Here is a 288,358-nt window from a genome sequence, read left to right as displayed (position 1 = left end):
CTAAAAGTCATCCAACTCAGGGTCCTGTATCATTTTGCTTTACCATCCTTTTACCTCTACAAATGTTTACTGGACTCACAAGAAGGAACAGCCTGAATGGCCCAGTAGTTAGTCTTGCTGCCAAGCCTAAAGACCAGAGTTCAACCACAGGAACCTTCTTAGTAGGGGAGAACTGCTTCCTACAAGTATCCTTTGACGTTCGCCAATATGTTATATGTGGCTCATGCATGCATGCATTTATAGTTCACAGTATAATGAACATGTGTATCTTTTAAAATGAGAAAATCAAATTATTGAAGAAAATGTGTTGATTAAAAATGGTATGCTTGGTGCTTTGGGGTTTACAATTCTGATTATAATAACTACATCCTGTTATTTTTATCCTCAGCAGAAAAACAATTATTATATAATTCAGTGCTTCGTATGCACTAGGGGCCATTTAAAACTATATCCACAAACTATTCCACATTCCTTTCAAATGATGCTACATAATTATTTGCACTTCAGCATGGGCTGGAACAAATAGAAATAGGAATAATTTGGTTAAAAGAAGAGAACATTTTTCACTGTCCCCTCTTCTTCCTCTTTCACTATGGGAGGACCTGAACTACCCTATGAGGAGACACACCTGGCAAGGAACTAAAGCTTCAGTCCAACCAAATGTGGGAACTGAGAGGCCTAGCCAGGTCACTGAGTTCAGACATGAAATTCTTGGCCACAGGCAACTCGTCTGATGGTTACAACCTTGACAGTAGCCAGATAAAGACCCTGACCAAGAACCAACTGGCCAAGCCTGGCTTCTCAGAAACTATAGTAGGTATGTGCTGTCCCAGCCTCTAAACCTGGGGTTGTTTTGTCATGGTATAGTAGATCAGAAGAACACACATGTGTGGTTATTGGCTGGAAGCAGCTTTACATCCTGTGGTGATAAGAAATAAGTCTTCGCTCTGAGCACTGGAGAGAAAGGATTTGGATATAAGGGTTCCTCCTTTCACAGAATTATCCCAGGATTCATGTGTCAGGGTGGTGACTTCACACGCCATAATGGCACTGGTGGCAGGTCCATCTACGGAGAGAAGTTTGAGGATGAGAACTTCATCCTGAAGCACACGGGTCCCGGCATCTTGTCCATGGCAAATGCTGGACCAAACACAAATGGTTCCCAGTTTTTTATCTACACCGCCAAGACCGAGTGGCTGGATGGCAAGCATGTGGTCTTTGGGAAGGTGAAGGAAGGCATGAACATTGTGGAGGCCATGGAGCGTTTCGGGTCCAGGAACGGCAAGACCAGCAAGAAGATCACTATTTCCGACTGTGGGCAACTCTAATTCTTCTGACTGGCGGGCCTATTACTTACCCACCAGACCATTCCCTCTGTAGCTCAGGAGAGCATCCCGCCTCCACCCCATCTGCTCGTAATGCCCCGTAATCTCTGCTCTCACTGAAATTCTTTGGGTTCCATATTTCCCCTCAAGTCTAGCTGGATTGCAGAGTTAAGTTTATGATTATGAATAAAACCAAAGTAAAAACTAAAAAAAAAGAAATAAGTCTTAAGTTTTTTTAGTCTTTACCTCCTTCACCTCCACCACAAAAGGCTCAAACATACCAGAAAACCAACGCTTAAACACCAGGAATAAAACACAGGAAGAGAATCGGTAGTCGGTGTGAACCCTGAGTATTTGAGTGAAATATGATAGAGTTCAGAAGTAAACCTTAAAGTACTGTTGGTTTTCTATCCTCTGACTCTGGAAAGGACAGATAAGGCATATACATATATGTGCACAGTTAATAAAAAAAAGACACGAATTTGAAAGAGATCAAGGAAAAGTATATAGGAGAGGGAGGGAAGGGGAGAAATGTAATTTTAATCTCAAAATAATAAGGAATAAAATAACACAGAGAATTATATCACAAACACCACCCTATACTAGAGTATGAGCATTGGCGTACTTTGCTTAAGACACATAGTTCATATCTGTATTTGATTGTGTATTGGCTGTGTTGTAAGTTTTCTATTTGCTTCAATCCATATTTTTGCCCTTTCAATTATTCTCTTTTCACTCCTCCCTCTTCTCTTTGTGAAATAACTAAATAGACCCTTATTAATTATTTTAACTGTTTCATTAGTAATTTCTACAAGCATGGTTTCCTTTGAAGTCTGCAATTAACAATATCTCTTCCTCCTCCTCCTCCTTCTTCTTCCAGATCTTGAACCAATGAGTCCCAAATTTAACATCCTGATGAAATCCTTACGGACCTTGTTAAGTTTAACATCTGGATCCAGTAGTTCAGGATAGGCTGGAGAGGTGACCTTTTAATCCCCTCCCCAGTGAGCTGCCCTCTCCTGCAGCAAGGACATGAGCCCCAGGGCTCCTGCCATCTCCCTTCCAATACAAAGTTCCAGTTCATTGCTGTGTTTTAATAACTTCACATTCAAGCCATAACACTGTCTCAAATGAAGTATTTAATAAACTACCTTATTTTACTTTTAATTTTGATATGTATTATAAAACCTTTTTCTACATATCAGATATACTGTCTCATGTAAGTTTCTTAATATGTGTTTTGTGATATTTAGCCTAGGAATGTATGGATAAATTTCTATTCAGGCTATATACTAACAACAAATTCAACACATGAGTCCATTCAAGTCTATCATAGTGGTTCAGTGAACTAAAGAAGTACGGGTGATGGACTATTTATAGGAACACGACCAACTCAAAGACACCTGCATCATCAAAAGGCTTGCCCAATCCTGAGTGTGAACTCATGAAAGCAGCATTTCTGGAGTGCTATATACAACTTGAAGGCAACTCAACCATCACGAAGTCTCCTCCGGCTAGCAAATATTTATTGTTTTCATGACCAAGGCCTTGTGAGTCTTTCAGGTTTCAGGAGTATCTTGTACTTTGGAAATTTTGAAAACTTCTGAGGGCTTATTAGCCTCCTTTAGCCCTATCTAGGAAGGAATACTCCAATTATGACCAAGTAGCTTTGTCACACATAGGTATTTTCACACACATGCAAATTATTTCATTGCACAATTTGTCCAAATGGAAGAAAACATCAAGGTGAGCCATCAAAAATTAATAAAACTCTTCTAACTCTCGCTGACTCTAGAATAAGGAGTCTCAAATTCTGTGCCATGGAAATTTGGTTTTGGCATTAGAATTTCATTCTTTTAATTATTTGAGAATCCCATGGATGCACATATTGTATTCTGATCATATTTACCCACACTGCTCCCCCTAATTCCTTCCATATCCTCCCAGCCTCTCCATACTTCATGTCTTCTTTTTGTCATCATTTTTAAATAATCGAATGAGGCCAATTTATGCTATTTGTATATTTATGGGGTTGGGACCATCAAGTGGAGCATGGACATCTTACCAGTGGCTACCCCTTAAAGAAAATTGACTCTCCTTCCCTGAGAAGCTGTCACTTACCAATAGTTCCTTGGCTGGGTGTTGGCTCTATTGAGAAATTAATTTCTCCATGCTAGAATGTGTACTGGCTTGATGTGGTGCAGATTTTCTATAGACAACAACAGCTTTTGTGAGTTCATGAATGTAGTACTGCTTATCACGTCTAGAAGACACTGACTGATTCGTCAGGTTTTCTCCCATTGCTGCCTCTTTTTTTCCATTTATTTTTCTTTTTTCCCCTTTATTTATCTTTTTACACATGTTACTCTCAGTTCCCTCTCCCTTCCCTACTCCCCCGGCCCCCAATCCTCCCAGCCCCCACCCCATTCTATCCCCCCTCTGCTCCCCAGGGAGGGTAAGGGCTTCCATAAGGGATTTTCAGAGTCCATTATATCTTCCTGGGCAGGGCCTAGGTCCTCCCCTATGTGTCCAGGCTGAGAGAGCATCTCTACAAGTGGAATGGTCTCCCAGAGTCTATTTGTGTGCCAAGAATAAATACTGCTCTACTCTCCAAGGTCCCATAGATTGCCGAGGTCTCTTCTTTGACACCCAGAATCGTGGGGGTGGGGTGCGGGGTGGGGGTGTATCTGGATCAGTCCCATGCTGGCCTCTCAGGCATCAGTCTGGGGTCCATGGGTTCCCCTTGTTTAGGTCAGTTGCCTCTGTGGGTTTCGCCAGCCTGATCTCGATACCTTTGCTCATCACTCATCTTTGCAACTGGGCTCCAGGGGTTTAATTCAGTTTTTAGCTGTGGGTGTCTGCCTCTGCTTCTGTCACACACTGGATGAGGGTTCTATGAAGGCATATAAGGTAGTCATCAATCTCATTATCATGGGAGGACATTTAAGGTAGCCTTAATGCAAGTTAGTGTCATTCTTGTAGATCTGTGAAGATCTCACTAGTGCTCTCCTCCAACTTAAAGTGGCTCCCTCTATTATGGTTATCTCTCATCCTTCTCTCCTCTATTCTTACCCTGGCTCAACCTTCCTGCACCCCCATGCCCTCCCTTCCCCTCCTCTTTTCCCCCTCTCTTTCTCCCATCTCCTTCTGTCCTCTCTTCCACCCTCCCACTCCCAATCCAATTAGGAGATATTGTCCCATATCCCATCTCTGGGTTATCATGCATATCTCTCTTAGGGTCCTCCCTGCTTCCCAGACTCTCTGGTGGCGGGAATGTAGGCTGGCAATGCCCTGCTCCATGTCTAAAATCCATATATGAGTGAGTACTCTTACAATCTTTCTGTTGTCTCCTCCTCAATGGTCTCAAGCCTTAGGAAAAGGAGGTGTAACATTTATGGTCATGAATACTCCACAAAAATTTGTTTTCTCGATTTGGGCAGTTGTGAGCTTCCAGATTAACTACTATCTAATGCACAAAGAAACTTCCCAATAAGGTCTGAGAATTACATTCGTCTATTGATATAGAAATATGAATTGAAAGAGTGTTCTTACAATATGTGTATTTAGCAAAATGGTGGTAAATTTACCCCCTGGGGCTTATACGTTCACAAGTCATGGGTTCTTAATCAGATTCACAGTACCAGTGATGAGCTTTCTCCAGTGGAATGGGTCTTAGGGCGGAAAGCAGTTAGTTACCTCCATGACACTCATACACTGGTGCTGCAATGGACATATTTTACCATGTGATCATCATCGTTGTAACTCAAAAGGTTCGCAGATGGATGAGACTGTTGATGATTTTTTTTCTTCTCCAACAGCCTTCATATAATCTTCCACTCATAAAAGCTAGCCAGATCCAACTTTATTTCTCCATGTGCCATGACCAATTCTTCTTCAGCAATAGGGTCTTACGATCAAGTACTGGGAGGCAATCTCCAACAAAATACCCTATACTGTTTGGGGATACTCCTGGCTAACAATTCAAGAGAAAGTATCTTCCACCTGACACTAGGCTGTTTTTTTGTTGTTGCTGTTGGTTGTTTTCTTTTTCTTACTTCTTTGTTTTGTTTTTGTTAGCTTCTGGCAACAGTATTATCCTATGTTTGGTAACTTCAATTAAACATTTTTATCTGAGTATATAAAATATTAGGGTTCCAATAGCCTTAGTTGTAGTCTTCTTCCCACTTCCTCTTCTTCTTGACCCAACCCTTCTTCTCACTTAAACCTCCTGTCTTCATTATTTTCCCTTTCCCCTTCATACCTCTAAAAGAAAGTGGGGGTGAGACTTGAATTTTTATTCCATCAGCTCTTTCCATTCATTGTTACTATTTTGTTTAGCAGGAAGTCTTTTTGTAATCCAAAGTAAAACCCAGTTTCTTTATCAGTAATGTTTTCAAGCATTATATTCTGGGTCAACAAATGTAAGCTTTTAACTTAAGGAATTCAATCTTTTTTATTAAGGCTTCATTAGCTTTCTGGGGAAAGCGTTGTAATGAAGAGGGAGAACAGAAAGGCTTGAAAATCTCCAGGACTCCTCAGAAAGGCTTCCTTTACATAGAATCATTCATCAATTTCCACAGGAACAGAAAGTAACAGGAATGCGACCCGAATGAGTAGCTGAAAACTGAGAAGTAACTTCAAACCTTGTCTTAGCTGTTTATCAAATACTAGGCATGGCATGGCCTTCCTATTAGAAAGATGTAGCTGCTATAGATGTTTGCCAAAGCCAAAGCTTGTCTTTCAGTACAGCAGTGATGATATAGTATTTGTCACATGTTAAAACACTTAACCTTGATAGGTAGAAGATTTGTGACATGAGTTTTTAAATTGAGCCTAAGAAAGACCTAGTGTATTCACAAATGCACAAAACTTCCTTTAGAACTGTAGGCAAACCACTCCATAGGGGAGACTACTCCGTCTGAAAGTACATTCTTCTTAAACATAAGTTTTTAGGCAATAAAATGGCTTTCAAATAATCAGATTCTAGAAGAGATAATTTTTAAAGGCACTTCCAACTGTGTGATGTTTGTCATTGGTGTTAGTAAATTGTGTTTGCCCCCATTTTCTTAATTTTCACATCTATGTTGTTTACTTACACTTTATATAACCCATTCTATTTATAGCTAAAAGTTAATCTTTCATCTTATAATTATCAAAGTGACAGAAATGAAAATAGGCAGGCTAGAGTTTAATTTTTATTCACAAGTAAACATTCAGAGTCAGCCTACCTCTCTAAGTAAAAATCCTATGTATTTTTCAAATTGTTTTCTCTAAAAAATGCATGAATGTTATCTAAAATGTTTGCTTTTTAATGGTTACATTGACAGTCAATGACTCTGGAGTTATTAAAATAAACATGTGATTTCACTTAAAAATTTTTCTTAATACCACTGGAAGAGACAGTGGGAGAGAAACTGAAAAAGATCATTGCCAAAATATCTTAAATATAGAGTAGGTTTTCAGGCAAAAATTATACTTTTGATATTTTATAAAATGCGACAAAGACCAAAAGAGTAGTGAAAATCCTAAATGTTACCAACTGAAACATTTGTTATCAAACTACATTTTAGCACAAAATGGATTTTGAGCTTACTGTCTTTAGCATATTTTAGGCATTTTTCCATAAATATATGGGTCTGTTTTTTCAGTGTGACCATTTAAATATGTGACATTAAAATCCCACTTAATTATATACATGGGAGTAAATCAAGAACTTCTAATGATGGGTATTTTCTACTATTATTGATACATTTTTCTAAGTGTTTTATATTTGCACTAGTCTTTAAGTCAACTCACGTAAAGTATATGGGGTGTATATGTATGCACGCATACATAGATGTGCATTAATTCAGGCATATGTGGACATGAGTGTACATTGTTCAAAATTTTCTTATAATACTTGTAAAAAAAGAGGGAATTTCATGACTTTTTAAGTGGTTAATTCAGTAAATTCTTCTTCAACTACCCAAAATATTTTCCTTTTCCCAAAAGTCAAAGTTTTATCACTTTTTTGTCCTCATTAAAAGTAAGTGAAAAAAAATCAAGTTAAATCTATTTCTAAACATCAAATTCATTTTCTATTAAAGTTGTTTTTCTTCTACTTAAATGAATCCCAGGAGGCTGAGAAAAATCTAATGAAAGAAGAAAGATTTTTATGTGGTACAGGCAATATCTTCCAGCAGATTTTTCTCTATGTTTGGGTTGACTTAGACTCCATGTGCCATACAGAAAGCCACTGTAGCCCATTGCTATGACCCAGGTCAATGGAATGCTCCATTTTTTTTCAATTTCCAAGGCACGGCACAGTGTTCTTTGAGTCAACAAACAGAAAACACAGCTTTTTAAAGATTAACTAATCATATCCTGACTGGAAAAATTCTCATAAACATTTTTTGCATTACTATTTTTATAAAGAATCTTTACCTTTGCAGATTTGCCTAAAGTAGAGGTGGTTTCTCCCTTGGGCCCGAGAAAGCTTTTCTTCTACTCTCACACAACCAGGTATCCAGATTATTATCTATAATTTAATCTTTTTTCTAAAAATTATTTATCAACATACAGACCATTTCCCAGAAGGGCCAAGTACAGAGGGCAGGCACTTCTACAACACACTAAGACCCATAGTAGTCCAGTTTTTCAGGTGTTAACTGCCCACAATCAGTGGGTTAGAACTCTCCAAGTTCTTAGCCTTAAGATTGGTGATTTTCTCAGCTCTATCAAGAGGGTTTAAATGACCAAACCAGAATCATATTTGTGATTCATATCCAGAGACTATGCTAACTAAGACACTATGTTGGTCTGTTTTAATGCCGCCTTGCCTGGAATTAAATTCATCTGAGTAAAAACCTAACCTGAATAAGTGGCTTGATTGCCTTGGTTGAAGTGGGGAGAGCCATCCTGACTCATGGGCAGCATCTTCTAGTGGCAGCAAGATGAAAAAGGTATGGTAGATGGGAGGTTATCTTGTCTTTTGCTTGCTTGACCTTCCCTCTTGCCATCAAGTTGATTTGGTTTACCCTGTTTCTGCTGCTGCGAACTGAATCCTTTGGTGCTAGCAAAAGCAATGCTACCAAGCTATCATTGTGGATGTACTAACCAGTGGTTCTCCAGGAACCTTGGCTTCTGGTGTCTGATCGAGACTACGGGAGCTCTCGGCCTTACGAACTGAGAAACTACCAGTTGTCATTTCCCTCCTCCCACTGAGAGACTGCCATTATGTGACTACTCCAACTTTTGAAGCAACTGGCCTCCAGGCCAAGTGATGACCAGGTTCTTAGGTTCTCTGTGATTTAGCTGTTATTAACGATTTTAATGCTAACCGAGTAAATTCAGTTCATAGTCATTAAGATGATGCTGACTAATAAAGATACCACACATCTATAAAGCAACTTTCATATGACGTTTGGCTGCTTTCACAAGCACCCTGGAAGGTGCTTCACTTACGAATACACCTGTGGCTTATTAATTCCTCTGTAATCTGGAAGCAGTGAGGCGAACACAGAAGCTGGGCTGTTTGATATTCTGCCCCTCGCTCAGAGCTTCATTGAAGCTTTCCTTCCAGAAGGCATGACTAAAGCCTTTTGGCTTGCATGTGCAGGGTCTTGCTATGTAGCTTGCAAATGTTCACCAAAGAAAAAGGCTTTGGAAGTTTTGATAATTAATTACAAGATTATGTCAACTACTCTAATACTGCAAATTTTTAAATTCTCATTAGAGACTTTTGATGTTGGGCTTACTGTGTCCATCAGTGAATGCAGAAGATCCATTTGGCTTAGCTTGCCACTGCACCCCCAACCTGCACCCAATTACCTGGATGCAGTATGAGGAGAGGTCCCAGGGCTCCAAACAGTTCTTTCATCTGAGAGTGAAGATGAAAAACAACCGGCAACTCTCCCTGTATTGTGTACTAGCTCTTTGTTTTATCTTCTAACGGTTTGATGTTCGATAATGAATAAATTAGAATAAAATATGAATGCACCCTCTGTAAGACCCAGCAGGAAACATTAGCCACTGAGCCAGATCTCAATCAGCAAATGAAAGAGGTTCCTCCTGGCCCTAAGACTGAGCCTGGGAAGTCTGCTTCTTTAGAAGGGAATGGAAGATGAAAGAGGAAGCCTGAGCACATGGGCATGCTGCCTGTGTCTGTGCAAGGGATGCAGTAACTGGAAGAGGAAAGATACCACTTTTCTGAAGCACAGCAGCTCATATAACCCATGTCAAGGAATGCCTTTATCATCTAAGTTATTCTAAAAACTCTCACTGATCCATTGCTTCCTTATTCGTGATTGAAATGGCATACAAGCTTTGTGTTGCCATTTGGAGGCTGAACATATCTGAAAGCTTATAAATCCTATAACATATCTACAATGATGCATGAACTTACACTCACAGAGTAAACGTAAGCCATTCAGAAACACGCCGTTTGTATGGCAAGTGACCTTGTGTTCCGTTACCTGCCCTTTGTCATGGTCTTGGGGTCAGTACTTATTTTCCTATGCTGCCACATTTGCATCCCGTTGTGTCTTCCCATTTCCTCTATGGACATTACTTTCTTGAAAAGTTGCACATATCCCTACTCTGAAGATGGTGCCATTTAAAGCCAGGATCTGAGCCTAATAGCTCTGTGTACTTGATAGCACAGTCCCTTGCCATTACCAGTGCCCCACATCTGACTTCCCAAGAACTGGCACATACAACTCCTGACACCTCACCTGATGACAGCTGGCTTTTCCCTGCAGCCCCCTCTCCACCCGGACCGTGCCTGAAAGTAAGAGAGAAAGCTGTGTGGAAGGCATATGTTCTAAGCACTTTAGAGTTCCCCAGAGGGCGAATGCTGAGCAAAGATGATTTCCTGGTACTTTTCTCACTTTTACTGTGTCCTTCTCACCATGCGATTCCAGACTGTAGGAGCAGTTTTGAGAAAAGGGTGTATTACAGGTGAGTGAGTGTGTGTGTGTGTGTGTGTGTGTGTGTGTTAGACTTTTTTTTTTATAATCTCACTAGGTGACATGCCACTGACTTGAATAAAAGTAAAACTAAAAAAGACTAGAGAAATACATCTATGTATATTCATCACCTATTTCTACTTCTGGAGTCTTTTTTTTTTTTTTTTTTGGTTTATGAGACAGGGTTTCTCTGTATTGTTTTGGAGGCTGTCGGTCCAGCCTGGCCTCGAACTCACAGAGATCCACCTGCCTCTGCCTCCTGAGTGCTGGGATTAAAGGCGTGTGCCACCACCACCCGGCTACTTCTGGAGTCTTTTAAATGTTTTGCTCTATTAACTTCAATAGTACAAAAGTCAACCTTGGGTGAAAACAGTCTAAATTTTCATCTAGCAGCTTGAGAGGATTTTGAGTGGAAAAGTTGCTTCTCCAAGCAACATCCTGTGAATCTTGTGTGTAGCATCCAGGACTGCCTGTATAGAACAGGAAGTGACCCCTGGTCAGTCCAGCAACCTAAGACTATCACACAGTCTTCTTTCAATCCTTGAGCACACCACCACAGCTTGTCCTTTTCCATTTTATCTGATGAGTCACCTCTGTCAATGCATGGTCAATTATTTTAAGTGAAATCTGTAAAGCATATAGAAAATATGTGTAGTAGGCTCATTACTGCCTTTCAAGCACATTATAATTACCATTTGACTTGCGACTTATAATAAAATGAACTTTTAAAATAAGAAATGGGACGATAAGACAGCTATCTTCTGAAACATTGGATCCAAATGACATTAAGGAAATAAGATTTTTCCTATTCCTTTGTGAGAATTTTTAGACGATTTAAAATCCAATAGTTAGGATTTCTTAGAGGTACAAACTATAAGCAATGTGACATTAAAATATAATAAACAGAAAAATTTATTTCACTCTAAGTTCAATACATTTAAATTATATTTTCTCTTGACCAAATTTCACACTATTGTTATCTTCATGACTATCAAAGTTAAGATACTTATCTGTCATTTAGTAACACAAATTTTTGACCTTATGGTTTCCCAGAGTAAGTACGTATAAATGGTGAAGTCCTCTATTACCACCATGTAATTAATTGAATTCCAACAGTGAAGGGTGCCTGTGGCTGGGTGACAGGCAAACTGTAACAAAGCAATAAGCTAGGAAACTTGTCATAGTAACAAACAATAAGTTGTAGTTCTTTATAGTTTCACTAGGTGGCAAGTGACTGACTTCAGCTAAAGTAAACCTACAAGTGATCCAAGACATGAGGATTAATGGGATAAAGAGCAGTTTCTCCAGTCATCTGCATTTATTCATTACCCTGTCTGTCTGGGCTGCTCACAGCTCAGATAGCTAATATTTGTACTAGGTATCATAAGATATAGTTTATGAACAAGGGCTGTGAGTACCAAATGCACAGTTAGGACTCAGTTAAAATATAGCCAGCCCTAAAACACATGTATACAAGTAACACTGTATGGAATGAGCAGATGGTATTTATATTTTGTGGAATACACACACACACACACACACACGTCTATATATAGAGAGACAGAGAGATATATAGATATAACAACAGATTTTTTTAAAGAGAGCATGAATATAAAAATTAAGCAAGTGGACTTCAAATAAAAGGCTTTGTTTACTGCAAGCTAAGGGACGATGCATTAAATGTCGTATTAAAAGACAAAAATTAACAACAATAAAATCTAAATTTAAGAAGCCTAGATGTCATGAGACATGGAGAGCTGGATAAGAGTGTTTGGTCTGAGTGTAGCTGTGAAAGAGAAACACATTTGAAGAGATACTGTATACAATCATGATAACACTGGTGAGAAGTATGCAACATTTTCCCATAATATCAACCATGGAAAATATAGGAGAAAAATTAAAGCAACAGGAGTGTTAAAAAGTTATGTTATGGATTTTATTTTAACACGTGACAAGTTGAAGTAACTTCTCTATAGCTGTGATAGAAATCGATACAGTCTAGGAGTCTGAAGAGCAGCAGGTAGCAGCAGAGAAGTCTCAGGTAGGACAGAATGGACAGTTGAAGAACAGCTTTCATTGAGGATGAGAAAAACACACTTGCAGCACACACACAGCAAACAAGACTCAGAAGCCAGAAATCCAGTTTCTTTTTGATGGCTGTGGGTTTCAAAGTCTTGGAAGAGATGCCCTTCCCTATGTTAGGGGTGGCCAGTTTGAAGACAGGATGGCTTACTGGTGCACAATTCTTGTGGGCCATGTCCTGATCCACCCTTGAACTTGTTGAGAGTGAATTAGCAGGGACTGCTGATGGACGACAAAAGCTGTCAGGAGATTGAGGAAGAAGGAGGCCATATTGGAAATTCTGCTGCTTTGCTGCCTAGCCATGGTCTCTCTCCTTATCTGTCTGACAGGAGTTGATGTAACTCCTGTCTGTCTCTTAAAATCAAGAACATAGCATTATAAAACCAATGAGAGGAAAAGATCCATGACCCAACACCCCACACAAGACAAAAATGCTCTCAGAAAATACTAGTATCTGGACGTTGGTGGCTCACACCTTTATTCTCAGCACTCAGGAGACAGAGGCAGGTGGATCTCTGTGAGTTCAAATTCAACCTGTTCTACAGAGCAAGTTCCAGAACAGGCTTCAAAGCTATAGAGAATCCTGTCTCACAAAACAACAACAAAAAAGAAAAGAAATTCTAGTAAAATACATTTTAGACAAATTATGAAATAATTATTACCAGGAAAACCTGCTATTAGGAAGGAAAACACATTTTCAGAAGAAAAGATTTGAGTTATCTGAAGATTTCAGTTATCAAAAGAAAACAAAGACAGTGAAAATAAGAGCAAGTCTAAAGTTGAATGGTAGAAATGACATTATAGTGGTGGTTAATATTTTACACATTATCTATATACATTTGGTATGTCATATGTGGAAGAAAATTTTAATTTACAATAACAAAGGGGAAATTTGTGTAATCCTAAATGTCTGCTACCCGAGGTCTAGCTCTCATAGTATCAAAAGATCCTCCAATGCAAGCTGCCAAGGGAGAACAATAATCAATAGACACTCTTGCTATAAGGCCTATTAATTGCTATAATGACAGACAGCCCTGGTAAGAAATCACCAATAGTGCAATAGGGCACTATTATCTTGATGGTAACCAAGAGATGTTTAATTGGACTTAAGGCCCACTCAATGGGAGGAGATTCATGCCTGGTACTGTAAGCTTAACCAGCTACCTGGCTAAAGAGGGTATTTAATGAGTATTTTAAATGGCCTAGCATAATCTTTGGTCATGTTTCTGGATTTCGAAATGTCCTAAATCATGAAAAATGTTTTACAAGTAACCATAATTTACTTAATATGCAACCCTTCTTAAATCACACTGTTGCATAAGAAACAAATGTAGGCTGACTTATTATGTAGAATATATTTCCAGTCAATGTTCCAATTGGACCCTCAACCTAGAAGTGCTGCCCTTTCTAAACCTATACCCTAAAAGACAGCTGTGTAATCCCCACAATTTCATCAGACTGATTAGTTATGGCTCAGAGTTAACTTTCATCTCTGAGTTCATACTGACCTGACCTGCAGGACTTAGGTAACCAACTGTGATACTGCCATTCCAAGGCTCTCCAACCCTTCTTCCTCTAGCATGCAACTCCTTGCCAAGACACTGGTAACGCACACTAGTTCTTGCTTTCTGCAGACTTTGAGAACACATCATTCTTTATCTATCCTCCAATTCTACTCCATGTATCAGGAAGACTCATGCTCCTTTGTTGTTGTTGTCCTTCTCGAACTTCTTCCCTGAGGAAAAAAAAAACCAACTCATTCTAATGCCCCAAACCAACTCACTGATGCCCCAAAAAGGAAGAAAATAAATTCATCAACTATATGTGCATTTTAAGCCAAGTGCTGTACTTCTTGTTTAAGACTCACTGAGGAAGAGAACAAACATCCATTTTGTGAGACTATCCAGAAAGAAACTGTATTTGAGAAAGGAGGAGTGGAGAATGTCCTAGCAGCAATATGGTTGGGTATTTGTGTAGTTCCTGACCTTGGCCTTACCGCCACACACTTCTCACTTCATATCCATATACAGGAGATTTATAAATGTTATTCAAAACAAACAAACAAAAGCCCAAACATCAGCAACAAAAACACTCCTCTTAAGTTTGAGGCAGTGGGCATCTAGTAAATTCTAATCCCCAAATCACTAACCCATTCTTTGTCTCACAGAACCTATGTATATATAGCTATGGAAATGACAAGGGGAAAAGAAAATAACTTGGTAGTTGAGCTTACCAACATAGAGTAAGATGCAATAAACACTGGAATAAAAGCACAGGGTTTTAAGAGAATTAAAAGACAGTAATGCTATCCCAGTCTAGAGAACTCTGTAAAAACTTGTGGGAGTAAAGGTTGCCAAAGGGCAATGGAAGATGAACTGAGATATCCAACAAACCAGTTTCTGTTCTGGACAGCAGCCACAGATGTGTTGGATGATGAAAGCAAGGCAGCATGGTTGGATAACAGCAGGGGTTTGAGTGTTGAAACACACTGGAAGCTTAGCTGTCAAGGGACATGATCAAAGATGAGCTCCCATAGCAAATGACATGAGTGCAATGGCTTTTTATTCCATCCACATATCTACAGTGGGCCTGCATGAGTGGAATTTTCTGCCTTCTGAATGATTTAAAGTGGAAGGAATCACTAAATGTGACAATGAGAATGTTTGACAACAGTAAAATGTACAGTGTGCTGTAAAAAAGATACTTCATTAGATACTCAGGACCATTTTGTTTCTTCAATGGATATTATTTTGTAGTATAAAAAAGCAATGCATAATGATTTGGACTTTTTCTGGAAGTTTAATTCAGATAATTCCAGACTGAACTTTCTAGGTATACAATTTCTAAATTTGCTAAAAGCTGCAAAATCTTACTTCTTAACAGCAAAAAAAAATAAGTTGGAATATATAATATTTTATACTGCCCTATAAGAAAAACTCAAACTCCCCATAATTACTAGAAAACATCTTAAATTCTTTCAAGGACCAAAATCTATGATCATTTAATTTTCCTTAAAGATAAATCTGTCCTCTTACAGGACTGTGAGGAGATATCCTGGAGTTTGTCCTTGGGAAACCACTGAAATCACCGCTTTCACAGATGTTGGCCTGCTGTCACATCTGAAAGAAATCCTTCATTTATGACCAGGTGCCTCACATCTCAGTGTGATCTTAGGCAGGAACATAGGGCACACCAGGAGTGCCTCACCTGCACTGAATACAGATGAGGTGACAACATCAAAGGTGTCACTGTTTCCTTGAAGCAGGTCACCTGAAGGACAAGGAACACCAGGGTTTTATCCTAAGTAATTCCTCCTTCAAGATTTTGGGACACAAAATCCAGCAATTTCTCACTCATGCCCTCTATTTCTGGGTGCCATTGCCAACAGAAAGACTTCGAGGACATCTAAGAAATACTGGCATCATATTTCACAATGCGATTTGTCTACAGGATCCTCTTGACATTTTGAAATTTCAAGACGAGTCACTTTGTCTTTGAAGTTTTGTTTTTATGAAGTTACATCTATCAGTCATCATTGCAAAGACTTTGAGAAAGATGGAGTGTTTTCCCAAGGACTCTCCTCTTAGTTCTTCTTGCTCCCCTGTCCCATTCCTCCTCATCAACATGAATCCCAGACTTTACAGTAAGTATCTGAGCTAGCAGATAAAGTGATTGTCCACAACCATATGCTTTTTGTTACTCTCCTAAAGCATGAAAATGTATCAAAACAATTATAACTACGTTTCACTAATTTAACAAGAACCTAATCCAAAGTCAATGACATAATACTATCTACTGCATGGTCACAAAAAACAGCAGTTAGAACAAAATAATCTATTTATAAGGGCTATATATAATTCCAGGCAAACATCCTCCTGAAACTAGATCAGTAGAAGGTTACAAGCAGTGAAGTGTTGTCTTTTGTGAGTTCTCTGAAGTCCTTCCCCACACTCTTGCTGTTGAAACACATATCCCATATAGCTTCTGTATGCAGTAAGCTTATTCATAAAAACTTAGCTAAAGTGAAGCCTGCTCTCAACTTCATCCTACTTCCAGATTTGTAAAAATCCAAATCATTTACTTGTGATAATCCCATTTGTCAAATGTTTTTAAATGGTATTAGTAGTTACAAGGGTTAGCATTTTTCTTTTAAACAGATATTCCTGTAGGCTAGGTCAAAATACACAGCCAAAAATAATCCAAACATTCTTACAGAGCTAAGTCTGTGGATTAGGTACAATATTATTTGCTATGCTAATGAAAATGGACTCAAGGCTGAATTCATGCTGCCATCTAACCAGCATCTCATCTTGTTGATGCTACAAGATATTTGCATATAGTCTCCTTACAATCAAACTAATATCAAAAAGAGATTTTCACTAGGGTTCCCATCACAAAAACCAGACTCATATGTACACTTTTTCCTTAGCTTTCTCCCCTTGGGGTAAATGTTTAGATTAAAATCACATATCAATATGGATTTATTATGTACCAGACATTGAGCAACACACTTTCACACATGCTATGTCAATTTATTTTTAAATTTTTAAAGAAAGAACATAAAATCTTTCATAGTTTCCACTCACAGCTAAACTCCTGGAATCCAGTTGCAGAGATGGAGAAGTGATGAGCAAAGGGGTTAATACCAGGCTGGAGAAACCCACAGAAACAGCTGATCTAAACAAAGGGGAGCTCACGGACCCCAGACAGATTGCTGGGAAACCAGCATAGGACGGACCCAGATCCCCTGAATGTGGGTGTCAGTTAAGAGGCCTGGGCAATCTATAGAGCCTCTGGTAGTGTGAATCAGTATTTAGCACTAGTGTATGATTGGACTTTGGGAGCCCATTCCACACAGAGGGAAACTCTCTGAGCCTAGACACACGAGGTGGGGGGGGGCAAGGCTCCAAATGATGTGACAGACTTTGAAGATCCCCCATAGAAGGCTTCACCTTCCCTGGGGAGCATAAAGGGGATAGGATGGGGGGCCAGTGGGGAGCAGGGAAGAAGGGGAGGGAGAGGGAACTGGGAACTAGGATTGACATGTAAAACAAGATTGTTTTTAATTAAAATTAAAAAAGAGAGGAAAAATCTTTCATAGTTTCTTAAAAAAGGAATTTTCTGTGATGTTTGCAGCCACTAATGCTGACACAGGGATGTGAATCAATGTGTTACAGAAACTTTGGTTTCAGAAAGATTTTTATCCCCATTGTCTGTATAGGTACAGTTGCCATGCTTCTGTATGTTTTTACATCAGTCATGTGTTCTCTGTATATAGCATTATAAAGATATAATGGGCATTTGCTTTAGTTACCCACAGCCCGGAGCCCTGGAGTCTGTTTAGTACTGCTGCACACTATTCTGGATACTCCTGTGGTTTCTTCAGGATAGTGGATAAGGTACATTGTTAACAGTGCTCTTCCACTTTTGCTGGACCTCACATGCCTTAATGTCACACAGCTATGGTCTGTGCAGACCACCTCAACCTACACAGTGGAGTAAACATCTGCTCTCTACCCCAGTGATTTTAAGACAAGCCAAGAATGCCCACAAGTGTCTACAGTTCAAAAGGCTGTCACTCTGACATGTTTCCATGGTAATGCTGGTTAGGTATGTCAAAGCACAACTTGACTGCAGCCCTGCTCCTAGGTGTCTCTAGGACTTATTCACCGTTTGCCACCTGTCACTCCCTATTCATCTGTGGAACAACTAACCAACAGTGCACAGCTTAGAAAAACAAAGGTATCATTGGAGGGGATCTTGACCCCCTTCCCCTCACTGCAGAATTCCATTATCCAGCTCTCCTTGTAGTCAAACTTCGCGGGAGCATATTCCTATGTCCCATGTATTCCTGCAACGCTCATCCACTCTTCAATTCACACCAAATTGAATTCTGCCTTCAACATGCCTTGTCAGAACAGAAACCACTATTGTCAGCAGTCTCCACTTCCCCAGCCGGGTCAGAGGATTTACTACATCATCCCCAGTCATGTGCAGTCCCATATGACACACTGCTCTCATAAAACTCTGACTTTGACAAACGTCACCAGCCCTGCTGGCAGTGCTTTTGTCCATGTCTAGCTTCTGGTTGGTCAGCACTTTAAAACCTATGGGTCAGAAATACTAGATCCTCAACTTACTTCTCTGTGTTTTGTCTTAATATTTTGTCTGTATCGTAAATATCATCTATAAAAATCAACATAATTTTCCCATCCCAAAGAGAAATCTTACTTGTTAAGCAGGAGGCAAAAAGTCAGAAAAGTAGTGTTTAGGGAGTTTCACTCAGTGTCAGTGAAACACAATCAGTAGGGAAACATTCTACTTTATCTTAATGGTTAGAGACACAGCATCAATGATCCTACTATTGGAAATGTAGTGAGCACATGAATGAGGTCAGTGTGGGAAAAAGCAGCACCCCAACATGTTTCTTAATAGACACATGACAACTGGTACCACCTTCAGAAAAAGGACAGGAGGCTATCAGCTGAAGTAATCTAGGACTGGATCGGGTACCTCTCACTTCCTAAGATGGCTCTTTCAATAATTCAAAGGAACGCTGGTGTAGTTCTGCTATATAGTACCACATTTTAAACAGGACCAACTCTTTGTCCTATCATTTCTACTTAATAAAATTGTCCTTCAAATACAATCAAAAGCACACATATGATATCAATGACTTTAATTAAACACCGTGGGCATGGATGCACTACTAAATATTGAGAAGTGTGTGAGTGTGTGTTCCAATTAAGTGAATAAAAGCTGTATGTGTAAAAATAAAACCAGGAAATAGAAACCACATGCAGTAAAATATCAATAGCAGTGATGTCTGCATAGTGAACTTTCTGTAACAATTGTTTGTGTGTTGTTCTGTACTATTTTAGTGTAGAATATATAATATAGAATTATTTTAAATCAGTATTTATGAACTACATTAGGAACTGTAAAATTTAAAGATATGCATAAAAGAATTCTCTAAATCTTCCAAGAGTGTTTTCTTCACAGAGAAAAGAGGCAACAGCTGTCCTTGCCATCCAAGCACTGCTGCTAAGAGCCACTTCACTCATAATCACCCTCTAGCTTCCCTATGAATTAAACCCTAGATATTGGTGCATGCTCTCAATGTATGTAAAGGCTTACCATATAAATTACTAGGAAGTTAAGGCTATCTTTGTTTTTATTTCTTCTCCACATGCAAACATGTAAATAGCAATGTTTTTTCTTATAAATGAACAATTAACAGGTTAGTGGTATAGCATATCAATGTCACCAGCATATTAATATTACGACATCAATATCACTGTAAATATTAAAGGAGCATGATACCACAGTAAAATTGCTCTTGTTGTTGTAAATAATAGCATGTTATTAACCTGGTATTTCATTTGCCTTGGCTCTTAGTAAAAGATTACTTGCATGAAAGCTTTGATAGTTGTGATGATGATGAGCAACAATAATAAAATATCTGGGCGTGAACTCTGCGTCATACTAAGTACTAGGTTGCTTAAATGAAAAAAGATCAGTTACAAATTCTGCCAGGACCGATATCTTAAAAACAAACAAAATCCTATTACCAGGAATCAAACACAGGTAAGCATAATTCCTCTAAAGTCCATCAACACTACCAGTCTCCGTGTTTTGTATAATTAATATATGTAAATAAAACCTTGAAATAAAAGATTTAGAGGCTATGCAACAGAAGGCTTCCCCATCTCATAACTCTGCCTTCTTCAATCAGCCTGTTGTCACTCTTTGTTATTTTGTTTGTTCAGTAGAAGCATTTAGGAAGTTGACTGCCGTCCATCACACTGGGCAGGACAGAATTGAAGTTGTCTAACAAATGAAATTCAAGATAAGTTGAGAAAGTAGCTTTCTAGTTTTACATTTACACAAGTCTGAACTTTGGAGCAAGTTAGGTATGTCAATTGGAAGCATTTACTTGGAGATTATTTCATCTCATCTTTAATTAAATGATTAGATGTATTGCCACTTAGCACACTTATGGGAAAAAGTGAGATGGTTTAGAGTAAAAATGGGGTATTCATTGGATGGAAAAAGATACATTTGGAGATTAAGTGCTAATCCTTTAAAATGTTGACATTTTGACATTCTGGAGACCTGTAGAAGAATTTTACTTTTTAAGCTACAGAATGAGTCAGTTGCTCTGAGGTATTGTGTGGCTTTGTTAGAATCTTACAACTCTTTGTCTGATACAATTTCAGCTAGATGTACACTGCTAAAATAATAGTATTCTTCCGCTAACAATTTAAAATTATAAAAATACATTCCAAAGTAGTTATGTTACCACTTCAAATGCTCACACCCAGCTGCATTAGCTTCATCTTGAGGATGGTGTCACATGATTTTTCTCTAAACCTCATGTATCTAAACAAAAAATGGTGACTTATTTATGCAAAGTATAAACAATGATTGTTTATATAATTATTTAGCTGTTACAGGAAAAAAATTAAAAATTGTAAGCACAGAATTTCCACAGTTAACAATATGATATCAATGCACTATAATTAATACCTTTGCAATTCTTCTATTACAGAGAAAACACTACAATTATGGGTCACAGCTTCTATATTCGTCTTCAGTTTTTTAAGTTTGTGCATTATACAATATGTACACAAAGGGATCTTCTATATTATAGACTTCACTTCTTTTAATGTGGGAAATTTGATTGGGGGAAGGAAAGGATAAAAGGGGAGAGAGAATAGAAGTGTAGAGTAGTCTCATGGGAAGAAAGAGGGAGAGAGGGAGAAGGATAAAGAAAGAGAGAGAGAAAGGTACTGCCAACCAGAGAGAGAGGGAGAGAGAACCAAGAGAGAGAGGGGGGAGGAGACAGACAGTCAGACAGATGGACACACAGAGAGAGAGAGAGAGAGAGAGAGAGAGAGAGAGAGAGAGAGTCCTAGATAATTTCCTCTCTCTGTAAGTAACCACAAATAAACTCAGTGGGTCAAAAAGTAAATAACTAAGTAAGTAAGTCAGTAAGTAAGTGAATAAATAAATAAATAAATAAATAAATAAATAAATAAATAAATAAAATAGGAGGGGCTTCTTGGGAACAAGAAGGGTTTCAGCAATGCAGGTGAGGGTATGAAAACTCAATATATATGTACACACATAAAATTCTTTGACAGTTTCTCTCTCTCTCTCTCTCTCTCTCTCTCTCGTGTGTGTGTGTGTGTGTGTGTGTGTGTGTGTGTGTGTGTGAAACTCTCAAAGAATTTTTAAAACTTAAAAATTTCTTTCCAAAAGTGAGCCCAACTGGTCAGAAAAAAAGACAAAATGTGACTATATAAAGAAAATAATAAGCAAAAAAAAACCATTTTTTGTGTGTACTTGTGTTCATGGCCCACTAGATGAGTCATGTCCTCCAACAAGGACATGTGACCTGCCTCAGGGATGTAACATGGCCAATATATATTTCTTGAAAGGTTGTCTTGGAAAGTTTTTCCTGTTTATAGTATTTCTCAGCATAGTAAGCTACAACTCTAGTACACTCAAAAGCAGACAAAGAACACATTGTTAATATTACCAAGACCAATTTCCTCACTTGGTGTTATTTGACACCTCAAAGTTAAGAGCGATCTGTCTGGGTGCTGAAAGAAGGAAAAGAAAGAAGCTGTTAGGAGGCTCATACTGAGACTGGTGGGCGGGAAAGGGACAGGTTCTTACAGATGTTTATCTGCTGTGTGCCTACTGCTCCAACATCTCTTTCCCAAACCCTAAGCCAGATCCTGGAGCTGGAGACAATGGTATGTTTCCTCAGCCTCTGAGACCAGCATTCGGATGGCACTGTAGAGAATCATATCAATCTCAGAGCTGACTGAAATAAAATAAGAGGCAAAACAGAAGATACCGGAGTAACAGTCAACAGGATGCAAAACACCAATGTCTCCATTCTCTGATCCTGATGGGAAACATCCAGTCCTCGTTCTTTGAATCTAGGTTGATCTTATGATTGATTTTGATCAATAACATGGCAGACAGATGCTATCAGACTGCCAGTTTGCTATCAAAACCCCTCTACCACTGAATTCTGACTGTTCCAGAAACACAGAAGACTCTAAGGGGAAGGGCAGAACCAGGGAACCCCAACCATCTCAGCCTTGTCCAATGACACCATAGACATTTGAATGAGGCTGTCTTCACCTTACCCAGAAGGTCTCACATCCAGCTCAACACTTTCACAGCAAAAGTCTGACCACCCTCAGAACCAAGGGAGGAGATGATGGAAGCTAAAGGACTGCTGATTTTGCGGAATAGTTTCTATATGGCAGTTGGTAACTAACACTGATTCCTACTCCAGGGGACACAGCACGTAATCTAATTTCATTCTCAATCCTTCAGTAAGTTTGCTTCTATTAAAAACTCTTCTGCTACACTCAATACTTTCTGAGCATGCTTTCCAAACCTAATTCCAAGATGCCATTCTTCTGGTTCCCAATGATGTTCTTTCCTTTACATTTCCAGTGTTAAATTCTTTTTTTTATTTATTTAAAAGTCTCTTTTTCATTTTACACACCAACCACAGTTCTTCTCCCTCCCCTACTCCCACTCCCTCACCAAAGCTCCCATCCACTTCTCAATAAGGGTAAGTCCCCCCCTCCAGGGGAATCAACAAAGTCTGGCATATCAAGTTGAGGCAAGACCAAGCCGCTCCCCCCTGTATCAAGTTTGAGCAAGGTATCCTTCCATAGGGAATGGGTTCCAAAAAGTTTGTTCATGCACTAGGGTCACTGCCCAGTGACCCCACAGGCTGCCCAAGCCACAAAACTATCAGTCACATTCAGAGGGTCCAGTTCGGTCCTATGCAGGTTACCTCATGAAGAAGCGAGCGCGGCTTGAGCATTTGCTTTCACTCATATGGCGCAGTTATCTTCGTTGCAACCATTTGCACTTCATGCTTCCTTAACCACATGTTCATAACTCCGAAATTTGAAGTTCAGGCCATTCCCAGCATGCCATTTACACATTCAACTATGCTTTAGAAAAAAACAAAATGTTGAAATGTTTCAAACTTGACATTAAACTAAGTCTTGACTTTTCACTAGCAAATTGCATTTGTTTCTACATTGATTTCAGTCACCCTGTTTACTTTCCCTGTAGCTCATGCATCTGAGGATGACCCTTCTGGTACCTCTCCTTTGTGGTTTCTTAGCCCTTTATCTTTTTGTAATTCTTACAAACTTCACCCCCACACACTCAGCAAGCCACAGGAATGTCCCTTTCTTTTTTTCATACTTCATGCAAAGATTTCAATATTTACTTTCCGTATTAGTTTGATTTTCTGTTGCTGTGATAAACACATCACCAAAGGCAACTTAGGCAAGGGCGGGCTTATCTCACAGCTCCTGGGTCACAGTCTATCACTGAAGGAGGCTGAGGGAAGAACTGAAGCAGAGGCCACCTGGGGAACGCTGCTTCCTGGCTTGCTCCTCATGGCATTCTCAACCTTTTAGGCACAACTCAGGGACAGCTTCCTCAGGGTGGCACAGCCCATAGTAAGTTGGGCTGCCCCTCCCAGATCAATCATCGATCAAGATGATGCCCCCCCAGACAAGCCCACAGAGCAATCTGACAGAGGCAATTCCTCAACTGAAGTTCCTCTCCCAAGGTGACACTCATTTGTCAACTAAAGTTAACCAGCACATTACCTGGATGTAAAGGTCAAATGCTCAGAAATCGTCAGGTTATTGTGAATCTTGAGGATTACCCTTGCCTCTAACATAGCTTATTTAGGTATAAGACTATATCACATGATATTTAACTGGGTTTCTATTTTACACCAGTATGCCTGCACAATACTTGGAATGGGATCCATCAACTGTCTCTATCAAATAGCTGTGTCGCTCAACCCAGTGTGCCTAGCTAGGACATGCTGGGGCTGGAGGACCCTAGACCTCTGCAGTCTCTAAGCTTTTGGCCTTTGCCTTTATGTGGAAGACACACTACTTTTTATGTTATGAATCAAACCTCCCTGAAACTGTTCTTCACTCAGACAGATGATTGGCTTCCTCCTGGAAGCCTCAATCTTACTGGTTCATCCTCCTTCTCTCATGAGAAATGTTGGCACTGTCGCTTCCCTTGAATGCTTAGAGTTTGTTGAAAAACGTGACTCATGATAGCTATTTGAGTTTTTGAATGTAGGGATAAACATATGAAAAAAAATGATTGTTAGGGGTGGTGGAGGACTGGAAATTGAGGACCAGAATGCAGGGCTCTTCACCATCCTGGGAAAACTGGCTTTCATTGACATCATCTAACAGGGAAAATAGCCAGCAGAGCCCCTTTCATCATGGTTAAGGATATCATTGAAGAACAGCAGAGGCCTCTGTCAGCACTCTCCTTAGTTAAGGACCAGTGAATTTCTGTAACATCAAAAGTACTTCAAAGACTCTCTTGCACAGTCTCTGGCAGGATATCTAGTTCCAAACTCTGCTAGGAATTTGAAACAACAGGAGAAACCAGCAACTATAAAATGCCAGCAAACTTGAGTGGCAAGATCTCACATAACAAGAAGAATTATAGTCAGCATGTCCTCACACCTTTAGTCCCTATTGATCACCAGATAATGTCACAACATTTGGTGAAAAAAGCAGAGGAAAACAAATGCAAAACATTTGACAACTTCCAAACATTTGATTTTCAATTCACGTCAATAAAGAAATAAATTATTTCTGGGGATGGTGGCATACGCCTTTAGTTCCAGCACTCGGGAGACAGAGGCAGTTGGATCTCTATGAGTTTTAGGCCAAACTGGTTTACAAAACAAGTTCCAGAACAGCCATGGCTACACAGAAAAACTCTGTCTCACAAAAAGAAAGGAAGGAAGGAAGGAAGGAAGGAAGGAAGGAAGGAAGAAAGAAAGAAAGAAAGAAAGAAAGATTCTCTCCAGTTTCTTCTCTCAAAGAATCAATTGGCATATCATTGGTCTTGTCCTATGTACTATGGAACTTATTACATGCCTCACGGATATCGTCTATGGCAAAACACAAAAGACAGTGAGGCTGATAATAGAGGTCTAAAACAAGCCAGCTCAAATCCTCACAGTGTTAGTACCGTCAAACATATTCTGCTAAATCTGACATAGGCTATTAAAGGATAAGAGCAGTCAACAAGGCAGAGGCCATAATGTCCATAGTGTTCCCACTAAGTAGACCAAATATGACTTCTTGAAGATTAAGATAAGATCTGCATCTGCCCACAGTGAAAACATGTAATCACAGACAACCAGTTTAGCTGGGCCAGTTTTCTTCCTGTGGAATGAATTGCTGAGGGTATCAGAGCTCAGCGATAAATTGTATATATTCATTGAATACCTTCTTGTTCAATGCTGATTATTATTTATTTTGTAACACCAATGATTTCAATGACTACTGGCCAATGGAGAAAATTACCAATGGGTTCAGTGTTTTATGTTGGATCTTACATTTACAGAAACTTTAGAATGGTTATCCATATTTAAAGGTAAATCCAGAGATTCACAGAGGTTGGAATAGTAGAACCAAATAGAAATGTAAGTGTCCATGATCCTAAGATTTACATTATTAACCCTATAGCATTAAAGACATGTTTCATGTATTGAACGTTAACTTCTACAAGTTCATATTAATAATGTCAGTCACAATTCAGCAACATAAACTTCAGGAACAGAGGATCACTGTGAGGTTGCAAGTTACCTCGGGGTGCACTACAATATTGGCTGTTAGTGTTTGTGTGTGCAAACACAGTTCCTCACTTCTACTCATTCTTCTTATGATATGATATTGTTTTGTTTATTCAGCAAGCAAATACTGATTTTGGACCAGATACTCATTGAATAAAATGAACAAAGTCCTTCTACAGGACAAATCCATATTTTAATTGAAAAAGACAGAAAACACATGCATATGTAAATACATAAATAACTACATGTGTTACAGACTATGGGAAACAACAATGCTTATGATGCTCAAAAGAGGAGTCAAGATGATTGCTGACAATGAAATGACTTCATGCTGGCATTTTTTCCCTTAGTAGTTACTAGCTTGAAGAGCAAATTTTAAGCTTTCTGGAAAAGAAAGAATTCTTTGCAAATTAGGCACTGATGCTTCAGGTCAGGCAATATGATAAAACTGAAGATTTGAACACGAGCTAACTTTTGCAGACTACCTTGTTATTATATGTCAGCAACTCTTGGTTAATTCAAACTCTTTATGGGTTTGTCTCTCCTAATGGGGCATTTTGGCAAAGTTAGCGGAGTTGCATGATTTGAACTGCTGGAAAGGAAAATAAATTTTACTTTTCACTAATTTTATTTTCCAAAGGCTATCCCAAAGACATGAGCTTTGTGACACAGGAAATGCGGGGTTTAAGAAAATTTTCTATAAGTTGTCTTTAAAAAGAGATTCTTTTACCTTATTGTATTTGTTTGTGTGTGTGCTTGAGTGTATGTGTGTGCCTATGGAGGCCAGAAGAATTCATCAGAACCCCCGTAGCTGGAATTACAAATAGTTGTGAGCCACCTGACATTGGTACTGGGTATGAACTTGGGTCCTCTACAAAAGCAGCGATTACTGTTAAACACTGAGCCGTCTATCCAGCGCCAAGTCCATTTTTATACAGTAATTGCTAGTGGAGATGATATTAAAAACTGAATTGTCCAGTTGTGATGTTATATTTCCTAAATATACTGTGAGTGAAAAATGCAAAGCATGCAAACAAACAAACAAATAAACAAAAAAACCTCAGTAGTTGGGCTTCTGCTGGCTTTGTTTCATGTTTTCAATTCCTGGGTAAAGTTGACTTATTTAGAAATATGGTCACTAAATGATTTACTTTAATTGTGGACTTGCGAGATGAGACCAGAAAGTGAAGAAGTAAGAAAAAGAAGGGGAATGACAGAAGAAAATAACGGTGTTCCTGTCAGAAGTATTGGGAAGGTTGAAAGACTGTTAGGTCTTGATATAAACCTATCTTTCTATGGAGAACCAGATAAACAATAAATACTACCAGAACTGGAATGCCATGTTTCACAGCCTGAAAGTCATTTATGTAGCTAGGCTTAAAAATACTGAAATCATTTAGAAATACAAACTGAAATGCTTTTAAATGGCATCTTTCCTATGTGGAAATAAAGGGAATGGGAGCAAAATACAGACTTTTGACCACAATTACAGTTCTGACAGATTTGGTAAACTTGTGGTAGAATATTACTGTAATGTGTGTGACTTTTGTGTATGCTGTATTTGTTTAACTCTGTGAAGTTGTGAGTCTTTACCTTTCTAAAACACTTAATGGTCCTCCTAAAGAGCTGAATGGCCAATAGCGAGGCAGGAGCAAAGATAGGCGGGGCTGGCAGGCAGAGAGGATAAATAGAAGGGAAAAGGAGGAAGAGGAGGAGAACGAAAGAACAAAAAGGGGAGGATGTGAGAGGTCAGCCATGCAGCCATGCAGCCATGCAGCCTCGCAGCCACGCAGCCACCCAGCCGCCTATCCACTCAGCCAGCCACAGAGTAAGAAGGAAAGTAAGATAATGCATAAGTAATAAAAAGAAAAGCCCAAAGGGAAAAGGTAGACAGGTTAATTTAATGAAGGAAAACTGACTAGCAACAAGCCAAGCTAAGGTCAGGCACTCATTAAGTTGTAGTAAGACTCCGTCCATGTGTGATTAATCTGGGAGTTGGGTGGTGGGCCCCCCAAAAGAAACAAAGAGTAAAACACAACTACAAAACATTTTGGTAATGTTTGGTTCTCAGCTGAAGCAAATGCAAGCATCCGTTCAAAACTTGGCTTCTTAGACTGTCTGCAAATCCTGCATCTCAAACATTTTCTCGTGCTCCAGGAAGAAACAATCCCACAGATCAACAGGTGTTGTGGGTGGTGTTTTAAAATCAGTGGAAACCCAGAGTTGTAGAATAAGGGAAAGTAAATTAAGCTAGGATGGGTCAGCAGGTGAGGTGTGTGTTTGACTTGTTTTTCTTTTGTTTCCTCCTGTTTGAGAAATTGAACAAATTCTACCAACTCCTTTTCAAAAAGCGAAACTTTAACTAAACCAATCACTTCCCACCTACTATTCTCATGAAGCCTCCATTAAAAACATTTCCTATATGGAAGTAACAGTAGCACTTTGGTGGATGTGAGAATCAGAGCGTATTTGTCAGTGGAAAACACACACAATAACCAACAGGCTGAAGTCATCAAAACTTAATAGCGGAGTCCGGGCTTAGAATGCTATTAGCATAATTTCTTGCAACTTCCCTATAATTAAAGAAATAATTTGCTACAATATATTTCTCTCCCTCTTTGGTGTCGTATGCCTGTCTTAGAAGTGGAGTGCTATGTAAAGGGAGGGAATGCCGGCAGACTGAATGGCCTTATCACTTGCTGATCAGGGTGTGAGTGGCTGTGGCTGTGGCTGTGGTTGCAACCACAGGATAACATCTGCATGCTGTCTCTTGACTTTTTTTTTTAAAGAATGTTACAATAATAAATAAAATGCAGTTTAAAGACACCCCCAATGGGGGGAAAAGATCTGATGCTTTCTTATGAGTTATTCTTTGAAAAGAAGCTTTGAAAAAAAAAAACCTGTCAAATAATAACTGAAACTATTCAGTGTGAAAAGAAATCTCAAATCACTGTACTGTTTAAATCATAACTGCAGAAAAATCCAAGGATTTAAATATAATGCCTTCATTGTAATTAATTTTAAAACAAAAATATGGAACTTAAATACATTTATTTATTTATTTTTATTTTTTTATTTGAGGTATGGTCTCACTATGTAGCTCTCACTAGCCTAAAGCTTACTATGAAGACCAAAGTGACCACAAACCCACAAAAATCAGCATGTGTCTGCCTCTTCAGTGCTGGCATTAAAGGCACATCCCACCATGCCTGGAGTATATGGAAATTTAAAACAAAAAATAGCTTAGCAATATTAACCAAAAATTAGAAATCCTGGATATATTTATACATAATTTCAAGTAATACCCATAGCAATCTTATCAAATGGAAAAAGCCAGGTAATGCTTAGTTTATTAAAAATGCCCCAGAAAATGAAAAGAACACTTTCACCACACTGTATATGGCAAGCATGACTGTGACCTGTAAACCACAGAAGACCACAAGGTCACAGGAAAATGGGCAGCTCTACTTAAAAACACAGACTGAGAAAGGGAGTATGAAACACTAACAAAGAAACATTAACGTCTGCAGCATCATGGCTGTGTCTGCCTAGATTAAAATTCAATCTGCAAAGACCCATAAAGCAATGATAACCAGTAAGAAAATGCAAACAGACACAATTTGCCACTCTTTGTTTTTGAAAAATGCTACCTTGTCATGACAAATAAATGTTATCAATAAGGGAATAAAAAGTTATTCATCTTAAGTTAAATATGAATTGTCAAAGAAATTTTGGGAATGATTTGACAGTGCCTAATACCAAATTAAGATGCTTTTAAACTCTGTCCACAAGTTCTACTTTTCAGAAGCTGCATAAGGCTTTGTCTTACATAATTGCACAAAGAATTAATATGTCAAGAATGCCTATACAGCAAAACTAACTGCTATTATTATGAGACAAACAATTATGACCTATTTATAATATAAACAACATTGAGTAAAAATTAAGAGTCTAACAATTATATGATCAAAATTCATATGTACATATTTTTGCTATGGACTATCACAAATTTACTAGAGTTTTTGGTTTGCTGGGTTTTTTGTTTTCACTCTTTTTATTCTTTGCTTTTTGGGGGCTTATAGCCCAGTTCCCCAAAAAGCACATGGTGGCATATTCTTACTCATAAATGCCTGGTTTTAGCTTGCCTTATTTTTAGCCAGCTTTTCTTAACTTAAATTATCTCATGTACTGTTTATTTTTGGGCTTTTACCTTTGTCTATTCTATATACCTTTCTTTGTTTCTTACTCAGTGGATTTCTGTGTAACTGGGTGACTGGCCCCTGGAGTTCTCCTCCTTCTCTTGCTCCTAGATCTCTCTCTTTCCAAAGATTTCTCCTCCTATTTATTCTCTTGGTCTGCCAACCTAGCCTACCCTTTCTCCTGCCTTGGTATAGAGTGTTCATCTCTTTATTAGACCAATTGGATGTTTTAGACAGGCAAAGTAACACAGCTTCACAGAGTTAAACAAATGCATCATTAAAAAACTGTTCCATAACATAAACAAATGTAAAAAATAATATTCTACAACAACTTTGTATTGCTTTTTTATGGCTAAAATACCTAAAGTAATACCAATATATTGCTACACAAAAGACCAAACCAGACTGTGATCTTTAAGAATATAGAAACTCAGGAGTTAAGTATTATATATGACTTGGCCTTTGACCTGGTGACCATTTCCAAATCATGAGAAAAAGAAGGAGGGATCCTATAGAATACCATTCTCAGTGAGATGATCAGGCAAAATGCTGATTTTTGGTGACCACAGCTATTGTTCAAGTTGAATTGACACTCTTAACAGTGGGAAGTAGGACTCTTAAATGATTTGGCCGTAAGTATTCACTCTCATTTGATGATGGTTGCTGTTCACAATAGGCAAATCAGATTTTATACTGTCTTCCTTGGTTTTACAGAGCAGTCAATGTTATCACCTGGGGAGTAGAAACCAGACATTTATCAGACAGAAAGCCTGGCGCTTTGTTTGGACTTCCAGTTCTCTAGAAATGTAAGGAAAAATCTGCTTTATAAATAGATGAGCATATCTTGGGCAGTCTATGATAGTAGCATAAAAGAGATTGAGACAGGTGGGAAAACTATGAAAATATACATTATCAACACTTCTAGGAAGTTCAATAGTGGCTGTCCTCTGCAGACAGGAGCCTGCACGAAGAGCATTTTAGTAACTTGAATCCCTGACAGCTTTGGAAACAATAGCGTAAAACAAAGGCCAGTTAGTGAAGCCCAACCGTAAGAGGCAGGGTTACCATAGTGATCTCCAAGGTGGAAGTGGTACCCACTGGTGGGTCAGTGCAGAACTATAAAGGTAGATAATAGAACACAGATTCCCTACTGAAAAATAGACAATCAATAAAGGAGACGCGGGTATATCCCAGTAAAAGAAAATCAGAGATGGAAAACTTAGTTCACTTTCAGTAAAACTCACAATTCCTCTTTTAGTTTCCAGACATGATCCAGTTTGCACATTCCATAGTCATTAAGAGATGATTTAGTCTCTGAGAGGGAGGGCCTTGTTTAGACTACAGCAACTATGCACAATAATGAGTCCTCAGCCCTTTTCCAAGGGCACTTTTGTCTATTTACTCATATAGCTGTGTAGTAGAGGGAGGATGGAGAGGGTTCTCAGACATTTGGAAAACATTGTTGAAATAATCTGAATTGACACTGATATCATCAAGAAGACTTAAGGTCATTTTACTCCTTGTTTGAAAAGCAGGAAAAGGGTTGCCCAGGTGTGAACTACAGTAGGCTCACCAAATGCAAAGGTATGCCTGGCCATTATGTCTTCTCCTCCAATGCATAATCATCATTAGTATGCTTAACCGCTTATTTAATGCTCGAATGGATGTGCTTTGTGCAAGCAAGTGGCATTGTACTAGAGAATCCAAATGGGAGGATCATATTAGCATGCCACACTGTAATGAAAGTATCATTAAGTTTATGACATAAGTTAGTTCTGCCTTTAAGAAACCATAAGATACAGATAGAATGATCTCCATCATATCCCCATTTAATCTGCCGATCTTGTTCTGGGAAAATGGTGAATAGGCCCTGGAATGTGAATACAGGCATTCTCTTGAAGTAGCAATCACTGTCATAGCAGTAGCAGTATCGCTACTAAATCAGATTAATATTGCTTGGTAAACACAGTTTGTGGCTATTGGTTTGTACCCTTATTTAAATTAGAAAGGATGGGAACATCTCACATTTACCTGAAATAATATACATCTAGGATATATAAACCTACAACTGTATTAGTTCCCACCTCTCTGGCACAGTATATCACAACAAAATCTTGATTGTCAGATATGCTACTGGGCATCAATTTGAGGTACCACATTGATGGCATTATGCTTTCTGGAGAGACAGAACTGAGAGGCTGCACAGAGACTAGGGGTAGTGTTTATTATGGGAGGTGGCTCAATTCTTTATGAAGAAGCGCAGTGATTGGCCATTTGAAAGCTGGAGAACCAGCAATACTAATGATCTGACTCAATCTAAGTCTAAAAAAGGCTTCTGAGCCAAGGGAGTTGTGATCTGATTTTTCGTACTGGACTGGTCAGCCTAGGTGTAGGCATTCAGGCACTAGTTTCAGCTCTGGACACTAGAGGTAAAAAAAATTCTTGAGTCACTCTGAGTCAGAAGGACGAGACAGGATGAAACCTCTATTCCTCCTGTTCCTCCTCGTTTTGCTCCACCTGGTCTCCCATATGGTTGGACAGTGCTCCTTTGCTTTACAGGTGGGTCTTTCAAAAGGAGTTCACCTACTTATCCAACAGTCATTTCTGCGAATAATTAATGGGCATCCCAGAGGCATTCCAGTTATTCTAACCTAAAGCAAAATTATACAGATTATGAGCAGAAGAAAGGTGCAGTCAATGCCTACTGAGGAATGGAGAGTAAATGATGCTTTCCCAACTGTTTTCTTAAATCAGTCAGAATGATGTCCAAACTGTGGAATGTGGCACCATCGCCATGGCATCTTCAACTGAAGAAACAATGTAGTAATGTTGCTTTTCATAGTCCCTTGGTTCATAATCTACCTTCCACATGCAGGCTGGACACGCCTGTCAGGTGTTATAAAGGCAGCCCTTTCTAATCACTAAAGTAGCAAAATGAAGAAATGAAGTAGATCAACGGGCAGTTATTTTGCAGCCCCACCTGTGTGCATGAATGCTCATAACCAGGAATCATGTTAACCAAACCATCATTTAGCAAAATAACTTAATGAACTTCAGCAAATCTCAGGAGTTGAGTTGGGATGTAAAAGATGAGAAAAGGCTTCCTGCTGGAAATGCAGGAGAATGCCACTTACCCTAGAAACTTCTCCGTATCACACACGTGCTCAGCCTTTCCAGCTGCAGTGCTTTTCTGGTTCAGCTTAAGCTGACTTCCCAAGGAGTGCTATTAACTCAGCAGCTCAGTGACACCACAATGCTCTTTGTAGCCTGAAACAGCTCCCAGCAATTTACCAAATTGTTTGCTCATTGAATTTTATTTTTAGAAGTAAAAATGATCAGTTTAAGTGTTTCCCCATCAACATAATACATACAAGACAAGATCCAGAAAAAAGCCTGAAATGACAATCCAGTTAGTGTTCTGCTTCATGGTGCTATTAAAAAGTCATGCAAATTTTACACATGGATTTTTGCTGTTAATAACACTCCTCATTATTTGCTGAGTGCTGACAGTGAGTGGGAACAGTCCCTGTGCTCAGGGTTTTTATAGTACCTAGACAGTCAAGGAAAGCCGAATTAACTACACCAGTTAGTGTGAGACTTTGGGGCTTGTTTCCAGCTATAAATTTTTCCTCTTTTTCTTTTCATTTCCTCCTCTTTATTCTTGTAGGATGCCATGTACAATGGAAGAACATTACTGCGACTTTTTTTTCAGAGCTACCATAGCTAGTATACAATTAAAAATTTTGCTGCAAATATAGGAAGGCTTTTTAATACAGTTTAGGAATGTCACCCAAGTCCCTAGTGGCTTTTGACAGAGATAATTTGAAATTAAAATGATAAATATTTGCACTATAGTATGAAGTATTTTGTTGCTAATTTACCGAGTACCTTTTTTTCCATGAGAGGGCCAATTTAACTGTATAACAAAAAGAAGTAAAGAAAGAAAATATACCTGTTAATTGCATACCATTTATTTGCAAGAGATTGATATCTTTGATATAGCAAGGTCACTGCACTGCATTTAAGAGTTTTTAAAATGATACTATTATGAAGCAAATTTCTTGGTATCTTAAAATTGCTTTAAAAAGTAATTCCCAGTACACTTACATTTATGTTTCGATTTTAAATGAATCTTGTATTTAAACACATAAATAAATCACAGAATTACACACTGAACATTTGGAAATCATGAGTTTAATGTGATATAAATGACTCCTTAGGTCAACAGAAATACATTATTGTTGCCTTAGAAGGGAACACCATCTCATAAACATTCTAAACAAAATCAAGACTTAGGGAATCTAAGCACGCTTGGGAGATAAAAAACCAGTTTATCATCTAGCTTCGATTTTTATAAGTTTATTTATCCTGAGATAGTATTTGCAAGGCTTTCCAAAAACAGAAACAGAGGTTTCTGTTTCTAATTTAAATAGTCATAGGATATGTGACCTTAGTGTAATAAGAGGTGTTCCGGCCAGGGCAGTTTCTTCTATGGATCAAGTGTATTTTTGTTAAATTGTAAAACTTTAAAATAAATGTCTCTCCAAGCAAAAAAAATATTTAAAAAGAAACCCTCAAGGGCATCATCAGTCATAACTTTAAAACACATACCCAAACAATTAACAGTCAAATCATAGTAGAAAAACTAAGAGATTTTCCTGAACAATTTATGATATTATTTAAAAATCTCTTCGAAAGGAATTGTTCTAGAATGACTGATTTTCTTTTTGCACCTTCATTCAATAAACACTAAAGAGTCAATTATGTAAATCTAAAAGTAAGCAAAACACAGCAGCATTGAGCTATTTTAATAGAGTAAATGACAGAAGAGAAAAAAATTCTTGGTTCTTCTATTATATCTAGTAAACAATGACATTCCTTTGATGTAGTCCAAGACTTGGCTGACTATTATATCATTCCTTTTCTGCACACTCATAAAAACACACACATAGAGGTGCAGGGGGAGATGAGAGGCACACTGTATTATGACTTCTTTAAATATTTATAACACAGGAGATACCTCTCTGCACAGCAGCAGAAAAGTATCTGTGTGCTTTGAAAGTCACAGAGAGTGTGTCCGGCAGGAAGGAGGGCCACAGCGTATCCTCTCATTCATCTAAACGTTCATCCCCCTTAACACTACCGGAACAGTGGAGCAATGAACTACACAACGTCTCTTCATGCCTAAGCTCTACCGGTATCAGGTGACTCCTCCAGATGTAACTGCAGAGTCACGAGAGAGGTCACTTTTCAACTCTGTTAAACATGTATGTTCTTAAGGCTATGTGCAAAGAAGATGCAGCACAGACTTTCAAAAGTAGACTGTAGGTATTCATATGTCTTACAACACGGTTCCCACTGACTTCTGTCTCTCTTTTAACTGTGGTGAGTGGAAATCTGAAAACAGGATCTGTTTGTAATAATGCTTATTGTCCTCCCAGTGGTATAACTTTTCATACTCACATATGATTTTTTTTATTTATACTTCCTGTCCCCTAGATTACTTTAACATCCTTTTAGGGTTTCTTTTAGACACTGGTCTACTTAATACAAAGATCTTTTTGAATTAGTAGTACTGACATTTTGTCCTACATGGATTTTTTTTCTTACTTTCAAAATATTTCTTATTCTAGGAGCACTTTTGTCTTCTTTTTTAATAATAATAATAAAAATCTTTTGTTCATACAATGTATTTTGGTCATGTTTACCCCTCCCCCAAGTTGTCCCAACTTCCCTCTATTTTTTTTAAAAAGGTCAAAAAAAAAGCCCCACAAAAATGAAAATCAAACAGGCAAAAGACCATTAGCAAAAACTGCCAAAACAAAGCAAAATGAAACAAAATGATGGGGGATGCCCTTCTGTATGCTGTGAATATATGTTTCTCTTATTGGTTTATGAATAAATCTGTTTCAGCCAATAGACAGACAGATGTAGCCAGACAGGAAGTATAGGCAGGGCTACCAGACTAGGAGGATTCCAGGGAGAAGAATGCAGAGAGTGAGTCAGGAGAGAGGTCATGTAGCTGCTGAGGACTAAGGAGACCTGGGCATCACTGGTAAGCCAAGACAACATGGGGATACACAGATTAATAGTTACAGGTTAATAATTAAGAGAAAGCTAGCCAGTAAGAAGCCTAAGCCACTGACCAAACAGTTTATAACTAATATAAATCTCTATGCATTTACTTGGGACTAAAGGGCTATGGGACCTGACAGGACAGAAACTTCTGTCCACAAAAATACCATTCAGTCTCTCTCTCTCTCTCTCTCTCTCTGTCTCTCTCTCTCTCTCTGTCTCTCTCTGTCTCTCTCTCTCTCTCTCTCTCTCTCTCTCTCTCTCTCTCTGTGTGTGTGTATTGGTCAATTTCTTCTGGGTATGGGGTCTCTGCCCTGGTGGGTATTTTTATGACAACTGTCTTTTCTATCGTGTATCTAAAAGTTTTCCCAACTAAACATTATCTAAATAGTCCCTCACAATATAATGATATATTTGGTACTGACATATCAGGGAGGCTGCAATGGTAAAGACTTCATGAACTTTCTTGAGAGAAGCAGATGTTTGGAGGTTTATGAATCTCATCCATCTATGCCACAATTCATTTGTTCAGACCTATCTTGATCAAGGGCAAGTTTATAGAGAGTGAGGCTGCCTGACACACTCAGAAGGGGATAGTTTGTATTCCAGAGGAATGAGCACTTTGGGGGGAGCAGAAATGTCTTCCATTCTGGATCCACTTCAAGAAGTTTGTATACATAATTCATACACAGGTTTCTTTCCTTCTCACCAGCCCTTTAATCGGCTTCCTTCCCAACTTCTCACAAGTGTGACAAAGCATTAATCATTGTTATTAACCAGGGTAGAAACTTACTTCATGCCTTTCCTTTTTCATGCTTGCCATTTAGCCAATTGCTTTCAGAGCAGTGTGTCATTGCAAGAGCCCACCTGTGGTTGTTTGATGAGGCCAGGAAACTGCATGGAGACCTATGAGCTGGGAAGAAGCCTATTCTTCAATTTGTCTTGGAAATTTTCTAATGAAACAGTAGATAAAGTTTCAGGCAAAAACTTCAGTGAGAGAAGAGTGGGCATGCTCGTGTTTTGAGAGAGAACAGATAGCAAAAAAAGAGCCCTCACAACTTCCTGAGATTCCATCATGCATATGCTCTTTTTATTTCATGAGAGTTTCTGGACATATTTATCTAGATTTCTATCTCCTTTCTCTTCCTTTCCCCCACTCCTAACAATCTTCTTTTCTTCTACAGCTTGCTTACCTGCTTGAAACATCAGCCAACACTTAGAAGCAACTACTCTAATGCCAGTCCCCAAGGAATGTTGGTGAGCAATACAGACCAGTTGTTCTGTAGTGACCAGCCTCCCCGTTTTAGCAGCCATGACAGGCTACAATGTGCTTGCAATACTTTGCTGCTCGCTCCAGTCCTGGTTAGATGCCCTCCTCATGGCAAGGAGCCAATCACAAGTTAGCTAACCGGGCTGTGCTTTACGTCTCTGGGTGTGCTTTATGGACAGTGCACAACAGTGACTTGCAGAGCATAGCAACCACCTTGGGAGGGTCTATGGGCCATAACAACCAGTTGACCAATCAACACAGGGTGGGTAGTCCAAACTTGAAAGCCCATCAATCCTGAGACTGTTTCATACCCCTAGACACACTCCCCTTATGCTGCTGCCTTTTAAGATCCCTGCCTCGAGGTTGCTCGGGGTCTTTCTCTAGCCATCCGCCATGGTGGAGGGATAAAGGGCCTGAGCTAATAGGTTTAGCTCATTAAACAACTACAACAAAAGACTGTTCTGCATCGAAATGGACCTCTTGGTGATTTTGGGGTTCAAAATTTGGGCACAACGGTTCCTTCATGATGATGATGCTGTGTTAGCACAGTGATCCTCAACCTTCCTACTGCTGTGATCTTTTAATACAGTTAATACAGTTCCTCATGCCGTGGGTGATCCCAACCATAAAATTATTTTTGTAGCTACTTCAAAACTGTATTTTGTTACTGTTATGAATTGTAACATAAATAGTTTTGGAGGCAGGGTTTTTCCAAAGGGCCACAGTCCACAGGTCGTGAACCACTGTGCGAGGAGGCCTGCTGCTCCATGCTTTTGGCATTCAGTTTAGCAGAATAGTTAGAAGATAAGAACGTGTCAATGTTATGAAATCTTAGGGTTAACATTTCCATTGGTACCTTCAGGGCTGAGGTGCCCCAGGCAACCTGGTGCCTCTCTTAATTTCCATGGGTGGAGAGATAGTTATATGACCTCCTGTAAGACCATTTGAAAAGCCGCCATTGCTTTGAGAAGTTCTCAGAAAATGTCAGCTCCTGGATCACCTGGTAAATACTTAAGAAAAATTCACTTCAGAAAAGCATGTTTTCGTCCAAAACCTAAAAATTCACAAAAATATTTTGCTTTTACTGGTGGGTAAATATTTGAAAGTGAGATTAGCCACGTTTTATTGCTGTGAAGAGACACCATGACCACAGCAACTCTTATAAAGGAAAACATTTAACTGGGGCTGGCTTACATTTTCAAAGGTTTAGTCCTTTATCATCATAGTGGGAAGCATGGTGACAGGTAGGCAGACACTGGGCTGGACAATAGCTGAGAGTTCTACAACTGGATCCACAGGAAGCAGGAAGTAACTGCCACACTGGGTGTGGCTTGAGCATCTAAGACCTTAAAGCCCACCCCCTAATGACGTATTTCCTCCAACAAAGCCACATGTATTCTAACAAGGCTACATCTCCTAACAGTACCACTCCCTGTCAGCCTTTGAGGCCATTTTCATTCAAACTAGCACATGCCATAAGTCACCAGACCCTTCTAACTTCACTGAAGCTCTAGGTTCTGAATCTTCTATTCCTTGTTAACATACATCTTGCCACGGTCTCTATAGTCTATCAGCACAATTATCAACTGAATTAGGAATCATTATTTCACCTGGTATCTGTAATGTGTCTGTGAACTGAACCATGAAAAGCCTTGGACAGTAGTTGCCAGTAGGGAGCAGGGTATCACTTCAACAACATCACATGTGAGCACTTGAGCATCAGTATGATGCTACTTTCTGCAATTGGTTTCTCTGGGCCTGGAATAATAGAGCTGATTCTTGGTCTTCAAGTGGACATGAAACAATTCCCTCCAGCAATCCAGTAGCTTAATCTTTGAATTTCACTATGGGAGGTTCAAGATTATTTAAATTTTTCAATTTATTTTTTAACTTAAAAGTTTTAAATTGTTTTTAAGATGATCACATATAATCACTGTATTGTTATCACCCCCCCATTTTCCCACCTCCAACTCCTCTCATACCACCCACTCCCTCCCAAATTCATGACCTCTTCTTTAAATATTGTTACAGATACTTATAAACACAGCCATTAGTGCCACCTCTATGTGTTTATGGCTGAGCATTTGGCATTGGATAATCTATTAGGGGACTTATTCCTGTAGAAGATGGATTCACCCACTCTCAACAGCCTTTTATTGCCTGTAACTCTTCACCTCAGGGTGGGGCCTTGTAAGATTTTCTTCATCCACAATGGTATGCCAACTAATAGTGTCATTGCATGCTTCTTGTTTAGACAACCATACTGTTGAGATTGCAAGGGTTCAGTTCCCCATCAGAAATAGAAGATACTATCTCACTGGCGAAGTCCTGGTCCTCTGGCTCTTACAATCCTTCCACCCCCTTTTTCCTGAAATGTTCCCTGAGCCTTAGGTGTACTTGTGTTGAAGGTGTATCAGCTAGGACTGGGAACTCTGCAATTGGTTGTTCTTTGCATGTATTTTAACCAGTTTTGCTTCTCTGCAATGTTTTCTGTCTACCACAAAAATGAGTTTCCTTGATGAAGGGTGAATGCCATACTTATCTGTGAATATAAGGATGAAATAATAGGAAAGTGGCAGTTTCTCCTTTATATTCTCTGACCTCACCAGTCATGGGTAAAGCTGGAATTAAAGGCATGCACCACCAATGCCTGGCTGAGTTGGCTAGTTTTATAGTACCAGGCATCATGAATTATTGAGAGGGATACACACACCCTCTCAATGTGTGTGTAATTTGTTAGCTACATTATCCAAGGTATAAATGGCCCAATTTCACCCTTGGTGATATCTTCCCATGCTGGTCCTTGTTGTGATTCATAGACATCACGGCTGGATAGGACTATTTGTTGCTTTTTCCCCTTGCATTTGTTGGCAGCTTGCTTATCACCTTCTGATATTGTGATAGTTAGACCTCAGAGATGAACATTCCAGGTTAGTTACTGCCCAGTTCCTCCAAGCCCTGTGTTTTAAATGTGTGGTATCTTCAACAATGGGGTCTTACCTTCAGGGTCTGTGAGGTAATGATGGGCAAAGGCAGGCTAGAGCCTACATAATTTTATTTCAAGTCTCATTGACTCCCTTCACCAACAACTCCTGTCTCTCTGACACCCCCCCCTCTCTCACACACACATACACTGTATTTTTAAAGTAAATATAAAATATGTTTCCTTACGGTTTTTTCAAACACTAAATGTTATATTATTATCTTTTCTACCTTTCTCACCCTCTGTATTGGTCTAGGTCTCTGGTCTCCTTTCTCAGTAAAATTCCCCCACCCAAATTTTTAATCTATTCATTATTTGATAATTTCATATATGTAATATATTCTGGTCATGCTCACCCTCACTGCCCTCAACTTAAAGCCTTCCCACCTCAGTGAGCCCTCATCCCAATTTTCTCTCCTGATATCATGCAATTTATTTATTTTTGTGACCTACTGAGTTTAACAAGGGTGTTTGGGGCATGAGTCAAAAACTAGCTGCTGGAGCATGAACAAGTGTTTATATCACTAGAGACAACGACTCTCTGTCTCCCAGCAACCATTAACTGCTAAAGCTCTTCAGAAAAGAGCCAGGCCTCCTAAGGCACTTTCCCAACTGTGACTGAACTTTGATAGGCCAAGTCTTGTGAAGTTCTGTGCGGACAACTGTAGTTGCTGTTAATTTGAAGTGTAATGGCCATGTCATACTCAGAAGATAGCTTCCCATGTCTGGATGTTAGATACTTTCTGTGGTCTACTTCAAGAAGCCTCTTGGTTTCTAACCATCCTTCGTTTGAATTGGGACATAATGTTCATCCCCTTCAGCTTAGACTATGCACAGCAAGGGTTTTGGATGTTTTGAGGTTCCTTTGACCTCAGACAAATTTAAGTTGGTTCTTGCCTGTGTCTGCAGAAATATATTCTGACTTTACTTAGCAGAAAAAAGTGATTGTAATGATGCCATTGTACATCCTAAAAAATCAATGAAAAGCCTGGAATAGCAAGCTCTGAACACAGGCAGAGACCATAAGAAACTGCTGCTTGGAGTAGCTGGTGTGGATGCCAGTACAACTCAGAGAAACTATGCAAATGACACATGTCTTTGCCACTCATGCCCCTCGACTGCTTCAGGTAGAAATTCCACAGTGCAATTAATGATTTGAGTTTTTTGCTCTGCATTTGCCATGTGTGGACATTTTATTTGCTATGCTCAGGACACATGGAAACTGAAAACCTGGACTGTTTTGATACTATAGGAAATCAGAGCAGCCTCTACCCTATCTCAGAATAATTTTAAATTAGAAACATGAATGCTTCGCATGTCAATCCCTGCTCCCTCTCCTACCCCTCCTTCCTTGTCCCTCCACCAGCCCCCTCCAGCCCCCCACCCAATTCCCACATCATTCCCCAGGGAGGGTGAGGCCATTCTTGGGGGGATCTCCAAAATCTGTCTTTTCATACAGGGAAGGACCTAGGCCCTTACCCATGTGTCCAGGCTGAGAGAGCATCCCTCTGTTTGGAATGGGCTCCCAATGGTCATTCATATACCATGGTAAACATTGATCTACTACCCAAGGCCCCAATGATTTTTGTGGCCTCTTCACTGACAATACATTCATGGAGTCTGGATCAGTCCCCTGTTGGCCTCTCAGCCATCAGTCTGGGAATCAAGAGCTCCCCCTTATCTGGTCAGCTGTCTTTGTGGGTTTCACCATCAAGGTCTTGACCCCTTTGCTCACCACTTCTCCATATCTGTCACTAGGTTCCAGGAGTTCAGTTCAGTGTTTAGCTGTGGGTATCTGTCTCTGCTTCTATCAGTCACTAGATGAAGTTCTAGGATGGCGTATAAGGCAATCATCAACCTTATCATCAAGGAGGGGCTATTAATGTAGTCTCTCCACTATTGCTTAGTTTTCAAGTTGGTGTTATCCTTGTAGATCTTTGGAGATCTCACTAGTGTCAGCTCCCTCCTCAAGCCTATAATGACTCGATCTATTATGGTATCTCTCATCCTGCTCTCCTTTCTCACCTAGACTCAACCTTCCTTCTCCCCCATGCCTTCTCCTCCCCTCCTCTTCTCCCTCTCTCTTTTTCCTGGTTCCCTTTCCCCCCTCCCCCGATGTTCCCAATCTGCTCAGGAGATCTTGCCTCATTCCATTTCTCTGGGGGTATCATCCATCTCTCTTGGTAACTTCCCTGTTTCCCAGACTCACTGGCACTGGGATTGTAGGCTGACACTCCCCTGATCCATATCTAAAATCCATATATGAGTGAGTACATACCATGTTTGTCTTTTTGTGTCTCAGAATAATTTTTAATACTAATAATAGTCATAGAACTGTAAATATAAAGACACATGTGTCAAGTCAGCATCATTTTTCCATCTATGACAGGTTTGTGTAGCATGGGTATAGATGATATCATCTGTGGTTTCATTTGATCACTTACATAGTAAATGCTTTTGAGCATTTAGCAATCCAGGATATGCAAGACCTGTCACTGTAAACAGTGTTAACATTAAACATTCTTCTATAGGATGCAAGAACTGAAAACGTTATGTCAAAACAAATGTGTAGGTGTTCAGGTCATTATCACTATAGTGACAGCCAGTAGTACTTGGTGGAATTTGCTGAAGGAGTGCAATGGAAAAGTCTGGGCAGAGAACTCTTGGATGTCAGTTGAAATGTTTAATTTTGGAACTGGAATATGGAAATGTTTGGGTCAATAATAAATAAATGTTTAGTAGCAAAGGCATTCCTATGTGTAACACATAAGTGACAAGTGGAAAGGCCCAATGTGCTGTTCATGAAAGTGGACTATTCTGAATGTTGGACAGTCACATTTTTAAAGTTTACATTTGGTCTCTGTTACGACTGAGGAAAAAATACATACATACGTATATATATACATGGAACTGAACCTTGTATCAAGCTTTATATCTAATCCAGACAACTGATATTTCATATCCTAATGGCCTATGCCACACTAAGAGATTAAACCGAAGTCTCACATGACACTCTTTCCCCCAAAAGAATGAAAATACATCTTTTTCTGGTTAAAATGGTGAAATCACATCATGAAACTTCATTTATCAATATTTCCAAAATCCATTCAGTTGCTCCTGAAAGAGCTGTGTTTCACTCTCTCAAAAACTTAAGTGGAACTAAAGAATCCACTTATATGGGCCATTTTCTTTCCTTCTTCCTTCCTAGGCATGCTATTTTCTTTTACAAATAGTTTCTGAGTAATAGGAATTTGAAAGGTAATCTCCCATCCTAATACACAAACCCTTGGCCCACTGAGTAAAGCTATTTAGAATTACCCTTAAAAGAAAGGAGGGAGGAGGTTTTTGAGTATATTTGCATATTTAAATCTTACAGTTCTAGCATATTATATGGTGATGTTTGTCAATATGTTTTAGCTCTACAATTGCACAAAAGACACAAAAACTAGCAGTGATTTTTCCTAGGGAGTGGAATTGTGAGACAGTGGAAGCAGTTTGGGCAAATTAAACATAGCGCATGATAATTTAAACACTAGAACTATGGAAGACACAGGTGCTCTGATGGCATTGGTCAGTAGGTATTTATGACACGTTGTGAAGCAAAGAGACAAGCACGAGAGGAATGCTGGGGTTATTTAAGTTTGCAGAGGTGTGAGGTAACATGTTGCAGGCAAAGGGAATAGCGTATGTAGCCCTGAAGCAGGGAAGATCATGGTATAAATTAAAAATTAAAGACGTCCCAAGGGAGGAATATAATGTGATTTGTCTGAAGAAATGAAAGCCCTTGGACCACACAGGTCTTTAGGTTTTGTTAAGGAGTTTAAAGTTGGTCCTAAGAGCACAAGAGAGCCATTGAAGGGTTTTAATTGCAGGGTTTTATTTTCACCTTCAATGATAGCTCTGGCTACAGAATAAAAATTGGACTGTACAGAGGCAACGTGACAGCAGGAGACAGGCTATTGAGGAGGTGCAGTTTTTACACTAAAAGCATAGCAATGAGAGCTTGAAGCCAGGAATTGAGGAGAACAAGTCCATGGCTTGAAGAGCAATTGGGCAGGAGTGGCACAAAATGTAATTGAGACAAGAGTGGCCTCTGGACATCTGGGTGGATGATGATAATCATACTGAATGTGGAATCTTGAGAAATGGTTTCAACTTTTGAAAAATGCATTCTCTAGTTGTTGGAATTTAAATATTTGGACTAACACATATTTAGCATATTTTATTTCTTTTTTAATTAAAAAAGTTAAAATATAGTCACATAATTTCTCCTTCTCTTCTTTCCCCCTCCAACTCCTCCTACTCTCCCCCACTCCATCTGAAATCCATAGCCTCACTTTCTTCATTATTGTTATGCATGTGTATGAGTGCATAAATATACAAATACAATCTGCGGAGTGAGTCTGCTTAGTGTTGCTTGTGTATGACTGCCCACATGGAAATGGATAATCAATTATGGGGCTCATCTGTGGACAAGATTGATTCTCCCTCTTTCAATAATCTAATGTTGTCTGTAGTTCTTTGTCTAGAAATGGAGCCCCAAGAGGTTTCTCCTTTCCCTGTTTGCCTGTCTATTGGCATTGCTCAGGTCTTGTTTAGGCAGTCGTTTTGTTAAGTTTCTATGGCTGTAGCTTCCATGTCATTTCTAGGAGATACAATCTCACAACAGACTTCCTACTCATCTGACTCTTACGATCTTTCTCTCCCTCTTCCATGATGCTCCCTGGGTATTAGGTGCAGCAGTTGAGTTGTAGATGTATCCACTGGGACTGGGTGCCACATGATCCAGTGTTCTCTGCATGTTGACCAGTTATGGTTTTCTGTAATTGTCCCTGTCTGCTGGGAGAGAAGCTTCTCTGGTGAATGCTGAGAGCTACACTTATTTGTGGGTATAAGAATATGTTATAGAATGCAGTTAAGACTTATGCAGGTCTTACTGAAATTGACAATTAATAAATGGGACCTCCTGAAACTGAGGAGCTTCTGCAGGGCAAAGGACACAGTCAACAAGACAAAAAAAGCAGCCCACAGAATGGGAAAAGATATTCACAGACCCCACATCTGACAGAGGGCTGATCTCCAAAATTTACAAAGAGCTCAAGAAGCAAGTCTCCAGAACACCAAAGGATCCAATTTAAAAATGGGGTATAGAACTAAATAGAGAATTCTCAATAGAGGAGTCCAAAATTGCCAAGAGACACTTGAGAAAGTGCTCAACATCCTTAACCATTAGGGAAATACAAATCAAAACAACTCTGAGATACTATCTCACTCCTGTCAGAATGGCTAAAATCAAAAACACTAATGACAGTTTATGCTAGAGAGAATGTGGAGAAAGGGGTACACTCCTCCACTGCTGGTGGGAATGCCAACTTGTGCAGCCACTTAGGAGATCTGTATGGAGATTCCTCAGGAAAATGGTAATTAGATCCAGCAATTCCACTCTTAGGCATATACCCAAAAGATGTATCCTCATACAATAAGAACATCTGCTCATCTATGTCCATAGATATTTGTAATAGCCAGAACCTGGAAAGAACCTAGATGCCCCTCAACTGAAGAGTAGATAGAGAAAATATGGTAAATTTACACAATGGAGTACTACTCAGCAGGAAAAAAAGGAATCTTGAAATTTGCAGGCTAATGGATGGCACTAGAAGAAACCATCCTGAGTGAGGTAACCCAGTCACAAAAAGACAAGTATGGTATGTACTCAATCATATATGGATTTTAGACATGGAGAAGGGCATTGCCAGCCCATATTCCCACTGCCAGAGAATCTGGGGTGCAGGGAAGACCCTAAGAGAGATTTGCATGGTAACTCAGAGAAGGGTTATGGGATGAGATCTCCTCATTGGATTCGGGGGGGGGAAGGGGAGGGCAGAAGGAGATGGGAGAAAGAGAGGGAGAAAAGAGAAGGGGGAGAGGAGGACATGGGAGAGCAGGAAGGTTGAGCCAGGGTAAGAATATAAGAGAAAAGGATGGGAGATGTCATAAAAGAGGGAGCCGTTATAAGTTGGAGGAGAGATTTGGCACTAGTGAGATCTTCACAGATCTACAAGAATGACCCAGCTGGTATCAAGGCTGCCTTAAATGCCCTCCCATGACAATGAGAATGATGACTGCCTTATATGCCATCCTAGAACTGTCATCCAGTGGCTGACGGAGGCAGAGGCAGACACTCACAGCTGTGGACCGAATTGAACTCCTGGAATCCAGTTGCAAAGAGGAGTGCTGACCAAAGGAATCAAGATCGGGCTGGCAAACCCACAGAGGCAGCTGACCTAAACGAGGGGAAACACATGGACCCCAGACTGATGACTGAGAGGCCAGCATGGGACTGATTCAGACACCCTCCTACTGAACCTGAGTGACAGAGAGGAGGCCTTGGCAATCTGTGGGACCTTGGAGAGTAGAGCAGTATTTATTCCTGGCAGACAGAGGGACTCTTGGAACCCGTACCACGTGGAGGGATGCTCTCTCAGCCTGAACACATGGGGACACATGTGACAGACTCTGAAAATCCCTATGGAAGCCCTTTCCCTCCCTGGGGAGCAGAGGGGAATGGAGTGGGTTAGGGGGTTGCGAGGATTGGGGGTGGGGGAGGAGAGGAGGGAGAGGGTACTAAGAGTGACATGTGTAAAAAGTTAAATAAAAAATATGAAAAAAGGTGGGAGTTAAAAAAAAAGAATTATGCAGGTCTTGAGAAGTGGCAGTAGTAGGTTCTCCTCTAAGATCCATAGTCTCACTAGGCCCAGGTATAATACATACATTTGCCAAAACATTATTGCTGCTACTCTTGGTTGCCTCCTTAAGATTGAAAGTAAGTCCCTATTGTTGAAGACATCACTTTCTTCAGACACAGGACTTGGAAGATTGGAGCGCTATACAACCTGAAAGCCTCATATCTGAGGCTTAGCTTTCGTAGTACCAGAAGATGCTAAGCAAGGTGCCAGTGGAGGGAAGAAATCTTTCCCAACTGTGATGCCTATGAACCACAAAAAAGTGATCAGCATGAAAAGATACCTCTGAAGGTGCAATAGTGACACTTGTATCTTGGTCACAAACAACAGCTTTCTAACTGTAGTTAAGGTGAGAAATAATGTCTGGTACTCAAAACTTAGCCAACACTTTTTAAAACAGATTTAATTAGATATATTTTATGTGTAGTAAATTCCCTTTAGTGATAAGCATATGGTTTTAGTATTGAATGGATTTAATCATTTAACCACTGCCATAACAAAGACACAAAGCACTTGTGTTACCCAATCCCTTATCCCCCTTTGCCATCTATGCCCATTCGTTCCCTCACCAACCCATATTTGAGGAGGGTTTCTTTTTGTCTTTTGTAAATTTTCCATATAACCCAAAGCTTCCTTCACTTAGAATCCTGCTCTTGAGAACAACCTGTTGTTGAATGAACAGTAGCTTACACTCTTTCATGCTGAATAATTTTACACTAACAGGATGAAGGAAGTCTACTTACCTACTTTACCAATTGATGCACAATGTCACTTCTGGTTTTATCTACACGAATAAAAGGGATATGACTACTCAAGGACACATCAGTTTTTAGACATGTACAAGTATTAACTTTTCTCAGGTATGTATCTAGTGACTTAGTTGTTGAAGTGTACAGTTATACACACTTAAGAAATATTTTTTTAAATCTATTAAACAGTGTTTCCAAAGTGATTCTATCTTATTACTTTCACATGACATGTGTGGGAGTGTAAGGTTTTTTTTCATATCCTAGCAGACATTTGGTATTGCAGAAATTTAAAAAATTTACTAGTTCTGATGACTATAGAAAAACTAATGCTTTCCTGATTTTAATTCATGTGGAACATGTAATTATTCACACTAGTGATGGCAAATATCCATATGTATGTATACACAGAAATCATGATACTACTTTGTCCCTGAGTGAATGAGGAATCTACACTGATAAAACTTCAGACTTTCTAAAACAAATGTAAGAGAAAATGATTTAAATTGGAAATTGGAAAACACAAAGAAAAACCATAAGGACAGATTAATAAACCAGAAGTTACCAAAATTCTTGTATTTAAAAATATGGCTTGGACTCCAGATTGATGGTTGTGTGGAAAGCATGGGACTGACCCAGACCCCTGAATGTGGGTGTCAGTGAGGAGGCCTAGGTAATCTATGGGACCTTGGGTAGTATTTATCTCTGGCGTACAAATAGACTTTGAGTATTCATCCACAATATGGGAGGCTCTCACAGACAGGACTCTTGGGGGAGGGCCTAGGCCCTGCCCTGGATGAAATGACAGTTACTGGATATCCACCATGGAGGGCCTCACCCTCCTTGGGGATTGGAGTGGAGATTGGGTGGGGGACTGGAGGACCTGGTGGGGAGGGAGGGGGAGAAAGGGAGGGAGAGGGAGCTGGGATTGACATGTGAAACAAGATTGTTTCTACCCTAAATAAAAAAATAATTTAAAAATTTTGTGGATTTTATGTCTACAGTTTTAAATTGTGTCATCTTACTCTCATTCCACCTTAGGCTTATGGTTTCTTCCTTCTGACACATTTAAAGCATATCTATTATACCGCTTTAATGCTTTGGTTGGCTCGTGTTACTTCCATTGTGTCTGCATCTGTTTTTTACTAATCGACTTTTTGTTATTAGGCCATAGTTTTCAATTTTTTGCTTACATAGAACCTTTTAGTGGATGCTAGAGAATGAAAATTTTGCATTGTTGCTATTTAAAAAAAACTCATTACTCCTTGAAATATGACAAACTTGTTCTAATAGGCAGTTAAGCTACTTGGAAACAGATGGATCACATTGAGACTTTAAAGCATTGCTAAGATGGTCACATGTCAGCCTTAATGGCAAGGCTAACTTCATCTAGCTGCTAAGCCGATGCTTCTCTATGAACACTTTCTAATACCCTCATCTCTAGTTGAGGCTCACATGCTGTCTCAGAGAGCTGTAAGCTCCAAGGTTTACTGTTTTTTTATCTTTTATTTTTGGCTCTCCTACCCCAGCAAATGGGTAGTCACTTCAGAGTGCAGAAAGCTTCTAGAGTTCCCAGGTCTGATAGTTTAAGACCTTTCCCCCAGATTCTATGATATTCTGCCCATGAAGAATGCAACTCAATTCTTTTTTTTTTCCATGCATACTGGTTATATTTCATCTCTGGTGCTAAACAATGGACATGAGACCACAGCTAAGCCTTTACGCTTTTCTGATGAGCATGCCTTCAAACAGTTAAAACAGTCTCGCAGAAAAATAACTGCTCACACCCAACATCAACTGCTGAAATACAAACAGGTACAAAGTGCTCTGGGAGCCCCGAGGACCAGGATGTGACTAAGCCTCCTTCCCACTGCAACTCAGTCATCTTATGTAATGTGTTGGACTTAATAATGTCTGACAGACTGTGGGAAAAATGACGGTCACTTCTATTATTAGATTAAATGCTAGCCTCCTATCTTGGGTATCTCTTGTTTTCTCTTAAATAACAACACCTCTGTGGAGAACAAAGGCCTTCTGGTCTAGTCTTCTTCAATGACCATGGACAGTGTCTCTGACCTATACCTTATTAGAAAATCTGAACCAGAAGTATCCAAATAGGTCCTTTCCTTAAAAAAACAATGTGAAGTACAAGCTTATGCTTTTTAAAATATATGAGGTTCTAGCTTAATTTATTAGGTAGCAACAGACAATGAGTATATTTTAATAGTTCTAATACATTACAAATGAGCACTGCCACAAAAGAAACTTAAATTCTGAGAGTGCCTTTGTAATTAATTGGGCAGTAGGCATTGTAAAGAGTGTCAGTGGGAGTCTAAAGTGCCACAAATACCCCTTAAGTTTTATTTTTAGAATGTTCACATTTAGCAATTTGCTAATATAATACTGATATCTTTTATGTGCTTTGTCAGGATTTTTGTTCATTTTTGTATGTGTTGCAAGCATTCTTTGTATGTGTTATTTACTGTGTTTGTGTATGTACTTGTGCACACACCTTAAAAAACCCAGAAGATACCAGATTATCTTCATTTATTTCTGTCTACCTTATTGCTTTGAGACAATAATAAACTCACCATTTTGGCTATTTTGCGGGGCCAACTAATTTCAAGCATTTACAATGCTTGGGTTACAGCCATATATAACTATGTCTGGTTTTTATACATGGGTGTTGACTGAAATACAAATTGATGTCCTCATGTTTGCACACAAAATGTTTATATCCATTGGGGTATATCCCCAGCCCCTTCATCTAGATCTGATCAATGATACATTTTTTTGTAGTCATAGTTTAATACCAAACTGAGAAATTGACATGACATAGCAGTATTAAATAAACTACAGACCCTATCTGGTTTTCATCAGTGAGTATGCGTGTGTGCGTGCATCCATGTGTCTGTCTGTCCATCTGTGTGTGTGTGTATTTCTGTGACATTTTTCTACTTTTTGATTTATTTTTTATTTTGTGTTGAGAATGTCATATATGTACATTATAAAATGTAACCATGTATTACAAACATGTGGTTCTTTTCTGTCTCTGCTTTACTCCTTTTGAACAGGAATACTACAGTTGCTGACTCCACCGTTAGATTGGTGTATGGGAGTTGAATAAGTTGCTCCTTAAGTTTCTCCAGTGTACACAGAGGAGGGCCTGAATTCAATGATTCAAGAAGGGCTGTTACATGCACCTGGGAATTAAGTTAGATGGTGAGTTTCTAGACTAGTCAGAATTGATGAACGCTAGGTACAGTAATATCTTGGCCTTACTAAATGAAATGATGTGCAATCAGGGTGATAACCAGTATCAAGTCTGTGCCTCTCTACACATGAGTACATGTTTACATGTATACATGCATACATACACACTGCATATATATAAATACCCCAAAATAGGAACAACATGTTGAGGGTCTTGGGAAGGGATGAGTATAGCCTCCCTATGGAGAGAAAATACATACTTTAACACAGGAGAAAAATGAATTATGTAAAATACACATTAAAAAGTTCTTCACTACATTTCCATTTGAATGTGAGCTGAACATAGTGATTTCTTTGGTACTCACAGACTAACCTCTCCTGAAGCTTTAAAATGTTATGGCTCCTTCTCTGGGTAGCCTCTCTCTCACAGCAAAATTACACGTGCCCAGCAATCCTATGGGGAAATTTAGGTAGCAAGCTGGACCATGGAAGTTCTACTTCCAGTTAAGGATATTGAAACTATACCCCTCACCAAGAGTTTGACTACAACCCTCTCAGAGACCTCCAGCCAGAAAGAGCCATCTCTGCCACTCCTAGATTCCTTAGAAACTGTAAATGTCTAATGGTTTTAAACTGTCAAAATTGCTATTTGACAGTATAATTGGTGCACTCCCTGAAACCCCCTCTTCTCTGGTATTCTGCTTTGTAAATTCTAGCTGCATTATTTTGTGTTCTAGGCTGCAGGATTTGTTTGGTTCCTTTGCCTTCTCAATGTTTGCTTCTGGCTGATGGGCTAAGGAAATTATAGCGCTTACTTCTCTTGCTCCTTTCTCTCTTGAGTCACAACCCTAGCCTGCATATGATTTAGTGAACCAAAACTATTGCTTCACATGTCCTTCCTGTTTGCTTATTATTTTAAAACTTTCTGTTGTGTAAAAGTATGTGTGTGCTTGCACATACAGATGCACACATCTGCATATCTGTGCACACATCTGTCAAAGGACAACTTCAGAAGCTGATTCTGTTCTACCGTGTGGGTCCAAAGGGTTGAGCTCAAGTCCTTGGGCTTGGTGGCAGGTGTCTTTCCCTGCTGAATCACCTCTCTGACCCCATCTTGTCTGTGTGCTAATTACTCAAAGTCCGAGTTAATATATGGTCCATATTTTTCTACCATGACCAGAAACATTTTCAGCTGTGATCTCAGTTTGGATACAAAGAGCTAATACCCTCATGGAATAGAGCAAAGGAGTTCTTTGTATTTCCACAAATTCTAAGTATTTTTTTTCTGGAGAGGAGTATTTAAGGTTAGCTTTACTCTGTGAGAAGCCCCGTGCTAGCGATGTAGAGAATAAGAGAGTCTGGTGATGGGGAAGCCAGCTCTGCGCGTAGACCATCCAGGTTGTAAAACACAACATGTGAACCTTGTGTTCAAACACAGTTGTCTCTTCCTGCTCTCAGGCTGAACCATCCCTGTGTCCTTGCTCTGAGAACACAAAAGCAGTACTGAGCCTAGTTACTGTCTGGTGAAATACGGAGCAACCCGTCATAACCAACATACTTCCCAGCTGCTGTTTTCTTTCTTCAGTGGTTGCTGATGTACTCTTAGATCAGATCAGTTCTTTCTTCGATACACAGACACAAATCAAATCCACTTTCACCGATACCCATAAAACTCTCTTCTAGTTAGTGAACAGGCATTTCCTGCACACTATTTCTCTCTGAGGTTTGTTTTGTTTCTCAGCCAAACACATCAAGTGGACAGTGGCAGATGCACAGCAAGAACTAGTATTAATTCTTGATCAAGGAGTTGAAATTGGAATAAATAACATCTTGGACATTTCGTGAGCATTAGAAGCATTATTCAATGCAGCTCATTAAATTAATCAGGATGCTGTGAGAAGACAGACAAATGAAATCATGGCTACCTTTCAAAACTTGGTAGTCTGGTAGAAGAAATAATTGTGGAAGTCATTTCAACGCAAACTAATTATAAAAGCATTTGACCCTGTACAAAATAAGTGATAGTAGTATTCAAATGGAAGGAAGCAAAGCTGGCTGGAATGCAAGTAATTACTCCTGCAATTATCAATTTTCCTCTTTCATGAGGAACTAGTAGGGAGTCACTAAATTAGGGATGGGAACTTGACAGTGGCAACCTTGACTTTTTCAGCACATTTAACTTAAAAATACAGCTCATTGGGTTTTAAGAAATGCCAAATATATTCCAATAAGTATACATAATTTACTATGCATTTCTCTTAGAATTTTACCTTAGCAAAATAAGAGAGAAATATCTTATTCTCTTATTCTATAATATGTTATTGTAAACACATGTGAGAAATATCTTGTGACCGGTATGCTGGTGGAACCAGCCTCCATCTCCATACTGTTTAATTCCGTGTAACGGAGTTTTGTGATAAGAAGCGACAAGTTTCCAGGTGAGTCTCTGAGAACCCACAGCCTAGTTACTCCAGTTAAGGAGATTTTACAGGGTAACACTTAGGAAATGGTGGCAAGCTCACTTACAGTGTTTTCATGTCTGTTTTTAAAACTGTGGCCTACCCAAAGCATTGAGGACCAAGCTTATGCGAACAACTGAAATCAATTGCCTTTAAAATAAGATCTTCTCCATTAAAGGCATATTTTCCTCCTTTGAGACTAGGAACCAAAGGTAAAACAACAAAGGATATGGGAAGCCACTCCCAGCTGTGACCCCCCTCCCCAAGTGTATTGGCATTAACCCTTGGAGCCTGGCCTCCTGTAGAGGATTGGAATAGAGGTTGGATTAGGAGGAGGAGGAGGAGGAGGGGAGAAACACTGATAAATGGGGAGCCAAGAAAAGGCTGTTGTTACTGTCCTGGCAACCTGTTTGCTATGCTCCTTGAAAGGTTTTATTACCTTCAGGGTTGGAATATTCTGAGACACAGAGCAGACAAATCAAAAAACTCTGCCAGTCAGGTTGAAGCTCCATCCTCAAGTCTTCACTGAGTTTTGCTTTGTGTGTGGGACTTAGAGTGGCCAAACTGGACAGAGGAGGAGCCTGAGAGAGAGGAAGGAAGGGATGGAAAGGGGAAGGCCCCTACCTGCATTCACCTAAGCCACAGCCCCACCCCCATCCCCGCAGGACAGAAGGTGGGAGGATGCAAATTAGGTCTTTCGGGATGGCCAATCAGGTGTCAGGTGAGAGACTTTGGGTCCCAACACCACCCTTGCCCAGTCTGTGAGCACGTGTGCTGTGTTCTGGGACCTTTGTCCTGCAACGTCACGATTGGCGGGCACCCCTGGGTCCCTGATTCTGGTCTGACCCGCCTGATTCTCCCCTGCCTCCACACCCCTTCGAGGAGCGCGCGCTCCCCCGCCCCCTTCCCCAGCCAGCCTTCTGCTCGCCGCGGAGTCCCGGGGAGTGTGCAGAGAGCTCTGCTTGGCAAGCTGTCCAAAGCCGGGCGCGGGCCTCGCTGTGCGCCGGTGCCGGAGGCGAGCATCGGTTGGGACTGCACTACGCCGGCCGGCCGGAGACCGCCTGGCCCTCCCAGCGTCTCCAGCTCTCGGGCGAGACTGCGGCACAGTCCTGGGCCGCCGGGCCTGGAAACTCCGGCACGGTCCGCAGCGCAGAAAGTGGACTCACTCATCACTTAATTCGCCTGGGAGCTGGAGCGCAGAGAGCCTGGGCGCTGCCGGCCGCCGCTCCTCCTCACCCCAGTCCCGCCCGGGCTCCGGGAATCACACAGCTTGCCCCCCCCCCGCACCCCCTACCCCTGGTAGACAAAGGGCCCGGGCACAGTCGCCGCCTGGCCTCCGGCGCTCCGGGGAGGCGGCTGCGTGCGCAGTGGATCGCGCGGGAGGCGCGCACCGTGGAGATGGGCCGCGAGACGCGCCTGACTCGCATCTGCTGCTGCTGTTGCCTCCTCTACCAGCTGGGCTTCCTGTCTCAGGGGACCATCTCAGGTACGTTCTAGAGTGACTTTCGAGTTGCCTCTCCTACTTGGCCAGTGCGGACTGAGGACACACGGGAGGGCAGAACTGGTGCACTCCGTGCGTGTTGAGCAGAGCTCTGTGGGTAGCAGGGAAACAGCTTTCGGGGCAGTTGAGCAGGTCGGGGTCCCAAGTGCAAGCGAAGTCCACTTTTCTTGGCCTCATTTTAGCATCTGTAAAATAATCAGCTCTCCCATCCCCACCTCAAGTAATGGTTCAAAGCTGTGTTTACTGTATCTGGAGGAAAACCAGGTAGTATGACCTGTTACTTTTGAGATTATGCTGGAGTTCGCACAGGTTTCAGCGAGGCTATGCTAAAATATCATCGCCACACTTTTATTTTGAAAGTGCCGAAGTCTGTAGGACTTAGGGTCCTGCAGGAGTTTCAGGAGCTAGACGGGTGGTCTCCCTCGTATTCCTGCAATCGCATGGTATCTGTACGAACCGTGTGCCTGAATGCATGCGTGAACTTTAAGCCCCGCGCCTGTCTGTCTGCCTCATCCGCAGGGCTGCAGTTCACACCCGACTCCGAGGACTGGGAAGTCGTGTTTCCTGCACTCTGGCGCCGGGAGTCGCTGGACGCGGCGGGCGGCAGCGGGGGTAGCGCAGACCCGGGCTGGGGGCGCGGCGCTGGGGGCGGCGGCCGGGCGCAGGCTGCAGGCAGCTCGCGCGAAGTGCGCTCGGTGGCCCGGGCGCCGCAGGAAGAAGCCGCGGGAGGCCAGTCAGACTCCTGGTTCGAGTCTACCCCGCAGCCAGGTGGTGAGGACGAGGAAGAACTCGAATCACGGGAGCTGCCTCGGGGATCCAGCGGAGATACGGCCCTGCCCTCGGGATCCCCCTCCTCATGGCAGCCTCCATCGCCCCCGCAACCTCCCCCGGCCCAGCAAGAGGAACCCAGCACCGAGGAGGTGCTGCTGAGGATCCCGGCCCTCTCCCGGGACCTGTACCTGCTGCTCCGGAGAGATGGCCGCTTCCTGGCGCAGCGCTTCGCGGTGGAGCAGTGGCCAAATCCGGGTCCCGAGCCCACCAGGGCAGAGGCTGATCCTCGCCCTCCCACGCCACCAGACGCCGCCTGCTTTTACACTGGGACCGTGCTGCGCCATCCAGGCTCTCTGGCCTCTTTCAGCACCTGTGGAGGTGGCCTGGTAAGCGCCCTCCCATCCCCAGATCTCCATTGCATCCCTTGTTTAATACATCAGGCTGATTTGCATGCACCACCTCCTCCATTCTTTGAGGTATTTCTCTGAACTTTCTTTGACACCTTACCACCCAGGTGTCAGTACTGAGCATTTCTAAAGGAACACCTCCAGGGCACTCAGTCCGGTGAACCAGACTGTTTAAGGCACACAAGGAGCTTTCAGGTGAACTGTGAATTTCTTTGGGATTCTTTTCCTATTTCTTCAATGTGGTTCAACTTCTTTCTGTCTCTTGAGTTCCTGAAGCATGCCCACCACGTAGTGTCTTTGAGCAGTTTGTAATCTGCTCCACGCTGAATCCCTTCTATACTTGCCCCCGCCCTCAGCTCATCATCTGTGATTTTCCAGTGTTTATATGCTTGTTTGGTTTAAGTGTCCCACTACGAAGTGGTCAAAACACTTCTCTGGGGATTATATTGTGACAGGTAGATAAACCCATTGCAAAAGTCTAAAGCTGCTGTTTGCCACAGGGCAACCCTGGAATCCCACCAGCAAAGGGCTAGGATTTAACTTTTTTTTCCATGTTTTTTTGACAATAGTCCCCTTTTCTTTTTAGACTCCTTGTTGGAAGGTATCAAGGTGGGGTGCTTTCCCAAGACCCTGTTGAGAAAGTCAAAGCCACTTTCTCTATCCATGTCCATTACTTGACTTTTCTCCCTGTGTTGACTTCCTTAAGTTGGCCTTTACCTTGTGTCGATATAAAAATATGGACGACAGAATTGACTATTTTAATGAATCTTATTTCTCCAGGTCAGTGGCTGTAACTGTATTTATCTTATTTTCCTACCATAACCCCTAAAGGCCTTTATTATTAGTATAAGGCAGACCTCATGGAAAATCCTCCTGTGAGTTTTTAGGCTCTTCAGAGGGAGGCATTGATGGGTATAAGAACTAGTATAAAAGCAACTTGATGCCTTGGAGGAAAATCCAACAGCAACAGATGACAGTCAAAACCACCCAAAGGCATGGAATGTTAAAAAAAAAAAAAAGGTAGTCAAAAACCCAAACAAAACAAGACTGGAAACCTGTGCCTCCAAAGTTCTGGTGGTTGAGTGGTTGAATGATGTGAATTTCTGGACAAGGCTATATTTTACTAGATGGTGAATATTCGAATGTAGGCATTTTAGGCATGACTGAGAAGGTGGCTTGGAAAAATGACATGAAAAGCTTTGGAAATGTTTTCTGTGGAACTGATACTCGAACACCTCAGCAAGGTAAACATTTTGTGGGGGTTTCATTGTCTGCTGGCTTTCGGCTGGGGATTAAATAATTACATATAGAAAGCTCCTGGTGTGGTAAGAGCAGTGGGGGACAAAGCATTTCACTGTATCAAGTCCTGGGCTGTGGGTCAGATTTTCCAAATGAACTGTGCCTTCTCACCATACTTCAGGGAATAAAGTTAGAATTATGACTAGGTTTTTCATGAACTGAATAAGAGTTTGACATCCCTCCCTGTTTATCACATTGGATTTTTGCTCACTTTTCCCACTAACCATACAAGTGTATACTCTGAACTGGGAAGTCTTTGTTATTGAAGAGGACTGACGTTGCCAGCAATACAGTATAGCAGTCAGAATTTGAGTAAAAATGTAGGCAACTAGCCAGGAGGGTAAGTTTGTTACTCCAACTGCCATGCCAGGTCCCTCCCTTCTGAGCTTCTGGATTAGGAAAGAGAGGATAATTTGTGATCTTGACCCCAGCTTTGGCTTCTTTCCCAGTGACAAGTTCCTTTCATGTGAGGAATGAGATAATTGTCATCAGCTTTAAGGATATTCAATGGATCTTGTGTTGAGGGCTAACCTGCCTTCAGAGGTAAGTTGCTGTATATAAATGGATATGACAAGGAGCCATGAAGCAATGGCATGCCATTGTGAGCAGTCACATGTCACACCAGAGTTTAGAAGTCTTTGCCCAAGGTAAAAACCCCAGGTAGGGAATTTGGGGTGAGCTTCCTAATGTCCGGAAGTTTAACTGGGTCCCTACGAATAAGGAGAAAGTCTCCAGTCACATGACAGAGCGTTGCAGGTAGACAGAAGAGACTGGGGGAGGCATTGGCAATGTCTGTAGAAGAAATGAACGAAACAAGCTCTGTCTAGGCCAGAAGAAGCAGAAGACCTTAACATGTGCATTTGGATTAGACCCCCAAAGCATCATCTGCAAGAGTGTGGACCTTGACTGGCTAACTTGCTGAGTCTAGACTACATTACTGCCCATTCTGTGACCCTTGCGGGAGACGGACACCATGCTGCAGAAGGTGGATTATCTCCAAGTGTGCCAGCCTTTGGTTGGTAACAGCATTATTCTTCTCCAGCAGCAGAGGTTTTCTTACTGTTAGTTTCTTAGACCAGGGCAAATCACCATGTGTCTAGTTATTCTTTTTCTTCTCCATAATGAGTTTTAACTGCTAGCCACTACTTAACCACAGAGCTGAATTAGCTTCTTGATTATTACATATTTAAAAAGATTCAGATGTTGAATAAAAGGAAAAAGGTTGTCAGTTTTTGTAAAGAACTAAATACTTAACAGTTTTGTAGAGAGAGAAGGACTTAACAGATTAGGCAATATGGGCATCAGCTGCTCTGAGATGATTAAGTCTGTAGTATTTGGTGATAGAGCATGGATTATTCAGAGTTCACAGAAGTGGCTTTGAATCTTGAATTGCACACGAGGCTCATCTCCCATTAAAATCTGAGGCCAAAATAAATTATCTTTGAAATAAGGTTTCAAATTTTACCATGTAGAGCCCCCAAAGAGTGATATGATGAAAACCCCTCCTATACCTGTTCCCTCCTTATTATTTACTGTTCTTTTCCAAGTATAAAACATGCTATATGAATATAGTACATGGTCTGGATATCACTGATATACAAACATATGCATATGCAACTTTAAGATTTTTGTAATATCTTCACCATGTGTGTGCGATTTCCTTTGAGTAGTTCTGTTTAATGACTCTCAAGGCTTTCCCACTGTCTCCCTCAGTTTGGCTTGACGGTCCTATGTATGATTCCACTATTTTCCTATCATGAAGTGTGGTATACATAGAAGGGTGGAGATACCATATTGGCTGGGTAACACTTTGCATGTCAAGAGGCATGCGTGTGTATTGGCAATGTGTTATGTGGCAGTGAGGTTTCGCGCATAGGTTGACTAAAGTGTGCAAGCTCACCTTTCTCTGTAGAGTTACTAGTGTTACTATTAAAATTTCTTTCTTCTGGTTCTTGCTATCTTATAGGATTTCTCTTTATATATTTTACCTATTCTTCTGTTTGATTTTGGGCTTTTTTATTTCTAATTATGAGTTCCTAGAATATTAATGTTTTTAAAAGATAAATTTAATTACAATGAATATATTATGAGAAAAATTCAAAAATATATAAAATATATCATCTGTAATTTTCCATACAGAGAGAGGCACTGAACATTAATGGTTTTATGAGAATGTCAAACTTATTGGGAAACTAGGAAAGGTGTATGTACCTTCCTTCCTTCCTTCCTTTCTCTTCATCTCTTTCTCTCTTTCTTTTCTTTCTTTCTTGAGACAGAGTTTCTCTCTGTGTAGACCTGGATGTCCTGGAACTTACTATGTAGATCAGGCTGGTCTCGAATTCACAGAGATCTGCTTGCCTCTACCTCCCATATGCTGGGAATAAATAAAAGTTTGTCTGTCTGTCTTTGTATCTATCTATCTATCTATCTATCTATCTATCTATCTATCTATCTATCTGTCTGTCTGTCTATCATCTATCTTTCTGTCATCTATCTATAAAGATGTACTTTATTAAATATCCTTTTGGTTCATAAGACTGCACTAAATTCCAGAGATTTAGAGGATCAGATGGACATGTCTGGGAACTCTTGATCTCACACATTGTACTTTCTATGTAATTACTCCACATTTTGTGTTCTTACTCAATTCATTTAATTGGTAGCAATTAACTTAAGAAGCACCTCTATAATCTAGCTATCCACCTAGCTACATTTGCATGTGTACAATGTTTATAAGTAAGCATGTTGTGCAGTACTCTGTTAATCTCCATCAGTGGTTCTTTATTTCTTACAGTGCAGATGGTTTGGAGAACAGAAAGTACAATACCAGTTCCTTGCTCTATGTTGATCTGTATCTTAAACTTGAGACAGTCCTCTTGCAAGAAGAATTTTGTATTCACTTACCAATATTTACTTCTTTTTGACTTTTACTAACTGAATCATAAATAGCGTATTAAAGATTAGATTTATTTATTTATTTGTATGTATGACTGTGTAGCACACATATGTGTGGTGCCCTAGGAGTTCAGAACAGGTCATCTGACCTCCTGGAATTGTCGCTGTGGACAGTTGTGAAGCACTGTGCACGTGCTGGGGATCAAACTCAGGACCTCTGCAAGAATAGCATATGCTTCTAAATGCTGAACCACATCTCCAGCCTCACAAGCGTATTTTAAAAATCTACACAGCAAGTCAAAAAATATTTGTAAGGCAATACAAAACAGCATATTTAGATCAGAGCCCATTAGCAAGGGGATGTTTTAGTTTAATAGCAATTACAACACTTTAATGATTTTAATTGACTAAATCGTAGACAAAGGTCTGTTCCTGTTGGGAAGTGGTTTAAATAAGGGAAATGATCCATATGTATTTATAATATTTACAAATGATGGGGTAAATAGCAAACCCTTTAGGATTGGTTTGAGGAGGAGATTCCTAAAAAGAGCCTTCCGGGTTCCCCAGACAAACGGAGACTGTGATTCAATGCGGAGTGCTTTCAGAGTGCAGCTCCAGTGAGCACATTACTGTGTCCTCCCATCTTTATTCCCATGCCAAGCCGCAGACTGAGGGAAGTGAGAAAATGGGAGCTCGGCCATTCAGAGCTACCCAGATACTTTTATAGGGTGATTATGTGGTAGTGTTGGAAAGACCCTGGGGATTGGATGGTTAGTACCCACTTGTCCAGTGAGAGGCACTTGATTTCATCTCATAAGTAGTGTGCACATATCTGCACTGAACTAACTCTTTTTACTTTAACTCATAGGTTGTGTAAAGACAGCGCTGAACTTAGGCCAGTATTCTCACTGTGGGGCAGGGAGGAAGGGAGGGAGGGAAGGAGGGAGGGAGGGAGGGAGGGAAGGAGGGATGCAGAGAGAGAGAGAAAGAGAATCATTAAAGGCATATTACGAGGGCCAACATGAGGTCATATTGCTCCAGATTTGTTTTTAGCTCTGTTGCTTCAATCTGGCATAACTAAAGGAGTGACCACTTACATAGCAAGCCTACATCATCATGCCTTTAACTAGATTTCCTAGTGCCTGATATGTATGTTAACATGTACTGTGTAGACATCAGCATTTGAATCTTGGAGATAGGGAAAGTAAGGAGTTGGTGAGATAACGATATTGAGCATTTTCTATTAAAACTTGGAGTTCCAGATCTAACCTCAAGCATAAAGACTGTGTTTGAAAACTAAAAAAGCAATTTATTTTTCTTCCCTATTTTTATTAGTTCTTTAAGAATTTTATACAGTATGTTTTTATCCTATTTACATCCTCCCCCAAGTCCTCCAAGATCCACCCCCAGTTCATTACCTACTCAGTTCTCTTTTGTCTTTCTCTTTTGCTAACCCACAGAGTCCAAATTGTGCTCCTTATATATTCATGTATGTGTGATCATCCACTGGAACTTGGTCAACCAACCAGGAGCCACATTTTAAAAACAGGACTCTCAGTCTCACAGAAGGTATCAATTGCAAATAGCTCCTCGGCTGGGAATGTAACATCAAACCCACCTCTGCTTTCACCGAGGGCTTCTTGTTTAGCTTAAGGTTGTTCAGGACTTGCCCATGCCAACACCACATCTGTGTTGTGGAACTGCCCGACTGTGGCCAGAAAACCACTCTTTCCTCATAGTCACTCACCACCTCTCGCTCTTACCATTTTTCTCCCCCCTGTTTTGCAATGGTCCCTGAACTTTGGGAGGCAAGGACATGATACAGATGTCCCTTTGAGGGCTGAGCACCCCCACAATCTTTAAATATTTCTCATTTTTAATTGTTGTGGGTTTTTTGCTAATCAGCTTCAATTGTAAATGGAAGCTTTCCTGATGAAGGTTCAGAGATGCATCAATATATGGGCATAATGATAAGCCACTAGGAGCTGGTTTAATACTGTGTCCATTTAGTAGGATAATAGTGGTAGGTTCCTCTCTAGGACCCGTTACATGCTTAGCCACAAGTTCATGTTCCTGATAAAGGTTTCATATTAGGGCGGGGGGCCTTAAATCCAGTCAGAAAGTGGATTGTTACATCCAGTCTTCATCTCACTATTGCACCAGTGGGCTGTCAGGGAAATCATTTTTGCAGTTCTCAGAAAAACAGCTCATTACGATTGATGGTTACTCTTCTCCTCTGGTGTTGTGGATAGAATCTTCCAGCCAGTAAGCTAGACAGTAAGGATGGAGTTTCTGTGTCAGTACTAGCTCAATTTCTCCATCTTTTATGATTAAAGTGTGTTATCTTCAGGATAGGTTCTTACCTTTAAGTTATGGAGGGTAACTAGTGCTCCAGCAATACCTTGTAATATTTAGTGGTGTCTTACGCAAGCTGAAATCTGAGGCCAGCCATTCCAGTGGCACTGAAAAACACCCCACCGAATTCAAGATCTTTAATAGAACTTTACAACCACTAAGCTTTAAAAAAAGAGTTCTAAAAATCTTGAGTTTGTCCTTTTTCTATCATATTTTAGCACAACTTATGATAAGCATAGATACCTTCTGTCCATACCTTTTAATGTTCTTCCAGGACCACACTCAGAATGTCACTGAGCTAAAACTTTGAATTAGTGGAGAGGTAATACAATGGGGTATTAGTCCCAGTGTGGATGTCTTTCTGTTTTCTAGACAAAAAAAAAAAGTTGAACACAAGATGAAATTTACCTTTCATTTTAGAAAACATCTTAGAAATGAAGCAAACAAAAGTAAGTTGTTTTAAAACACAATAAAATTTTAGCTGGCAATAAAGCAGAGGACTTATTCTAACTTTTTCCAGTCATTATGAAATACAATTTATCCGAGAAAAATGTGGAGGATACTTTCAGACTGACACAGTTTTACCTACTACCAAGTTAAGATACAACTAAATAGAGACAGACAGGCATTGCTGAGCAATATTTTAAAATCATCAATGAAGAGAAACTGTGGACTCTTTGTAGGAATTTGTCTGAGCTGGAATGTTGGAGCGGTGTAGATAACATCAAGGGAACTCAATAGGACTAAAATGATAAACTGTTTCAAACAATAAATATTATACCAGATCTATGCACTTGCTCATACTCTGATTTTGATGTCTATTTTCCTATAAAGACCTTTAGAATTAATAGTGAAAGCAGTGGACATGCTAACAGGAGTGACAAGAAAGATAATTTTACCAGCTAATAAAATAGTACACTTAATCTATTACCATTGTAATTTGGGCTTGAAGATATAAATTAATAGTAAGTAAAATATGATGCTTTTAGTTAGTTATAAAAACACTACATTTCTTGGAGTTTTTCAGTTCCTCAATTCAGAGATTCAATCAGAGGAACATACATATAACCAGACTTCAGTTATATCCTTACATAGGATGCAGAACTTCAAAATTGTGTCACATCCAAATAGCAAGCCTGAGTACTCTACTTTGTAAAGAATCATGTGTGAAACATAATCACGGCATAAAGTTTGAGTAATTTGTTATAGAAGTAACTGACTTTTAAAAGTTAAATTAGTATGTGCCCAATTTGTATACTTACAGATAATTCCTAATGCCAGTAGCTTTTCAGTTGTAATTTCCTGAGGTCGAAATTAGTAGCATTTTAAAAATTATTAAATTGGTGATCTTAAAATCAAGTTCCCTCCAGGGACCATTTTCCAAATATAGCCTAATTATTTCCTATTAGTGAGATGGAGTTATAGACATCAGGTTGACTCTGTCTAGAGTAAATCATTATGTAAACTAAAAAATTGGAAAGGATGTTATGAATGTTGTCTTTCTACCATCCTTCATTGGAGTTCTGAGTTACATACCGTAAAGTTCGTCTATGCTAAGTGTACAACTCAGTTGTTTTAGTACATTCACAGAAGTGCACAGCCTTCACTGTGGTTGAGGTTCTGAACATTTCAGTCAACTCAAAGTGTCTGTCATATCTCTTTGCAGCCACTCTTCATCTCCAGTCTCATGTAATAACCAAGTTTCTTTCCATGTAGATTTACTCTAACATTTCCTGTAAATGAAATCACACAAGCTTAGTGTGTACCTGGCTTCATTCAGTTATCTTTATGTTTGTGGTCACATTGTACATTCCCTTTTTCCTTTTCTTTGAAAGAAATTAAGCATCTCTATTTCTATGACACGATTAGTAATCATATTATTATTTTGATGAGTAACATAGTTACTTTTATTTATTTTTATTTTATTATGCTTTAATGTGTTTAGTTGAAACAGAATTGCATCACTTTCCACCACCCCAACTTTTCCTCCTTCCAGCCCTTTTCTGTTACCTTCCCTGGATGTACCTCATGATTATCATTTCAGCAACTCATGCTTGCTAGATGATTTCCACTTTGGGGCTATTATAGTTACTGCTAATATAAACATCTGTGTAGAAATCTTTGTGAAGATACATACTTTTCACTCTTCTTCGAGTAAATACATTGAAATAGAATGACTGGGTCATATGATAAATGGTGTTTTAAAGTACTTAAAGTTTTAGAAAAAATAATTTTATCATTGTAATTTGGGGGTCAATTAAGCCATAGTTTTTATCCTATACGTTTTATTTTCAATCAATATTTCTAAGGGATAAGATAATATTAAGACTTTTACTGTGAGGGAATATTTGGTTGTAGTCGGAGGAAGGTTGATAGGACAAACAGAAGTGTCATTTGAAAATCACATCATCTGGTAAAATGATAGATGAAAGAGATAGATTTGAGGACTGAAAATGTGGCTTAGATGGCAGACTGCTTTTTTTCTGGTATGTAAAAGCCCTAGGTTTGATACCCTACTTCCCCCTACCACACGCATACAAGGTACTGTACATCCTGGAGGTGGAGAATCATAAATTAAGGTGAGTCTGAGGCCACTCTGGGCTACATGACTTTCAGATTAAAACAAAGCATTAAAAGGGAAGGAGGGACAAAGGAGTGGGAGGCAGTTTTGGTTTCTTACTTGGGCCCCATGATTGATTATTTTTCATTTTCAATTTTACAGTTCCTTGTTCTCGTTAAGTCCCAACAGTTTACATAATCCAAGTGGATTGAAAACAAATATTCCTATGTGGGAGACAGTGTTATGAAAAGAAGAGAGAGAGCAGAAAGATAAAAGAGGAATTTGAGTCTGATGACATATACTCAGGGTACCTTTTAAATGTAAGAATATTCCCTAGTTTCCACTTGAATGTTTTGGAATAGCATGTTCCTGCCTACGTCTGCCCATTAATGTGGTTGCCTGGTTATCTCACCAGTGGTATTTTAGTAAGTTGTCTAAGAACTTGGCTGCTTTTGCCTTTGGCTGCAGAATCTCAACAAGTTAAAATCTGGGTTCTTGGTGACACGGTTCTGAACCTATTAATAGCTCACCGAAGGTTTGTAATAGTACATGGCAGACTGAATAATGGAACTACATGATGAACTGTCTGCCTGATTCTTCTCTCATTTCTTCCCATTGGCTCTTTCTCTAGCAGAAACATACCAGGTGTGTATAACCCTCCTGCTGCCATCCCCCTGGGAATTTTGAAAATACAAGTCAAAGAGGAAACCAAAGCATCCCGTGATGCAATGTGGGTAGAGCCATAATAACAACATGGGCTTTTGAAAAGTACATTAGAGTTTACACAAACATTTTGTCTGTGGTATGACACATGCTTTATAGAAAACATAACCTCAGAGATATGCTATGTGCTAAGTCTACTTTTTAAAAACTGTTATATTTTAAGGATTCTATGAGAGGTTGCTATGTAAAGGAAACCTTTTTTTTATTCTTAAATGAATACTTCAAATTTACTTTCTTAGTAAAAGTCAGGTTTGGATATTCCAATTTACCTCTTAAAAATTTAGGATATTCTTCAAACCATAAAGTTTAAATGAGTAGAACAGTTAAATATATTAATCATAAATCGTTGTGAGTCATGACAATGGTAGGTAGCATTTTACATGAGAAATATCTGCAGGGAGCAGGAAATTCACTAGATTCTTCTATCTTGTTTTGCTGTAAAGACACCCTATCCAAGCACCCCTAAAGAAATCAGCTAATTGGTGGGTTGCTTACAGTTTCAGAAGGTGAGTGAATCCATTGTCATCATTGTGGGAATCAGACAGGCATGGCACTGGAGCAGTAGCTGAGAACTTTGTATCCTAATCTTCTGGAAGGAGATGGAGGGGCCGCAGAGAGAGGAACAGACAGAGAGAGGGAGAGAAAGAGTAAGATGGGAGGTGGGCAGGGCCCATTTAAAAGGGAACATAGTGAATAGGCACATGTGGTACTCTTAAATGGCAGCAGCTGAGTACCTATCCTGTCAGAACTCCAAGGGCAGGCCAGTACAGATGCCTGAATATCAACACTAAGCATGCAGATATCTGAGCCTATGGGGGACACTGTCATTCAAACCACCATACAGAGTGTGGAGTAATTCCTCCATTGTTTCCACTCTAAACACTATGAAGGAAAATTGATGAATGGAGATGATAATGTTTCTATTTGCATTGCTTTTAGAAGAAAACAAAATCAAGAGTTTTCACAGATAATGTAATCATATATTGTCATACAGCATGGCTAAATCATAATGCATAATGTGAAAACATAATTTATTTAGACCACCAATATCAGCGTTTGGCTTAGGAGCAAGAGCTTATCTTTTCATTAGCTTTATTATTTTCAATAAGACACTTATTCAATCTTTCTGAGACTTTTTCATTTATATTTAAAATAAGGTAAGTTTTCTATTTATACAACTATAGATGATACTAAAGAAATACTCATATAAACTTGTTCAGGACAGATTGTTGACCTCATACATAGGAGTGCAGATAGGATGAGTGTTACAAAGTGTTGTCTTGTGACTAGATATTCAAGAGCATCTTGTCGGTATGCCTAGATACACATTTAGAACGGCCAAAATATATCGAAATGTTGCCAGTTTGTCCCATTTCTCCTAGTTCTCCCCCCACCCCCTCTCTGTGTATGTTTCTGCAGTTTCACGCACTTGAGAAGGGCACGGAACATGGCATCATGCCTGCTAGCTGAAGCTGGGCACAAGCACAGAAAAAGCATTCTCCCAGATGCTCTGCACGGATAATATGTTATTGGCTGTGACTGTGCTTGTACATGGCAGACGCTGTGAAGACAGATTCCTGTTGCTAGGCCTTTAGTGCAGCACCATTTTACACAAATGCAAAGGATACTAGTTCTGTCACACACAACTTTAACTGGAGTCTTGTGCATCCCTTTAAGACATTTCTGGAAATGGTATCTTTGAGGGAAGGGGGAATTCAGGCTAGTATTACTGAAACAGTGCATCCTGCCAATCACCTTCTAAAGATGCTAGCCCAACTTACATCCTCACCAGTTGCACTATAATTCTCCTTCCTTCAAGTCTTTGGCCATTGTGGATGTTAGAAGTCTTTATGGTTGGCAATCTTGACTAATCTTAATTTTCTTTGCAACAGTTTTCATGTCTTTTTTGCATTACATGCTCATAATCTTTGTCAATTCCTCACTAGTCTTTAATTCATTCAATAAATATATAGTTTTTAACTGTACATTTTCATAACTGCATGAATATACACACATTAATTCAGCAGCCCAGATTTTGTGAATGCTGAATTTCACCAGTTTTGCTTAAGGCCTTTATTTTCAAATCTGAGGGTCATGTAGGAGCTCTCATGGTCCCCTTGGCAGCCAATTTCTTCCTCAAGTTTCCAGATGTAACCACTATTCTCAACATTGTAAACATATTTCCATTCATAATTTCGTTATGTATGTGCATCCATAAAAGCACAATATTGTTTTGTTTTTTAAAAATACCTAACTGGAATCATAATGTAGAAGTCTTTCTAGAACTTCCCTTTTTCAAGTCATAACATACAACACTAATTTAAAACTGACAACAACCCCCTCAAATGCTAAGCAACGGCTCTATTCACTTGTCTGTCAGGTCCATCATTTCGTGTTAATACATGCAAAATCTGACTGAATGTTTTCCAGGATAAAATGACACAAACTAAACAGCAAATTTAGTGATGGCCCAAACAGAATAATTTATTTTGTAGAGAAGTAAATTATGTAACCATTTCTTTTGGATTCCTAAGGAATTTAAAGTTTTTTTTTTCTCAGTAAACAGTGTTGGTAGCTTCGAAGATGTAGGGAATGTTTGAATGTTGGCTTAAAGCCCAAACTGGTCAATTTGTAATATATAATGATATTTACCACAGTAACAATATGATTGAAAAGGAGAACATTTTAAATTTCCATAACAATAAAATTCAGTGGCAGTATTTGTAGAGTGTTTGTGATCTTTGAGTTCTGTCTCTAACTGTTCCTAAAGTACACTTTATATTAAATATGTTATCAATAATAATAGCATGACAAATCTGACTTTTTGTATTTATCTCATTGTGTTCTGTATATTAGACTACTTGTTAATGGTCAAATTTTACTTAATGAATCATTGTACATATCAAACATGTATGCTTCATATACATGTCCATTAATGGAACTGGGTTTATAGGTGCGTGTTTATATCTGTGAAATAGTGAATTCACCTCCGTGCTTCCTTGGTGTTCTCATGCTAAACTACAAATAGCATAGCATTTTCCATAAGCACTTTGCCATTGAAACAATTAATCTTATTTTGTCTGTAGTAGAAGTATGGGACATTATTAATTTAGAATATAGTTCAGTAAATCATGTGACTTCAATTCCAAATTAATTCAGTCTGCAGCGTATGCAGTAGTGGGATCTACTATTCTTATTCATTGTTCTGTTAATTGTTGAATTAATCCTGAATGGAGTTGAACCTACATTCAGAGTTGAATTCTGTATGTGGGATTCACTGAAAAATAATACATTTCAGAAAAGTTACTAGATTGAAAGGAAGAATGAACCCATGTTTGAACTCTGTGTTGTATTTGGTGTGATTTCAGCCTTCTGTTTTTCACTTTCTTTAATGAACTTCACAAGAGAAACACACTAGACTTTAGATTTGAGTGAAAATCTTAACTATTTATAAAGTATTTGGGCAGCATTTTTAGGGTCCATCATGGTGGTAGTTTATTGCTTGTGGAGATTTGTACTTGTGCAATGTGTTTTTATATGCACAATGACTTTTAGTGGATAGGGACTGTTAAATATGGGGTAGCTTCACTGCTAATACTGCCTCTGTGCTAAGGTACTCAGACCATCTCACTTGTCGGACCTCAGCTGAAACACAGCACCGCCAACTGGGGTCTAAGTATTCATTTTCCAGAGCCTGTGGGGGACATTCTCATTTAATCACCTCAGCCTGTATCTCCAGCAGCACTATGGCATCTGATGCCCTCTTCTGATTTCCATGAAGCAATCTATTGTGGAACTGAAAGAAAAATTAAGGAACTGTGTTTGAGAAAAATACTCATATTTTTATTATATTTTAAAATGATATATCAGAGAGAAAAGTTTACGTTGGGATACTCGTGGCTCTTTTATGAATTCTCTACAGCCAAAGCATCTGGTGTAAGTTCCTAGTCCTTGGTAACATAACCTTATTTTCATCACGTGAAAATTCTAAGTAGAAATAGAGTAGGTCCTCCCCACATCATTTGTGAATTTATGTTTGCGAAATGCAATTGTGATAAGACAAAAGTAATCTCAGTTTAGCATCATCTTTAAACTTTCTCAGATGACACCTGTTAAATATTTTTGAAGTTAAGTGAAACCAAAGAATTAATTTAGGGTAGCACAATTGATAATGTACCCATATACATACATACATACATACATACATGCATGCATACATAATTTGTATTTGTTTGAGCAGATCTGAGAGTAAGCATGCAAAACTACTTACCTCCTGAATTCTTGGAAATGAATGTTGATTGATTGAGCAGTTGAGTGAAGTTTCCCACAACCACCCAAAACCCTAAATTCTTACCAAATCTGCCATGTCCTCCAAATTCTTTCCCTACCAACCATCTCTCCAATCCTATCATGTTCTCCATGTTAAAATGGACAGGTCTTTGGAAATGAAGCTAATCCCTATGTTATTTCTAAGTATTATTTCGGACACACATAACGTATTGTGGATTTAACCAACATGAAGTCTATGAACTACCGAAGAAATGCTGATTAAATGACACTGAAGTGTAGGAGGTCAGGTAGTCCCCGACTCTCCAGGAAATCAGTGTTTTCTATGTATAGATGCTTCATCTCCTAGAGAATAAACTCTGAACTGCTCTTAAGTAAATGCATATTCCACAAACCACCCATTAAATGGCTACATGTACAAGTCACTCATCTTATTTCCGATTCGTTTTTTAAACTTGAGAAATAATTTTTCCTGCACACTTTGCTTTCTCTTGTGCACTTGTGAGTTGCTTTTCAGTGGTGCATCTGGACCCCTGAATACATACATGCTCGGTTAAGATTTAAGGCAGCATTGACCGTCAACATGCTCATAGCAATTCCTTTAGCATTCCTCTAGAGTACACTACTCAGACAGCCATCATTAATTCCCCACTTCAGCATTTTATTTCTGAGGAAATGAGTGTGAAGTGGCATCTGCTTGCTTCCCTGCTTTTTGGTCAGGCTGATTAATTTTCTATGTCATCAATCATTATGGTTCCTTCTGTGTGAATTTCCTATGTTGCAACTGGAAACTCTCCTACTCGATTAACTTTATAGCAGGACTGTTTATTTTTTTAATGCAGTCATTATATATTTTACAGAAAGTTTTTCCATCCTATCAACTAGGTTTGTGGCTGCTTTACTATGAAGAAGTTCATAAAATTTACATTTCAAAATGGTTAAATTTTAAAATATTGCCAATACAGTTGCGCGTAGTGTGTCTTTAATAAGACTTTCTTTTTCATGACATAATCAAAATTATAAATAAAATTCTATAAGCATGTGCACACCTATCTCCAGTACATAATATTGTATTTTAATTTAGAGAGCAACAAAGTCTGTGCATCATTCTGTAACTTGCCTTTTATTGAATTTCTATAATTCCAAATATTAATTATCCACAATGATAATATTTAGATAGAATTCCAACTATTTATTTATTATTCAGTTTCTCTGTCTGTCTGTCTGTCTGTCTGTCTGTCTGTCTCTCTCTCTCTCCTTCTCTCTCTCATTCTGTGTGTGTGTGTGACCCAGAGGACAACTTTGGGTGTCTTGTTTAGGTGCTATCCATTTTTTTAAGGCAGGATAGAGTCCCTCACTGGAACTTGCTAAATATAATAAGCTGGTTACCTGGTGACCCATCCCCTCAGAGCTGAGATTACCAATGTTCACCACCATGCCCAGCTTTTAACAAAAGTTCTGGATTTCAAATTCAGGTCCTTGTACTTGCAAAACCAAGCACCTTACCAACCATGCCATCTCCTTCAGGCCCAAATCTAACTATTCAAATGAAGATTTATTGTTAGTTAGGAGGGATATTTATAGGAGGATCTTAGTACTGTCCATTAGTTTTAATTAATGCTAAAAATGGATGATTCTTTTGAACTCATTTGTTAATTTTAGCTGCAGCGGATTGAACACAGGACCTCATATATAGTATACAACACTTTACCCCTGAAACATACTCTCTTCCTTAATACGATTCTCATTCAGATTAAAAATGTGAAAAATAATTTATAGGCTTTTTTATTCATGAATGATAGAACCAGTTTCCAAAAGTCTCATAACAATGGAAAACTTACAAAAATAAAGTCTCCAATTATTTTAAATAAAATCTTGGGTAGAAATAAATTGCCTCAACTCTTCTACAGGTGACAAATTTCATCTACTTTACAAGCATCACATGCAAGTTTCTTTTTTCTGTGTCTTTTTGATGGATTGCTTTAAAATATTTCATTTTCTTTTCAAACCGTAAAAATATACTCACTAATATTGAAGTTGCAAAATCTGTATGTGTGAGTGATGAAATTTTATGTTGCATATTTTCAACCTCTTTTATTCAAATTGAAATTCCCTTTGGCATTAAGGAAATAAGGGATTGAGTGGTAGGTATAGATATTCTTTTGATTCAAACTATACAAAGTAACTGCCCATATTGTAGAATAATTATTGTACAGGATTTGTTTTCTGATCCATAAATGACTACTTCATGCTAGTGATTCTGAATTATAAAATGTTATGTCAGGACCTCTTGAACTCTTGTTCAAAAAACAAGAGGATCTTGTGTATCTAGGCACGTAACTTAACATTCAACATGAAAGATCATGGGTTTATCATATTTACATTTTGTAATAATTGTTTCCCTTCTCTTTTCTTCATAGTGTTACTGTCCAGCTATCCATCTGACATGGTCCAAAATCATATTGTGATTCTTATGTGTTTCTCTTTTACATACTATACATTCAAGCACCAAAACCTTATGCTTTTTCTGCCTTCAAAATTCATTCTGAATCTGTCCTTTTCACTGTTTCTAATACTGTATTGGCCTGAACTGTTACTTTCTTGTCTGAATTGTGGAAACCTTTCTTACCTTCAAAGTAACCAGAGTGTGCTGCTTTTTGGTAAGTTTACACATGTTCCTTTTAACATTTATAATGGCAAAACATAAACAGTGCAGATAAAAATGAGGAGTACAAACATCTGCCTCATTTTAAGGATTACTTTGAGCCAGAGAGTAAAGAAATTCATTTTGGGAATGTCTGGAAGATTAATTTCTGTTGAACCAAAACATTGTTCTATGTTTAAACATCTAAAAAATAAGGGTTGGTATTTATTAAATATTGGGGTAGTAGCTATGAGAACCTCCTCTTACCCTGTACTTGCTTTTATTTTTGTGGGTTTCTTTGTTTTCTTTTGGTGCTGCTTTGTTTTGATTTTAGAGTCAAAGTCTTACTCTTCAGCTTAGACTATCCTCAAACTCATGGTGATCCTACTGTGAGTGGTTCTCTGTTAGTTTCCCTATACTCTCCTACTTCAAGTCACCCTGTACATAGAAGCAATGCTTTCAACAGTCATTGCCATTTAGGCTCAAACAACCAAGACCCAAGGCAGACTCAGGAGAATATCCAACTACAATTATGGGAATGACAAAACAGGAAGCCAGTTTCAGGAAGAAGTGATCACAGTCACTGGGCCATGAGTATATTTGTCATATGTCTCAGTCCTGAAAAGATCTATGATACAGAAATGGAATTCGCTCTGAAAAACAAGGACTGGAAGTATCCTGGACCTTTAGTAACACTTATTCTGAGAATTGCTACTATCCAGTAGAGATCTAAATTGCCTCAGTATGGTAACTGCTTAGTGAGTGGTTAAGAAGAACAAACACAACTTTAAATATTTATCAATGATGTCGACTAATGACACATTTTCTATATGGAATTTGGAGCGCAGACACACTTGTAGTGTTTTGTCTTGATGCTTCTGTGTTTACGGATGCTTTACTGAAAGCATGATGTCTGATGAATGTTCTGTATGGCTGAGTCAGAATGTAAGGCATCTTGGGTTTCAGAGTGTATACCATATTATATCAGTTATTTAGGACCATGATTTCATAAGGCTGCATATAAAATCAGTATATTGCATTAACATTTTTAGCTCCTGCAACCTCTGATGAGGTGTATTTAAAAATGAGTGAATCAAGAAATATTAGGAGGCAAAAAAACATTCCATTGTGTTTGGTTAAGAAAGCACTCATGTGGGAAAGAACTCTGTCAGGACAAGGTTTATCTCTCTCACACAATAAACATGCCTTTGTGATTTGTTAATGCAAGTCAGAATGGAGATGGGAGAGAATTATTCAAGAATCTGAAATGGAAAAAAACACCACTCACCTCATTTTGCTGTTACACTGCAAATGAGAAAGGGACTTAATATCTACAAATGTCAACTTTTATTGTTTGAAGATACTTCAGATTGTTTTTTTTTAAAGTAGGAAAATTTAAAAAGAATTCCTTGCTGAATTTCTTATTTCTAGCTCACTGGTCAATGTGTAGTCTACACTTGGTAAATACTATTAAATAAACGAATTGACTGTATTCATTTGACCTTTAATTGACTCCCAAAAATATGTTGCAGCACTTTTCCATCCTCTGAGTACCGATGTTATGGTCCTAAATAGTTTGCTTTACTAATCTTGTTTCCATGGTAAAATGAATCTGCATCTTCTCTCTTGGGGTATGTAGGAGGTTGGCAGCATCTCTGTCAATTGTGAGGTCACCAGTAAGACCTGGCAGTGATGTGTGCTTCTCCAACTGCAGCTGTGTGGCTTTCTCAGTGGTCTCATTCAGCTTCACTTCCAACCCAGAACTGGGCTGGAATTGCATGAGATAAGCATCACAAGGGTTCATCACCATGGTGAACAGCTCCCCAAATTGTCCAGTGACTAACACTTAACAATGAGGGGCATCCCTGAATACACCAGTCATTATATGCTAGCCCGGGTGGGAACTTGAAAGCCACCTTCTCCTTGTTATTTATGAAACATTATAGTTCAAGTCAAGTCGTATCATAAATCCAGACCTCCTTCTGGCCGAACAATATGGAGCACGTACATTTTTCTCATTTGCAATGAAAGGAAACCATGTTGTCGGTGACTTTCAGCCACCCTGGTGAGGAAGGCACAGGAATGTTCCTTAGCTTAGGTTTTGCTGTTGATTTAAACAGCAGCCCAGCACATGTGTTTGCTCACCCTGCATAGCACTTCTGATTTTTTTTAACTCTACCCATGTAGGCTAAACAGGGACAATAGCTTCCTCTGACTGACTGAAGCAGGGCTTATTTCTAGATTTTCTTCAAAGATGCCCCTCAAAAGATATATATTTTTTAAAGTATAAAATCTACTCTTTTTTTTCAACCTTAAGATTTTCTTCCGTTCTGTACTTTTTCTGACTCTCTTTTCCCTTCACAACTGTAAGACCCTGGGTTTGATTGTAAATCCTCTCTGATGTGTCCCTACATGTCCCCTCTAGAAAGCGTCATTCATTTCTATGACTTGAAATTTTATCTCCCAAGTTTTTCCGGCTTAAGAACCACCCCCCCCACTTTATGTGTCTACTTGGATTCTGCATGTGGAAGTCTTACAGATATGCCAAGCCTAGTAAATTCTCACCAGAAATCCATCCTTCTCTCCACCCACAGTCCAGGCCATCACTAAGGTCTGCCTTTGATGTCCTCCTTACAGACTCCCATTTTCCCTTCTTTGGTACGTAAGCCAGACACTCCCGAGTCACCCTTAATCATTCTGTGACCTGGTTCTCTCCTTGTTCGGTATTGAATCACTCACAGATTTGGGCCAGTGCCCTCTGGTTTGGGTGAGAGTCCAAAATAAACCTGAAATGTGTTGGGTTTTCTCCACGTCTTAAGTTTAGTCATGATGATCTTGCACCTGGCCTATTGGGACAGAGTTCAAGTTGGTCTGCTTCATTCAGCCTTCATCTCTGTTAAGTACATTTTCTAAATAAAAAAAGAAAAGAACAAGAATAGTTTTCTTTGGGGTTTATATCAGATCACACTGCTCACTCTGTGCTTCCAGTTGCCCTCCAACTAAAACGGAAATGTCCCTGTCCTGCAGTACTAAGGGATGTATGTGTACCTGCTTGGTGCTCTGCCATCCTGGTTATTTGGTTTCTCCTGCCATTCTGTGACTCATTGGTGTGGCTGTCACACTAGTTACTAGTTTTTAAGCTAAATCCTGGCTTGTTTCTAGGTTCTCCTCACTGGTCGGCTTCCCCCTCAAGCCAGCATTGCTCTTTAAGCTCTGCAGTGGTCTCCTGCTCTGCGTCTTCCCGTCTACATCTTTTAAAGTGTACCTGGACCTGCATAGGCACATGCCCCTCCCACCACCCCCCAAAAAAACTACATACCCATATACAACGTAGACAAATCTTCTGATACATATGTACATAATCTTAAAAGACTATGCCTACTCTACATCTTTTAAAATAAAAAAATATAGCTTAATGGTTTTAAAAGCATATTTACAGAACTCGAAAACTATTACCATTACCTAATTGGGGAATACTTTCCTGACTCCAAAAAGGAACTTCGTATCCTTTAGAAACTACTTCCAGTCTCCCTTTCTTGCCCATTCCCTGGCAAAGACAATCCACCGTGCATCTCTATAGATCTCTTTGTCTAGAAGAGGTCAACAAAACAGAGCCAGGCCCTAGATGCCCTTTTGTCATTGCTTCTTTCACTGAGAATGTTTTCAAGACTTATTCGTGTTGAAACTATAACAGTACCTACTTCAATATTGCTGAATAGTATTGCATTTTGTCACCAGTTCTCAACCTGTGGGTCGTGACCTCTTGGGCCAACAGACCCTTTCACAGGAATCACATATCAGAGATCCAGCATATCAGACATCTACATTTTAATTCATAGCAGTAGCAAAATTACAATTATGAAGTGGCATTGAAAATAAGCACAAGGAGCACAAGGAAGTATAATGGAGCCAAGTCCAGGGCTCAAGGAGACAAAAAGTTTAAAGAAAAACCTAATAGAATGGAATAAAGGGAGTGGTAACCTCAGGCCAGGATTCCACCTAGATGAGCTTCCAATTTGTCTAAAGAAAACTTTAGGTCTGTGTGTGGTGATGTACACAGTTAATTCAGGCACTCGGGACGCAGAGGCAGGAAGATCTCTGAGATCCAGGCCAGCCTGGTCTACAGAGTGAGTCCCAGGACAGCTAAGCTCAGACCATGAAGGGAACAATAGCAAGCAGAAAGCTTATGCAGATTTAACTGAAGGAGGGAACCATCTTCCAGTCTCAGTAAGCAGCAGAACGTGACAGCTTTGACCACATGGTTCTGATTTTAGAGCCAAGAATACAAGAAAGGGCTTATTTTATCTCCCTCTGTGACTGAGAGAAGCAACTGAGGCCAGGCATGTGTCAGGCCCTGCATGAAGGCCCAGAGAAGTCATTGTGAAGGTGAAGCCCGGGTTGCCATGGAGACCACAAGATATCAGAGATTCCAAGGCCCCAAGAAAAGACAGTTTCAATCAGTTCTTAAATTGCTGTCTCTATCCCACGTCAGAGGAAAAATCAGGAAAGTACAGTGGTTTATAAGAAAATGGACAGACAACATATGTTTCACTGTTAGATGAGGAATCTGTTCTTATGCAAGTATCATGTAAATAAAATTGTACTGTGTTGAAAGAACACAACACAAGAAGCCAGCATGAGGCACCATGCAGTGAAATCTGTAACCCTGGCCAAGAAAACATAGAAAAGACATAAACCAAAGGAGTTTGTTTTAAATGCAAACCACACAAGTAATCCAGCTATGGAAGGGCCCTGGGCTTCCTTCTAATTGTCTTCTCCTTTGTATCACTCTTCCAGCTGTACTGACATTGTATTTCCTTACAGTTGCCACATCTCATCAGTGCCAATGTCTGGACCTTGCCTAGAATGCCCCCTGCCCCTGCCCACAAACCTGGGCAAAGTTATCTCCTCTCAGAAGTTCCATAAGACCATCCCCATAGCAATTTTAACCCTTCAATAGACCTTGGAATTCCCTACATTTATGTTAGACATGTGTAACTTCTCATCATGCTGATTGGACCAGGATATCTTAACCATATACAATCCCCTTCCAGTTTTCCTTTTTCTGATATGTTTTGAGGTTGAGAAGCTCTCTTGTAAGTTTAACCAAAAATCCATTTGATAATTGAAATATTCATTCCCCTATCATCATAACTTCCAATTCATGTCAGTGAGAATTTGCCTGTTGTGTGCTCTCCACTATAAGCCTTTTTTAGAATGGACACATCTATGCAAAGGGAAGATAAATCAGAGTCCTTGGCATTTCCCAACTTAGACTTTTCTACTTGAGCCTGGGGCTTCCTTTGATTCTTCAACAACTGGAGCTGGAAAGATGTTCAGAAAGAAAAAAAGCATGCTTTGTTGACTAAGAGTATTAAGTGTATTGTTTACTATGTGTTTAAAGCACACACTCTTTCACAGCCCATTTGTGGGTTTGGGGAAGACTCTCCTTCATAGAAACTCTTTCCTGAGGCTTGTCCTGTGTGATAATCATCTCTTTTATCTCCATCTTTGGTCCTTAGGTATCTGTTCAGGAAGCTCTTAGGCTATATTCCAGCTTTGTTCTATAATCATGGAATAAAACACACACAGAAATCAAGGGGAAGGTGACCATACAGAGCTTAAGCAATTATTAAGAAAGGTATGAATTTGGTTTGGATAAATGCTACTTTCTTTCCAAATAATGAAAGAAGGAGTCTGATAACAAGCCTTTGAAGCCTACTTCACAGTGGACTGAAGCCTGACCTCTGTTTGCACAAAGTCGGTACTAAGAAGTTTTTATTGAACAAAGGGTTGAGTGAATGAGTAGTTAATAAAATTGCCATATATTGGGAAGATAAGCTATCATTTTAAGAATACACACAAGTATTCTTTAATACTAGTAGGAAACAAGTTATTAAATGTGAGAATGGGAGTAAAATAAAAGATCCCAATATATATGAGTTTGTCTACACATATATAATGGCCCATGATACATTTGTATGTACATCTAAAAGTATGTTCATGTACATGTGCATGTGCATATTACTTGACTAGAAAGAAATCTGACCTTACACTCGTATACAATATTTTTATGTTGGATTTGGAGATGATGATTTTCTTTCTCTAGCTATATAAAATAAATGTTCAGCTATTTAAAATTTCTATTGTTATGTTCATAAGACTTAAAAAAAAGAGATACTAAAAGACAAGCTAAAAGCTGAAAGCATTCTCCCCAGTCTCCCATGGGAAAATTATCGGGCACCTACAGCTGACAGAGCCTGTGGATGAAACCCTAGGTTCCCTTGGACATTCAACTGTGCCTTTGTCAGTGAAGGAGTTCAGCCACACAAAACCACTCAAGATAAAGTTCAGAGCCCTCAGCACAATGTTTTTCTCCTCTGCATTGTGAGGAATAAGGCCTGGCCTTGCTGTGGATATCAAAGTTTGGATGTCTACCATCTGTGAGGTGCTGTGCTTGACGTACAATTCCTTAGTGCAGAATTTTTTAAAGATGAGGATTATTTGAAATAACAATCACATGGCAAGCCTAGCTTTCTGCACTCAGCCTCCCAAAGGCAATATGCACTTGGAACCAGGCTTCTTGGGTTTGAATCCTGTCATCACCACGTGCTGGTTTGTAATCTTAGGATGCAATAAATCTTTCTGGAAACTCACTTTTTGCAACTATAAAACTAGTGAATTAGCAATCGGGTTCCAAGATCAGTATGCAGATTAAGTGAAGTCATACATACAAAGTACTTGCCACATAAGGAGTCTATCATCTTGTTTTCATGTGAATGTTTAAAAGAAGAAAAATATAAGTGAGTCTGTATAACTTGAACATGCATTTGCTTATATTTTGTCAATGACACAAACTGATGAATTCTCTATCACATTGGCTTTTGGGCATGCCTGTTTGGGATTTTCTTTATAAATGATTGTTGTGGGAGGGCCCAGTTCACTGTGGGTGGTTCTACCCTTTGGCAGTTGGTCATGAGATGTAGAAGAAAGCGGGATGACCAATCTGATAAGCCATGTTCCTCCAAGGTCTCTGCTTTGGTTCTTGCCTTTAGATTCCTGCCCTAGTTGAGTACCTTCCCTCAGTGATGGACTAGAATCCAGACATGTAAGGCAAAGAAACCCTTTTCTCCTTTTGGTTGGTTTTGGTCAGTATCTTATCTCAACAACAGAAAGTAACTAGAACAGTGGGTGAGCAGAAAGTAGATAGGGCCACGAGAAGAAATCTGCACTCTGAGAAGTGTTAGTTCAGTTCAGAGAGAATGGCGATTCACAGAGATCATGGAAGCGAAAGACAAAGAAAGTAGGCTTAAAAGGAAGCCATAGTTGGGATGGGATTTTGGAATGGTCTCTCTATAAGGGGCTATCTAAGTGGTCAGTTCTAAAGGTAGAGGACATGTACCGACCAAAAATTAGCTTTGGAACAAGGAATAAGACCAGTTTAGGACATACTTGGTACATCAACTGGTATTATTATTGTTGTGCTGATTTTGTTCAGGCATTCATATTGTTGAGGTTTCATGTGTGCATTTTCCTGTCAGTGTTTAGGAGACACTGCCTAGCTGTATGCATCCTTAGCCTTTGGCTCTTAAAAATATCTTCCCCCCTTCTGTTAATTTCTCTGAGCCTTATGTATGGTGGTTGCATTGCAGATGTGTCATTTGTGGGTTGGGCACGCCACTGTCATTTATTTTTTGAATTTTGAGCAGGTATCCCTGTCCTTAGCTCCATCTGCTGCAAAGAGAACTTGCCATTCCTACTGGTCAATGGTGACCGAAAAGGGTCAATTACTTTCCTTCAGGGCTGTGTAGATTGTCTGATCCCAAGTGGTCTGTCCTGGACACATGTCCATATGTGCATTGCTAAACAGATTCAAGAGGTTGCATACACACGTGTTTATATATAGATTTACATGTAACTCTAATAATTAAGAGGAGATCAAGAGTTTGGGGAAGGAAGGGTGCGCAATGGGAGGAATTGGGAGGGAGGGGTGAATGATATGGAGTCTTCATGTGTGATGTTCATACAAAAATTAAATTAAGAATTTCGGAGACAACAAGAAGTGTGGCAGTGAACAGATGGGAATAATGGGAAATTCTGTCTATCCTTATAATGATCCTTGGGTCATAACTTACAGAGGTGGTGTTGACATTGGAGTTTGAGTGAAGATAAAATGGTCAGTAAAATAAAAATTTGCCAGAGAGCAAATTTAGAATGATGTCTTAAGACCAAAATTTTTCTTGGAAGATTGGAGCTGCTCTTTTCTACATGAATGTTAAGCAAGCAGTGCAAGATTTCCAAGGTCCCGTTTTCCTGATTTTAAAACTTCAGTAATTCCCAGCTGATTTCTAAGTGTCTTTCTATTATTATACTTTTATGATCCTCTTTGAAACTTTTTGGCTGTGAAAGAAAATAGAATGACGTTTATAGTCTGGTGGCTTTAAAAGTTTCCTCAAGATATTACTTGGACATATAAGGAAGGCAACACTGGAAAAGGCTTGTGGAAGAAATGAAATTTGGATTTTCCCTAGATGAAGTCATAGGTAGAGTGAATACATGCTCTTCAGAACACTGAATTGATATCTTTTCTTTTCTTCGACAAGAGAGCAATGCATTGGGTTAATAGCAGATTTCTCTGAGTGCTGATGTTGGACCAGGCTTCCTGATTGAAGGCATGAGGCTACACACAATCCCAAAGCCCTCAGTCCACTTAGAGTGAAATGAGACAATAATTACATTAGACATACAGTAACAGAAAATATGAGGTGCAGAAAGGCCAAGGAAGGCAGTGGATGTTAGGATTTTTTATATTTGAGGAAATCATAGAGGCAGGGTATTCTTGGAAGAACATGACATCTAGGACAAGTCAAGATATAATGATGCACTAATTGTTATCCTAAAATATTCCAATATAATGTTTGTTCACACAGAACTTTTTCTTCATTATGGTTACATGAGATTTCAGTAGTGAAAATAAAATGACAATTTTAAGTGATACTGCAATAAACATGGGAGTGAAAATAACTATCTAATTCAGTGATTCTCAAAATATGAGTTGCAACCAAATGTGGGCATCTAGCAACCCTTTAACAGGAGCTGCATATCAGATAGGCTGTATATAAAATTTTCATATTATGATTCATAACAGTAGCAAAATTGCTTTTATGAAGTAACAATGAGAGTAATTTTAAGGTTTGGGGATCTCCCCAACATGAGGAGTTGTATTAAGGGGTGACAGCATTAGGAAATTTGAGAATCACTGTTAATAGCTCATTTCATTTCCTTGATATTCGTCAGTGGAATTGCTAGTGCACATTTTTTATTTACATAAGAAACAAGCTTGCATCGCATGTCAATCCCAGCTCCCTCTCTCTCCCCTCTTCCTGTCTCCCACCAGCCCTCCCAAGCCCCCACCCAAACCCCACTCCACACTCCAGGGAGGGTGAGGCCCTTTATGGGGGATCTCTAAAGTCTGACAAATCATCCAGGCAGGGCCTAGGTCCTCCCCTATGTGTCCAGGCTGAGAGAGCATCCCTCCGTGGGGGATGGGCTCCCAAAGTCCATCTGGATGCCCGGGCTAAATGCTGATCTAGTACCGGAGGCCCCAAAGATTGCTGAGGCATCCTCACTGACACCCACCTTCAGGGGGTCTGAATCAGTCCCATGCCGGCCTCTCAATCATCAGTCTGGGGTCCATAAATTCCCTCTTGCTCAGGTCAGCTGTTTGTGTGGGTTTCATCCGCCCAGTCTTGACCCTTTTTCTTATTACTCCTCTCTGCAACTAGTTTCCAGGAGTTCATTTCAGTGTTTAGCTGTGGGTGTCTGCCTTTGCTTCCATCAGCCACTGAATGAAGACACTAGGATGGCATATAAGGTAGTCGTCAAACTCATTATCAGTGAAGGGCATTTAAGGTAGCCTCTCCACTATTGCTTGGATTGCCAGTTAGTGTCATCCTTGTAGATCTCTAGAAATCTCACTAGTGCCAGATCTCTCCTCAAACCTGTAATGACTCCCTCTATTATGGTATCTCTCATCCTGGTCTCCTCTGTTTTTCCCCTGACTCAACATTCCTGCTCTCCCATGTCTCCTCTCCCCCTTACTTTTCCCGTGATCCCTCTCCCCTCCCTCCATGCTCCCAGTCCACTCAGGAGATCCTGTCTCATGGTACCATGCATATCATTCTTAGGGTCCTTACAGTTTTTCAGACTCTCGGGCAGTGGGATTGTCGGTTGGCACTCTGCTGCTTCATGTCTAAAATCCATATATGACTGAGTACATACCATGGGTTTCCTTTTGTGACTGGGTTACCTCACTCAGGATGGTTTCTTCTACTGTCATTCATTTGCCTGCATATTTCAAAATTCCATTGTTTTTTGTTCCTCTGAGTAATACTCCATTGTGTAAATGTACCATATTTTCTCTATCCACTCTTCAGTTGAGGGGCATCTAAGTTGCTTCTAGTCTCTGGCTACTACAAATAATCCTACTGTGATCATAGTGGAACAGATGTCCTGGCTTTATGAATGCACATCCTTTGGGTATATGCTTAAGAGTGGAATTGTTGGATCTTGTGATAGGCTTATTCCCATTTACATGAGGATTCTCCATAATGATTTCCAAAATGGCTGTATAAGTTGGCATTCCCACCAGCAGTGGAGGAGTGTACCCCTCTCTCCACATCCTCTCCAGCATAAATTGTCATTGGTGTTTTTGATTTTAGCCACTCTGACAGGAGTAAGATGGTATCTCAGAGTTGTTTTGATTTGCATTTCCCCAATGGCTAAGGATATTTATTGAGCACTTTCTTAAGTGTTCTATTAAGAATTCTCTATTTAGTTCTGTACCCTACTTTTTAATTGGATCCTTTGGTGTTTTGGAGCCTTGCTTCTTGAGTGCTTTGTAAATATTGGAGATCAGCCCTCTGTCAGATGTGGGGTTACTGACTATCTTTCCCCATTCTGTGGGCTGCTTTTTTGTCTTGTTGACTGTGTCCTTTGCCTTACAGAAGCTTCTTAGTTTCAGGAGGTCCCATTTATTAATTTTCAATCTCAGTTTCTGTGCTAATGGTGTTATTTTCAGGAAGCGGTCTTTTGTGCCAATTCGTTCAAGGGTACCTCCCATTTTCTCTTCTAAGAGGTTCAGTGTGGCTGGATTTATGTTGATGTCTTTGATCCATTTGGACTTAAGTTTTATGCATGGTGATAGACATGGATCCATCTGCAGTCTTCTACATGCCAGCATTCAGTTATGCCAGCACCATTTGTTGAAGATGCTTTCTTTATTCCATTGTATAAATTTAGGTTCTTTGTCAAAAATCAGGTGTTTGTAGGTGTGTGGGTCCATATCAGGACTTTAAATTGGTCTACCAGTCTATTTTGTGCCAATGCCAAGCTGTTTTCAGGACTATAGCTCTATAACAGAGCTTGAAGTCAGGGTGATGCCTCTGGAAGTTCCTTTGTTGAACAGGGTTGTTTTGCCTATCCTGTGTCTTCTGTTTTTCCATATGAAGCTGAGTATTGTTTTTTCAAGGTCTGTGAAGAATTGTGTCAGTATTTTGATGGGGATTGCATTGAATCTGTAGATTGCTTTTGGCAAGATTGCCATTTTTACTATGTTGACTCTACCTATCCAAGAGCATGGGAGATCTTTCCATTTTCTGGTATCTTTTTTAATTGCTTTCTTTAAAGTCAAAGTTCTTGCTATACATGTCTTTCACTTGTTTGGTTAGCATTATCCCCAAGATATTTTATGTTGTTTGTGGCTATTGTAAAGGGTGATGTTTCTCTGATTTCCTTCTCAGCCCATTTATTGTCTGTATGTAGTAGGGATACTGATTTTTTTGAGTTGATCTTGTATCCTACCACTTTTCTGAAGTTGTTTATCAGGTGTAAGAGATTTTCATGTCATTTATGTAAACTATCATATCATCTGCAAATAGTGAAAATTTGACTTCTTCCTTTCCGATTTGGATCCCCTTGATCTCCTTTTGTTGTCTTATTGCTCTAGCTAGAACTTCAAGTACAATATTGAACAGATATGGAGAGAGAGGACAGCCTTGTCTTGTTCCTGATTTTAGAGGAATCACATTGAGTTTCTCTCTGTTTAGTTTGATGTTGGCTGTTTGTTTTCTGTATATTGCTTTTATTATGTTCAGGTGTGTTCCTGTTATTCGTGATCTCTCCAGGACCTTTATCATGAAAGGGTGTTTGATTTTGTCAAAGACTTTTTCAGCATCTAGTGAGATGATCATGTAGCTTTACTTTTGCAGTTTGTTTATATGATGAATTACATTAATAGATTGTCTAATGTTGAACCATCCCTGCATTCCTGGGATGAAGCCTACTTGATCATGGTGGATGATTTTTCTGATATGTTCTTGAATCCGGTTTGCTAGTATTTCATTGAGTATTTTTGCATCGATGTTCATGAGGAATATTGGCCTGTAGTTCTCTTCCTTAGTTGTGTCTTTGTGTGGCTTGGGTACCAAGGTAATTGTAGCCCTGTAAAAAGAGTTTGGCAACGAAGCTTCTGCTTCTATTGTGTGGAACAATTTGAGAAGTATTGGAATTAGCTCTTCTTTGAATTTCCAGTAGTATTTTGAACTGAAGCCATCTGGACCTGGGTCTTTTTGGTTGGAAGATTTTGATGACTGCTTCTATTTCACTGGGGATTATAGGTCTGTGTAAATTCCTTACCTGTTCTTCATTTCATTTTGGTAAGTGACATCTATCCAGAAAATTGTTCATTTCCTTTAAGTTTTCAAATCTTGTGGTGTACAAGTTTCCAAAGTATGATCTGAAGATCCTCTGTATTTCCTCAGTATCCATTGTTATGTCCCCCTTTTCATTCCTGATTTTGTTAATTTGCATGTTCTCTCTCTCTCTGACTTTTGGTTAGTTTGGTTAAAGGTTTGTCTATCTTGTTGATTTTCTTGAAGGACCAACTCTTTGTTGCATTAATTCTTTGTATTGTTTTCTCTTTGTTTTTGACTTTATTGATTTCAGCCCTCAGTTTGATTATTTCCTGGTGTCTACTCCTCCTGGGTAAGTTTGCTTCTTTTTATTCTATAGCTTTCAGTTGTGCTGTTGATTCTCTACTGTGACTATTCCCCAGTTTCTTCATATAAGCACTTAGTGGTATGAACTTTCCTCTTAGCACTGCTTTCAAAGTGTCCCATAAGTTTGGATACGTTGTGTCTTCATTCTCATTGAATTCTAGGAAGCCTTCAATTTCCATGAGTTTGTAGGGTTTCTGCAATTTGTGTAGTTGTTGAATTCTAATTTTAAAGCATAGTGATCTGATAAGATACACAGGTTTATTCCATTTTTTTTGTGCCTGTTGAAGTTTGCTATGTTGCCAAGAATGTGGTTGATTTTAGAGAAGGTCCCATGTAGCACTAAGAAGAAGAGGTATTCTTTTGTGTTTGGTTGGAATGTTCTATAGATATCTGTTAAACCCAATTGGGTCATAATTTCTGTTAGAGCTTTTGTTTCTTTGTTAAGTTTCTGTCTGGTGGTCCTGTTTAGTGGTGACAGTGGGGTTGAATTCTCCCACTATAACTGTGTGAGGTCTTAAGTGTGATTTGAGTTTTAGTACTGTTTCTTTTGCAAACGTGATTGCCTTTGTATTTTTCCTGTGATGAATATGAAATGACCTTCTTCATCTCTTTTGATTGATTTTAGTTTGAAGTCTAATTTATTTGATAGTAGGATAGCTACACCAGTTTTTTTCTTGGGTCCATTTGATTGGAAAATCTTATCCCAACCCTTTACTCTGAGGTAATGTCTGGCTTTGAAGTTGAGGTGTGTTTCTTGTATGCAGCAGAAGAGTGGATTCTGTCTTCGTATCCATTCTCATAGCCTGTGTCTTTTTATAGGCAAATTAAGATAACTAATATTGAGGACCATCGAGTGTTAGTTTTTGTTTGTTTTTTATTTGTTGTTGGTGGTGTTATTGTTTGTGAATTTACCCTGCTTTTTCTTTTGACTTTTGGTAAAGTTAGATTCTCTATTGCCTATGTTTTTGGGAGTGTAGTTGCCTTTCTTAGGTTGAAGTTTTCCTTCCAGTATTTTCTGTATGGCTGGATTAGTGGATATGTATTGTTTAAATTTGGTTTTGTGGAATATCTTGTTTTCTCCATCTATAGTGATTGAAAGATTTGCTGGGCATAGTAGTCTGGGTTGGCATCTGTGGTCTCTTAGTGTTGGCAGAATATCTATCCAGGACCTTCTTGCTTTCAATGTTTCCATGGAGAAGTAAGGTGTGATTTTGATAGGTTTGCCTTCATATGTTACTTGGCCTTTTTCCTTTGTTGCTCTTAATATTCTTTCTTTATTCTGTATGTTTGGGGTTTTGATTATTATGTGTTGAGGGGATTTACTTTTGTGGTCCACTCTATTTGGTGTTCTGTAGGCTTCTTGTACCTTCATTGGCGTGTCTTTCTTTAGGTTGGGAAAGTTTTCTTCTATGATTTTGTTGAATATGCTTTCTGAACCTATTGCTCTCTCCCTTATATTCTGAGGTAGGTCTGAACATGGGGCTTATAGATTTCACAGACATAACTGACTAGCCAACTCCTAACTCTAAACTCTTATCTAGAGTTCTCCAGGAAAGTGCTACAACCCTGGACATTTAAGTAGATTCTTTAGAATCTTATCTCTCGTACTTCATGTCTGAAGACTAAAAATTTTATCCCCAAGTCATCTGCCTAGACTCTACTTTTTTTTTTTAGACAGCGTTTCTCAATGGTCTGGAACTGACCATTTAGGCAGGGATGGCCATGCAGTGAACCCCTAGGATCTGCCTATATCCATCTCCCCAAGTACACATCACCAGTCTGCACTTTTTACCTGGGTTCTAGGGTTCAAACCTAGGTGCTTGTGCTTGTGAGTAAAGCGCCTTATTGAGTAATAGCCTCAGTCCCCTGAAATTCTTACTAAATTGTGAAATAAAATAATTAGTGGCAGATGTATATCACAACAGAAATAGAGATGGAAATGACCAAAAATCTTGAATTTATTCTCAGATGTTATCACACAATATTTCAAAATAACTTTGCAGAGTACATAAGTGATGGCCATGGTGTGCCACATCATGCTGTGTTTTCATGTGAGCTTTTGTCCCTTTCTAAGTTGACACTAAAGCAAATTCTGTTGGACACTGGGGCATTTATGCAGGGTGGTTAAAAGAGGTTTATAGCTTTTCACAGCTTGTAAAACCACAGTGTAGATAAAGCAATCTATTTTGCTAATAGAAAAAAAGGCCACTGTGTGAGAACACAGAAAGCCTAAGGTTCGTCATCCACGCTAGTATCTTGAATGGTACAAGCGGCAGCACTTGTGTGTCGTGGGTTAGGTTTCTGGTCTCTGATGGGAAGGCCACAGTCTGTGAACTGCTGTTAAATGTACCTCAGAGGGAGCTAGGGCTCAGTGCTCACACTGTAGGTAAGCCTTGCATGAATGAGTCACCCTTTATAAGAAGTCTAACATTTTTTTCCTTTTAAAACTGGCCTTTTTGGCTTAAAAAAAGTCTATAGATAGAATCCTAATGCCCCATAGAACCTATATTATAGTTTCTAGTTCTTAACCAAACAAAATGTAACCACAAAATATACATTTCAAGTTATTCTTAGTGTGTTAATAGAGGAACACAAAATTTAATATTTAGGTGCCCTCAATCAATTTGTCATAATTATTGGAATAAACATATCAGGGAACAGGTATAGAGTGTTTAATTAATAGCAGACCCCAGAATAAGAATTTTAGCTGTGTTTTCAAACACCCCTTGTCATTTTTGTGTGAATTCACAATAATATCCTTACAGCCCCATTCTATAAATAAGTTATGGTATTCCAAAATGAAATTCCAAAATCTATTCTAGGGCACATTAAACCTTACAGGACACTAATTGCTTAGTATCTTAAGTTACACTGTTATGAATTCAGGAGTTTAGAACCTGTTGAGAGTACTTTAGATTATGAATTCAGAATTTGAGTTAACTTGGCATGTTTGCATGAGATGTTGTCACATCGTGATCCATTCACCAGCTGCAGTGTCATACTGGTTGTGAGGATGGGTGAATAAGGATCCTACAGTAATATATGACACAAGGACAACATTTCCACAGCTTTATAGTGTGGATCAATTTGTAATTCAACACCACCTAGTCTCATTGTGTATGTAGTTGGTATTTTTCTATCTACTAGGAAGAAAAGGAATAAAACTGTGAATATTATAAAACATTACTTGTATTTAAAAAATTTCTAAGGGAAATGCAGGGTTTTTTTTCAGAGAAAATGTAGTTTTCATTAATCTCCAGTTTTGAAAGCTTACCATTTCTGAAGAAATTATTATGGTACTTTGTGTGTACACTGAATTAAAATGATCCATACGTTTCATGGGGCTACCATAAAGCTGAATTAACATTATATAAATAGAATCTTGGGTTGAATAATTCAAGTTTCAGGAAAATATTTCTATGAAAATGACCACTAAGATGTTAGCATATTTAAACCTATGCTATTTATAGATTGGGTTATATACTTAATAAATATTGAAAAGAACTTTTGTCAATTCTGCTTTCCTAGTTGTGATGCAGCTTATATCTTAATAAGAAAAAAAAAGTCTTAGCCCCAACACAACGAAAATGCAAACTGATTATTTTTATTGTTCCCAACCTTGGTTTGCAGTTTTTGAATTTACATGCCCAATTAGATAAGTGTAAAGCTCTATGACATGAAGTGTGGGCTTGCATGTAACTCTTCATTCAATGTTCTGCTTCAGTCTGAAAAATTCCTAAAGTGGTTAGTGGAAAGTTTAAGACATTTTCTATAGTAATTTCAAGGCTGTGCCTCATCATTCGCCTTGATATTTTACATGAATTACTTCACTAAAGAGAGGTTGTCAGGAAGTTGGACTGTGTGTTGCCTGCAATTAAAAGCTGCTTCGCTGTTGCTGGACATGTTGTTCGTGTTAGTGACCCCATGGGTCTCCCAAAGTCAGCCTTTAACATTCCAGAATTTTTACTGTGCATCTGTTGCTGGCGTCTTGCCTCCCACCCACACAGGCTCAGTCGAACTAAATGGAGTTTATGCTAGTTCAGTGAGTGCGTCAAGATGAAGTCATACTGTGAGAAGGTGGCTACTTTACTAGCGGGGCTACAAAAATAGCTTTGCAGGGGGTTTGTATGCACATTTGTTAAAGACAACAGCATGTGGGTGTGGAGTCTGAAAAGTAATTTCTGCATGGTATGCCTTACGTATCTGTTCGTGTTATGTGTTCCAGATGGGCTTTATACAACTCAACGAGGACTTCATATTCATTGAGCCATTCAACAATACAATGGCCATCTTGGGTCACCCACACCGTTTATACAGGCAGAAAAGATCCGAAGAGGGAAACAGCAGGGAGAAGTCAGCTCTCCACAATCATCACTGTGGTGTCATTTCAGGTAACCCTTCCTGAAGAGATTAACTCCATGTGTGCTGTGGAATGAGTTCTTTGAAGCATTCTGTCTCAGCCTCTCCACATCCTCTTCTCCTGGTGTGTGATTCACCCTCCATACCCTCGACCTCTTGACTTACTTGTTATTTTCTCATCTGCTTAATGCCCATGCTAGGTGTATTGTTTAGTGTTTTTATGAGGCACGGTACTTTAACATCAAAAGGTGGAAACTCGAAACACTCTACAAAGGTCAGCATATGACGTCTCTGCCGGGCTCTCAACCAGGGAAGTCTTTCTTATGGGGTGCTTTGCACTTCACTGGAAGAGAAATGACTGACAGAGTTCCAGACTTACTGTGAATGATTACTGTGGGCGCCAAGCCTTACTTAGTCTACCTCCAGGAGAACTATATAGATCTTGCTTCTTGCTGACTGGAAGCATCCTTTGTGTTCTTTTAAACTAGTCTAAATGCCATCTTGGAAGATCAGGAAGGAAAATAAAAACATACATGTTTAATTCATCCTCTGTACCAGAACATAAAACCTGTCAGAAGCTCACAAACATTTCAGCCATGGAGTTCCATTATGCTCAGCCTGCCAGTTTCCGGGAATAATAATGTGGCACTTTTGTTTACTTCCCTATGACCTCTACACAGAAATCTGTGATATCTTCAGGAATAGGAAGATGCCATGAATGCCATGGTAAACAACAGAGTAGCATCTTCCTCTAAGACAGGTGTTTTAGATATCTAATGCAGCCATCTCAGTGAGTAGTCACTAACTGGAAAAATATTTTTACTCTAATGTGAAAAAGTGTGAATTTTAGAATGTAAGGATTTTCAATGTAATGAGTTTAAAATTAGACTTGTGGGTTTGCATTTAAGTGTTAATGTAGTTGATGTGTAGGACATAAATTCTAAAATTGCCTGTGCTATTTGAGGCCAGGTTTATGAAGTGTGACAGTAAGTAATATTTGCAGAGACCATAGTTCTCAAAGGTATTCAGTTTAGAGAAAAATTATGATACATTTTGTGTAGGATGTATTTTTTAGCATTAATCATAAATTCTACTTCCTTTTGTGAAAACTCCTTCCATGTAAGAAAAGATCTTCAGTGGTTTGGTGAGACCCTGTTAATATCTGATCCAGTTTACCAGAAAAGACCATGTTTTGTAAGACAAGGCCTCTTTCCTATTTTAGGGATTTTTAATTTGAAAGAGGTACAGAACAGAATGGAAGTTAGAGCATTATGGACAAAAGAAGAACATGCTTGGTATTTGAAACTAAAAACAGTAGCAGTAACTCGGTGGTAGCCTGCTTAAGACTATTGCTCTGCCTAGCCATTCTGAAATCTGCACTGTACACCTCCTGTATCCCAGTGAGTTTCTGCCTTTAACTGCCCACGTTAACTAAGGACACAGTGGAGGCTTTGTGGGCCATTGCTCTCTGAGACACACACTCTAGAGAGACCTTGTGTTAATAGGCTAATAAAGTGTAAATGCATGACTCATGTTTGGTCAACATTATTCACAGTGTTTCTGATATACATTACATAGTATATATAATATGCATAATATATTGATTTGTATGCAAGGATAGAAAGCTGTGAGCAATCAGATGATTTGTTGAGCTTACCTGTACTGGGGAGCTCCGTCTTTGGAAAGTATTTTAAAATTAGCCACATGTGACATGTATTTATAGTCTTTCACTCATGTATCCACTTTTGCTTTTATCTTTGTACTTTGAGCCTACACATTATCACAATCATATGACTTAGACTTGCATAATACAAAATAGAATTTTAAATTGTATTTCGGCTTGATCTCTGTCTTGTTGCTTTCTACCACGTAACTGTCCTAGGTAGACTATGTGTCTTTACATTGAGTTTAGGAATTACTTTTCCACAGAAACTTTTGTACTCTTTTTTTTTATATTTTATTTTCCACTTTAAATTTAGATAAGAAACGAGGTTGCTTCACAAGTCAGTTCCAGGTCCCTCTCCCATTCCCTCCCCTCCTCCCGTGCCCTCCCCCAATCCCCCCCCCCGTTATCCCCTCATTCCCGCAGGGAGGGTGAGGCCCTCCATGGGGGTGTCCATAGTCTGTCATTTCATATAGGGCAGGGCCTAGACCATTCCCCAAGAGTTCAGGGTGAGAGTGCACCTCACATTGTTCTATGGGAAACTTTTGTACTCTTAGGATAACATTTTGTATTCCTTTTTAACTATTTTTTTGGAAATTTCATATATGAACACTATGTTTACATAATTTGTGCATATCTCTCTATTTCCAACTCTTCCCATTTCTCCTTGCAACTTTATTAAATATTCCATTTAATTTTTTGCACACACATATTTATACATATATACTATGCATATATCAATGCATTATTACATCAACTGTTGCTGTCGTTATTCAGGTCTTATATAGTATATCATATTATTGAGATTTCATTAATGGGTACAGCTTCCTTGATATACACATACATATTCATACACACACACACACACACACACACACACACACACACACATGATACTACCTTATAGCAGGCATCCTGGGGACTCTGGCTCGTATAATCGTTTTCCCACTTGGTTTGTAATGTACCCTAAGGCATAGGCACAGGGATTGTGTTGTAGATGTGTCAGTTACAGTTGGGCTCAGTTGATCTCTACTTTCTTGACCAATTGGGGCTTTCTGTAACGGTCGCCATCTGCTGCAAAAAGAAGCTGTGACAAAAGATGAGAGCTACCCTTACCTGTGGGCATAGGGATAACTTGGAATGCAGTTAGGAAGTATACTGGTTTTGGAAAGTGGCAGTAGTAGGTTCTCCTCAGAATCCCATGACTCATCAGTCATGACTAGTAGGCTTGGATTATAGTACTAGGAATACATTCTATATCATTAAGTCTTCTCTAAGTTCAGTTAGACAGCTTCTGGTTTCCTCCAAGAAATAAATGTCACTATTGTACCCTTGTGGATGTCTTGCTGGGATGGTTGTTGTTTGTATCATAGATGTCACATCTGGGCCATCTATGCATTACTTCTCCCCTTTGACAGCTTGCATATTAAAATACAATATAAAAGAGAGGAGTTTAAATATAGAAGAGTTTAAAGTCAGAGGCATCAGATTTGAAGCCTATCTTTAATCACTCCCCAATTAGTAATCAGTGAAATTTGTAGTTTTAAATCTGTATTGACTTTGTAACAACCAGTCAGTTTACAATGTTGTGGGACTGACAAAATTCCTATTTCTGAGTGTATAATAATATAAAATGTTTTAAAAATGAGTCAGTCAAAAATTATATTGTACAATGGCAAGTGTGATGAGAATTTCAGTTCATAACATTCCTTAAGGTGCTGAGCTAGGCAACAGGAATGCTGTGCACAAGCTAAGATAATGAACTGTGAGGTCAGGGGTCAGGCTGCCTGTGTTCACACCACCACATTACACTTCTTAAGTATGTGAACTTGGGGAACTCATCTCTCTGAAGGTCCATTTACAGCATGGAAGTTGGGAGCGGAATACCTGAACCTCAGAGCTCTTCTCAGCATTAAATGTAGTTACATGGGAAAATGAAAAACGTATGCACAGTTTTTTTTGAGATGTTAATGGGGCAAGAACATTTTGGGCAGAAGAAACAAAATCCAGGAAAGTGTAAAGGCTTGAGAAAGCATCAGCCAAGAGGGCTGGGGCCAAATATCTGTACTTGATGATATCCAGTCCTGGAAAACTAGCTGTGCATTGGATAATGACAGCACACACGTGCTCTTCAAGTGACACCGTCAATTGATTCATTTCTAAAGATTTGTTTATTTTTATGTGCATTGGTGTTTTGCCTGCATTGTAGGTCTCTATGAGGTTGCCAGATCCCTTGGGACTGGAGTTACAGACAGTTGTGAGCTGCCATGTGTGTGCTAGGAATTGAGCCCAGGTTCTTTGGAAGGGTCTTTAGTGCTCTTAACTGCTGAGCCATCTCAGCCCTGATATCATTAATTTATAATGCTCAGCATTGGAGAGTACACTTATTATTGTGCCTTAGGACTCTTTAAAAAACTGGACATTTTTGGGATTAAAAATGCAAGTCTGAGCTGGATAAAGAGATCATCTCTCTTCCTAGAGTTGACTCAACCAGGCCACTATGGAAGCATCTCCTGTACTCCATCCAGCACGCTGTGATGACTGTCAGTGTTGGCAGGTGATCAGGGGACACACACTTTGTATTTTTCTGCATATCATCAAATCCTCTCTCTAATGGGAGGCGTGCAGCAACAGCTGTACATATGGCAATGTGCATATGTCCGGAGAAGGATCTGAAGATGTAGGAAATGAGGAATGAGCTAAGCAGAGTTGTAGACAGCGACAACATCAAAGGAATGAAGAAGATAAAAATATTTCTTCATTATGCATGTCTTCCACACACAGTGACTAGGTTGTAACAGGGTCTCTACCATGGAGCTGAATTATTAAGAAACATGGAATATTCCAGATAGTCTATGTAAACACAATATGCCAAAAGAGCAGCAGAAGGTGGTATATTGGGACTCCTATTGTTGGGGAAAGTAAATGTTCTATCACCCGTTGACACGGGGAAGAAGCTCTCTTCACTTCAGTCCTCACATGTTTCTGTTGTTCTGATTCTCTTGCTGTGCTGTCTTCTCTGAGTGAATTCTATATTATCTACTGGTATATTATCTCCCTAAAGGCCATGTTTAATTTTTATCCGTAATTTGACTTATTTTATGAGGATGATAGAAGTCAAATTGGTGGGTTCAACTTCACATTGATTATTTACAAATTCTGTCTCCATTCCACCTTCTGCCCCAACTTCCAGGTGTATACTAGCTCCTATTCAGATGTTTCGCTTAGAAAATTTGGAGTTGAAACTATCATTAAAGAGTACATTTTATTCGTGGTAAAAATTAACTTCATGGTTAAATTCTTATTTTAACTTTTTATTAGAAATGGTGTAGAAATCCTTTATAAATTATGGTTCAATACCCCTTTTATTCTTTGTGCTATAAATTTGATCTTAACACTAGTTACATGTTTTTTTCTGCAATTGATATTGATTTATTGTCAATTCTCGAAAGTTTCTGGAAGCCTTTAAATAACTATTTTTGTAATAATTGTTAACATTTTTAATACAGGGTTGCAAAATACACTATTTTGATGCCTTTTATGATTAGGTTCCCAAGAGAGGAATCAAACAAAACAGATAGAAAACACTGCCAAGGCTGAGTGGCTTCCCTTGATAGTCGATAGTAAGGATGCCTCCTTGGAAAAGAGAGTCAAAACCAGAAGCATAGCACACGACTCCCTGACAGTAAGGAGCCAGCATTGGTAGAAAAGAGTGACTCTAGGGAGATGAGTGGGAGAAGAGAGGAACGGTCTAGCTGTTCTGGGTTTACTCAACATTATAATTCTTTAAAATACTATCTGAAAGGCCATTGTCTTAGGGAAAGCTAGAATGCTTGGTTTAATGCACAGACAATTTGTTAAAAAGGAACTGAGTAACCATCTTTTCACACTCATCTTTAATATTCCAAACCCCTCCAATTCCTTACAGGCTACCTGTAGGCCATGAAAGCAGATCTTTGTATTCACTGGTGATCTTTAAATTTTGGTAGGTTGTATGCAAGGGAGACACTCTGTTCTCTTGTCCTCTTGTGATGATGGATACAGACAACCATGAGAGCAGGTCATGACATAGATGCTGAGGTTTGTAAGGAGTAATTCACAAGAGATACCTTTTGAGGACAGTGAGAGACCCCTGTAGAAGTTCCAGGAGGCTCTAGGTTACTACAATAAATAACAGTGGTTCAATTCAGATAGCAGTTTGTGTCCCCAACATGTTACAGTTCAGACACTTTCAGAGAGACAGGGCAAGATAGGGAGTATGATCTGTGACATCATCCAGTGGCCCCATATTTTTCCATTAGAGTTTCCCATGCCCCACCCCCTGCCCTGTGTTGTCCCCTGTAATGTATACCTGAACTCACTATACTTTGTTGATTCTAGCCCACTGGGATGGAAATGAGAGAAAGAAGGACAAGTAATTTTTTTGTTTTGTTTTTACGAGACAGGGTTTCTCTGTATTGTTTTGGAGGCTGTCGGTCCAGCCCGGCCTCGAACTCACAGAGATCTGCCTGCCTCTGCCTCCCGAGTGCTGGGATTAAAGGCATGTGCCACCACCGCCCGGACTACAAGTAATTTTTTAAAATGATCTAGGAATCACAAACACCAGTTTTCCTCATAGTCTGTCCTTGGTCATTTAGCTAGATGGTCACACAGTTGAACATTAGACTGCACAGTGCTTCTGGTTGGACAATCACAAACCAGCCAAGAGAGCAGTGGTGGCATTTCCGGGAAGAGATTGGATACCTACAGGCAGTTAGTTATCTTAGCTTCAGCAACCTCCCTAAAATCAACGAAAGGGAAACAACCAATAGAACTAGAAGATGTGGAAACATGTTCGGAGTGAACTATGCTCTGTTTTAGTTACTGGATATTTCCATATCCATCTCGTTACGGTAGTGAATGAATGCTTCACAGCACATGATGTTTCCGTTTCCTCTCAAGGCCAGTGATGATAAAAAATATGAGAACTTTTTCCTGACCCATTTATTTGGTATTGACTCTGGCAAGATAAGTCTCTTCATAAATAAACTTGAAGGGATTTTCCCCAGCTAATGCTTGCTGTAAAGCCGATTTGAGTCTATAACTATAGGTATAATTTACACCACAGTTGGAAAAGCCACACAGTTAATTTTTAAGTGTCCTAAAGTGGAAAACACTATTTAACTTAATTCCTATTCTTGTCCCTCCTTTGGGGCGTTGGCATTCATTTCTATCACCATTTTGATTGCATAAGATCCAATCGTATCAACAGATTCTGCTGCACATGCCCACTCTTGTTCTTGCCACTTTGCATTGCCCTTTTAGGTGTTACCATGCTCACTTCCAGTGCATAAAGGACATTTGCTTTTATTTTCCTGTATACATTAACTTAGTAACCGACTTTATATGCTATCCTACTAAAACTTGTTTTATTAAGTAGATACTTAAATTTCTATTACTGCAAGAAAGAGAGAGAGAGAAACAGACACCATGCAGATAGCTAAAGTCAGAGAGCTCACTTGCTATTGTCTTGGCATCTGTTTCCTCTTAGATCTCAGGCTTGACGCTTGTGTTTAGAAGGTAATAAGAGAGGCCATCTAGGAGGTCAAATAATTCAAGATGTAAGTGAATTCTGAAACTGTGCAGATGTTAGAGGTGGAGTAGATGGCTACTAAGGTGGAGCCATAGAGGCACGCTGAAACCAAGGCACCTACTGTGAGCAAAAATATTTACTATAAGCCAGTTAGATGAGTGGAAAAGGTAAGAGCACCTCTCGTGAACTCAAACAAAGTTAGACATCCAGGGAATACCACCCATTCAGCTAAACATTTGTCTTCACATTTCCAGAGTCTGCAAATTGTGGTAAAGAAATAAAGAAAAATGTTGGTCAACAAGGAAAAAATATCTGTGAAGTAAACAATGTCAGCTTAGAGTTAGGCATTCATTACTGCAGGAGTTATAACCGATTCAGCCATGGATTGCAGAGGTGGTTATATGACCACTGAGATTTATTAAACTTTATTAAATGATGCATGAAAACAACTGCGTACCTCAATGAAGCTGTTAAAACATAAACATCACTGTAGCAGCACGTGAACACAGGCAGTTACACAGTGTTGCACTTGAGCAACCACTGAATTGAATACAGAAAATATCTGCACCATATGTACATCCCAGTTGTGTTCCCTCCTAACCATGGTCAAGGTCCTGCTGTCCAACGCCACGGCTTGCCAGATTACAAATGGGCTCAAACTACCTATTCTTTTGTAGCTGCCTTCTTTTTACAGAATAGCATGAGTTTTGAGATCCATCCATGGATATATATTATAGCAGTTGTTTTCCTTATATTCTATCTAGTATTCCTCTGGTTTTCATTAAATAGTTGGGCCAAGATTCGATCCATTAGACTCTTGATGGCTTATATGAGCTAGTAAGAACAGTGCTGTTCTGATTAATATGCACATACTTTGTGTGAAATTCTGATGGAGAAATAATCATCATTGTAAATGCATAATTTCAGGTTAGAAGACCATGGTAATCAGTTTTCAGCATGCGTATCCTAAAATTGAACACCAGTATCTTTTGTATTGTTAATTGTTATTTCAGTATCACCTTCAGAAGTGTGACGATAAACACCCAAATTCAATCAACCATTTCTCCTGGCTGTTACATATATAACTGTTTTACATATGCACCATACTCATATGGATGTTCAGTTGTCCTGCATGTCTATCAGTGTTCAGTGTTATATGTCCTTTAATTTTGCTCATCGTAGGAACTTTGATTCATTTCCATTTGCTTTTGGATTATCATGTTACCAGACTTGGTTGAAGCCTCTCTTGTACACAAATTAGAGATTTAGAGGATTTTGTTTTTGTTGCTTTGGTTTATGTTTTTTGTTTTTATGACCAAAAACTGTTCAAGTCCATTGTCTGCGTTTCTGTTTTGTGATCTTGTATTAAAATAGATTTTTTTCATTTACATAATCTGGAAATATATAGTAAATGTCTTCTTCTGCTTTGGGGCATTCTTTTCACTATGTTGGTGGCATTATTTCATAAACAGAAGTGGTTAATATTTCATGGTCAAACTTATAAAATATCATGTTTTCAGTTGCCACTTTAATTCAAGAACATTTGAGGAATTGTTATCACTGTAAGGTCTAACTTTTGAACACATGATGGGAGTTGGAGTTAAAGCCTTGCATCTCATTTATGATGATCTAGTAATCAGAGCAACTGTTTGGAATGTGTACAACAGTAGTTTTAGGTACTTTTGACAAGCCAACCTTTCTTTTGTCATCAGGGTAGAAAAAAAAGTCACTAATACTTTGTTTATTACATTTCATTTTAACTCTTTGTTAGAAATTTTACTGCAGTGATTTTTATATGCAAATTCCATCAGTAACTCTAGGAATTAGATTTCATTAAAATTCACTTTACAGGTGGGGAAACTGAGGAAGACTGGGAGGCCAAAGTAGCTTAATACAGCAGATTTGACACACAAAGTCCTCTGAGAGTTCATCTTTAGGACTTTACTCGGTGTTGCTTTCTATCGTGAACGGGCACTGTGGTAGATATACTAAAAAAAATCATTTCTCTGTTGCAGATAAAGGAAGACCAAGGTCTAAAAAAACAGAGAGCAGAAGAGAAAAACGGTATTCATACAAATTGCCCCAGGAATACAACATTGAGACTGTAGTGGTCGCAGATCCAGCAATGGTTTCCCACCACGGAGCAGATGCAGCCAGGAGATTCATCCTGACCATCTTAAATATGGTAGGCGAACCTTAAGGTTTTCAAGAGAACTCTAAGTAGATTCGAATCTAAAGAAGTATTTTGTTTGTAGTGTTTGTTACTGAAGCCAAGGCTTCAAGTTCTCTAAAATTTAACTCATCCCTTTCTCTCACATTTTGAGGACCTGCTCACAGTAGGTCCTCAAAATGTGCCTCTTGTGAATTACTCCTTACAAACCTCAGTGATGTGGTTTGGTGTCTTAGGTACCTCAAATTGATTTGTATCCGATGAAACAGCAGACAGGTCTCCAGACCTTGCCTTATTTTAAAACCTTTGGTGTTAATTTTTAAATGGGAAAACTGTCAATTTTTTCCTTTCCCTTTTATTTTCTCTGTTTCTGCCTTTACTTTATGTCTTTCAAAGACAATGTTGATAGTATATCAATATTATAGTATTGATTTATGTGCATGCTTTTAACACAAATGTTATAAAATGGTTATAGGGTGGAATAAAGATAAATTTTGTCAACCCAATTAACTCAAGCATGTATGCAGTTTCAAATAGCAAGTATAATTCAAGTTTTCTCAGTTGAATCTAATATGTATTAGGTAAAATCAATCAGACTGACTCCTAGGAAGCTAATATGACTGCCAACTGCTGGGGTACAGAAAAAGTTTGTGTCTTCTGTCTTGGGGATGAGTTCACCACATTAATTTTGCTGGACAAACTTTCTTCAAGGAAGAATCATAAAATGCAAATGAAGAGTGGATTTTACAAAAGGGAAAACAAGACTATAGACTGAATCTATCTTAATGGCTCTTAGTCTCTTCCCCCATTGGATGATTTGCCTTACTGTAGAACCTTCTGCCCATCGTCATCTGCATTCTCAGACACTACTAGCCTTGTTCTGAGCCAGCCTGCCAGTCTGACTTTAGTCCTGTCCCTGTACTAAGAGCAGGAGAAACAGAACTTTGCTGTGTCAGCCATATGATTTGTAATACACATTAAATAAATTTTAAGTGAAAAAAAAACAAAAAATAGAATAGCACAGTAAAAAAAATGTGTTGCCTACCACTTTTTAAAAAGGTTTTTATGCTAAGTTGAAATTTTCTCCATGTTTGGCCTGGAACAAAAGTTGCTATATTTTCATTTAATTTTAGGAGTTTTATTTTTTATTTGCTTTCAGGTTTTTAACCTTTTCCAACACAAGAGTCTGGGTGTGCAGGTCAACCTCCGTGTGATAAAGCTTATTCTGCTTCATGAAACACCAGTAAGAATGTTTGGAGTTTTTATTCAATTAAGTGGGTGAGAAATTGTGTTCAGGAACTTTTGAGTAGAGAGAATTTGAGGGATATTCTTTTATTGACTCAAAATCCAAAAATATCCACTGAATCACTTAAAGTATACATAAAACTGGCCTTTGGTTTGGGTTAATCCCTCAATTTTATTTGAAAAATGGAATGTTCTTAGTTTCCAAGGATCCTAACAACAAACCTTAACTTTCCAAAATGTAATTTTAAGTTATTTTAAAAGACAACTTTCTTCTATTATTTAAACATATGTGTTGAAGGTATGTTCATATCTATATTGTAAATGAAATGGAGAGCAGTCTATGGCATCTCTCTGGCTAATTAAAAAAACTAATTAAAAACTACTTCAAAAAGCTCTTTATAAATTACAGAATAATCTATTTCCCAAGCCTAAAATATCAGATGTTTAAATGTTCCATTATATTATGCCTCTTTGATTTTCATGGTAACTTTACAAAGAAGGTGTAATTATTACACGTTCACAAATTTCAACTTTGTTGGTTTAATGTTGTATTTTGTGTGAGGTCAGGATGAATTAAGACTAATTGCCTTCTACATTCTAATTAATGTCATGTTATCAGTTTGCATTAGTAGTTTGTGAAGTTGCTTTAGGATTAATGAGTTGATGAGTTAGGCATATCTGAGAATAATCTGATTGGGAAATGAAAGCGGCCTCTGTTGTAGGCAGATCTGTACATTGGGCACCATGGAGAGAAAATGCTGGAGAGTTTTTGTAAGTGGCAGCATGAAGAGTTTGGCAGGAAGAACGATGTGTATTTAGAGATGTCTACAAGCTGGGGAGAAGACATCGCTTCGGTGGATGCAGCGGTCCTTATAACAAGGTAAAACTCCCAAAGCCAAAGAAGTTGCATTCTTGATTCAGCACCTCTGCTGCTGATCACATCCATTCCTTGGTACCATGCGCTTGTTCCAGGACTTCTTGGCATAATGATTTTAGTCTTCCTCCTCCATTTATCATTGACTTCCCGGGGGCTTGGTGTTGGATTGATACTCTGTTGACAAAATATTCTTCAGTTAACTTTAAAAATTGCTTACAACTGCTGTTATCAAAGATATAGCATTGATGAGAATATCTTAAAGCTAGGGAGAATTTCATTAGAAATGAAGTACTATAAGCATACACTATGTTTTTCAGCCATCCCCATACTAAGTTGACTTCTTAAGTAGAATTCAGTAATTCATAGTTTTTCTGGGCCCATCTGAGAAAAGACTTTCTGGTGTATCTCTAGCTAATTAACTGAACTGCATGGTGAATGTACTTAGCATAAATATTTGTCATGCAGAAGTAAGGATAGCTTGTAGCTTTGAAAATGGGGAACAATGCACAGCAATATTTTCTGTGCCTGTTCTTTGTATTAACAATTGTCAACAATAGTGTTTTGCTTCCAAGAAAGTGCTAACAAAAAATTCATTACGTGCCAGTGGTTTAATTTTAGGTCATCAAAAGTGTCAAAATTTCATATCATATCAGTGACAGCAATATCATATGAATTGTCTGAAATAAACCTATGGAATCAATGATATTTTCTTATTAGTTATACTCAACAATCCTAGCAGTAAACCTTTTATTAATAAAAACTGTATGAAAGAACATGAGTGGATTTCCACTCCAGCTGAGTGCATATAACTGATACAGGATTTGTACACTGAATAGGCATGTAACGTGAAAATTTAGGTGGCAACACTTTGAAGTCATTGGAGTGTAATCCCTAAAAGATGGAAAATGTACTAGGGAAGCCCGACTGTTAACCCAGCTCTCTGTTTGAGGGCAATTTCTCAGCTGGTAGAACAGCTAGGATCACAGTAGATCTCCAGGCCAAGGAGTTTCTGAGAATACCAGAGGACAGAGCCCTATGCATAAAAACTTGCCAAGAAGTATGCGTACTTGTCATCTGTATAGATTGAGACTGTTACCAGTTTACCAGAATGTTGTTCCTATGTTAAAACCGATGGTGATAATCGGGTTAAGTCAGGCTGCAAATGTGAGGCAATTTTGGTACGTTTTCATCGCTCTCAGTATTTGTTTAAGAAACACAGAAAGACTGTATCATCAGCAAGGCAACCCAGGAGGATCTGTTCTGACTCAGCATGGTTTTGATGTTTAGTGGAGACTGAGCTTTCCCCATTTACAGAGCCTGGAGAAATATCTCAGGCTTTTGATAGAGCCTTTATAGCAGGGAATAACAAAAACAAACACAAAAAGCGAACAAACCCCCAAATGCTTTCTTTTAAAAGATTTGCCTTGGCTATGGTGTCTCCTCCCAGCAATAGAACAGAGACTAAGACAAGTACATGCTTTTAAATAAAATGCAGAGTAAGTCTGGATAGGAATTAAAACCCAAAAAGAATGACAGCATTCCTTAACAACTTAGGTAATGCTAAGTTGTTAGGCCTGTGGGTGCTCAAGAGTAAAATGGAGAAGAAAATTTTCCTGAAGAGGTGGAGGATGTTGACTTCCTAAATACAAAAATAGCACTAATAAGAACACAACACAAAACTGGTTCCTTTGCTATTCTTCTTTCTCTTGCTGTCACAAAATATGTCTCCTCCCTTATATTTATTGCAGGCCCCTTACTACAGTAGTTGTTTCATCCATGCAGGCCTCTTTCTCTTCCCGATACAAGATACAATTTACTAGTGCTGGTTTTTTAATAATTACCTCTCTCAGAACAATTTATGTGAAATTATATGCCATTTTAATGAGCAGATGAATAAACTTGGCACATGTAAAGCTAGTATATTAAAAGCAGAACATTTACTTAATGATTAAAGGAATTCCCTTGCACTGCCTTATAGTTTTCTATACACTTGGAACCGGCTGCATCTGCACACAATAATTTGACCTGGGTTATAATCTCATATAAAAAGAATTATCCTTCTGAATTTGTAATTAGTTTGAGGCTTGCTAGCAGAACCTTGACAACCACTCTATGCAATTGTACAAACTGATAGTTTGATGATATTATATTAGACAATTTGAAAATATTAAGTGGATATTCTTTTCCTTTTTATTATGTCATATATGCCAGATTATTGAATTTTTAGTAAAAATGCACATCAATTTGCTTAGAAATAAAGCATAGACCAGTGGATTATTGTTATTCATTATTGACGCTGATTATATATATTCTGGTTTATTTTTTTAACATGAGGTTGATAGAAATATAAAAAGAAAATAATATGAGTTAGAATGTTTAAGAGTTAGAAAAGAGAATATTAAAATTCTATATGGAAAGTATTACAAAAGAAACATTTCAAATATAAAGCTAGATTAAAATTGTGAGGGAAAGCATATGATGATAAAATATGTATATCATAGAAAATAAATTAGGTTACAGTGCATGACAAAATTTTAACCTCAGCTATCTTCATTATTAATATGTAATGAATGAACCTAACACTATGTTTGATCAATAGCAAATACATGATTAAAATAAGTACTACTATTTTTTTTATTGTCTATGTGGCTCTATTTTTTTATTAATATTTTTTTTATTTTCCATTTTAAATTTAGATAAGAAACAAAGTTGCTTCACAAGTCAGTACGAGGTCCCTCTCCCTTTCCCTCCCCTCCTCCCGTGCCCTCCCTCCATCCCCCCCCCCCGTTATCCCCTCATTCCCCCAGGGAGGGTGAGGCCCTCCATGGGGGTGTCCATAGTCTGTCATTTCATATAGGGCAGGGCCTAGACCCTTCCCCAAGAGTTCAGGGTGAGAGTGCACCTCACATTGTTCTATGGGAGTCCAGAGACCGTGTGTATACTTGGGATGGGTACTGATCTGCTGTCCAAGGCTCAATAGATTACCTAGGCCTCCTCACTGACACCCAGATTCAGGGGGTCTTGATCAGTCCCATGCTGGATTCCCAGGCTGATGCCTGGGATTCAAGAGTTAACCTTTGTCTGGTCAGCTGTTTCTGGGGGTTCAACCAGCCCAGTCTTAATCCCTTTGATCATCAGTCCTCCCTCTCTGATACTGGCTTTCTTGAGTTCAGCTCAGTACTTAACCAGCCAGTAAATGAAGTTACTGTTTCCCAGACTCTCTGACCATAGGATTGTAGGCTGGCACTCCCCAGATCTATGACTAAAATCCATATATGAGAGAGTACATGCCATGTTTCTCTTTTTGTGACTGGGTTACCTCACTCAGGATGGTTTCTTCTAGTGTCATCCATTTGCCTGCGAATCTCATGATTCCATTATTTTTTTCTGCTGAATAGAGTACTACTATTTTTTATTATTGATGCTTATATTAAAGAATAGAGAGGATTATACAGAGGCAAACATGTAAGCCATTAAGTCTGCACCATGAGTCATGTCTGCAGACATTTGGACTATGTCTGTACCTCTGCAGTGGTTGGTTTTCTTTAATCCAGTGCTTACTTACGGATTTGCACACTGCGGTCTCATGGCATGGTAGTCCATACCAGGAGTCCTAACCACTCTGGCGCTGAAGGGAAAGAGTCCTTTGAACTCATGTGTCAGAGTTCAGCCTGGACTGCACAGGAGGGCCTCTTCTCACAAACACACAACAAACCTCCCACATTGGTTATGTAAGTATAACTGCAGGAATTTACAGTCAATGTCAGGAATCAGTGAGTTCAACGGATTTATTTTCTACACACACACACACACACACACACACACACACACACACAAAATACAACTGGTGCTTTATACCTGAAGGAATATTCATCTCCTTGTTAATAAAATGCTTCTAGATAGTTTATTTGTGATAAAAGAAAAAAACATATAGCACATCTTTATGTGGGCTGTGGATGTCTCTGGGCAGGTAAAGCACCTATTTGGGTGAGTGAGATGATCTGGGCTTCCTCTTCACTTCACTGATTGTTTTCTTTGACATGCTGTTTGCCCACTGTTTGCCTTAAATCCTGGGAGAGTGGAGTCCTATTCAGAAAGTCCTTTCCGCACTTACATTTTGTAGGTTACAGTGTTTATGTCTAGCAATCTCAGTATTTCAGGTGTCCCATAGAGGTCTTCGATCCACTTGGGTTTGCCTCTTGTACAGAGTTATAGATATGGGATTTGGATGGACTTGAAACAGATTTCTACCCAAGTTTCAAAGAAGAACCTCAACTGTCCCTCTTCAAATTATTAAAAGAAAAGAAAAGAGCCAGGTGGTGGTGCACACACCTTTAATACCAGCATCGGGAGGCAGAGACAGGTGGATCTCTGTGAGTTCTGATCTACAGAGATAGTTCCAGGACAGCTAGGGCTATTTGTTGCACAGAGAAACCCTGTCTCAAAATACAAAAAATAAACAAAATAAAAAAAGAAAGACAAGAAAAGAAACAGAAGAAGCACCTCCACACTTGTATGAAGCCAGTATTACTCTCACACCTAAACTAGGTAAAGACACAACTACAACAAAAGACTATAGGTCAAAATATCTGATAAAATAGATTCAAAACTCCTCAATAACTAGTTGTCATTATTACTGCTCTTTATAACCTTCTCTAGCCATGCATATGTGTGCTCTTAAGAGAATAGACCAAAATAGCATTATATATATATATATATATGTATGTATATCACATTCAGCTGACATAGAACACTATGATTAAATCTACCTGCTTGGCTATATACATAGGAAGTATAAGACAGAATGGGATTCATATTTAACATTCAAATTTTACAGTCCACTTTCTCCTTAAAACTGTATTCCAAACCTTTTTTTTCTTACTGGTTCCACTAGGAAAGGTTTTAGTAAATTTTTATAAGATAACTCATAAGCTCATGTTTAAATTTTAAAAATGACTTTTAATTAAAACTGTGTTTTCACAATATAAATGCACCCTCATAGTAAAGTTGAAGAAATATTTTTACATTTTAACACATAACATTTGTTATGCAACTCTATGTCCCTCTCTTACTGGAAGTTAGCATATATTATGTTATGAGTGTGTACAAAGCACTTTCTTAGTGGTATATACACATTTTTGCATTTGTTTCTTCTACCTTCAACGTATCTCCAAAGTATTTCCATGGCATGCATTGTATTAGGCACACTAAGCTCCCCACTGAATGTCTCCTGGTTCTAATCTTCGAACCCATGAACTCGTCATTTTATATACCACAAGGAACCCTGCATATAAGACTAAATTCAGGATCTTCAGTTGGAGAGGTGACCCATGATTTATATACAGACCCAGTGTGTAATCACAATAGTCTTAAAACAGGAAAGAAGGAAGAAGAGTTTCCGACTCAGCGGGACTGGAGGATGTTATACCATTGACTCTGAAGACAGACAAAGGGCTGACAAGTAGAGAAACCTCTCAGTGTCCTCTGGGAAGGCAGAGTGCTATCACTCCAGCCTCCAGGATCACCACCCTCACACCACTGTGATTGTAGCCTGGGCTCACTCGTACTTAGTTTCCATGTAAATCTGTTTGAAATTTGTTTTGCTTTAAGCCACTGACAGTGTGGCAATAAATTCTAACAGCAACAGTCAACCAGTCCACTCATTTTCCATTCATTCAGAGGGAGGGTCATATAAGTGTCCCAATTCATTTAATTTAGTCTTTATAGAAATTTTTAGTTTGGTGCACTTTGAGAAAAATGTCCTACAAATATCTGTATCTATGACACTAAGCATGTGCCGATACTCATTTAGAGTACTAATTTAAAGCACTGTTCTGCTGACGGTATACACACACCAAGCTTGCCAGCTGTTTCCTTCACCCACCTGTGAGGTGAGCCTCACATGGAGGTCTCATTTCTCTGCTGATGGTCCCACACTGCTGAAAACCAGTGAGCTAAAGAGAGAGTTTTAGTCCTAAATGACCTCCAACTGTCTGGTCAGAAACACCTAAGTGAGTGTTCTGTGTAATCTGGAGGAATGTTTTACCTGTCTGAATGGTGTAAAATGATGATCAGACCTTTAATTTGTAAGGAAGCTGTGGACAAAAGTAAGAAAAGTTAATCACCAGCGACCCCCTGTTCTTACCCACCTTTGTCTGCTTCATTTAAAATCAAGTTAAGTTTCTATTGAACGTTCATCTCAGACAACTGCTAAACGTTGTGTGCTATGTGGACACATCCCTAGGAGGACATTGTAGCTCAGGGATTAATCTTGGTCTCAGCTCAAATGCATGATGTTCTTATAAGCTTGAACCTATCTGAGGTAATATGTTTGTTAAATTGTTCTATGTGATAAAATGAAGTAAATAGTTTAGAGCTGACCTAGTGCTGTGGGCTCATGGTAACAAGTACACAAAAAAACTTCTCCCATTTGTCAGCTCTGCAATTTCTTAGCACAATTGTCGCATTACTCTCTGATTTATATAGAGAGCTTAAGTCTGTGGCTCTTACATATTTTATTTAAAATTGAATTTTTAAAATTTTTTGCCTCTCACGTTTATTTAAATGATTCTGGTTTATCTGTATTCCTCCTGAAAATTAATTTCAAATGAGTGCCATTGGCAAGAAAGATAGAAAATTTAATAAAACAGAGATGGTAAAAGTATCCTGATTTAATAAAATCACAGAATCATTTCTGAATGAATCATTTATAGGTATGTCCCAGGGCGCTGTAAAACTTTACAATGAGATTTATTCTCCGATGCATCTTCATTCCTGGAAATTAAAAACTATTTTTTTCAATATAAGTCAGAACTTGCACATAATTTATTGGTCTTCTCAGTTTATACTAAAAGTATCATTTCCACAAACTCACATAATGAAATTCTCTGAGGCCAACTTCATGAACATCAAGTCAACATTAGCCAAAATGTGAATTTGAATCTGCTTGAGCACAGGTCTGGGCTGCAAAGAAACTTCTATTCTCAACCACCACCACCACCACCACCACACACACACACACACACACACACACACACACACATCTTGGAATGTCTTGAAATTAATAATATATTACTTTGGTTATCTGGAAAAGCATCTCTGACCAGCAAAGACTGATAACCCCACAGTCATGTGAGGTTAAATGAGGCTGCCAACTTACTCTTCAGCTGTAATGGCGATGCTTCCAGTGATTTTGTTTAGAGGACTTTTCAGATTCCATATAAAACGCCTATTTCATTCATTTCTTTGTTTGACTAGGCGAACAGAAATTGTTGTGTGAAGGCTCTCAGTGCCCTTGACATTGAGCAGAGCGCTTGTCCTAGTTTATGTTTACTTACAGGTGAAGTCCCTTGGTTCACATTATGTAAATCAAATTGCTGTACTGCAGCCTTATGCACCATGATATGGTGCATTATATATTTAGAAAATAGCACAGAAACCCTTTCCTCCCACATCTGAGTATACTTTATGCTCTGTGACTTGAGCCCTGAGGTTGACTGTATTTTATATGGTTCTTTCATTTGCTGTAATACCATAGTATTTGGTATCATCTATTTGATGTGTTTCATTCTCTGCTTTTGTGCCACCAACAAAAATAAAAAATAGAGCTGTTATTTATCCAGTACACTACCACCTTAGGCTTTTTGCTTATTGACCCTCAGCACTACAGATGTGGATGGGCATCACGTCTTTTATATTTCTAGAGAATCCGGTTTCATTTATCACCATGGCATTTCTCAGATAGAGATAATGAGCACATGGTGTGTGTCATTGGAACATACCAGTCCTGTTCTGTACAGAAGCACAGGAACATATTTCATTACTACATAGGTGAATGCACCTCAATTTTAAGCAATGCTCAGTCTGTTGGTATTGGTCTCTGTGAAAAACTGACTTCCGTAGCTCTCTATGTTAGTTTTTTTTATTTATCTAGTATGTATATTGCAGCAGCCCTTTCCTAAAACCTTTCATCTACAGACAGATTCTTACCCTGGATACATTTTACTTGGTGGAAATACACTTGCTCTCATAATTTGGAATTAGTTCAAAATACAGATATTGAATTTATGTGGGTTAACCACTACATGAATCAGGTCATAGTTGTGTTAACAGAGTCCATAATCACCAAAGAAACAGGCATAAGGAAAGACACTGAAGGGAGCATGATGGGAATTTCATCTTCTGATGTTAGATCATTAAGTCAGATCATTAAGTTAGATCAAAAGTCTAGCCTTTACTTAATACACTCTGCAAAAGCTATATTCATCTAGGAGCCATGTTCTTTTTGTTTGTTTCTTACTTTTGTTTATTTAACTAAAGTGCCATCACATATCATATCATATTTACTCCCCTGCTCCCTTCTTCCCCTCCCATGTAACCCCCCACAACCCAGCTTACAAGACATCCTCTTCTTTAACTACTGATATGCTTATATCAATTTATATGTTACTATACATGTATTTATATATATATATGTTTATAACCATGCAAATATAACCTGCTGAGCCTGTCCAGCATTGCCTTTATGTATATGCTGCCAGGGCTGATGATTTGGTATTGTCCCCATTGATACATCTGTAATACATCTCCTACTTCTGAGGTTCAGGGAACATCAGGAAAAGGAAAATGAAAGAGTGTAAGAGGCTCACACTGTCTGCTGTGAGATTGTTTCTCCTAGAAATGACAGGGAAACTGCACACATGAAGTTCCAACGACATGACATGGATGCCTAAAGAAAACCAGAACAGTTCCCACAATAGTTGTCATCGCAGCATAAAGAACTTTTGTTTAGCAGCTTATGCTTAGACTATTTTGAATAAAATATATGAGGTAACAGGATGTTCCATGTAGAACAATGTTGGTGTGGGGGTGGGGTAGAAGAATGGCTTTAAGATTTAACTTAAGACTGTCAAGAAACCACTCAATTTCATGTAATCCCTTAATTATAGCCCTAGAAAATGCATGTTTTAGATGAAAGCAATCTTGTTTTGCCTAGAGGCACAGGTTTTCCAGTGTTCTTTTTTTTCTTTTTTGTCTGTTAAAGGGACTGTTACAGCTTTGCCTTGGAGGAAGTTTACTTGCCGTTGTAACATGTACAAGATAAAATTTTCTTATCTTCCCTGACTTACATGGACTCCCTTCTGATTTTGCAGTGCATTGTTAGGACAATCTTTTTTTAATTAAAATTTTAACCACAAGAACTCTCAGTGTAGATATATAATCATTATTTAGTTCATCAACGTTTGCTTTTTGTTCTTTGATATTTCTTTTTAACAACTAAAAATGAATTTCACTTAATGATTTTAATGTAGTTGGAATGATAGACTTTAAAACATTCATAAGAGCCAACCTTAAGTATCCAGGAAAAATTAATATCCTGTTACTGTTTTAACAGCATGCAAAATGATAGTATATGGAGCAAAACCTTAAAAATTCTGCAGATGAGGTTAAACATTGCACTGTTAGTAGTACAGAAATACACAGTAATTAGGAAAAAGCATATCTTAACTCTAAATATACCTGTTGCATTTTGGCACTGGGTCAAGTCCACCACATAAAAGACAATCTCTTTTCTACAAAGGTGTCTTTGGCATAAGTAGGTGAAGATGTGATGCTAAATCACTCCAAAACTAAGCAAAAGAATGTTCAAAACTGTCTCAACCTACCTTAGTTGAAATCCAGTGAGTGAGTTATTGGAAAGGGGGTCTCAGCTAAGACATACAAACGAATTCAGAAGAAGCACTCTTAATTCATTATGGAGAAATTTATGGTAAGTCACATACTTGTATCAATTTGTTATTTATAACCACAAAATAACCAGTGCATTCATAAATATTAGGTATAATTGCATGGTTTAATATTATACTAAGTCCCCTTTGTCTAGTTTAAGATATTTAGAGTTTGAAGTTCCTCACGTCAGGTCAACGCTTTCACATTACTCCTACAATTAAAGTTGATTCTATGTCTGTTTCATAGAATTTTCTTTTTGTCAGAAACTTTCCAGGAGAAAAGATGACTAGTTTAATGATATTTTATATTAAAATAATCCACCCCATCTCACTCTTATCCATTACTACACATTTTGTTTTCCTCTAAACTTTTGAAAGAAAAAATTGTTTCAGTGACTAATTTTGCAATAACTTATAAGCCTCAACTGAATAAAGATAGCTTTGAACCTCTATTAGGATTTAAGCATCTTCATGCTGTAATGCAAACTTGTCATCCTAGCTCTCAGGTGCAGGAGATTCAGTGTGACTAATCAGACAGTGGAGCCAGCGCAGGCTCCATGATGCCCTGTCCCCAAATAAACAAACAACAAAAAGAAAGAAGTATTTAATTTTAGTTCAGACAATGAGAACATATTATTGAGATATTGATGGGAAACTTTAAAGGATTTAATCAAAGATTTTGCATGTTATAAATTACAATATAATAATGATCATGTGCCTTTTTCTTTGCACATTGATATTTGTTTTTAAAGCTATTATTTTATGATACTTAATTTCTATCTGGCAAGTCACAGATGGGTTCATTCTGTTTAATCTTTTGATCATATCGTTGACTAGATAATAAGAAAATGCCCCAGTTTTAGAACACTTATAAATTGAATTTAAAATATAAGAAGCATATTTTATGTGCAGATTAGCCATAGACAAAAGGGTCTCTCAAGAACCATGCAACTTTAGGAGGAAATGCAGTAGCTGCCCGGGGGGAGTTTGTTCTTTGAAATACTTCCTTTGAAGTACTTTGCACATCTTGTCTCATGTTTTTTTGAAGATTTGTGCAAAGGAAAGCTTTCAGAGGTGTTCAAAGTAGGAAGTAGAAATGGAATGATTACAGGTGACTATAACATATGGATACCCGGACCTTACATAAAAGTATACCTGTGGTCAAAACTCTGCCAGCAACTAAAGGCTATCAAGAAGGGATTATTCTGTGTCACCCAGGATTATAGGATAGGAACATAATCCCCCTCCCCAAACAATCACCCTATGAATTTGCTCTCGAAATTTAATCATGCAGTAAAAATAGTTTCAAAACTTCCCAGAAAGGACCCCCTCTCAATGTATACTACACAAAGGCAACTTAAAGTAGCAATCACAAATAAGATAGTATGTTGTGGAATATCAATTCAACAATGTAAAGATGTGTTACATTTGTTTATGCTGCAGAATGTTACTATAATTGTGTAAAGTTGTGTTACTTTTGTTTATTCTGCATTTATTTAACAATGTAAAGATGTGTGTTTGATTATATAAAGATGCGTTGCATCTTATTCAACTTGCCTACCTAAGGCCTGCCAGATCGGTCTAATAAAAAGCTGAATGGTTGGGAGCTAGGCAGGAAGACAGATAGGACAGGCCTGGCATGGAGAAAATGAATAGGAGGAGAAATCTAGATTCCAAAGGAAGGGGAAGAATGACAGAAGGAGGAGAGAACGATGGATACGCCTGGGACAAAAAGCCAGGCAGACACCAGCCAGATATAGACCCAGAAAGAAAGTAAGATATACATAAAGAAAGGAGGTTAAAAATCCCCAAGGCAAAACACAGATAAAGAGAAACAGGTTAAGTTAAAAGAGCTAGCCACGCCAAGTATTCAAAATTAATAATAAGTCTGTGTGTCATGATTTGGGAGATGGTTGGTGGCACAAAAGGAAGAACCTGGTAAAATAGCAAATCCAAATATGCCAATAATAAATGTAATCAATAAACTCAATAATTTACAGGAATGTTATATAGTTAGCTTGACATGTTTAACCATGTTCTATTTGCCAGAAACTCATAGAAAAATGAAAGTTGAATCTAATACCAAGGAAAACTGTCCTAACTGACACATTAATGATGAGAACGTTAGGGAACGGTCTGGATAGTTTTCTGTCAACTTAATACAAAGAAGATTCTCCCATGAGGAGGGAACTTCATTTAAGAAATAACTCCATCCAATCGGGCTATAGGTCTATAAGCATGTATGAGTGTGTTGTGGGGAGAGTACAATGGGCTGTGCTACTGTTGAACACATGGTCCTTGGCAGTATAAGAAAGGAGCTGAAGATGGGCATGGAGGCAACCGAGTAAGCAGCATTCCTTCGTGGTCCTTGTCTATGCTCTTTGAGTTCCTGCCCTGGCTTTCTCCAGTGATGCACAGTGCCTGGGACATATAAGCCATATAAGCCAAATAAGCCCTTTCCTCCCCCAAGATGCTTTTGGTCAGTGTTTAATCACAGCAACAGAAAACCAAACTAGAACAACAGATAAATGTGATCTTTATCCAAAAATAAAACCAATAATTCAAAAATAGATAAAATCCAAAAAACTAAGAGAGCTTTAATTATTCAATAACTTAGCTTTGAAGTGAACAAAGCAAAAATTAATAGACACTCATGTGGAAACATCAAAAAACTTATACCTTTAATGGAATTTTAACATTTTTTCTTTTCTAATAAATTAAAAATCAATCCAAAGTTGTTTATTTCATTAAGCAATTCTAACTCATGATATCTAAAAGGTTAATGTAGGGAACATGTAAAGAAAACTCTGAGAAAAATAATGCATTTAGATATACAATGAAATTTATAAGACCATACATAGTTGTCATACTGTAAAGGTTTCTGCTGACTCAACCAATGTCTAAATGGAAAAAAAATTGTTAGTATCAATATAATTGATGAGTTTCAGCCGTTCTGCACTATATCTTGTTGATGATTAATGTTTGTTTATATTTATCAGTGTTCCCTAAAATTGAAGAAAGAGGTAAAAGATTTCCATATATGCATGCACTGAACTTTGATCATATTTATCCTCTTTCGCTTTATCCTTAACATCTCCCTCTTTTCTCCTTCCTTGTGCACTGTGTTTTTTGTCTGTTTCATTATGTTTTCTTTAAAAATTTGATCACATTTTAGTTTGAATTGAACATTTTAGTCATGTTATTCTTTCCCCCAACTCCCCCCAGAATCTTCTCATCTCCATCCCTCCCCGTTTTATGTTCTATCCCCCTCCCCCGACAAAACAAAACATGACCAAAAAAGAGACAGGGTGCAGGGCAAAGAGATGTCAAAATGAATCAAAAAGTTCACCAAAAAAACTCATGGAGTTCACTTTGGCGTATTAACTTTATAAGAAGATTGTTTGATTGTGTCTGAGTGAATTAACGTGTACCAGAGGCCAGAGAGGGCATTGCTCTCCTGGAAGTGGAGCCACGAACCAACATGTGTGTTATTGGAACAGAGTCCAGACCCTTTGCAAGAGTATTTAGTGTTCTCAACTACTGATTAATGTCTCCATACCTTTTCACTAAATTTTTAAAAATGTATTTCCTATTATGCAATGAGCTTCAGATTCTATAAATGATAGTGACCTTTTTATAAAGCTATTTTCCAATCTCTTCTCTCTCTCTGTCTCTCTCTCTCACGCACACACACACACACACACAAATATGCATATGCAGAAATGGGGAATTAACTACGTCAGTGTTCTTAAAAGTTACATATTACCTAAATGCTAAGGAGTAGGATATCACTTATTAGGTCCAAGAATTGCGGCAATGAAAATAATCCATCAAAAATATCAACAGTTACTGTATACTGACATGGTTCTAATACCTTATGTGGGGGAACTCATTTAAATTGCATGACAAACCTATGTTTTAAATGATTGTACACTGTTAGATCATTTATAATAACGTATAGGGCTGTACATGCTAGAACATTCATCCTGCACAATAAATATACAGAACTGTGCCCCTGTGCTTTGGATGAGGTGTCTGAGATGCCAGACAGTTAAGTAAATAGCAACAGAGAGATAAATAACAATCATTTCATATAGCGTATCTCCTAAGTCAGACCCTGATTACTGTGGTCTGAGACATTCTAAATATGTGGAAACAAGAGTATCATTAAGGGATGCTCTCTAACATTCAGTACAGTAATCCATAGAGCCCATTTATGTAAAATGCCAGTTTCCTTACGCCCTCTTTAATGTGCTTTTCAGTCTTTGAAAATGTTTGCCAATCTTGGAAAGGAAACTATAGGTGGCTTTAAAATACAATCCTTACCTGTAAGCTCTCAACCTGGAAATTCTATTGTCCTATTAAGTAGTGTTATAATATTTTCCTATGGTAAACCATTCCCCAACATCATAATTTTTTTTGTAACAACACAATGAAACTTTGCAGAAAAATTCAAATCAAAGCAGGGTTTTATTTCTTAAATAGGAAGGTATCTCATGACTAAGTAATATATGCTTGCTATTAAATTCAGATTAAATATTTTTCAGATTATTCCTTAATCTTCATCTGAGTTCTATTAAATTTGAGGAACTAGACAAGTGGTTCATGTAACTGTGACAATGAGTCCTGACTGGCAGTTGTCTGAAAGCATCTCTCTTAGCTTTGATTTTCTATTTTCCTTCTAGGAAAGATTTCTGTGTCCACAAAGATGAGCCGTGTGATACTGTAGGTAAGCACCTGTGAAAACTTTTGCTTGAGGAACAATGGAGAACTTACATGTATGTGTTGCTTATATATAGTAAATTATTTGAGGGTGCTGACTTTGAAGTGATATTTTGCAATGTCATATATGTTGTAACTATGTGCTAAATCCTATGTTATCACTTCAGCTACACATGAAAAAGGTTAAAGTCATACATAAACTATACACTAGAGCTATTTTCATTTTTAAAGATTATCATCCATTCTTTTTTTGTCTTTACCCAAAGATATACAGATGCATTCAATAGCATTTTATTATTGTTGCTAACACAAGGCTAAATACATTTATAATATGAGAATAGATTATATTTGTGTCATATATGTTTCAAGTTATTTGGAGATTATAAAAAGAAACCCATCTACTTTGATGGGCTGATGAAGGCTCTTTGGGCACCGAGTAGCAATTTTACAAGTTTTAAATTGATATTTAAAAAAAAATCTCAGGTCATGGGGGAACAGGAAGGTTGAGTGGGTGGGGGTAGAATAGGGGAAAGAGGGAATCATAGGTTAGAAGACAGATCTGGCACCAGTGAGACCTCTAGTGATCTAAAGGGATGACACCAACTGGCAAGCTAAGCAATAGTGGAGAGACCACCTCGAATGCCCATTCCTGATAATGAACTTGATGTCTATAACCATCCTGGAGCCTTCATCCAGTGACTGATGGAAGCAGAGGCAAACACACAATTAATCACTGAGCTGAACCCAAGGAACCCACTGACAGAGAGAGAGGAGCGATGAGCAAATTGTCAAAGAATGGGCTGGCAAAACCAGCAGAGACAGCTGATCTGAACAGGAGAGAGCTCTTGGACCCCAGACCGACAGCTGGGAGGCCAGCATAGGACTGATCCAGACCTCCTGAGTGTGAGATTCAGTGAGGAGGCCTGGGCAACCTATGGGGTCCTGGGCAATGGATCAGTGTTTATCCCTGCCATACAAACAGACATCGTGTGTCCATAACACAAAGAGGGATGCTCTCTCAGCCTGGACTCTTAGGGGAGTGCCTGGACCCTGCCCTGAGTGAAATGACAGACTCTAGATATCCCCTATGTGGAAGGAAGTGGCAATAGGGCGGGAGGATGGGGGGGATGGTGGGGGGTGTAGGAGGATGGGAGGGAGAGGGAACTGGAATTGACATGTGAAGCAAGCTCTTTAAAATTAAAATAATAATAATAAAATCCCAGTATGTAACCGTGGAGCCAATAGAATACATGTACCTGTCTTTCTGGTTATTGGACAATATGCACATACATGTCTGTTAAAATAAGTGCAACTGTGTTAGCACCTATTAAAAGAAACAAGACAGGGTAGAGAGATGGCTCAGCACTTGAGAGCGCACTGATTGTTCTTCCAGAGGACCTGGGTTCAGTTCCCAGCACACACACATGGCAGCTGGTTCTAATACCAGTTGCAGGGTATCTGCTGTTCTGTTCTCATTTTTGCTGATACCATGCATGCACATAGTGCACAGTCATATGTGCAGGCAAAACATCTATGCATATAAAATAAATAAAAAATTAAAAAAGAGACCTATGTAATATATATATACATATATATATATGTGTGTGTGTGTGTGTGTGTGTGTGAATGTATATACTCCCATTCTAAGTTAAGTGGATGCAATAAGCATTATTGTTAAGGTATATTCAAGAGTTATAATCTGACTTTGGCATATATCATGTAAGGTTTCTTTCTGTAGGGTAGCAAGTATTTTAGCTAAAAATGAGAAATTAAGAATAGATGGTACTGGAGAGATGGTTGGGCCATTAATTAAGATCACTTGCTTCTCCTCGGAAGATCCGGGTTCATTCCCAGCATCTACATGGTGGGTCACTATAGCCTGTAGTTCCAATTCCTGGGAATCCAGCCTTCTTCTGGCCTCCAAGAATATCCACGTCCATGGTAGACACACATACATGCAGGTAAAATTCTACACAGAAGAAACTTTTATGTGGCTAGAAATTTAGATTACGAAGTAGTTCCATTACTTTGATTTCTCATCGATATCCACATATGTTTCAATTCTTGGATAAAATGTGAAATATCATTACAAAGCAAATGATGATTATGAAATTTCATGTATTCTGTGACAAAACAGAAGAGTATCAGACAATATTAATAACTTTCTTCTATAATCAGGAAAAAGCTAAGGTTTCTCTTTGATTTGTTTAAGTATAACACATATAGTTACTATATAGTATGTATGTATCCAGCCATTAATCCACACCTCATCAATACATAATAACATGTCAGTCAGATATATGTACAATTGTATGCATGGCTGTTGGAGGGCATGGTGTTTCACTGCAAGACAATTTTCTTCTTATGATGATTTCACGTGGATTGATCTTACCTTTTCAATTTTGATGAGAAGACCTTCTAGGTTGATTGGTTTTAAATCGCCTATAAGGGTCATCATGTAAAAAAATTAGATAGGCATTGATATTTTGTCAATTTTCTTATGAGGTTATAATCTATAGTAAAGCAGGGCGATTTCAGGTTCAAATTGATAAAACATATTTATACATGTTTGTAAGTCTCTGAATATAATATGAAGAGTTGTAGTTATGTCAGATGCTTTTCCTAACACGTGATCCTTCTTTTATGAGATATTTAGAGTGGATTTGGATTCAGCCTGTTATAGACCAGATGTTGTAACAAAGGTGTTTAGAAAGGCAAAGGAATGGCTTTAAGATTCGCTAGTTTAGAAAATGAGTGGCTGAATGATGACCTGCACGTCACAGCTTCCCTACACTTTCCGGTATAGTATGGAGGGGTTGACAGCAGCTAAAGGCTTCAAGTTTGTGTTAGGAATTTGTGTTCTATGTGGAGGAGGATAAAGATGTTTAAAATCAATCGAGACCTTTGCGGCAGGCATTGCAATTCTAGCAATGCTTTCAAGGATGCTTCATTGAATTTCTCTAAAACCCAAGCTCTCTAGTTTCTCATCATTGTATTGTTTTACAGATGAGGAGGGCTCTGAAATAGAACAGATGGATCATACATTTTAAAGTCAGACAAGGAGGTTTAGAGTGTCTTTTCTGTTTATTACTTTTCTGAACATGGCACAGCTTTTATAACACCCGAAAAGCCTGGATTCCCCTCTGGGTTAAAGCACACTGACACTTGCAACTCAACTGCTCCAACAGTCACTCAGTACAAGGCCAGGTCTGTCACATCCTCTTTCTCAGTGAGAAATGGCCGGGTAATCGTCTGTCTGTGCCATTGCTAGTATTTGGAAGTGTGGGCTTCAGTCCCAGATCTCATCACTATAATGTGAGGCATTTCTTACAACACAGTGCATCCGCGTAATGGGGAAAAGTAGAAGTGCACAGCAGTCTTGTGCCTGGGAGTGTGAGCTTCTAGTCCATAACTAGTGACTGTGATGCGAGGGGCTTCCTTTTTGTTTGTTTCGTTTTGAGAAAGACTCTCACTATGTAGCCCTGGCTGGTTGGTAACTATGTAGACTAGGCTGCCTAGAACTCACAGATATATGTATGTCTACCTCCAGAGCGCTAGGATTAACACTACTAATGGCAGTGAGTGTCAGTAGGGAAAAAAATGCCAGTGAAGTTTATGCCACTGCCTGGTTTTGTTTAGGGCTCTTAACCTAATATTGCTTTTCATCATTAGCAATAATGCTGTGTTTACCTTGCTTTTATCTCTTGTAAGGATGCTAAAGGTGTTTTTGAAAGTCAGGGTTCTATTGATATCTTTGAGAAATACTATCATAAATACAAAATTATTGATTATTTGTGGTAAAGGCTCTCTCTCTCTCTCTGTCTCTCTCTCGCTCTGCCTCCCCTGTGTGTGTATATGTGTGTGAGTGTGTCTGTGCACATGAGTGTGCATGTGACTGTTGAAAAGTTTTACACTGTGGAAGATTGGAGAGGTGATACTTTGGTCTGGTAGGGAACATACCAGCCACCGTGAGTTCTCTGCACCCTGTTGTTAAGACATGGTGCATTGGGTTTCGATATTTTTTCAACAGATTATTCTTTGTCTTAGATGTTTAGAATGATGCAGTTTATCCTCTCTTTGCTTTGGAATATTCTTTTGTTGTTAAAATGACATAAAGGCCACCTATGGAGCAATTGCTAGAGAGAAACACACCCAGACACTGAAGTTATTTAAATGACTGATTTATGTTGACAGTTTGCATGTAAGCATTCATGTATATGTCCCTTTCCCCATACTGGTACATTCTCCAAACCACATTTCTGTAGATGTAATCATTTTTATTCAGTGAGAGGAAAGGGTTAAGCCTCATCTTTTTTATATTATTATTTTTTTATTTTTAAGTTTAAATTTAGATTAGAAGCAATGTTGCTTCACAAGTCAGTTCCAGGTCCCTCTCCATTTCCTTCCCCTGCTCCCATGTCCTCCCTCCAACCCCCCCCATTATCCCCTCATTTCCCCAGGGAGGGTGAGGCCCTCCATGGGGGTGTCCATAGTCTGTCATTTCATCCAGTGCAGGGCCTAGACCCTCCCCCAAGAGTTCAGGGTGAGAGTGCATCTCACAGTCCAAAGTCCATGTGTATACTTGGGATGAATACTGATCTACTACCCAAGGCTCAATAGATTACCTAGGCCTCCTCACTGACACCCACATTCAGGGGGTCTTGATCAGTCCCATGCTGGATTCCCAGGCATCAGTCTGTGATTCAAGAGCTAAACCTTGTCAGGCCAGCTGTTTCTGGGGGTTAAACCAGCCCCGTCTTAATCCCTTTGGTCATCAGTCCTCCATCTCTGTTATGGGCTTTCTTGAGTTCAGCTCAGTGCTTAGCCATGGGAGTCTGCCTCTGCTTCCATCAGCCACTGAATGAAGGTTCTGTTTCCCAAACTCTCTGGCCATGGGATTGTAGGCTGGCACTCCCCAGATCTATGTCTAAAATCCATATATGAGAGAGTACATGCCATGTTTCTCTTTTTTGTGACTGGGTTACCTCACTCAGGATGGTTTCTTCTAGTGTCATCCATTTGCCTGCGAATCTCAGGATTCCATTGTTTTTTTCTGCTGAATAGTACTCCATTGTGTAAATGTACCACATTTTCTCTATCCACTCTTCGGTTGAGGGGCATCTAGGTTGCTTCCAAGTTCTGGCTATTACAAATAAAGCTGCTATGAACATAGTGGAACAGACATCTTTGTTGTATGAATGGGCATCTTTTGGATATATGCCTAACAGTGGAGTTGCTGGGTCTTGTGGTAGGTTTATTCCCATTTTTCTGAGGAATCTCCATACTGATTTCCAAAGTGGCTGAACATCTTAAAGCTTAGTTTTTGTTGAACAGCATTTTCTCCCATATCATGGCTCCAAAAGCAGAGAGAAGTACGGAGACTTTAAAGATACTCTGAGGTCAACTCTCTATTTAATGCCTTTTATATCCAATATTTTATTTGACATTCATACATGTATATAAAATGTTTGAATCCAATCCACCACACCGTTCCTTCCCTTCCATTCCTTCCCTTCCTCCTTCCACATTTTTCTCCAAAATTCATATGCTCCCTCTCTTTTTGAAGTAATTTTAAGGTTCTTTTTCTTGTGTTTTAGCTGCATTGGAATGTTCAGGTTTTGCTATTGTAGGATCACTGATACCATATTGCTCTTTTGGTTGTTGAATGTATTCTTACACTGGCATTTATTCATCTTTTCTTCCAATTGGTGTGACCTGTGCCTGTGCCTATTCTTCTAGTTGTTGTGGTTTGCACCTCAGCCTATGTGGTCTGCTGTTTTTCCAACTGGTTTGGTTGTTGGAGAGGGCTAGACACGGGGGTGGGAGTATTCAAGTATATGGAGCTAGGCAGCAGAAAGAGTCTTGGCGGGATAGTCTAGTGGGTGGCGAGAGTTTGGACACAGCCTGGAGGTAGTGGGTCTCTTACCTGTTTTAAGGCTGGTGGGAACTACAGCAGAGCACAGAGGTGGGAATAGCATCCAGTTGCCTTGCTGGTGCTGGGATGGGAGAGGGAGGAGCACAAGATATGTCCTGGGGTTTAGTTATGGTCCAGACTTCAGGGCAGTCATTCACCTGTGTTTTCAACTGGTGTAGCTCCATCATCAGAGGCTATAACCCTCTGAAACTATAAGCCAAACTGAGTGCTTCATCTTATAAGATGCTGTGGTCATGCTGTTTATCAAAACAATAGGAAAATAACTAAGGCAAAGAGGTATGAGTATTTAAACTGTCAGAGCTAGCCTCCAGTGACATACTTCCTCTTATTCTGAATTCTCTAATCTTTCAAAAACAGTGACACCAGCTGGGAACCCAGGGTTCAGCACATGAGACTATGGGTAACATTATTATCCATACAGCAACGTGGGTTATTTAAATTCCGCATTAGCATTGTGTTGGAGGTCCATTTTAAATTTTAAATCTAATAGTGATTTTTGTTTGTTTGATGAGATTGGGTATTCCTCCATTTGGTGCATATATATTTAGGATTTTAATAATATTCTCTTCTTGACCTTTTCCTTTAATAAGTATAAATTATCTTTCCTTAGCCATTCTAATTGTTATTGGTTTGACGTCAGTTTTGTTGGATATTAGAATAGCTGCATGTACTTGTTTCTTGGTTCCATTTACTTAGATTGTTTTCTCTAATCTTTAATCATGAGTTGATGCCGATTGTTGGACATGAGGTATATTACGTGATGACAACAAAAAGATGGCATGAGTTCAGGACCTCCCCTGGAGCATAAGTAATCTACTAATGACTGCACCCCAAGTAATAATGATTCTTCCTCCTCCAGAAGCTATAAACTGACACTGAACTCATTTTTTTATTTAATTTTTAATATGTTTTGAATTGAAATAGATTTATGTTACATTTCATTGAATCTTTCCAATGTTAGGTATATCCCATAGAGTATTTACAGAGTAATATAAGACTGTCTTTGTCTCAGTATTTTTTTTGGGTGTTGTAAAAAAATTCCATAGACAAAGTGGTTTAGAAACCATAAAAATCTATTTCTCAGAGTTCTGGTATTTGGAATGGCCAAGATCAAAACACCAGTAGTTTTGATGAAATGTTTTTTCAGAGCTTTCTCTATTTCTGCCTCATGAATGGTACCTTCCAGTGTCTGATCCTCTTGCCTCAACATCCCAGGTGCAGGGACTTGTGGACTGCGCTACCACGCTTAGCTTGTTTATAATAGTGCTAGTGATATAAATGCAATGTTAACTTACAAAATGACCTAAAACATTGGATTTTTACTACAATGCTTTAAAAATTAATATAAGATTTAAAGAGAAAGGTTATGAGACAGATTCCTTAAATAATATTAGTCTTTAATATTTTCTATCCTAAATGATGCCAGTGGTGGACTATAAATGAGTAAGTAAGATAAAAACAGACAACTTACTGTAACATGAGGCTGTTTGTCCTGCCTGGTTCTGTGGCCCTTGAGCCCCAAATAAACACACGAAACTTATATTAATTATGAAACTGTTGGCCGGTTTCTGGGGTTTCTTATTTACTACTCTGCCTTAATTATTAACCCATTTCTATTAATCTAAGTATTTCCACATGGTCTTTTCTTACTGGAGAAGGGTCTGCTCCTCTAACTGTTTTGGCAGCTCACATGGTGACTGCAAAGTGTCTCCAAAGAGAAGAGAGCGACTTCCTTTTTGTCCTTGCTTTTATCGTGATTCTGCACAAATATATCACTTTCTGCTTGGCCAATCAGCCAATCAGTGTTTTATTCATTAACCAATAAGAGAAACATATATACAGAAGAACATTCCCCCTCAAGTTACCTTCATCCAAATCATATTCATGAAAGTTTAAACTTGCTGTGTTCATAATTGCCAAATCCTGGAAACAATTGAAATACTCTTCAGTTAGTAAATAACATCAGCAATGTATGGAAAGACCATTAAAAATGCCACACAGCTATTTAAAAAAGGGAGCTGTTGATATGCCTAACTGCTTGGAAGGACCTCAGAACAAACTGAATTAAACGAAGGCGTCATAAAGTTACAGAGGGTATCATTACATGTATAAGACGATCTTTTAAGAACAAACGAGGTAACCATAGGAGGGATCAGAGTTTGTGCTGACTTTATCTTTCTTGTGTTTTTGGTTGTGAGCCTAGCCTTTAACTGCTGAGCCATCTTTCCAGCCTGAATTTGTCTTTAATTCTTGGCCTCTGATGGGTATCTTCTTAGGTGCCGTCCAGAACATGAGTCACACATTTTACACATCTATTTTTGCAAGACGTGTTATGGAAATAAGAGTTGGACATATGATTCTATATTTTCGGTTGTGAGTCTAGCCTTTAATGAATGAGCCATCTCTCCAGCCCTGGACACATGATTCCAAAGAATAAGAGTAAAGCTTCCTGTTCTTTATTTACTTCCCAAGACCTTATAATTAATTAATATTAATTATAAATTTCATTTCTACTGAAAACTGTCTAAACACAGTATAATCACTGAATAAAAACATACTTGAACATCATTCTTCTAGGAATAAAACATTATTAGTTAGAAAATCTCCAAATTCTTCCATGTAGTGGCAACTTTGTGTGCAGCACAGGCTACCCAAAGTCATCCATATAAGTGACTTTTGCCAACTATCTCTTACAAGACATGATCGTCTATCTGAACTTTTCAATAATTCACTATGGTAAAAAATAGTTACTTATTTTTACAAATAAAGGCAGAAGGATTTAATATTTAAAGTTACCGTGTTTCTGGCATGACCTCATGTGCTTGGAATTTAGTGTCTAAGTCAGTTAGCACCCCTCATCTGCTGTGGAGTTACTGCCAACGTAAAGACTGTTGTAGAGAGAACAAACTTTCCCAAATAATAGCCTAACCTGAAACTGGTAGCCAATCATATTTTGTTTGACACAAAAGCACTGATCATTAATTTTAGACAAGTATTTTAAAATGGCTTTATTAAGTTTTATTGTTATCCAAACTATGCATCTCTTATTTTTCATGATTCTGCCTACTTTTTTTTTGTTTTTACGAGACAGGGTTTCTCTGTATTGTTTTGGAGGCTACCGGTCCAGCCCAGCCTCGAACTCACAGAGATCCGCCTGCCTATGCCTCCCGAGTGCTGGGATTAAAGGCGTGAGCCACCACCGCCTGGCCATTCTGCCTACTTTATACTTCAGAAAAATAAAGTCCTGAAAAAACTAGTATTGAAGTCCCTTTGGAATGTTTTAAAAAATTGAACACTTTTGGGGGAAAAACCCCATAAAACTAAATTCGTACCTGAATCTATACTTGGAGTTACTTATCTTTTTTTTTTTTTTTTTTTTTTTTTTTTTTTAAATTATTTATTTATTTATTACATATACACCAGATTGAATTGTAGATGGTTGTCAGCCACCATGTGGTTGCTGGGAATTGAACTCGGGACCCTCTGGAAGAGCAGTCAGTGCTCTTAACCTCTGAGCCATCTCTCCAGCCCTGGAGTTACTTATCTTTAAGTATATATTTTACTTGATAAATTATATCAAAACACTATATTAATCCACGTAATAGTGACATACACCTTTAATCTCAGTACTGCAGAGGCAGAAATAGGTGGAGATCTATGAGACTGAGACCAGCCTGGTCTACAGAGGGAGTTCAAGGACTGCGAGAACTACATGGAGAAACTCTGTATTGAAAAACCAAAATCCAAAACAAACAAACAAACAAAAACAAATAAAACATATGAATCTTTTAATTATAATATTATAATCACTCCATATAATAAGTAATGGCATTACATTTATAATCAGATCTAACAATAAATGTTTGCGATTGTAATTGTTTCAAAATTGTATTAGTATTTAAATTTCTCAAGTCTCTAAACATAATTTTCTCTTACCTAAATAGATGCTGATTTTACTGAGAACAAAACAACTTATGAAATAAAATTTATTAGAAATAAGCATGGTGATGGGAGAATAATTTGCCAAACCGTTTGAAAATTTGAGTATTTTCTTACTTATAAAAGCCTTCTGTCAGTTTTTTACTAGGAAACTAATTTCTCCAGTTTTGGTAGTATGGTGTTTGTCCCTCCCTGTTCAATGCCTTTGGGATATGATTATGTTATAATATTCTAAACATGTATTAGCCAAGATTCCTGATTTATATGCCATCAGAACACAAATGTTTTCCATCTGCATGCTTAGCATTACTTCACACAAATTAATTCTGACTAATCTTAACTTTTATAACAGTCAGGTCGTTGATCTTGAAGGCAGATGAAATCTTCAAACCCAGTTCACTTCTTTTGCTTCTCAGTAAAATCATGTATGGAGCCTAAGAACTGAAGACGGTTACCAAAAAGGAAATACTGATTTCCAAGCAGGTTTGTGGAGAGTCAACAGTGATTTTCTTCACTGAATTGCTTGGGAAATTCACCATACATAGCTTTTTCAGTGTGCCACAACACTATATTTTCTGGTTCAGGAAAAGCTGGATTAAGAATTTCAGGTTTTGTATTTTATGAATGGGTTATAAAGGTCACAGCAAGACAACAAGCAAGCATAGACAGTAGGATCTCTCTTCCCTGTCTTAACTTGAACCCTTCCATATATCCTCCATATATATACATATATATATACACACACACACACACACACACATATATATATATATATATATATATATATATATATATAGAGAGAGAGAGAGAGAGAGAGTTCTCTGTGTTTTAAATGTTGAAAGTCTTTAAAGGTAATGTCTTCAACCATTTTTTATATTTTTTTATTTAATTAATTTTATTTAAATTAGAAACAAGCTTGCTTCACATGCCAATCCCAGCTCCCTCTCCCTCCCCTCCTCCCTGGCTCTCCCTAGCCCCCTGCCCAATCCCCACTCCATTCCCCAGGGAGGGTGAGGCTCTCCATGGGGGATCTCCAGATTCTGTCATTTCATTCAGGGCCTGGCCTAGGCCCTTCCCCAAGTGTCCAGGCTGAGAGAGCATCCTTCATTGTGGGATGCAACCATTGTCTTATGGACTGTTCTCTGTAACTATAACATAAAGGACAGAGCCTGTGTAAAGTTTCTGGGGACCAGAGGTTCTGACGTCTGATGGGGCCTTCTCCCTGGGTCATAGTGTGACAAACAGCAAGTATGAATGTAGGATTCCAGGAAGATAAGTCTGAAGATGCTTCTTCAGGACCTGGTCGCACAGTAACCAACTCACTTCCATACTAACAGTATTAGCCATAAGAGCAGTGAGCCCTGTGACCTAACAGCCTCTTGAAGGTTCCCCTTCTTATTGCCACCTGGGTAGTCACTGAAGTAAAATAGGAATCTTGGAAAGGCTCATGAATTCAATGCTGTACAGACATGTCTGTTCCTTCCTGCATTCCCCTGTCTTAGTCTAAAATTATTTAAATTGCTACCTGTAAACTTTGGGGTTAATGTTATATTAGTTATATACTCTTAACAACTATATAACATATATTGTGTTAGTATATTATAGGTGCCTATAATAAACTTTTGTGTATATACTTGAACAGCTTTCATCACATAGCAGTACAAATTCTTAGTCTTAAAAGCAATTATGACACCAACTGGCAAGCTAAGCTATAGTGGAGAGACCACCTTGAATGCCCATTCCTGTTAATGAACTTGATGTCCATAACCATCCTGGAGCCTTCATCCAGTGACTGATGGAAGCAGAGGCAAACACCCACAGTTAAACACTGAACTGAACCCATGGAACCCAGTGACAGAGAGAGAGGAACAACGAGCAAATTGGCAAAGAATGGGCTGACAAAACCAGCAGAGACAGCTGATCTGAACAGGGGAGAGCTCTTGGACCCCAGATCTACAGCTGGGAAGCCAGCATGGGACTGATCCAGACCCCCGAATGTGAGAGCCAGTGAGGAGGCCTGGGAAACCTATGGGGCCCTGAGCAGTGGATCAGTGTTTATCCCTCGAATACTAACAGACATCGTGTGTCCATAACACAAAGAGGGATGCTCTCTCAGCCTGTACTCTTAGGGGAGTGCCTGGACCCTGCCCTGAATGAAATGACAACTCTAGATATCCCCTATGTGGAAGGAAATGGCGATAGGGTGGGAGGCTGGGAGTAAGTGTGGTCTTGTTGGAGGAAGTGTGGCACTGTGGAAGTAGGCTTTGAGGTCTCATTTATGCTCAAGCCATTCCTAGTGAGACAGAACACTTCCTGTTACCTGTGAGTAAAAATGTAGAACTCTCAGCTACTTCTCCAGCACCATTTCTGTCTTCATGTCAAGGTGTCAAACCATGATGATAATGGACTAAACTTCTGAAAATGGAATCCAGACCCAATTAAATATTTTCTTTTGTAAGAGTTGCCATGGTCATGGTGTCTCTTCCCAACAATAGAAACCCTAACTAAAACACACAGGTTGACAAATTCTCATCATCACCCAGTCTCCAAATTTGAACTTTTAAGAACTTTTCCTTGTATTTGAGAGTTACCATTTAAGCTTTTTTAAACATAAACTTTTGTTCATAAGAGGTTTTTCAGACAAGCACCATATTAAAATGCCAATAGCACTTTAATATGTACATAGTATTCCCCCTTTTTATCAAAAGAGTCACTACACTTTTTTATTGTTCCGAAACTCATTTTCTTTAGTATTTATAGAAGCTGTGCTGTTAACAATATTGTAAATGCTTTAAGAGAATATGAAAGTGTGTTATAATGACATTGATATCACATTCATGACTTGCATAATTGTACTTTCATATTCCTAGATAGCTACCTTGTTTTTGGTGATTAATCTTGCATTAAGTCAATTAACAGGACAGATTAATATTTTTATAATAATGTTAAAGGTTGATATAATCCAGAAACATGGGTTTTTAATATCTGGATACTATTCATTCTCAGGCTTTTCTATTGAGTATGAGAAATATATTTTCATTCTTCAAAATTATCTTTTTATTTAATGCTTGAAGCAAACCACTATTTATTATTCTTTGCTTCAGGGAATTTCACTTATCAAATCCTTTTAAGCACAGTCCATATTCAGGACAATCAAAATCAATTGTTGTTGTAGAGATAGGCTACCAGCATGCACACTTCCAGAAGCATCTACTCATATGAGCATCTCTCTGCCCTCCCCATGTTCGCTCATTTGCCTAGTGATATCTCTCCTTTCCTGCTGTTTTCTACTCCTCACCTACATGGTGATTCCAGAAGTTGGTTTCTGTCTCATCAAGCTTGCCTGGATTTCTCTCTTTATCATATATTTTTATTTTTCCTATTTCTAGTATCATATATAATTGTACATATCTTAGTGTACCCATTTTAAAATGGGCATTTGTGTGGCTCACATTTCTAAAGTATGCTCAACATATTTGGACTCTCATGCTCAGTATGTACTATAATTTGGACTACAATAAAGCTTGAGAAATATATACCTCATGGGTAAATAACATATAGGATACAGCTATGGGGTAAATAACTTACCTAAAGCTCTCCCGAAGCATTGTGATAGGAAAGCCAGAACATTGAATTCAGGTGGTCCAGCCAGTCATAAAAGCATCAGTTCTGTAGGTGGAACATTTAGTTCTGTTTGTGTTTATTTCTCTGGTCAGATATGACCTCCGGTTTAACCCCAAGTCTTTTGTAAATGCATCTCGCAACACTTCAGGAGTTTCCCATGGTATTCCTTATGTATATATTGTTTTAGCATATTTGCCCTTTTTTCCATCAGAAGAAATATTCTCCTTCATCCTGGTACAAAACTTCTTTCGTTTAGATGGGAAACTAGAGGGCTGCTTTTGTTTGCTTTACATCTCAAGGATTCTTTATATTAATGGTGCTTTGAAATGGGTCTGTACTGCATCTATCTGTAATAGCAGCTGTGATAAATCCTTCCACTTCTAACCCCCAGACCTCATATAATAGGGAACATATGTGCTCTTGAAGAGAACACCAAAGCATGGCCTATGAAAGAAAGTAATACAATTTGTTTAAATGGTAACAAGTGTTCTCTGTAAGGATCAAGGCAAAGTCATCCCCTTGATCTGCCAAATTAGGGTCAATGAATTTCAACTTTACCAAGTACTAGTTGACCTTTTTTACTTTGCCCATCAGAAGACTAGGAGCAGAAGGTCATTTTCAATTGTTACACTGCAACCAGGTCCATGAGAAGTTGCAATTACTAATCAAATTTGTAAAAATGATTGCCATGTTTAAAAGTTTTAAATTTCTCACTATGAACCTTTATGAACACATGAATTTGGAAAATGGGAAGCAAGGGGAAAGTTCACCCATAATGTTAGCCCACTGGACAGCTGATATTAATGAATTACCATACACGTAGTCATTTTCTTCTTCCTGTAATATGTGGTAGTATGGTTTTATAATATAACTGCAATCATACCTCTTTGTAGACAAATAATCATCACTTGAATAATTTCTATTATTTCATATGCATTTATATTTTATACTATAAATGTCTTTATGGTATGTATAAATACATATACAAATATTAATCAATTTATTTTCATAACCATACTATGAGTCAATGATTTCCTATAACCCTTGTGATTGTAGATTTTTATACTCCAGGACTGCCAAAGAAATCACTTTGTGCTCTCCTGTGTTACATGCTGGTGCAGGAAGGACACAACAGTGCTGGTTGCTACATTTCTCTCGCTCCCTGATTCTAAACCATTGTTTCCCCCACTGGGTTTCTCGACTCTTCATTCATGAATGAAGCATGTGTGCTTTACTATAGTGCCATTTGGTTCATCTTGATTCTTCCCAATTTCCTAACTTCATTCGAACATCAAATTTGTTATTCAGCCAACACCACTAAATTATTTGACTTAAAATATCTGATATTTTAAATCCCTAAACTCCACTTTCTGGTAACAGTCACTGTATGTATTTTTTAGGTGCATACACTGCCCCTATACAGGGTTTCAATATATATCATTGGCAGGTGTGGAACTGGCTATGTAGACCAGGCTTGCCTGGAATTCATAGAGGATCATCTGCCCCTGCTTTCCAAGTGCTGAGATTAAAAGGCACTATACCTCCTTTCCTGGCTTCTGTTTATAGACTTGCATCGTCTATTTTTGTATGCATGTATGTGTTGTTGGGGGACAGGTTATGAGCAGGTGAGTGAGAGCACGTGCCTGCAGAGTGCAGAAGAGGGTATCTTTTCCTTGAGCAGGAGCTACTGCTACCTTCCCTGGTCCTCTGCAAGAGCAGGAAGTGCTCTTAACTGATGAACTACCTGCACAGCCCTTCCTTTATATGTGGATGAACCAATTTTTCCTACTACTATATCCTGTTCTTCACATTCCAGGTTCTGCTGCCTTGCTTCTTTGCTTACGATACTACACATCTTTCCCTTCGTTCACATTCAGTCTACAGCCGATACATATTCTCTATTCCTTTTCTATATCGGATGAACAGAGGACAAGCACAAATGTATCCTGTGTGTTGCAGTCACTAGGTCTCCTGTCCCTCAGCTGGACATATTAGTGCTGCTCCAGTACATGCCCTCCAACTTCAGCTGAACCCATTTTTTCTTTCATGCATTTATATCAGGTGCTCCCCTACTTAATTAACTCACTTTCATATTTCTTCAATGGATTTTTTCAGCCTTTTGTTCTCTTTCAGAGACATTGCCTCTCATTCATCCAGGACACCTGCACCAGACAGTGGTGCCTCCTTTTTCTTCAGTGTGCAAGAATTTCAGAAAGTTGTTCCCTTAAGATAGTAAGCTGTGTCTACCTAGGGGTGGAAAACCCTCCAGCAATTGTCATACAACTGGGAACTTTAGAGTTAATCTATTTAAAACTAGGATGGAAAATAAGGAACTCAGTGTGAACACAGAACTCAATATAACATTTGGAATCTTGGGCAGTTTGTTAAGGCTGGAAGAATACAAAACATATAAGAGGGTATGGGAAGAAGACCGAGTTAATTTGCATGAGGATCTGACTTTAGATTCCATGCACCCATGTAGAAAGCTGGGAAAGGCAATGTGTGTCTATAACGTCCATGCTAGGGATGCAGAAATAGGTAGATCCATAGATCTCATTAGCCATACAGCCTAGCTGAACCAGTGGACCTCAGGCTTGGTGAGGGATCTTAACTCAAAAATCAAGGTGGAAAGCAACTGAAAAAGACTTCTGACGTCAATCCTCTGTCATGTGTATTCAGGTCGACCTGCACACTCAGGCACATATATATGCCACACAGACAGAAAAATGAGGACTATAAACAAATAACAATCCTAATATTTGTGGAAAATATGCTATTCTAGGAACATCAGATATGAAATATAGAAGTGAGTAGTGACTAGATTTTCTCTGTAATGATCCATGTGACATGTAGATTTTTTTCAGTTTTAGTTTAACATATGATTAATCATGTTGATGTCTTTTAGGTATAGCTTACTTGAATGGAATGTGTAGTGAAAAGAGAAAGTGTATTATTGCTGAAGACAATGGCCTGAACCTTGCATTTACAATTGCTCACGAAATGGGTCACAAGTAAGTAAAAGCCATCACCATATTGTGTACATTTAGCACATAGATTAATAATGTGAGTTATTGGGATCCATGTGTGTTTTTGATTCTTTTCTTTGGCGTCCAAGTGCTTTAAAACTTTGAAGAACTCAGTGTAAGAAGTAGAGGGAAGTAATGCAGAGCACATTTTGCAACCTGTAACCGTTCCTGACACTTTGAATAAAGCCCCATTATGCTGTTTCAGTCTTCAAGATAGTGCATCAAGATGATGCATGACTGATTTCACTATACATTCCCAAGTAAATATTGGGACAGCCGTGAAACTAAAAAGCAATGTGTGTTTCCAACAATCACTCAAGAAAATCCCACCAGACAAGTGACAATACGACACAATAGCATAATCTGTTACTATCAGCACAGACTGAATGAATTAATCTGCACAGTTTAAGCAAACAGTGAAATGAGACACATCATTAACATGCAGTTAGCACAGTTAACTTGATTCCAGGCATTATTTTTCAAATCCAAGCACCTTCCACACACTGGTTCATTTAGTACATCACACAAGAGGATGAGTACAGCCATAGTAGTTTTGATTTTCTATTTTATTGAAAATAGATTTTTCCATAAAATATATATTTTGATTATGGTTTCCATTCCCCCAACTCCTATCAAATCCTTCTCATTCCTTCTCCCATCCAAATTCATACCCTTTCTTTCTCTCTCGTTAAAAAGCAAACATGTATCTAAATAACAATAAAATTTAAAATTAGTAAAATAAAAAGATAAGATAAAACAAAAACAAACAAAATGATACATGACAACCCAAAACAGAAGAAAAAGATCCAACAAGAACATGCAAGAAGCCCATACAGACTCAGAGAGACACATGTTCATACACACAGGAATCCCACGAAAACATAACACCAGAAACCATAACATATTCACAAAAAAAACCTACAAGAAAAAAATTTAAATGCCTTGATAAAGTATCATGAGACAAAGAACTAACAAAAAAAGTCATTGTGTTTGTTTTGTCTTTGACTGCTGGGCACAGGACCTGAGGTTGTCATTCTACCAGTGTCATTAATCCCGATGATAATCAGTCAACAACATTCACACGTTCTTAAGTTCTCAGAGGAGTAATCTGAGGACTGAGTGCTGTTGTGCTCCCAGGTTATAGCAAAAAAAAAAATCAGAAACTTTATTTGCCTTCTCAAAGTTATAAAAATGGCATTTATTGGAGTAGGGATTTGACCACAAGCCATTGAATGCCAGTCATAGTTTTCTGGATTTCTACACTAAGTTAGCTGCTATCCTTGGACCTAAGGGTTCCTCCAGCAAATTGGGTGTAATACTTTGGTGATTGGATTGCTTTAAGGTTTAATGACATAAAAGCTTTTCATGTGTTTTCAAGAAGTTTATTGTAGTAGACATGGTATAGACTGGGGACAGACTGAATTGTGAATGTAAGCTTCTCAGTTTCCTGGTCACATCCCCAGTGGAAACGTAGTCAAGTCTTACCAAGAAAGATAATCTTTAAGAAAGCCCTGCTCATCCGCAGGTTTCTATCTTCACTTCCATGCCCCGCGTTTATTGTTGCTATCTATTAATCTGTTATCAAATTAATAAGTCAAAAACTATGGTATAAGCAGATAGAGCTGTAATATAAACAGATAGAGCCATTAAGCAGAATGAAAGGGTATGGTAGATGGAGTGAAACAAGCCCCACTCAGAAAAGACAGTTATCACATTTTCTCTCATTTGTGATTCAAAGTTATGTACTGCATATTTTATGACATGGAATCATAAGAGAGACTTGGGGAGGATATCGGCAGGAAGGAAAGAGTAGAAGGTTAGGGGAGGGTTTGGGAACAAATATGGTCAGATCACATGATATACTGGAAAGAAATTGTCTTTATGAAACTAATGGCTATGTATAGTGAATATATGCCAAAAGTTTTGACCAAATAAAGAAATTTAGACTCTGGAAACTGTCATCTCTTAAGATTTTTAGAGCAAGACTTTTACACTGAATTTAGTGATGAGTCCAGGTCAATTTATTTACTGTGTTGTGTTGCCTAGAATTCTCTACAGCAAGTGTGTCTCGTGTCTCCCTCTACCACTTATACTTTGGCCAATGTCACACATTCCTCCACTGAGTGAGTAAAAGGGACAGATTGTTAGAGACAGGCAGTCCTTCACTCACAGTTTTGCAGTTGGAAGGATCCTTGTATTTTTGCTTTTCTTCTCATTGTAGGGTGGTTGCGATTATAATTCTGTATGTGCTGAATGAGTGGTAGATACTCACTTGGTAAGAAAAAATGTTAAATTGCTTTTTCAGTGGTAGCTTTAAACACATTCTACATAGCAATAGCATACAACTATTCATCAATGTTCACCAAAAATAAATGGCAGTTCTAATTATGCCCAACATACACTGTATTTTAAGGACACAGATATTAAAGGTCACTAGAAATATGGGCCTGAAGGTCCTGGATTTATTGAATAGTCCTTTGTAGATAATGAAAGGTTAAAGTTTGAGTTGAAACATAAATGAAGATTTGCATTAGGAAAGCATTTTACTACAGAGTAATGACACATGTTAGACTAGAATTAACTGTTCCAGGCAAAATTAAATTGAAGTCAGTTGACAGATGGTTTGAATAATGGTATAAAGAGTAGGTTTTAGCTAGTGTATCATTAGTTCTCAGAACTTTGAGTAAGTAAGAATCATCCAGAAAATGTACTAAAGTGAAGTTTCTGAGCCTCTCGCCGTCAATGTTCTCTTTCGGTTGACGGTAGTAAGTCCAGGGAATGTACAGTCGAACCAACTTCATGGCAATCTCCAAGCCCTGTCGTTCTGTTGCAGGTCATCCATTCATCACATGTTCAGCATCTCTTCTTGTTGATAAAAACAAAAAGAATTTACACTGGAGGCTGGGGATTTGATGTGGCATAAGTGGATAGGGTCAGAACTTGTCTTCATTGATGACAGTAGTGGCAGCAAAGCAGGGACAGGGAGGAGATGTGTAAGATAAAATCCTCTCAGGACCTAAGTAAGCAAGAACTCCCCAACCCTAGTAAATAGTAAACGTAGTCATAGGAGAACTTGATCTAGATCATATCCTTGATCCCATCTCCTAGGACACTAATGTGTATTTTGAGTTTATCAAGTGTGTGCAACACTGGTAGGTAGGTTTAAGGAAATGCAGGGAAAGTTTAAGGAAACCTCTTATGGCTGCATTTTTGATTTTTCCTTTTTTTAACCTATGTGTTTTGTTTTGTTTTGTTTTTTCTTTTGAACTGGAGATACAACTAGGAAAGCATTTTAGCACACATCTAATTTGTTGCCTCATCTTACACATATTTTAGAAATGCTAATGTAAATACTTGTTGCATGGATGTTTTTGTAAATTAAAATGAGTTAAATGATTAAAAAATAAAAGTTCACAAAAGATTTTAAACTCTTATAATTCCTCACATCTAACCATTTGTTATGAGGACACAGCAGTGTAGTTATATCAAATCACATATATTCATTCATTGAATGTAATCAAATGCCATTTTATGGAAATGGGCTTGTTTCTCCTTTTTAAAAATTATTTTTACATAATATACAGCCTCTAGAGATAGTATTACATCATGAAAAATATTAACACATGCACCAGAAGATCCCCTTGTAATTTAATTTTTGAGAATTTCATACATGAAAATTGTAATTGCATTATTTCCTTACTTCTCAAGATCATGAACTGTTCTTTAATTATTATTGTTATGCTGAGTCCAGTTATTGTCAGTTACATGTGTTTAACCTGGCCATTGGGATTAGATGATCTGGTAGTTCATCCCTGAAGGAAACTGACTGTCCCTCTCTCGCAGTCACTGATTTTCTGTAGCTCTTCACTTAGGGATGGGCCTTGGGATATTTTTCCCATCTAAATTCAACTGATGCTCTTATGAGGATCTTGTTCAGGCAAAGATACTTTTGAGATTTCATGGGTGCAGTTTCCTTGTCAGCTCTAGAAGACACTTTCTCACAGAAGGTCTCCTGGTCCTTGGCTCATTCAGTCTTTCCACCCCTCTTCCGTGCTGTTCCATGATCCTTAAGGATTACATTGTGAATACACCAGTTGATTCTAAGCACCATGAGCCACTTCTGTGTATTTTGACATTGTGTATGTCTGAAGAACCCTCCATCTGTTTCAAGAGCTTTTATGATAAGAAATGAGAGCTACATTTACCTATGTGCCTAAGTACTGAGAATACAGGTAGGAATTTTATTGGTTTAGAGAAAAAATGGTAGTAGCAGTTTCCTCTCTAGGGTCTGTGGTCTCCTGATAGGAGTAGTTGGTTGCAGGCATGAATTCCTTTCTATTTAGTGTGACTTAAGTTCAATAACACGACTTCTTTTTAAATTCATTTTTCGCTTTACATACCAAGCCCAGTTTCTCCTCCCCCCCCCTTCTCCTGTCCCCTACCTCCCCCTTCTCACCCCCCCCATCCACTCCTTAGGGCAGTTAACAAAGTCTGGATACCCAGTTGAGGCAGGACCAAATTCTTACTCCTTTATCAAGGCTGAGCAAGGTATCCCACCATAGGGAATGAGCTCCAAAAAGCCAGTTCATGCACCTGGGATAGGTGCCACTTGCCAGCCCCTCTCCAAAAGATCAAGTCACATAACTGTCACCCACATTCAGAGGGCCTACTTCAGTCCCATGCAGGTTCCCCAGCTGTCAGCCCATAGTCCATGAGCTCCCACTAGATCGGGTCAGGTGTCTTTGTGGTTTTCCCCATCATGATCTTGATGCCTCCTTGTTCATATGATCCCTCTCCCCTCTGTTCACGTGAACTCCAAGGCGCTCAGCCCAGTGATTGGCTGTGGGTCACTGCATCTACTTCCATCAGTTACTGGATATAGGTTCTATGATGACAATTAGTGTAATTGTCTAATTATCCTAATCTGATTAAAGGGAAGGCACTTTCAGACACCCTCTCCACTATTACTAGGAGTCTTAGCTGGGGTCATTCCTGTAGATTCCTGAGAATTTCTCTAGCACCAGGTTTCTCCCTAACCTCATAGTGGCCCCCTCTATCAAGATATCTCTTTCATTGCTCTCCCCTTTTGTCCCTCCCTCAACTTGGTCTTCTTGAACCCTCATGTTCCCATTCCCCCATCCCCTTCCTTCTACCCCCTCCCAGTTTACCCAGGTCATCTGAACTATTTCCCCTTCTTGGTGCCCTCCATTGTGACCCTCTTCGAGTCCCCCTTTCATGGGTTTACAGATTATACTCTGGTTACCCTTTGCTTTACATCTAATATCCACTTATGAGTGAATACATACTTGTTTGACACAATTGTTTGTTATCCCTAATATATAAGTGCACTATTGCACCCTTGGGGATATCTCACCATTCTGGTCATATTGTGATTATCAGGCATTACAGCTGAGTAAGATTCTTGGGTATGCTGTAATTTGTGGCTTTGGAGGGAAGCACTATTATGCTTCCCTCCCAACCTCCCATTCTCCCTACCATCTCCCCACCCCACCCTCCAGCCATTCCTCAGAGGGGGTGAGGCCTCCCACGGGGGATCATCAAAGTCTGTTACATCATCTGGGGCAGGACCAAGGTCCTCCCTATTGTATCTAGACTGAACAAAGTATCCCTCCATAGGGAATGGACTCCAAAGAGCCAGTTCATACACTAGGGATAAATATCCAATTCCACTGCCAGCAGCCCCATAAACTGCCCAAGCCCCCCACTGTCACCTACATTCAGAGGGCCTAGTTTGGTCTTATGCAGGTTCCCTAGCTGTCAGTCTGGAGTCAGTGAGCTCCCATTGTTCGGGTCAGCTGTTTTCGTGGGTTTCCCCAGCATGGTCTTGACCCCTTTGCTCATATTATTACTCCTCCCTCCCTATGACTGAACTCCAGGAGTTTGGCCCAGTGCTTAGCTGTGGATCTGCTCCCATCATCCCTATTGCTTTTTAAAACATCTTTAGTGCTGTTTGTCTATTCCTCCTACCTCCACCTTCTGGGTTAGAGAAAAACTCTTGTCTTTTAAAATATTACTGTTTACAAATCGAATCCTTTCCAAATGACTCCCATAATGGGAGTGAATGCATGTGTTCTCCAACTCTTCCAACATCGGAAGGGACCATCTTCAAGATCCAAGCCAGTCTCCAGCTTTCCGTCGGCTGTCCTCAGGATATCACAAAAACTTCCTGGCAAGGACTTTTAAACAAGTTGAGAAGTTTTATAAGATAAAAATATTTTTTCAGTTGACTTGACAACCATGTAGAATGTTAGTGGAGAGTTTATTTGCCCAAGGCTTTTTGTCAAAATGAATTTAAACTGAGATTATTAAAATATAGTTCAGTTGCACAGCATGCTGAGAGGTGTTACTAATGTCTTACTTTGAAAATGTTTTCCATGCAGTGTACACTGCGTGGTTACAGAACGGTGTATATAGAGAGATGTGTTTCTGCTAAAAACAGGGGAGGCATAAAAAAAACCCTCAGAGCACAAATCATCTGGTAAAATCGAGTTTGGTGCAGAAAGAGAAGCCCTAGAGTGAGGTGCTTCAGAGGTCTGTCTGTCTGAGCATTGAACTAAGAGGAAATGCATCTAAGTCACATGTCCTGCCATGACCTCAGAGCTGTCCTCATCTGTAAAATAGAAGCCGTCCTAATGGGAACAGTTTGGGGCTACTATGAAGGTTAAATGATATCATTGGAAATGACTAATGTATTGACCGGCACAGATAAGGATTAACAATTGTTTTATTTCACAGCTGTAGAGTCAAGACTTAGCAATGTTTCTTGATGATTCCAGATGTGCTTCAAAATAGCCATAGCCAAATATTTTGGTAATCCGTTCTGATGTGAGTCATACAGGAAATGTTAATGATCAATAAATAATAATTCCATCATCAGATCTTTCCATGGTTCAAGCTGAGATCTAAGTGATAATCAGGTTCCCAGAGGGAAAATGGTCATCAGAATAAGAAGCTGCCCTCTTCTTCAACTGGAAAATCACATCACTCCTTTGGAAACGGACAAATCTCTACATCTTGGAAGTTAAATCTCCCAAATGGATACGTTACTTTAGTTTTATTGTTGTGTTTGTAAAATTCCAACATTTGTGCATGAGTCTAAAGACTGCTTCAGTGGGAGAACTGATCACATTCCATACCATCAGTCAGAGGCTGTTAATTAAAGCAGTGCCCCATGAGGATGCTGGGGTCAAATCTACCAGGGAGATGAGGCAGTGGTACTTCCAGAGACTGAATCAGAAGCGAGGGCTGGCAGGTGTAGTCAGGCATCCCAAGGAGTCTGTGAGATTGTGGTAAGCTTACAGGTGTTTGTTTCATTTTTTTTTTTTTTTTTGGTTTTTACGAGACAGGGTTTCTCTGTATTGTTTTCGAGGCTGTCGGTCCAGCCCAGACTCGAACTCACAGAGATCTGCCTGCCTCTGCCTCCCGAGTGCTGGGATTAAAGGCGTGCGCCACCACCGCCCGGCTTCATTTTTTATTTGAAAATATTTTCATAAGTATATTTTGATCACGTTTTCCCTTGCACATCTCCTCTCAGATCCTCCCCACCTGCCTACATACACATCCAACTTGTTTATTCAATAACTAAGCAAACTAATTCTTGCTCTGGTAGTTTTCTTAATGAGCCTTAAGCCCACCCTTTCAACAAATAAAGCAAACACAGCACATTGCCTGGATCTCTGTGTATCTTTTGTCAAAAGAGACTAATGCAATAAAATTCTCTTATTTACTCCCTCAGTATAAAGTGGCCTCTATGAGGTGACTTTGTAAACAATTTTCAACAGCCCACTTAGTTTTTACAGCAAGGGATAGGTAGGAGAGTGCTCTAATGTTCACAGTTACTTTGATACTAGTGTTCAATTTGCTTTTCTTCAGTCATTCTCAGTGGAGCTGTTTTATATACATCCTATACAAGGTCTTACTTTTTCTTGTGGTCATCAACCTTTGAAAGCATTTTCTCTTCCTGTATTTTATGTCAATTATGCCATTAATATGTGTTAATGCAGACCCAGTTCAAAGACATTCATGAAAAATGGAAACATTGTTAACTAGTGAGTGATTTCTGGTTCTGAAAGTGAATAGTTACATTTGATAGTACATTTTTTAATTTTTTAATCAAAATTATCATACCTAAAGGAATTATACCTAATTAATATACTTTATATTCTTGCAGAATACAGATGAGGTTGGTTACTTCCATGTCAGTTTATGCTTTAAAAAACTATTGTCATAATAAATTTTATTCAAATTTTTAATTTATATATTTAATACCCTTTATTTTGGTTTTAGAACAAGTCTAATTATAATCACCCAGAACAACTTTGATGAAAATTCTAACTGTATTCTAAACTACTATGTAAATATTCTTGGAAACTTTCACTGAAAATTTTTTAGTTTTTATTTAAAACTAAGTCAGATGAAGTAGAATATTTCACTAACATACCTTTGTTGGAAACGTTGCATATATTAAACAAACTTTTCTCTTTCTGCTTTTTCAATTTTAGCCCCTGTTCATGAGTGATTACATCAAAATCCTGAGTTTGAGAACTTATCAGACATTATACTAATTTTGTTCTTAAAGAAAAGTGATTCTGGTTGAGCTATGTAGAGTGTGGGTTCTAGATGCTAGCTAGATATTTGGGGAGCCTAAAATGTCCTTGTGCTAAAGAATTTTGAAAATAACTGAAGTACAACTTAGAGAATATTGAACATTACTCTTCACAAAACCCTTTGGTAAGTTAAGGCAAATGAGTGAGGTAGAGGTTAGTAAGAGTCTTTTAGCAATCATCTGCAGATGTCTTGAATTATGTTATCTATTAATTAGAATGTATTTGGGCAAAGAGCTGGAAGAAAGACACCTTAGAGGTTAAGGGTAAGGTATGGACTGCACAATGCCAGTGTGTGATGGCTGATTATGACCTTATAAATCACCTTTCATCTCCTTTATTATTTCCAGCTGTAGGCTAATCTTCACTAGCTGGATATGTAATTATTCCTAAAACATGGGGTCATTTTACTAGGTGGTAAAAAAAATCTCTTGTGTTCATTTTGACAGGGTTTTGTCATGTTCACTATGGTTTGCTTATTCAGTAATTTCTCAATGTAGAAAACTGTTTTTCCTTCTCATGTTGTAGGAGTGAGGCCTGTGGGGCATGTCGTTATTAAGGACACCACTTGTCCCCATTGGTTTTAGGGAAAGGCCTGTGGCAAATAGCTGCTGTGTACACTTCCTGTCTACATATTGTTAAGGAGAGGCCTGAGGATCAATAACTACTTTGGATGATGTTGTCCATCCCCATGTTCTTAGATGTAAGGTCTGTATCCCCATGTTCATGGGGATATGGACTGTGAAACACATACTTACTGTGGAAGTTCATGTCCTCATGTTTTTAGGAGTGAGTCCTGTGGGGTACATAGTTACTATGGAAACATTCCCATGCTACAGTGTAGACTCTTCTGGGGCTCATTAATTATTACATTAGTTATTGGTGTCACTGTCTTTCTTCCTTCCTTCCTTCCTTTCTTTCTTTCTTTCTTTCTTTCTTTTTTTCTACCCCTCTCTCCCTTCCTTCCTTCTTTACTTCCCTTCTTCCTCCCTCTTCTTCCTCTTCTTCTTTTTTTATATTTTGGTTGTGACCCTAGCCTTTAATGACTGAGTCATCTCTCTAGTCATTTTTTGTTGTTGTTTTTCATTTGTTTTGGCGTTGGCTTGTTTATTTTGAGACAAGGTTCTAATAAAAAAATGTTTAATGTCATGCTTACATTAAAATTTTTATATTGAGTCAGAAAAGATGAAAGAGCCTCATGGTGTGTATATTGAGCATAGGAAATGCTAAGTAATAGTGAATTATAAGAAAGTAAAAAACATAGTTGAGAAATGCTAAGTTATTTTAAATAAATAAAGGATGAAGGGCCTAGTTCTTCATTGGGCCATCTGGAAACTGCTATAGTGGGGCTCAAGATGGCCAATTCATGTTAAAGTCGGCTTTTATTATGGATCCATTTCACAGGGGTAAATTAGGTGTAAAGAGAGGGAGAATGTCAGTAAAACATACTGGACTAAGACAAGGGAAGAGTATCATATTAATTGTCTCCATTGTCAAATAAAAATAATTCATCATCTCCATCAAGTTGCAGCAGGAATAGAAAGGAGATAAAAGTTGAGAGAAATATTTAGGGATCATATTGGACAAGCCTTTCCCCAAACACATTGATTGTTTGGGAGTAGGACAAAGTGTTGGTATGATCATTTGGAATACAGTACCTAGCTAAACCAAACTGAACACCAGAGGAAAAAGAGGACAGGTCCAAATAAAAGCATCAAAGAAGAAAAACTTAAAATTCTATTGAAGATGTTTCTAAAGTACCTATTTGGGGATGAGCCAAATTTTCAGAGTAGAATCTCTACTTAAATAAACAGATTTATGATTCAGTAGAAAAGGTAATGATGGCCAAGAAGTTTTCCAAGAGATATTTTTGTTATTTGAGGTGTATGGAAGAATATGGAGTTGTGAATCAGATGAAGGAAATGTTCCAAGAAGTTAGTTGTTCATTTTGATTTAGTATGGCTAAAAGGTACATCATAGTTTAGAAGAACAAACTACTTCAGGCAAAGGCAATAATCCAATGAGATTGAATGAAAATTTGCAATTTTTATCCATATAAACAATGCAATAATATGTGTACAATTTATCCAGTATCTTAAATGTAGCTAAGCATGCACTTTGAATATGTGTTTTGAATACATGTTTTGAAAGTGTTCTTAATCGAATTACATTATTTACTTTAAGCCTGGTTGATAAAATTTAAAAATAAATGCAATTTGATATTTGATCTTATTTTTAAACTAATTTCTTCCAAATAAAATTTCCCATTAGATGTTTTGACTGCCATGCCACTATAGTAATAACAGATATAAAAATATCATTTACTTAACATGAATCCTTTTCTTTCGATTATATTCTAAATCAGCATGGGCATCAATCATGACAATGACCACCCATCATGCGCTGATGGACTTCATATCATGTCTGGTGAATGGATCAAAGGACAAAATCTTGGTGATGTTTCATGGTCCAGGTGTAGCAAGGAAGATTTGGAAAGATTTCTCAGGTAGTAGTGTCACTAATTACTTTTTCATTGTGACTATTTATGTGTTCCTGCTGAATGCCAACCAGTAAAGGCAGTGTGACAAAGTGGAAAGTCAACTGTACAGTAGAACCAGAGCACTTGATTCTGCCTGCCTCTTTTTGTGACTCATGGTATGAACTAGAACACATAGTTTAACTTGCCCATGTTGCTGGCTTCTTTTCCTGCCTGTCCTGCAACCACTTCAGCACCAAATGAACACACAGAGATTTATTTTAATTATAAAACTTTTGGCCAATAACTAAAGCTTCTTATTGGCTATCTCTGTGTTCATTATTAACCAATTTCTGTAAATCTATGTATTTCCATGTGGTCTTGGCTTACCAGAGAATGCCTGAAACTGTTACTCCTCTGGTGGCTACAAGTCATCACCTTCTGCCTATCTTTCCCAGAATTCTCCTTGTTTCCTAGTCCCGCCTATCTTCCTGCCTTATTGATCAACAGTGTTTTATTCATAATCCAACAAGAGAAACATATATAGAAGGACATCTCCCATCAATGAGAGAGATGTTTAAGTTCCCCATAAATCTAAAAGAGGAATCTATAAATACTACCTAGTTAAATCACCACAAAGATGAAAACTATTCATTTTTCCATATTCTTTAAATAGGTGACCCTATTTTATCTGTTATGTATTGTGGAATAGTAAAATATAACGTTTATTTGGATTTTCCTATATTTGCAGGGGTGTGTGGTCATTCACTGGGTCATGAGAAACCTACCAGTGACTAAGCCCCCCAAAGAGTAACTTTCTCTCCCTCAGTAACATCAATTATCAGTAGTTCTTCTGATGATGGATCTGCTGGAACTCCTCCATTCATACTGGAATTATGATCTCGTGTGGGTCTTATCCAGGAAACCCCTACAACTGCGAGTTAATGCATACAACCACCATCATGGGTAGAACTCAACAGTTCATAGATGTCCACCAATTACTGCTCTTACTCCTTTTCCATGAACATTCCTGATGCTTGAATCCTGTGAGGTCAATAAAGTGGGACAGACACAGCCACAGTCGAATACTCAGAATTACCCAAATTTTTCACTTGGACTTTGCTTCAACTGCTTCTCTGGGGGAATTAGGGGCATTTGGAAGGAGGTAGTGGTAGATAGGTATGAGCAATATGCCTTGTGTTAAAGTATAAAACTTTTAGAGAATAAAGACTTTATTTAAAATACATAAAAGATATTGTATACCTGTAACTCTATTCTAAAGTTTGTCCAGTAGAGTGTGTACCTGCTGTGTCATGATGGCTCAGGATGTCACTCAGAGCATTAATTTCTTGAAAACACCATCAGCAATTGCATTAGTAGACTGCAGTATACCTTGTATAGTGTGCCCTGGAAAAACATGCAAGATTTGTGTGGCTGTCATCACACATAAGGACTGTGATCAAATTAAATATAATCTCAGAAATGGAAGCTGTATCACAATATCAATTACAGTCTTCAGCTGACTATGAATTTTCATTATAAAATGATTTCTTTAAATCCCCAAATATGACTGATATTGTATGATGCTTTGGGCAAGTTGCTGTCAGAGAATGAGCTTATCTTACAAGCGCATAAAATCATGTAACATCGCAGCAGATTTAGACCAGCTGAACTGATTCCTATGGGCAGTGTTTATAATCAAAGCATTCTGTTAACTTGAGCACGGTTGTTATTATTAGGATGATCTTGACTGCTTATAAACAAAGTATTCTCATATGCAGAATCCTTTCTAAAGACTACTAAGTAGAAAGTTAATTTCATCATGAAGCTGTTTCTCCTTACTAAATAACCATGATGACTTGTTTTCATTAAATTCACATGTTTAATGTTTCTGCATGTTAACAGGTCAAAGGCTAGTAGCTGCTTGCTACAGACAAGTCCACAGAGCCTCAGTTCTGTGTTGGTTCCCTCAAAGCTACCAGGGATGGTGTACACTGCAGATGAACAGTGCCAGATTCTCTTTGGGCCTTTGGCTTCCTTTTGTCAAGAGATGCAGGTGAGAGGCATGGACAGCTGTTCTTGATCGCCCACATTCATTGTCTAGAATTCCTCATTGGTGGAGGAGATGACCTTATTTTAGTCTGTGTTGCTCCAAGTCACAACAACCCTCAAAAGAAACTTCTGAGAAAAAAATAGTGTATTTGGATAATTCCACCCAACTCTACACCTACGTGAGGGGAAAAGGACCCTTGCCTGTCTTTCTGTCCTGCTTCTGGCCCACCCTATTTCAAGGAGCAAACATAGACCTGTACCACTCACTCTGAAACCCCTTATGTTTTCTTTGCAGTTTGGAAGTGAAAGCAATAAGGCATGAGTAGTTAATTAGAGCCAATAAAGAAAAAAAATAAGGCTAAGGCAGAGGGGAAGCTTACTACTTCAAAAACACACTGAAGTCAGGCAACTATGTTATGCCAGAATAATGCTTCTATTTTAAATGTTAAGCTTTCATAATTGTTAACTGGATAAAATACAGCAAAATGATGTGAGGATATGTAGTAGTGGTAGAAAGGTCATCTATCCTTAAACATAAGGTGCTTAAAATTGTTTCTTATAAAAAAAATTTGGGAGGGAGTCTCTAAACTGAGTGGCCACTGTCTGTAGCAAAATCTTTTTATTTTTTTGCTTGCGTTGTTTATATTATTATTTGTCACAAACTTTCATGGATTACTATAGGTGTTATTTTATCTCTGGATGTGTAATTGCTTAGGGGATTTAAAAAAACAATTATTTTTCTCAGTATCCTAATAGTGTCCTATTTTAAATTAAATGTTACTCAAACATATTGTTTAAGTTTTTAAGTAGCCACAAATGTTCTTCATTTTCTTTTCAAATTTTGTACACACACACACACACACACACACAGAGGGGGGGTAAAAACTACTTAACCTATTACATTTTAAGCTTTCACAGTGACAGCTCTCCTTTTTAAAGAGTCTGAACTGACTCAGGTCTAGACTTTGGGCCACATGTTCTTAATTAAGGAACCAGAGAGCTGGAATCATCTTCAGTATAGCTTCTGTTGCTACACCAGTCTGTTGTGCTGGCTGCAGCTAACCACAGATAGCATCTATGTGAATGGCCATGGGAGCAATACAGTATAGCTTTATTGGCAAAGAGCGTTGCCCTGTCCCCAGTGGTTCACCAAACTCTGCTCTGTGGTTGAAAATGTGAGCACTTAATATGTAATCTGCATAGATCAAATGTGCTCCCTTTTCACTTGGATTCTAGGAACATGCAGTGTGCAGTCACATAGGTACAATCTGCTTTGTGCTATAGTCATCGTATGTGCTAATCTGTGCACATTGTAAATTGCAAGACAGTTTTGTAAATTCTCCATAAACATCTGTATGCAGTTTAAACAGTGATTAAACTGTACTCTCCTTGCCCAGATGTTTACCCTTCTTGCTGCTCTACATCTTGTATACAGAGAGCGTCTACTCTTGGGTTTCTTTTGTCATGTTGACTTCTTTCATTTGGATCTTGCTCTTGATAAATTCCCTTCATCTGAAAATGCTTTTTCTCATTGAAATGCATTTTCACTATATACACTGCTTGGCTGACATTGGCTTTCTTGCCTTTTTGGGGGCTTTTCTTTTGTGCTTGTACTTCCTCCATATTCATGTCTCTTACAAAATTTGGTAAGAAGTGTGTAGTCATCATTCCTTTGAAGACATTTCCGTTCGTCCATTGTTGTCTTCTCTCCTCCTGATGACCCTGTTAAACATGTGAAAACTGGGATGGCCTCACATGTTTCCTAAGCATTTTTATACTTTTTCAGTCTCATTCATTCATTCATTCATTTGTTCATTCAGATTCAATAATCCCATTTACCTTATTTTCAGGTTTACTGAATGTTTCCCATATAATCTGTTCTGTGCTTGGACCTATCCCACATACTTATTTATGCCACATTATATAAATATTTTTTTTTCAATTGAAAGTGGATTTCCATTGAGTCTGCCTTTGTCTCCTCCTATAACTTGCCATATATGTTTCATTTAGGTCACTGAATTTTGTTATAATTTTAGTTTAAAGTGTGAAAACTGCAACTGTTTCTCATCTCAGGATCTAATGGTTTCATTCTTCTTTAGAAAGTATATTTTGCCAGTTATTCACAGATAACTAGCATCCAATTACGTAGTAGAGATTGTGATCTTATGTTTAAAGTGAGGCTTAACACAGTGTGTCCTTAGGAGTTAGCTGCTGGAATTCTAAGTTAAAAAAATCTTACAGGAGTGTGGTCATAAATATTTCTGCACATATTCTTTATGGCTGTGATAAAACTACAATGTTAGCATTAAACAGAGGCCATATGACCCCAAGGCGTGAAATACATGTTATTTGGCACATCTTATAAAAAAATTATACTGATCCTGTGGTCCAGACTAGATTCTATTATAGTCCACAAATGAATAGGATGATTCGTCTGGGTAGGCTTTTTATTATTACTATTACTTTTTTCTGGTCATAGTCAATTAAGTTAGTTAGATTTAAATTGAAAGCTTTGTATTGTCTACCACAAGTCAGGTTTCTCTTGCCCTTAGTAGCATTTGCAGTATCCTCCGTGTATTCATTCAGTTCAGGGTCAGTAGCAGACAGATTCTTTCCATCCCCTTGCATCTGGAGTTATGACTTCAGTGGTAGCAGCTTTGACTACCCTGGTTCTGCATTTACAGTGGCATATCTTTCATCATCATTCTAATCACTTGATGCTAGGTTACAACCAAAGGCAGCCCTTCTGTCAAAACTGTATAGAGAACTAACTTACTTTGTGTCAATTTCTTCAATTTTGTACTCACTCGCCAAAGCATTGGAGATTTGCTTTCTGGAAACATGATCCATCATTCCTGGAAGGAGGGGTTTTTTGTTTGTTTGTTTGTTTGTTTTTGTTTTTAATTCTAACTCCAAATATTTTCTCTTACAGTTACAACTATTTTCTTCTTTATGTTCTTTTCTTTATATCTTCATAAAGTAGATACTAGCTGTTCCACTAACTTCTTCTTACTCATTGACTTCATTCACACTTACTGATGTGCTCTGACAAAGAGTCCTTTGCAGCTTACTGCTTTATTAACTGGTTGTGCATGCCCTGCATTGTCCTTCCGAAGCCTACTTACTGTTGCTAGTAATCCTGGAGCATTCAAAGAGTGGAAATGGTGAAAGAGAAAATGGCAAATTTACTTCACTGACAGATGTACAACTGTGTATTTCGCAGATGCAAGTGAACTAGATTCAGAGTGTTGTTTGCCCTCTGAAGACTAGCATCCAGTGACTTGCCTTCTGTTATCTGTGTACTTGGATTTCTCATCATTTTCTCGGGCTTTCTATGTGGCATGGCTTCTCAGTCCTCAGCTAGTATGTCATGTTCCATTTTCCTATGAAACGAACATCATGTTTATGTGTCATTTGTACACAATTTTTGTGGTGAGCAGATTTGTGTTTGCTTGAATGGGTCTTAAAGGAAATTTTAGTTCAGTAGCTTAGACTGACAGGTTTTCTGTATAAATCTTTGTTTTGCTCTTGCTTATTGAATATAGAAGCTACACATGTCCTTACATTAGTTCAAAATATTTTCTTTGCTGTACCCTGTATCTCAAAAGAAAATTATCATTGTTAATTTGGGCTTTTATTATAGAGATTTCACAAATTCAAAAGATCATATGCTGAGATTTTAACGAAGTAATGTGTTGGCCAGGAAAAGGACTCAGCTTGTAAAGACACTTACCACCAAGACTGACACACACTGGGCTCAGTCCCCAGCAACCACTAGTAGAAGCAAAGACCAACTCCCAGATATACTCAGGTGTCGTCCCATACAAATAAATGAATATTTTAAATAAATAAAAAAATTATAGAAGTGTCGCGTCTGCTGCGCGGCCTGTGTCCGAGAACGTGCAGAGGGTGTCGGGGATTGACAACACAGAGACTTGTTCAACGATGTAAAGAAAACTTTAAGCAGGCTCCAAAAAGGTTCAAGAAAACCTCCTAAGAAAAGCTCCCACCAGAGAAGCTTCTGCTCTCTCCTCTACCCTGGCTGGTTCTGCTCTGACACCAAAAACTGATCTGGGCGTGGCAGAAGAGGCGGTTAGTCTTTGGACAAGGTCGAGGTCAGGGTGGTTTCTGTGGGCAGGTCTTTTCCAGGAACTTATTGCCCCCGGGCATTGTATTGTTTTTAGTAAACATGTTTTTAGTAAACATTGTCTTACAGCTGCCTACTCCCAGGCAGAAGGGGAAGTGGGTCTCTGCTCAAGGTCTGGTGTTCTCACAATTCACCCCTTTTTATTTTTAAATGAGGCACTCCTGGCTTAGGTCAAGTAGGGTCACCCTCCCTTTCCCGTCCTTGGGGGACCTTGAACCCCTGTCTTAGGCGGGAGGGGTCTTCCCTACAGGTTGCCCGTCAACAGAGCGCCCCAACTTTAAATCATCTGTAACCAACCTTCATGGCTATCGGGATTGCCATGGGCTAAGCTAAGCAATACTTGGTTACGGATCTCTTGCCTCTGGAACAAGGCACGTTTGAGCTCGGCATAAAGCCAGAATGCCTACCGCCACTGCCACCATTTCCAGGACCCCCATTGACATAGCGCCTCTCCATCACCGTACCCATCACCAGATCTGGGCCATAACATTCTACCAGCCTTCATCTGTTACAAGGGTAACATGCACGTGATTTACATTCTGTTACAAGGGTAACCCGCATGTGACTGACATTTACAATTTGATAAAGTTACAATTGTTCCAAGATCTGCTCAGGAAAGCATTTAGAAAGTGCACTTGCACAGATACATTAGGTACAATCATTGATGTTACACATGTAGCATTATGAAAAATATGAACAATAGGCTTGTTGCACTATCCACAGAGCACCAGTTTGTTCCTGTGGTGATGCAGTTTGTTGATTTAACGTCAGCTGATTATGCGACTTGAGTCAAAGTCTCCTTTTTGTCGCATTAGGACAAGTTGCATCTCTCTAGAAAAATACACTGGCCTAGTCGTGATTCCAGAAACAGGAACCATCAAGTCTGATATTTCAAGTGACCATGTCCTGTTCAATTACTGAAAAGAGGCTTTTGCCCCTCATTACAGTCCATACCAATGTCCAAATGTTTTAAATGGGTCCTTTTTTCTCTATTGGCTTCACGATGAAAACTCATGGGTCCGGAAGGTTGATGCAGCAGGTCTGTTGAGAAACTGGAAATCTCGAACCGACTGTTTTCTTTCTTTCTTGGGCTCTAGATTCGATGACAGCAAGGGTCAGGAACACTGATTTAGGAGATCTCACTCAAACTGGCTTAGGTAGGTTCCCATGGTCTCAGGTCCAGTTTTTCTCTGCTCCATGCCGAAGCTTTTATTCTTTTCCTACAAGAAAACACAAGCATGCCCTCGACCCCAAATTAGGGTCTTCTCCACTGTTTAGTGCATGGATGTCTCCATTTGACCTGAGCAATGGTTGCTCAAGTTCCATCATGCCAGAATCTGTCTGAAGCTCACTGGCATTCACATTATAAAATTTTTAAATGAGGAGTGTATTATTTGATGAGTCATATGGGGACTGGGGACATAATTCCCCATTTTTTATTTTCTAAAAAAATTTTTTTTGAACTGTTGAAGCTGGACCATAATAGTAGAAGGATTTGTTTACCCTCCTTGGTTAACTATCTAGGTAAATTGGGATTACTACTTAGATTATTTGTAGATGCCCATTAAAAAGGACATCTCCATTAAATATTTCCCAAAAACTTCTGAAAATCACTCAAAGATTGTAAACTATAATATGTCCAAATAACTTTTGAAAATTATTTGAAGTCTGTGAACAGTCTTTCCCAATCTAACCTGTAGAGCTCTCACTAGCTGACAAGGCCTCATTTGCATCTTAAATTTTTCTGTTAAAACATTAACAGACTGGCTGGATGTTCCTTTTAGCTATATATAAAGCAATCTAGGTAGCTTCTAAACTATTTTTGAAGGGATTTAAGTATCCTTTTAATCATATAAGCAGTTCACACTCACGCATTCACAATCACATTTCATACATACCGGTGTGGCCACACCATACATTCAGAACATACATGCATCTTTCAGTCATCCCTTTTCCCTAGGTCATGATTAGTCTGTTGCAATGAAGCTTCCTTAATTGAAATCTATGTAAACGAACAACTCCAGCCAATCCTTGAACTAAGAGGTTAAAAAGTCCTGTATGTTCTTTATCATTCCTCCATTTGAGCTACAGTCATGGGGTACAGCCGTACCTACTCCTTGTAACTCTGTAGATGCAAGGTGGAGAGGCCAAGCTTTTGGCCAAAAGTTTTTAGAGATGACTCACAAAATAGAACTTAAATGTAAACAAAAATTTCCATTTTATATACCTTTGTCTTTTTCTTTTTCTTTACTTAATCCCAGTACCTCTTTACTGTTACCAATTTTTTTTTTTTGAGTCAGGGTTTCTCTGTATTGTTTGAGGCTGTCGGTCCAGCCTGGCCTCGAACTCACAGACATCTGCCTGCCTCTGCCTCCCAAGTGCTGGGATTAAAGGCGTGTGCCACCACCGCCCAGCTTGTTACCAAATTTTTTTTTTTCCGAGACAGGGTTTCTCTGTACTATTTGGAGGCTGTCCTGGAATTTGCTTTGTAGACCAGGCTGGCCTTGAACTCAAGAGATCTACCTGCCTGTGTCTCCGGAGTACTGGGATTAAAGGCGTGTGCCGCCAACGGCCGGCTATTCACCCATTTTCAATCCAACTTTCAACCCAGGATCTTCCCTCATAAAGGCGTGTTGGGATTAAAGGCGTATGCCACTGGGATTAAAGGCGTATGCCGCTGGCAATCTCTTGGGTTCCCCTACTTCCTGACCCTAGTATCAGGCTTAGGAGGGGGAAACTCAGAATGTCTAGTTTCTGACTTTTTAATCTCATTGGCGGCAGCCGCTCCCAATGTATTATTGGTGTTTTAAAATTTGATGAACAGGGAGCTGGAATGACTAACTGGCATCAACATGGGGGGGAATCCTCACCATCGCCCATATTTCCCTTACCTGAGTGTTCAACAATGGTTGGATCATCTTTATCATGGTGAGCATTCCTAGTATCCGGAGTAGTATTGGGGTCGACATGCCTGATGCACTGTTCGGGGACCCAAATAGGCTTCTCACTTCCTGGAGGGAAAACACAAACAGCCCCTCGGACCCTAGCTAATAGGGGGGTGGGTGGCTGCCATTTTCCTGTAATTAAGTCCTTCCATCTGACCCATCCCAAGGACTGGGAGGGTTTGTTCCAATGTCTCTCCATAGCAGACAAATTATTACCGTCTATGGTCAAAAAATTTAAAATGTAAAGTATGGTGGATAACTGAATATTGGGGGAGGCAACATACTCCCCCTTTTTTATTTTCTTAAAATACTGTTTGAGAGTGGCATGGGTGCGCTCCACAATAGTCTGTCCCGTGGGGTTGTGAGGAATACCAAAAGAATGGACAATGTGATGTTCCCTGCAAAAGGCAGCAAAGCGATTGCTGGCATAGGCAGGGCCATTGTCCGTTTTTAGGGCATCAGGAACGCCCATGTAGGCAAAGGCCTGCAGGCAATGAGGGACCTCCAATTGTCGCATCTGCTGCGCGGCCTGTGTCCGAGAACGTGCGGAGGGTGTCGGGGATTGACAACACAGAGACTTGTTCAACGATGTAAAGAAAACTTTAAGCAGGCTCCAAAAAGGTTCAAGAAAACCTCCTAAGAAAAGCTCCCACCAGAGAAGCTTCTGCTCTCTCCTCTACCCTGGCTGGTTCTGCTCTGACACCAAAAACTGATCTGGGCGTGGCAGAAGAGGCGGTTAGTCTTTGGACAAGGTCGAGGTCAGGGTGGTTTCTGTGGGCAGGTCTTTTCCAGGAACTTATTGCCCCCAGGCATTGTATTGTTTTTAGTAAACATGTTTTTAGTAAACATTGTCTTACAGCTGCCTACTCCCAGGCAGAAGGGGAAGTGGGTCTCTGCTCAAGGTCTGGTGTTCCCACATAGAAGGAATTTTTAACATGCAATATTTTTAATTTTCTTTTTTTAATTTAAATTAGAAACAATCTTGTTTTACATGTCAATCCCAGTTCCCTCTCCCTCCCCTTCTCCCCTGCCCCCAATGATCCCTTTTCCCATCTCCTTCCTGCTCCCCATGGAGGGTGAGGCCTTCCATGGTGGATCTTCAAAGTCTGTCGTATAATTTGGAGCAAGGCCTAGATCCTCCCCCATTGGTCTTGGCTGAGAGAGTATCCCTCTATGTGGAATGGGCTCCTAAAGTCCATTCATATACTAGGGATAAATGATGATCCACTACCAAGGCTCCATAGATTTCCCAGGCCTCCTAACTAACAGCCACCTTCAGGGGGTCTGGATCAATCCTGTGTTCATTTCCCAGCTATCAGTCTGGGGTCCATGAGCTCCCCCTTGTTAAGGTCAGCTGTTTCTGTGGGTTTTTTTAGCCTGGTCTTGACCCTTTTGCTCATCACTCCTCCTTCTCTGCAACTGGTTTCCAGTAGTTTGGCTCAATGTTTAGCTGTGGGTGTCTGCTTCTGCTTCCATCAGCTACTGGATGTAGACTCTAGGATGGCATATAAGGCAGTCATCAATCTCATTATCAGGGAAAGGCATTTAAGGTAGCCTCTCCAATATTTCTTAGACTTTTAGTTGGGGGTCATCATTGTAGCTCTCTGGACATTTCCCTAGTGGCAGATTTCTTGTTAAGTGGATATATAAAACACAGATTTTTAAAGTAATTTCTGGGCTTGATTACATTATTCAATTCCCTAATATTAAAACAGGAAGAAACACTTGATAATTATGCACTGTATTTTTGGTTTATTCTTTTATTCAGCCTTTATTTAAATCTAAATTTAAAATATAGCAATCACTAATATTACTTGTTCTTAAAATTCTAGTCTAGTTTTGGCATCCATCAAATGATATGCTTAGAAGTGTGGTCTCTCACTCTTTTCTGTAGAGAGTTTGTGTCAGCGGAGAGTCCAAGTTCTTAAAATGATACATTTGGGGACCAGAGCAGTTCTTCATAAGAAGATAATTAGTTTTAACTCTTGTGGTCATAGTATACTGCCATATGATTATGATTGAAGAGGGTTTTTGTTAATACCATTCCACAAATGGTCTATATATGAAATAATATGTTGAGCTATTGAGATTGCATTTTAGAGGAATTCCATTTAACAACAAGGAGTTACATGTCTAAGGATGAATTATTACTTAGATGTATATGACTTCATATCGTTTATTTTGAGAAAAACTTGAAAATGTTTTAATGGAACCATTTGCGATAAAGAAAGAAAATTTATGATATTTATACATGGACAGCTAACTTCCCTTCCCATTTAAATGTATAACACAGTGTGCCTATAAAAAGCCTATTTGAAATAAATACCCGAAGTCATATTATGTGTTTGAAAGGACTTTTTTTACTACAAAGATTAAACCATAAATATTTCTGAGTTGCTGAGTTTTGTATTTATGTTTAGATATTGCATTCAAACTGTTTTGAGGTATTAAAATTCTTTTAACTGAAAAACTAAGTGATCCCCAACCAAGTTTTAAAAAACATATGGCTTATTACTGTGGAATGCTTTGTTCTAATGTCATATCTACCCTACTCCTTTGATAAGGCTAGGTAAAACACAGCACACATCTGACACATTCCACCTTTAAAAGTTCAAATAGGCTATACCATGTCTTCACTTACTTTGGAGAGGTCATCTTGAAGTGAGTTGGGATTCTTCACAAGACCGAGACTATAGGTTACCCAACATAGACCTCTAGACCTGCAGAACATGAAGTATTCAAGAGATCCCCTCTGCATGATTTATTATACCTGGTTGTGCTTATCTTGAAAAGCCGCCAAGTTTACTGTTTATCTTCACGGTGTCTGAAGTGGAAATTGATTAGCACACCTGCTATTTGGAAGGGCTAACTGCTCTCAGTTGAAGGTCAGCATTTAGACCACCAACAGTGGGCAGCTCTGAAATGGTAGTGTAGAAGATTTGCTTTGTCATTGACTGGTGAACTGAAGTAATATTTGTTTTAACCCAAATGAACTTTATTGAATAGCAGTTAAGCTGTTGTTTGGTGGGAATTCAGTATTTGACTCTAGTTATAAGAAAAGAAAGTCTTAAGAAAGAACTTGAGAGAGGTAAAATATTTAAGAACTAAAATTATAAAGCCTGAGATACATTCACTTATTTAAAAGCATTTGGGCGTTTTCAAGAACCTAAAGCATCACAAACAGCAAGATTATTTAGTCTTTAATTTTCTAGATGAATTTTTGAGAAAGTGATCTGCACAAGGGTCAGGATAATCCATATTCAAAATAAAATAAGATATACTCACACAAAATATTTTGAAATGAGGGATTCTTTTTCATGAAGAAAAAACTGAACAAATTATATCTCTCTCCTAGTAGACTAGACATTTAGCAAATTACAAACATTTGCAAGACTGAAACTTAAACATAGCAATACAATATTTTAGGAGTTCTTAAGAATTAGCATTAGAATCATAATAAATTTGTTCAACATATTAGCTTAAATATGTCTGTCAGTGTTTTTAGCAGTCTCAATTCTATGTAAACCTTAATCTTGGGGCAATCCCATCTGTTCTATATACAGCCTTTACAGTGAGCCCTGGCAATAACATTTTACTAATCAGCTTTCTACTGGTTGGCTAATGGAGTCCTTTTGTTTACTTACACGGTATCCTTAGTCCTTCCTGGTTCTTCGCTCCACTCCTTTGTGAGAAAAAGATGCACATGTTTAGTGCATGCATACGGGGAGCATACAGTGCCTATTACCTTCCTCATCTGTTTTTTCACTCTTTTTTATCAGTCCTTTCCATTCATATGCTTCAGGTTGAATTGTGAATAATTTTTCTATGTATGTGCAGAATTGAGTCAGCATTTAGATGGAAATTGTTTTGAATATGTAGATTGCTTGTTAAGACTGCCATTTTCGCGGTGTTAATGTTACCAGTTCATGAGCAAAGAGATTCCTCTCTGTATGATTGGCATTTGTATTAGGGACATCCCTATAGGCAGTAGGAAAGTAGAAGATAATGAGGGGGAAAAGTGAGTTCACAGGTCAGTTCACAGCACCAAGGGAAGTTCTGTGTGTTGTTGTGGAAAGGGCCCTAGGTATTCATTAAGAATACATAAGAATGGATTCATTAAGAACTGATCCTTAGGCATTTGACATGGAGAGACTTAAACACATGAATCAAAATCAAGCTGGGCAGTAAGGTACCAGGGAGAAGAGGGTGGCATCTGGGATGCAGCTGGAGGGACGGACCTCGGGGAGAGGAATTGAAATACTGCTTCTTAGAAGACTATGGATGGGAGGAATGTCTGTGGATAGGGCTAATCCCAGAAGTTTCATAGTGGAAAGATAAGAAGTAATCTTTCTTCTTCAATTGATTCATTCTTTTAAAGTTTTCATTAATTGCCCCTGACGATCTTCCCTTTTCTTTGATTCTGTAGAAATTATTTTATTCACATATTAATGCCTTTAAAATTCTAACCTTTCGATAGAAGTTTATTGCATTCCAAAAGTCTAAGAGATTTATTCCTGCGTAAGTGAAAATAACTGATAATGATTGACAGGTATCTACGTAGAGTTATGTATGGCTCAAGGCTGTGTATCTTAACCATGCTGTGCAAGCATAAAAGAAGGCCTGTGCATGAAGAGGTGTTGGGGAATGAGTGCTGAATGAGTAGCACAAATAGAAACATGTAAGGGCTAGGGCACAGTAGTGTGGATCCTCCCTAGCATGCTCAAGACCAAGGGTCACACTACAAAAATAGAAAAGTAAAAACATCAATTTTTTATTCTTGGAGTCTTGTTCCCACCCAGAGATAAATATTGGATTTTTAGCTAACAATTTGCTGTTATTAGCTACATGATTTTATGTAACCCTCTGATTTATCAAAAGATTTTTTTAAGATTTAAATTAAAGTTTATTAATTTCTACGGTTACATGTAAAATTTATGTATTGTTTCATTTATCTTTAATATTAATAGTACATGAAGTATATTTTCACTCAAATACATTTTTGTTTGCATCATAATAATTGACATTGCTGACCCAAACTCAAAGCTGTGGACCATACCCCTTCTGATTTTATACTCTTTCTGCAGCATGTTCTCTGCACTGGTCTGTGGTGCAGAGTAGAAGGTGAGGCAGAGTGTAGGACCAAGCTTGACCCACCAATGGATGGGACTGACTGTGACCCTGGCAAGGTGAGTCACTTACACGGCCTAGAGTACGTAGGAGAATTACATCAAGTGGGAAACTTGCATTTTCTCCCAACAGCTACACACACATTTGTCTTAGTATCAGTCAGATCATTTCAGTATGTTAAAAATGTCAATATTTTATCTATTTTTCATATGTATGTTTGTTTTGTTAATATTAAGGTGTGCAATTTTTCTTCATGTTGATTATTATAATGTTCATAGTCAAATATAAATACTGCTTTCCCCCAAAACAAACTCATGTTCTTTTATTAGTTAAGTACACAGAAATAAAATAAGCACAGATAATAGTGTCAATGATAAAATTTCCCAGAGTACCAATAAATTCTTTTTAATTGTGACTTTTTTCCCTTCAGGAGTTCAGCTGTTACAGAGACTAACCAATAATTTTCTTTTTGTGGTTACTGTTGTGTTTGTCTCGTTTTGGTACCAAGGTTATATTGGCTTTGTATGAAGAACTGGGAGTGAGTCTTCCTCACTGTATGAAATAATTTGAGTTGGTTCCTTTTTGAAGATGGAGTAGGATTCTGCACTGTAACCATCTGGACCTGGGTTTTTGCTTATTAATTTACTTATTTTGGGGGTTTTTTGTTTGTTTGATTGGTTTGGTTTGGTTTGAGTTTGGAGAAAATTTTAAAAATTATTCACCTTATCTTGATTTCATGTTGGTAGGTCATATGCATCTATAAATTCACCCATTTTTTTTAGAGTTCCTACTTGAAACTTGTAGCACCACTACTCCTCAAGTTGTTTCTTAAAATAAAAATTTGATAGCACAACTGCTAACATGGAAATCCCAGAGAGATCTCATTAGTAACTTAATGTCATCCCTAAAGCCTTGGAACATTTGTTTCAGAAAAACAAATACACCATAATGCCCTGTGGGATTCCCAAAAAACACAGGTTTCCTGTGATATATATGCACATAGATGTACTCTTTTACACTAGCAGAAATTAATTTGAAAATGTTATAAAGAGGTAACTGTGTTATTCATTTACCACACCTTGGTGAGGTGTTACTGATAGTGGATGGTTGGAAGGGGAGGGAGAGTCAATCTTTTTGTGAGGGTACATACGGGAAGCACTAGTTAGACTTTGGGTTATCCAACAAGAAAGGATTGAAGAAAGGAAGGGAGGGAGGGAAGGAGGGGGGAGGGAGGGGGGAAGGAGGCAAGGAGAGAGGGAGGAAGAGGGGAACACATTGAGAATAGGGCATGTTTGGAAAGATAAGAAAGGAGCTGGAAGAAGGAAATAGGACATGGAAATGAGCATATTTCAATATATATATATATATATATATATTCTATATATGGAATTCTCAAGAGTTGCTGGATTGGTTTTAGTAAATAATGATAAATTGATATAAACACATACTCACATGATTTCTTTAATTAAAAGAGAAAAAAGCTGCACATTGTTTAAGTTGGAACTCCTTTTAAACTGTTTTGTCACTTTCAGTATAAGACTAGCATCCTGGGTGACACTTCTGTGAAATGTCAGCCAGTTGTTTATAGACTATGTATGCCAAATATTTTTCTGTGAGATCAAATGGAGATGAAGATTGAGGTCTGTTTTATTTTTTCTCAAATTATAAACAGAGGTACAATAATGTGTGTTTATCACTTTAATGGAATTCCTGAAGTGACATTAATCTGAATAATTTATTGCTTGAATCATAAACCTCTGAAAAGGCAATAATTTTCATCATCCTGGAAACACCGATGCAGAGTCACAGGGGGATGCTGAACATCCGGCCAAGAGTTCTTCAACATAACACAAGTCACTTGTCATATTTAGTGCCTCATTTTTATAAGCTGAATTCTAAATATTTTCACTATAACAGTTTACTTCTTGCATAGTTAAGAATAATTTACATTCCTGAAATCCCTAAAGTCAATTTGTTCTTTCAGCCAAAAATCTTTAATTACTCATCTGAAGTAAAATGTTTTCTTGCCCTGTGACTATGCTAATGATATTGTTCTACAGGTTGTTAATGCTTTGCATTTGCAAATGCTAATGAGTTTCGTAGTTTCTTGGGTCATGTGGATTTCTTCCAATACCCATGTGTCTTAGCTATTGTAGGAGCTGCCATTCAGAAAAGTTCCAAACTTGTTACATTACTGCTAACCTTAAAATGCCTTAGGCTCACATTAAATGCTATTAGCTTGATACAAGGCAAAACAAGAAGCAAAGCTGGGGAATTTTAAAGTGTTTTGTGCCATTAAGTGTGTTTGTTATTGAGTCTGAAAAGGCCCTTATTACAATTCTGTTAATCAAATGATTTTGAAGATGGATGTTTATATACTGTTTTAAATAGCATTTTACAAGGTCAAAGAAGCAACCTTTCTCCTTTACACTATTACCATATCTATCATTTTTGATTAACATTACAGAAGGCAATGAATTAATAAGTTATTTAGTATGAAACAGAAAGTAGGTCGGTTTCCTTCTATTCACAGCATTTGCCCAGGATGGAAAGAGAGGAAAGGAGGCTTAAGAAGCAACTTCAAGAATTAGATACCTTGAAGGATTCATTATTGTTTAGTCATTTGTCTTCCTGAGTTAAGACACTTGAGAATACTATGGTCATTTACCACTGGAGATAAGGAAGACCCCCACACCCTGACAAACCACCAGGTGTTTGTGCAGACGGCCCCTGTGAGCCTTGCCTGTCTCCCAGTTTGCACAGCGTGTGCAGAGGGTGTGTTGGGAGCATGATCCTGCCGCTTTGATATCTCCTTGCCCCCTCCACCAGTTCATAAACCTCTTATGCACGTCTGCATAAGTATTTGGCAGCACAGAAGCACAGCTAGACATTTTAGGGCATGTCTTGCCACAGAAATGATTGATATTTTATGGCATTATAATGCCTTTGTAAATAAAACTAATTTTGTAGATAATAGAATTTTTCTATTTATTTATCTTTTATTTCTTGACGTTAAAAAAATAACAAGCACATGGCACAAAATATGGTGCTACCAAATTTATGAAATGCATCACGAGGAATGCGGTATGCAGTAATTTATTGCATAATAATTGAAGCAAAAGTAATGCTTTGTGTAACACAGAAACAGCACTCACTACCTACAAGCTGCAGAAACAGGTCCCTTTGCTGCAGACACCTGGTTGTCGGCAAGGGGGAAAAGCCTTAGCTATCATGCTACGGTTTCCTTAAATACCACCAGTTTTTGTGTGCATGCTGGCTTGGATGTCTGTTTCCATTTTTCTTCATGTGCCAGATGTGATCTAGTTTAAATTATATGCAGGCTAAGTCCCCCTGCTTTCCAGAAGGCTTCCAGTGGTCTATGATCTCCCGCCTAGCCAGTCAGTGCCAGCTTGCTGCTAAATGGGCAAGGGTCTGTGATTTGCACCCAGGGACAAGTAAACACCCTTCCAGCAGGCCAAACACTGTGGCCAACTCAAGTTTGACAGTTTTCATACTGCCATTTTTCCATGGCTCCTATAACGTTATTGAGTGCTTGAAGCTAGTACGTAATATACAAGTTTCAACATTGACCACTGTTTCCTGTATTTTATTTCACATGTCAGATTGAACCTTCACATATAACTATAGTTATTTATTAGCAAACTTAACAACAGTGACACTTCCCACCTTGCTTTACAAGATAGAACTTAAAGCATACTAAATCAAAAAGAGGTTGAATTAAAGTTTTGATGTAACGAAAATATATGTAGGAAGTGATTAATTTTGCTCATAAAATTGTCAAAAAAGCTAAATGATATCGTGTTGTTTTCTAAATTCTTTCCTCTAAAAATTGTAAAACTATATCTTCAAAATAATTTAAAATCAAAACATTAATTAAAATGTTCTGAGTGAATGGGACTTTGATTAATGAAAACTCATTTACAGCATTACTGTAATGATACTTTTAATACGCTTTTCTGGTTACTACGGTTAACCACAAAATCCTTTCGCTTTATGCTCTGTGCCACACTCAACCTCTGCAAAGCGGTGTTTATGCTGAATGCGATTCTTTTGTACCGTGGACCTGAGCAAGATGAGTCACAGCATTTCTGCACTTTTCTCCAAATCCTTTTCAAATCTTGATGACCTTTGGTGCATTAAGCCTCCCAGCCTTGCTATTTTATAACTACTGACCTAAATGCTCTTAATATTCTAACATGTTATTCAAGGTATGATGTTGTGGCCTTGTACTGTTTTCAGTGTCCATCATCTACATGATCTATATTTAGGAGAAATTGTAGCACTCTTGCCCATGAATTTGATCATTCCTTAATAACCTTAGAAATAACTACTGTTGTCTATCTTACCATTCCTCAAAAGCCACAGAAATAACCCTTTTCTTGCCTATTGGTTTAACTTCATGAGAAGGACACATGAATTAAAAACACACACACACACAAAGACCACATGCCTTTCTTTGTTTTCATGGTAGCACTTCCCAGTTTATAGCTATCAATTAAACTAGCTACAGAGTTAGAAAGAGAGATGCAGGATTCCACAATCAATTGCTCGGGTAATAGCGCGCTTGGTCGAAGAGGACCAAGAATACAGGAGGACTGGTCTTCGGTCAAGGGTATACGAGTAGCTGCGCTCCCCTGCTAGAACCTCCAAACAAGCTCTCAAACTTGACTTTCAAATGAAAAGCTTGCTGTAGTATTAGTGGGAACTCAAGTTCAATGAAATGTTTGCTTCAGCCTCGTTTCAGAAGGATAATTATTGCTGTCTGTCTGTACTTACACATGGCTATTTTGGAATCTGCTTCTCTTCAGTGTGTGGTAGGGGGTATTGATTTGTTTTCCCCCTTTTATTTCATTTCGCAGAATGTATTAACTTTTTTCCTTCTGCTTTTGCAACTGCAGATCCCCTCTCCTCTATTTCTACTCTTCCTCACAATACAGGATTTTCTGCACTGTGGTAGTCAATCTCTGAGCACTGTTTTCATTCCGTGACTGTTTATGACACCAGAACCAAGCAAGTGGGCCGTGATATTGCCAAGTGCCAGCTAACTTTTGTCTTTTGCAGTCTTCATATTTGGCACTTGGGCTGCCATAGACCTAACAGATTTGCATTAACTCCAGTGACTATGTAGACCAGTGAATGATTTTCAGTTGTGCCCTGATTTGTTCACCTAAGACATGACTTTTGGAATAGTGGTGTAAGGCTGGAGAATGCACCCTCAGGACCCCCGCACCTGAGCCCTTGGCTGGAGAGTGGAGCACATGGAGTTCCTGTAGCCGAAGCTGCAGTTCTGGGGTCAGCAGTCGAGAGCGCAAGTGTCCTGGGTAAAGTCACAGCTCCTGGTTTGGGGAGGGCGTTTAGTCATCAGTTCTGAAATGCCAAGTTTTTAATCACCTGTAAATCATAATGGAAAACAAAAGAGGCTGGTACAACTGTACCACTGCCTCAAATTACTTACGTAAAATAAAGGGTCTCCTTTAAGAAGACAACGTTGGTCACCCTTTCTAAAAATGAGTAATGAAGTCCACAAAAGGAGACTGTTCATGACTAAGTGTAATGCAGTGTTCTTGAACGAGCAGAATGTACATTAGAGGAGTCAAGAAAACAGCTGAAGGAACTAGGAGAAAGGCAAGAAGATGATGGGACCTCAGAAAGGCAAAGGGTGAGAGCAAAGTTAGTGATGATAAAAGCTGAAAATACAAAAATAGGAAGAACAAGCCAAAAACCGTGCTGGGCCCAAGTACAATTGGGGGTCATCCACAGACCTTCTTGCTCAATGCCACTGCACCTGTAGAGAGCATGCCGGAGGGAGGGATTCTGCTCAGCTTCTCTTTTTGGTCCTCAGGGACACTGCTGTTATACACAGCTACAAAGCTTATGGATTTACTAACAATACGAGCTTCGCAATCCTCAGAGTGAACTGACACATGGGCAAGTCAGCCTTTACATGTTGCACTGAGCTCTGCCCTTGAATTACATTTTCTGTGTTATTTAAAGTCAGTTTTGTAAGATTTTAAAAGATAGTCTGAACATTCAAAAAATGTTCCATTGTTAAAAAATATAATAGGCCTACGAATGCCCTACTCTACTCGTCAGTTAGTATTTCCATGATTTTAAAGAAACATTTTAATGTAAAGGACTGTATTTTATAAATTTGATGGTTTTCACTTTTAAGAGTTGGTACTTATGGGGAAAAGGTGAAATTTATTATCTGTACTCTTTTTCTAGGCTAGGTTCTGAAGCAAGGGATTGTAATGGCCCCAGAAAACAATACAGAATATGTGAGAATCCACCTTGTCCTGCAGGTTTGCCTGGATTCAGAGACTGGCAATGTCAGGCCTATAGTGTTAGAACTTCGTACCCAAAGCATACACTTCAGTGGCAAGCTGTCTTCGATGAAGGTATGGCCACCAGCTGCACTCAAATTGTTTAGTAATACTTCTGTTGTTCTACAAATAATCTAATAGTCGTTTGTAGACTTCAGTTTTGTTTTTATAACTTTTCTGGCATATAACAGCCACAAAACTAAACATGTGTATATTCTTAAATTAATTTTGAACTGCTGGAATACTTTAGTGTCCTGGTTGTGACAGGTGCACCCGTACCTTTAACAAAATGGCACAGAATAGCACACACAGTTAACAGTGAACTCTTGTGTTTTACTATGTATTTTACTGTAATGACCAAGGTGCAGTATTTGAGGAGCCTAACTAAGAAGTATGTGGGTCGTTTGTAAACTACTTTTTGCAAACTGAAATAAATCTAATTATTTTAAAATGAAATTTCAAGAAAAGTATATGCTGCAGTGTTAGTTTAGGATGACAGCAGCACTTCCCACAATGACCAAATGTGTGCTTGTGTGGCAGTGGACAAAAGTGGCAGTGGCTCCTCTGGATCCATCATGCTGCCAGGGTTATCTTTACTTCTCATTCTCAAGGTGAGCTGTGATTTCCCATGTTTCCTTAACTCCGATGGCTCAGGGCTACTTCAAGCTCAGTTCTCTTGGCTTAAGCACATGAGTATAAAAAACAAAAAACAATGGAGAGGTACAGATTGTTGCACAAAATGGAAAAAAATAACCATCAGACTACCTCTAGGTTCTCACTGTCACCCCCTTAGACTTAGCCCTATCCACAGACACTCTATCTGCTTTCTACTGGGTAGCAGGGTTTCAATTCCTCTTGCCAAGGCTAGTCTCTTCAACTGCATCCCTGATGCCACCCTCTTCTCCTTCCTTTGCCTTAGTGACCAGCTAACTTTTATATATTTAAGTCCCTCTGAGTTGGGTGACCTATGATCAGTTTATTTAAGATGTGTCGGCCTTTCCCATGAAGACCACACAGAGTGTCCCTCTGGCGCACAGCCACCTTGAGATGTGGACCCACCCTCTCCCTTTACAGTCCTCTGCTTTCTTCCCTCCTATGTGGCCTCACCTAACACAAATGTTGACAATGTCCTTGGGTAGTCTCATGAAAATGAAGGCTTGTGCATGATTTCCTGGCCTATTGTTACCTGAAACATCAAACAAGTGATCAGTCCTTGTCCATCTGAACATTTGTTTGTCTTGGATTCCATGACTCAGCAGAAATCTGGCTTCCCTACCGTGTCTCTAGTGTTGTTTCCTCTGACCATTAGAGATGTTTGCTATTCTCAAGGCATCCTCTTCCTGGGTAGACCATCATTACCAGGAGTTCAAATATGCAAATAACTTCTCAACCTATGTCTTTGGTCAGATTTTTCCTTTTAGCTTCAAACCGATGTCTACCATGAATTGCTTGATATCTCTATTTAAACAGCTTGGACCTTCTTAACCGACTGGTTCCATGTACAAGGCCTATCTCAATGAACACACATTGTTTCAGCTACTATCTCCTGATTTTTAAGGATTTTTGTAGCTCTTAAACTTCTTCCTCCTTCACATCCCATCATTCCTTTTGCAGTTCCCGTAAAAGCAAAAACAAATTCCATATCAACCTCAAATATATAATGTTGATGTGTTTTCTAGCCCTTAGACAAGGGAGCTTCTTAGAATCATACCTTTTTATTCTCAAACTTTTATCTCCCAATTTATATACCTTGAAACCTCATGATTTGGGATGGGAAATTCCGCTTATGCTAATCCTGTAGGAAACAAGAATTCATGATCAACCAAATTGGCTATACATCCCTTCCAAGCATCCCACAAGTATCATGTAATATCACACTTCATGTCTATTCCCTCTAATGTCTGTTTTGATTATAGTAATTGTATTGACATTGGTATATATCAAACTTCTAATGAATTTTATTGTGTAAATTTGTGTGCATTTTCAATATCTTCTAATTATAAAGGTTTAGTCAATATGACCATTCACCTTATTTCATTATTTGAGGGATAATCCCATCATTGCCTCTAATTGGCTGAAGGATTAGTAAAAGGTACATTCATTTGAAACCAACTTACTCATGTGGTATAAGTGAGCGTTCCTTCAGACTAAAGGAAGTCAGGCAGAATGGTCATCAATGTAATATTATAAGAAATCACACTAAAGGTGCCTTACCTTGAGTTTGATCTCTCTCAAAGGAGAGACAGACTCTAAAATGCTGCTCTCCACCTTACACACACACATCAAGAGTGAATAAAAATATTTCCAATGATGAATGCAAGAAATCCAGGCTTACAGCATCATTTTATCATCAGTGACTTATACCATCTACACAACCAATAGATAACCATTTTAAAATTAAATTTAGTTAAATGATTCATAAAACAGAATATTGTACATTTTTATGTAGCACCATCAATATTTTTGTAATATGGTGCAGTGTTCAAATCAAACATATTTATCTCCTCGAACATTTACCATTTCTTTATGCTGAAACTGTCAACTGTTTTTCCCCTACCTTAGGAAACGTGTGATACATTCTGTTGTCAAATAGTCTGTAGAGGCAGTACAGCAGAACTCCTTAGCACCCACTGACACAGTTTCCCTCTTCATCTTGCCCCTGTCTCCTGAGACTCTGGCAATCACATTCTTATTCTCAACTTCTGTGAAATCAGCTTTCATATTCAAAGATGAGTGTGGTCACGTGATATTTATCTTTCTTGCCTGGATTATGTCACAAAACATGATAGTCTTAAATGTCATCCATTGTGCTGAAAAGGACAGGACATCAGTCTTTTTAGCGTTATGGAACACATTGCCCTTACCTACGCAAACAATGATACATAGTTCGTTTCTTGCCCTCGATCATTATAAATCTTACTGCAATGATTTTGAATCCCTCTTTCGCAGACAGACTTAGTTTCCTTTCACTGCATGCTTAACAGTGGGCATGTTGGGTCATGTGGAAGTTCATTTGACTTTTCAGTAAGCATCCTTACTACAACCAAGTGTAAAATTCCCTATTCTCTGCATTCAATTCCATACGTGACATCCTCCAACTTTTTGGAAATAGTCCTTCTTACTAGGGGGAAGTGGTATTTCATTGTGGTTTTGGATTGCATATTTTTAACCATTTTGTAACATGGATCAATTGAGCTCATCAGTCTGTGTGATTAATAATATATATACCAATAACTAGCCTTCATATCACACTATGGAAGAAAGTGAAGTATATGATTTCATAAAGCATATACAAATCCGAATTCTTGATAATACATTATATCTTATAATATAGAGGGAACATCTGTTATTCTTTTATGATACATAACCATGGAAGGATATATGGCGCTAGGATCTTACTGAGGCAGCAAACATTTCTCATTATAAAGAAAAGCCATGTGTGGCTTCAGTGTTCCTGTACCTACATCCTCTATGAGTGCTGAAGCCCTGCTGATTAGCTGTGTGCAGTTTGCACCTTGGAGATGGTTGTTCCTTTAAATCAAGCCTCAACACCTGCCTGTCAAGTACTGGCATGTTTCAGGGATCACCTTGGTGTCACAGTCTCCAGGGTATTCACAGGGAAGAAAGACTGGGATCAAAGATTTATGACATCTATAAAGTTTACTTATGGAGATCGTATGGACTGTATGTTACAAAAGGAAAAATACCTAGTTTTCTTTTTCATCAGACTTCTTGTTTGGGATATGGGTGGGATTGTCATGAGGACTAACTCCTTTCAACTAGTGTATCTGGTGTGCTTCTGTCTTCAATGAAAAGACTAGAAAGAGAATTACATATGCCACTTTTAAAGTGTTGCAGTTATAGCAGTTGCTTTTAAGTGCAAAGATCTGACACAGTGAGCAGTCACTGAATAGGCCCACTTTACTTTGAGGTGTGAGAGCACACTGAACTGCTTTATTGAGGCTTCTAATGGCATCTTAAAGGAAAATTTCAAAACCATGCACTTTAAAGGACATATTCCAACTCCCCAAAATTGTTCAGGAGCCACATGTGAAAACTGTTTGAAATGTTCAGTTTTGAAGGCTCATTTAACTGTCTGTCTCCTCTTTGCAAAGTGATACCCTGTTCCATGCCTCTGGCTGTTATTTGGTATTTATAGGATACCATCAGCACACGTGGAACTTTACTGAAGACACAAGAGCCATGTCAATGGCTGTAAACTATTTTCCATCCTATTTATACAAGTTTAATAAGCAGTAAAGGGCTGACTAGTGTCGAGCCAGGAGAGTAGTAATGTAGCATGGAGGCTGTTCTGAAGTTTCAGATTTGATTATCTGCACTATTGGTGTCACCAATACTACAGATCCTCCATGAAAGGCTTCAGAATGGAAACGCTTTCGTAAAAAAACAAAAACAAAAACAACAACAACAACAAAAAAAAAACAATGCCACTTTTGAGTCTAAGAGGAGTGTTTGAAATCCAGCCCTCCTACTTCATGCTAAGTGAGGCACTGAGGACAAATGCCAGCAGCTCAAGGGTTCCTCACCATGAATCAATGGCTCCCAGCCTGGACATCAGGCATACTGACATGGTTTGTGAGTAAGCAGTGAAGGGATTGAGTCCTATGAGCCCATCCTCCCTGTGCCTCCTACACAATTGCTTGTCATTTCTGGGGAAAAAAAAAAAACCATAATAAAGAGAGTCTGATGACAATTGTTTTTCCTGCTTTAGTAATTTTCTAAAGGATGTATGTAAACATTAAATATTACTGTGGTAAAATTTATAAGTGAGAGACATCAGAAGAACTTCATGTATAAATATTAATCAGAATTTTTAAGTGAGGAGGACCCTTGTTGTGCGCTTAGAGTAAGGAAGCCATCATCCCAAAAGACAGGGACAAAAAACTGTGATGGACCAAATATATTTTATGAGAAGGATTGTTTTCTGTAGTTTTCTGCCAGAAAACATACATCTGAAAATCATTTGAATCCAGATTTCTTCAGGTGGAGATTAACACACACTGGGTGCTTCCAAAGAAAACATGGCATCTAATATAATAAGCCTCTGGCATGAATCTGTTTTGATGTTGTATTTCTCAATGAGCATTGAATTATGTCTTTACCTAGTATCATTATGGAAAAAAATAGAGCTTAAGATAAAAATATTGACAATTCAGTGTTCTTCTTTTATCCACTTTGTTGTAGGAAAACCATGCGCCTTGTTTTGCTCTCCTGTTGGAAAGGAGCAGTCTGTCCTTCTGTCAGAAAAGGTGATGGATGGAACTTCCTGTGGATACCAGGGGTTGGATGTGTGTGCAAATGGCAGGTGCCAGGTAAGACATCCCCAAAGCGAGGCTCTACGTGCTGTAGTGACACTATGGGTCCAGTAGGAAGCCTCATCATATGGTGAAAAGCTTTGTGCTGAGAGTCAGGAGGACTGGGTAGATCAGACATGACTGAGATCGTAAGACAAATTGAACTTGAAATGCCACATCTCCACCAGTATAAAAATGAGTGAGAACTAGGGAACCCACAAATCCAATGGCAAGCTGAAAGAATCGGTGATATTTAAGATATAGACTCAGGTCTCATTCTTAAAATTGGAACCCTTACATGTCAGAACGTTCCAGAACAAAGAGTCATACACTCCAGTTTTCCAGTTCTCTCCTCTCCTAAGGCAGGAGTCACAAGCCATTAAAAATAAGTCATGCTTATCTTATTCAAATATTTACCAACATAATAGAATCAATCAATTTTCAAACGCATCCTCTGTTTTTAATAGTATTTATTGTATTTAGTTTGCTCTTAAAATGTTCATTACGTGAACTTGTGTGCTGTTTTCCATCAGTCTTTAGAAACAGATTTTCTGTCAATGAGCATGAATAGAACAGTGGAAAGATCAAAAACTGTAATGTATATTTTCTCCTCATAACTCTGACACTTTATCAGGTTGGCTTCCATTCAAAGATCAATGTGCAGGAAGTTCAATGTCACAATGTCATTGTGATCATTGTGAACACAGATAAAGGACTGGGCATAAGGGAAATGCTGACCCCATAGGTACTTCTTACAGCTGGCTTTTCAGAGTTGTCACTCTTGGGGCTGAGAAAAGACCTTTCTGTATTCAGGTGTGTGTGTGTGTGTGTGTGTGTGTGTGTGTGTGTGTGTGTGTGTGTGTGTGTGTGAGTGTGTTCAAGCAGCCCTTTGAAGTAAATGTGACCTAGTGACAACAGGGGCTAGTTTATTTGTGAGTTTGTTGCTATTTTTTTCTAGGCAATTTCTGATGTGTTTTCTAGAAATGAGAGAATTAGCTGAGTGTAACATTGCTGAAGCCACATCTCTTAGGGAACCATGTTCTCAAACACATCATACACTGTATACACACATGCATGAAGTGAACTGAAAATTTACTTGTTAGAACAATGGCCAGTAAACTTGTTCTATATAGTTGCTTGAAAGTTGCATAAAGATCCCCTCAACCCTACCACTGAGAAAATATATAAGCTTTGCATGAACTGTCAGTGATCCAATACAGGCTATAGACCTATAGTTAGAAATTGCAACCTCATATAACTTGAGTGTTCCACAGTTTCAACAGTCTGCACTCTGCTATGATGCTGTAAAATTTAACACTGAGCTATACGGTACTGTCACACACATCAACAGAATATGACTGTGATTTGAAAAATCTCCACTGATAATTGACTTTATACATATTTTACTTTCAGAATTATATATTATAAAATTAAATTTTGTAATTTTATTTCATCATGACATACGGATCTGTTAGTATATTTGTATGGATTTATTTTTAAGATTAGTATTTCTAATTGTATGTGTCAGATATAATAGCCTGAACAGCTACGATTGTCATATCACAGTGCTGTATATCCCTGATGTTTTACACAGCCTTGTAAAAATTAAAATTATGCCAACCAAAACTACACAAATGCTCCCATAAATCTGATTATTATAATTTGAGTAGAATTCTCTGAAATGGCATGTGGCTTCTGTCTGCATCAGCATACCTCAAGATTCAGGATTTTTTTTTTACTTATTAAAATGCATCATTTGGTCAAAGTATGATGAAAAACATGCAGAATTTTCTGACAGTGCTCTGAAAACTGGGAATTAGATTAACTTGCTTTGTTTTAACCTCAAATGTATAGTCACAAATCTGACTCTGGAAATGTAAAGATGATGAATACAGAGCTCCAATGGCTGATTCATGGAGAAGCCTGTTCAGCCCAGTAAATTTCCGTTGCTGCAAAGATAAGGAAGTGTTGGCCTGGTCATCCAGTCATTTGCTCACATTCCCCCCACCAGGGGTATTTAAAGTACCTGCCTCTGGTGAAAGGGCATGCCTTCCCAAGCCATTCATCTTCTGCTTTCAGGTTCACATGCACATACTGAGACTACTGGCTGTAAAACACGGAGACTTCAATTTTCACTGCTGAAGTATTGATAGTCTTATTGTTATCCAGATACACTTTAATCTCCATCCTACATTTTCCCATTCAGACACAAAGGGCTGCTTGTTTTCGAAGCCAGGTGTTCCTGACTCCTGCTAGGTGACCTCCACATATGTTGTATTTGAAGCACTTCTTACTATGGTCACTTCTGAAGTAAGCTTGACTGGCTGGCCAGAGCATGTCACTAACCACTACTCTGTGCTTTGACACTGCTGGGCACTCTGCCCTGAGGAAGGCATGCTTCCATACACAGCATTCATGTGCCTTTTGCTTTCTCTGAATACACATACTTTAGCTTTTTTTTGTAATCTGCTTCCCACATCCTAGCAGTGTCATCCCCAGCCACAAACAGAACCTTGCTTTTGACTCCAATTTTTATATTTAAAATTTTCCCCTATATAGAGGTCACTCATCATGTATTAGTTATCAGTATCTCATTCAAACTTTTTCTATGAAGGAGGGTCCCTCAGTGGCTTTCCTGAAGGACTGATAGGCTAAATTCTTCTTGGTGTATGTATACTCAACTTGGAAAAGCAGGATCATGTCTCCTTAGTTTCACTGAAGGGCAGTATTTCTTCAGTAGGAAATAGTAAATATGATTGGTCTCAGCTGTCTATGGACAGAATAGATCTAGGAGCATGTGAAAATGAGTTTTTCAGAAACTCACACTCCCTTGTGTCATCCATGTTTGCAAACTCCTACACTCACTTCACTTAGGAAGTGAGGCCTCATGCAGTGGAATTCAGCCACTCAGCAGCCTGTGAGTGTGGATCAGAACATGAGTCCTTCCGTTTTCTTCACTAATTCCATTTTCTTCAATAATTGTTTACTTTTAAAAACTATCTTGGGATATCACTCAGTGTTTACCATAAGAAAAATATTATTGCCACTACCTACAATTTGACCAACTTAGTTATTTGCCATTAGTTTGTGGTGTTATTTGCAGTGCAGAATGTCGCAATTTGGTAGTTTGCCCCTCAGGGACCTGACTTTTAGAGATAAAGCTTATCCTAAGTCAATGGTTTAATAAAGGAGGAAGGAAACAGTTCAAATTTTTACAAAAGTATTTCAGTTTTGTTTTGTTATTGATTGTCAATTGCATGCATATAACGTATTTTTTTATTTATTTTTCAGTTTAAATTTAGATAAGAAACAAGGTTGCTTCACAAGTCAGTTCCAGGTCCCTCTCCCTTTCCCTCCCCTTCTCCCTTGCCCTCACCCCAACCCTCCCATTATCCCCTCATTTCCCCAGGGAGGGTGAGGCCCTCCGTGGGAGTGTCCATAGTCTGTCATTTCATCCAGTGCAGGGCCTAGACCCTCCCCCAAGAGTTCAGGGTGAGAGTGCACCTCACATTGTTGGATGGGAGTCCAAAGTCCATGTGTATACTCGGGATGGGTACTGATCTGCTACCCAAGTCTCAATAGATTACCTAGGCCTCCTCACTGACACCCACATTCAGGGGGTCTTGATCAGTCCCATGCTGGATTCCCAGGCTGATGCTTGGGATTCAAGAGTTAACCTTTGTAAGGTCAGCTGTTTCTGGGGGTTAAACCAGCCCAGTCTTAATCCCTTTGGTCATCTGATACTGGCTTTCTTGAGTTCAGCTCAGTACTTAACCAAGGGAGTCTGCCTCTTCTTCAATCAGCTACTGAATGAAGTTTCGGTTTCCCAGACTCTCTGGCCATGGGATTGTAGGCTGGCACTCCCCGGATCTATGTCTAAAATCCATATATGAGAGAGTACATGCCATGTTTTTCTTTTTGTGACTGGGTTACCTCACTCAGGATGGTTTCTTCTAGTGTCATCCATTTGCCTGCGAATCTCAGGATTCCATTGTTTTTTTCTGCTGAATAGTACTCCATTGTGTAAATGTACCACATTTTCTCTATCCACTCTTCGGTTCAGGGACATCTAGGTCGCTTCCAAGTTCTGGCTATTACAAATAAAGCTACTATGAACATAGTGGAACAGACATCTTTGTTGTATGAATGGGCATCTTTTGGATATATGCCTAACAGTGGAGTTGCTGGGTCTTGTGGTAGGTTTATTCCCATTTTTCTGAGGAATCTCCATACAGATTTCCAAAGTGGCTGAACCAGTTGGCACTCCCACCAGCAATGGAGGAGTGTCCCCCTTTCACCACATCCTCTCCAGCATAAATTGTCATTGGTGTTTTTGATTTTAGCCATTCTGACAGGAGTGAGATGGTATCTCAGAGTTGTTTTGATTTGCATTTCCCGGATGTCTAGGGATGTTGAGCACTTTCTCAAGTGCCTCTTAGCCATTTTAGACTTCTCTATTGAAAACTCTCTATTTAGTTCTGCAGCCCACTTTTTAGTTGGGTCCCTTGATGTTTTGGAGACTTGCTTTTTGAGTTCTTTGTAAATTTTGGAGATCAAGCCTCTGTCAGATGTGGGATTAGTGAATATTTTTCCCATTCTGTGGGCTGCCTTTTTGTCTTGCTGACTGTGTCCTTTGCCTTACAGAACCTTCTCAGTTTCAGGAGGTCCCATTTATTAATTGTTGATCTCACTGTCTGTGCTACTGGTGTTATGTTCAGGAAGCTGTCTCCTGTACCAATTCGTTCAAGGGTACCACCCACTTTCTCTTCTAAGAGGTTCAGTGTGGCTGGATTTATGTTGAGGTCTTTGATCCATTTGGACTTAAGTTTTGTGCATGGCGATAAACATGGATCGATCCGCATTCTTCTACATGCCAGCCTCCAGTTATGCCGGCACCATTTGTTGAAGATGCTTTCTTTATTCCATTGTATATTTTTAGCTTCTTTGTCAAAGATCAGATGTTCATACGTGTGTGGGTTAATATCCGGGTTTTCAATTCAACTCCATTGGTCTACCTGTCTATTTTTGTGCCAATACCAAGCTGTTTTCAGGACTATAGCTCTATAATAGAGCTTGAGGTCAGGGATGGTGATGCCTCCGGATGTTGCCTGGTTGAACAGGGTTGTTTTGGCTATCCTGGGGCTTTTGTTTTTCCATACAAAATTGATTATTGTTCTTTCAAAGTCTGTGAAGAATTGTGCTGGGATTTTAATTGGGATTGCATTGAATCTGTAGATTGCTTTTGGCAGGATTGCCATTTTTACTACATTGATCCTACCTATCCAAGAGCATGGGAGATCTTTCCATTTTCTGAGGGTTTCTTTAATTTCTTTCTTTAAAGATTCAAAGTTCTTGAGATACAGGTCTTTCACTTGTTTGGTTAGCATTACCCCAAGTTATTGTATGTTGTTTGTGGCAATTGTAAAGGGTGATGTTTCTCTGATTTATTTTTCAGCCCTTTTATCATCTGTATATAGTAGGGCTACTGATTTTCTTGAGTTGATCTTGTAGCCTGCCACTTTGCGGAAGGTGTTAATCAGATGTAAGAGTTCCCTGGTAGAGTTCTTTGGGTCATTGATGTAAACTATCATATCATCTGCAAACAGTAAAAGTTTGACCTCTTCCTTCCCAATTTGTATCCCCTTGATCCCCCTTTGTTGTTGTATGGCAATGGCTAGAACTTCAAGTACCATGTTGAAAAGGTATGGAGAGAGTGGACAACCTTGTTTTGTTCCTGATTTTAGAGGAATTGCGTTGAGTTTCTATCCATTTAGTTTGATGTTGGCTGTTGGTTTACTGTATATAGCTTTTATTATGTTTAAGTATGTCCCTGTTATCCCAGATCTCTCCAAGACCTTTATCATGAAGGGGTGTTGGATTTTGTCAAAGGCTTTTTCAGCATCTAGTGAGATGATCATGTGATTTTTGTTTTTCAGCTTGTTTATATGGTGGATTACGTTGATGGATTTTCGTATGTTGAAACATCCTTGCATCCCTGGGATGAAACCTACTTGCTCATGGTGAATGATTGTTTTGATGTGTTCTTGGATCCGATTTGCCAGTATTTTATTGAGTATTTTTGCATCAATGTTCATGAGGGATATTGGTCTGAAGTTCTCTTTCTTAGTTGTGTCTTTGTGTGGCTTGGGGATCAAGGTTATTGAAGCCTCATAGAAAGAGTTTGGCAAAGACCCTTCTGCTTCTATTGTGTGGAATACTTTGAGAAGAATTGGTATAAGCTGTTCTTTGAATTTCTGGTAGAATTCTGCACTGAGGCCATCTGGACCTGGACTTTTTTTGGTTGGGAGACTTTTGATGGCAGCTTCTATTTCCATATGGGTTATAGGTCTATTTAAATTGCTTATCTGTTCTTGATTTAGTTTTGGCAAGTCATAGCTTTCCAGGAAGTCGTCCATTTCCTTTAAATTTTCGAATTTTGTGGAGTACAGGTTTTCAAAGTATGACCTGATGATTCTCTGGATTTCCTCAGAGTCCGTTGTTATGTCCCTCTTTTCATTTCTGATTTTGTTAATTTGCATGTTGACTCTCTGCCGTTTGGTAAGTTAGGACAAAGGTTTGTCTATCTTGTTGATTTTCTCAAAGAACCAACTCTTCGTTGCATTGATTCTTTGTATTGTTTTCTTAGTTTCTACTTTATTGATTTCAGCCCTCAATTTGATTATTTCTTGGCGTCTACTCCTCCTGGGGGAGTTTGCTTCTTTGTGTTCTAGAGCTTTCAGCTGTGCTGTTAATTCTCTAGCATAACTGTTCTCCAGTTTCTTCATGTGGGCACTTAGTGCTATGAATTTCCCCCGTAGCACTGCTTTCAAAGTGTCCCATAGGTTTGGGTCTGTTGTGTCTTCATTCTCATTGAATTCGAGGAAGTCTTTAATTTCTTCTTTGACCCAGGGATGGTGCAATTGAGCATTATTCAATTTCCATGAGTTTGTAGGTTTTCTGCAATTTGTGTTGTTGTTGAATTCTAATTTTAAAGCATGGTGGTCTGATAAGATGCATGGAGTTATTCCAATTTTTGTAGCTGCTGAGGTTTGATATGTTGCCATGTATGTGGTCAATTTTTGAGAAGGTTCCATGTGGTGGTGAGAAGAAGGTATATTCTTTTTTATGTGGATGAAATGTTCTATAGATGTCTGTTAATCCCAGTTTGGTCATTTCTTCTATTAGGCCCTTTGCTTCTTTGTTGAGTTTCTGTCTGGTATTCCTGTCTAGTGGTGAGAGTGGCATGTTGAAATCTCCCACTATAACTGTGTGGGGCTTTAGATGTGATTTAAGTTCTAATAATGTTTCTTTTACGAATGTGGATGCCTTTGTATTTGGGGCATAGATGTTCAGGATAGACACTTCAACTTGGTGGGTTTCACCTGTGATGAGTATGTAATGACCTCCTTCATCTCTTTTGATTGATTTTATTTTAAAGTCTAGTTTGTTAGATATTAGGATTGCTACCCTTGCTTGTTTCTTGCGTCCGTTTCATTGAAAAAATTTTTCCAACCTTTAACTCTCAGGTAATGTCTGTCTTTGAGGGTGAGGTGTGTTTCTTGTATGCAGCAGAAGAAAGGGTTCTGTCTTCGAATCCATTCTGCTAGCCTGTGTCTTTTTATGGGTGAATTAAGGCCATTAATGTTGAGGGATATTAATGACCATTGATTGCTCATCCTTCTTCGATTTGCAATGGTTGTTGTTGGTGGAATTATGTGTGGAATTTCACCCCTTTGTTCTTTTGGCTGTTGGTAGAGAGGGATTCTTTAATGCCTATGTTTTTCTGGTTGTAGTTAGCTTCCTTGGGTTGGAGTTTTCCTTCCAAAATTTTCTGTAGGGCTGGGTTAGTGGATACGTATTGCTTGAATCTAGTTTTGTCATGGAATATCTTGTTTTCTCCGTCTATAGTGATTGAGAGCTTTGCTGGGTATAGTAGTTTGGGCTGGCATCCATGGTCTCTTAGTGTTGGTAGAATATCTATCCAGGACCTTCTGGCTTTCAGAGTTTCCATGGAGAAGTCGGGTGTAATTCTGATAGGTCTGCCTTTGTATGTTACTTGACCTTTTTCCTTAGCTGCTCTTAATATTCTTTCTTTATTCTGTATATTTGGGGTCTTGATTACTATGTGGCGAGGGGATTTTTTTTGTGGTCCACTCTATTTGGTGTTCTGTAAGCTTCTTGTACCTTCATTGGCATGTCTTTCTTAAGGTTGGGAAAGTTTTCTTCTATGATTTTGTTGAATATGTCTTCTGTCCCTTTGAGGTGGTTTTTTTCTCCTTCTTCTATTCTTAGGTTTGGTCTTTTCATTGTGTCCCATATTTCTTGGATGGTTTGTGTTAAGAATTTGTTGGACTTAAGGTTTTCTTTGGTTGATGAATCCATTTCTCCTAGTGTATCTTCAACACTTGAGATTCTCTCTTCCATCTCTTCTATTCTGTTTATAATGCTTGCATCAGTGGTACCTGACTGTTTTCCCAGCTTTTCTATTTTCTGCCTTTCTTCAGATTGTGTTTTTTTATTGTTTCTATTTCAGTTTTCAACCCTTGCAGTGTTTGCATTGCTTCTTGCAATTTTCGGTTTATCTTTTCGTCCATTTGTTGCCTTGTATGAATTTTTTGGTTTGTTCTTTCTTCCATTTCTTGCATTTTTTGGTTTGCTTTTTGTTCCATTTCTTGCATTCGTTGCTTTGTTTCTTCTTCCACTTCCTGCCATTTTTGGTTTGTTTCTTCTTCCATTTCTTTCATTTTTTGCTTTGTTTTTTCTACCATTTCTTGCTTTGTTTCTTCTTCCATTTCCTGCCTTTTTTGGTTTGTTTCTTCTTCCAATTTTTGCATTTTTTGCTTTGTTTTTCTTCCATTTCTTGCATTTTTTGCTTCGTTTCTTCTTCCATTTCCTGCCTTTTTTGGTTTGTTTTTTCTTCCAATTCTTGCATTTTTTGGTTTGTTTTTTCTTCCATTTCTTGCATTTTTTGGTTTGTTTTTTCTTCCATTTCTTTGAGTGATTTTCCTATATCCTCTTTTAGGGCCTCTATCATTTTCATGAAAGTGGTTTTAAGGTCGTTCTCTTCTGCTTCGTTCGCATTGGAATGTTGGAATCTTGCTGGTGTGGAGTCTCTAGAATCTGGTGGTGTCATATTTGTTTTTCTGTTGCTGAGTGTGTTTTTGTATTGTCTCTTTCCCATCTCATCTTCTAGTGGGTGCAGAAAGAGCCCCTTACTGGTCTGGTGGTTAGGGGACCAGAGTTCCCTTTTGGTGGGTGCTAGCAAGTCCAATAATCTGGTAGTTCTTCTATTCCTTGTCCGAATGCTGGTCCCGTGGGTGGAGAAGAACAGGAATCTGGGGCGCTTAGCCTCCTACCTGGTCCCCTGGACCCTATGCTGGATCCTGTTGTATCTGATCCTGTGGCCGGAACAGCTGCTCCCCTGGTAAAAATTCATACTATGTTCCTTCCTCCCCAATCTCTCCTGTATCTGCCTACCATTCTTCCCTCCCAATTTCAAATGTTCTATTTTAAACACACTGCATCCACTTAATGCTGTCAGGATGTGCATGGGTTTAGGGTCATTTACTGGCCAATGGGTAGCCTCCCAAGGGCCATATCCCTAAATTAAAGCACTTCTCCTTCCCCCAGCATTATCTATCAGTTGTTTATAATTCTTCATCTAGGGGTGGAACTTCATGAGCATCTCTGTTACCCATGCTGGCATTTTGTCTTGCTTGATTTTATACGGTCACAGCTGCTATGCGTTGGTATATGCAACTACCCTGCCATGTCCTGAAAGCATTTCTTCTTCTGGAATTATCCATTCTGTTTCTTTCCACCTCCTCTCATGATTGTTGAGCCTTGGGAAGATGATATAGGCTTATTACACCATCTACTACTCTAAAAGAATTGTCTCTGATGAAGGTTGAAGGATGCACTACTCCGTGGTTACAAAGATAAGAACTGAACACCATGTCCATTTACCAGAGTAATAGTAATATGTTCTGTCCTTAGGACTATGACTTATTCAGCCATGGGTTCTTGGCCTTTTAATGATGGTACACATAATTTCTACTTGACAGGATGGTCCTTAAAACCTGAAGCAGTTGATTACGCCCATAAAATTTTGCTGCTATTGTGTCAGTGGTTTTATTTTGCCAGACACTGAAACTAGTTTTCAGCATTCACACTCTGCTATGACTGTTTAATTCCCTAGTATCATACATAGCAGACCCTGCACCATGAACGCTAGAGAGTAGACGTGGCACTCCCATAAGGACATCAGCAGGATTTTCTCCTGTTCTATGACTCAGGATGGCAATAGACTGTAATGTGTAGGAAGTGAAAGTGACCAAAATCTTGTAAAGAGGTACCTGATACCTACCACTGGGTCCTTTTTTTTTTTAATTATTAGGTAGCCTATAGCATTTGGAAAGCGGTATTCCCCTATTATAGGGTAATTCCTTATAAACTCCTCTCATATAGGCATAAATGTGTTTTAGGAAGTTTTTATACTACTAGGACTCTGCATGCTTTTTTAAATGTCTTTGGTGCTATTCTCCCTTCTCTCTAGAAACTCAACCATCCCTTCCTATGCCACACCCCATTAACCATTCTTGTCCATTGTTTTATATTCCCTCCTCATACCACCTGAATGAATTGTAAGCTCCTTTGTAAGCTTGCTCTCTCATTGGCACTTACTAGTTTCCAGGTTACTTCAATTTAAAAACATATTTCTAAAGATACAAAGCTAGCACCCACATATGAGAGAGAGCATACAATGTTTGTATACCTTGGTGTGGTTTAGCTCACTCAGAATCTCTGCAGCTCCATCTGCAGCTCCATTCGTTTACCTGCAAAATCCGTAATTTTGTTTCCTTTATAGTAAAGTAATATTACATTGTGTAAATGTACCACAATGTTATTATTCCATTCATCATTTTATGGACTTCTAGACATTTCATTTACTGACTATTGTAAATAGAATAGCATTGAACATGGATGGCCAGTCGTTTCTGTAGAGGAATATAGAGTCATTTGGATTGTGCCCAAAAGTTGTATAACTGAATTATATGGCAGAGCTATTCTAGCCTTTTGAGGAATTTCCACACTGATTTCCATAGTGGCTGTACATGTTTGCGGTTTTGCTAACAGTGGGTTAGTGTTCCCTTTCTACACATCCAAGCTAGCATTTGTTGTCACTTGATTTTATGATCTTGACCATTCTGACTGGAGTAAGATGAAATCACAAAGCAGTTTTAACTTGCATTTTCCTGATGTTGTACTTTGGCCATTTGAGAGCTATTGTTTAGTTTTTCCTTAGTATTTAATTTTATGTTTTAAGTCCTTTATATATTCTACACTCTAACCCATTCTTGGATATACAGCTGATATTTCCAAAATTAGTTATTTCCCAATTTTCAGGCTGCCTCTTCATTTGATTTATTGTGTCCTTTGCTAATAGAAGCTCTTTTATTTATGAGGACCCATTTACTAATTGTTAGTCTTAATACTTATGCCATCAGGGTCCCATTCAGAAAGTCCTTTTCTGTGAGTATCAATTAAAGTCTATTCCCTAGTTTCTCCTCTACCAGACTAAAGCATCAGGAATTGTGTTGAGATTATTGATCCATTTGCAGTTGTGTTTGGTACAGAGTGAAAAATGAGAATTTAGTTACTTTCTTCTACATGTAGCTATGGAGTTTAACCAGAGCCATTTGTTGAAGGTACTATCTTTTTATTGTATCTTTGAACTCTTCATAACAATTGGGTGCTTGTATAATTGGTGAATTATGTCTGGATAATCAGTTCTATTCTATTTTTCAATGTGTGTTTTGATGCTAACTCTATGTTCTTTTGATTGCTTGGCTCTGTAGTATATCTTGAACTTGGAGATTGTATTTTTATTCTTTGGATTTGTTAGTCTATCCTAGGTCTTTTGTGCTTTTATGTAAATTTTAAGGTTACATTTTAATATCTGTGAAGAATTGCATTGGAATTTTGATGGAGACTGTACTGAATCTATAGATTTCCTTTGACAGAAATAACGTTGTCACAATATTGATTCTATCAGTCCATGTTGTATGCTTTTGGTATGTACCTTAATTTCTTTCCTCATAGTCCTAAACTATTCATTTTATAGGTCTTTCACTTCCATGGTTAGATTTAATTCAAGATATTGTTGAGCTATGTAGAAGGCTGCCTGCCTGTTTTGTGTATAATTTTTCATCCTGCTGCCTTTTCTGAGCATGTTTATCAACTGTAGGAGTTTTAGGAGTTAGTGTAATGCTGGCTTTGTAAAAAGAATTTGGAAGCAGCCTCTACTCTTCTATTTTATGGAACAGTCTGAGAAACATCAGCTTCAGTTCTTCCTTAAAGGTCTGCTAGAACGCTGCAATAAATCCACCTACGCCTGGACTGGTTTGGGTTTGGAGGATTTTTATTGCAGACTTAACCTTGTTATTCATGATAGATTTATTTAAATATTTATGTCTTCCTGGATTACTTCGGCATGTCAGAAGCATTAAGAAACTCCTCCATTTCTTTAGACTTTCCAGTTATGTGGAATGGAGGGTTTGGAAGTGTGTTCTTCCCATTTTCTTGATTTCAGTGGTGTCTGTTGTAATATCTCCTTTTTTCATGTCTAATTTTAGTAATTTGGGTCTTTCTTTCTTTTTGTCAATCTAGCTAAGGTTGTGTCAAACTTGCTTTTCTTTTCAAAGAACCATGATCCTCCTCTAATTGAGTTTTCCATTCTTATTTCATTAATTTCTGAGTTGATCTTGATTATTTTTCCCTGTTTATTTTTTGATTTTGTTTAAACAAGACCTTACAACACATCACTGTTTATTCAATTTTGATGTAAGCACTTATAACCATAAAGTGTCTTCTTAGGTTTGCCTTCATTGTACCCTGTAGATTTCAAATGTTACATTTTGGTTTTTGTTTTACTCTAGTTAAGTTTTAACTTTCTCTTTTTATCTTTTGAATAACTCATCCAGTGTTGTTAAATCTTCATGACTATATATTTTCTGTGATTTTTTATTACTGTTGATACCTACTTTTACTTTATTGAGGTTAAATAAGATATAAAGAATTATTTGTTCCCTATACTTATTGAGAGATACTTTATATTTTATGGTACACTGCATGCTCTGTTTTGTTGAAGAGTCCATGAACTACTGAGATAAACACGTGTTCTCTAGTGTTTGGATGGAATGTTCTCTTAGAGTCATTTGATCTATGGTGTCACCTCTACTATTTTGTACACCTCCCCACCTCAGATGATCTGTCCTTTGGTGAGTGTAGAGTGTTGATAATACCTAATATTAATGTGTTAGGGTTAATCTCTTCATTGCATTTAGAGAAAGTTGCTTTATAAAGTTTGGTGCATGGAAATTTGTAATATCTTTTTCCTGGAATGTTCCTGTGATTAGTATGAAGTAACCTACTGTATCTCTTTAATTCGTTTAACTTCCAAGTCTATTTTGTTGGATATTAGAACAGCAACTACTTCTTGTCTCCTGGTTCTATTTCCTTTCTTTTTTTTTTATTTAGCTTAGAAACAATCTTGTTTCACATGTCAATCCCAGCTACCTCTCCCTCCCCCTCCTTCCCCTCCCTCCCCACCAATTCCCCCAGACCCCCACCCAATCTCTAGTCCGATCTCCAAGGAGGGTGAGGCACTCCATGGTGGATCTCTAGAGAACTTTTATCTGTCCTTTCACTCTAAGATGGTTTCTGCATTTAGTAATGAAGTGGTTCTTGTAACAATGGTTGCTCTTAATTACTGTTGCTGTTTGTTTGTGTTATTGAAAACAGATTATTTTCTGAAGCAGTACATCCCGATTATAGTTTCTCCTTCCTCTACTTCTCCCACTTCCTTCCCCTCTCTCCTCCATTTCCATCACATTTTTTTAAAAAGTGCTTCTAGGAGATGACAACCAAACATGACAAATAAAATGCAGTAAGATAAAGTAAAAGCTATCATATTGAACTTGAACATGTTATCCCAGCAGAAGGAAAAGAGTTCCAAGAGCAGGCACAAGAGATAAAGACTCGCTTGTTCTCACAGCCAGGACTCCCATAAAAATGCTATGCTAAAGACTATAATACCCAGAGGTCCTGGTACAGATCCATGTAAGCCCTGTGCTTGCTGCCTCAGTCTCAATGAGTTCATATGGCCCTTGCTTAGTTGATTCAGAGGGACTTGTTTTCCTGGTGCCCTCCATCCTCTCTGGCTCCTTTTCTCTTTACTCAATGGAGACCTGTCATTTATACTCTCTATCTGCATAGTATTTGGTTGTGGCTCTTTGTAGCTGTTCCCATCTTCTGCTCAAGGAAGCTTCTCTGGTGATGACTGAATAAGGACACTGATATAAGAGTATCACAAAATATAATTAAAAGTCATTTTCTTGATACTTTTTAGACTAGTAGTGTTTGGTTTTACCCTAGGTCTCTGTGCTATCTAGTCTCTGATTCTTGGTTACCCAAGCAGCGTTGGGTATGGTTTTCTTCTCATAGAGTGGGCTTCAAGTCAAATCGGACATTGTTTGGCTACTCCCACAAATTCTGTACCACAATTGACTTAACATATTTAGTAGGCAGGACAGACTGTAGGTCTAAAGTCTTGTGGCTGGGTTGGTGTTTACATTTCTACTTTGATAGTTGCAAAGTGCCTTTCTGCACCAAAAAACACTAGCACACAGGAGAAAAGGCTCCATGGAAAAGGCACCAGTTCCACGTCACCATGTTCAATGAGTTGTATAAGTGTTGTCTTTAGCAGTGGAGCTTTACTGTCAGTTTGTGGAGAGCAACTGTCCCCTTTGTCTTTTCAACATCCTGGGTTATTTGGGATTTCTATGGGATCCTTTGGCCCACAACTCAATTGAATGCAACCCAGTCCAGCTGCTGGAAGCCTCATTTGGTGAAAAGAGATGTCCAGTTAAGACTCAGTATCCCCTATTATTAGGAGACCTCATTAGGTCTCTAAATACAATCATGTTTATGTATTTTAGGAAGTTTCCACTGCACTAAGCTCCCATACCATCCTTCAAATGTCCCTCAGTTCCAACTCTCTCACCTTGCATTCTCTCCCTCTTCTCTCATTCTCCTCCTCCCCACCCAATCCTCTTGTTCCAATCCCCACCTGCCCCTATCCCACCCCTAAAATCTCTTCTATATGCCCCTCCCAGGGAGATTTATCCAAGACCTCTTCTCTTTACCTTACATCTATGGGTATATGGATTATAGCTTGATTATCATTTACTTAATGCTTAATACCCAGCTTTAAGTGGATACACGTTATATTTGTCTTTATGAATCTGCGTTACTTAACTCAGTATGATTTTTTTCCAATTGCATCCATTTGCCTGCAAATTTCAAAATGTCATCTTTTTAAACAGCTAAGTAAGTATACCACTTTCTCTGTATCCATTCTTTGATTGAAGGGCATCTAGGATGTTTCCAGCTCCATAGTATTGTGACCAAAGCCACAATGAACATAGTCGAGCAAATGCCTCATGATAGAATGGAGTGTCCTTTGGGTATACACCCAAGAGTGGTATAGCTGGATCTTAAGGTAGATCTATTCCTGATTTCTTGAGGAACTGTCATATTGATTTCCATAGTGATTGCGCAAGTATGCACTCCCACCAGCTATTCGAGGAATGTTCCCATGTTTTCGCATCCACCAGCATGAGTCTTCACTTGTGTTATTAATCTTGGGCATTCTGACAGGTGTAAGATGGAATCTCAAACATTTTTGATTTGCATTTCCATGATAGCTAAGGATGTTGAACATGTAACTGTTTCTCAGCCATTTGCATTTCTTATATTGAGTATTCTCTGTTTAGAACTGCACCCCTGTTTTGAATTTGATCATTTGGGTTTTTTTATATTTAGGTTCTTGAATTCTTCCTGATAACCTGTGTCTTTGAAAGGAACTCAAAGCTATTATTAAAAGTTACCGTATATCCAAAAGATGCACATTCATACAACAAGGACATCTGTTCCACTATGTTCACAGCAGCTTTATTTGTAATAGCCAGACCTTGGAAGCAACCTAGATTCCCCTCAATTGAAGAGTGTATAGAGAAAATGTGGTACATTTACATAATGGAGTACTATTCAGCAGAAAAAAAAAAAAACAATCGAATCCTGAAAGTTGTAGGCAAATGGATGGCACTAGATGAAACCATCCTGAGTGAGGTAACCCAGTCACAAAAAGACAAACATGATGTGTACTCTCTTATATATGGATTTTAGACATAGATCTGGGGAGTGCCAGCCTACAATCCCATGGCAAAAGAGTCTGGGAAACAGAACCTTCATCCAATGACTGATGGAAGCAGAGGCAGACTCCCACAGCTAAACACTGAGCTGAACTCTAGGAACCCAAAGAGGGAGCACTGATGAGCAAAGAGGTTAAGACTGGGCTAGGTTAACCGCCAAAAACAGCTGACCTGAACAAGGGGAAGCTCTTGAATCCCAGAATGATGGCTGGGAATCCAATATGAGACTGATCAAGACCCCCTGTATGTGGATGTCAGTGAGGAGGCCTAGGCAATCTATGGGGCCTTGTGTAGTAGATCAGTATTTATCCCTGACATACACAAATGGACTTTAGGTGCCCATTCCACAACGAGAGATGCACTCTCACCCTGGACACTTGGGGGAGGTGTCTAGGTCCTGCCCTGGATGAAATGACAGATTATGGACACCCCCATGGAGGGCCGTACCCTCTCAGGAGCTATGGGGAGGGGGTTGATAGGAGGGTGTGGGAGGAGGGGAGGGAAAGGGAGAGGGACCTGGGATTGACATGCGAAACAACCTTGTTTCTAATTTAAATTTAAAAATTAAAATAAAAAAAACTAAAGGAGAAAGGGAAAACTTGAAGAAAAAAAAAAGAAATGCAAAACAATCACAGAAGAAATTAAACTGAATATCCAAGCCAAAAAAAAAAAGTTACGTATTGATTCTTGGTTTTTTGTTGAATTATCGTGCTTATTTTCTGTAGATTCCTTTGTTTATCACTTACGTAATGTTATCTTTTTACTGTTATCTCTTGGACATGCTTATCCCTTACTCAATCCAAAGTGTTCTTTGAGTTTCCTCACAATTGCAGTATCTTTTAACCTGCCTTTACCATAGAATGTTTTTCTTAATCTTTTGATAGGCATTATGGCCATAGTTTGTGTTGGAATCTGTACTCTTTAATGATCAAAGTCCCCTCAGTGTCTTACAATATCCAGTGAAAACTGCTGAGCCTGTCTTTTTCTATGACTTGGCCTTTCTTGCAGCTTTAAAGACCCTTTCTTTCTTTGTTCTGTGCATTCAGCGTTTCAATTATTACGGAGAGATTCTTTCCTGGGTCTGTCTATTTGGCATTCTGTGTGATTCTTGCATCTTAATAAGCATCTCTTTCCTTAGACTGGGAAATTTTCTCCTATGATTTTGTTCAAAATGTCTCTGGACATTTGATCAAGGTTTTGTGTCCTTTTTTATACCTGTGATTCATTAGTGTCCCATAGTTAATGCATACTGTTTCTGGATGTTTTTAGATGCATCATTGTTTTGATTGAGTGATCAAATTCCTCTACCTTGTCCTCAAACCCCAATATTCCTTCTTCTATTTGATCCATTCTATTGGTAAGATTTTCTTCTGAGCTTTTCTATCTGGCTTACTGAAATTTTCATTTAAAGTTTTATTTTATTTGGGCTTTATTTAGATGTTTTTTCATATATTGAATTGCTTTCCTTATTTTATTCAGTATTTTTATTTTCATGGTATTCATTCTGACATTTATTCATATCTCTTTGTATTTCTGAACATATTCATAACTCTTCTTTTGGAATAATTGTCTTCTGTATCATGTCAGTTGTTTTTCTCAGGAAATATTAATGTTAGGGTACTAATTTTTGGAGGGAATATGCTTTGTTGGGTATTTTGTTTTTGTGATTTTTGTTACGGAACCTAGGTATCTGATACATCATTGGTAGTGTATTTTGTTATGAGTCTGTGTCCCAACTTTGGTAGAGTGGACATTTGAATCTTAGTTTGGTTGATACTCAGATTTCAGCATTTGGTCCACGCAGTGTTGATGTGCATCTGGAGTGTCAGATGTGGTCCTGGGCTAGCTAGGACCGGTGCAATGTATGAGCACAGGAGCTACCCTTACATAGAATGTTCAGGTTCTCACTGAAGATTCCCAGAGATCTGTGGAAGGCTCACAGGATTCTATCAGTGGTCCTCAGGTAGCAGAGACTAGGTGTGTGTATGTCTGTGTGTGGTGGGGTGTTTCCTGGAGAAACTGTATGGAACCCTATGACTGGTCCTCTGGCGTTGCATTAGTGGCAGGGTGGAAAGTCACTATGTGAGGGAGGTGTACAGGACACCTGGTCCTCAGGCAGTGTTGTAGAGGTTGCTACCTGGGGCAGGTGCATAGAACTGTGTGTGATCTTTTACAGCCAGGGCTCCAGGCCCAGGAGAATTTTCAACTTTTGATATATGCCCTTCTTTTCTTACAGAAAGCTGGTTGTGACGGTTTATTGGGGTCTCTTGCCAGGGAAGATCATTGTGGCGTATGCAACGGCAATGGAAAATCATGCAAAGTCATTAAAGGCGACTTTAATCACACCAGAGGGGCAGGTAACTAACTGTTCTTTATTTTTCATACTTAATAAACTGCAGTGTCTTTGTGGACAAAAAATAGATTACATTGGATTTAGAGATTGAAGACATTTTCAGTGATTTTTGTGATGGCATTCAATATGTGTGAAAAGAGCCAGGAACTTGAACATGCTTATTTCTCAATAATGAAAACATGAAGTCATGTCCTGTGCACTCTAGAAGTGAGAGAGCAGGAAGAGAGTAATCTAATTTGCATCAGCTTATGTTACCAGGCTCCTAAAATGCTTATTAACCAATGAAAAGCATGTCTAACTAAAATAGTAATTTGCAGCAGCTTGAAGCAACCATTGAGAATATTAGTATTCAGGCTTTCAACATTCCACTTCCTTTTTGATAATGCTTTTACTAAATTTTAGGGGGAAAATTTTTGAAAGCTCAAATCTGAAACAGTAGTACAGCATGAACACGGGGGAAATTTCCAAGTACTTTGTAGCAAGAGCCCTTTACTGTCACCTTTTCTCTTCTGTACATACTGCATTCAGGAGAAGTGAGCGTGGAATGAATGTAAGTGATCGGTGTAGCGTGAGTTTCAAGTTCCTCACCACAGAAAGTGATAGTATCTCCACTGAATTGTAATGGCCCACAAGTATTTTACAATACAAATAAGTACACACAGATGCATATATATACACGTATGCGTAAATACACATATCACTATGTATTAAGGTCTCAAGCTTACTGTGAGAAAGCAAGTATTTTCTGTGCTTCATCAACTACTTTTCTGGACATGTTATCTGTTGAGCCATCGTGTATGACTATTTTCCTTTATTGTGTTTATACAGCTGTGTGTATGTGTTTCTGTGTTTTCTGTGTGGGGTGGGGAGGTGTTGACTGGAGTTGCAGGCAGTTGTGAACTGTCTGAAAAGGGCGCGCTGGGATCCAAACTTGAGTCCTTTGGAACAGCAAGCAGGAGCTCTTAAGTTCTGAATCATCTCTCCAGCCTCCATTTATGACTATGTTCACCACCATCATTTGTGTGCTTGCATTAGCATTTAATTTACATGCTCTAGTTTTAAAAATGCTGATGATAAAATATAAACTATTGATATTGTGACAGGCAATCAGTTTGTGTTGGGCAATCAAGGGAAACTGATGTCATTTCAAGTGAGTAGGTCATTTTGGAAGGAAAGTCAGATGAACCTTTGTGAGGTTACATGTGCTTGCTTGTTTTGCTTTTCTCTAACACAGTAAGATAAGGAGCTGGATTTCCCAGCACTCATTTAGGAGAGACAAGATGCACTTAGCTAAAACAGAGTCTCAACTCTTCAGTTACAAAATGTTAATGAAATAACCTGCCCAGCCATTCCACAATTGTGACAAGGGGAGTTTTTACAATACGGAAGTTCGACCGTGATCTCAAAGAGCAAGGAGATAATCGTAGTACCGTGTTTCTGAAGGACATTTGCACAGTTGGTACATATGTGACCCATGCTGGAGAACACTGATGCACACTGTGTTCTTTATTTGGTGGTAATTATGCTTCATTTTCCCTCAGAAACACCGCTGAAATCTCTGGGACACTCTTCATTCTGATTGCTTTGGCGTAGATAGATTTTTCCCATTAATTGCTCTCAAAGCCTTTTATTTCAATGCCATATTGCAATCTGTCATATAAACCACTGGTACCTAAACTATTAGGAATATCCCTGCATGATGTTGTCCTTGTCTGCTCCCAGGGTCACCTCCCTAGTAGCTTCCTTCCTTTTCTGAATTAAGGTAGTAAATTTCCAAATGTTGCAAAGCTGATTATTTCCCACAGCAACACAGTTTTGTAAATGTGGATCTAACTGCCTCCTCTTAGTTTTGCTAGAAGAACAGCTCTCTGGTTGAATGTTATGATCACTGATAAAGCAGTGTGTCCTATCCTTAGGACCCCTTCAACGATTCTTGCCGTGGTTTATCATGTGGTGTACCTCAGAGAGATGCTTGATATGGTTAGTCATGTAGTATAGTTCTGAACACTTGGGATTTTTGCGTTTATTTGGATTCCTTTTCTCCATTACATTTCAAACTTAATCAGGAAAAGTAGGGTGGCTGTTTCTGGCTATCACCCCATTCTCAATCACCATCATCGTGAGCAATTGATTGCTATCTGTTTACTTAATACTGAAGCATTAAGAAATATTGAAGCATTACATTACTTAGGAATTTATGTTTTTAAAAAAGCTGTCTGAGTTCTTAGTTCTATCACAAGCTCCATCTACTTATGATTTTAGGAATGCTACCTTCATTTCTCTTAAGATTCCTATATCCCTACAGTTAATGAGCTTCCTAGAACTTCTTAAGGGATTTGCAGGCTTTGTGCCTAGATGGCCATGTGCACTGTACATTCTGTATGAGTAACACATGTGCAGATGTGTGTGGACGTGCTTAGTTCTGTGCTCTATGTAGTGTTTGTTAAATCATTTCTGTTGGAGCTAGAAAATAATTTTCCCTTACTACATTTATTGCATCTCTCATTGAGACTGTGCATCATAGCAGCAAATGAGAAGAGAGATAAGACATTGTGACAGTGCAATGCAGGTTGCATAGCCCTTATTGGAAATTTTTGATACTTAAAGTGTCCTAAATTTCAGAGTTGTTTAATGTAGTGAATATTTGTATATAAATTGCCAGTTGACTATCAATAATCTCAAACTCCAAAATATCTGGTGCTTTTGGGCCAGCCAGTCTTGCTAGATCCGTGAGCTCCATGTGTAATAAATGACTCCATCTCAAAACATTAAGGACTGAGGAAGACACATGAGGTCAACCTCTGACTATGCATATGGGTGCATGTGTACACACACACACACACACACACACACACACACACACAGCACATGCCTTTATTTTATCCTTGCCACAAGATAGACTACACATTATTTTTTTACTTATGTTGAACAACTAAATTTTTTTTTAAGAATTGCAATAGTTAATAGACAGGAGAAAACTTTGAAATCATCTCTTTGCTTGTTCAAAGCCTTGTCAGATTTTAGTTAGATACATGAATTTGCACACAATGTTTAAAAAATAATGTTAAGTTTAGAAGAACTATTAAGCTAAAGCTAGGCTTCTTTATCCCTGATCTTCACTAAGTGGGACCTCTAGTCCTTTTCCTGTGTATTCTCTCATTTTATTCCTTCTTTAAGTATTGTTTCCATGACAACAGCTGGACAATTTTTTCTGAGGACATTCAATTGTGCCTCTTGTCTATCTCCGTGGCACCTTCAGAGGTGACAGCAGACCTCCTGCTGTGGCCCTACACCTGACATACTTCTCTTCAGCTCCACTGTCTAATTCCTTTGTTCATCTCCCAGGGAATCTTGTTCTCTCTTCCTGAGCTCAGCCTCTCCAGGGACAGTTCCAGGCCAGCTGTATTGTGTCCAGTGTTTTTCTTTCTCTGCTTTTTCTAGCTTGAAGAATTCCCAGAGCATAATTTCCTGTGGTGATTTTAGTTGTCCTACTGTATCTCTAAGGCGGCTATGACCTTGGGCTTCTTCCTTTCCTCAGGGTGCTTCATGTAGTAAAATCACCTTCCTGCCTTCTCAGTAGATGTCTGTGCTCAGTCTTTCCAAGAAACTTCACCTGAAATCACAGCAGCTGTATCATGAAGCGTTTTCCCTCCACAGCCTTTGAAACATGGTAGTGGTTACTAAAACCAAAGGCATATGAGGGCAATCAAATAGAAGAGATTTTAAAAAACCCCCAGATTCATGGCATGTTTTACTGACTCTTACAGGTTATGTGGAAGTTCTGGTGATACCTGCTGGAGCAAGAAGAATCAAAGTTGTGGAGGAAAAGCCGGCACATAGCTACTTAGGTAACAGGTGCTAAGTCTCACAGGAGCTTAGTAGGAGCCCAGCTCCTCACTCTGGGACAAAGTTCTGCCTGTTTCTAGGTTCACACTTGAACTTCCCAGAAAGTGTGTCTTCTAATATTAAGCAAGAGTTTCCCTTTCTCGAAATGAGTTACAGTACTTCCAAATGCTAACTCATGATAAAAACCTAAAACAGACTCATTTAATGATTTTGTCATGCTTTATTCCAAATACATGAATACATAATGCAATCCATTAACACATTTATTTCATGTGTTTGTGTAAAAACATAGGATTCCATGTATGATGGCACAGGTATTTTTTTGTGTGTAATGATTATTGTAGAAATAGGATATCTTGTCATTCAAAAGAAGCCATGCATAGTTAAAAGGATTTGACTTGTATTGAGATTGTCTGTTTTGCTTCACTCCAGGAAAAGTCACCTATGGAAAACTATCTTTAAATATTTAAGCATTGCTTGCAGGAAACACTTGATTGGATACTTTGATATATATTAATTACATATTTTAATTGATTATTCAGGAATTTCACATCATGCACCACAGTCACACCCACCTCCCAGTCTTCCCAGGTCTACCTCCCTACCTTTTAATCTGCCACACACAAAAAAAGGAGAAAGAGAGGAAACAAGTCCTATTTTAATTAGATCAATCGGTAACTTTTTAATAGAACAGAGAAAGTATCAAAGATAGTAGAATCAAATAGGATGAAGTCAGACAGGGAACCAAGCAGGATTTAAACTGAGCTTTAAATTATCTTTTAAAAATATCTTGGAAGCTATTCTTGAAAAAAGTGATGCCCTTATTATTCTCAACCTAACAATAAATGTCATAAAAGGAAAACCCTTTGCACATGGTTAACAAGCCTTCTTACATAATGTTTCTACTCTTCAGTATAAACAGTAGTCTAGCCTTATCTTTGAATTATTTTTCCAATAAGGATTTGCTTCCATAGGGAGAAAGCTGTGAGGATAAAAAAGACAGTAAAAGAAATTCTTGATTATGTGTGATTCTCATTAGTTTGTTATTACATGTATAAATTTTATGTGATTTATAAGAAGATCATCCCAAATTCAAACCCAAATATCCAGTTTTGGAAGATAGTGGTGTTAAATGATTGAGACATATGCATTCAATAGATAACCACCTATCACATTTATGTACATTTTCTTCATTCCCAAGCTACAAAAATACATAGATGTCTCAGAATTTTTTCAATTCTATAAAATTTAAGCTATTGTGAGTTTTAATAACCTGACAAATGCAGCTAACTAAATATGAGAGTTTTGCAAATGAGACACCTTCATTCTGCTTCTTCCATGTCCTCCAAATATTTTTCTGCTTTGCTGTCTGCCTTCATAGTTAATATAGTTAACATAGTCTTCAAGGTCAGAAAATGACTTTTCTCCTTAGTTCCTTAAATTCTCTTTTCTTTTGGCATTTAGTCCATAACTCCTTTTTCTCACTGGGTTCCCTTTTGCTGTTCCCCTTTGCTGGACCCTGAACACAGTCTCCAAGGTTCCCATATGTTGGGCTCTGGATTAAGACCTTCTCTCTTTTTGGCTTTACTCTGTCCCCAGAGAATATCTTTTGTAACTGGTTTCCTTGGACTACCAGCTCCCAAATAATGACACAGAGACTTCCTAATACTTGTGAAAGCTTGGCCGTAGCTTACACCTATTCTCAACTAGCCTTTAAAACTTAAATCAACATGTTTATACTAATTTATGTTTTGCAATGTGGCTCATTACATCTCCTCCAAACTGCACATCCGACTCCCTCCATGTCTGACTGGCAAATCTCATCATCTCTAATTCCTTTCCAGATTTCCTATCTCTGTTCAGAAGTCCTGCCTATCCTCTCCTGCATAGCTATTGGCTGTTCAGCTCTTTATTAAATCAATCAGAAGGTGCCTTGGCAGAAACACATCTTCACAGTGTACAAAAGGATTATCCAAACACTCTTCTAAAACTGTTACATGTGTATTTGTTAGAAGTCATCAAAAATCTTGTTTCAATAAGATAATTGATTTCTACCCCTAGCTGATTATGTTCTTTGATTATTTTCTACACCATAACAGTTGACACAAACTTAGGTACATAAAACAGCAGAAATAAAATTATCCTTCAGAGTTCTCGCATCCAGAAATCCAAAATCCATTTCAATGAACTAAATTATTGTTTCCACACATTCACTGTCTTTGGAAAAGCACGGAATGGCACCACTCAGTCCCCATAGTTTCAGGTGAGTGTCAGCATTGCTTTGTTTGTGGTAGCATCACTCCACCAGCTGCCTCCATGGTCTGTTACCTTTCCTTCAGTGTTTAAATCTGCCTGAGTGAGCTTTTATGAAAGCAGACATGATAGGTTTTAGGACCTCCATAGTGATTCATGGAAATTTAGTGTAACATAGAAGAAAGTTCACTTCATCTTTGCAGGCTGCAATGACAAAATACAGGATCTAGGAAGTCTATAAAATTTTCAGTTTTGGGAGTTGGGCAGTGTCATCTCTTTCATGCTATCGATAGCTCCACATACCTTTTTGTTATTGCTACTGTTGTTATTAAAAGAACATCTAGTCCAAATTTGAGTCTTATATCTGTCTTAAGTTCCTACTTATAATTATTGTCAGTTCTCAAGACAACATGTATTCATCTAGTACAAATGCTGCAACAGGGATTCAGTAAGGTTTGCTGTACATGTTGTCATGTAACCCAAGTGCCTACTGTTCCCTTCCTTACTAAGGCAATGAAGAGTATAGAGTACAGGATGTAAGAAAGGTGATCAACAGAATCAACCCATCAGTAGAATAAGAATGGGGGGAAACGAGGGCTTTCAGAGACACTGAAGTAGTTGAATTGAAATGTTGAAATGCTGGACTCTAACTCATGATCCTCCTGCTTCTGCCTCCTTCAGCAAATCCAACCCCAGAGAACTGGAAAGAGGCAAGATCTCCTGAGAAGATTGAGAGCATGGGGAGAGGGGAGAGGGAATCAAGGAAAAGAGAGGGGGAGAAGAGAAGGGGAGAGGAAGGCATGAGGGAGTAGGAAGATTGAGTCAGGGGAAGAATAGAGGAGAGCAGGATGAGAGATACCACAATAGAGGGAGTCATTATAGGTTTGAGGAGAGAGCTGACACTAGTGAAATTTCCAGAGATCTACAAGGACGACACCAACTAGCAAATGAAGCAATAGTGGAAAGACTATCTTAAATGCCCCTTCCTGATAATGAGATTGAAGACTACCTTATATGCCATCCTAGAACCTTCATCCAGTGACTGATGGAAACAGAGGCCGCTACCCACAGCTAAACACTGAACTGAACTCCTGGAACCCAGTGACATAGAGGGAGGAGTGATGAGCAAAGGGGTCAAGACCGTGCTGGTGAAACCCACAAAGACAGCTGACCTAACAAGGGGGAGCTCTTGGACCCCAGACTAATGGCTGAGAGACCAGCAGGGGACTGATCCAGACCCCCTGAATGTAGTGTCAGTGAGGAGGCCTCAGTAATCTCTGGGGCACTGGGTAGTAGATCAGTGTTTACCATGGCATACAAATGGACTTTGGGAGCCCATTCCACATGGAGGGATGCTCTCTCTCAACCTGGACACATGAGGGAGGGCCTAGGCCCTGCCCCAGATGAAATAACAGATTCTGGGGAATGGTGTGGGGATTGGGTAGGGGGCTGGTAGGGCTAGGCAAAGGGCAAGGGAGGAGGGGTGGGAGAGGGAGCTGGAATTGACATGCAAAGCAAGTATGATTCTAATTTAAATTTTAAAAAATGGAATTAAAAAATGTTGAAATGTGACTCTGTGGCGAGCTAGTAAGGACTCAAGGTAATTTGTAGGTTTTGGTGAGAAATGATATGGAGCACATTGATAAGGAAAAAGAGAAGTCACACAGTGACAAGGACCTAGTTTTTAAAAATCTGCCAGTGGATGCTTCATAAGCCAGCATTCCCAGGGCTCCTATGGGTATAGGAAGGAAGTTGTAAGAAGTCTTCAAAGGTGGTAACTTTATGAAAATAGAACTTTGTCTGACTGATCATTCTTAAACCATTCAAACTGACATCAGACTATATATTATTGCATAGGAGACATGTCACTTCCCAATGCAATTATCCTTTACATTACTCTTTCTTTAAATTAAATTCACTTACTATTGACTTCTCTGAAGATTACAGCATTCTTTTGCTAAGGATTGATCAATTAACCTAAAATGAATAAACCATATGCTTTTATTTATAAAATCATTATAGTCTATGACTTCCAAAAAAGAGAAAAATATCTCACAAAAGGCAGGCATCCAACTTTGTCTGCCTGCAATTTTATACACATGGCATTAGGGCAAACTTCTCACTAAAATTAATTTGAAATGAGCAAAAGATAAAGCAACCCTCCCTTTTAATAGTTGCATGTTAATTTTCTTACTTTAAGATGCTGTAACAAAGAGCCAGAGCCTGAGAGGGTTATAAACAATAGAATTTGCCTCTCACAGCTCTTAAGGCTGGATTTCAGGAGGCCTGTCTGATTGGATTCTGAGGAGGCCCTTTAATGAGCTGAAAATCACTGACTTCTGTGTCCTTAAATGACAGAGAAAGAGGAAACAAGGTCTCTCAGGGTTCTGACAAGAACACTAATCTCATTTATGAAGATAGTGTCCTAATGGCCTCAATTAACTCTAATTACCTTCCAGTGACCCCACTTCCTTATCAGATCACAATGTGGAGTCGGGTTTCAACATGGGAACTTGGAAGGACAAATATTGGCCTGTAACATGTCTACAAAGGAAGGAAAGTAAGAAGTCCTAAAAGGCCAAAACTACAGAGAGGGGGGGAAAGCCTACTGAATTGCCACCTGAAGCTTTCAACCAGTAATTGAAATCAGAGTCTGATGCTTAGAGAGAGAACAAAGCAAAGGATACTACAGAATAAGCCTCGTAGGAGGCTCTCACTCCATGTGGAACTTCAAAGGATTCCAAGTTTTGTGTGATGGAAGGGCAGGAATGTAATTATACATGGGTGGAGAAAGGGAGGAGGAAGTGTCTACATTGACATCAGTCTGAGATGGACATGGAAAATCAACTCCCCTGAGACTTTGCAAAGCGAAACAAACCCACATGTGTGTTGCACCCACTTTATCTAACTTTGAAGCCACAAACCCTCAGGACCATTTGTCTTAATGTAGTGCTAAGGGAAGCACCTTCTATAAGCAATCCCCCTTCAAACCAGACCTCAAAATACGTCAGTAATTCAACAGATAGAATATTAAAAATAACCCAGAAAACAGGAAGAGTATAGACACTGCGAACCAAACACCAAACTGAATAAGGGTGTACAGAATCAATATACGTTGTGTCACCACAGAAAGTATAAACAGAATTTCCTAAATGATAAGATCATTTACCTCTTTAGGAAACCATTAAGAAAGTAAAGAGAAAAACATTGATCTCAGAGAGAATTATTTCACTTGTCTTCAAAACCTAGTATTCCCAGAATATATAAAAATGTAATTTCCTGAGTGTTTGTGAATTCAAATAAGTATTCTTGATTAGTATAAAACAGTAAAACATTTAGATATATTATCCATATATGACAAAAAGCTTTTTTAGTATATTTGGAGAACCCTGCACTCCCTCTTTTACCTAAGCTATTTTGTTTTAAAATTAGTAACAGTTTTGCTTTGATGGCTAACATTGTAGTCTTATTTTGGAAAGAAATTTTCATCTCTATTATTTTTATTTATACCATATATTGTTTTATGAAACTCCCCACATAGATGTTACAAATGAGAATATATATTTCCATATATTCTTTGATGCTTGAAATTCTTTTGGTAATTGTTTTCTGCCGGGAATAATCTGTTTCCCTTGTCTTCTCTAAATAGTTGGCTTAGAGCTGCTTCTGACATTTTCTTATTGCACGGTCATCCAGGGTGATGTTTGAGCCTTTATTTCTACTACTGTTGCCTTGTGTCTTGTTTTCTTGATCAGTTTAAGTTTTATAAGTCATTTAGTCTCCAGATAACCAACTTTTAGTGTCACTGGTTGCTTCCACTGTTAATTATTTCCTTTGTTGTTTTCTTCCATGTGTTTTGAATTTAATCGTTTCCCTGCCATAGATAAAAACAGAAGAGAAGTTTTAGCTTTCTTCTTTCCTGCTGTGACACTTCAGAGCCACCAAACGTTAGCTGAATTCCACATGTACTTTCAGTTTAAGTTGTCATCATAGCATCTTTGTGGCTTCTTCTTGGATCTATGAGTTATGTTTGAATAGACGTAATCTACAGTTATTTTGAGATACATATGTAGGTTTCTATTTAGTGTTTCTAGTGTTAAGTATTAGGGTAAAAGAATATCTTCAGTCAGGTGTGAACTGAGACTTGGTTTATCACCTTTGGCCTAAAGGAGTTATTTTGAGATTTCCAGCTGCTGTCTTCATTGCCAGTACAAGTCAAGTTTTCAGCAAGCTTATATATGTTCCTCTTGCCTGATCAATTACAGAAAGAGGAATGAATTTTTTTCTTTCTCAGTTAAATCAGTTGTTACTTTATGTATTTGATGCTTCACTATATATTTCAGATTGTTATATGACATTGTAAATTTTATATATCATCTTTGAGTTGTGTGTGTGTGTGTGTGTGTGTGTGTGCGCTCACGCGCAGCTAGTTCCATCTTATAAATATTTGTATTTAAGGCTGTATAAGCTATGGGGTTGTGTCCCTGGAAACTCTCAGCAGACATTACTCGCCTTTAGCTCTTCGTCTAGAGATGGAATCTTACAAGATTTCACCTGGTGTTGTCATTATGCAGGTTTTATTTACACTGCCTTATTGTTGAGAGTTCATGGCTACAACTTTCCCGTCATATGTAGAAAACACAACCTCACATTATGTTCCTCTGGCTCTTGGTATCTTCCCTCCCCTTCCTCCATGATGTTCCCTGAACTTTACATTTAGGTGTGATGTAGAAGCATCAGTTGGTGCTGGGCATCAAACAATCAGTTCTCTTTATTATGACCATTTGGGATTTCTGTAATGGTTTGTATCTGTTGCAAAAAAGAGGCTTCATTGTTGAGAGGTGAGAGCTACATGTTATGCAGTTTTTAAAATGTTCACAAGTAACAGTTTTTTTCTTTTCTGGCTACTCTAAACTATGCTTTTCCAATCACCATGTTACTTGTGTGATTGTGTGTGTGTGTGTGTGCGTGTGTGTGTGTGTTAGTGTAGGTCTGTGTCTGTGTGTTTTCTTCCTGAGTTCCTTGTAATTTTTAAGATCTTATTTGGAGCTTTTAAAGAAAACTAAAATACTTTTAAACACTGTGCTTTCAAATATTTTGTATGTCCTCGTTCCATTTTCTGAAATTCTAGTCACCCCAGTGCCATCCATATGGCAGCTCCCACATACCTACCATGCTTTCTTCGTGCTCAGCAGGTATCTGTTCCCTGAGCTTTAGTTCCTTCCTATGAATGTGTCTTTGTCTCATATGTTTCTAGGCCTGCTCATTATTTTCAGTGTTTGGTATGTTTTCCTGTTCTAAGAGACTGGATTTGAATATTTTCCAGCTCCCATTGCTTTCCAGTATCACATAGCTTCCTATAGATGTGTGTGCATGTTTAAAGGCTTAATTCACTAGTCCTACTATCGCTGAGATTCTTTAATTTCATTTTATTCCTGATGCTTTCCTAATTATTATAATCAATTTTGTGGTGGTCACACCCCCAGAAAGTTTTGGTTGGTGAACATGATTAACACAGCATGGATGAGTGACTGTGTTACATTTTATTTCCAAGTCTAAACCTCATTTTGCTAAAGAGTTAATTTACATCAGCATCAGCTGCGTATGTTGAGACTGTTTTAAAGATTTCTCAGAATTGACTCAGTTTGCTTTGATATAAGGTCTGCTAAATCTTTATTTTTTTATTATGTATTTGGCCACCTGCCATAAGCTTCTCTATATTCAAAAGCAACTGACCTTGGAATTACCTACAATTTGTATTTTGCTCCATACTTATTTGAACTGAAAAGTTAAAAAGTCCTTAGGTTCTTGGCAGTTGTTCTTTTCCCAGTTTTGGAGAGCCACACCCTATTTGTTTGAAGCTGAATATTCAGCTATAAGGTCAAATGTTCCCTGTGGATGCTTTAGCAGTTTTTTTTTCTTCTTGTAATTCACTAGTTTCCAGTGCTCCTAAAAACAGATGCTAACTATCTTAGCCAGTGTGAAGTCCATTTTTTTGTACCTCCCCCTCTCCATGAAGCCATCCCAGTCTGTGCCCTGTATAAGATCAACCTTCCAGTGAGTGGTCTGGTAAATATCTTCAGGAAGACAGGGAAGCAATCATAGAGACTATACCAACTTTGTTCTCCACCCTCAGTCATCAAAAGTTTGAAGACTGTTTCTCCGCACATTGTCTAGCGAGAAGCAGAGAAGGTCCGCTGATTGCTAGAAGCAAGATTTTCAAAAATATATTTTTTAAGCTAATGAAGTTAAAAGAAAAAAAGGTTAAGAAACACAATATGTTCAGGCTCCTGGTTCTGAATGAAGTGACTCTTAAGCCAATAAACTGGGCGCATTTGCATGTGCATGTGTATGCCATTTTCTAGGAAATGTTGAAAGCCAAGACATGAATAGAATATGAATATCATATCCCATAAACCCTAAATGGAGTTTTAAGGCATTTTTGTTTGAGATTTTCAGGATCCATAAATTGATCATTGTAACCTGAGATATAAGCATGGAAATGGAAAATATTAATATGCATCATTAAACAAAAATAATCCTCAAAATATTTAATGTAAGTTACAAAAAATATAAGCAAATGATAAACCTTATAAACACATTCATTAGTAGTTTTCCTTTTTTCCCAAAAGCTTTAACATTGTCTAATTTATGTCCGCCTGTTGGTTGGAATGGACATTGGCAATGTTTGAGATATTTCTATAAATATGTTTTGCTTTCAGTAGGATTAACATTTAAAACCTTGATCTCAGAAAACTCAGGATATGTATGCCTGTTTAGCTTCTCTTTATGATATTTTATGATAAGAACTATTTTGTAGAGAAGATTGATGCAGTAAATTCCAATGCTTGTATTGTGTTGCTTGTATTGATGGGAGTACAAGCAGCAGAGCAACTTTTGGTGGAGATATAACAGATGATTGAAAACCCTTTTGACTACAGTAGCAACAAGGCCAGTGACTTTGAATTTGCATCAGAGTAGGAGGATACATTGAGTGTTTTTAACAAAATAAGGTCTAGAGCATATGCATCAGTGATATTGTTCCACTCATCTTGTACTTCATCTTTTTATAGCTCTTCGAGATGCTACCAAACAGTCAATAAACAGTGACTGGAAGATAGAACATTCTGGAACATTCAATCTAGCTGGAACTACAGTCCATTACATAAGAAGAGGCCTGTGGGAGAAGATCTCTGCCAAAGGTCCTACAACCACACCTTTACATCTCTTGGTAAGAGGAAGAAATTCGAGTAGCGTTGAAGAAAACTTCTCATGGCAAAGAAATTGCTATCTCTCCTCCCCCTTTCTTCACTCTTTCCTCTTTCCCTCTCCTTCTCTCCCTCTCCCTCCCTTCCCCCATCTGTTCTTAAAATCAGAATAGTTAGATCAGCATTTAAAATTGTTTAAGAGATAACAATATTCGTAGGAACTCTTAAAATACTTTAAATCATGTTACCTATAAATAGTAATCATTAAAAGTAGAGCTAGATATTCTAGTGAATTAAAAAAATTGACAGTGGAAATCGATCACCACCAAGGAATAAGGAACTCTTTACTCCTAGAAGCATTACTTGCTAACCAGAATGGATATTCAAGACAGAGCCATAGCATGGGGATTACAGCAAAGCCAAGTCTACTTAATGGGGCTCATCTGTGCCTGCAGAATGTACCTTTGATAACACATGGCCTTGAGAAGAGAGATTTGGTATATGCATCTTAAGAGAACTCTGTCTCCTTGCTGTGTTTCTCACTAGGTTAATGGATTACTCTCAACTCTGAACACTGCGCAAATTTCATACATGGGAACTGTGATGTTCTTCACCACGCAGCAAAAGCCTAAATGTATATTAATAGAGAAGGGAAAGGGAAAGGACTAGAGCAGTGGGGTTGGGTCTGGGTTTCTGGGTTGTTCATGGGCTTTGTCAAGGCACTGAGAGCTGATGGTTAAGTACTCAGATGAGTACAGATAGAGTGAGTTTTGTTCGATTGGCAAAAAGAAGTCTAGAATTCAAAGACCTCAACACCTCTCTGCACACCCATGCATAGAAAAGCACTCGAACACAATGGATTCACTTGTTTGTAGTGAGGTGTGTCACATTATTTAACCTCTTCACAGCAGTTGAACTGATCTTTCTCTAGCTGTCAACACCTCTATTGCTTCAGATCACACAGTGGCTCATTGCTCATCTTATCTTGATGGACCTATTGTTTGGGGCTCTTTTTAGATGTGTCTTCTGATGCACTTGGTTTAGATCAGAACCTGAGACCCATTTATTTCCCACAACTCCTCCCTGACGTCACTGCTGCTGGTTCAGAAACCATGATTGGAATTTCCAGGGTTCATGAATCTGCTTTAACAGGAATAAAAGGCCAGAGTGAGCTCTGTGTGTGTATGCTTTCTGTCCAGCATAAATAATACATCCACTGGACACTATGGATAGGAAGCTAACCAGGGGACTTTGCATTTGATTGAAGCATTTAATCCACACAGTCGCCCTGTGTGAGAAGGTTTGCTCAATGTTGTCAAACATGATTTCATTTGCCGTAAGACTTAGTGCTCAGATCTGTCTCTTCTGTGTCAGTCTTGGCTCATAAATGTACATTGTTTCCTCACAGTTCCTTTGCATCCTATTTGATAATTTTAGTTAGGAGATGGTCTCTGTCCTATACTATCTAGAGAAACAAAAAAATCTATATTTCTTTGACTAAATGCTACAAAATAACATGGATAGTAACCATTTTAATGATCTGATATTTAAAAACACTATTTGCCTGCATTCCAAAATACATATATGAGTTTTAATCTACTTAATAACAACACAAGACTAAGACACGTAACAGCCTTTGTTTACAGACTGAAAACAGCACATGTCAGACCCCAGAGTCAGAGACTTTTCTTACATCAGAACCCTTAATCTGACTAATAATTGCCAAGGCTTTTCCTGGAATTGTGGATTGTAAGTAATTAGCTCAGTGAACTAGGTCCAAAAGAAGGTATGTGTGTGACCTGGATTTATTTGGTAATCCTAAGGAAACTGTGATTCTGAGATATTTCTCCTTAATGACTATTGCAGACTGAAAACTGGTACTGCCTTGAAAGGCAATGTCTTCTGCTGCCATGCCTCAATATGTGCCCTTGACTGTAACATGCTCACACTTTCCTTTTGCAAAGGTTTCTGCCAAAGTCAAATGGTTTATGAAAGAGCCCGTGGTTCTGTGGCTAATCACTCAATTTTGAATTGCATTAGATGTTCAGTGCAGTTTGAAGTTCAATCATTGAAAAGGTAGCACATGTGGGAAAACAGGACTGTTTTACTGTAATTAAATAAGGTTGCAAATAGCTGTCATTGGTAATGGTCATTTTGGCAAATTTAAAGTTTCAGGATAGTATTTTCATAACAATAAAATATGCAAACTTTCACTCTTTTTTTTAACTAGGTTGATAGTAACTTATAATTGGCAACATCTGATGAAATATTTAAGCCAAAATCAGTACTGTGATGTAATACCCAGTAGGTTTCAGATTTGAAAACATAAAAAACTACTTATTATATCATTGAGATAATGATCATAAAGTCAATACAGTAGCTGTACAATTCATATAACAAATATGTTGTAACACTTCTTTCAATATGTTGAACAAAACACGAGAGAAAGTAAGGAAAGTTTAGTTGAAATATTCATACTTAATCTTAAGTATCTTTGAAGTTTGTATTAACTCTGAATCACCTATAATTATGACTATTCTAGACAATGGTTAAATATCCAATATGCTTCCCCAAACGTATAACTTAAAGATATATGTAGAAATTAATGTACCAACTGTTTGCACAGATTGTCAGATCCATACACATGACATATTTCATATGGTTATTTAACATATTTCATGAAAAAATTTCTAAAATATATACAAGTTCACTTATTCTCCTTTGTTTAAAATATGTGTAAAGACACATATTTGTTATATATACTGTATGTATATATTATGTATATTATACATATATTATTTTGGTATAACGTCCATGATGATCCTATTCTGACCTTGACATTGAATATCAGTGAAAACCAAAAAAATTGCACAGTATAGACTCAAAGTCATGCCCATTGACCCATTATAGTTTACTAAACTCTTTTGTGTAACTGTGCTGTTACTATTCTAATCTTTATTTACTTAAATACATTTAAATATACACATTGCCCAAATTGTAAACATCCAGAGAACAAAAATATCACCCTTCTAGTGATTCAGAAGTTCACTGCCATTATTAGTAGTTATCTCCAGTCTCCATCCTTACCTGTATCTTAGATAGGGTTTCTATTGCTGCATAAAACATCGTGACCAAAAGCAACATGTATAGGAAATGGTTAAATTCAGCTTACAACTCTCAGATTACACTCTGTTGCTGAGGGAAGTCAGGGTAGGAACTGAAGACAGTGACTGGGAGATGGTGGAGATGGGAATTGAAGTCTCCATAGAGGAGAGTTGCTTACTCTGGCTGGTCCTCCTAACTGCTTTCCTACATAACAATGGAGCACCTGTCAGGGTGCCACCACCCACAGTAGGCTGGGCCCTCCCACATCCATAATCAATAAAGAAAGCCTTATAGGCTTGCCTGCAGACCATTCTGGTGCAGATATTCTCTCAACTGAGGGGGTCTCATCTCAAATGACTCTAGCTATGTTGAGCTGGCATAAAACTGGAAAACACACCCCATATTGACTCAGTGACTTTCCTTCCTCTTTTTCTTTTCCTAATGGTGGGAAATCCCTAGTTTATTTTATATGTTGACATCAGATGCAGCACACATCTCTGCCCCTAGAACATATAAATACACCAAAATGGCATCATATACTTACATCACACTTTGGGAAACGGTCTGTCAAATCAACAGAAAATGATCAAGCATTCCTGGCTGCATTCAAGTGAGCTTTCATCATGATGTGTTTACCTCACAGGCGACTCTCCAGTCTTTCAAAAACAAATACAACATTTTAAAACTAATGTCTGTTGTGAATTAATGGCATGTGTTCATTGTGCTATCAGTATTTAGATCCTCTCGTTGAATGTGCTCTGTTTTAAATCGTTTTCCTTATCACTCTCTATGCCACAGGTACTTCTGTTTCAGGATCAGAGCTATGGTCTTCACTATGAATACACAGTTCCCTCGGACCCACTTCCAGACAACCAGAGCTCTAAGGAGCCAGAACCCCTCTTCATGTGGACACATGCAGGCTGGGAGGATTGCAATGCCACATGTGGAGGAGGTGAAGAATTTTAAAACTTCCATCATTTCAAAACCTCAAACTGTTGTTTTCTGATAACTACAACAGAGCTGAAATATCTAATTTACAATTCCAGAACCCATAAAGGTTTTTAACTTATGTCCATTACAATGCGTGTACTGGAGGAACATTTGAACTATTTCAAGGGAAAAACATCTTAAACTGAAAAGGCTACTCACTATTGTTCCATTTCGCACCATAAGACTGGTTGTTATATTCATTAAATAGAGGGTAATGTGTTTGTTTGTAGCATACCAGGTTCCAGACACACCATTCAGGCTGTGATGTACATTCTATTACTACTAGCATCTCATTAAAAACTTTCAGTAAAGTAGCCAGAAGAAGTCAGAAAATCAACACCTTTCACAGTAGACTCAGCTAATAGAAAATATCTTGCAAAGTCTACTAAAGAAAGTGAAAGACTTGTATGATAAAAAAATTAAACACTGAAGAAGGAAATTGTAGAAAGTTTCAGAATATGGAGCAATCTACAATGCTCATGGATTGATAGGATTAATATGTGTATGTGATCAAAATATATTACATTCATGTATAAAAAATTCCAAAGCCACCATATAAAAAGGGGGAAAGGAAAATAATTGAAGACAGGAACCCTAACTCAATCCATGTCACGGAGAGAAGAGACAAGCAAATGAGGCAGTAGCTGTAGGGGTAGAAAGTCAAAGGATTTCTTTTCGTTGTTGGTTCCAGTGAGACACACTACACACCATTGTCAATGTGCATTTTCCATAGGAGACTATCAAATGAAGAGGGAGCGAGAAATTGCTGGAACACTATCCAGATGGAACAGGAAGGAATGAAATGAGTAATCATGTTGACTTTACAAAACTGTGTACAGCCTATCACTAGACACAAGAAAACAAGCAGTTTGGGAACATACAATAATTAATTTTCAGCTGTGTCCATTTTCCCCACAAAGGCCACTTTGCTGAGCATGAGGGTGACAAGGGACACAGAGGAGCTTTGAAAATAATATGAAGTGACCACTTAGAAAAAGACAGGAAGAATGAAATTGTTATAAATTGCCTGGTTGGGAATCTTTAGGTCAGATTGCAAATCATGGGTTGTCAAGAAGTTTATCAAGGGCTACTCTATTTCATAGCTCTTAGCATCTAACAGCAACCAGTGACCAGCAGGGGGTAGGAACAGCAACAGTAGGTTCTCTTATGAAGGCCTTGGTGGTAGCACTTTTTACTCCTCTAGTGTAGTAGTTTGAAGGTGATGTTCCACTTAAGTCTCAGGCATTTAATACATGGCCCCCATTTCTTATTGAAGAAATGTCCCTGGGGACAATTTTCAGGACTTAAAAACCACATTCATTCCCAGTTAGCTCCCTCTGCTTCCTGGCTGCAGTTCAGGATATGAGCTCTCAGCTGCTGCTACAGCCACCTACTACCTGCTCCCTCCATCCCACCATCATGGATTCTAACCCTGTGACACCGTAAGTCCCAAATAAACTCGTCTGTAAGTTGCCCTGGTCATTATGTCTTATCAAAGCAACAGAAAAGTAACCAATACAACTAGTTAAGTGCCAACTCCTCCATCATGGCCAGTGCTCAGAGTTATAGTATGTGAGTCTGGACTAGTAGACATTTTGCCCTAAAGACTTAGCAGTCCCCTGGAACTCTTTTAGTGACCAGGACTTACAGTCTCTCCTCTATGGCTTCTTACAGCCTTCTATCCTTCAACCACCTTTTTGCATCCCCTCTATTTCCATTGTCTCTCTTGTTCTTGCTGTGGCTACTCTCTCAAACCATTCAACTGCTTCTTGTTATAGCTGCTGTCATTAGCTGCCATGTAGGGACCATTACCCCAGGTCCTTCCCTGCTGCTGCTATTGCCACTGCTGTTGGCTGACAGTCTTGAGACCTCTAATTGCAGCTGTCACTACTTCTAGCTAGTCTGGTGCTTTTGTTGGTTGGTATGTTAATTGCTTGTCTGTCATTGTTTGGTCTTCCTTGATCTTTTCTATTAAAAGTGGGCAAGAGCTGACCATTCAAGAGAATCTTTCTATTAGGACTAATGCTGCAATGCCACAGGGGGCCTCATTGGAGGATGTTCCACACCCAACTCCCAAGGGTGCTGAACAATTCTCTATGAAAAGAACTTTCTCAACCACAGCAGACTCTCATGCATATGATTTCTTTTTAGTTAAATCATGACATCCTTTCTGCAGTGACAGCAGTCCCTCCACTTAAGCCAGTAGAGAAATGGCCCTTCTAACATAGAGAAATATTTGGCTTAGGGTGGCCTAGAGCTCAGTAGGCCTGGTGATATCAAAAAGTCAGTATAAAGTGTTTCAAACAGTCCTGGCTGAATTTCACATTAGCTGAGCAGAATAGTTAAGGTCATTGTGTTTCTTTAAGGTCTTTATAGTATGTTCAAAATATCCATGCTGGCATCAGGGTAGTCTAGATGGCTGAAAGCTAGAACTTTTCTCAAAGATGGAAAGCAGAGTGATCTGCTTTCCTAATGTTAGGGACTCAGGTTGCCCTGTCCACCAGTGTCTTTGCTTATTTATAGGAAAATGAGCATCAAAGGGGTTACTTACAATAGGAATTTAAATTATCATTGACACTGAGTGATTTTAACCAAGTTTATTAGTGCTTTAGTGATGCTTAACATCTGGCCGGTGCCTCAGGGAGAGGCCGGTCCTTTCATCTTCTTCTTAATGGGAACATGTATTTTGGTCTGTAGTAGTGCTAATGGTCCAGTTGAATTCCAGGTCATGAATTTATCATGGCTTCAGTCTCTGTGATAGTGCAGTACCTTCTGGCTGTGTACAATTTGCAAATACTCTTAGAGAGCAAAAAAAGGGGAGTAGTTAAGTAAATATAAAATAAGAAAGGAATAAGTGATGTCATTAGACTATGTGTGTTGAGTTGAAATGGTTGTATGAAGAGAAAATTAAAGATGCTTGCACTTGAAGGATATTGAAGAGGTGGTAGTAAAGTTGGTTATAGGAGGTGTTTGGATTTTCGTAATTGTCAGACTCCATGCACTAGCAGGATGGGAACATGAGAGATGATGGAAATAGGAAAAGGTTATGGAAGTTTCAGACAAGACTTAGTGGGATGACAAAGGGATTATTGTCATCATCAAAGGGAAAAATCAAGATGTTGGGAAGAAAAGAGGACCAGGAGCTTAGAATATGGTATTATAATATTAGGATTTTTCTAGACGCATCAAAAACAAAACAATACCCTGGGAGCCAAATTCCACAAGCAATGAGAGACAGTGACCTGGAGGCTGTTATTTGACTATATGGAGAGTGAGGCTATGGTGATTAAAAGGAAAAAACAACAGAGATTTGGGAAAGAAAACTTGAACAGTGTCTTGTTGAAAATTCTAAAGCCAATGTCCTTATTATCTAGATCTAAAAAGTATTGTTTATAAACAAGAAAATGATCTTGTCAGCGAAGGAAGCATTAAAAACAAGGACAAGACACAGTGTGTTGAGGGAGCACAGAGGCTTAGGGAGCATTCAAAGGCACAGAGAGTGGGGACACATGGGGCTTCCATGCTCTTGGCATTGCCCTCTGGGGCCTTCACAGCAAAAGCAACACAGGGAAGACAGGGGAGATTTTACATAATCCAAATGACTCTCAAGGGGAACTCCAACAAGCAGTTCCAAATCACTGCTTGGTTAGGAACTTCTCATCAGTCATCAGTGCCTCGGGGATGTTTTCTTTCTTGCTGGGCCCCACTGTCACCATACCTCTGTTACCCTATTCTCCTAGCCTGGCATCTCATCTACACCCAAGTCTGCAAGTTTGTTTTCCTCTGCTTGCCCCTTCTTCACAGGGCCATCCCCATTGAGGGACTGTGCTCCCATCCAGCTGACCGCATGTATGAAAACACCAACAGAAGCAAACAGCCCCAAATGAAAATGTGCGCTTGCAAATTGTCTTTAATAGAACTTGGCTATCCAATCATGCCTGCAGTCTACCTCCAGCAGCTATCCCATGGTGATGGTAGGGGGTGGCATGGGGAATAATAAAGCAACTGATAGTCTACCTCATAGCTGAGAAATCAGTCTTTTTTAAACACTTTTTTATTATATATCTAAATTAGAAACAAGCTTGCTTCCCATGTCAGTCCCAATTCTCTCTCCCTCCCCTCCACAACCACTCCCCTCCACTTGCTCCCCCCCAAGTCTCCCACCCAATCCCCACTCCATTTCCCAGGGAGGATAATACCCTCAATGGGGAATCTCTAGATTCTATAATTTCCTTGTGGGGAGGGCCCAGGACCTCTCCCAAGTGTCCAGATTGAGAGCATCCCTCATTGTGGGATGGGCACCCAAAGTCCATTTGTGTACCAAGGATAAATACTGATACTAAATACTACCCAAAGCCCCATAGATTGCCTAGGTCTCCTCACTGACACCCATATTCAGGGGTTCTGGATTTGTCGCATGCTGGCCTCTCAGCCATCAGTCTGGTGTCCAAGATCTTCTCCTGGTTCAGGACAGCTGTTTCTCTGGGTTTCACCAACCCATTCTTGACCCCTTTGCTCATCACTCCTTCCTCTCTGTCACTGGGTTCCAGTAGTTCAGTTCAATGTTTAGTTATGGGTGCCTGCCTCTGTTTCCACCTCTCACTGGATGGAGGTTCTGGATGGTATATAAGACAGTTGTCAAAATCATTATCAGGGAGGGGCATTTAAGGTAATCTTTCCACTATTGCTTGGTTTGCCAGTTGGTGTCATTCTTGTAGATCATTGGAAATCTCACTAGTGCCGGATCTCCCTTCAAAACTAGAATGCCTCCTTCATTATGGTGTCTCTCATCCTGCTCTCCTCTATTCTTCCCCAACTCAACCTTCCTGTTCCTCCATGTCTTCCCCTCCCCTCCTCTTTTCCCCTCTCTTTTTCCTGGCTCCCTCTTCCCTCCCCCAATGCTCCCAGTCTGCTCAAGAGATCTTGCCTCATTCCACCTTCTCTAGGCTACCATACATATCTCTCTTAGGGTCCTTCCTTTTTCCCAGACTCTCTGACAGTGGGATTGTAGGCTGACACTCCCCTGATTCATGTCTAAAATCCATATATGAGTGAGTAAATACCACGTTTGTCTTTTTGTGACTGGGTTACCTCACTCAGGATGGTTTCTTCTAGTGCCATCCATTTGCCTGCAAATTTCAAGATTCCACTGTTGTTGTTTTTTCCGCTGAGTAGTACTCCATTGTGTAAATGTACCACATTGTCCCTATCCACTCTTCGGTTGAGGGGCATCTAGGTTGCTTCCAAGTTCTGGATATTACAAATAATCGAAGAAGAGGCAGACTCCCTTGGTTAAGTACTGAGCTGAACTCAAGAAAGCCAGTAACAGAGAGGGAGGACTGATGATCAAAGGGATTAAGACTGGGCTGGTTTAACCCCCAGAAACAGCTGACCAGACAAAGGTTAACTCTTGAATCCCAGGCATTAGCCTGGGAAGCCAGCATGGGACTGATCAAGACCCCCTGAATCTGGGTGTCAGTGAAGAGGCCTAGGGAATCTATTGAGCCTTGGGCAGCAGATCAGTACCCATCCCAAGTATACACACGGACTTTGGACTCCAATAGAACAATGTGAGGTGCACTCTCACCCAGAACTCTTGGGAAAGGGTCTAGGCCCTGCCCTATATGAAATGACACACTATGGACACCCCCATGGAGGGCCTCACCCTCCCTGGAGAAATGAGAGGATAATGGGGGGGGGGAGGGCACGGGAGGAAGGGAGGGAATGGGAGAGGGACCTGGAACTGACTTGTGAAGCAACCTTGATTCTTATCTAAATTTAAACTGGAAAATAAAATTAAAAAAAATAAAAATAAAAATAAAAATAAATAATAATGCTGCTATGAACATAGTGGAACAGACGTCCTTGTTGTATGAATTTGCATCTTTTGGATATATGCCTAAGAGTGGAATTGCTGGGTCTTGTGGTAGACTGATTCCCATTTTCCTGAGGAATCTCCATACTGATATCCAAAGTGGGTGCACGAGTTGGCACTCCCACAAGCAGTGGAGGAGTGTTCCCCTCCACATCTTCTCTAGCATAAATTGTTTTTGGTGTTTTTGATTTTAGCCATTTGGACAGGAGTGAGATGGTTTTGATTTGTATTTCCTTATTGGCTAAGGATGTTGAGCACTTTCTTAAGTGTCTCTCAGCCATTTTAGAATCCTCTATTGAGAGTTCTCTATTTAGTTCTGTACCCCACTTTTTAATTGGGTCTGTTGTTGTTGATTTATAATGCCAACATGATTATTCATGAACAAGTTTTGCCATAAATTACTATTCCTGTTGCTTGCAAATGACATTTTCATTATTTAATGAATTCAAAAATCAGGATAAACTCTGGTTTTAACATTTGTTGCTGATAATGCTAAATTATCAGTAATATAACAATAAGTTAAATATATCATTAAATCTCTTACTTGGTTACTGTATGTAAGAATTATACTGAGAAATTGGACACATTTACTAGACTTTAAAGTTGATGCTAATATTATCAATAGAGTGGTATATGTGTCTCTAAGAAAAGTGAACAAAAAATACAAACAGTTTTTACTATGAAAAAGTTTTGAGCATAATAAGCTCTTTGTACCAAAGAAAGGTGACAGTCATTTCTAGAATTCTTAGGGCTTTTGCCAGAAGGACTAAAGATGAAGTTATAGGGTACACTCAGAAAAGTGTGCTTTGTGTAGCTCACTACAGAGGACTGATAATGTACATACTGTAATGAAATCTGTACATGTGCATGTACCTGTCCATGTGCTTTTGGGAATTCTCATCATGGGAAACAGTCTCAGAATATTCTAGACACAAGGCATTCAACGACTTAATGCTAAAAGATGGCCAGATCCTTAAAATAAATCTTCAATCAACATCTTGTTAACTTGTCCTACAGCCATCACTTTGTAACATCAGAACTGCCATTTACCTTTGAAGGAAAAACCCTTAAGCCTAGAGGTGCATTTTGTTGTGTAACACATAGTATCATATTCATTGGTATAACCTAAAATTGTTTTAAAATATATGAAAATCTCCATTTCACAAAAACATGTAATGCATCGCATCATGTGTCTGTCTGCTCTTTGCAGGAGAGAGGAAGACAACAGTGTCCTGCACAAAAATCATGAGCAAGAATATCAGTATTGTGGACAACAAGAAATGCAAGTACTTAACTAAGCCGGAGCCACAAATTCGAAAGTGCAATGAGCAACCTTGTCAAACACGGTAACCAGATTCAGCAGTCATTGCATGGCTTCGTTTTAGACCTACAGAGTGACTATTAAAATCGCTGCTTCTTCTAAGTATGAGCATTGAAATACGCAAGAGTTCAGAGGGTAGCGCTAAGATTTATGGGTAACTTCTTCAGAGTGTGATGCCAATCCTGTAAATAAGAAAGAGGGGTCACATCTTAAGTTTAAGAAGAAAGTATGTGTCATCTCTTCAGTTGTATTGTTGTTTAATTGAATCTAGTTCTTTGCAGATCTAACCCCAGCAAGACAATGTGGGCATGGGGTCCTTCTGGCTCTCGCACCCAGACACTCACTCATCCAAAAGTTCTCAAGACCAACTGCCCAGTTCCTGATATGTAGTCTCCAGAATCCTAGGCCGGGCTATGGTTTCCTCAGTGAATGCTGAACAACAATCCAGTCAAGGCTCATGTGTAAGGAGCAATATAGCAATGCTGACATCTGCAAGTGCAGAAGAAGGCCCTGCCTGTGGAAACAGAAGAATAAGCAGATAGGAACTTATGAACCTGGGTAGAATTTTGCTGTATGAGTACCTGGCATGGCTTCCATAGTGGGACCTGAAAATGCACACGCTTCCCTATGAAAATGAGTGGTGCATTTAAGTAAGACAGCCCAATATCACAAGCCCTATCAATTTTAGAGATGGTCTGATAAAAAGAGAGTGATGGTACATTGATTCAGCTAGATGGTAAAAGAATGGTTACCTTATCTGACACTCGGGATTGCTGAGACTTGATGCACTAGGCTGAGTTAAGTTCCCAGAAACTCAGAGAATTGATCCCCCTTCACAACACCTTTTGAAATTGAATTATGGAGAATTTAAGTTATTGAAATTCACTTTCAAATTTTTCCTTCTCCACTGATAGTACTGACCGACCCCTACATAGGTCACATACATCTAACAGAACAGGGGGATGATTTGAAAAGAACTCACAGAAGAAAGTACATTAATATGCATCCTATCATCCCCGTGCACCTGGCATTCGTCATGTTCTTTTTATGACGTCATGCCATTTGGTGGCTGACACTTGAAGTCTTTGATGCCAGGAGGCAGGTTCTGGACCCTTTCCAGTCAGCACTGGACAGACAAACAAGTAGAACTGGTAGCCTGTCCTGTTAGAAAATAAGACTTCTTTATCTATTGCTCTATTTCTTTTTGTTGATATTAAAATGCTAAATAATAATCTATTATTTTATATAATACTAATATTAGAGTGATTATTATTATTTGTTACTTTTTGTGAGAAGGGTTTCTCTGTGAGGTCCTGCCTGTCTTGAGACTCACTCTGGACTGGGAAGGCTTCAAACTCAGACACCTGCCTGCCTCTGCCTCCAGAGTTCCATGATTAGAGGTGCCAATGCTCAAAGATCCTATGAGATGCTCTTAACTTTAAAACATAGTTAATGCATACTGTTGATTGAAAGCACTAGCCTTTTCTGCTGCCTCTGGGATATAGAATGAGCTTGTAATTTTAGCACTAGAATGTCCTGCTTGCTTCCGGACTCTTTCTGTGAGGAAGTATAAAATGTTTGGTTCAGCACTTGCTTATCAGTTGATGCCATCAACCACCTTGGAGGAAATTGCCTTGATAAAGCCTTGGTAAATGAATCCTTTTACAAGGCAGGTTCATATTTGAGTGAGAAATTCTTTTTGCAGCAGACTAGAATTTAGAGGCTATTGTCTTCCTCCCATGGGACAGGGATGCAGCGCCTCTAAACAGGAAGCAATGTCAATGTGGAAAGCAGGGATTGAACATGGGCGATCACTAAGGATCGTCACAGGGAGCCTTTCCAAGACCTGCTGACAGCACATCCTTCTTCTCCTGCTTCTCATGTGCCTCCACAGAGATCGTCTTCTAGTTCCATTCATACTGCATACCCCCTTTTCTGCTGCTATTGGGAAATATCCTCACAAAAGCATCCTAAGGGGGCATGAGATGGCTTGGTGGATGAAGAGGCTTGCTTGTCCCCAAGCCTGACTACCCAAGTTCAATTCCTGGCCCCTGCACAGTAGAAAGAGAAAATTGACTCCCATGACTTGACCTGTCACCTTCACATGCATGATATGGGAAACATTTAAAAAACCTTGCACTCATTCATATGCTAAATGGATAAGTAAATGTGAAGAGAACAGAAAGCTTAGGGGACAAAGGACTTATTTGGCTCACAGTTTGAGGGTGCAGATCATCATGGTGGGGAAGTCGGGACAGCAGGAACGTGGTACAGTGTCACATTTTATCCCTTGTATGGAAGCAGAGTGATGGATACAGGTGCTAAGCTCACTTTCCTCTTTTTCTAAAGCCCAAGGTCTCTGTTCAGGGAGTGGTGCTGCCCACAGTTAATATGGTTTCTCCCAGCTTAGTTAACCTAATGTCAACAACCCCTCACAAGCATGCCTGGATATTTGTCTCCAGGCCGATTTTAGATCCCATTACACTGACAAATCAGTATAAACCATCACATACATCTGCAAAAAAGAAGAAACATCACCAAATAGTCTATAACATCTTACATATGAAATACAAAATAGACAGTGCAGAAAGCATACATACAAGTAACATAATACATACTGCGCAGGTTGTATAGGTTGTATTGATATATAAAGATAGAGGTAGAGGTAGAGGTAGAGATAGATAGACATAGACCTAGAGGTAGAGATAAACATAGACATAGTCAGGCATTCCTGTGAGTTTCCACAAGCCAGGTGGCAGAACTGTGGAAATGTCCCTTCCTGGGAGTGGCAAGGACGAGCATCCTAAGGTAAGGGCATCCTAAGGTAAGGGCATCCTAAGAGGAAGGACATCCTAAGATAAAGAGCATCCTGAAAGGAAGGCCATCCTTAGATGGAGAGTATCCTAAGAGGAAGGGCATCCTAAGGGTCGCTTGGGATTCTCCTCACTCCATCTCAACATATAGGCTTGTGGCTCTTCCATATTGCAAGGATATGATTAAATGCAGTACAATGGAAAGTAAGACTATTCCTAACATAGGACCTGGTTTCTTCCTGAAGTTAAATTAGATGGTTAAGCTAATATCATTGTGATACACCTCCAGTCATTGGAAGTAACAGAAATATAGATACATATTTACTGCCCTGATCATTGTTTGAAACTAAAAGCTCTTCATCTGTTAAAATGTGTGTGTGTGTGTGTGTGTGTGTGTGTGTGTGCTGGCTGAGTGATAGATTCAATAAAACTGAAAAAAATGCTTAGAGTCCCTAAGATCACTAAAAGAGATCCTATCAATAAACTCACATGTCTGTTTACATGAGAGCTAGTCAAGTGGCTAGGCTAAAGCAGATACAGCTCTGGCTGGGAGGGATATCTCTCACTTATTGAATTGCTGTATGATTCAATTTGCCTTTCTGTAAATGGCTGTGGTAGTTGTGGTTCCTAATCCATATGGATTTTGTGAACACTTGTAAAGCAGAGAAAATGAAAAATTCCAAATCTTTTTATATCCATGGTTATTCTGTAAGTATTTGTTGAATGAACAGATTAAACATAGAACTCTAGGAATGGGCAATGCATGTATACTTTGAGAGCTAACAACATAATAGAGATAAGAATTTTGGAACATTCAAGGACATGCACAAACTATAGTGTGTTCAAGGTATTTACAGTTTAATGAAGTTACTGTGAGTTACTGTTTTAATTTCTGTTAACTCTGAAAGTGCTGTATATATGGTAAGCAGACATCTTTTAATTTATTTCCCGTGTCCTTTGCTGTACTTTTAGGTGGATGATGACGGAATGGACCCCATGTTCACGGACGTGTGGAAAAGGAGTGCAGAGCAGACAAGTCGCCTGTACCCAGCAACTGAACAATGGAACGCTGATTAGAGCCTGGGAGAGGGACTGCATGGGACCAAAGCCCGCTACTGCCCAGCGGTGTGAGGGCCAGGACTGCATGACCGTGTGGGAGGCAGGAGTGTGGTCTGAGGTATGGGATGCATACTATTTCTTTCCCTTTTTCCTTCTCTGACCCTTCACTCCTACAAAATCTTGTTGTGTCATGCCCCAAATCACTGTGCATGACAATTGATGTGGAAAACTGCTGGTTTTGTTAATCGAAAGGAAATTAACTAATTTCAAAGTATTAAAATGCAAAGATATTGACATAATCCACAGACCATTTCATGTGCATTTTAGACTTAATGATTTTTCTCATGCATATACTGTGAGTACTGCTGGAGACACACATTAAAGTGTTTATATGACTCTGTGAATATCTCTGGTTATTACAAAGGAGAAGGAAACTGACATTCAGCAATCATTTTGTGTGTGCAAGCAATGAGAGCTTACTTCTTATTTGGTTAAGTATTTATATGTAAGCACAAATGTAAGAAACTTAATCATTTACTGCTTTATGTGTATGGGCAGTATAACATGAAGGAATTCGTTCATTCAAAAACTGCATAAATAATGTAGCTGCAGTTTAGACCAGGGTGAGCTCACTACACCACACAGTCTTGCAAGCTTGTAGTATGCCACATACAAGTGTGTTTCCTGCAAACCCACAGTGACAAACTCACATTATCATTACACGTACCTTAATGTAATTATATATGCCACTTATTACATACGTTCAATGACTTCTCTGAAGCAATTTTGGGGTGTAAGTGCATGGAGGCCTACAAACACACTAACATGATACATGTGCAAAGTCCACTCCCACGTACATGCATGGAAAATGTATCTGTGTACATAATTTCATAGTAGTGCATATGAGATAAAATGATAAATTGCCATGTTTGTTTAAAAAACTGTCATTTTAAATCACAATAGAAATGATAGAAACCATTATAGGCATGCCTTAATCCATTGTCTGTACCAATTCTATTCAAACCTTTAATATTGTCTCCCAGTGCTCAGTCAAGTGTGGCAAAGGCGTGCGGCACAGAACTGTGAGGTGCACTAACCCGAGAAAGAAGTGTGTCGTCTCCACCAGACCCAGGGAGGCAGAGGACTGTGAAGACTACTCAAAATGCTATGTGTGGCGAGTAGGTGACTGGTCTAAGGTGAGAATGATTTGTGTTGAGTGGAGGAGGCGTAGAAGGTAGAGGCGGACATCGAGGGGATAGTGTGTTCCAAGCCCAGATTTAACTCCTGTCTATGTCTCTGAGATTATGATCTCTAAGAATGATGTTAATGGTCGAGATAAAACATAGAAAGTGTGTAACATCATAGTTGGCATGAAAAAGATCTCTAAAAGTAGTGAACATTATTTTGTTGCTACATGTATGATTATAGTTCTTTCTCAGAATATATTTAACAATATCTATCTGATACATAAAACACTATAAATGGGCAAATTCAAACTACAATTAAAGAGGTTTCCAGCAGAAGAACAAAGGTACAATATATTGTTATTTGCTAGTCAGTGTTTTAGGTTGTGTACAATAAAAATGGATACAACCAAGGTTGGAACGCAGGCATTAACAGAGAGGCAGAGAACCATGCAAAGAAAAGGTGTGTCCTAGAGGGGATACCAACTTGTCAAGACTGGGACCAGGATCACATTGTCAAAGTCAATTCAAATGTATAGAATTCCTTTGGGCAGTGGGCAATTTTATTTCATGGTAACAGTAAAATTTGCTAAAATTTTTCATATGTGACCCATTTGTGAGCTCATATAAGATTAGGCTGTGGAATACACCTAATAAATTCCCTTCATGGAACATCAGTGAGGTCCACGTTTTAAGATGCAACTCTCATCGGATCTGGGTGAACACAGCTCTAATGTACCATCTCTCCAAATGTAATAATTCACATTCAGCTGTGGCATTGTGTTCTGTACACAGCATGCAATGATGTGGCCTAGATGAAATATAAGCCTCCTCTCTTGGGTTTCATAAATGGAAGGAAAGATCTGCTACAGTACATTAGCAAGCATGGAAGATTTCCACAAAATAAGCCGAAGAACATTCTGAAAAAAATACTTTCAGTATATGAAGCATGTGAATTCCAACATTCTCCCTGTTGCCCCACAAGAAATCATAGACATTTAAAAATTAATCTTTTTTCTCATGTGTCTGGATAGGTAGCTTGGGTATGGATGTAAGAGTGGGAAACATAGGGGTGTGTGTTTGCATGGCTGTGTGTTTATGGCTTTCTTTCCTAATAATCTGCACACAAAAACTGCATTTTAGTTCTTAGGAGATTTAATGTTTTTCCAGTAGTTTCAACAGTCAGATTTCACATTAGGTTTCAGATGCACTTACAAACAATCATTAAACCTGACCCATAAGAATTTTAACTGATTCACATTTCAGTGTGAATGGCTTTCAAGTATCAACAAATTCCAGATTGCCCAGAATCAATTTCTATCATGTGCTGGATTATTTCAATAATTCTAAGAAGGAAGAAAACACACTGGCAGGAATTCAAGAGATGTAAGAGACAGTTCTGATGACGGCGTTTCATAGACTCATATTGAGGAAGCCATCAAATTGGAAATGGACAGAAATGTTTTAATATAATGAAGTAATGTCTTTGGAGGTACATGTCAGAAGAAAATACAGAGAGAGTGCTAGGTAAAGTTAGGGTACTGTTACTGGTTTTGTTTTTTGCCATTTAGTTTTTGTTGTTGGTGGTGATTTTTTGTTTGTTTGTTGTCTTTGCTTTAGAGACAAAGGTACACAAACTGATTTCATAATTTTTCCTCCATCTTTCTTCCTCTTTTATTGTGATAGTCACCCTCACAGAACACAAAATGCTTGCTTTTTCAGCATGACTGGCTGGCTGTCTCCAGGGTCCACTTATCTCTGCCCTCCTAGGTCAAGGGTTAGAGACACATGAAACTTTGCCTAGCTTTTTACATAAGTGCTGGGGATCCGAACTCAGACCCTCATGCCTGTGTACTAACCACTTTACACACTGAGCCATCTCCTTGGCTCCAACACTTATTCTTATAGCTAGTGAAATTCTAGATCCCATTTTATTTATTTATTTGTATCTGTATTTTGGTACTGGGCATCAAATCCAGGGACTTATGCATGCTAGGCAAGTGCTCTAACACTAAATTATATGTCCTGCTCTCAGCCCTCAATGTTTTCTTTAAATGAGACAATTTTCCCCAGAAAAATCTCTGGATACCATTTGTTCTGGTTAGTTTTGGCTTTTGGTGGGATGCTTTTGGAGAGGTTGGGGTTTTGTTGTTGTTGTCGTTGTTTTGTTTGGTTTTGGGTTATTTTTGTTGTTGGTGGTGGTTTTTGTTTTGTCAAGCCAGGGTCAACTAGGAGAAAGGAACCTCAACAGAAAAATAAAACAAAGCAAGCAAACAAACAAACAAAATACCTCCATCAGATTGACCTGTAGATATGTGTGGGGAACATTTTCTTGATTAATGATTGATGTGGGAGTATGGAAAGTTCCACCCCTGGTCAGGTAGAGCTGGGGTATTTAAGAAAGCAGCTGAACAGGCCATGGAGAACAAGTCAGTAAACAACTGCCTATCTTGAGTTCCTGTTCTGACTTTCCTTAGTGATGGGCTTTGACTGGGACCTGTAAGCCAAATGAACCCTTCCCTCTCCGAGTTGATTTTAGTCATGGTGTTGATCATAGCAATAGAAGCCTAACTAAGATACTGTTATATACATTGAATTATATTTTCCCAGCTTTTGTGATGATTAAAAGTACATAAAATGATAGCTATAAAATGCAAAATATATACTAAAAAAGGCAAACGATCTTGATAGTATTGTAATATCTAATATAGAAGGTAGAGCAAATTTGAGAGACTGCACAAACAAAATGAGGATAACCTGTCCCCATGACAAAAACTATGACTTTGGATTAGTAAGACATGCCTACTTTGCCCTTGTTTGTATCTTAGGGCAAAGAAAATTTATTTGGGATAGTATAAAGAACATTGCTTTTTATGCCATATTTGAAAAACTGTTGTTTTTATTTTACCATAATTATATATAAAATTCATGAATATAGTGAGGTTGAATAACTTCTCATTGGGATGCATTGCTATACAAATAAAAGAGCTTTTGTAGTACTCGGGGAAGAGGATGGTTTCAGGGAGCGTCCTTTATTCTAGGACACTTAGTCTTTGTCAGCCTGTTCTTGTTTTATTCGATTGTTTGTATTTTCAACCTCATCCTGCTTCCTCTCTCTCCCTCCCCTCTCCCACTCTCTCTTTACATCAAAATATGTTTTCTTTTTTCCTTAAAGACATTCTTTTTCCTTCTTGAGGTCTCAGCATCACAAATTCAGCAATATGCGCAAATGAAAACCAGTGGCTCCTCGCGAATGTTCCTATGTTCCTGATTTTGCTCCCTTTCTACTTCTTAAGATACGGCTTTCATGTTAAAATGAAAAACATCCCAAACAATTGCGGGGGAAAGGAACACTGCCGCAGTTATTGTGTTCCAGTGATTAAAGTGTTCAGGGACAGAGAGAACACAGATCTCTGATTCCTATCAGCTGTGTCTCTTCAGCAGAAATAGCAACAAGATGTATGCGGTTGTGACTGGATATCTGTGCTCCTCTGAGGGCAATTAATCTGTCATCTTCACTCAGTTTCTACCCAGAGTTCTATACCATCAATACACCTAAGTGGACCTAATATTAAAACTTGGTTTGGCTTTGATCAGGAATATTGAATTTGCTGTCCATAAAGTCTAGCAACACAGGAACACTCCTCTCCTGCTAAGACAGACACAGTCTGCACTAAATCAGTTAGCAGGGAGAGTAAGCCCGCAGGCTCTCCCACTGCCTCAGAGTCATTAAGGAAACTGATACCAATCAAAGGCAGATGCGGAATATGGCTAATGCCTTAAACTAGTCCATTGCATTTGCATTAGCTTGTGACTTCCAAAATTTATATTTTGGAATAGTTTGTGTAGACAATAGAATAGTTGCTCTCTGCTTAAGGGGCAGGGGGATCAAGGTCCAAGGCCATAGATGTAGCTTAGTAGTAGAGCACTTGCCTTGCATGTACAAAGTCTTAGGTTCAAACTCTAATACCACCAAAGCAAAACGAACAGCCAAATAGAACCCCATGAAGAAAGACAGCAAGGCTGATTTCTAGGTTGATGGACTGCCATGGACATGGTCCATGATTATTTCACAGAGCTGTTAAAACTAGGACACACAGTGTTGCACCCCTGGTGTGGTTGAGGTTAACTGTTGACACAGCTGTATGTCACATTCTGACTATGTCTGATATAGGCCTGACCTGAAGATCTTTCTTAAAAGAGGGGAACAGGACGCACATTTTTGTGTGTGTGGCAACATGAATCTGCATTCATTCACTTAAGATGGATTGAAAATTACATCATTCCTTGTGTTTAATAACATGACATATTTTTCTCCCCAAATTTGGCTTCGCTGCCTTTATTTGGACTTCTACAACTTCTGGTTTGCATTAAAGGAGGTCAGCAGAAGAGCAAATAAAAACATTTTATTTACCTGTTACAGAGAATTTTGTCCTTTACTGGACTTTGGTCATCCATGAAATATTAACAAGTGATTAATGTCATTGAGCCAAATTAATTATTTTTGTTCTATTGTTAGATTTATTTCATACTCTAAAATCCAAGATTATTTAGCTATGGAAAATTACCAAACTATGAAAAATTAATAGTTTAGACAACTTATCAAATTACAGCATTTTAAATCCATATTTGAACTACATATTATTATGAATCTTTTGAGGTGATGTAATCCTAAATGATACACAGTCAATCATTTTGGATGAGTTAATTGTATGTCTAGTTGAAATATTTCTATGTAGATACATGGAGGACAATGAGTTGTTTTAACTTATCACTGGAAAAGAAACTGCCATCAAAAAATCATCTTCAAATGAACAGTAGAGAAATTGCAGAGACAATGAACTTAAAAACTAAAATCATTCTCTGTAAAAGGTGGGCAAAATATATCAGTCTCTCTAAACGCTTTCTTATTATAAAGTAACTCAAAGCGGGTGATAATTGTATGTATTTTGATATCATCTTTACTTGTAATGATTTTCTAGTTTTAAGTAATTACAAATCTCAAAATTGTATTTAAAGTTTTGTACATTCTCTGGAAACAGTATTCAAACTCTCATCCTCGTTCAGGTCACACTTGTTGGTGATTGATTAATCAAATTAAAAAGAAGCCCCAAAGCAGAATATACAATTTAATCAGTTTAAAGATACCAGCTCTTTCTATAATTGTGCTTTGCATAATCACTCATCATAACTGTAAAGCATCACTGAGTTAAGTAATTATTAGATTAAGATAACTCATACATAAGTATAACAACAAAGAAACAGTAGTGTATTAGTTTACTTCTCTGTCACAGGGATAAGACACTGACAAAAATCAACTTGAGGAAGAAAGGATTTATTTAACTTTATAGCACATTCTACTTCATGGAGAGAAGTCAAGGCCGGAACTCCAGACAGGAACCTGGAAGCAAGAGTTAAATCAGAGACTGTGGTGGAAGAACGAAATTTATGACTGTTCTCCGTGCCTTGCTCAGTTTGCTTGATTTCTTCTATAACCCAAGATTGACACTTGTCACAGTGGAATGGGCTGTTGTAGAATATTTTTTAAAGATGTGTTACCTTTGTTTATGCTGTGGAACATTTGTTTAATGATGCAAAGATGTGTTGCATTCTTTTATGTTGTGTTTTAACTCTGTGAAGCTGTGTTACTTTGCCTGTCTAAAACACCTAATTGATCTAATAAAGAACTGAATGGTCAATACTTAGGAAGGAGAAAGTATAGGTGGGGCAGACAGGCAGAGAAAACTAACAGGCAGAGAAATCTGGGGAGAGAGATATCTAGGAATGAGAGTAGGGGGAGGACTCCAGGGTCCAGCCACCCAGCTACGTTGAAAACCACAGAGTAAGAAGTAAGGAAAGGTATACAGGATATAAATAAAAGCCCAAGTGTAAAAGGTAGACAGGATAACTTAAGTTAAGGAAAGCTGTCTGAAAACAAACCAAGTAAAGGCCAGGCATTCATAAGTATGAATAAGCCTCTGTGTGATTTATTCGGGAGCTGGGTAGCAGGTGCCCCAAAAGAGCAAAGAGTAAAAAAAACCAACAACATTAGACTCTCTTAATCAAGAAATGTCCCATAGATGCCCATAGGACAGTTTGATGGGGGTAATTACTCGACCAGGGGTCCATCTCCAGATGACTCTAGCTTCTGTCAAGTTAACGAAACCTGTTTAATGCAATTGACCCCTTATCAACTTGGCAAACAAACACATAACTATTGAATTGTAACCTTTCCTTTCTTGTTTATTCCGCCACAATCGCGTGCTGATATCATAATATTAAGCATAGCATGACTTCCAAGGTACCAACCTATTTTTAAAAATCCAACACTAAAAAGTCCAATGTCTTTCAAATATCCAGTCTCTTAACTGTGATATCCCATAAAATCTAAACTATATTCTATATTTTCTTACTGCAAGAAGGAAGAACCAGGACATAAAATCAATCACACTTAAGCAAAACCAAAGTCAAACAGTATATCTCCTAATCCTGCAGTCCAGTGTCTGGCATCTATACTCCCTCAGACTCTCCTGGCCTCTAAAGAGCATTGGCGGCTCTGCCTGTTCTGCTCTGCCAGACACAGTACACACAGCTTGTCTTCTAAGATCAGGCCAGCTCTGTGCCTCACCTGCTGCTGCTAGTGGTTGTCACCCACAGTCCTGGAACCTCCAACAGTGCCAGGTCTCCACTACAACTGGCTGCACCTTCACCAATGGCCTCTATTGGCCTTTTCTGACAAAAGTCCACAAGGCAGAAAGCCTCAGCACCTCCCCATGACCCCTTCCGTCCTAGTGTCTCCACTAGAACTGAGGCTGTGCCTTCTCCAGTACAGACTCCTGCCCTCTCACAGTGCCAATCCTTGCTGTTCTCCACGACCCCACTGATCCTTTAGGACTTCCCAAACTGGGATGATGTGGCGGACACTTACTACAAGTTTCGTTGCCAGCTTAAGATACATCCTAGGCCATCTCTAGACCACTAACAGCTTCTGTGTGCTGACCCTAAGAAAATGCTCCCCAGAAGACTTAGCCTTGACGATACTGGTTTCTTATTCATCACAACTGTTCTTCAACCAGAGCTAGCCAACATTGATTGTCTCAGTAAAGCAACGTTTTCTATGTACAAAGACCCGTAATCCAAAATACCACACAAAAGGCTTTGATAATGTCTCTGTTTCTCTCTGAAACTTTAGAGGCCAAACCTCCATTTCTGCATCTTTGTCAACATTTTTATTTTCCCAACTCCCAAAACGTCTCATTAAGCAATGAGCACTCAAGTGGCCATGTCTAGCCAAGACTCCTTCCATGGTCCTCCCCCACTCCCACCCCCTCAAAAAATAAAATAAAACAAAAAAAATACAGACAGATTCATCGCAGCAGTACACCATGTTCTTGGTACTAATACAAGTTCGTTTCTCTGTCACTGTGATAAAACACTTAAAAAAACAACTAAAGGATGAAACGGTTAATTTGTGGGTGATCTTTTACCAGCATGTACAAGACTTGGGATTTAACTCTCTAGGGCTGATAAGAGATTGGTATAGCTGGATAGACAAATAGGATATTTATACATTATCATGCTGATCTGTGTTTATCTAGTTGGCCAGCAGTTGATATGTGTAAAAATTTATTGTGCCATTTCCCATATTCCAAAAGCCCACCCCTAGTGACACACTACCTCCAACATGACCACACCTACTCCAACCAGGCAGTGGATGATGCTAACATTATTTTATAAAAGGGAAGTTGGGGTAAGCCATGGGTTTGAGAAAATAAGACAAGGTCTTTCCAAACGTGAGAGACCACTGGCTGCTGCTGGCACTTTCCCATAGCAGCAGAAGTTAGTGCTGAGAAGGAAGACAGGTGATACTCCCTAGCTCAGTCCCCAGACCACTGTCCACTCCCAGATTCTATGCCATTTAACAGTTCTCTGTATTCTGACCTAAGTAAAGTATTCAGAACTGTCTGCTCACCTCACTTTCATCAACCAAAATGTTTCTGTGAATCTGGGCTTGAGCAGTTTTTTTTTCTTTTGCAATCTCAGTTTCTCTGTATAATCTTTGTCATTTCTTCCAACTATCCAAGTCTTCAAGGAGCAGCTTAAGGGTGACAGCAATAAGAGGAGTTTCAGCAGTCCTCAGCACTTGGCTGCAGTATTGTTCTATTAGTTACTGCCTTGCATTATTGTTGTTTTCTACAGGATATCTGAACTCCTTGCCCCTGCTCACAATGATCTCAGCAAACAGACAACTATAGTATATGTAAGAAATGATGACTGGATATACATCCAGCCCATTCCTCCTTAGGTAAACAAACATGCTTCACAATTCTATTTCTTTGGAATATTATTTTTCTGGCTCCAATTCTACAACTATATATCATATCATGTGTACGTTTATAGGTATGTATGAATATATACATATGTATACATTCATTATGCATATAATTTATTTTATCCATTTCGTTTTTTATATGAGATCACAGGATACATCCCAGGCTAGACTAGAAATCACTGTGTAGCCTTCAGTCACCTGAAACTTGAGATATTTTTACCTTGGTCTCCTGAGTTTGGGAATATTTCATATTTACTAGGTAAAGGACAAGGAGTTATTAAAAGTTGTTTTAAAAACTTTAACCAAAACAATTTTATGTAGCTGAACAGATCCCTTCACTTCTTTTTCTATATGGTAGCTGGTACTGCTTCAAAATGCAGTTTTAAGGTAAACCCATCCTTATTTAACTCTCTTGACATTTGAGACAATAAATACTTCTGACAGTGAGCACATGTGCAAGTGTGTGTGTGTGTGTGTGTGTGCGTATGTGCGTGTGTGTATGATAAATGCATGTGTGTATGCTTTTAGGATCCACCTGTTTCTTCTTGTCAATGCTAGGTTACAGACAATAGGAGCCATGCCAGGCTTTTCTATGGGGCTGGGCATTCCATCTCAGGCCTTCATGCTTTCAGTGTAAGTTATCTACTGAGCCATCTCACCAGCCTCCTTAAAGTTGGATGAGGGTAGCCGACTCCCTTGGCATCGTCGTGACACAGTGTGGCTGGAATGCTCACCACTGGATTAGACAGTAGCTATCTAACCTATGTAGGCTTCAATGGACGAAGATACCAAACCCAGAGGAGCCAAGCAATTTTCAGCTGTCGGACCGGAAGCAGAACTCCAGGAAAAGAGACCGAGACTTCCTGTGTGCTGTCTTTTATGCCTTCCCCCGTAACGCCCCCTAGCCATGCCCACAGTGGGCATGGCTAGTGACGTAGTTCCGCCTACGTACGTATACGTCTTTACGTCCAGCCGTATATGTCTTTAGTCCTGCCCAAAGTGGGTGTGGTTAGCGGTGTGGTAAACCGCCCTTTTATTACCTCATCTGTATGCGCCTCTAATAAGTCACATGTTTAATGGCGGCATCAGACTTCCTCCTACAAACCTAGAAAGGAAACAATGAACAGAGTGGCTCTGGCTTAACAGTTTTCTCTGAGACCCAGCAGATAATGTGGCTTCTGTCAAGGGGGAGTAAGGTAAAGATAGCTGCTATATGCTGGTACCTCTGCTGTTTGCAGTCAAAGCTCTACTTACTAAAACAGTGTAAAATTAATTTTAAAGTTCAAATAATTCATTCCTCTTTCTTACATGACCAAAGAAGAATCTGGTCCATGTTTAACAGAACTGTTCAATAAGACCTGGAAAGAATTTCCATTTAAAATGAAGTTTGATCACTGAGATTACAAAAGTGCTGCGTGTAAGATGATAATACAACAGAACCATCTGGATATGAGTCCTGTGTCTTTTAGCCTCTGTCAGGCCTTCCCCTTCTGGCCTGAGAGCTGACAAACTGATGAATGAATGCAGCTGAACTTAAGTTTGTTGGTTGCTTTGTGGGAACCCAACTTTCTTTCCTCCCGTTGATGTAGTGATGAGTATACATTTGATGTCAGTTGTGGCCTCACAGCCCTTTCTCTGTAGGGGTACGGGGGACAGGTGAAGATATAAGGGAAAGAGAAAGCAAAAGCCCTCTCTCTTGGAAGCTAGCCACGTTCCCAGAGCTCCTATCCCTCTGTTTATCTTGTTATTATATTTAATAAATATATTAGATCTCCTTTTCAGATAGCATTATTTCCAGAGTATTAGAGGCTCACCCCCTACCCTTTCACAAAGTACTCAAATCTCTTAAATCATTCATAAACAATCTATCTTATCTGGTCACATAACTTTTCTGGACTTTAACTATGTGCAAACATTTCATTAAACATAGCAGAATACTTAGATCTTTACGCAGAAAGAAGGAAGGAAGGAAGGGAGGGAGGGAGGGAGGGAAGGAGGAAGGCAGGGAGGGAGGGAGATAGGGAGGGAGGGAGGGAGATAGGGAGGGAGGGAGGAAGGAAGGAAGAAGAAAACAGCACTCTCAAATGTCTGACATCTAGGAATGAATCGACTCCAAATACCCATGTGTTAAATAAAGCAGACAAACTATTTTAGAAAGACACCAAGAGCACAAAATAGACACCTCTTCTTAAGAAAGAGGCCCAGCCCTCCTCCTTTAGCATTCGTGTTTCAAACTCACTTCATTAAAAAGCTGAGAGGGAGCTGCCAAGCGTGTACATAGCCCACGAGGAATGCTGCTCGAATCATTTCCAGTGGAAGTCACTGTTCAGCTCCCCTCCCCCCGAGGTCCGTTCTCTGCTGCGACTGCTACTCCACTCTTGTTAAACCACTTTCAAACATCTCATTTATCCCCAAAGACAAATTCCCTGAATCAGTGCTGCCAACCTTGTTACAGATTGGCACTTACCATTACAGATTAGATCATGTTTTCTAAGGCTGCCCATTATATTGGTAGTTGAAAAAAATTTCAAGCCCTGCCAGGGACAATTTTCCCTTAATTTAGGAATTCCTATTCTAACAGCCAGCTGGAAATGAGTAAAATATTACAGAGTTCTCCTTAGTGTTTGGCCTAGAGAAAACACTTTCTGTCCAAAATATATATCTTTGGCATTCTCTAGAAGTTAGGAATCTTGGGTAATCCTTATGTAGGCCAACTGTGTGAAATATTATTTTTAACACTTGAGTACATTGAATGATTATTTTTATATTTTCAGGAAATTTAAAAATAAATCAAAAGTGTATTAGGTTTTCTAATCTAACAAATTTTAAATAAAACCCCATTAGAGTTAATTTCACTAGTGAGTTTTATACCTTTCTGGTAAAATCTTTATGGTGGCATTCTACAGTATCTATAGCTAGAAGAATTTTGTATTCCTTAAGAACTGCTTGCTACTTCACAAATTAATGCTCTTATAAGTCCAGCAGCAAATCATTGATTACATAGTCTAAATCCATACATTGCTTTATATCAAATCTCCCATTTTGTCCAAATAGCTACATAGTCTAAGTATTGAGAATGAGAGATAACTCGCTTAGAACCCAAATGTCACCTATATGGCTACACTTAACCCAGAAGTGAAAATAAAAATTAACATTTAATTAATATTTTAGAATCTCATATCTTTTCCTTTAGAATATCACTAACATTAAATTGGATATGGAAGTCTTATTTTATCCCTCTGTTAAAAATAACATGTGGCTTCAAATTGTAACATGTTGCTCTAAATGTAAAATGTTTCTGTAACAATAGTTGGTTGATAATTAGATTTAGTCACTATTTCAATATATATTTTCAAAGGTCCATAATGAAGACAATATACCATTTCCAATTCTGGAAATATTTCACTCTGACTCCAATATATATGTCTAGTGTATATTCAGTTCTTTTTGTGCCAAGAATCAGAAAGTTGCTCTCATACTCTTTAATTCAAGGACTTGTTTCCCTTCTTTCTTTATAGTCTTCCTAGAAGCATTAAGAAATTTTTACAGTGGAAGCATTCTAGGACACAATCAGCTCGTACTATCTGTCATAATCATGGGAGAAACGTTATAACCCACAGGAGTAACCAACCTTATTGCAGCCTGGGGTTGTCATCTACAAAAGTGTAGGCTAAATTCATGTCTATCCTGGGACACATGTAGCCCACATTTTGAACACACCTAGGTTTAAGATAAGAGAAAAGCTGTAAGGTTTGATAGTGTACACTTCAAAAATTTTTATTAAGTTTTTAAAAGTTCATGCATGATATTTTGATTATATTCCTCCCCTCCCCATCTCTTCCCTGATTTAACCCTTATTCTATACCAACTCAATTTTCTGTACTATTCCATATTAAAAAAAAAAACACTGAGTCTCATTAGGAATGTGTTAGACCGTTAAAGTAACTCTCCATGTCTCAGCAGCTATCAATTTCCAATAACTCCTCAGATATAGGTGTGACTTACTTCCTGCCCACCCCCGTCCCTGGTCATGCCGGGATTTTTCAGGCTTGAGCTTGTACATGTCATGTGAATTCATGTGTGCAATTGGCCTTGTTTCCTTACAGTCACCCACCACCATTGGCTCTTAGAGTTTTTCTGTCACCTGTTCCAAAATGGTTCCTGAGTCTTAAGGAAATGTGACATAGATGCCCTCTCAGGGCTGAGCATGCTATATAGTTGCTTATGCTCTGTACCCTATTTGGGTTTGTATTCATCACCATCTGCTGCTAAAGACACTTCTCTGATGACCTTTGAGAGAGGAAGTAGTTATGGATGTAATGAATGTCATTTGGAATCTGTTTATCATTATGTTTCGTTAAGAGAACAAGAGTAAAAGATTCTCCCCTAGGAACAAGGACTTGTGTAACTCAGGTTCTTGGTCCTAATAGCTGCCCTAGATTTGGATTCCATCTTTGGAGAGAACCGTAAAATCAATCAGAAAATGGTTGGCTATTCCCATGTTATTTATGCCACTATTGTGAAAAGGGGCATGGAAGTTAGTAAGAGCCATGGGGAGTGGGGACTCCAAAGATGAGAAGATAGAACACAGTGCTACAAGGCAGAGTGTGAATAGCAGAACAGAAAGAGTTAAATGGGTGTGGCATTAGACAGGGTAGAGAAGAGAATACAGGAAGTCATAAGTAACCCTATCAACCTGATAAAGACATGGCAAACTGCTACTGCAGAAACTTCCTAAAATATAAACAGATAGATATATTCAAAAGAGTTTAAATGGAGTTACTGTACAATGAGACAATAATGCACCAATAGACATAACAAATAGAGAACCATTGTCAGGAATGAGCTCCTTTATTTTAGGTACTGTTTCTTCTTTGTTTTGTTTTGCTTCTTTGGAGACAGATCCCAGTCTAGCCTGGAATTCCCTGTGTAGCCCAGGCTGACCTCAAGCATACAACAAGGAATGAGTTACTTTTATTGGAGTCATTGGTGGCTAAGAGGCCCCACAGAACCTCAAATAAACTATTGTTGATATTCTTGGTAACCTCAAGAACTTGATGGTAAGACTCTGTTGCTGAAGACATCACACACTTGTCTATTAGAACATAAAGATATCATTCTGGTACTCACCTGAAAGCCTCATTCCTACATTCTAGTTTTCATAGTGTTGGAAGGTGCTATGCATGCTACCAGTCTCACTGAGCTGTAAACCCTGCAAGTTACAATAATGACCTCCCTGGCATGATATACATCTTATTTTAAAGGAAGACCAGTTATTGTTGATACCAGGTTGATTTGCCAATGTTTCTTTTTATGGTCCTTGCTAACAAACTAATCATTTTCATACTCAAAGGTAATTACACTATTGAGCAAATTTCTCTTATGTTTAATTTTTGGTATGCAAGCTGAGTTGTGAGTGTAATTTACTTAGTGTTAGAAATCTTCACTGGTATCTCAAGATAAGAAAATAAAGTGTCATTTTCTAAACATTGCTGCTTTATGTCAAAGCGTGGAGATCATTTTCTTATGTAACCTGTCATATTAAAATATATCTTGCATTAAAATATTGGAGCTCCTTCTGTATGAACATTGGTTTTCTATGTGCTTTGTTGCCTCTGTCAAAAAAGCAAGTGTCCAAAGGCATTTTTAGAATTTTTCTCTTTAAACTTAACCTTTTACCTTTACTCTAAAGGTCACTACAGTAAAACTAGGATAACATGATTGTGTTTCTTGTATAGAATGAAAATGAGTAATTGAATCATGAGGCATTTGTTGAAAAGGTCCTTTGGGGCAATATTAAAGTTTGGGAAACAGATTTGCACGATACACAATTTAAAACTCTATTTTAGCAACAGTCTAGCATAATTTCCTTGCCAATGTAATCCCAAAGGCAAGGTGTCTGGCATAGCTTGGATTTCCTTGTTATTTTTTAGTGTATTGGATTTGTTATTTTAATAGGTTTTCTTAGCTAGAAGTCAAAAGAGTTGACACATTTCAATAGTATTTTAAAATTTTCATGATAATTGTGCAGATCAGCCTTAAGATTAATTAGAAAGAAAAATGGAGATAGAGTAATGAATTTTTAGATTGACTTACAGTATGAAGAAACACCCCATCCTATGCTGCCATACTTCTTACTGAACAATTTGACATCGTAGCTCATGAATTCTGAAAAATAAATAATATATGGCAAAAAATAATCAGACAATATAAACAGGGAGCATGCAATGGAAAGAAAGAAACGTTTGGATTCCACAGGCTTGTGCTAATGGTTGGCCTGTCCTTGGGGAGGAAGGCTTTCTCCAGGACTCTTCCCCATCTTCTCAGTCCAGTGGCAAAACCTACCACCCCAAACTCCTCCATTCTCTTCAGGGCCTTTAGTTTCTCCACAGAACTGGTTTATGTATGAGAACACCGGGCATTTGACTAGTTTCTTGCTTTCCTTCACCGGTCATGAAAATGCGAGCTCCTAAGGGTGAAGGTCCTTGGCTCTCCTGTGTACTTCTACATCTGAGTATCTAGAAGAGCACCTGATACATTGTCACCCTGAGTACATATTTACTCAGGGTAAATTAATGGAATAAGCTCTATAAATTTATTGTAGCTTTGAGGAAATTAATTATGCATCTATTTAAATAGTATTAGACAATGCCTAGAACACACCAGGTATTCATGAACTCATTTATGCCTATTCTCTAACACCTAATTTGGTTCATAACTTGTCTATAGTTAGGGTAACTGTATGTCCTCATTTACTTAAGCCTAAGAATTTCTATATTCTTAGAATAATTATAAATATTATGTTCTTCCATGGTATCCTGATGGCTAACAAATTGTGTAGTCACTGTATCTGAAGACAAATTGTGCCAATGAATCAGTTAAGCCAAAGGGATGTGCCTTGTGCTGCATACTATGTAATTTAACAAAAATATCACTTCTGTGTTTAATAGTAAGATAGAAAGATGCCCTAGTTTGCTTTCTGTTGTTGTGATAAAACACTCTGGACAAAAGCAAGTTGGGACAGGAAGGTTTTCACCTGACTTGTAAGTCCTGATCAAGGTCCGTTGTTTTTGGGAGGCCATGGAAGAACTCAAAGCAAACCTGGAGGCAGAAACTGAGGCACACGCCATGGAGAAACACTGCTTACTGGCCTACTCTTCATGGATTGTGCAGTCTGCTTTTTTATACTTAATTATTTTACATCCTGGCCTCAGTTTCCCATCCCTTCTCTTCCCAGTCCCTCCACCCAAATCCCCTCTGTCCCCCCACCCCAATCCACTCTTCTTCCATTTCTGTTTAGGAAAGGGCAGGTCTCCCACGAGTAGCAACAAAACATGGAATATCAAGTTGCATTAAAACCAAACACCTTCCTGTGTATCAAGGCTGGGTAAGCTGACTCAGGATGAGGAATACGGTCCCAAAGCTAGAAAGAGTCATAGACAGCCCTTGTTCCCACTGTTAGGAGTTCCACAACAGGAACACACAGACACACACACACACACACACACACACACACACACACACTTCAGGCTGCCTGGGTCAGTCCCATGCAGGCTGCCTGGTTGTCAGTTGTGAAGACAGGTCAGTTGATTCTGTGCCTTTTCTTATGATGTCCTTGACCGCTCTGGCTCCTACAATCCTTTCTCCCCCTGCAGGATTCCCCGAGTTCTGCCTAATGTTTGACTGTGGGTCTAGATCTGTTTCCATAAGTTACTGAATGAAGCCTCTCTGATGACAGTTGGACCAGGCACCAATCTATGTGTATAGCAAAATATCACTACATCAATATTTTCCCTCCAGTCATATTTGGTTCTATCCTAGGTCTCTGGATCATCCAGCCTATGGGTCCTGGTGCTCCACGCAGTGTGCAGTGTCAGGGGTGAGCTTATACTCCTGGCATGGGTTTTAGGCTAGACCTGTCATTGATTGGCGACTGCCTCACCTCTAGGCCCCCTTTGTCCCAGCATATCCCATAGGCAAGACAGACTGTGGGTCAAATGTTATGTGGCTGGGTTGGTTTCCCGTTCCCTCCACTTGAAGCCTTACCTGGTCACAGGAGATGGTCAGTTCAGGATATGGATCTGATACTGCTAGGAGTCTTTGCTGGGTTATCCTTGCATATTCCTGGGAGATTCCCTTGCTCCAGGTTTTTACCTGAACCTGAAATGCCTCCCCTTTTTAGTAGTCTCTTTCAGCACTCCCCCTGTTGCTCCCCCAACCTGATCACTCATGTTTTCATCCCCACCTATCCTCAGTCTACCCATGAAATCTTCTATTTCCTCTTCTTAGGGAGATCCAGATGTCCCCCATGAACCCTCCTTGTCACCTAATCTATCTGGGTCTGTGAATTGTACCATAATTACCCTTTATTTTACAGCTAATATGCACTTAGGAGTGACTATATACCATGTTTGTGTCTCTGGGTTTGGATTACCTCACCCGGGATGATTTTTCCCTAGTTCTATCCATTTCCTCCAGTTTTCCCTTTGTTCTTGTTTTTAACAGCTGAGTAGTGCTCCACTGAGTAAATGTACCACGTTTCCCTTATCCATTCCTCTGTTTAGGGACATCTAGGTTTTTGCTAGGTTTTGTCAACCTGCGTTTTTATATGACCCTAGACCACCTGCAACGGCACTGCCCACATGGACTGGGCACTCCTACATCAATCATTAATCAGGAAAATGCCTTCTGGATATGCCCACAGACCCATCTGCTTAATGGAAGCAATTCTTTAGTTGAGGTTCCCTCTTTCTGGTTGATTCAAGTTTGTAGCAAGCTGTCAAAAACTAACTGGTGTAAAAGTTATTATTATTATTATTATTATTAACACAGCATCGTGGGGATTGGAGGGAATCTTTCTGTTTCACCTGGGAAGAGCATTAGCAAATGCCTAGTATCCAGCAATGCTTAGCTCTCCAAAATCTAGTCCATACTCTTAAGTTCATGTTCCATTTCTAGCACTTCTGACCTGGAAAACTTAACCTACTCAAGCCTCTGTTTCTCTTTGACTGAGAATGACATTAATAGTGCTTGTGGGTGTCATGGGAAACTTCCCATTCTATCTGTAAACACCAGTGCCTTGACATACAGGACATGCTGGAGCTGTCTTGGTTAGTGTTGGGACTGCGTGGTACAAGGCTTTCAGAAGGGTGATGCCAGTTTCTTTTGTCGCAAAGGAAACCATATCTTTGTAACACAGCTAATTATTTAAGTATTAAACAACCAGTGTAGAGTGGATGAAACTGCCTGGCTCTCACAGTATTTACTAATCTGTTTTTAATTCCACAAATAAGTTAATGTGTTTTGCTAATAAAGGGCGTTAAGTACAATGCCATATCTGCAGTATAAATACCCCATTTGTTTTATTTTTCAGTATAAGATCCAGACTATAATGGGTAATCAACAAATGTTTTTAAAACCCCAGTAATTGATGGGGTATTCAGATACAACCAAGCAAAGGATAATTTTTAAGACTGTTTGACACAAGTTTTGCCATAATGTTTCAGTTTTCATGGTGAATAAGTAGTTAATGAAACAAGTCTTTTACTTATATATCTTCAGCACTTGAAAACTGCCAAACAGCAATAACGTTAATAATAAATTGTATAGCACTTTGACTTCCACAATAGATTAAAACTTAGACTATCGCTGGGATCAACTGCAATACCTTGCTTAACACAATGGGGAAATAATTCCCAGATACATTAGTTGCTAGAGGCAATATTAAAATCAAAGTCTCTTAATTCCAATGCCAAAATTATTTTGGCTTTCTCTTTTAATGCCTGTTTTTAATCATAGTGATGTCATTTGAGAGAATACCAATTATTTGGTTTTGTCTTCCATAAGAAGTACAAGACAATGAAGAAGACTTCCTAGGATCCCAGTTGTCTCTCTTCAAGTATTTGGTCACTCTTCTCTCATATGAATGATAAAACTTTTATCAAATTGTATTTTATGAAGAAAATAACTATTACTACTTGGCTTTTTGTTTCTTATTGAAGTTTTCTAGTGGGAACTAAATTCTAGAAGCATTAAATACTTAATTTAACAAAGTTGATTTTATTTGTTTTGATAGCAGACATAATACTGCTTTCTTAAATTACACAGCTTACATTATTCCTTGGGTACTATATTGTTACTCAAGTTGTGCTCAAATCATTACAATATTGATTTTCATAAGAACTGCAACTAAAGTATTTTTTTCTTCTAGTATTCCCACACCTATCATTCAGCCATTATCAGCTAATTTTGTGTTGTCATGTATCTTTAATAATTTTGTTAGTAATTCTGGAAAAAATGCATTGCTTCAGTTCACTCATGTCTTGTAGTCTTGTCAGCTGGAAGGTTTAGGGCTTGTAAGTGATAGATTTCCAGGCTTTTTGGGAAATGATTGAAGACCATTTAGTACATTTTCTGTCTCATCAAATGGAACCTTCCCACTAAAGAAATCTTCTCACCCTTTTGCTTTCTCAAATATCCAGATTGTTCTAAAACCCTACAAAAATATTAGTAATAGAGATGATAATACCTTTCCACATATTCTTACACTATACATGTTTCAGTCACTTGTTGCCTCTTTAAAAAGTATTTTTCCTGGAAGTTAAGGAGAAAGCAGAGTGTGTAATGTACTTGTGTTATAAGCAGGAGGACTTGGTTTGCGCTCCAGTGCCCACCACCCATACTAATCCCTGTGCTGGGTAGTGCAGACAGAAGGCTCACTGCCGCTCTCCAGCCAGTCAGTCTAGCCTAGTCAGCAGACTCCTGCCAATGAGACATGGTCTCTCAGAGGAGATGGATGGTGTTTCTGAGGATGACATCTGAGGTTCTCCTTTAGCTTAAACATACATGCACACAAGAAAATAATCAAAAACATGTGTATGTATCAGAAAACTCTGTCTACACGATTCTTAGTAACCCTACATATGTGCTTATATGCTTTAAGTCATTAATGTTGAACAAATTCGGCACAGGTAATTAGGATAATATGAGAGCTTAAATTTTATTTTGTTTAAGCACATTACTTATGCCTGACTTCTGTAACTTCTTTAATTTATTTGAAGTCCACCCCCAACTCCCTCCCTTTCAATTCTTCTCCTGCCCCATCCCACCGTTACCTCCTAATTTCATGTGCTGTTGTTTTTTAAACCTACTGAGTCTGCTTGGTGCTGCCAGGTGTGCACCTATGTATGGAATCTACATACATGGATCAGGAATAGCTCATTATGTAGAAAATAATATGACAAAGGGGTTATGCTTGGATAAGCACAGTCACATTCCCCTTACATATAGTTTTCATATGTTAAGGTAACTATATTTTCTCAATTGAAATTCCGACAGGGAAAACATCAAAATGACTCGTACCCGTTTTCTTCCCTAGTGCTCCATTACCTGTGGCAAAGGCATGCAGTCTCGTGTTATCCAGTGCATGCACAAGATCACAGGCAGACATGGAAATGAATGCTTTTCTTCAGAGAAACCTGCAGCATACAGGCCGTGCCACCTTCAGCCCTGTAACGAGAAGATAAATGTAAATACAATAACATCGCCCAGACTCGGTAAGCAGATCTCAGAGTGGATGGCTTTGCTTTTAGGCCATATATTGCCTTAAAGTTTAGGAATTAGTAAGCTGTGCTAGCTAACTTGGCTGTAAGTTGGGTCTACTTAAATATACTTTAGTCCACGTGATCATTTATAAATGCTTCATAAAGACTCCTTTTCTCCCATGAAGTATTTTCGCAGAACTAAGTCTGGGAAATACTGATGCCACACTACCTGAGGCAACAGAATTTAAGCTTCCATCTAGTCTCACACCTCTCAACTATGCTGACATCTGTGGGAAGGGGAGGTTTGGAATAAACTTTAAATTCCTCAGTGGACAATGCCCTCCTTTTCACCCTGGATGCAAATTTTCTGTAGGATAGACAGTATAAAAACAGCTTCCTTATAAAAACAAGCATCTAAGTAAACACAAACAAATGTGAGGTACTTTTCTTATCTTTGAGGATAGAAGTATAAATTCACAAGCCCTAGCAATATTTATTCCTTTTGTGCTTTTTAAATTTATTTTTAATTTGACATAGAAGTGACAAGTTTCTTGGCATTGTCATTCATACTTCGTTCTGGTTGACCTACCTCCCCCTCCCTCATCTCCCGGCCACCAGTGTCCACTATACCTTTTATCCTCACAGCCACTGGTACCCACCGTACCCATTGTCCCCTTGATTTCCCTTTCCACTTTCATATCACATGTGCTCAAGACTTCCCCATCTGCTCCCTTAAAGCCTCTCTTGTTCCCATTTCACTGGTCACTCTCCTGGCCTCTAGCCACACTTAAACATCAAAATACATACATGCAGACATACATACATACATGCACATTTATACATCCATATATAACATTTAGAAACTAGGACACATATGAGAGATAACATACAGTATTGGTTAGGGGAAATAGTTTGTTATTTGTATTTTTATATTACGAAGAATTTTTGTAGTTAGTCTCAGTTCTTGTTATATAATCTAATTTATCATCAAGTAGAGTGTGCCTTTTAAATGCAGGTAGCCTATGTTTGCACAGAAACTCTTAATAACTGAATTATCCTTTATATCTGTGGCAATTAGTACTTTTAACATTAAGCTACTTGGCAACCAGTGGATTAATTTTTCACCTGTGCATATAACTTCCCGGAGAACAATTTAAATCATGTGACTGTGGGAATAATTGTCTAATAAAGGGTGTAATTTATTGTTATGTACTTTTATATTGTCAACACAAAATTCAATGAAATGGGTAATTGTTTTTTCATAGAAACACAAGCCTTTTTGAGCCAAATAATTAATGTTTCTTTGAAATAATTAGCGAAAATAGAATAACATTAATCATGACAAAAGTTAAACAGTTCAAGAACAGATACCTTAAATGCATGCTTTCAATAAAACATGACCTTTTTCTTAACAATCACATGGAAGCTATGAAGTGTAATTTAGGAGAAAATCATGGAATATAGGGAGGACTTTGTTAAAATTATGTCTTTCTACTTTTTAGTCTCGAAGGGTGTATTTGTTACTCTTCTGTTGCTGGAGTGAAGTACTCTAACAAATAGAAAGTTAGGGAAGAAAGGGGTTATTTATTTCTCAGTCCATCTTGATGGGGGAAGGCATGGGCACAGACCATAAGTCCAGTCCATCACAATTTATGGGCACACAGGAACAGGGAGAGAGAGGGTGAGGCCAGACCGTAAAATCACAAAGCCCGTTCTCAATGCCTTACTTACTTTACCAAGGCTCCACAGCCTGAATGTTCTAGAACCTCCCCCAGACAACACCATCAACTAGAGACCAACGTGCTCAAATTAATGAGTTGATGGAGGACACTTCTCATTCATACCACAACAACAAAGGTACACCTTCAAACACAAAACACCAGGAAAGTAAAATATACTGAATTTGAACACAAAAGAAGAAGAAGTAGTGCTGCAAAATGGATTTCACAACACGTGCTGGTACAGACACACTGTACTCTGACAACCTGAAGCCGGATCTTCAGTGCAGAACTGTCTAGATCAAATCTTAGGTCCTAGCACTGGTGATTAAACCACTGCAGAGCGCAGTCACTTGTGAAAACCAGCCTTTCTACTCAAAAGGCCAAGACTCACTCTCCACATAGTATATGGGAAAGTATAGTGTACAGTAAGCATGGGCACATTTTCATTTTGCTTTTTCTTTGTAGTTTCATTCATAGAAATAGTTATTAATATGGCATCCCATATTGGTAAATGTAAGGCAGGTAAGTCCTCCGGAACTTGGGAGGACCAGGAAGCAAGATGGTCAACAATTCATGTCCATCTTGGGTTACTTAGAACAATATGAGTTACAGAGGGATACTGCTTCCAAGAAACAAACAATTACTTGTGTACATATACATACAGAGAAGAAGAGAGAATACTTTTTCCTTCTAATCCTAACTACTGAAATACATGAATAAAAACTTAAAATTAAATCCATAAAATTGTGGTGTTGAGCTAGACATGGCTGCAGACAGTAATAATCTCAACACTCAGACTGAAACCTGAGAGTTTACATATCAAGACCTTGTTTCAATAGTACTTACAGGGGATCCATGGTTAGTAGTCCTTAGAGATCTGGCAGGGCCCCTGGGTTTGGTTCCCAGCATGCATATGGTGGCTTACAACCATCTGTAACTGCAGTTCCATGGCATCTAATGTCCTCTTTTGACCATCTCAGAGGCCGGCTCATGGCACACATCCATATTTGCAGACAAAACACTCATATATAATACAAAACAAATAAGTCTTTAAAACATAAACAACACATAGATCTGCAAAAGATATGTTGGTTATTCTCAGTCGTCAGCTTGTTGAGATCCAGAAAGAATCACACGGGAGACATGCCTCTTGGCATCCATGCTGGAAATTATTTTGAGTACACTAACTGAGGTGGAAGGACTCACCCACTGCGGGTGCCACCAATCCCTAGGATGGAATCTTGGACTATATGAAAAGGAGAAGGTGAGCTGAGCAAACATCTGTCCCTCTGCCTCTTAGCCTTGGGCGCACAGTGTTTGTGTTGGAGTATTTTATCACAGCCACCGGGGAGAAACCACTAACACGGATGCTCAATAAACACATCTCAGTAAACTTAGAGACTTTACTGCACATTGATTGCGAGCAATCTGCTTTCAGTAAGCTTCAACTGTCCCCAGCTAAGAGCATTATTTACTAACCCTGCTGTCATATTACAGGCTGTGTGGGTCTCCACCATTAATGTTCTGTCAGGTAAAAAATATAAAAACAGATTAACTCCATGAAAATGAGCAAAACGTTGTTCCTACTTGACAGTACCCATGAGCCTTCCCCCAGTGAATTCACCATGTTCTGTTTCCCAGCTGCCCTGACCTTCAAGTGCCTGGGGGACCAGTGGCCTGTGTACTGCAGAGTGATTCGGGAGAAGAACCTGTGCCAGGACATGCGGTGGTACCAGCGCTGCTGTGAGACCTGCAGGGACTTCTATGCCCAAAAGCTGCAGCACAAGAGTTGACCTCTGGCGGGCTGACTCATCGCTTCTGGCTGTTACATTATTTATAAACACACGCACACTAGCATGTTTTCCAGACCAAGTATTATCAGATTACATATAATTTAATCGAATTAATTTATTTGCCTGACAGACATCTAATGTGGTGTTTGCTTTGGTTATTCAAACATTTTTGCTATAAGGCTTCATAAATGACTATATAAATTGAATAAGTTGGGTCTAGTAAACTAATAAAAAGGAAATGATAATTTTTTTTTCATTTAGAGCTGTCTCTAAGGTGCTATTTTCTCTCCACCAATACCATTAAGTTATCCAGTGTGTACACTACCTTGGCATGATAGCTTAGCTATATATGCAGAAAATGACCTATTTTCTTGTGCCCTGCTGCAGAACCTGCCTGCCCGTTTTCTGTAATCGGCAGGAGATGTGTAAACAGAACAAACCTCACAGTCTTGAACAACTTTAAGAGAATGTATTATGAATTTAATTCAGATTTAGAAACAAGTATAGGAGACCTTCTACTGTAATGATACTTGTATATTCATAGTGGGAAAAGTAGTCAAGACAGAGACTTTGCTCATGTCCATGAACATGCACTTGAACACAAGTATTGTGACCATGAAGCACTGTAAAGATGTACACTGAATCACCATTGCACTGTTGGTGTGGGTGTAGAGAAGCTGGGATAGAGGCGACAGCATCCCATAAAATCTGTGTTACTTTGACATGTCATTAGATTGTAGCTTTTTAAAAATATTTCAAATAAAGAAAACATCGATCTACGCATATCCTTACACCCCTTAGAAGATTTATTAAAGAGTATAGTAGTTAGATTCACAAATCGTATGAGCAAAGCTATTAAACATTTTTTTCTTCTTTTCACCAGGAATGAGAAAAAGGAAGTGAGATTCAGATACTATTTTGGTAGTTTTACTGTGTTTTTCTTTTGAAAAATAAAAATAAAACATTCAAAAGACATCTTAATTTTTTTTCGTGTAAGAAAATATTGTACATGATTCACATGATTTCTTAGGTTTCTTTTTTTTCCCCAATAAAATATGTGAAACTTCCTTTGAAGAGAGTTCTTCACAGGGCTGTCCACATCAACACACTTGGCAAGAAGAGGCACCATTTGCCTCTTTTCTGAAGTTTCTACTGCATGCAGAGTGAGCCACAGGGAGACAGGGGGTCTCTTTTATTTGGGGGGGTAGCAAAATGAATGTGTGCTTACTTGAGTCTGTCCTACAATGTTCATGTTACCTAAAATTGAGGTCCCTTTTCTTACAATGCAACCCACTGCAGGTGCGAAAACGAGCTGACCCTCTCTGTATTATTGTTGATACAAAAATGCAACTCTCATTTTAAAGGAAATAAGAGATAGCTTACTCTGGGGCCACATTTGAGTGACCAAGGCCTGGGAATACAGATTTAGGTTATCTTAAATTCCATGGCCCAATGTGGAAGCAGTTTCATGAAGTTTTTAGTTGTACAAAGAAAGTGGCAGGATTCAAAATTAACTTATAGAAACCTGTAGACTAAGAAGTAGATCATGGGAATACTGCCATTCATAATAGCCTCAAAAATACGTAAGAATAAACCCAATCAAGAGGATAAAATTCCTCTACAATAAAAACTGGAAATCTCTGAAGAAATAGATTGGAGAAGACACTGGCAGACAGGAAGACCTCTCACCCTCATGGATTGTCAGGATTTTGAAAATGATTATTCTACCAATAGAAATCTACAGATTCATTAAAATCTCAATCAAAATCCCAGTGACATTCTTTACATTAATCACAAAATTCATATCGAACCATAAGTCTCCAGATAGCCAAAGTAATGTTGATCAAAAGAAAAAATGCTCAAGGGATCACCATCCCAGACTCCAAGCTGTATTCCAGGGCTAAAGTAGCCAAAACAGCATGACACTGGAACAGAAACAAGCATGTAGAACAATAGAGTAAAATAGAAGTCTAAACATGAATATACATAGCTATAGCCACCACGTATTTGACAAAATATGCCATAAATACACACTAGAAAACAGCATCTTCAAGAAACAATACTGAAAAAACTGGATGTCTGCAGGTAGAAGAATGGAATTAGACTCTTACCTATCATTCTGAACAATAATCTACTCAACTAGATCAAAAACTTCAACGTCAAACCTGAAACACCAAAACTGCTGGATGAAAATGTAAGCAGCCCCCTATAATGTGTAGATATAGGGAAATGTTTCTGAATAGCATTCCATTTGCCCAAACATTAAAGCCAACAATGGACTAAAAAGCTTCTGTATGGAAATGAAAGCCACAGAGTAGGAGGGAATCTTTCCCATCTATACAGCTGACATAGGATTAATGTTACAGAATATGTAAACATATGAGTGTTATATGGTGGGCTGACCTTATACACTTATATTCCATTTACTGTTCACCAGAAGCAACCTCATGAGAGAAGGATTAAATAAAACCTGCAGGCAGAGACTCGAATGATGGGATCACAAGCAAAGAGACAGTGGTAGCATGGGTTAAAATTAACTTTAGGGTCTTTATATATTCAAAAACCATAGAGTCAAGAAACCAGCCGGGCGTTGGTGGCACACGCCTTTAATCCCAGCACTTGGGAGGCAGAGGCAGGCAGATCTCTGTGAGTTTGAGGCCAGCCTGGTCTACAGAGCGAGTGCCAGGACAGCCTCCAAAACTACACAGAGAAACCATGTCTCGAAAAACCAAAAAAAGAAAAAAAGAAAAAGAAAACAAAAGAGACCAAATGACCCAATTTTTAAAAATGGGCTATGAGTTGAAGCAAAGAATTCTCAAAGCATAAACATGGCTAAGAAATCTCTCAACAAGTGCTCTACAACCTTAGGGGAAATGCACATTAAAATTACCTATAGTAGTTTTCATCTTATCTCAGTCAGAATGGATAAGATCAAGAAAACAATTGACAATGGATGCTGACAGGCATGTGGGGGAAGGGGTAGCTCATTGACTAATGTGATACTGAAAGCTGGTCTATCCATTCTGGAGAGTGGAGAGGATTGTCAAGAAACTTAAACACACGTACTACACGGGCCAAGCCATACCACTCCTTAGCACATACACAAAGGACTCCATACCCTACTCCATAGATGTTCAAAGCAAGTCTATGTGTACTAGCTAGGAATTGAAGACAACCTAAATGTATTTCAACTGATAAATACGTAATGGAAATGGCTATATATATATATATATATATATGTATATATATATACATATATATATAGATGTATATATGTATGTATATATACATATATATGGATGTATATATATATATACATATATATATATATATATACATCCATACTATGGAATACTTTTCAGCCATAAAGAAAAACAAAATCATAAAAAGATAATCAATATCATGATATTTGCAGGTAAATAGATGAAACTAGAAAATAATTGTAATGAATGGGGTAACCTAGACTCAGGAAGACAAATGGTATTTTCTGTCTTTACTTGTAGATCCTTGATCTGAATTGTTATATGTGAGTATATAACCTACCATAACTGCAGAATCCAGGAAGATAAAAAGGAACCATAGATGAGGAGTCTCTAGAGAGAGGAATAATAGAACACAGATGCTGTGAAGGGGGAAATGTGGAAAAACAGGGGGGAGGTATTAACTGGGGAGAGGGATGGAAAGGCAATACAGAGGGAAAGAGAGGGAGAAGGGATAAACGCCAGTAACGATGTTCAGAAACACCATCAAAATTATATTATTCTATATTTACTTAAAATTACATGTAGTGTATGTATGCGTGTGTGAGTGTGTGAGTGTGTGTGTGTGTGTGTGTGTGTGTGTGTGTGTATTTTAAATGAAGTCATGTCTCTTCCACCTTGGGTGATAATGCTTCCCCAAAAACTATAGCCAATCTAGCAAACAATCCCCGTGCAGGTGAGAGGTGATCCAGCAGTTGAGAGCACTGGTGCGCTGGCAGAAAACTGAGGTTGATTCTTAGCATCCATGTGCCCACGATGGTCTGTAACCCCAGTGCTAGGAATCTGGCACTCTATTCTCACCCCTCCCCCTCAGGCACTGCATGTAAATGGTGCACTTATATATACACATAGGCAAAACACTTAGACACATAAAAGAAAAATAAACAATCCTAAAAGAAGAAAAAAAGGGGGTCAGGATTGGGGAACCTACTTTTAAGTTATTGATCTGTGAAGTACAAGAGACTCCTAAACAGTAGAGGCTCCTGCCATTGCCCTTGGTTGTTTCCCAAAAATCAAAGTTAATGCCCCATTGCTAAATACACTATGTATTTAGACACTTATGACAAAGGAGTGGAAAAATTGAGCTGGATCTGACCTCGAAGTCTCTTCTCTAAGGACTAGCTCTCATCGTACTGCAAGGAGTCAGGAGAGCTGCCAAGGAAGAAAAACCAGTAGCTCTGCCCAGCTGTAATGCTTACAAAGCACAATGACCAGAACAACAAGATGCCCCAAAAGGTGCAACAGTGACATCTGTGTCCTAGGGAGTAACCAACAGACTATCTAATTGGAAGACATGACCACACAAAAGGATGATCTCTTGATTTCTGTAGTAAACTGATTCCACTACCAATGGCTGATGAGAAGTCATAACCCTAAATGAGAACCTACTATAGCCACTGTCCTAAAACGCAAAATTTATAACTGCATTCCTAACACCCAAGCTTATGCCCACAGATAAGTATAGCTGGCACACCTTAGCAAAGAAGTTTTTGTAACAGATGGACACCATTACAAATATCCACACCTGGTGAAAATGCAGAGAACAAATGACCATGGGGTGACCAACTATCATTGATAATCTGTAAAACAACTCCTATACCTAAGGTTCACTGATGATGATGGAGAGGGGATGGACAGTTTATAAGAGCCAGAGAACCATGATGTCTCCTGTAATGCAGTGTCTTCTATATATTATAGAGAAGCTGCACCCAAGAAATGATGAGTATGAGAACTAAACAAGACCAACACAGTGCCAGTTCTGATTGCCATCCCACTGTGGGTGGGGAGATATCACAAGGCCTCGTCCCTAAAGGAAAAGCTATAGAGAATTGCTGATTACTAAGAGAGGAAGAATCAGTCTTCTCCAGGGATAAGCCATCCCCTAATAAATTATGCAATCCCAAGAGATCAGCCCTGAACGCATGGACATATGAGCAATAGTAAAGGGACTCAGCAGGTTGCATTTAAATATTTGCGTGTGTATAAAATAATAATAATTAAAGACTGGAGACCGTGAGTTTAAGAGAGGTTGGAAGAATTGAAAGGAGAGGAAGTGTGTGTGTGCGGGGCGGGGGTGGCATGATATAAATACAGTACTCATAGGATATTTCTAAGAAATAAAAATAAAATTTTCTCCAACAAATAAATTAATCCACTATTTTTAAAATTTAGCCTTACATGAGTTCTTAGGACTGGGGAAGCACATAGTCAGATTATTTAGCAGAATATAGTCTGAAGAGCATGTAGCCCAAGTGTTCTCTAGAACCTCATTCTTCTCTATACCCTTATGAACTGGGCCAACACCCTGTGCATTTCCTTCAACGTTCTTGTTCCAAGCCCCCACCAGGATGGCCTATTACATTTTGTACACAGTACAAGAGGTAAGCCCGAAGTTCCAAACCCTTCTATCTTCCTCTACAAACTAATATTGAAGGTCTAAGGTCACCTGTATCACAATAACAATCTCACTTTTGCTACCAATTTTCTGCTAATTACTTGTTTCATTGCTGCCATGAAATACCAGAAATTCAACAAGGAAGAAAGGCTTTACTTTGGTTCACAGTTAGAGGGTACAGACCATTATGAAGAGAATGTCATGGCAGACAGGAGCTCGAGGCATTTGAACAGATTGAATCTGTAGTCAGGAAGCATTCACTCTAGGTCAAGAACACATGGAATGCCTCACCCATAGTTAAGAGTGGATCTTTCTTTGTTAATTGAATCTAGGTAACACCTCATAGGCATCATCGTCAAGGGGTTGTCTCCTATGGGATTCTAAGGGCTGCCAAAAGAGCAATCAGTATTAACTATCACAAGAGACTTTTAAAATAAAACTATGAAGCACATTATCAGACAAAGGTATAAATAAAGTTTCAAAGGAAAGAAAGTCATGTTTGCTAAAGAGACAGTAAGGGTTTTCTAGAAGTTTCAGCATCACCTGTGACTTGCAGGCAATTAGGAAGTGTGCAAGAGCTAGGAAAGAGAAAGGAACTCTTGGATGCAAGCGGATGTGTCAGTTTGGTGTGAGAATGGTGTGGAGGATCAGTGTGTGAGGAGAGGTTAGTGTTCTTCACAGCATAGAGGCTTCAAGAATGGTGATAAGAAAGGAGAAGGAGTGGGTTTTAGGGTAAAGATAGAATGTGAGGGAAGGTGGAGAGTCTGGGACTAAATTTGCAAATGAAGAGACAGTACACAAACCTCCAATGCATGGGGTAATTACAGGGAAATCTGGAAGAAACCAGAGAAGAACCAAATACTCATTTCACCTACCTCATACTTTGGCTAAGGGAAGAGGCTAATCAAATCTATTTGGATGTAAGTTCTGTGTCTCCACTTGCCAGTACAGAGAGCCAAAGGCAAGTTAGGCTCTTCTCAAAGATGTGTATTTTTCCCCAAAGAATACTTAAGGAAAAGCAGTCTGAGAAATACTTGTTCATTAGATATGTGCTGGCAGCAGCCGAAGTCTATCAAGCCCATGATAAGCACATAATAAACTTGATTCTTGAAACATTAGTGGTTTGATTGTTTTGTTATTAACTGTTGTTACTAAGCACCTATTACTTTCTCTAGCAAATATATGCTATAACTATGCAAAAGATATATTAGTCATTATAAGATAATGATAAACTTCATGTACAAAGAATTCATGTAGAAACTATTAACTTCTTAATTAAATTTGCCACTATAAGTGGGTCAGTTTTTTTGTCAATTCACATAACCTTGTGTTTTTTTTTTTTTTTTTTGCTATAAAGAAGGTAAATGCTCTCCAGTGTCTTACTTGATTCAAGAACATCCTTATTCTAGTAAGCTACATGTCACTCTTCTGAAATCTATTCCTGATACATTCCACATGTAACCACACTGCCTCTGGAAGAGAAGCCTTCATGCTACATCAGAGGGGTTTACAGAGATGGTAAAATAACAAACAATTGGAATTTGTTAGAAGCCGTTTATATGTCTAACTTTAATCTGTTTTGCAAGAGGGAAGACTGTTTTCTCCAGTTGAAATACCATAATTTCTAGGTGAAGGGGTTGGCAATTTAGAGTGTCTTGTGCCTAGAGAGCTCACTTATACTAGATTCATCAGTTTTTGGCTAACTAGGCTGGCCATAAAGTCACCCTGACCTTGGCTGTCTTAACAACAGATGGGTTCGCTTACAACACAGCCATCATTCGAACTCAGCAGCCCAGCTACCCTTTGGTTCCAAATGTGCCCTGGGATCACCAAATGTCATAGGTATTGATGTAGCTAGGGATAGAGTCAAAGGACCGTGGATATTGAGGGGTCACTGCAGTGTGTTGAGGCCTTATTTCCTGCAACAGCCCACAAGACACATACCTGCTATTTTCTCACTTAGAACAAGCTGCCAAACTCAACCCAGCTAAGTGTACCATGGGTTTCAGAACCTAAGAACGAATGAGATCGAGTTTATCACATGAGAGGCCGTGTAAGTGGGGTCAGGGCCAAAGCAGTTGTACAGCACACAAAATCAACACAGTGGATCTGTTCAGGTGGCTGTGCTGAGCCGCAGCGATGGACTTTCATACTGAGAATGTGGCAGCTTTAATATACAAAATCACCTTTTTAGACTCTGAAAGGGGAGAGCCATTAAGTGCAACACGTCTGAATTTCTCATTCTATTCGTTTTAATTGATGTACCCTTTTGAGTGCAATTCAAGCATCACGTGTGTGTGTGTGTGTGTGTGTGTGTGTGTGTGTGTGTGTGTGTTGTAAGACAGGAGGGAATGCCCTTTGCTGCTGCGTTGTTTTGTTCCTGCGTACTGACGAGGCCTTCAGAAAGTGGCTTTTGTGTGCAGCCAAGAGACCTGGTTTCAAATGCCAGCCAGAGCATCTTCAGGCTCATTAATAATGGAGGCGTCTGACAGGGCCAGCTTCGCTTGCTTTGTTTCCCCTGTAGATGAAAGGGGACATGGATCTTTCTGTTTTGCCCAATAACAACCATCCTGACAAATTCCTGCAGCTTGACGTGAAGTCTTTAATGAGGAGCTCAAACCTTGTGCAGGCTAGCCTCGCGAGATTTCCGGGTGGAAATTTCCCTGCCACACAACACTGGCAAAACCTTGTCTACTCCCAGGTAAGATCTAAGGACATATAAATACAGGTTAGGAGCTTGTTTCTTTTTCTCTGCATGACATTTTTCCTGTTCGTGCTAGGGAGGCTTGGGGTGGGGGATACATAGAAGCTGCTCATTCCTCCCCACCCCTTCCTATAAGCTCTGCCTAAAGATGTGCAAATTCTCCCACCGGTTCATTCCCCTCCAATCCCCGCTTCTCTGCCTGCCTGTCTTTGTTTCAAATTTGCGTAGCTCTCGTTTACTCCTACCCTTCAGAACATTTTAATTCGGAGGAAGAAATACGTAACCTCTGCCTGTTGCTGTGATCTATGCATAAAATAGATCTATGCATAAAATCTATGCAAGGGTGGTGCACCTGCCTCTGAGAAAGCCTGAGACTTGTCTCTGCCCCGTTAGACTCCCCTTCCTCTGATACAGACGAGTGTAGGATGCAGGTGAGTGTCGGAGACAGACTGACCACACTCCATCTTGGAAACGAGTAGCTCTCGGCTTAGATGCGCCTCTTCCACAGGTGTCCGCATAGACCCGCCGTAGGAGTAAGACCTTCCAATCTAATGTAGATCACATTGGTCTTGTTCTTACACAAAAGAATGAAGCTGATGGGTTCCATCTGCTGAGATCAACAAAGGCTCCTGCTGAGGGGGATAATCTTGTTTTTGTGTTAAGATGTGGAGGCTAATGGCGTTGGGGGTTACTCCAGGTAGCAAGAGGAAAGGGCATTTCATTTCAAAAACGCTGTGACTAACCTACAAGCCCCTGTAAGTCCTTAAATCCTTTGGAGTGCTCAAATTCCCTGGATAGAATTTTTTTTAAGAACAGTCACTACTCCTGAGTCCTGGTGTACAACGACTACTGGGTGGTTTGTCTGTGGCCTCCATGGAACATATATCCAGAGTTCATTCAGAATCAGACGATTATGTAAATTGATTCTACTTTATACAGGGTTCAATTTTTTCCATTATAAGTCAGCCTGTAATAACAACTGGCATTTGTTGTTGCTTTTATTTTTTAATTTTGCATGCAACCTTTGTAATCCTCAAAGCCTTGTGGCTTTCCACACACGCCCACTTACCACTGTTTCTGTGTTTTGCTTGGTTAAACGAAATAAAGTTCCTCCTTTAGCTCATTTTTTTATGTCACAGAACAGAAGAATTAGAATTGCTTCAGAAAATCTTGCCCCTCCTCCACCTTCCGGCCTGTGAGGAAATCTGCAGCCAATAGATGTTTTCTGGACTGCGACACAGCAGTCTTCTAGCGGCTCATGTTTGGTGGTGCGGCTGTTCCACTGCCTCCAAGTGGAATCTCACAACTAAGACTCAAAACCCGAGGAAACGCAGATTTCTAACAGGCCACTTTTTACGCAGGCCCCCTTAGGTCTAAATAATTATTCAACCTCGAATAAATTATCTTTTTTAACCCTGAAAGAAAATGACAAGTAACATAGCCAAGGCCAATTTGCTACTGAAGTCATGGGTAGAGGGAAGCAATGATTGACAAGTGCGAATTCGGGAAACTAGGTAAACTGGGCTTCAAATGATGAATAGGAACATCTGGCCTTCACAGTTACCAGTAAACTGCCCGAGTGGATCTAAAAGCCAAGACTGATAAATATGAAGAAATGGGAATATAAAATTTTGAAACATAAAATTTTGAAATTGTCAGAACGATGCTTAGAAACATTCATCCATACACCAAGAATATTGAATGGGGTGTTAAGCAAGTCTGAAGAGGGAGTTGTCAAATATTTCTTAATTAAATTCCTCACTGGGTGGGGGGTTAAGCAAATAAAGAGATGATGTAAAGACGGGTGTCATGTATGGAATTCTCAAATAAAGAGATGATGTAAAGACGGGTGTCATGTATGGAATTCTCAAAAAATTTTCACTAAAAATTCAGGTGCTATTCACAGGAAGAAAATTTGGGATTCAGTATGATCTCCTGAAAAACTAACACAACCCTCACCTTGGTTTTTTGAGCAGTGAGAACAAATAATGTATAAGGGAAAGTCTGTGGAGTCTGGTTTCCTGGAAGAGTTTAAGAAGTAGAAATAAAAGTTAATAGACAGAGTACCTCCCTGGCATGAGGGAAGCCCAGGTTCTTATCCTGAGCACTGGAGAGCCAACAATGTGCAGTGTACACCTGTAATCCCAGCACTCATAAGCAGGATCAAGAGCATCAGGAATTCGGAGTTCAGTTATATAAAGAGTTGGAGGCCAGCCTGGGCTCCCACAGTTTTGTGTCCATTTTGGGTTTTTGTTATATTTGTCTGTTTCGTTTTTATTTTAAAAAGGAAAAAATAAAAACTAAATATTGTTACTTCCATGATGCTTGGTTTGGTTTTAAGGCAGCATTTCATGTAGCCTAGGCTGGCCTCAAGCTCAGTCTCTGGCCAAAGGTGGGTGGTGGCCTTAAATCTGCGATGTATCATCTTTCTTCACACTCTGAAGGTTAAAACTGCAGATATGTACCAGCATACTTAGTTGTTGAAGCTCTGGATATCAAACCCAAGGTTCATACATGCTAGGCAAACATTCTACCAATGTGTGAGCAAGCACACACACACAAGATTTTTTTAATTAAGTGATAAAATGCTTAAAGATGTTGTATTAGGAATTGGTTTTCCTGGTGAACAACTGAATCTCTGAGTCTTTTCAAGTGAGCTCTGTCTATTCCTGACTCCTTTCACATTGGTTTCAGAACCCTGGGGCTTCTCAGAGGAAATCTGTGCGCTGGAGTGAAAAGCCAGTGGTGAGAAGCGGGCATCTTTATTTCCAGACAAGCTCATTCACTGGTTTCATGTTCTAACGTGCATTCTTCGCTGCTTTTCTGTCCCATACCACCGTTTTCCTTCAATATCAACACTCCATTTGTGTCTGTGTGTGTGTTCACTTATGTGCATGCATGAGTATATATGCTTGTATGTATGTGGGTATTTATTCTACGTGCATAAGTATGGGCATTTGTGTGTATTTTTATATATGTAGGAGTGTTTTGTATATATGGTGGTGTATGTGTGTGTATCAGTGCATGCCCATAAATGTGTATGTGTGTGTGTTAGTACATATGTTCTGTGTGTGTGCTTCAGCCTACCATTTTGTAATGCCACATTTTACTTTCGCTGTGTCATTATTTAAAACATTTCCATTGTTTTTTATCTAAAATGTAGTCTAAATGGTTACAGAATTTATATTTGGGATCTGTTTTTGATGGTTTTTATTATTAACTAAGTTGCTTATGTACTTTCCTTTAGAATCTATCACACTATCAAGGTTATGAAATACAAAACAAAGCATTTCCAACTGTTGATATCAATTGACTGGATTTATTAATTTTGTTGTGCAAATTGTCTATCTTTGGGAATTTTTGATATGATATATTTAATTTTAATGATTGCTTTAAATGTTATGGTTACCATAATTTTATATCATATATAAAATTTTGTAGTTATTGCACTTAGCTGCTGATGCTACTTTTATTCAAAAGCTTTGTAGCTATCAAAGTTTCTTGCCTAAGTCTATTTTGTTTGGTGTACTCTATTGTGGTATTATATCATATCATATTAGATTATATTTCTGTGGTGGTTAGTTATGTTATGTTGTAGAAAGAAGCATACCCAAATCTAATGGGCCAGGGTATGTAACACATCTGCCCCCTTGAGATGCTGATGTTGTGCAAATCCTGAGACGCTTACCTGAAAGCAGAATTCAAATTCTCTTTCTGGAGGTTCTTTCTACAATATCAGAATCTGCGTTATGTCTGCAGACGGAGAAGACAAAGAGGAAGCCACAAACACTGTTGGGGAGGTTAGTAGTGAAGATTGAGTTTCAACCCAACTGCTGTGTGTCATGGAAGAGGAAATGGCTTTGCTCTGTGTCCAGCCAAGCATTACTTCATTCTCATCCTTTGTTTAAGATAAGATATTTCAAATATACTATATATAATCATGTGTGTGTGTGTGTGCGTGTGTGTGTCTATACATAAATTCCTAAACATTTGCCCTCCCTATGGAATTGACAACTGAGATTATCTATCAGACTGAAGATTCTACCTTATCACCGTGCTTTGCAACAGCTCCTACAAGCCATCCTAATCCTACAAATTCCCCTTTAGAGAAACCAGATTATTACTGTACACTAATTTCTTCCTTTCTGAGCAGTATTCAAACCCATCTGAAATCTCTCCAGCAGTGCTTGTACAGATACCTTCCCTGGAGGTGAGGCAGGATCCTTTCTGTTCTCTGTGAGGACCTCCTACTCCCTGATCTGCACAGCCTTATGCTCCAGGCTCTTGGGAGGGTCTCAGAGCTTACTTGTACTCTTGTCGGTGAGAATTTGGAGACTTATGGCTATTATTGTTTTCTTAATCTTGGGTCTGTTGTTTTTGTAGTTTTTCTCAGCTTTATGTCTAAATGACTGGAAATGTAGATGGTAGTGTTTGTCCAGAATGCCCAAGTGATTTCATTTTGTTTTAAATCCTCTAGTTCTCAACTTGTAGTGATGTCAGCAATTTACTTCCTACACAATTTATTTAACTAATTATTAGTATCATTCTCTTTATTTAGCAATAGACAGTTCTTCCTGATATAAAAGACCTCTAGAGGACTTTTAGTGCATGGGTCTCAAACTGGCCTTTGGAGCTTGCTTCCTGTTTCCATTTCTCCAATTTAGGGCTTAAAGGCCACCAACCCTAAGGCTTATAAACCCAGGCCTTCAACATAATCTTTGCCTACAGTTACTTCATAGAGCTGAGACACTTTTCTTGTCTTCGTATTTTTATTTGTAAGTAACTTTATATCTCAGTGTTTGGGGTCTGCAGATATTACACTAGGAAACACCACACCTTTAGACCCTCTATGTATACTCTTAACCATTCTGTTGAATTTCTGACAAGGGAATGTTCTGACAGGGTATACATGACTATGGTAAAGTTTCATATTTGCCAAAAGTACCTTCTAGAGTTAGTAATTATTATCTCCCAAATTATTGTAGTAACATTTATGCCAAATGATTCCCATTATTGAGTAACTGTCTTCAAGCTTCTAGTATCAGGGGGTGGGGATATGGCTTAGATGATAAAATGGCCACCATTCAAGTTTGATGCTCTGAATTCAATATTCCCATGAAAATCTGAGCTTAGGGGCATGTTTCCAGAATTTCAGTGCCAGGGTGAGGTGGTGTTGGAACAGACAGATCCCTAGAGCTCACAAGCAGCCAGTCCAGTTGAATCAGTGAGTTCCAAGATCACTAGAAGAACTTGTCTCAAAAAAATAAGAAGTAGGGTGGTTAAGGAAGACACCCAATGTCAACCTCTGGTGTCTACTCATGCACACATGTGCACTTGCATGTTTACAAACAAGCACTTGCACACAGAGAAACAAGTACATACAAAACAAGTAAGACTAAGGCTTCCAGTATTCCTTCCAGGTTCTGGAGTGTTGCACTTTCCATCAGTTCTTCAGCATTGGAGAGGGAGGGAACAGCTCACCATGGTGACAAGGGTGACAAGTGCAAAGTGACAGTCTTTTTGATCATGAGAAGTCTTAGGAACAGCAGATGGACTAGAGGGCTTCTCTTTCCCAAGCAGTGCCCATGGTTTCCAGTTGCTTATTTTATGGTCCTGCCATGTCAGATTTCTGTCCATACTGTCAAACAAACAAACAAAAAACAAATAGAAAGTGACAGAAATCAAGTGGAAGAATTTGGAAACAGCTTGGTTATGACCTTAGATCACTTCTGCTGTACTTTCTTGGCTTTGAAAAACCTGACCCCAAACTAATTTCAGGGCAAGTTGAAAGAAGCCAACACCCTGTGTGCTCAACCAAGGAAACCAACACTGATTGTATCCAGCTAGTCACCATGACTGGAGCTCTGTGTGCATATACACCTCCTATAACTTACATTCTTTAAACTTTCATGCTTCCTGAGTTCTTAAAGGCAAAACATTTAAATACTGAATAGCTGAATTTACATTTTAAAATCTGATCTGCCGGTCTTGCTCACTGAAGTAGGAAATTAAGCCTGCTTCTGTTTAATATGATTATTTATGGCTTCCTTTATGTGTTCTTTTTTCCCATTATTTTTATTTTATTTAAATTAGAAACAAGCTTGCTTGCCATGTCAATCCAAGCTCTCTCACCCTCCTCTTCCGCCCCACACCAACTCCCTCCAACCTCCTGCCCCATCCCCCCTCCACTCCCCAGGGAGGGTGAGGCCCTCCACAGGGAATCTTCAAAATCTGTCATATTATCCCACACAGGGCCTAGATCCTCCTCCATGTGTCCAGGCTGAGACAGCATCCCTCCATGTGGAATGGGCTTCCAAATCCATTTGTACTCCAGGGCTAAATACTGGTCTACTATCCAAGGCCCCATAGATTACTGAGGCTTCCGCACGGACACCCATGTTCAGGGGGTCTGGGTCAGTCCTGTGCTGGCCTTTCAGTCATCAGTCTCGGGTCCAAGGGCTCCCCCCTTGTTTTGCTCAGCTGCCTCTGTGGGTTTCACCAGCCAGGTCTTGACCCCTTTGCTCATCACTCCTCCCTCTCTGCAACTGGTTTCCAGGAGTTCAGTTCAGTGTTTAGCTGTGGGTATCTGCCACTGCTTCCATCAATCACTGAATGAAGGCTATAGGATGGCATATAAAGTAGTTATAAGTCTCATTATTGGGGGAGGGAATTAAGGTAGCCTCTCCACTATTGGTTAGTTTGCCAGTTGGTGTCATCCTTGTAGATCTCTGAAAATCTCCCTAATGCCAGATCTCTTCTCAAACCTATAGTGTCCTCTTGACTCAACCTTCCTGCTCCCCCATGTCCTCCTCTCCCCTCCTCTTCTCCCCCTCTCTTTCTCCAAGCTTCCTCTTCCCTCCTCTCACTCCATGTTCCCAATACCTTCAGGAGATTCCATCTCATTCCACTTCTTTGGGGTACCATGCATATCTCTCTTATGGTCCTCCCTGTTTCCCAGGTAGGGTTGTAGGCTGGCAATACCTTGCTCCATGTCTAAAATACATATATGACTGAGTACATACCATGTTTGTCCTTTTGTCACTAGGTTACCTCACTCAAGATGGTTTCTTCTAGTGCCATCCATTTGCCTCGGAATTTCAAGATTCTAATGTTTTTTCCGCTGAGTAGTACTCCATTATGTAAATGTACCACATTTTCTCTATCTACTCTTCAGTTGAGGGGCATCTGGGTTGCTTCCAGGTTCTGGCTATTACAAATAATGCTGCTATGAACATATTTGAGCACATACCCTTATTGTATGAATGTGCATCTTTTGATTATATGCCTAAGAGTGGAGTTGCTAGATCTTGTGGTAGACTGAATTCCATTTTCCTGAGAAATCTCCATACTGATCTCCGAAGTGGCTGTACAAGGTGGCTTTCCCACCAGCAGTGGAGGAGTGTTCCCCTTTGGTGTTTTTGATTTTAGCTATTCTGACAGGAGTGAGATGGTATCTCGAAGTTGTTTTGATTTGCATTTTCCTGACAGCTAAGAATGTTGAGCACTTTCTTAAGTGTCTCTCAGACATTTTAGAATCTTCTATTGAGAATTCTCTATTTAGTTCTGTACTCCACTTTTTAATTGGATCCTTTGGTGTTTTGGAGACTAGATTCTTGAATTCTTTGTAAATTTTGGAGATCATCCCTCTGTCAGATGTGGGTTTTGTGAATATCTTTTCCCATTCTGTGGGCTGCCGTTTTGTCATATTGACTGTATCCTTTGCCTTACAGAAGCTTCTCAGTCTCAGGAGGTCCTATTTATTAATTATCGATCTTAGTGTCTGTGCTATTGGTGTGATGTTCAGGAAGCAGTCTCTTGTACCAATTCGTTCAAGGGTTCTTCCCACTTTCTCTTCTAAGAGGTTCAGTGTGGCTGGATTTATGTTGAGGTCTTTGATCCATTTGGACTTAGGTGCAGGAAATACATTCAACAAAATCATAGAAGAAAACTTTCCCAACCTGAAGAAGGACATATCTATGAAATTATAGGAAGCTTATAGAATGCCAAATAGACAGGACCAAAAAAAAAGTCCCCTCATCACATAATAATCAAAACACCAAAATACAGAATAAAGGAAGAATATCAAGAGCAGCGAAGGAAAAAGGCCTTTGTGTATTCTTGAGATAACCTACATTATATACTCGCATCCTCTTTGAGATCAATCAACTTGTTTTTATCATTTCTTAAAGCTCTGGTAATTTGGAGATAGATAAATTTCTCTAATTTCAACAACATCTCTATCCTTCCCCTGCAATTAATTCTTAGTTTCTTAATTGAACACCAGTGTTAATCTTTTTACCTTCTAATTTTTTAGTTTACTTTAAACTCAAGTTGTTATCTTATTTCCACCTCATTGATTTCTGTTTATTTTTCATCATTTCTTTGTCTAAATCTCCCTTCCTATCACCAATTTATTCCCTCTTGATGTATATTCTTAGAGGTTCTTATTTTAATGACCTATTAGCTGCCAACCTTTATAATTTGATTGCCTGAATATGTCTTCCAGCTCTTTTTATTAAATGGTATTTTACTTGCGTATTAAAGTATTAGTATTAAAATAAATGGACAAAGTTTGACTTAATAATGAAAGTCTAGTTAAACTTGGAAACATTACTTTGAATAAACATTTTAAATGGAATTTGTTTTGCAATTTAGTCAATTAAAATCACAGAAATCTTACTGAATTTTCTTCTTAGTATTTCACCTAAGACATATCATCAAGGGCTGGACCTCATACAGGTTCTTTATTTTCTTAAATCTATTTGGAAAAAACAGTAAAATACAAATGAACCACAATTATTATTATTTTTTTTGCAAACTGCTATTTGAACCCAGAGATTCACTCTTGCTAGGTAAGTATTCTGACATTGAACTATATTTCCAGGCCCAGAATTAGTATTTATTTTTATTCTGCCATTAGATAATAGTTATTATTTGTTTGGTTGTCTCAGGGATGAGACCCAAGATCTATAGTAATGTAAGCATGTGCTCAGTGCCTGAACCTCATCTCCAGTAATCCCATCAGATTCTTTTGAGTACTTTAATATGTAAATTATAAAAATAAATGATTTGTTCAAGTTAATAACAAAGCTTAATAAATTTTCTTTGGTTTGTCCTTCAGACATGAGAATGCTCAGAGACAAGGAACCCATTTCAGGAAAATATTTAAAATTTTTCAAGATATGGCCCAGAAACAAGGCTTAAAATCCACTTTAGAATATACCTCTCTGCCTGTTTTGATACCTTCACAAATGAATTCTTGTAAACCTACATATATTTTTATAGTGTATACATACTTTTCTTGAGCAACATATTTTACTTCCTTCATTTATCAAACCTTCTTATTTATATGGAATCAGCAGTCTAGCAGGAAAAGAACCTAACAAAGACCGTTCGTGTCTGTCAGAAGAATGAGCCCGCTTCATAAATGATCAAAGCTGTCCAGACTTGAAGAGAACAATAGAGTTATAATTGTGTTAAGCTCAAATAACCTTAAACTCTTGTCAGATTGCTTTTAGTTAGTTTAAAACACTTACAAATCTACTCATTTTTGAATTAAATGTTAAGATAAGGTTTGTTACTTTATTATACAACTTAACATTATAGACTATAAATTAACTTTTAGTAGACCAAAACCAAAATTAAAATAAAAAGGGTCTTGAAATTGATCTCTAAAAATATGAACAATGCTTTTATTAAGAACATCAAGGAAGGGGCTGGAGAGATGGCTCAGTGGTTAAGCTCACTTGCTTCTCTTCCACTTGACCAAAATTATATTCCCAGCATCCACTGCATCTGTAACTCAGTTCCAGGGGATCTGATATCTTCTCTGTTCTAGGTGTGCATCAGGCCTACATGTGATACACATAGGTACATGCAGACACACACTAATAGACATACATAAAAATAAAAGAAATAAATCTTTCATTAAAAGCCATGGAAACCCAATGCCCAGGAGAACACAAATGTTTTATTGAGATTATTATTTTTTCCTCTACTTACAAGTTATTTCAGAAGGACATGTCATATAATTTTAGTTTATATAAGTACACATTTAGTCTATGTCCTAAGAGATGCTGAGGCCATTGATCTATGGCCAGGGATTGTCATACCCATGACTCAAAATGATGTGATTTCTATTGATATATCTCCAATGTTCTTAGGTTCAGTCACCAATATTACATACACACACACACACACACACACACACACCATGTGGAAAAAGCATATATACATTTATCATGTGTGTAATTTTCTACATTTCATATCATTTTTTTAATTTCTGAAAGTCAAGAATTGATTACTCTAGGGGACAGCTGGACAACAGACACATAGAGGTAAACGATGTTCAATTGATTCATGTATGCAAGTATGTTCATACACTTGCATATGCCTGCCAGGACATGTGAGTGTGGAGGTCAGGAAAAAGGCAGTACCAGTTTCAGGATCCAATTCTCTTTTTGTACTATGAGGGTTTGGGGATCAAATCTAGGCTGGCAGGTTAGCAGCAAGCACCTGTCCCTGCTAAGCCATCTGGCACTCCCAGAAAATATTTTTGATCTTTATTTTGCTTGATTTATATAACAATATTAAGTACCATTTTTCAATCTTGGACTATACTAAAAAGCATAAAATGCCATTGCACTCTAATGCAGAAGAGCTGGAAAGCTTTTTTTTTTTTCAGAATTCTGCTAGATAAATTGGAGAATACTACTCTTTCTTTGTAGCTGGCAACTGAGCAGGATAACACATAAAGAGAGAACTCAGTTAATGGTAGAGTTCTAGATCAAAGTAGATCCCAGAGTCATTTTCTAATTCATTGCTCAATCTGTTGAATTTGAGGCAGAATCAACAATTCTTCAAATACACATTACTTTACTGCTATTTTGACCTCTCTGCCACCCTGAAGCCCATCTTATCTTCTTATCTCCTAACAGACAGAAAAGAACATCGCTTCTCAACGAGCTAAGGGATTTGGCGGGGAGAGTCCAGTTGTCCCTGACAATCCTCCACCATCCATGTCTTCGGTCACGAAGAATAACCCATTGTACGGGGACGCAAGCCTGGAAGAAGCTACGGAAGAGAGAAAAAAGAGTCCCTCCTGGACCATTGAGGAATATGACAAGCATTCTGCTCACACAAATCTCTCTGGCCACCTGAAGGTGGGTATACAAAGAATTGTCTTCAAGTGCTCAGTCAGATCAGCTAAGTGAACCTGAGAAGGTGCTGTAGAAGTGACAGGAGCTCCCCCCACTCAACACAAAATCTCCAGGACCCCAGGTCCTTTTGGTTCTTGAAGTTATTTCTCTTTCTCAGCCAATGCTTGAGGTGGTTTATTTGCTTTGTATTTTGCACAGCCAATCTCATCTGTGTAGTATAGAGAGGGGAAAAGGCAAGTAGCAATGAGAAAAGGCCTCCTGGGAAGATGAAGGTTGCTTTTCAAATTAGTTGGTAAGGTCATAAGTGATTTTCCTAGTTTGTAATCTTGTAGCTGTTTATACTCACGTAGAGAATTTCTTTCTCTATTTCCCCAAAACTATTTATGAAGTGATTAGACTCCGGCATTGTGAAAGGAAATCTTTAACAGTGATCCTTTTTATTAACATTCCAAAACCTGTGAAATGATTTAAGAGTGAAGGTTTACATTTTCTGTCTTTTTTCTTGGGTCTTAAAACAAAACATTTCAACAGGAAAAAATATGCGGTGAAGACACTCGCCCAGCTTAAGAGTTTCTTCCCCCACTTTCTTTTCTTCTTCTGATGTCACCTACACACAGAAGACCCTGTCTGAAAGGATTGGATTCCTGACCAGCCTCGGCTTGCCTCCACCTGCCGTAGGCCAGAGACGCCTGACATTTCCAAGTACCCTTCATTTAAAAATGTGTGTCTGGTGCGAGTTCATACCTTCCCCACCTGCAGTAAAACACATTTCTTTTTAAAGGGGGGCAGTGCCATAGATTTTTATGTTCTGCATACAGATTTTAAAACCTGGATTGTGAATTCCTTGAAACACATAATGGTCTAGAATCACTGACAGCTCTTAATCACCATCCTTGAAGGTGTCTGCCCCTCTTAGCTTCTTTCTGAGCAGATTGCAAAACACACATTCCCATGGCAACTACAATGCACTTCTTTTCCTCTCCTTTGTTTGGGTTTAACATCGTGTTTCTTACCCATGACTTCATATCATTAAGTCTATTGATTTTTTTCACATGTAGTTACTGCTGGGCACAAGCTGAACCCTGTTCTTGGGCACAAGCCTTAAGGCCAGTTCTGTTGCCTCCTCTGTGTGCTTAGGTGACAAGTGGGTGGTGGGAATGATTGTTGCATTCCTTCCTGCACACAAACCTATCGACCTGAGTAAATAGAAATTGTTTACCTGATTCAAAGACTGCAATTTTTATCTGCCAATTAAAAGAAATTAACTTTTTCTCAAAAGCTTTATTTATTTGTTTGTTTACTTTTGTTTGGATGTCAGACTAAGGAAATTGAAGATCACGGTCAATTAGTAATTTTTTAAAAAAATTATATTTACAAAGATCGAACAGAAATGTAGTATTAGCTCTGTTACTGAAACTGCCAGTCCTTCATCTAGCTAGCCCTCTGTGCACACACACTTCTCAGAGCAGTTGTATTCTCTGGCTCACCTGTGTGCAGGCCTCAGGATGCGCCTCCTCTGTATTAACTTCCAGAAGAAACTTCTAGGAAGCCATGCGTCCACTCATCAGAGCTTCTTCTTCTAGTTCATGACTTCTTTTGTCAGCACCTCTGTCCTTATCTAAAAAGTAGCAGACCGGGCTCCTGACTTAAATTTGTAACCTTTTTTTAACCTTTATTTTTTATTTTACCTGTCCGGTATTTAGCCTGTTTTGCCACATATGTCTATGAAGCATATGCATGCCGTGCTCTCTGAAGTCACAAGAGTGTGTCAGGTCTCCTTAAATTTGGACTTACAGATTACCTAAATGTAAACAGTCATGTGGGTGCTGGAAACCTAATTGAGGTCCTCTGGATGAGCAGACATTGCTCTTACTGCTGAGTCATCTTTCCAGCCCCATAATTTTTGTAATTTTGATACCAATATGGACTATATATGTTCCAAGTGCCTTATATATTACTAGTTTTTTTCTAAATTGCTGGGTTATAAGTCACAAAAGATAAAGAAATGATACACTTAATTACCAACCACTGCAAGCAGAATCAGGACTTTAGGAGAGGATTGTCTCCATTAGGGAAGCCATTGGTGTAAAATCTTAAATCACTAAATTTGCAACATGCAGGCCTCTGATTGGAGCACAAACAAAATGAAAAAACAAGGGGAAGGCAGATGAGGGTTTTCATGTCAGTATCCTTCTGCACAGGCTTTCCAAATTCAATTGTAATTCTTTAGCATGTCTGAATAGGTGGTTTAAACCCACTTACACCTTTATATAGGGAAATTGCCATTGCCAAGTCCTTCCTGGCTCCCTGTAGGCATGTACATGCTCCTCCTACAACTACAGCCCCAAGTCTGATTAGTTCAGAGACCCTACACCCTGCCAACTACAGGAAATTGGTTTTGTGATATCACTATGTCCACTAAAACCACTGAGGGTGATAGCCTGTTTCAAATCTTTCAAAACATCCATGCTAGAAAATACGAAGCTTGCAGTTTCTATGTGAAAGTGGTAACTCAACTATCTTTGTAAACTTAATTTATGAGACAGAGAACTGATAACACTAAACTAGTTAGAGATTAGAGGATAATTTTTTTCAAAGAGTATATAATACAGTGTATAGATAACTTATTGGGCACTTGAGAGCAGAATTCTTAAAAGAAAATTCTCTGGCACCCAGCAGAAGGTGGAACCAATGAGACAGAGACACCATGTGCATAGGATCTAAGACAAGGAAAGATGAACCATGTATCTTGAGTTTCTATTTGGAAGATGTATGGCACCTCTGCCATGGAAGGCACTCTTCAGACCTAGCCTTATTCTTCCTTCATGGAAGTCAGTTGGGATTTCCTGAAACTTAACAAATTCTTATCCCTGCCACAAAGTTGAGATAAAACCTCCAGGGTTCATCTAAAGCTGGGAATTGTGTATTTCAACCCACTTAGCTGATTTAAAGACATTATTTAAAAGATGCTAGAAGCATACAGTTGGCTAAACAATGACTATGATGTTTCTGACTTGGAAGTGTCAGCAGTTTAATATAGGAATTTTGCAGGCTCCCTAACAAATTCTGATACAGGCAGGCAAATCCCCTGCAGGCATCCATGGTCAGCCAGGATGTGGCAGTGTATCTGGGACATTTAGTTAGAGATGCCAAGCCTGCTGTTTGAGCCTTGCCATGTAAGCCCTACCCAAAGCAATGTGAATACAGAGCCTCAGAGCCTCTGGCAGCATCTTCTTCCCAAGTCTCTATCCCTAACGCTGACTGGTCACTGATTAGTGTCTGTGTTATTTTCTTTTAGGAAAACCCCAATGACCTGCGCTATTGGTTGGGGGATATGTACACTCCAGGCTTTGACACTTTGCTGAAAAAAAAGAAGAAGCGCAACAAGCGATCAAAATTATGCCACATGGGTCTGATTTTACTCGTTGTGGCCTCCATCCTGGTTACCATAGTGACTCTCAGCACTTTATTCACCTAAGGAAATTGCAAATCCTTCAAAGCTCTAAAACGCCTTCTAAATATTTACAAAAAAAAATCTGTGTCCTAGCGTTGTGAATATATGTGTCCGCATCACTAGCTGTGTGACTAAACGCCATTGTCCTTTAGAATTCGAGCACTGCTTGCTTGCGTTATACTGGCCTCCCTGCTTTGTTCTGTGAAACCCGTGTGTGATTCCAATCTGGGTCTCCCCCTCTGTGAAGCAGATATTCCAAAGTATCATGATAACAAACATCACTACACGCACCTGTAATCAATTTTATGGTAGAGAGCAGAGCATCATCAAACACTGGCTGCCTCTTGGCTCAGTGCTCATCATTCACACACACCCCTCCTCCTCTGGGCACTGGGGAAGCTCCAGCCAAACTGGCTAACTGCCAGGGCGACAGGAAGGCTTCAACTGAGTCAGTTTAGACCCGTCTTACCTTCCTTTATCTGCATTTGAGTCAGGGAAAAGGAAAATGTGGCAGGGAGATGTTATTCAATTCTGTTCTAACTTTCTCGGTTATCCTTTATAAAGACCCAAATTTATGTTGCTGTTTTAGCAGTAATAAGCTTGGTCCATCATTGTGGTATGTGTGATTGATAGAAACTGACAACTGTGACCTCTAGTGGCAGTGGGTACATAGTCCCAGACATAGTGGGTAGGGCACTGGAGACGCTGCAGGGATGCTGCCACCCCTGAGGATTCTCCTGGATGACCCACCAGAACAAGAGATTATCAGAGGAAGGAGCTGGCTTATGGACTCCACAAGAAATGGAACTAGATTTTCCCTCAAGGCCATTTTCAGTTGTCTGCCAGGTTCGGATACCTGAGAACAAGGGTGCCCTCTCATCCTCCAGGGACATTCTCCCCTAAGGCCCCCAGGGCCACTCCTAATGCTATTCAGTGTGTGAATCAAAGCTTTTCTTCTTCCCAAAGAGTGCCGTCTTCTCGTGCCCTTGGATAAGGCCTTACTATTTCATGGTGTTGTTCATAAAGATACTTGAAGTAAAGTGTATAAAAATGAACGTTTACTGGACAATAAATTATTGGGCACAAAGCAAAACTGGTCTTCCTGAACTTTGTACTGTCTGACTTGCTTTTCCTCTTTTTGCTGTGGGTTCCAGGCCCCTGTCGACAGGATGGCAGGGAAATGAAGGTGAGGGTCCTCCTGATGCCAAGCTCACTCCCACTGGGGATACCCTTGCACGCTGCCTTCTGTCACTGCCTTCGAAGCTCGATGCCCCATGTTTGCCTCTGGGGATTCAAGTCATTCTCAGGGGTCACAATGCATGGCACTCATCTGTGGATTATACGTGTATGTCTAAGACGGTGCCCAGATGAGACTTTCCTAAAGATGGCTGGGTAGCCACGAAAATGTGAAGGCTTAGCCTGCCCTGCCCCCACCCCAGCTTCCCCTTCCAGTCAACCACCTAGGACTTCCCTACTCTCTAGCCTTCCTCTCCTTTTATTTATGACACCTTTGGACACTTATTTCTTCTGCATGAGTGAATTTATTGCTTTGCTTTTAAACCAATATCCACTGCTAGCTTTCAGTGTAACTGGACTCAAACTACAATATTGTCCCTCACTGAATTAATGGTGTGTGTCTGCACGTAAGGAAAGTCATAATGGCAGTGTGTCCTTGTTTGCATGCAAATTTATAACTTGCACGCACTTCTAATTCCCTTGTGAAAATAGCTCCAGCAGGGAAAAAAAAAGTGTAAGGTCATGAAAAGGACAGCAGAAACGGCTCTGTCCAGGCATATGTTCAAATCTGGGCTTGCTTGAGAACTTCTGATGCAGGCACACAGCACCTATCCATAAATAAGTCCTATTGTCACTACACTATTTTAGTCTCTTTCCTAACCCATAAGTTGGGTTAAAAAATATGAATGTCTAAATTATTAATAATATTTTTTCAAATAAAAAAGTTCCCTTATTATTTGGAAGTCTCCTCCAGAAAAGTTTGCTTTCTTCTTCTCTTGTTGGTTTATGTTTTATTCTTGAATATTAAGTCAGTGTGATGAAATCTTATAAGCTAATAATGTCACAGTTTTCAGGGGAAAAATTAGAATGTGTATTTACACTTTTGTAGAGTGTTGCTCTCGAGTATAAACAGAAAAATTTGAAATTTGTTTTTCACACTGTAACGATTTTTTCCAAGAGTATTCCGGTTGCTGCCCCCTAGTGGAGAATTTAATTAGAGGCCTACAGGGAAGCAAGGCCCCGGGCGCCTCTGTTTTACTAGAGTGCGCTCCTGCCACCTGGAGGTGACTTTTTTTTTTTTTTTTTGGTTTTTTCGAGACAGGGTTTCTCTTTGGCTTTGGAGGCTGTCCTGGAACTCCCTTGGTAGTCCAGACTGGTCTCGAACTCACAGAGATCCGCCTGCCTCTGCCTCCCGAGTGCTGGGATTAAAGGCGTGCACCATTTTTATGCCTGCTCTTACATGATGAAGAAACACCACAGGAAGAATTAGGATCTGTGCTGGTAGGATAAAGGGCTGAGAGCAACTCTCTGCCCTTTGTAAAGCTGATCTTGACACTGTTCCACCGTTCTAGAAAAGACATGTGACTGGCTGTGAGTCACGATGACAAAGACGGAGCTAGAACTTCAGAATAAACTCTAGATTCCACTAGACATACCGAAAGACTCCTCAGAGGGCAACTCCTTCTTCATGTCCTCAAAAGGGTTAAACCTTTGCTACTCGGCTTTCAGATTTTTCTATGGTCTTTTGAACTTGTTTATTAGTAGATCTCTATATTGGGGAATCTTTTATTTGTGCGTGCGTGCAAGTGTGTGTGTGTGTGTGTGTGCTGGTATTTACGCTGTGCATGTGTGTGGGGTGTTATGTGCATAACTGATGAATGTGTATATTTAGGGAATGTGTATGTAGTATATGCAGGTATTCATGCCGTGGGTACTCACGCATGCATGCAGAGTCCACAGCAGTATGTCAGGCACCCTGCTCTGTCACCCCCTGCCTTATGATCACAAGCCATAGTCTCTGTCACTGAACCCAGAGCTGGACCAGCAGCCAGCAAACTCCAGTGATTCGTCTGTCTCCAGCAGACAAGGTGAGTGGAGGTTCCAGGAGTTGGAACTCAACTGCTCATGTTTGCACAGTAAACACTCCACTCACTGAGCCGTCTCCTCTGTCTAAATAGCTCCTCTGTCTAAATAACGTTTTTGTAGTCTGTTCTCCTCCTGAACCAGAGTTTAGTACCAGTTTTCAAATGTTCCCTTCATATTACTGAATGCATATAATTTTGTCATAGGTAAGAGACATTTAAAGAAAAACTGTAGCTAGACAGGGCCATTAAGTCTCAACCCCTCTAAAGTCTTACATTCACATTCATGGGCTTTTAAAGACAGGAATTTTTGTTTCCTTCCAAACAGTCACTTAGTCCAGACTCTGGCCTGGCTTCAGGTGAGAACGGTAAGCAAGAGGAAAGGGGTTCAGAGACCGAAACGGTGTTCTGCCAGAGTGGCTGCTCAGTTCTCATTTTATGAACGTGGTGACTCATGTACTTGGTCAAATTTCTTTCTGTGCAAACTGCTGGAAAAAGTCGGGGCGGGGATGCTGCCCTCTCTTCTTCTCCAGAGTGTGTGTGTGACTTTCCAGTGTACAAAGGTGCTCAGCACCGTCCCAGTCCCATGTGTCCCTCTGCTCTTATCCCTGACTTGATTTCCCTGTCTTCCCTCTGCATTTGTGTGTGTGTGTGTGTGTGTGTGTATATATATGTGCGCGTGCGCGCGCGCGCGCGCACATATATACACACACACACACACACACACACACACACACACGCGCGCGAGTGCTGGGATCAAAGGAGTTCACCACCACTCCCCAGCTTGATAATTACATGTTTATGCTGATAAAATGCATATATTCATATATAGAAGCCAAACACAGGGCTGGAGATATGGCTTCATGGCGTAATACTTTTGCTAACGTGCGTTAACTTCTGGGTTGGATCCCCAGCAAAGAAAAAAATGAATGGATCTGTTATTTAAAATTAGATAAAACAAAGTATACTTTTAAATAGAGGATGATAGCGTGTGTTTTTAAAATAAAGACAATATTATTATTTAAATATGAAATAGTCCTCACAAAGAATAATGCACTAAGCCCATGTCTCCAGCAGGTGGCACTATTTTCAAGGCATCTGGCCTACACGCCCAGCTGGAGGAAGGGCACTGAGGGTACATCTTTGGAGGGTAGCCTGTCCTAGACCCCCACTATAGAATGTTGAGTGTCTTCTTCTACAGTTCTCCTCAGGGCATTTCACTGAATGTGAACGATCTAAAGAGCTTCTTGTCAGTCTCTGCCCTCAAATGGAGTTCCAAAGTGCTGGAGTTGCTGGCATGCGCAGCCATGCCTGACTTTCCAAACTTGGGTATCGCATTCTTGTCATTAAGCCATCTCCTCTGCCCTGACATTGTCCGGTCTTGAAACAAATGTCATGGACAAATCTTTCTCTAACACTCCGAGAAGACATTCACCTTGGACAGCAAGGTGTCACACAGCCCCACATCTGATGTCTGTGGACCTGAAGTAGTGTGTCCCGCCTTCACATACAGTTCTCTGCCGCTGATAAGAGCCGCAACATCCATACTTCTGTCTTCTACATCCTGCTGCTTCAGAAGGCCCTCCACTCTCACAACGCCATTCCGTTTCCGTCGTCACGCTGTGAGATACGTACAGAACGTATTTTCAGGGGAAGAAGCTACCTTTTGAAGCTGGTGAAAGCCTTGGTACAATGCAAACTGGGATCACGGAGTCCCTTCAAGTATTCTGAGTGCTCTTATCTAAATTCCGTTTTTCTAGAGGATGTCTGGAGGACTTCTCATACATCATCTGCTGATGACAAAAAGAGATGCTTATGTCCTCTCACACCCATAGGTATTTACATACAATTTCCAATTCTTCTTCACCCCAACTTGAAGGAATCATAGAGGAAATAAATGAGTTAAATAAGCCGGCATGCAGACACACTCAATTTCTTCAAGCTGTGCCACTTTGGTTTATACAGACTTGTGACAAAGCAAAACACAAATGCCAGACCCCACCATTAAGAATGACTTCCCACACCTTTAACCCCAGCACTCCGGAGGAGGCAGAGGCAGGGGCAGGTGAATTTCTGTGAGTTCTAGGTCAGCCTGGTTCCCTGGTAGCCAAGGCTACTCAGAGAAACCCCGTCTCAACCTGCCCCCCCAAAGAATACCTTAGGGTTAATTACTGGTTTTTAGTAGATGATGCTGGATGAATTTCTGAAGATCACAATATCTAATCTCTCTGACTCTCCTTTATAATGACTTGATAATTAGATGTTTCTTCCTCTAGAGTTCTGTCAGAATCCTGGCGAGAGGTGAACAGACATGAAAGTCAACTGAAATTCATCCTGCATGCCCACCATTGAAGACTTCATGGTTAAGATGTGAGCTCTCACTGCCGGGTAAGGTTTGTCCAAGGCACGACATCCCAGCAGAATTTTCTCATGGACATTCCCATCTTTGTACCCTTCTTTTTTTGGAAAAAAAACACCTTTCTTAATTTGTACTAGTCAAACACTCAAATTTCCATCTTTATCCCAAAGAAAAAGAAAGCAGAATGTATCACTTTTAATTTTCCGGTACCGCGGAGTTCTTTTCTAACCACCAGATGGCAGCCGCACGCCAAAAAACCCGCATCACTGCCAGCACATCCTTAAGGCCTGTACTAGCATCGTGTTTAAAATAACGGCAAATGACTGGACAACTTCTAAAAGAAGAACAATTAATCGTACTGATTAAGTCCAGGGGAGGGGTCAGGGGCCGTCCTGAATTGTCCAGTGTGCATCAGCACAGAAAGTGACAGTAATTGGGGTCCCATACTGAGAAGTTTTCAGAGTCAGCAAGTTCAACCTGGGCCCAGCTCTCATTAACCCAGACTTCAGCAGTGCTTTTACTCCGACCTAAACTGATGGCTTGTTAAAAATGCCAACTCCGAGACAGCTGAAATGAATCTTCCCATTTAGCCAACTCCGTAGCTGACGCTGTCTGTCAAATTTGACACGTCTGTCGTTCCAGGCTGAAAACCAGAGCTGAAAGGCCCATGGTCGTTCGGGGGGGGGGGGTGGCACTGAGATACAAGTAGCCCCCTTGTTAAAGCTCTTTCCTTTTCCGTTTCACTCTGCAGGAATATAAAATTCACGAGCACTTAAACCCTGACAATGTTGAAAGCCAATCTTTATTTTCTGTGTACTGTGTGTCTAAAAATTTGAGCCAAAGTTAGTGCTGATTTTAAACAGAATCTTAGAGGTTTCCTATTGATGACCTTCTGAGCCATGTGCCACCATCCCAGAGACCACAAGGGTCCTTACATCAGCAGGGCTTTTATGTGAGTCTGCCTCTGAAGCTGGCTTTTATTATACAAAGTCATTTTTTAACTTCAGTTTTGTGTAAAAGGTTGAAATTCTAGTTGCTAATTTCAATGGCAAGAAAAACAAGTTTCCTGCTCCATAGCATTCTGTGTAAGTTCAGTTCAATTACAATATCTAAAGATCACCAACCCAGGTTCAATGAAGTTCAGATTTCACTCTTCTGCTCCCACCAAGTCCACTGAAGAGGGCTAGAGTAAAGGAACAGAATTCCATTCACATGATGAACCATGCATCCACGGTGAGGGAGGCGAGTCTGTCTGCCCACTTTGTGGGAGTGTGCTTGCTCAGTGGCATCGGCCCTGTATGATGTACTGAGCTTCCTGTTAGCACCACATATCTCTGTCTGTCTGTCCATTCGTCTGTCTGTCCATTCGTCCGTCTGTCTGTCCGTCTGTCTATCCATCAATCCATCCATCTACGTGTGTGTGTGTGTGTGTGTGTGTGTGTGTGTGTGTGGCATTTAGCATGGTAACCTCTGGGTGCAATCATTAGCCTAGTCTCTAAGCTAATATTGATGTCTGTTCTAGAGGCCACAGAAAAATAGAGAACCCCCAAAGCTCATTTCCCCAGGCATAGGAAATCTCAGGTAAGGTTAGAAACTTCTTATCCAGTTTCACAATCCTTATTGTTCTCCCTGGAACTCATGATATGGGGTTGCATTTCTGAAGTGTCTGCTCTCAAACTCTGTCTTTTGTAAATGCCTCCTTTTGGGTAGACCCAATATTTTTCTGCTTTTACATTTTTCATATCCCTAGGGGAGAAGAAAATAATCTCTCTTTCTCCTTTCTTCTGAAACTGGAGTTTAAGTTCTAAACTCAGGGAGAAACTGGCAGATCTCTTGGGAGCTATCTTGAACCTTGACTTGCTTTGTTGTGAGAACATTTGCTCTGAACGAAGTCTTTTAGATGACTCTCCTCTGTTCCCTATGGGACTCCCCATATTTTACCGTGCAGACTGATGCAGTCATATGGGACAAAGCAACAGATGTTCTAGAGAGGGAATTACTACCTCTCCTTGTTGCCTCGTACTTGTGAGACATTATTTTGTAATCTCTTTTATTTCTGCATCATTCCTCTAACAGCCTATCCACAAGGAAGGAATCAATTTCACTACCTTCACCCAGACGATATAGGATTTGTAGATTTTCCCTGAAGATGCAGGAAACCTTATGGGAAACACTGAGTAAAATGTATTTGGCAAATAAGCAAATGCACGGCCAAGAAGAAAAGATTGGGCTGACTTGTACATGTGAGTAAAAGGGCATCGTGTAGTAGTTGGTGGGTGGTTGAATACCGAATCTTGTGCAGCAGTGCTCAACCTGTGGGTCCCAAGCCCTGTGGGGAATTGAATGACCCTTTCACAGGGATTGCATATCATATATCCTGTATATCAAATGCTTACATTGTGATTCACAACAGCAGAAAAATTACAGCCAATGAAGTAGCAATGAAATAATTTTATGGTTGGGGGTCACTACAACATATTAAAGGGTCATAGCATTAGGAAGTTCAAGAACCACTGCTCTAGTGTAAAACACAAGGACCTACGAGTGTTTAAAACCTAAATTGTCATAAAAGTATGCACCCCCATGCTTTTTTTTGGTCATTAATCTATGCTTCAATAGTAATGTTATTCTTATTCCCAGAAAGTTCTTACTTACACCAAATAATTATCACAGGTAGACTTAAATGAACTATCATTCAAAATAGGTGAAAACTGAAACTATTTAGAATACCATGTTGTTTATTTGTTTTCTGAAATAGCTCGGCCTTTCCATCTGCCAATAAATTTAAAGCTAATATTCTGGATCATTCTTAAGTTATAAAACACATGAAAATGACTCACATTTAGATTATATATTATTTAATGTTGTCATTGAATATGTTGAGAATGATTTTATCTCATATTTTCAAATGGTTTTCAGAATACTTTCATTAAAATGCTCCCAAATTGTACCCTGGGTACTCATTTTGTTTGCTGAGTACTCAGGTAGTACTTATGACATTAGGGAGCGGTGCTGTGGGAAAGGAAAGAGAGCTGATGGTGTTCCTAGAAAACATTCTTCAGGGTTTGTAAAGTTTAAAGAAAGAGAACAGGCATAGCAGTAGAAATAGGAAGTAGTCTTGACCTGAGTTAAGTTTTCTGACTGAGTGGAGCAGAGCGGGAACTGAGTGGGTTTTCTGTGAATTACATAAATTTTATATAATTATGTGAGCTACATAAAATGAAACACAGAGGAATTCTTGGACAAAACAAACTCTAATATAAACTTACAGCACAAAAGCTGTCCTAGAAATGATGGGAAAATAGACACAATCAAGGACAAAAGCCATAGTACATTTGTCAGCATGACCTCTCTTTGTTTCACTTAGCCAATAAACAAAACATAAGACCAATGACATTTTTTTAATTTTTATTTTTAAATTTAAATTTAAATTAGAAACAAGCTTGCTTCACATGTCAATCCCAGGTCCCTTCTCCCTTTCCCTCCTCTCCTCCCACCAACCCCCCCAATACCCCCTCATTTCCCCAGGGAGGGTGAGGCCCTCCATGGCGGTGTCCAAAGTCTGTCATTTCATCCAGGGCAGGGCCTAGACCCTCTCCCAAGAGCCCAGGGTGAGAGTACATCTGTCATTGTTGGATGGGCACCCAAGAGCAATGACATTTTTAAAATACTACCTGCTGTTCCCAGGTAGCTACCTCCAAGAGTAGCTACCTCTTGCCAACATCCCTTATCACTATTTATCTGCAATTAGTCACTACAACTGCAACTACCCAGCTGCAGTTATCACTACTACCATTCAACTGCTAACTATTATTGGGAAAGAGACACTTTCACCTTTCAAAGAAGATACAAAAGCCCCACCAACTGACAAATCCAAGGTACAGCATGACCAAGTTCAGTGTGGGTGATGACAATGGCAGGCACCTCTGCAGTCTGGAAGCCAATGCAAGGATCCTTTCCATTGGGTTAGGTTCTCAGGTGAACTCTGAAGCCCAGTGAGGTCTTTGACAAAAGGACGGGGAGAATGAGTGTCCTGTCCAAGAGTAAAGTGATTAATGGCCTGAAAGCAAGGCACGATTCTTATTTCACTATGAAAACAAAAGGTTGCATGAAAAATTCTTGAGCTTTTACTACAAATTCTCCCTCCTAGACAACTGCGTATTTTGTTCCCGCCACTTTGAATTTGAGCCCTCTCTGCTATAAACCAGATTCAGTCTCTCCATTTGTAAATGGTGTCAGTTCCATCCACTCAAAGACTTGCCCCTACAATTGACCCATACCTCTGTCTCTCCTCATTGTTGCCTTGGTAAAAATATCTTTCCTGCCTGCATTCTTCTTCTTAGCAGATGATCGTATAAAAATACCTTTTATCTTAAAAACAAAACAAAAATGAAAACAAATCAGCTAACAACAATAGCAAAAAGCAACTTTATTTACTCTAAATCCTGTATTAGATAGGCCATGTATCTTCACTTTATTTAAAAACAAATGTGAATTTTTAGCCACATCAACCCACATCTTTTAAAATTACATGATCTCCATATTGCCCAGTGGGGCAGTGCCCAGTCAAGATCATTTGATTCTGGCATGATTCTTGTAGAAACACTCTTTGATCTTCTTTATGAATCTTTCATGCATTTTTCCCTGACATTTATTTTCTTAGCCTCCAAATGTGAACAAGTATCCCTGTATTCATAACTTCTCATTTACCCTAATTTCACCTTACACAACATGATTCCACTTGCTGACAGTTCCTAGTGGCCATTCCAAAGCCTATCCTTCCCTCTGAACCCCAGACTAGTATATCCATGTACTTCTTTTGATACAGACCTTCACTAACTGAATTCTGCTAGGGAACAAAGACAGGCTGCACACAGGTAAGAACTGCAGCAGTGTCTACGGCTGACACTTCAGATGTTAGAGTAAATTATGCTGGCATCTTCAGAGCAGTGCAAACTAAAGGGAAAAAGTATCAGCCAGAATTCTGAACACAGAAAATGCCTTGGAAATTAAAAGGAAATAAAAGATCTCTTACTCAAATTACACAGAGAAAATTCATTGCCTTTCATTGAGATAAATGAGAAAAAGGAATATTTATTAACAAATTTCCTTTCTACAACTGAAGATACAAATTATACACACAGACACACATACACACACACACACACCAAAATCATACAGTAATTGGTAAAAAATTAAGATACAAAGGAAGAGGTCCTAAAAGTGATCAGTCAACACAGAAGATGGGAGTGAGGGCATAAAATGTTCAATTGAGGCATAATAAGGTGATTCTAAAAGATGTTTTTAATTAGTTTGAGAATCGACAACATAGCTCCCATGCACACACAAAAGCATGAATGCATGCATGTGAGTGATTCAGGTTTTTTTAAGTGCAGCAGATCCTTTCTCCCTTGTGCCTGACCCAAGGATCTAGGATTCCAGAAATTCAGCATCATGATAGATCATCCCAGTGGCCATGGCGCTCATTGTCTCCGGCCACTGAAGAATACCAGCATGAACCATCTGTAGGAGTCAACAAAGGGAGAGGTGAGCTTTACTGAGGAGTACAACAGAGAAGTGGGAAATTAAGGGAAGGTGAGAAATTAACAGAAGACAATAAAGAAAAGAAATTCCACAGAGAGAAAAGTCATTCAACTTTGCTGTCTAGGGGATTTTATGGGACTATGGCAGAAAACAGACAAAAACTGAGGTAATCTCTGAGGTTAGTCAGATCCTGGGCTAAGTGTGTGTGTGTTGAGCCAATAGAGGGTCCACACACGCCATGGGTGTCCCCTTGGCCCAACCAAGGAGATGGTGATGTTCCATTCATAGGCAGCTCATGCAGTTAGGGTGTGAAGACTCCTCTACTAATCTCTGCTTCCAACTTCCTTAGTTATTGACTTCATAGTCCTTAGTGATTGGTTGCTGTTACTACAGCCTGCAGGTGTCTCACTTGAAGATCCTTCCAGTATTCTGCCTTTGTTCCCACATCCAGTGGCAAGCTTGGAACTCCCATCATAACTACTAAAACAGCCGCAGTCGTTCTTAGGTGACTCATTATCTGCAAGATGGTCTAGGGGGTCTCTTTCCTGATAAAGGTGGCAGCAGAAGACATTATTGCTTACAATTTTGTCTGTTACAGCTAGCAGCAATAGAGTGGGGTTTGGGAGGGAGAATGGGGGAGAGAAACTTGGAGAGGAGAATGGAGGGAGGCTGTGGCCAGGATGTAAAAAAATGGATAAATGAAATACCAATAATGATCTTTGAAATGAAATGTCAAAATAATATGACTAAGTAGTGCACACAGCTATTTGCATAGATATCTATCGAAAGTCTTAAATACATCGGCTGATGTTCATTACCAAGTGGTTTTCCTTCTAGGAATTTACCCAAAGCCAATAATGCCAAACTCCTTCTAACAACTATGAAGATATTTATTGAAATGCTTTTCTATTAAATAAAATTGTAATCAATACAAAATTCAGAATGTATTAAGCAGCAAAGTGGACATATACGAATAAACTGGAGCAGCTTTTGAAAGTGGGTTGCTGTTACTCCTAGGCTCCATGTCCAGTTGTCTTCTAAGAAAATGATAAGGATATAAAAAATGTACTGCTGGGAATAGAAAGGGGAATCATCTTTTATCCCCTGGGTGAAAAAAACCAACTGAGTCAAAACTTTCACTTTTTATTTATTTTTTTTGAAGTTCTGTGTATTCTTTATATGGTCACAGACCTAATATCAGTCTGTCTAGGATAAAATTTCTATCATTCACACTGTAAAGAACAAGGAATCCCATGTTTGAGAAATAAAAGAAACACATTAGGAATTTTCTCTTAAATCTTTAGTGTCAACTTGCTACTTACTCCTCTCTACCCAAGTAATGAATTTCTGCCTTCCGGATTCTGCCCATTTCCGTGCTACTGTAGAAAAGCAATTCAGAAGCTCTTACTGTTTCAAGCCACAGCAATAAATATACCTGGACTCACAATTTCTTTGTGTGTAATGTGAAGTCAAGCTTGCTTCTTCAATTGAATAGAGCAAAGTGGGTAACTAAAAGGTTTGCTTTTAAGTGAATGAAATGTATTCTCTTCAGGTGAGCTCAGAAGAGAAAAATCTATCTCTTCTTAGAGCTTAGACCCCATTGAAGAATAAAAGTAAAAGTGTTAAAAAAAAACACAGCCAGTAATCCATAACACCATGAGTGTGTTAAGTATGGTGGAAGCTCAGAGATGTTAGGAAGAAAGGAATGTCTCATCCTGAATTCACAAAATCTTTTATCTTTCCCTTTAATTGTTTAGAAGAGTATGCTCCCAACTGGAAACATATGATTTTTTTGCCATTACTTCACTATTTTTATGTAATTCATTTAATTTTTTTCTGAAGGAGTAAGGTTCAGAGCACCCTGGATTTTCATTTTCAACAAGCTCAGAACTCAACCTCTCTGACAAGCACACAAGACAAAGCAGTGAAGCCCGTGTCCAGCCTAAGATGATAGCACTCCCTGCTTTCCCTTCCTGCAGACACTAACTAGGTTTTGGACACCAGGCGCCCGCCATCTGACATAAGCTCAGGGAGGGCCATACAGGGCATTTCAGTAGCTGCCTCTTCCTGGTGAGGGATGATCAGCTAGAAAAGTTGTTTTTAAAGGTTTATTTTTCAGAAGGTGTTTGGCAAAGGCAGTGGGGCAGGAATTCTGCAGTGTTTTGGGGGCATGCCATTTTTGGCTTCCAGATCCTTCCATGTATATCTTCAAATAACGCCAAATTTTTTCTTGTATTTCTTGCTATTCAATATCTATGTTTGATTGAGTTTATATCAAGGAACCTAGGCATTTAGATCTAAATGGAGCTGTCACATTGGACACAGAAACTCTACTGAGTACACTTACCCATATGAAAAAATCACTCTAATCCAAAATGACATTTACCATCCTCATTTGATAATCCACAAAATCCATTTCTGAGTATATTCCCTAGGCACCTTAAGCTCATGGAATTATATAAAACATTTTCCCTTGGTTTTTTCACTTTACTACCTAAGGGGAGCTGATTTTTTAAAAGCCTCACTTAAGCAATGAGCAATAATGGGAGTTTTATTTCTCAAGGAAGCACATGCCATTTTATCAAGGCAGGGACAAGGAAAAGTACATCATATAGAACCATCAGTTCAGAGAGTTGGTGTCTCCAAACCATATGAGAGTCCCTTGTTTCATGAATCGAAACCTCACTGTTACTTCATCAGAGTTCTTTCACTAAGAAGGCTTGATAGGTTTATCAAGGCAAAGATTTATGTAAATCAGTGACTCAAAAGTTAAAAATAAAGAAACAAACAAACAAACAAAAAAACAAACCAGTGATCTGCTTTGACTTTCAGTGTTCTCTGGTCAACAGCTACCAACAGCAACTCTCTTTAATTGCTGTCCAGGGAAAGCTGACAACTTTGCTATGTGTCCTGATTAAGATTTTTTTTTTTTACAAAATGAACTTGTTTCCTAAACATTAATTTACCACCATTCAGTGGCTTGGGAATGGGTTAAACAGATTTCTCTAAAATGTTGCTGTTGCAAGAATGTTGGAATTAGGAAGTAGTAGAATCTCAACAGGTATGTCTAGTCACAGGTCATTAGGTTAGCTATGTGGACGATCTAGGACATCATTACTCTTCAGCCCTCATGTCACATGTACATCCACTGTGTGATGATACTTCCCATCTGATGTGACACTCACCAGTGCCAAGACAATGCTGGAGCCTTGCATTCAATCTCCATAACCGTGTGTTAGATGAACATCTTTACATTATAAAAACAGCTCACCTCGGGTATTTTATGATAACATGAAAAATGAACTATCACACATCAAGATGAACTATTGTACTATACTGTCTGACATCCTTCATCCCCTTTAGGTATCGTACCCTCAGGCCCATTTCTCCAGGTGACAGTCTTGACCAACAGGAACTCTCCCTCATTTCTTTATAATGGAAGTCTCAATATGTTTTCTCTGCCTCATTTTAAACCATATTCAGATAGCAAACATTTTCTCAACACTCTTTTGTCTAGAACCCAACTTTTGCCACTGACTTTTTAAAAATACAACTTTGCTAATAATTGATATTAACCAAGTTGCCTAATATAACAGAAAGATGATTTATTGATAGAAAAGCATGTAGCCCACAGCATCAAAAGAAATTGAAATATCAGTTCTTGAACACTCGAAAAACCAGAACAGTTTCAGGTATTTTAGTAGCAAAGATTGGCTAAGGGGTTATGCTAGAGTTTCTTTCCATCCTAGTCCCACAGCTGATTAGCCCCAAATAAGCACACAGAGACATATTAATTATAAACTGTTTGGCTGATGGCTCAGATTTCTTATAGACTAGCTCTCTCTTAATTATAACCCATTTCTATTCATCTAAGTATTTCCAGGTAGTCTTATCTTACTGGAGAAGGGTCTGAACCTGTTACTTCTTCCTCAGCTACATAGCATCTCCTGGTGGCCTCTCTCTGTGTCCTCTCCCCAGCATGCTCCTCATCTGGTAGCCCCATCTATACTTCCTGCCTGGTTACTGGACAGTCAGTGCTTTATTCATCAATCAATAAGAGAAACATATATGCAGAAGGATATGCCCCATCAAAGGGGATCATCAACCTATCACTGTGTTGGTGAGGTATAGACTCATATTTAAAATTTCTCCCCCAAATTAAAAAAATAGGAAAGGAGCAAGCTCCATTCCACCCACCAGGAAGGGTTGATGAGAAGATTGCATACATTACTACATGCATATGCACAAAACTGCCCGATACAAATAGAAATGCCCAAGAAATTTTACTCATTTAAATAGCAGCAATGTGAATGAAATTTGGGTATAATTAAATTAAATAGTAAATGTTTGTATTACTCAGGATGCTCTAGAATAGGTCTGATAGAAGGAATCAGTATATAGATAAAGGAAAGGAATTTATTAGAGTCGATTCCAGCCAGTCCAACAATGGCTGTCTAGCCGTAGAAAGTCCAAGAGTCCAGTATCTGTTCTGTTCTCAAGGCTGTATATCTCAGCTGCTCTTCAGTATATACTGGGATCCAGAAGTAGGCTGTAATGCTAGTGAAGGAATGGACTTACCAGCAAGAGTGAGGGCAAGTAAGCAAAGAGAGAAGGCTTCTTTTTTCTAGGCTACCACACAAGTCATGGCCCAGATTAAAGATGTACCATCTTGATATAAGGTTAAAAGTGGTTCTTCCCACTTCAAATGATTTAATGATGATGAAGAAGAAGAAGAAGAAGAAGAAGAAGAAGAAGAAGAAGAAGAAGAAGAAGAAGGAGAAGGAGAAGGAGAAGGAGAAGGAGAAGGAGAAGGAGGAGAAGGAGAAGGAGAAGGAGAAGGAGAAGGAGAAGAAGAAGAAGAAGAAGAAGAAGAAGAAGAAGAAGAAGAAGAAGAAGAAGAAGAAGAAGAAGAAGAAGAAGAAGAAGAAGAAGAAGAAGAAGAAGAAGAAGAAGAAGAAGAAGAAGAAGAAGAAGAAGAAGAAGAAGAAGAAGAAGAAGAAGAAGAAGAAGAAGAAGAAGAAGGAGGAGGAGGAGGAGAAGAAGGAGAAGAAGAAGGAGAAGGAGAAGGAGAAGAAGAAGAAAACAAAACCCAAACTTCACAGGTCTCCCTAGGTTTTAATTAATTCCAGTTGTTATCAAGTTGACAACCAAGATTAGTCATAGCTGAAACTCATAATTAAGTTTCCTTAATGCACAGGATGTATGCATTCCACCTCTCAAACTGGAGCTCAGTCAACCTAGCTAAAGACATTTGTAAACAGAACTGTTAAGCCAGTGATGGGAACGCTAGCCAGCTAGACTCCATAGTTTTTTACAGTTCAATACATTACTGATCATTCCATCAAAAACTTGAAACCCTTTTAAATTTCTAGGCTGGTGATGTCTTAAGTAAGTGCATCAGAAAGAGATGGCAGACCGCAACACAAACAGCTAGGGAAACTATTTTAATCTACCACCAAGTTTTCTTGTGTTATGTGCTTTGGTTGTTTTTTCAATATAATCATTAGGTCTTTCTGTCATGGGCTCCTACCCAGAAAGTGAGCACTGACTGCTGAAGCAACATATTTTCAACCTTTAAAACATTTTTCTGTGCAGAGCCACATCTTACTGCAGCCACCCAGTGTTGACAAATGCACTGGGAAGTTCCTAGAGGAACTACCCCAGAAGTGCACCACTTGGAAAGGAGAGCAAAGACAGGGCTTTAGTTGTCCCTTGTTTCACAGCGGGGCATTTGTGTGGTGTATGATGTGGCCTTCCTGAGTGTTTATTTATCTAGAACAGCACTTATAGTGTCTCATAAATTGGGCATAAAGGGCTAGCTACTTATGTTAATAATCCAAGGCACATCACATGACAAGAAAACATCATAGAAATTTTATTAAAAGTGCTGGTCAGTTTTAATCCACAGTGGAGTGTATGTTCGATGTTTCCCTGTTGTGATATAATCTTTTTGTACACTGTGAAGATATGTCCTTGCCAAGGTACCTTCTGATTGGTTTAATGAAGAGGTGGATGGCCAATAACTAGGCAGGAGAGGATAGACAGGATTTCTGGGCAGAGAGAGGAACAGGAGGAGGGATCTAGGTGTGTGGATTTCAGCAGCAGACTTGGAGCAAGTCAGATGTGTCCTACTGAAGAGAGGTAACCAAGCACACATGAATGCACATTCACACACACATGCACACACACACACATATATGTTAATTAACTTATAAGAACTAGTTGGGAACAAGATTAAGCTGAAGGCCAACCAAGTTTTCATAATTAATAATAAGTTTCCAAGGCATTATTTGGGGGCTGGAGATCCAAAAACAGTCCAACAAGAAAGCTTACTATATTTCCCTTTGGAAGAGAAGATGGTGAACTAACCATTTTACTTTCAAGTTTCTGGTAGTCAATAAAGCAGAGGAGAATCACAGGCTGTGAGAATTCCCAGGAAGTAATTGGTTTTTGACAGTTAACATGCACTTATTTCAACTGCCCATGTGTACTGTGTCAAAATCTTAAGTCTAAAGTGCAAGATCTGTTAAATATCTATGAAGCATTCATGAAGTAAAATCATTGGAGAAAATCCTGTGTTCTGAAGGAAAAGGAGACGAGTTTAATTTAAAATTTAAACATCCAGGTCATAACTATTCAGTTATTCTCACGAGGTTACTCAAACATCTGTGAATAAGAAAAATCACATTACAAACACAAAACACACAGGATCCTGTCTAGGCTTGGGATAAAGCCAAATTATGAACAACTGAGAAATTGGCAGCATGCTAATGATCATTTGTTTTATCCATTTATGAGATGGATGGTTAGCAAAGTGAATATTCATTACCATAATCTTTCATTTAAGAACCATTTTTCTTCCAAATCAGCAACTTATTTTAAATGGGGAAGAGCCAATCATGGGCCTGTACACTTGTTAGTGATGACATCTAGCTGTTTACTAACGACAAGTACTCCAGAACAGTAAACTATTATTTCTTCCAAAGTATAGTAATAAACGGCACAGAAATCAAACTTTAGCCTGTTTATGGTGAGCATCTCTGCATTCATTATTGTCCATTATCTCCATGTGGCTCTTTATGGGGGCAGGGGTTGTCACTGTGCTCCCTGGCCCTATAGAGTGGCAATCAGAGACCCTATCTTCTCTAGCAGATAGGACAGAAGAAGGGCAACTAAATATAGTGATAAGAAACTTCGGCTTGGTCTTCTATGTAGAAATGAGTCCCAGAAGCCAACCATACAAGGGGTGGGACCAGGGGCAGCATCAGCTGGAGTTTTTTTTTTTTTTTTGGTTTTTCGAGACAGGGTTTCTCTGTGGTTTTGGAGGCTTGTCCTGGAACTAGCTCTTGTAGACCAGGCTGGCCTCGAACTCACAGAGATCCGCCTGCCTCTGCCTCCCAAGTGCTGGGATTAAAGGCGTGCGCCACCAGCACCCAGCTCAGCTGGAGTTTCTAATTACACTGTGGTCAGTGCTGCCAACCATGCCAGTCTGGTGGCTTTCTGGCATTTAGCATTCAAATCAGAATGTCACCTGTTTTCCTCAACAGACCAATTCTACATTAGGCTTTGGAGTTCTACTGCTAAAAGCTTGCTCTTGTGAATTTTTTTCCTATTCCTTTTCCAGGCATCCTAGTGAAGCTATTAGCCATCTGATACATTTAGGTGCATCAGAACCTAAACTAGCCAGGGTGGATTCTGTTGTTTGTAACCCAGTGAGCTGGCTGACAACTCAGTAAATGAAAAAAGAAATAAATTAAGCTCTGAAGGCTTCTCTGAGCTACTAAAATACTTACTGGAAGAAAATTCATGAGAGTTCATGGTATGGGACATTTAATTTTAGAAGGTTAATGAAACTAAGTGTCAGACTGCAGGGAGGGCCCGACCTGAAAAGCTTTGGGTTTGCATCTTGACATCCCCATGACTGGCTATGGGAAAAAACCATAACCTTTTTGATACCCAGTTTATCATCTATGATAGACAATAATAGTGCTCAGCGGTTCTAAGGATTTAAAAGAAGCCATTAATGCAATATCAGTATGAAGCTTTATACTTCAAATTGCCTGACAAATAGCTTTTTGCTGAGCTATTGTTGGTGTCACATAATTTGAAGAATTTTCAGTTACAAGAAATGTAATCCACGCCAGCAACTTGAAGCAGAAAGAGATTTATTGGGGAGAGTTAAAGCACATTCTGAATGTTCGAGCTGAGGAAATCAAATGCAGAAAATTCTGGAAGCAATCCAGAGAAGATACTTCTCTGGTCCTGTCTAGGAAAGCATAGAATCAGGATGCTTGGGGTGGGGGGACGACGACACCCAGGAATCTGATTCTGCCTTTTCCTACCTGTGCTGTATTCAGGAAGTCACCTGCCGAGTCAGACAATCATTGTTCTAATTTCATCTTGTGATACTTTGAATTTTTAATAAACGGAATATTCAACACTATTTTGTAAAATGTGAGAGTGCTGATATGTGTGGAACTAAAACAAATTTTCTTTGCTCGGTAAGTGGTAATAACAGCCCTCAAAAATGTTAATATCTTAAGTACCAAAACCAATGGGTATGTTACAATACATGGCAAGATAGTGTTCACTTGTGTTGCTAATCAACTGACCTTAAATAGAGACTGTCTTATGGATGATCCAGGTGAATTCAACTGTAACCACCAGAAACGTTAAGTGGGAGAGCAGTGCCAACAATAGGTAGGAGGATGTGAAAGGAAGGACCCTGGCCACTTTCCTAAAACAAAGAGTCTAGGAAGCAAGGGATAGGTATGAAATGCAACGATGCCAAAGGACCGTCCTCCACATGCAGGAAAACACAAGGACACAGGCACATCCCTAGAGCCACTGGAAAGAATGGAGGCCCGAGGACACTGATTTTAAGCTGTGACTTATATTGGACTTCTGACCTATAGATATCTAAGACAATGTGCTTGTATTGTTTTACGTCATGAAGGTTTGGGTAATTTGTGATGGAGTAGCGTTTTTCAACATCGTGACTTTTTTGGGGGGCAGGTAATTTATGTGGGTACATCTTGTGTTGTAGCAAGTTTAACAGTAAACCTGAATTATGCCCACTGAATATTTTTCAAAATATTTATTTATCTATTTACATCCCAACTGCTGTTTTCCCTCCATCCTCTCCTCCCAGTCCCTCCCTCCACCGACTCTCCTCCCCACCCCATCCACTCCTCCACTTCTTTTTTATTCTTTAACTTTACACGTTACTCTCAGTTCCCTCTCCCTCCCCTCCATCCCAGGTCCCCCCAATCCTCCCAAGACCCCACCCCACTCCATGCCCCCTCTACTCCCCAGGGAGGGTAAGGGCTTCCATGAGGGATTTTCAGAGTATGTCATATCCCGGGTAGGGCCTAGGCCCTCCCCCATGTGTCCAGGCTGAGAGAGCACCCCTCCATGTGGAATGGGATCCCAAAGTCCATTTGTATGCCAGGAATAAATACTGATCTACTCTCCAAGGTCCCATAGATTACAGAGGCCTCTTCCCTGATACCCAGGTTGGGGGGGGGTCTGTCTGGATCAGTCCCATGCTGACCTCTCAGTCATCAGTCTGGTGTCCAAGTGTTCCCCCTTATTTAGGTCAGCTGCCTCTGTGGATTTCACCAGCCTGATCTTGATTCCTTTGCTCATCATTCCTCTTTGCAGCTGGGATCCAGGACTTCGGATTTTAGCTGTGGGTGTCTGCCTCTGCTTCCATCAGCCACTGGATGAGGGTCCATGTTTGTCTTTTTGTGACTAGGTTACCTCACTCAGGAAGGTTTCTTCTAGTGCTATCCATTTGCCTGCAAATTTCAAGATTTCATTTTTTTTTCTGCTGAGTAGTACTCCAGTTTGGCAGCACCTCCGGATGCCACTACTCTATTTCTATTCAGAAAATGGCAGGCCTCCCATGGATATCAACAAAACATGGCATATCAAGTTGCAGTAAGACTAAACATCTCACTTTCTATTAAGGCTGGACAAGGCAACCCAGTATGAAGAGCCTGATCAAGTTCTTAGCCCTGTATTTTTAAAAACATTATTTTTTTAAAAACCAGATACATGCCATTTGTTGGAGAAGCACATATGATGATTGATCATAGTTACCCACAATAAGAAGTTTGCTGTAATTTAACAGGTTAAGGGCAAGACTGCAACCCCTGGGAAACTGTAGGGTGTATATAGGCATTGACTCCAAAATTTGCCTCTTCAGTATTACTAAACTTTATAAAATTCTGTTCTCTGTGTGGTGAGCTTCCAATTTGGTTTCATGGGATCTATGACTGCAGAAGCCTTATGGAGCAGAACACTTATGTATGGAGATGTCATTATCTCAGGTGTGTCTCTAAGAGTGTTCCTAGAAAATTTTACCCGAAGAAAGAAGACCCATGCTTAATGTGGGTAGTACCATAACAGGAAATCACACCCTTTAAATACTTGTACCTACTAAATGTCCCACAAGTGCACATCTACTTCATAACGTGTTATAGACATTCAACAGATTGACCACAGTGAAGCTGGCAGCTCTGGTGAAGCGGTTGTTTCCATTTTAAAGGAAAACCTCGGCTCTCAACGGTATCTCACTAGGCTGCTAGTTATTCCTTAGTTCCTTCTCTGGTCTCCTCCATGCCATAGCTTAATCTGTGATCCCCATATTAAAAAAGAATATATATATATATATGTCTTTTTCTGTAACTATGTATGCTCTTGAGAAACACTTCTAATGTAGCTCCACATACACACACAAGCGTACATGGTCTTAGGGAAATAGCAAGCAAAATTTTTCCAAAGCAGGAGTGACCTACTTAGTCTTCTCTGTGTGTTCTGTTACCGTGGCTACAAATTTCTACAGGTGAAAGTCTGGGGCAAAAAGTAATGGCAGGTCTTTAGAAGAACCACACTATGTGAATGTTCAGTTCTGTTTCTTCATGACCACGCATAATTAGATCATGCTTAGGCATAAACCTGTGATCATTTTTACAAGCCAGTAAGAAAAAAATAGTCATATAATTGCTTTAAAAGAGGTCATTAAAAGTTAAAAATGCATCTTTGCACATTTTTAGTTTTAAAAGCCTACATCATCTCCCATTTTGGAAGAATATGCTGAAGCATGCAAATAGATGTCTGGGAATAAATTGTGAGGGATCATATGAGCAATACCGATTTTAGAAACATATGCTGCTCGGTGCATACCTTCAATGCATATTTATGCATATTAACAATATTAAATTCCTCCTTGACTGTAGAGCTGCATTTCAAGTGCTGAGGCTTAAAGGCAGGCTTCAAACATTTCATTATATGGAATAGTGTTCATCGTATTCTAGGCACGTGTTTGACCTTACTTTTCATGCTGGTTAGATCGGTATAAGTTAATGAGAATTGTCTAGCTTGTAGCTTTGTAGTTTGAGACACCCATGACTCTTATGTGGTTTGTGCACACTCCGTCCTCTTCACTTGGAGTTTCCATGCCTCCACAGATTTTCTTGTTGTGTCTCCTATTGTCTCACATCTTAGAGATCAAAGTGTCACCTGTGAGATAGGTAGTTGCTTATAATCAATTCTTAATCCACCAAAACAGGAAATCGTTGCTAGTATTAGATAGTCCTGACCAGTATGACTCGGGCACTCAAAAGATTTTTAAAATTAAGTTGATTTATGTCTTTGGAAAAGAATCTAAAATGTACTTTCATGGTTTTTTTACCTCAGCATGTGATCCTTTATTATATATTCCAACTTTGATGATCTACATTTAAAGGGTCATATAACGTATTCCATGAATATTTTCATCTGTATTAATCTCTAACAGTGAAAAAATGACTTGTGCTTTCCCTGTTACTGATCTTTATTGATTTCTCTATGGCAAATTCAAATTCTTCTCTCTTAACCTTTAATGTGCATTTCAACATATCTCTGTTTCATTTGCCCCCCTTTTAAAGGCTAACTGAAAACTAATGGGTAAGACATGCAAATGATCTCAACAAGGGATGAATCAGAAGAGAGTTGGTTCCTCTGAAGCACACTCGATATGTATATCCTAGGTCTCCACATTATCCTCAGCTCTGGCCATCCTCTGGATCTTCCAAGCTGCAGCACAACTCCCACAATTTGCTTTTTCTACATGACCCCTGGCATACATGGCAGGAAGCAAACATAAGCTAGTATACCTGGTGTCACGGTACTACTAAAAGTCTTGTTAGTCTATGGGGCCTTGGGTAGTATTTATCCCGGCATACTAATAGACAGATTTTGAGTGCCCCCTATGCCACAATATGGGAAGCTCTCTCAGCCTGGACTCTTGGGGGAGCGCCTAGGGACTGCCCTGGATGAAATGACAGTCACTGGAGATCCACCATGGAGTGTCTCACCCTCCCTGGGGATCGGAATGGAGATTGGGTGGAGGACTGGGGGACCTGGTGGGGAGGGCAGGGGAGGAGGGGAGGGAGAGGGAGCTGGGATTGACATGTGAAACAGGATTGTTTCTAACCTAAATAAAAAATAATTTAAAAAGAGTGATATAGTTAAGCTACCCTGTCTTCCAGCCCTTATACCCTCTTTTCCTTTTTGGAGACTGTCATTACATAATTTCCCCATTCCCTTTTTTCTCCCAGAA

The 288,358-nt window shown here is 39.0% G+C and overlaps 3 protein-coding genes across 6 annotated transcripts; all 3 read left to right on the top strand.

Annotated features, from left to right (window-relative positions):
- Positions 1–945: 945 nt before the first annotated feature.
- On the top strand, positions 946–1,340 carry LOC101822920 (peptidyl-prolyl cis-trans isomerase A). Its single transcript, XM_013112699.3, has one exon. The coding sequence runs from the start codon at positions 1,014–1,016 to the stop codon at positions 1,326–1,328; it is 315 nt and encodes a 104-aa protein (XP_012968153.1). The 5' UTR covers positions 946–1,013; the 3' UTR covers positions 1,329–1,340.
- A 53,289-nt stretch (positions 1,341–54,629) lies between these two features.
- Positions 54,630–242,753, top strand: Adamts19 (ADAM metallopeptidase with thrombospondin type 1 motif 19). 3 transcript variants are annotated; one of them, XM_005069088.4, is made up of 23 exons: positions 54,638–55,204; positions 55,739–56,376; positions 90,444–90,609; positions 99,828–99,997; positions 101,142–101,225; positions 101,950–102,107; positions 116,518–116,561; positions 132,958–133,063; positions 144,068–144,208; positions 146,084–146,234; positions 158,407–158,508; positions 163,661–163,791; positions 164,696–164,868; positions 169,999–170,126; positions 188,619–188,739; positions 192,503–192,583; positions 201,908–202,065; positions 205,946–206,099; positions 213,223–213,358; positions 217,119–217,323; positions 218,249–218,401; positions 238,099–238,276; positions 241,627–242,753. In XM_005069088.4, the coding sequence occupies exons 1-23, from the start codon at positions 55,117–55,119 to the stop codon at positions 241,776–241,778; spliced, it is 3,618 nt and encodes a 1,205-aa protein (XP_005069145.1). In that variant the 5' UTR covers positions 54,638–55,116; the 3' UTR covers positions 241,779–242,753. The 3 variants fall into 3 exon arrangements, with proteins under 3 accessions (XP_040597717.1, XP_040597716.1, XP_005069145.1); XM_040741783.1 differs by lacking the exons at positions 238,099–238,276; positions 241,627–242,753 and adding an exon at positions 223,684–223,987 and having other exon boundaries at positions 54,630–55,204; XM_040741782.1 differs by lacking the exon at positions 192,503–192,583 and having other exon boundaries at positions 54,635–55,204.
- A 7,054-nt stretch (positions 242,754–249,807) lies between these two features.
- Positions 249,808–265,843, top strand: Minar2 (membrane integral NOTCH2 associated receptor 2). Of its 2 annotated transcripts, XM_005069086.4 has the most exons (4): positions 249,808–250,134; positions 252,832–252,882; positions 261,075–261,299; positions 264,595–265,843. In XM_005069086.4, the coding sequence occupies exons 1-4, from the start codon at positions 249,958–249,960 to the stop codon at positions 264,772–264,774; spliced, it is 633 nt and encodes a 210-aa protein (XP_005069143.1). In that variant the 5' UTR covers positions 249,808–249,957; the 3' UTR covers positions 264,775–265,843. The 2 variants fall into 2 exon arrangements, with proteins under 2 accessions (XP_005069143.1, XP_005069144.1); XM_005069087.4 differs by lacking the exon at positions 252,832–252,882 and having other exon boundaries at positions 249,810–250,134.
- The last annotated feature ends 22,515 nt before the right edge of the window (positions 265,844–288,358 follow it).

This window comes from Mesocricetus auratus, unplaced genomic scaffold, assembly GCF_017639785.1.
Source record: "Mesocricetus auratus isolate SY011 unplaced genomic scaffold, BCM_Maur_2.0 Super-Scaffold_6730, whole genome shotgun sequence".
NCBI classification, from domain to species: domain Eukaryota; kingdom Metazoa; phylum Chordata; class Mammalia; order Rodentia; family Cricetidae; genus Mesocricetus; species Mesocricetus auratus.
The sequence above is the reverse complement of the archived record's forward strand: the minus strand, read 5'-3'. Positions and strand labels throughout refer to the sequence as shown.

Excerpts from the sequence above, each read along its gene's own strand:
- Adamts19 (XM_005069088.4), top strand. The coding sequence starts at position 55,117 with ATGGGCCGCGAGACGCGCCTGACTCGCATCTGCTGCTGCTGTTGCCTC. Across the intron at positions 170,127-188,618 it reads GTGCAAATGGCAGGTGCCAG|AAAGCTGGTTGTGACGGTTT; the intron begins GTAAGACATCCC and ends CTTTTCTTACAG. Across the intron at positions 188,740-192,502 it reads TAATCACACCAGAGGGGCAG|GTTATGTGGAAGTTCTGGTG; the intron begins GTAACTAACTGT and ends TGACTCTTACAG.
- Minar2 (XM_005069086.4), top strand. The coding sequence starts at position 249,958 with ATGAAAGGGGACATGGATCTTTCTGTTTTGCCCAATAACAACCATCCT. Across the intron at positions 250,135-252,831 it reads AAAACCTTGTCTACTCCCAG|AACCCTGGGGCTTCTCAGAG; the intron begins GTAAGATCTAAG and ends CATTGGTTTCAG. Across the intron at positions 252,883-261,074 it reads GCTGGAGTGAAAAGCCAGTG|ACAGAAAAGAACATCGCTTC; the intron begins GTGAGAAGCGGG and ends ATCTCCTAACAG.
- LOC101822920 (XM_013112699.3), top strand. The coding sequence starts at position 1,014 with ATGTGTCAGGGTGGTGACTTCACACGCCATAATGGCACTGGTGGCAGG.